This window comes from Carassius gibelio, chromosome A3, assembly GCF_023724105.1.
Source record: "Carassius gibelio isolate Cgi1373 ecotype wild population from Czech Republic chromosome A3, carGib1.2-hapl.c, whole genome shotgun sequence".
NCBI lineage: Eukaryota > Metazoa > Chordata > Actinopteri > Cypriniformes > Cyprinidae > Carassius > Carassius gibelio.
Genome location: NC_068373.1, coordinates 8,606,950 through 8,831,112, shown reverse-complemented (window position 1 = coordinate 8,831,112; position 224,163 = coordinate 8,606,950). Strand labels below are relative to the sequence as shown.

Sequence of the window (224,163 nt, the reverse complement as noted above, 5' to 3'; positions counted from 1 at the left end):
CAAATAATTTGTTAATAATTTATTTATCAGTAAACAACGTGTTGTGGATAGTTTAAATGTGGTTGAATTACATTTAAATTGCATTATATTCTATAATCGGCCATATTGATGATCTGAAGGACTGACAATCAGTTCCTGTGTATGTTTTTGCATGTTTTTTGCCATGCGTAAACTACAATGATTTTATTATCATCTTAAAATGACAATGAAATCTGTGATTTGTCGTCTGTTTCACATTTCCACTAGTAATGTCATTGCTAAGATTGAAATGTTACTGAACTGCTATCTGTTCAAGCCCTGTAAACTGTATTTAATGTAAAACCTCATTGATGTATGCTTCAGTGTCTGCTAATGCTAATCTAGCAGAGCTGTGACTTATGTTTGCTACCTCTTACTTCTGATGATGCTGTGTTGAAATTAGTTGTCAGATTGCTCACCTGTGTTTGAATAGGCTGCTTGACATGAGCTGCTGTTGACTGAATGTGATATTTCTGGAGTCTGGAGCTGGAGGGCTGAGATGTAAACTGAGCTGAGATGAGCTGAGTGACACATCATGCTAGCTCATGCTAGCTCGATGCTAGCTCGATGGTGCTTGGCTTTGTGGTCGGAGACTCATTCAGAGCCTCAAGATCATAATATAAAAATCAGCGTAGCAGTGGCCAAGTACACTTTTAACCATTTTAACCTCTTGCTGTTGTTTTCAGTCATATCTCTGCTGCTATAAAAACATCTGGCTGAGTCAGTTTTGTTATTTCAACCACCAGAATGGTGCAAATGTGTCTTGGGAACAAATGTCATTGCATGAGGATTAGACAGTGATTATACCTTGCATGGCTGTAGTGTGTAAGTCTTTATACCCACTGTGAGTCTCTGAAGGACTTTCTAGCAGCTGAGTCATAACCAATCAATAAATGAGTGCAGATATATGCACTCTGTGGCTTAATGAGTTTCTGAGGAAATAATTAAGTTCATCAATTAAATCGTTGTCAGATCATTGACAGAACATTTGCGTTTCAGATTTGAGCACATTGTCATTCTTTATCTCTAATGCCACTGCAGTGCACATTATTGTATAGATTTTTTAAACTCTTTTCAAATAAAAAATAAAAAAAGTAAAATAACATTAATTTTTTTTTATCTATAAGTAGATCACAAAATTGACACAAAACCTCATATTTATAAGGTACAGATAAATTATTATTATTAACAATTGTTATTTATTATTATTAACATATTACAGTTAATTTCTATTTCTGCACTGGTGTAATTTAGCTCTTTATAGAGAGAGAGGAAGAGTTATGGATTTTACCCCAGTGAAGAAATTAAATTACAAAAAAAATATATATATATTTTAGAAATGTAACATTTGGAAATATTTACATAACAAAAAGTAGTTAAAAGGTACACATGTATAGTATTTCATAGTAGTTCTTATTTAGACAAAGCATTACATTAGTTAAGGTCTTTTATTACTTTAATGTACAAACTATATTGGGGAAGTGTGTGTGTGTGTGTGTGTGTGTGTGTGTGTGTGTGTGTGTGTGTGTGTGTGTGTGTGTGTATTTCAATATAAACTTGTAAAAGTATGTCGAGTATTCCAGTGGATGAATGTTTTTTTATGGGTGTAATGTGACCACTCTTATTCTCTTGCAGTGATTATTTTTGGTGGTGTTTTAATAATGAATATGTTGATGGTGTTTGTGTGTGTGAAGGGTGTTGCTGAGCAGCGAGAGTCCAGAGACGGAGTCAGAGAGCGATGTGGGAATAGTTGACACAAACACAAGTCTCCAAACACTTGAAGTTGCATCAGGTCTGGCATCAGTTCCAGCCAAACAAACAGTGCTAATGAAATCCCACCTGCTTGTTATGAGAATCTGTTCTCTACAGCCAGCTTCACCTTCGACTTCATCTTCTGGTCTCTTCTCTTCGTTCTGGTCTTTTCTTTCCCCTGATTTCCTTTTTTTCTTCCACTTAGTCGTTTCCTTTTTTCTAGTTTTGTCATTTTCTCTGTTTCTTTTTTTGGTCTTTTTTATGCCTTTTTGTTTTTTTAGTTCTGTTCTCTTTTCTGCTCTTCTGCATTTTGTTCAGTTTATTTATGTATGTGCTGCTTGTCTAAACTCCTCATAACTGAAGAGAGAAAATATTCACTGACACTCCACCAGAAATATTCCTTTCGTCCCATAGAAATATTATATTATATTATATTATATTATATTATATTATATTATATTATATTATATTATATTATATTATATTATATTATATTATATTATTAATAGCAATTGATGATAATAATAATAATTTGTTCATTTACAAATATTAAATTAATGAATTATTTTTATTAATATCATGTCAATTAAAATGTATATTAATACATAAATAATAATAGTTATGTTGTTGTAAATATTACCTTTATTTATAAAGTAATAATATTTTATTATCTAATTTAATTGACATTCATACATGTAATGCAGCTATGTAATAAATCTGTGCCATTCTGTTAATAACACATAACATGAACTCATTCAGCACGTGTTTGTTTTACATGATGAATTATTTGAATAAGTTACAGTTGTCCATTTCTGTCCCAGACGTGGGCTTCTGTCAGGGCATGTCTGACCTGCTGGCTCCTCTTCTGACTGAGATCCAGGACGAGAGCGACACGTTCTGGTGCTTCACGAGTCTCATGTAGAAACAGCATCTTCATCAGCTCTCCTCCAGACGAGGATATGAAGAGGCAGCTGGTGACAAGAGCCCAGTCTATGGATAATTCACACCTTGCCTGAGCTCCTGCGGCTCTTCTGCATGAGGTATTCATTTATCATGTTTTATTTGAGATCCCCATATACTGATATTGTTGCCATATAAAGCTTTTTACATAAAACAGATATTTCTTGGCATGTTTTATACAAATACAGAAATGTATCCTCATCTATAACTGTCAATAACTGACATGATTTGTAAGTTAGGCTATTGATAAAATTTTGCCGTGTAAATGTTCTCACTGGCCCACCACACACAAATATATTAAATTAAATTAAATTAAATTAAATTAAATTAAATTTAATTTAATTTAATTTAATTTAATTTAATATATATATATATATATATATATATATATATATATATATATATATATATATATATATATATATATATATATATATTAGCAATGTGTTTTATTTATTATATCAGGTATGACATATTTACTGTATATTAAATATATTTAGTAACATGTATTCAAATAAACATATTTTTCAAAAAGAGCTATTAGATTTTTAATTTGCAGTAATAGCTATAGTATAAATAATAATGTAATCAATTACAGCTTTGTTCATAAACACTTTTGCTTCAAAATAATGGCATATGATGCAGAACACTGAAGATGCACTCTTTCAACGAATTCTGGTTACCATACGTTTTAGTGTTTCTTGAACAGTGGAGATCAAAATTACTGATTAATTACCGAATCATTTTTTTTTCTGAAATATTGTTAATCTTCATCGCTCCAAATTCGAAGGAATATTAGCTGTGGGTGTCTGAAAGTAGTCTCTAATTTGAGTTATTTTTCAAAAATCTTATTACTGTGCTTCATCATAATTAATTTATGCCCTTCTACTCCTGTGGGTAACTTCAAACAGGACTCAGCAGTGACCTTGAAATGTAGGAAAGTGTAAGTTGTTCTCTAATGTTGATCTCAGCTGTATGTGAAGGTACTTTACATTCACTCTGATTCATCCAAATCAAATCTTGCATTAAAATGTGCATACAGATATTCCTGTAAAGCCTTCATAGCTTAAATGTTGTGTGCTTTTGTGTTAATTTTGTTTTTTCCTTTTAAAAGAAAGGAAGCTAACTATATATAACTGCAGAAATGTATTTCTCTTTTTGACTTCCTTATTCATTTTGACTTATTTATGGTTCTTACTATAAAAATTCAAGGTTTTTTTTTTGGGGGGGGGGGGGGGGTCAAAATTCAAGCTGATACATAATGTATAATTCTTTGAAGCCAAGACTAAGTTGTTCCTGAAATGCTCTTTCGCTGGATAGACGCTAATTCTTCCCCTTCAGATAAACGAATGGGTGTCTGTATCACTTTAAGGATCGGCAGAGTGTCTAATGAAGATGAGATGCTAATTATCAGGGTTCCACAGAGTCTATTTGCATGGTAATAACAAGGTGATTTTGGGGCGCAAAGTGGTTTGTCTCCTGGTTGCCCCCTCATTTGCATATCAGCATTTACTGCTTTTTAATTGGCTCTATATGCATTTAGCCTTCGCAATTGGTCTCACTTATACAGTCTACAGTGCTGGGTCATGTTTTTACTTCCACCTGTTCCTGTGTGATGATGTGACAGAGCAGCAGCTCGCTACAGACCAGATGCTGCTGCACTTCCGTAACCTCTCCATGCACATGAATGGAGAGCTGGTGCCGAGGAAGGTATGAGCACACGCACACACACACACACACACAAACACACACACACACACGTGCTCATGGTTATGTATGCTGTGTCTTTGTGTCATGCAGAAGCGATCCATCTCTCTAGCGCTGCATACAAAACATATTTTTCTAACCGCAACAAAAGCTAGTATGCCAAACATGCTGTCATCTCTGGAGAAATATTTCTCTAAATCAAAATTGTACAGTAGAGATTATGTTATAAGCAGTCATCTGTTGTGGTCATTCTGACATCATAGTCCTAATTTTAACAAACACTGGGTTGAGCAACTGATAATATGTTTTGAGAAATAAACTGTCTTCTTCAGTGGAACACAAAAAGTGAATTTTGGAAAAATATTCTGGGTACTGTTTTCAAGACTCAGTGTTTAGTAATTATGTATTTGTTTATTCATTCATTTATATTCATGTATTTATCGATTGATCGTCCATATTTGTATTTTATATTTCATGTTCATTGTGGGGTTTAGTTTGAAAAGCATTAATCATCTTTGTGAGGAATCTTTCCTGAATATAAAATATTGGCTTATAATAATATAAAGTTAATGAGAACTGTCAATGTGACTCTACAAAAAGGATTTTTATTATTTAGTCATTTTTACACAATGCATACACATTTTGTGAGTACATGCATTTCCTGGGAATCAAACCCATGACCTATTACTACTATTCTCTCCTGTTTTAGCTACAGGAATGCTTTTGGTAAATACTGAAAAAGCTTAATATGAATTACAATATCAAATATTTTTTCATCATATTTGCCCATTAATATTATATATATTTTTTTCAAATCTCTCTCTCTCTCTCTTATTGTCTTTAATCCTAAGCCTGCTCTATCAGTTCCGCCTTCTTCCCAGAATTCCTTGCAGATTACATGACCTGTGTAAACTGTGTGGGTCCGGAATGTGGGATAGCCGTTGCATCCCGGCCATAGAATGTTCCGGAGAGCATCCCGACTCAGAGCTGCCCCTATAGAGACACACTGCCAGTCCCGAGAGCCCACCCTTACCCAGCCCCAACCAGCCCAACGAGGGCACGAGGGGCTCCAAGACACGAGACATTTCCATTTTCCACAAACACACCTCAGGAACGCCGTTACCCACAAGACTTAGCCTCTGAGATGCATTTTAGGTCTCCATTGTGTTGTACTCAACATCTGGTATGAAACACTGCCTTGTGCATAAATGGTTCCAATGTTGACAACCTCTTTTGGAGGTTGAGGAGTTTCATCAACTTGTGTTTCATCAATAATTCACCAGTACAATTATCACAAACAATTAAGACTAAGTCTGCATCCATCTTTCATTAAGGCATATCTTGTTGACTGACATCTCAGAATATTTTTGTCATTTTTTTATATCAACAATGTATGCATGTGTTAATGCTTTTGTGTGTGGTTTGTTACCACAGTTGAAGGACATTTGTGTTTATTGTGTTTAGTTTGGGTTTGATTGCATATATTTGTTCCTTTTTTTGTGCAACAGTCGGCCAAATATGAAGTGGGATACTGTTATCAGTGGCTATCTGACATCAAAACATTGTTTTATGATCATCTATGCCTTTCATTTCCTCACAATAAATATTATGATACTGTATATATAGATGGGAGAAGATCATCTTATCATGAGTCCTAGAAGATCTTGAATTAAATGTAAAATCAAAATTGATGCTATTGTTTTACAGAAAATAAAGTTTTACAGAGTTTATTATTTTCAAATGAGGTAAGTACATTAGAACGTCAATAAATTAACCAACTGAGCATTAATATAAAAACCTGTCTGTTTTTTGTTGTGAAATATTGTGTTCGTGTAGATGTGGTAAACCCTCAGCTACAGCAGAAGGTCTTAATCTTCTTCTCCAGAACAGAATGAGCTTAAAAACCAAAAACCCAAGAGGGAGTTTGTTTTTAATTAGTTTATCTGGCGGCTGAATGGTTGACAGAGAGCGCGCGCTCTCAGAGATTAGACACCGTGCTTGAGTGCGCGTGAACGTGAAGGTGCCTGGCGTCTTCGCTGATCCCCAGAGCCTCTTTAAAAAGCAGATATCGGCAAATTGCTGTCAAAAGGTAACATTAGACTCTCAAGATGCAGTCTCCGTCAATGACGGGCATTATGGCTTTTGCTTAGCCTCTGGGCAATCGGGCCGCTCCTCTCACGTGGGAATCTAAAGAGAATAACGGGATGATGACATGCTTGAGAAATAATTAGAGGACCTGCATGAGGGTGCTGCTGAGACACTTTCAATTCACGTTATCTGCCTGCTGCTTTACGGTGATGTTTTTGTGCATCAAAGCTGTTGTTAATTACGCGGTGGTTTTATATTTACTGTTAGTCTAATGTCAGGGGCAGTACTTGCTCCCTCATCTACTGTTTTAGCAACACCAATTGACGAAAATATAGGATGTTTGCTTGCTCGGGTCAATTATGCAGAGTCTTATTGTTATCGAAGCACACATAACTCGTTTTTGCATTTAAAAGCGCGACTCAAAAGGCTGTGGAGTGGGGAAAAGAGGAGACACACCATTAGTGTATTATATATAGGCTAATTTCACATTTAATTGCTCATCAAGATTTATCTGGCATAGCCCTATGCAGCACTCAGGCGCTTCGGTGTGAGAATCAAGCACAACGCTTGAACACTTGTCTGTGTGTCCTGGTCAAACCTCTGGTGCGACAAGACAAAAACAGTAAAACCCATTATAAACCAGGCATCTGTTGCATCCAATGAGGACATAATTACTGATTATAATGACTGATCCATAAAACCAAGTATGAATTTCTGATCAGAGAATTGATAAACAATAAGCACTGCTCTACACAGCTTAAAACTCACTTTTGAATCATCAGTGGCAAATCCTTTACATATGTAAAAGTACTTACAGACTGTGAGTCCGAACAGCCGGCATTGTAGTCCTCTCTTCCAGGATCAGGAAACAGTCCTCCATAAAAACTCATCTGAATATTTGGGTTAACCACTGATTTCTAGTCATGTCCTCTTTTGGAAGACCAAAAATTTTTTTTGCGCTTTCACATTGAAAGAAGTTATGCCTTTTGCCCATTTGGGTGCTGTTATGTAAATCTTCCCACAAAGTGTGTTTAAACGAGGCATTTCAGGGTTGTGTGTACGAGAATATTTCTTTGGGTTTGAGATTTTAGTCTTTGCAACTCTAGGGATCTTATCTATTCACCAACAGCTTGTAACACTCCAAAAAGAAAGGAAAACTTAAGACTGCATCATATGACCCCTTTAACATGACAGCGGCTCTTGGGGATTTCAAAACAAAGTTCCAAAAGTGCACGTTTTTGAAAACAATACACCAATATCTTCTCCGTGTAAACTTTTGAATTTATGGAAACAGTGATGTCATGCGCATGCGTATATCATGTTTGCTTGGTGTTTCCATCGAAGGACACACTTGTGACCATGGACTACAAAACCAGTCCTGTGTCAATTGTTTTTTTTCGTCAATTTGTCATAAACATAATATGTTGATAATGATTTCTTTTTTTGTGTGTGATTTACCCACCATAATGACATCATAGATAAGACAGCATTTTATAATCTTGTTTGTTGTGGAAAATTATTTTCCTTAAAGCAGTTTATTCATGTTTGTTTCCTTGTTGTTTCCCTTCACAGAAAGAAGATTAGATCATAGTCCGTGTGATCATGAAAGCCTAGATCAGAAGCAATATTGTGGGTTGGTTTGCTGTTTTCTGATGCAGGCAGTTTTGCAAAAGCAGTAAATTAGCTTGCATCATCAGTTTTTTCATTGACGTGCAAAAACGTCACATAATGGCAATCTGGCTCTCACTCGCTCGAATGCCCACATAAAAGCAAACACTTACCCGCCTAAAAGAGCTTATATGTGCATTTAACCAATGGACTGTTAAAAATACAGGTCTGAGGTTTGGGAAAAGCTTTCATTTCCTTTGGCTTTCCATAATGGAAGTCAAGAATACCTTTTCTATTTCCTGTGAGCGAGCTATTTCTGGAAAGCTAAATCTGATAAAAAAAAAACATGATGCAGGTAACAACATGAAGATATCATGAGCCATTTCAAATCCGTCCTTAATTTTATTCCTAGAAGTATCAGGTTGCTTTTATTAAATTAAACCTGTGTAATTTTAACATTACTCCTTTAATATTGTATTTGGCATGGATTATCACAAAAAGCTTTTTTGAAAAAAATGTCAGGCCTTATGAAAGTGGATTTTAATGTGTATGTGAAGTGCTTGAAGTGCTTGGTTTTTAGCACATGAAGCTAAACTAAATGAAAAAGAAAGGTTTTCTTGGAAATTAGGTCAACTAAAATAAGTTGAAAATGATGTGTATTAATACAAATGAATTTGTGCGTAATCAGTATAGATTCATCACAACTTGCTCTTAAACATCAAAAACAGAAAACAAACTCACTATGTCACGTTAGAGGATTTGAAAAGAATACATTAAAAAATTCAACAGTGCAGGCGTTGAAATAAATCCTGAGCATTCATGAATTTCAATAAACAAGCATTAAGCCTCAACAGCAGAGAGACGTATCAAATGGTTATGAGACTGAAGCTGGAGAATGTTCCCAGTGGTCCTGGTGTGTTTCCAGCTAGTTATTTCCTTGGCGACGGATTCCAGGGAGCTAGTTTGAACTCCCCGATCAACTCAAGTCAGATAAACAAGAGCACTTGAGCGGTTAAAGTCCCCTGTAAATGCCCAGACACACCCAAACATATCCTCTCTTCTTGTTTTTAAATAGTTGTTATGATTGCACAGCAGTATTTCCCTGAATTTCTCCACTGAAACCAATTGATGAAAAAATTAACAAATGGAAAATGTTTGACTAAATAATCTCAATGTTCCAGTTGAATGTTATTAATTGTTCTTCTGACCTTTCATAACCCTTCTTCTTCACCTCTTCGCTCAATCCGAACCCCTTTTGGTATTGACTGATCAGATCCGGATCAGCTATTTTTATTTATTAAATTATAGGACTTTGGCAGCAATTATGGCTCGAATTCATATATCTGATTTAAACAAGTAGATTTGTGCTGTTTATCAATGCTATTTTGTCAGGTTGGATTTATATGTTTTAGGTCTTTCACATATGCTATACAGGCAATCACAACTAATGTGTTCTGGAGAGAAGAGGTTTTCTCTGTTTTTGCTTAGCGTGATAATGAATCATAGGCACAGATGTTATCAAGGATTATTCACTGAACCCTTGCACAGATCTCTGTAGGAAACCCGCCCACACAAGGGATAGAAGGAACCATGTCGATTTATTTATTTAATTTTTAGCTTATTCTGTCCTACTACCAAAAATTTAGTAAAATGCCAATAATGTGCTAATACAATCCATGACTTCACTGGAACTCTGAATGGGTAATTCTCAGGAAATGGAATGGTTTGTGCAAGTAAACTATTATTTTAATAGTTTCTTGTGAAAAGGTTACTTCCAATTTTGTCATGGCCAAAATACATCACAAATACATATTTTTCCATATAAATTTTTAAACTGTAACACCCAATTTTGCAAATTGCCTTCAGGTATTTATTCTTAACACCAATGTAAATCATAAAGCACTATAACTTAATAATTTTTTGGGGGGGATTTATAATTATAGTGGGATTATATTATATTTAATTTCCAGCGTGCCTAGTAATAAATCACACTCCTATAACTGAAACAAATATTAATAGCCAAGGACATTTCTCTTTTAGAATATTTCATGTCACTCCGGTTATATTCTGAATTTTTTAGGTTATAAACAAGTTTAGACAATGAAATAGGGAAATTCTTGGAAGTACAAAGAAAAACAGTTTCAACCATGTGGTCAAAATTTGACATGATGTCACTGTCGTGTAAAAGTCACTGTTGATTTTAAATATGGTGTCAAGTACACAAAACAGAAAGTTGAACAGAAAGTACAGACACAAAATGTTCAAATTTTTTGTCTTTACTTATGTGGTATTTGCATGATGGTAATGGGAGTAGTTTCATTCATATACCTACTGTTTATATATAAATGGCATTGACCTGGTTCTATGAGTCATAATCCTCTGTAGTCATGACGGGGGTTTCTGCCGTAATAAGAGCCTCTCACAGGGAATCCTTTCTGTAGGAAAAATACCTCCACTCAGAGTCCCCCTGTCCTCTCTGTCTGGAACAAGTCTGAAATCCCTCTGTCAGATAGGATGCCAACCACTCGTGAATGTAATGCTGTGCCAGTGTAAAGCAGAGCAGGATCATGAAAACCCCTTCAGAGGGACGTGACTATGACTGTAGGTGTTTTGGGGGGCTGATACAGTGGAAATCTGAGGTAAAATAAGTGAGAAGTCACTGTATGAGTTGGTATTCACTGCGTGGAGCAGTGTTTAGCTGTATTTGAGAAAATCAAACATGTCTTTTGTTTTATCCAGTACTAGGGAATGACATAGATTTTTTATTCATCATATACATGTTTATAAAGAGCATATATAATCAGCAGTGAAATGTGAGCACAACTAAAAGTAGCCTACAGATTTGTCTACTTTGTGTACTAACAAACTACTACTTTCAATGATTTTAACAGTGAATTGGTTTGTCCTAAATGGCTATTTCATGCTTGTACACTATGTCGTGCTGAAAATTTTGAATAGTTTTACTGGATGTGTTCATCCCAAACTATTCTTGTTCTATTTTATCAAGTGCTGGACACTACAAATTATTTTGCTAAATCCATTCGATTGTCTATAAATTGTGTATATAACCATGGTTCCCCCGAGGGAACGAGATGCTGTGTCTGAACGCTTTGGGAACACCTCTGCGTGACCACGTTCTGAATAGTGTGAAATCAGCTTCTGATTAGTGAAGGAAATTATTGCAGGGATGCAGGAAGTATGGCAATGTGACGCAGCATCTCGTTTCCTCTGGTGGACATGGTTACATATATAACTTAGAGACATTCCCCTTAAGGAATTCATGCTGAGTCAGAATGTTTTTGGAACGAGAATACTCACTCCACCACGCTTGCATATCCCTGCCTAGTGTGGAAAACTACACAACTAGGACGAGAGAACAGAGGAGCCAGGCATGGCTCCCATGTCAAGCTTGTCAAACCTGACAAATATAAGCAGGGTGGACCAGCCCACAGCATTACAGATGTTGTGCATAGACACTCCAGAGAGAAAGGACTTGGAGGCCGAAACACTTCTAGTTGAGTGCGCTCTGACTCCAAAAGGTGAAGGGAGGTCAGAAGATTCATAGGCCAAAGATATTGCATCCACAACACACCAACTTAAAGTCTGCTTGGTCACCTGGAGACATCTCTTGGGCGAACCAAATTAAACAAATAATTGGTCAGATTTTCTCCACAGGGAGGCTCTGTGGACATAAGTATCCAGCACTAAAGGGAGGAAAAAAGAAAGCCTGCAGCATAACTGTCCATGCAATTAGTGAAAGTGAAAGTGCATGTCATAACTTTCGCCAAGTATGGTAACCAGTACTCTGAATTGGTGCTCTGCATTTAACCCATGTAAGTGATAAGTTAACACACACCCAGAGCAGTGGGCAGCTATCTCCAGCGCCCGGGGAGCAACTGGGGGTTCAGCACTTCAGCCATGGGTATTGAGGGTGAAAGAGAGCGCTGTTCATTAACTCCCCTTCACCTACAACTGCCAGCACATGTCAGCAACAAGACTCGAACCTGTGACCTTCGTGTTACAAGTCTAACTCTCTAACCATTAGCCCACAGCTACTCCCCTAATTTACTGTGGGAATTACTGTGGGAACCTTAGTCATATAACCTGGCCTAAGGTATAGGAATGCCTTAGCCATACCAGGCTCAATCTCCAGAAAGGAAGGGGCCACAGAGAGTGCCTGGAGCTCACCACCTCTCTTAAGGGAAGACATGGCCAGTAGGAAAGCAGCCTTAACTCTGAGGAACCTCTACTCCTCAAGGGGTTCAATGGGAGGCTTACAGAGAGCTTCTAAGTCCACGACCAAATCCCAGGATAGGAATCTAGAGTATGAAGGAGGCCTCAGCCTCAAGGCACCATGCAACACCAGCACTGAACCAACAGGGAAGTTGACTGGGTCCAGCTGACAGTTTCTGCACCAGGAAGTAAAAAGTTTCCATTTCAAGAAGAACAATTTCCTTGTGGAGGGAACTCTGCACTGGAACAAGGTCTCAACAACCTCAGTTGAGAGTCCGGAAGCTATGAGCTGTGGGCCACACCCACACTTTCCATAACTCCGGGCGGAAGTGAATGAAAGAGTTCCCCACCTGAGAGAGGAGCCCCCCAATATTGAGCTCTCTCCATGAGGGGAAGAAACTGATTCACGTTTTTTTGATCCCTGAGAGAGAGCACTAGATCTGGTCAGTGAGGGCAAAAAAGGGACAAGCCCGTCCATCTCCAACCCCTCCACCAGATCCATTTGTGATCCCCACAACGACTTCCACACTTTCTGCCTACCTCCTTGAAGACTGTCCGGTGCCCTCGTATACATAACGAGAGCCACTCGTAATATGGTCAGTCGTCCCCCTGGAGAGCTGACTGAGTGAGTTCCGCTCCCAGACAAGCAAAGGAAATTATGTGTGTAACTGCCCATAATGAAGCGCAGGCAGGAAGGAGCACACAATCTAAAATGTTGCTTGTCACTCTTCATAACACACATTATAAGAATGTGCACAACACACACACACACACACACTCTCTCTCTCTCAAGAGAGACAGAGACACAGAGTGCTTACTAAATAAGCAGATGCTAACAACGTTTCCACTGCACATGCTTTTAAGCTTCCTGGTCAATACGTCATCCCGCCCATGACATATTGCCATGCCATCCCAAAGTATACTTCACTTTTTATACATACACTAGAGTCAGTGTACAGTGCGTGTGATGCGAATAATAGTAAATCATAAATCAGTTCATCCAAAACTTCTCTTTCGTGTCAGATCTAATTTTTTTTCTAGTGAATGGCTTACTCCTCTCGCTCTCGTAAGAGCTGGAAGTGAATCAATTTGTCTTAAACAGTCCTCTCTCTGTACCAATGGAAAGTCCAACTTATTCTAGTTAATCGGTTCATTCAGACTGTTCTTGCAAATGAACAGATTCAAGAAAGAGTTGCCGACGTCCCTGCATGGCATTGTTCATCTTTTTTATAGCAAACATTTAAGTAATCTCGTCATTCATCAATGTCTTTGGCTCAGTCATATGAATTATAATTGCATTTAGAGAAAATGTATCAGTTTGCAAGAGTTTTCTCTGTAAAAGCGATACTTAAAGTTATGAATAGAAAATTAGCATCCCCAAATCCATCTATTGAAGCCTATCAAATTTCTTACATACTTACAAACTTGGTGTGATATTTTATTACCTAATGCACAGACAATCAGACATTTTAAGGGTGCAAATACATTTTCAGGCCACTGTACATACTGTATTGTTTGTATTTCAAGGTAAATTTCAAAATATACAGTTTACTTCATGGACATTAAACTATCTAAGATGTGTTTAGGATAGAGGACAGCATGAGACCACCACCTCTAATCAGACAAATGAGTCTGTTGACTGACTGATTCGGGATGGAGTTCAGAGTTGTTGGATGAGCTCTTCTGAGGAGAATGCGATGATCTTGGCAGAGCGTAAATGTTTTGATTGTTCCAGTTTCTGATTCAGCTTACTCAAAACATTGTAAAATCTGTACAGATTTGTCTCTAAGCCTTCCACGGCTGATTATTGTTCTTCCACTGAAAATCATTGCTCACATGGTCTCTCCAGGGAGCCAAAGTCTGCAAAGAGATCCACTAAAAAATGCCATCCTTTCCATGACGCAGCAAAGTGAATAATACATGCAAAATAAAGAGTTTACTGCAGTTCATGCCCTTTCTTGTCATCTGTTTCATTTCCTTCAGCAATGCAGTATTCATAGGATTAGTGTGTTTTATACACTTTGGGTGTGAAACTGATTCTGCATGTGCCATAAACGGGTTTGGTGTGCTCATTTCAACATTGGATTAGGAACTGTACTGTAAAAAAGAAAGTGTTTTCACAAATACATCTTTAGTTTAGCCTGTTTGATATTGTCTTTCAACTCAAGAAACTAATTCATCATAATTTCATTCATGCTTGTTTTAGTTTTTTAATATAGTCACTACAAGATGTGCTGCAATGCATGATAGAAGTTCAAAAAACCATAATAAAATTAGCTAAATTTTTAATTGCAACTCTGTAACTTGAAAAACAGTAAGTGGGATATTGTTGGTCCAAAATGTGTGTTATGTAGAGTCAGATCAATTGATATTTTCTTAGTCTGTGTGACTCTATAAGCCTAATATGTTGGATCAAATGTAATTGTAAGATCTGATGATTGACACTCACTTCATGTTGTGAAAACAGTCTTGGAAGAACAGATTAGTAGAACGATTTGTGGTTTCTGAAATGAAGCTGGGAAAAGCAATTGTTGCCACAATACAGACAGCTGAGCACACATGGCCGCCCTCCCCAGCGCTTGTTCCATTGTTTTTCAGTTCTGCCATCTCCAGAGACCTTCCTCGGTGCGATTAGTCTGCTTTATTTTCACATCTTTAATAAGTAGACCATGTTATGCCGGTATTTCAGTTGAAGTATTTTGAGCATGTTTTTCTTTTTTTCTTTCTTTTTCTCTCTCTTGCAAAAAAAAACTGTGTAGTTACAGTCAAAATAAATGATTTATGACTAGAATAATACATGAGAAGAATCATTTATTACATTTGTTATTACATTTGATACAGACATCTTAAAAAGTTCTACTTATGGAAAGATTACAATAAAAATATTTTTCTATCTAGGTCCCATTTTAGGAGCTAAAAATTCTAAAAATTGCTTATGTTCCAAACATCTTTTTATGCATTAAAGGGGCTTTTATTCATCCGTTCATTCACGTTTTTCCCTGCTTCATTGTTTTTCCTCTTTGTCTAGCCTTCAGAGCACTAAACAGATGCGGCGAGTTGATGACAACACCTGAATCTCACTGCTGATCATCTGATGAGGGGCTCTGGTATCCCAGCATCATGAGTCGTGACTTCAGGACTGCCACTGACCAGAAGTTCTCATATAGAGAATGTTTTCAGTCTCTTGGAATGCTGTCTGGAGTGTTTGGGATGTTTTACAGCACCATCATGTGCACCTGGTCTCGTTAAATGTTTCTTTGACCATTACACAGCCTTGAAAAGCAATTACCAGGAGTAATGATTCCCACGAGGATTAACACATGAAACAATCATTTGGTTCTTCCAGTGGTATGCTGTACTCCATTTAAGACTTTAAAAATATTTGTGCATGCTGATGTTGTGAATTATTAAATATTTGTGAATGTTTTCAGTGTCTCTTATGCTAAGGCTGCATTAATTTAAAGGAAAATATAGTAAAAATATATTGTGAAACATTATTGCAATTAAAATTAACTGAAAATGAAATGAAGCTGTGCCATGCCAGGAATAAATAACATTTGAATATATATTAAAATAGAAATCAGTCATTTTAAATTGTAAAAATGAAAACAAAAATGCATTATGTGTTTATACATACATCATATATATTTCCTTTATATATATTTAATTTTCATCATATATGACTCACCGGTAAAGCTGTAATGTGCAACTGTGAGTCAGTTATTCCAAAGTGAAACTCTGTTCTGTTGCAGTACACAATTGTTTGTTGCTTGTAAAGAACAGGTGTTGGATGGGACAGAAAGCAGGAAACACACTTCACTTTACATTCTCCACTCAAGGACATGCTGATAACGGCCCACAGCAAAGTGTGTGTGTGTGTGTGTGTCTCCAGCCTGCAGATGAGCATTTCCTCAGTCTCGCTAAAGCACTTATTTAGCCTAATGGTTTTAATTCGCTTGTAAATGAGCATCAGGTCTGCTGTAATGTCAAACACACAGTCACAAGGTGTGATTGACAGGCCTATTAACCCTTCACATGGCTTTTAACAGCATCCTCTCTTAATGCTTGACGTGTGTTATAAGGAGGTTTGATGTTCGTAAGGATTTTCCTGCGAAGTGTGTGTGAGGAAGAGAGAGAGTCGCTCTGCCATTAACCTGTACTTCTTCCTCATTAGTGCTGTATCTCTGTTGCCATGGTGGTCTATTACAGGGCTCAGATTAAAGCATCATTTGCATGTCAATTCGACTGTGTGTGTGTGTTTGTGTGTGTGATTAGGGGGTGGGTATTTCCAAGGGTAGAATTGGGGCAAAAGTAGCTTACAGTCTCAATGTTGTGTTAATATAAAACAACTGATAGAGAAGGCAATTTTGATAGCACAAACACCATAATTCTGAGGAATGAACTGTGAGGCCAAAGAAATGTCTGAATATTCTTGCTTTAGATGTCAAAACAGATGGCAACAAAAAGTTGGGGGGAAAAGGGAAGTGGTGCACCTGTGGTTTGTCCTCTATGGATCGAGAGCTGTGCGGTGGGCAGCTGGGCCCCTACATACAGCTGTTTGGCAGCTGCTTCCCTCTTGCATTTCTTTCATATTAATGTATGTTTGTGTTAGCGAGTGTGTGAGTGTGTTGGACATAATAATGTACTCTGGGAATAAGAGCACACACAGTCATTTCTTCAGCTGAAAACACATGCAAAAGCACAGCTTGCATTCACACAGTCATTGTGTTTAATATCAAGTTTAATTCACAAACCGTCTCGTTCCCAGAACAACTTACCCTTCATAAGTATGGAAATGCAGGACACTTGAAACATAAGTTCATGTGGAAAAACACAAACGTTAAAACTGCAGGTTTGTGGAGTGGATTGTATATTTTTACATATTGTATTTATTATTTTACTGTTGAGTTTATATATTTTTCATATTTACACACACACACACATATGTATGTGTATATACTATATATACACTGACCGGCCACTTTATACGTACACCTGTTCAGTTGCTTGGTAACACAAATTGCTAATCAGCCAATCACATGGCAGCAACTCAATGCATTTAGGCATCTAGATGTGGTGAAGACGACTTGCTGAAGTTCAAACCGAGCATCAGAACGGAGAAGAAAGGGGATTTTTGGTGGAGTATTTACAAAAACTGTTGATCTGCTGGGATTTTCACACACAACCATCTCTAGAGTTTACAGAGAATGGTCTGAAAAAGAGAAGATATCCAGTGAGAGGAAGATGTGTGGAAGAAAAAGCCTTGTTGAAGTCAGAGGTCAGAGGAGAATGGACAGACTGGTTCGAGATGATGATAGAAAGGCAACAGTAACTCAAATATCCACTCATTACAACCAAGATAAACAGAATATCATCTCTGAACACACAACACGTCAAACCCTGAAACAGATGAGCTACAGCAGCAGAAGACCACACCAGGTGTCGCTCCTGTCAGATAAGAACAGGAAACAGAGGATATAATTCACACAGGATCACCAGAGTTGAACAATAGAAGATTGGAGAAACATTGCCTGGTATGAACCTGGATTTCTGCTGCGACATTTAGATGTTAGGGTCAGAATTTGGTGTAAATAACATGAAAGCATGGATCCATCCTGCCTTGTCTCAATGGTTCAGGCTGGTGCTGGTGTAATGGTGTGGGGGATGTTTTCTTGGCACACTTTGGGTCCCTTAATACCAATTGAGAATCGTTTCAACACCACAGTCTACCTGAGTATTGTTTCAGACCATCTCCATCCCTTTATAACTACAGTGAACCCATCTTCTGATGACTACTTCCAGCAGGATAATGAACCATTTCACAAAGCTCAAATCATCTCAGACTGGTTTCTTGAACATGACAGAGTTCACTTTACTCAAATGGCCTCCACAGTCACCAGATTCACATCATGGATCTGCAGCCGACAAATCTGCAGCAACTGAGTGATGCTTTCATGTCAATATGGACCAAAATCTCTGAGGAATGTTTCCAACACCTTGTCGAATCTATACCATGAAGAATTAAGGCAGTTCTGAAGGTAAAAGGAGGTCCAACCGAGTACTAGCAAGGTGTACCGATATAATAAAGTGGACTTGAATAAATATAAATAAATGAATAAATGTAAAAGAGTGTTCATCATCAACATGCAGAAGAAGCACACACTTCTGCAGGAATGCCTCATGCGTCAGTCATCCTTTTGTTTGAAGAGAGGATTGTACTGCTGATGGATCTGAGCAGGATTAGAGGCTTCGGTGAGTCATGACGGTCAGGAGTGTTTGTGACTCATCTCCTGAAGGATAATGAACATCTCTCTACGCCTTGAGCCATGACACCCCCACCCCTCAAATTCCACAGTCCACCCTCACCGCCCTAACCTCACGCAGCCAGATCTTCATACTCACAATATCTGCCTCTTGCAGCGGGAGAGAAACATCATCAATGAATATTAATGACTCCGAGGTGGCAGCTGAGCACATCAATGCTACGTCAAAACCCCTTCTGATATGAACTGGAGAAAAGTGCAGAATCTTTCAGCAGCTTCCCAAATCTCATTCACTCTCACACATTTTAATGACGTAGCTACTGAGAAGAGACTGATCTCATCCTCATGTGTTTTTCTTTCTATTGCGTGCATATTCAGACTTCTTAGTCCTCAGCTGCACCTTGGTGACTTTTGAATTCACTGAAATGTTCAGCCATTTCTTTCCGAATGCAATTATGGCAATAAACGAAATGCACATTAAGAAAGTGCAAAAGTGCATTTACTTTCAATTCACACTGTAATTTTTATATTGACTTTACATGCCTGCAGTGACAGAGTGAATCAATAATACGTCTGTTTTGCCCGTCTTGATCAATAGTAATATAAGGCGTTATTATAGAAGACATTAATTCTGGTAGCTTCTACAGTGCTGCATACTAATCATGACCTCTCATTTTTGCTTCAGTTTCTGTCTAATCTTAGAAATGCAAGTATAAATAACAGATTATACAAATGATACATGCAATTGACAATTTGACAATGCTTGACAATGCTTTCAAAAAAAATAGTATGCAGGCAAGTACTGTACAGTATATAGCATGAATATGAATTCAGCTCAAATGTGGTTATATCAGGTAACAGGCAGACATACAAATGACAGACAGACAGACAGACAGACAGACAGACGGGGAGCCTCTGCACTGCAGTCGTGATTGTTTTGTGCAGCAGATATTTTTGAAACCCCTGTACTGCTCTGCGTCAGTGCCGTTTGTGAGCATGTGCCCTCCTCCCGTGTCCAGGAAAAGCAAGAAAAGCTCAAGAGTGAAGGTTTTGTAAACATTGACTTATTCTCCTTCACTTTGTGTATCTTGTAGAATAGCAGGGAATTCACGTGGCCTGAAGGCAATAAGGTATCTTGTTGACTTTGAACGATGTCACTTGAAGATGAAACTGTGCCAAGGGGAATTTTTTTAAATTAAAAATAATAATAACAAAACAAAAAAATATTGCATGCATATATACAGTATATGTAGTCTTAGTACACAACAGTAATAAGCTTAATATAAAATCTGCATTGCATTGTATCAAAGCAAACACAACCCCTCAACAGCAGCAAACCCGAACACCTGTGTCCATGTTTTCCAGAGGCATTCATGCTGTAATTGAGCTGTGCTTGTAAACTTCTTCTGTCTCGTATTGATTTATGGCAGACAGCTATTGTGACCCTCACTGCAATTTAGCAAATAACATGCATACAGGACATTTGTGCTGGGAAATAATACTTGAAACATCACAAAGCATCTATTTTAAAGAAAATAAATATACAGTTTTTTTGTTGTTTGACTCTGTTTGTCTTGATACACCACATCGGCTGGATGATTTGAATACAAGCTTATTGATTTACCATTATCTTCAATGGGAATGAAAAATCCATGGCTTTCTCTTTAAATAACCATCAAATGTGCTCAAGCAAATGTGCAGAGGGAATTACAGTGGACATGACATGTGATAGTGTTATCCAGTGTGAAAAACAAGATTTGGCCTTTGTAACTATTTGCTTACTTTTGAATACATTTTCTTATTTTCTAATGTAGTATTTTCTTTGGATGCTATTTGTGAGTGGCTTATGCGTCTAATCAAAGAAGTGATTAAAATGCATGTAAAAGGTATTCATTATTATACGTGTTCACTCAAAAAAAGGCCTAAATCCAAGAATTATGTATTTGAATTGCATTTAAAATTTACATCCATCTCAATTATTTCGTTTTAACTCAAACTTAAACTTCATTCATCAATGAAGCAGATGGGATTTCTGCACTCAAAAAAGGCATATTTTATTATTAAATATTTGCATAATTTTTTAAGTGACGTGACATTCAGCCAAGTATGGTGACCCATACTCAGAATTCGTGCTCTGCATTTGACCCATCCAAAGTGCACACACACAGAGCAGTGAACACACACACACACACCCAGAGCAGTGGGCAGCCATTTAATTTATTTTATTTAAGTCATATTCTTAAAATGCATTTATTAAAATGTATAGAATCAGCAAAAAATCTATTCATTGTGAAAACAGTTCCATTAATTTAGTTAAAAAGTATGAATGGTAAATATATGGCTAATCGTCAAACAGACAGTATCCGATAAAATATATGAGATTAAAAGAAAGTGGATTTGATAAATATACTGTATGAATCCAATTATTGTGTATTTAAAACATTTCTTAAAAATCTTACCTGTTTCATTTATGTATGATTGACAAATATGCATCATATTAAAGTAATAGTCGCAAAAATGAAAATCTGCTGGAAGTCATCTAAACAGATGAGAAATTTAGCATTACATGACCTGCTCAACAATGGATCCTCTGCAGTGAATGGGTGCCGTCAGAACGAGAACCTAAACAGCTAATAAAAACATTACAGTAATCCACAAGTAACACCACTCCAGACCACCAATGAATGTCTTGTGAAGCAAAAAGTTAAGTGTTTATAAGAAACAAATCCATCATTAAGACGTTTTTAACTTTAAACAGTTGCTTCCAGCTAAAATACTATTATTTTATTCTTAAATTTTGCTACCATGCCAAGCAGGAAGCAACTTCATAGAGTTGGAAATATCTATTTTTTGTAGTTGTGTGCTATTGTACTTTTGCATGCCATAAAGCAAAACCGACTTGTGATCTTAAAATGAACCCATTTGTCTCTTGTTTAAAAAAGGAAATTCTATTCTATTCTTGCTCAACATTTCCACATTCCTCATTGTAATTTAATCTGATTGTATCTTTTAAATCACAGTTTGAAACAAAACACCCCGCATCCAATCACCTGCGTGGGCTGCTCGTCATTCCCTGGCAGATTCCTACATGCCTGCATTTCCATATAGATGGAGCACCACATTAAACTGCAATGCATTGTCCATTTGTTCGAGGTATTCTTTTGCTTCATCTTCCCTGGCACATCCACAATCTTTGTTTTATTATGTGTGTGATTGGATTCATCTCGTCCCGTGTGTATGTGCTATGTTGTAACATTGGCTTAATGGTCATCGGGTACCAAGACCTCAAGGCTGCTGTGTGAAATAGCCCAGACCCTGAGACCAGACAGTCATGTTTCTAATGGATTAAAAGGTTTTGTTACTGTAACTGTTTTCAGGTTGACTCAGTAATGTCAAACAATATTGAAACATTGCACAAAAGTTCTTCATATTGGAAGACGTTCTTCAGATCATTAAAATGTTCTTTGTACTAAGACTTTTTTTAAACTTATTTAAGCACAGTTTATTTAAAGGTTTTTTGGAGAACCTTAAATGATTGTTTTTAAGAGTGTAGTTCTGATACACAGAAGATATTTTGAAGAACATTTGGGTCCAAACAGCATTTGACTTTCAGTGTATGGACCAAACACAGACTTTTTCACAATAACTTCTTTTCGGGTTTGAATGACTTGATGGTCCCTTCTGAGGGATATTCCAAACCAAAATTAAAATAGTTTAAAACCATGCCATTTTAAACCTGTATGACTTCCTTCTGTGGAACATAAAAAAAGTCATTTTGAATTATATTGGTAACTAAACAGTTTTGGTTACCATTGGGTTCCCATTGTTTTTTATTTTTTTATTTATACAAATGGGAACCGAAACTGTTTCTTCTAAATATCTTCTTTTGTGTTCCACAGAAGAAAGAAGGCCATACAAGTTTGGAATGACATGATTACCTATTTTTGGGTGAACTATCATTTTAAGCAGTTGTCTCCATTTTAACCACTTGTTGAATAGGAGAAACATGATATATGAATATATGCCAGCATTAATCAAAATGCTGCTCAGCGTCTTTTATGCCTGCCAAACCAGCTCATATTAGGTGTCCCTCCTCTCTATACATCTTTACTGACAGTGTGCAGTATTTTAGACTAAAGGCAGTCAGTGTAGATGGATGGATGAGGCAGCATGCTTTGTTGTGTGATATAGTATTGACAGGTCAGCCACCACAGTCCTCTGCACCCTGGGGGACTCTGCTGTCTGTTTTGGACCCCCTCCCCCTCAGCCGACAATCCCAACCCCCTTCATGTGCTCTGGGGGTAGAGGAGCATGTGCCGTGGTACTTTCTGATGAGCAGACACCCCTACCAGCAATGTGCGTAACAATGCCACAGAGAGCGCATCTTAATAATTCATAAAATAAAGAAAATTAACACTTTATTTTATCTGTCCAATCGTGTAATAATTGAAAGATAATGGAATTTGAAGCTCGCCGCTCAGGGAGATGCATTCTGACTGCACTTGAAATGCTTTGCAGGTCTAAAGAATAAATTGGAAACGACTTTCTGATGCAATCACATTTCTTTCTTAAGGCTTGTTATATGGTAAATCTCGATAATCATTGAATATAGCACCATTCTTTGAATGCTCGTGTAAAGAAAGCTCATGTAACTTCTTCAGAAATGTATTTTCTGTCATATCGCATGCGGTTTTGATATCAGGTCATTAGGATACTGGGATTTAATGAGCTCCCACTGAGCTGAGATAGACTGCCTGTAGGCCCCTCTTAACATTTTCTAATACTCTTCCAGCCCTCGACCAATCCTCTTCCATGACCCTTTATAGCGGGATAAAAGCAACGCTTGGCTGGGCAATGGAGGCTACACTTATAGTCTGGCACACACTGCTCTCTCTCTCTCTCTCTGTCAATCCCTTCTTTCTTTAGCACTTAGGTGCCTGGCACTCAATATGTGGGACCCCTATTTTGGGTGTTCTGTGAATGAGTTTCCATAAATGGAAAAGCTCTGCAACAATCAGAGTTTAAGATCTCTTTGAGAGGTTTCCATCCAGTCAACTGTCTTTTGCTGCCAACCAGAGCACTCTTGAAATGGTTAAGGTCATTGTCATTATCATGAGCTGTGTCTGGAATTCCTGAGCACTTATGGTATACTCAATTTGTGTATGTTGGTATTATTCTTTGGAATTTAGGTTCTTTGACCTGTGACTTGTGAAAGTAATTCACTCAGGTTTTATGAAAAAAGTGCGAACAACTTTCCTGGTCCCCATAACTTGAAAAGATTCACTTCAACATAAAGGTTTCAAAAGGGGTTTTTTCATAGAAATGCCAAAGAATAACCAATTCAGGTTTTCAAAAAAACCTTTCAGTGGACAATTATTAAAAGAAACATTTGTTTTCTTGGTGTAAAGATTATTTGAATGATTCCAATGAAGGACTTTTGTTTGTGTAGGCCTACTGTTTCATAAATAGCCTATACTTAAGATATGCAAATTTAAAATTCTGCTTTTTGCTAATACTAAGTAATTTACTGCTTTTGATACAAAGTGAAGTATGCATATTCAGATTTAACTGTCACTGATAATACGAAAAATTTATTATCCATCTTGCAAAAAAGTATAGTGATGAACAGCACTAAATTTGATGGATGAAAGTGTGCAGCTCCTAAAGTGAATGTAGCATTGCAGTAGAAGTTGTAGTTAATGTAGCCTATTTATTTTCTAATGCATGTTGTGCTGGGTGTAGCCTATATCAAGATGTGAGGTGAGGGGATTTTATAGGGTTAAATTTAAACTCATATTTCTAAAAATTAAACTTCAACTGTCATCGATATTGATATAATAGCAGGTGTAGACCAACCGTCGTTAATATATTCAACCATTTTCTACTGCCTGTTCCTACTGCAGCAGGGTGTGTTCAAATACAGCGCGAGGATCAATTTCTCTTCATCAAAACACAATTTTCGTCCATAAAATGTGTGACATATTGTGTTTTTGTGTGAACATTTCAGTGTGCAAATAGAGAACGTAATAAAACCCTAAGAACCAGCTATATTTGCGCTTTCTTTTTCATGGCCATATATGGAGATTAGCTTGGCTGTTGATGCGCCAACCTCATTTTAACCCTTTAGTGCCTGAATTTTATTCGCTGGTAATAATCATAAAGATAAAGGTGTAATAATTGGTGCACTGTACATAATGCGTTTTAGGACTGACCTACCATTTAAAATCCTTAGTCGTGCGAAAATTTGCATCATATTATAGTCTATAAAACTGAATACATTATAGGTGTTAATGCCTTCAGCTATTAATGCGCTATGTTGGCGTTCAACTGAGGAGCCTTTAATGGATCTAATTTACATGACAGATTTATAGGTGCATCCAGGTATTTTGTCTCTGTGTGCTTCCTCCCGGCAATGTTTTTGCTTTAAGCTAATAATGTACGCTGCTGGGGGTAAACGAGTGGTTGATTTGCCTGTAAGGTGTCTTTAATAGAACAACTCGTTTACATGTCATGTTCAGAGGTGTAAATATAGGCGTTTAATCTCTGGTTCCTGAGTATTTTGGCATCACGTTTAGTTATTAATTATTATTGATTGTTTATTGGAAATGAAAAAGGACTAGAATTGCTTCAATAGTAACCTATATAATGCAGATTTAGAAACAATCTCAACCTGTTTCTAACACGTTATACATCGAAAAAAATACATTCCTTTTGGTATGAAATGCATTACAGCCTAAATGTGATAGATAGATAGATAGATAGATAGATAGATAGATAGATAGATAGATAGATAGATAGATAGATAGATAGATAGAGACCTGAATTCATATATATTTTTCAAGTTCATAATTAACGCAAGCAGCACCGTTACACACAGACACAGACACACACACACACACACACACACACACACACACACACTATGTCTGGTGCACTATCCTTAGACTCTCCATAGACGTAAATGGTTTTTATACTGTACAAACTGTATTTTCTATCACCCTATACACCAACCCTACACCTAAACCTACCCTCCACAGGAAACTTTCTGCATTTCTACAATCTCAAAAAAAACTAATTCTGTTTGATGCTTTGCAACCCATGGGGACCTCAATTTAGGTCCCCACGGTGACACAAGTCCCTATGAGTTGGAGTGTATTCAGGTTTAAGTCCCCACCAGTGTACAAAAACCTGTAACACACACACACTCACACACACTACAGCTTTATATTCTGCATTTGGCACAGTTCTCAACCTCCCCTCCTCGCGCGCTGACGTCACGCGCCTGCCTTGTCTTATTATTGCATGAACTATTTTCTGTAGTAGCAGCACCAGTGAGCTTTTCCCGGTGCCCGCCGCTTAACGTGGAGACAAATACGAGAGAGAGAGAGAGAGAGAGAGAGAGAGGGGAAGAGGAGGGGTGCGGGACAAATTCATCTTGGGCCACAGCGGTGGCACAACGCGAGACGGCAAAGCGTTGCAGCGAAGATTGTATTTTGCTCGTTCGCTGGAAACGGGCGGCGGACACGGGATGGATCTACCTGCCGTCGGGGAGCATGTGTTCGCGGTGGAGGGCATCGAAAAGAAGCGTCTACGGAAGGTAAAACTGCCGCTAACTAGAATGACCGTGCCGTTAATGGTGCGGAGGATATATCTGTTGTTCCTGTCCCCAACGCGTGTTCGTTGTTTTTCAGGGCAGAATCGAGTATCTGGTGAAGTGGCGAGGATGGTCAGCCAAGTGAGTGTTTAATTGGTTTATAAGCATTATTTTTTAGACACATTAACAGTAAATGCCGAGCAATGTTGTTCTTGAACGCCCGGAGTCCTACATTGGTTGTGCGCTGCATGGGCTGTTTTCACGGATTCCATCACAAATTTTACGCGACTGAATGTCATCATAATGACATTTTACTTTACGTGATAAAATAAGCTCAAATATATATTTGCTTGCATTATCAGTAGGCTACAAATGTGTGTTGTTTTTTTTCGCGCAGTGCTCTGTAAAAAATATATATATAGCCTATATTTTACGCAACCCTTGTTGAATTTACCATATGGTTTTCTACATTTTCATATTCTCTCGTCAATATTACAGATATAACACATGGGAACCCGAGGAAAACATTCTTGACCCGCGCCTTCTCGTGGCTTTCCAAAACAGGTGAGACGAGGGACGCAGAACTGAACTTGTGGTAATGACCATATATGGTCACGGGAGGCGGGGCCAAGTCCCTGCACAGCGCAGCATAGGATTAATGGTAGCCCCACGGGTCAGGTCTGACTGCTACAAAGACTCTCTTGATGTTTGCCTTTTATCCAGTTTTGGAAACACCCCATTGTTATCACCAGTGCTAGTCCTACAAAATGAATGTGCCATTGTATATTGACCAAATAAAGATTTAATTTTCTTCCTGTAAGGGTAGTGGTTCTCAAACCAGGGGGCCATAACCCTCTGGAGGCCCCATTAACCACATTAAACTTTCAAAGGGGCTTGGTGGTGACATATATATGAATGAAACTTCTGTAATCAGAAACATTTATTGATAATATACATTTCAGAAGAAAATAAAACTTAATATTGTCTTGAGTGAGCAAGTTTGATATCAGCACTGAAAATAACTAAGCTTTAGAACAACTTGGATCAAATAATATCATACATTCCTATATGAAAAATACATCAGTAGCAGTGTTCTCTGGCATACCCCTATGAATGCACTCATGTCTATGATCTAATCTGCTGTCAGTGGTTTTGTGATGTTCACACACCCCTTTCTGTGTGCACTGTTCTGTTCTGAAGATAAAAATATGAGTATCAAAGCATTCCAGAAACTCAAGGAAAAGACTTGTTAAGTTTAGATAGCAGTTTTCGCAAGATGTTTCTGGAGTTGCATTCAGTGGTTAAGCTGCACTAGAAGACTGAGAGTGTCATGTTACTCACTGTGCTCTTGTCTTGTGTAACCTGCTGATCAAAGGGATCGACTCGACTGTGGCTTGTGATCTGAATGTTGCACTAATGTTGATAAGTACACTCTTGAAATTAAATGTTCCAAAAGTTTTTCACAGCAGTGCCACAAAAGAACCATTTAGGGTTCCCCAAACAACATTTCCTTGAAAATTCCTAAATAACCATTTTCTTGGTGTGAAGGACATTTTAATAAAGTAGAGAACCTTTTGTACAATGGAAAGCTTCCATGGATTTTAAAGTTCTTAATGGAACTGTAATAAAGAACGGTTAATTTCAAGAGTGAATGAGGATATTGGTTCTATTACACATGAATGGGTTAATGAATTAAGCATTTTAACACTGCAGTTTTACTTTTTCTCAAACCCAACCGTAAGTTGAATATCCAGTGTGTTGTGTTAAAAATAGTGAATTTATGTATATATTTTATGCATTGTTTTCAGAGAAAGGCAGGAGCAAATGGTGGGATATCGCAAAAGAGGGCCTAAACCCAAAAACCCTCTTGTCCAGGTATTTTGTTATTCCAATTGCAGTTTTTCCAATTGCAGTGCATCAGCTGGCAATATTTTTTTGTCAACACATATTCTCTCTTTGTACCAGCTTCCTGCATTTGCTCGTAGATCAAGCATCCTGGGTGGTCTTCAGGACACATCATTGGATGAGGAAAACCAGCCCAAAGTGGAGCCCCTCCAGCTCCACTGCTCACGGCCGCAGCACTACCAGCTGAACAGCAAAAAACACCACCAGTACCAGCCCAGCTGCAGGGAGATCTCTATAGAACAAAATGTGAGTGGGAAAAAGAAGCACTTCTACCAGCTGAACAGCAAGAAACATCATCACTACCAGCCGGACCCCAAGATGTACGACACCCCACTCATGGCACCCAATGAGGTCAGGGTTCAAGACCCTTCCAGCAAAGTTTGGAACCTCCCTCCAGCATTGCAACAGAAGTGGATTAGGAACAAAGATACCAGCTGCCTGAGTAAAGTGAAAGATCTGTCTATCGAGCTCAAGAGCCTGCCGGATAATGCTGACAAAGCGGAGCGGGCACTTAAGACGAACACCAAAGAGTTTGCTCTTCCTAACGGCATCAGAAGCAAGATGAAAATAATCAAGAACAAAAACAAAAACGGACGAATTGTGATAGTAATGAGCAAATACATGGACAAAGGTGTGCATTCATCTAAAGTAAAAAACAAGGATGTTTCTCAAGTGGAAACGCAGCACAATGAGGAATCTACACTGAATAATAAGGACAATCTTTCTGATGGTGAAACTTCAGAAGGCCGTGAGAATGGCACTGCTGAGAACACTGACACATTTTCTTCTTCTAGTGAATGCGTTCATGAAAACTCCATCAAAAAGGCTGAACTTCCAAAAGCTACTTCTACAGAGACTGAACATACAGTCCATTCAAACCAACCAAACTTTTCTCCCATGGAAGCAGAGAAGGCCCCCCCATCCCACATGGACACCAAACTCAATCACTGCAAGAGGAACCTCTCAGAACCCATTGAGGACGTGAGAAACTGTAAGCAGTTCATCAGCTCCAGGATTATACATGCACCAAACACCATGCTTTCATCCCCTCAGAGAGAACCTATAGACCTGCATTACAAAGGCTGCCTTGCCAGCAGAGCCTACAGTTATGACTTAAGCGACACCAGTCCTGAAGAGCCTATTGACCTGAGCTGTGGTCCAACCAAAACTCTTAAACAGTTTCCCACAGCGGAGAAGGTTTCAGGAAGCTCAGTGCAAGTGGAGAATACAAACAACCATTTTAAACCATTTGTGGGTAACGTTATCATCACTGATATCACTACGAACTGCGTAACCGTGACCTTTAAGGAATACGTTCATGGATAATGACTACAATTCACTGGACTGTAATTTGTTCATTTGAACCAGCTCAAAGTTGATTCATGTCAGATGCACTAATCATAACCATTCCTGATAATGTGGAGACGTTTAAGCAAGACGTTAAACCTATATATATATAGAGAGAGAGAGAGAGAGAGAGTTTGTTTAGATGTTTGTTTTCTAATGCATAAAACTGAGATGGTTGGCATTTTGGTTGGCATATAAAATCCCATCAGTGTATAGTGTGTGTAATATTGTTTATAAAGCTTTTGAATTTTAATGCTACCTGAGGAAATATAGCGGCCTGTGGGAGAAAGCACACTGCTGGAATTGAAGATTTCGTTGAAGATTGATGTTGACATTGTATATGAATGTACCTTTAAAAAGTATTTTTTCAGAATGTTTTGCTGATATATTTTAGTTGACTGAATTTCGAGATGTTGTTGGCCTGTGAGGTCTTCCTGTGCAATGCTAGATAAACAACTGGATTGTTTGGTGTTCACTCTTTGTAAGAAGTTTAAAGGGATAATTCACCCAAAAATTAAAATTAGATGTTTATCTGCTTACCCCCAGGATTTTCAAGATGTAGGTGACTTTGTTTCTTCAGTAAAACACAGACTCTTTTTTTTTTAAACAAACCGTTGCAATCTGTTAGTCATATAATGGAAGTAAATGGGAATCACGGCTAAAACATACAATAAAAGAACATATACAAAACCAAATTAAACCCTGCAGCTCGAGACGATACACTGATGTGTAAAGACACAAAACGATTGGTCTGTGCAAGAAACTAAACAGTATTCACGCAATGTCCGAACTTTTAAAACTTTCCTGAGTGCGTTCTCAAGCAGCAGGTGCATAAGGTGTCTTCTTCTTCTTGCTTTATAGTGGATTGCAGACTTATAAGTGCATTACTGCCCTCTATCTATCAAATGGACCATTGACACACTATCTACAATCTCAATTAGGAGTGTCAGTCATCTTGGATGTCCTGGGGGTTAGCAGATAAACATCAAATTTTCATTTTTGGGTGACCTATCCCTTTAAATTGCACTTTATCATCTCCTGGATCTCTTTTGTTAATAAATTCAGTTTAAAAACTCAGTAAAGGCTGTTTAACCTTGCAGAATAACTTGTAATAATAATCTGTAACAGCAGTATGACTGTGGTCAGAGATCACCAGAACATGCAAACTGTTATATATGGCCAGAAAGCACATGTAAGATTGATTATAGATTTTGTATGTATTGGAATTAATTTACAGTCAATGCAATGTAATGTACAGTATGTAATGTACAAATTACACAGTTTTGCCTAACTGTGTAAGGCCATTTATATTCATAATGGCATGTAAACTTTGAATTTTCAGTTTGAAGATGCTTCCTAAATCAATATTAAACTGTAAAAAAAAAAAAAATAAACGTGAATGATTTGTTTTATAATGTGTCATTGATATTTTTTTTTATTCCATTTTTTCTGATTAACTGTCTCTTGAGAAAATATACACTGACCGGACACTTTATTAGGTACACCTGTTCAATTGCTTGGTCACACAAATTGCTAATCAGCCAATCACATGGCAGGATCTCAAGGCATCTAAATGTGGTGAAAACGACTTGCTGAAGTTCAAACCGAGCACAAGAATGGGGTAGAAAGGGGATTTAAGTGATTTTGAATGTGGAATGGTTGTTAGTGACAGACGGGCTGGTCTGAGTATAGACAATGTGTTCACTTTACTCAAATGGCCTCGACAGTCACCAGATCTCAATCCAATAGAGCAGCTTGGAGATGTGGAGGAACAAGAGATTCACATCATGGATCTGCAGCCGACAAATCTGCAGCAACTGGGTGATGCTTTCATGTCGATATGGACCAAAATCTCTGAGGAATATTTCCAACACCTTGTTGAATCTATACCATGAAGAATTAAGACAGTTCTGAAGGTAAAAAAGGGTCCAACCCAGTACTAGCAAGGTGTACCTAATAAAGTGAACAGTGAGTGTATTTGATCAATTTAAATGTTTCCTTATATTTTAGAGACTCTAATAAATTAGAGCAATTTAGCAATGCTGCCTCCTAGGTGCAGGACCATGTTAATAAAGCACCATATCTGTCTTATATTGACCAGAAAACAACAACATCATCCTGCTGCCCTGATTAGGCTCCTATAAACAATTCATGGAAAGTTATTTGTTTTACTATACATAGTCCTTGTATTAAAGTAAAATATATGTAGGTCATCTCTCTGTGTGAGTCAGCTAAATCCATCTACTGTTTGTCAAGAAGATCTTAAAAAAATAACACATTTTCCTATTTATATATGATCAGGAAAAGTGGCATGGATCCATATATTATAATGAGCTGTCCCAGTGTTAGATGTAGATGTTGGTATTATAATTTTGTATTAAATAATATTTAAGATATAATAATACATTTATTTATACATCAATGAGAGAGGAGGTTCATAAATGTTCTGCTTTACTATTATATTATATTATATTATATTATATTATATTATATTATATTATATTATATTATATTATATTATATTATATTATAGGCTATGTGACCTGTTTTCCATATGTAAACATGAAATGTAAAAAAGAAAATTTGCTCAAAGTAACAATTTTAAATTAAATGAATAAAGAAATTACTATCATATTCCTCCTAACTTCTCTCTCTCTCTCTCTCTCTCTCTAGCTTGAATTTAATTTAGGTTATCAGAAGATAAAATATTTTTTAAATATGTTGTATGTCAGCTGGATTAAAAAAACACTTCGGGACTAAGGCTAATATATATATATATATATATATATATATATATATATATATATATATATATATATATATATATATATATATTGCCTCCGTTTCGACTGTTTTATTTATGAATCTGAATATTTGTACTGTTTAAAACAACGATGGATTATTTGAATTAGCACAGACACTAAAAAAACAGCTATTAATTTAGCCTACTATTCAATTTAAGTGAACAAATTGTCGCTCTTTTTGACTGAATTTCTGAGATTTCTTATCGTCATAAAATAGGCTATGATATTTTTTTCTCGATAAAACGGGTAAAGAATTAGATTTTTTTTTAATAATAATAGTAGCTAATAAGTAACGAGGATTTTTTTAGATTAATTTTAATTCATTGAATCGAAACAAATAACAAAACATGGCGTTAAATAAAACAAGATAATTTCCTAAATTTGTTATTATCCGTTGCATCGAATGATTTGGACAAAAATCGAATTAATCTTTCAAATCAAATAATTCAAATAAAAGATTAGTTGCTGTATATCAGAGAGCGGGTCATTTCCATTTCAAAGCTGAGGGCAATTTAGAATTAAAATTCCACACGACAGTAAAATATAATTTCATAACAGAAAAAAACAGGCTATTGACAGAATATTTTTTTAATATGACTTGACAGTCAAACGACTGACTTCATAAAAAATAATAAACTGGGCTACAAGAAAATGTGTTTTTTGTCCGAAGCAGATTTTTTGTTTTAAAATAGGCTAATTCTCATTATTTATCAATTTCTTGAGAAAGAAAGAAAGATACTATTTTTTTAATCTTTTCATCTTCATCTTTAAAATCCTAAAATCGTTTAAGAATGCTAAGAGCGTTTTGGTTTATGATTTGCACAATATTGCAAAATTACGCTCCAGTAGGCTAACACTTAGCCTTACTAGATTTATCTTGCCTTAATGGGGAGAGTCGCATCGGGGAGGGTAAAATATCGATACGATAGGCCTAGGCTATCCATATATCTTTGGAATTATCATTTATAAAGTTGATTTATAGCCTAAAAGTGGATTTATGACCAGCCCCAAAATCGTTATGTAGGCTAGCCTATTTACGTATTTTATTTTTTATTTTACTATTATTATTATTTCGTTATCTGTATTGAATTTAAACTTTTTTTCTGTAATTTGGGATGTCATGTCGTGGAGGGGAATATATGGAGGCACAGATTTGCGTTTCGTGCAGGTTTAAATTAAAGAATGCCGAATCTTGACGCAAAGGAAAGTCCCAATAAATTTCCGTAAACATGCGACTAATACGGGACTCATCAAAACGCCCTGACTGCAGTCACTCTAGACTAGTATTTGAAATAAACACTACATATTTGTTTCCCAAACAGCACTCATAAATGACACTTCCACGTGCACGCGCGTCCTCTAGTTCAGGCGCGTTTGACTCCTCCTCCCCGACTCCAGCTCCAATCACACAGCAGGTGCCATGGTAACCGTTTAGAACGTGATGACGTCTCCGCTGAGAGACTATTATGGGCTATCGAGGATTATTCAGGGAGAGGGCTGAGGTGAAAAAAAATTGCTGCGAGGTAGAAGTAAATATGGAGCTCTCAGCCGTCGGGGAGCGGGTCTTCGCCGCCGAATCCATCATTAAACGGCGCATTAGGAGAGTAAGTCTTCCCAGCCTGCTCGTCGGGGCCTCTGCACTGTTACAGAGGCGTCTGGTTATTTGTTAATGCCCGCTCAAGTGACATGTTAAACGCGATAGGTTAGCCTAGCAGCGTTAGCTTGCTAATTTGAGTCTCCCTTTGCTTTTGCCCGCAGGGTCGGATGGAGTATCTGGTCAAATGGAAGGGCTGGTCTCAAAAGTGAGTGGTAATGACACGTTAACGGCAGGTGTTGCAACGGAAGGAACGGTTTCGGGCTCCCCGAGCTCGCTGAGTGTTAGCACGGCTGAAGCGGGGACTGTGTAACGGGGCTCCGGTGAACGTTAGCTGACAAGGCCAGTGATGGGAGGCAGTCGAGATGCAACGTTCAAAAGCATTATTAGCTGGAAAAGACACGAATATACAGAATATGTATCCGTTTATATATGTAGCAATAAATATTATACATGCACATACAAAATCTCTTGAAATAAGTGATGCAAAATGCACCTATTAGTAATAAATGTGTAAAAAGTTAACTGTGTAAACATGATTTTGGACGTTCTTGTGTGCGGATAATTGAACATGCAATTATTGGTGCAGATACAGCACCTGGGAACCCGAGGAGAATATTCTGGATGAGCGTCTTTTCGCTGCTTTTGAAGAAAGGTAAACGTTTCTTCGTTATTTCTTTAATCGCAGTAGACCGATTAAATATTTTTGCCGTTTTAAAATGGCTTTCTCAGCCTTGTTTTCTTAATTTTTTTTATTTTCAGAGAGCGTGAGAGGGAGATGTATGGGCCAAAAAAGAGAGGCCCTAAACCAGAAACTTTTTTAATGAAGGTGAAATAATTATATATTACTTAAAACTATTTTTTTAGTGAACTTGCATGTTTAATTTTTCTAAGGTTTTTTTTTTTTTTGGCTTTCTTTTTAGTGCATTGATTTTTACTTGTTCTCTTGCAGTTTAATGCATTGAAACCGTGATATCATGTTGCTGTACTTTTTTTTTTTTATAGGCAAAAGCTAAAGCAAAAGGCAAAAACTTTGAGTTCAGACAGGAAATGTCTCGAGATTTGCATGTGTCATTCCCGGTAGCCGAACCGGTTGTGACACCCAGAGCACGTGAGGGACTGCGGACAGTCGTGCCAACGATTTTTCCTCCGAGCACCATCAACAGAGGCGAAAGTGTCCGTGTGCGTCCACCGGACCCTGAGAGAGACCCACTGATGCATGAGATGCTGGTACAACGCCCGCTGGATTTTGCCAGCTCACCAAAAAAGCGAGGACCAAAGCCAAAGTTGCGTCCAGGAGGTTCATCCACCGAAGGGGTTAAAAGAAAGGCAGATGAACCATTATCTTATCGACCTTCCAAATCTGAGAGATTGGGAGAGACTTCGAACTGTGATGTCACCCAATTAACCAAGAAGTTTCAAGCAGAATCCAGCCACGTTCAAAAGCAAATGGGAAGCAGGTCAAGTGATGTAAAGTTCACACATGGTGGCACCATCTTAAAAGCTGGGCTTGGTGTTTTGGGACCTCGACAGAAGGACAGCCCAAGTGGTGCCATAAAGCACTCCAAAATGAAACATCCTCCCAAAAGCAATCTATTTCGATCCACCGATCAAACCAGAGAGCAGTTGTCTCTGAGTTTTATAGACGAAACTGATCAGTCCTGGTTGCCTTGTTTGAAGAATATGGAGAAAATAGTTGTTACTGACGTAACAAGTAACTCTTTGACTGTAACCATAAAAGAGAGTTCAACGGACAAAGGTTTCTTCAAAGAAAACAGATGATGTGATTTTAGTTACTGTATGTCTATACAATATTGTAATCAAATTAGAAACCACCTACATTTCTATATCATTTCTAGTTTATAAATGTAAAGTCTTGCGATCATGCACAAAATGCAAAAAAAAAAAAAAAGTATATAGTTTATGTTTGGCCTACATTTGCATTTTCTATGAAAATGAAGTTTATTTTTCTATTACCCAGATTTTATGTAACGTATACCAGTTGGTTCTTTCTTTTGGTTGCCTTCTTCAGCTTTATTATGAATGTAGGTTTTAGAGGCTGTAAACGCATATTAACGTTTCAACTTAATGCACCTTTTTAAGGGATATATTGTAAGTCCCTCTTTTATGAACTTCTGGTATTTTTCTGGTTAGATTTTGTATATATTTGAAGGTCCAAACAGTAGTTTCTATGAAAGCACACCCTTTAAAAAGAGTGAAGGGAAATGCTGCAGTAACATTCAAACCCGTATAGGCTCAGTTTAGGCCTAAATATTTAAGGCACAATTATGTAGGCTTTAGAATCGTATTTCGTTACTTTTCGTTTTTCTATTGAACTTATAATTGATGTGGATGTTAAAATTTCAATATAAAACTGCTTTACGATTCTTTTGCCATTTCAAAAACGAAATTGATGTCGTACAAATAATTTCTAAACTTGCGGAATACTTCAGTGAGCTCGAAGCCTGTTTAAGTGATGAAAATAAACATTTTAATAAAATTAAACGATGTTAACCCGTTTAATTAACGGTGGAGAGTAAATAAGTGTTCAGTATTTTTGCAGAGAGTCAATGCGAAAATAAAAGTGTAATTTATCTATGTAGAATTGATTCAAAACATGTTGCTCACGCATAATGATTAAAAGTTAATCATTTTCATGCTTGTACATCATTTCTACCTGGCCTTATATTTTGTGTATCATTTAATTAACAATTATTTTTTTATAAAAATCGGAAAGCCTTTTTTAATCGGGGATAAATTACAGACTGCGTGCCTGTAAGCAAAGTCTAAAATAAATGGTAAACCGATATATATAATATTTTAAACCGCATGTCGGCATATTTTGTTCATCTTAAATAAAAATCATTCGTCGTAGCTCAGATATTCACTCTGTTTCAAACTTATTTCTAATATATAATTTATTATACATAAAATAACATAATATTAACATTATATGTTATATTTTATACATTTTATTATTAAGAATAATACGCCACCGTATAAGTGTCGTATAGCGAATAATAATTAATCAATTCTGTAGGCTATTTCTATTTTTAAAGATCTCTAATGAAAGAAATCTATTAGGATTAAGGTGTTTAATGTATGTCAACAAACTCCACTATTATTTTGTCAATATTTTTCAATAATTGCAAAAATACAAACGCTAAAATTAATTTCATTAGAGGCGTGATTTCAAATTGAATGTCGTGTTTTCTAGGCCTAATAGTGAGATCTTGTTGAGGAAGTTCAGTTCACCAAAAGCCACAAGATGTCGCCGTGAACTTGATACAGCAGATATGTATTCCTTTTAATAATCCCTTTAATCACCCGATTCGAACGTTATCACTCGATTGAATGGGGCGTTATCAGCAGTTATCAGCCCATAGAAATGGGCCAGGAGGGGCCTCCTGCACCTACTAGTAGGCTCAGAAGGCCGTGATCATCCATCCAAATGGTTGATCACCCACAAATATACAAGAGAAGACTCCAGATCCAATCCCAGAATTCCTGCTCACCGGTAATCGGAAGTCTACCGGACGAATGCGGGAACGTTGCGATATTTCCTGCTTAATATTTTCAGGTAAGACTATTAAAATTATAAAACTGAGCATTTAAACTGTAATGGAAAACAATACATACACTCGTATTGCGTGTCATGATTGTTGACATGAGATAACCGTATTGCGATGTGTCTGCAAACGTTATCGCTAGATCATATTACGTTATTAGCGTGTTGTTATGTTAACGTTGGATGCTTTATGTGAGCATTAACGTTGCTAATATGAGTGTGTATTTACGTCTGAAGCTAATGGGGGAATTTAGTTTCTAGTTAAACTGTCAAAATGACTTTTTACACTCTTACAGGCTATTGTGTATGCTCGATAACTCCTCACTGAAGCCGGATCATAGGACTAATATAACCCATATCGACTTGAGAGAAATATTAAACACAAGACGTATTTTACGGCTGTTTGGAAACCTTGGGATCTTGACTAGAGTGTAAAATAAAGTTCTGTGGGTTTGGATCTATCTATCTATCTATCTATCTGTCTGTCTGTCTGTCTGTCTGTCTGTCTCTCTCTTTCTCTCTATACTAGCTAGCTAGCTGTGTATATATTTATATAATTTATCTATCTATCTATCTATCTATCTATCTATCTATCTATCTATCTCTCTCTCTATATATATAAATATATATATATACATACATATATATATATATATATATATATATATATATATTTAGCTGTCTGTCTGTGTCTATCTGTCTGTCTCTCTCTTTCTCTCTCACTCTCTCTAAAGCTTGCTAGCTGTGTATATATTTATATAATTTATCTATCTATCTATCTATCTATCTATCTATCTATATATCTATCTATCTATCTATATATACATGAAGCGTCATGAAACAGATTTTCATGATAGTATTTGGGAAGTACTTCACTCACACAAATTGCATTCATCAGTTTAAGAATGCTGAGTGTATTGAAAAGAATCATCAGGTCATCTACTTTACACGTTATCTTGTTTTTACAGAGTTGTTACAGATAAATGGTTTTCACAACCCAAGTACTGATTGTCGTTGTATGAATTTACTTTAAAAGGAGATGCTGACTAATGCGTTAAGTTTTCTGTGCATCTATTTTTTCTTCAGGCACAATGAATGATATTAAGGGCAGGTGCGCCACATTGGGGGAAGATGCAAAGCAGAAATACATTCAAGAGGCAGCAGCACTGAGGGCATATGGGCAGGCGCAGGACCTAAACCCTGAGATGAGGGATGCCCAAATTACAATGCACTTAAAGAAGCTGAAGTTAGAGGTTTGGAAACAGGATTCATTTGCTAAGCATTAGTGGTATTCTTAAAGTATTAGATGGAAGGATGATCAACAGCAATTGTGGTGTGTGCAGAACATTGTGTTAGACAACTGGATTGTTTATCTCTAGTTTTTATCATAATTTCAAATGAGTTTGTTACAAAAAAGTATTCCAGCTGATTTTTGTTTACAAGGCTATCAACATCAAATATTCTCACATTGAAGAAATTGTCAAAGACTCATACCACCATATCAAACTTGAAGCAGCTGAAGAAAAAAATGGTCATGAGATTTGTTAAATTAAAATGTAGTTACCCCTCTGTTTCAGGTTTGATTTACATCCATTTCTGAAATGAAAAACCCAGAGTTTTCCTAAAGATCTGAGATGAATTGATGTACAATACCCACATATTCCTTTGGCAAAAGTTAAAAATGAACAAGCTGCCTTTGAGATGTTGCTTTAAATATAGTGATGAGTATGATTTAAACTAACTGGCTTGACTTTCAAAATATTTGTGTTTTTTCTTTGGTAGATGGAGGCAATTTGTGCTGTGTCTGCCGCATCCATTTTTATGATAAGAAGAAGAATGCAAGAAAGAAGTGGCATTCATGGTCTCAGTGCACAGTGTGCCAATCATGGTCACACACAGCATGTGGCTTTAAAAAGAACATGTGCGTTCACTGCCAGGGTCAAGACACCATGCAAACACCCTGAAGATGTATCTTGTTACTTGTTTGGGTTGTTTTTTCTGTGTTGACGGCCCCCAACCCATCCATACAAACACACACACACAATACATACATATGCTGCAAATTTATTGTAATGACCACACTTCACACGTAAGAAGAAAATTGTGATCTTTTTGTTATTTTCATTCACCCCATTTTTATTTATTATTGTTGTTTGTTGGCACCATCAATGTGTTCTCCTTTATACAGGACTTGTGTGGGGACCAATAAAGTTATATTGTACTGAATTGAGTCTACATGTTTATATATATATATATATATATATATATATATATATATATATATATATATATATATATATATATATATACACATACACACCTGTTTCATCATTGGTTCAGTAGGGCTGGGTTTTAGCAAGGACCTCACCTTAATATTCACAACAGTGGGTCAGAGTATGATTTCATGTTATGATTAGATGCTTCACATAACTTTATATTTTTCACAGTTTTGCGGTCACTAGGAGATGCTTGGCAAAAAAAATATATTGAAAAGATGGTTACTGGTACTTGTAGAAACTTTGGTATACAGCTGAACACTACAATTTATTTATTTTAAATTTAAATGGTTTCTATGGCATTGCTTACTTCCACTCTGAAGTATTTTCTTCACAATTACTGTTACACTTTTATTTTAATGATAAACATTTAAGAGAAAATGTGAAGGGTATCATTTTATCTGTGTTAAGGATATCAATTGTTTCTCCTTGGATTCAGATAAATAAAGTTTATTGTCAGTTTATGTGAGGGAGGACTGGTGTGTTCCACTTTTGTTTGCAGTTGTCTGCCATGGGTAGACTACATTTAATTCAAAGTGCTGTCGGTCAATTATATTATATATATATATATATATATATATATATATATATATATATATATATATATATATATATATATATAATTCATTATACTTTTTAAATCTGATTAGTTTATCTGGTTTGCAAATTAGGGTTGTAAAATTATATATTTACTGAACATATAAAATATCTAGTATAGCCAAACTATTAATTACATTGCATCTAGATGAATGCAAAGAAATTAATTGACATGCTTTCAAACATGCTTTTTAAATGACACATGAGTTTTGGTAACATGGACAGAGAAAACATTTAATGATCTTCTGCTCAGAAACCTTGTAAAAACTTTAACTTTTACCAGCCATTACCAGCATTCTTCAAATTATCTTTTTTTATGTTCAACATAAGAAAGCAACTCATACAGGTTTGGAATGACATGAGGGTGAGTAAATGATGACAGAATTTTCATTTTTGGGGGAACCATCCCATAATTAGATTTGCCACATGGGAACCAAACAGAAATGCAAAATGAGTCTCTCTCTGTGTGTGTGTGTGTGTGTGTGTGTGTGTGTGTGTGCGGACAGGGTATTTGTCATGTTGTGGGTTCATAAATCTGTTTACAAAGTCAGAAACAAACAAACAAGCAAATAGCTTCTTTTTATATAGGCTATGGCTATTGAGCCTTCAAATAGCTCTCTGAAACTACACCCGAGATGGCTTGTGCATGTGAAATGAGAAAATTAAAACTTTGTCGTAGAGCTAAACCATATACATTGTTAGAAAGGTCTTGACCCAGAGAGTAACATATGTAAGTATGAAGATTCTACATGGCTCCTGTTTTGAAATACTGACCTTTGAAACATCACCTTGGTGCATATTTGAAGGCTTATAATTAAGCAATAAAAAGGGCTACACACATGGGACTAACTGTTATAGAGAGCTCTTGTCCTCATTTATGATGTAAATATAGTCAACAGCTCTGTATATTGTCAAATCGGGTTAAAAGTAATTTGAACCCATTTAAAATTTAGACATTTAAAATCTGTTTACATAGATATGTTTACAATCCGCCTAAACTCCACACTGTACTCTCAACTCACTATTTGCAATATCCAATTCTAAGAAATACACGATTTTTTTTAAAACTACAATTCCCTATAGCTACTCAGTGCAGCTTGATACAAATCAAGCACTGCAGTTGTAGTATCTGGTTTGCGAATTAGGGTTGGAAATTAGGGTTGTAAAAAGATATATCTACTGAATATATCAAATATCTAGTACAACCAATCTATTAATTACGCTGCATCTAGATGATTTACGTTAAGAAAATCTAAATATATTTGTTTATTTAAGACTTTTTAGCCGAAATGTAGAACGCGCAAACCCCGCCCACAACACAATGCACTTCCGTAACCTTCTGCTACCAAAAATGTATTTCTCTGAATCGAAGGAGAAATGTGCAAAAGTTATATTAACATATCTTATTGTTGAGTTATCTGTTTGTTGTTGTTTTTTTCGTGGACAAATGTTGAATTCATCATTTTAAAAAAAAGTGTCTTGTGAATAAAATACTTTTGGACGGAAGTACGTTATGCAAGCCACGTGGTTTCAGCGATAGCAGCGTAACAACCATGGCAACGAACAACGAACAAACTAAATGTAATATACATTCAATGAAAGAAGAAAGTGAAAATAAAACGAAAACAGCCAATGGGAAGAAGAGAAAAAATGTGTTAAATTACATAGGCTTGGATCTGGAGAATTTCAGGCCAATAACAGTTATGTAGGAACATACTGAATGTGGCACACTGTCACATACGGATTATGACTGTAAATTCATTGTATGTTATTTATTAAGTAAATTACTTTTCATTGACTTTAAATGTGCTGTGAATAAGTGCAGAGCACCATGGCTGAAAACATGGCTGTAACTCGTAGAGTCAATACACCTCTATGTTCCCTTTTATTTTATGTTTTTACAAACTCATAGTTGCTTCAGAGGATTCAAGATCCAATAATTTATTTTCATTTCAACTCAGTCGAAGGGGATTTTGATGGTGAGCTCACAAAAAACAAAACACCTCCCACACATTTGTACATTACAGTAAATAACATATTACATTATGGTAAACACATTTTTTTTTTTTTTTAGATTAGATTAGATTCAACTTTATTGTCATTATGCAGAGTACAAGTACAGAGCTAATGAAATGCAGTTAGCATCTAACCAGAAGTGCAAGAATATAGTGTTTTATATACATAAAAGTGCAGAGTAAGTAAAGCTATGATATACAGAAAGTACAGTGTAGTTGCTATATACAATATTGATCAGAGTATATACAGAATATAAATATGAATGCAATGTAGGGATTGTATGTACATTATGAACAGAGCAATGAAGGATTATATATATGTTATGAAGAGCAGGAACGTGAGAACAGTGGTAATAAATGCAGTTGGATGAGTGTGCAAAAATATTGTTGAACAATGTATTCTATGCAAAATAACAGTAGTGCAATATTTTTTATATAAATATTTTACTGTGCTTGTACAGTAACAATTATAGACAGTTTATTTTTTCATTTTGTACTCATACAGACAGACTAGTGGGGATATGTATGCTTAAATACAGTGCCTAAGCTTTAAAATAGATCAGACCTAGTAAAACAACATGTCTGCACAAGTAACGCAGTAAAGTAATTATATTATATTATATTATAATACCTTGAATGAGAGCAGCTTACTGCAGTCCTAAATATTTAAGGAAAACATAGATTTATGAGAGAAGTAGTGATCTTTTTTCACAAGTTTTCACCTCGAGGCTTTGAGCTGTCAAGATGTGATAGCAGGTATTCCTCTAAGCATGCGGGTTCTGTGTAATGGATCAACCGCACTTGTACTGGAGCTTTGATTCCTCACAAGGCCAAAGTTGGCATCCAATGTGACAATCATATCTCCATCCGCCTGGAAAACAAACACTTACAGTAACACTGGTTTTGTACCCGCACCAGGTTTATACATTTATACTATTACTATTCTATTACAATACTACATACACAAATTAACTTTTAAGTTTTATATTAATTCAGATTTTATTTCTATGCCATTAATTTAATCAAACAAGAACCACGCTGGAATTATAACCAACCTTTGGACATGCTGGGCATATGGTTCCTTCATTTAATTGTGGGCAAATATCAACCAAACTTCTTTGTCGGAAGTGGTGATGCCTAAAATGGGATATGGGGTGTTGCGAAAAACCCTCAACAGAAACCTGACACTCCAGTGACAGAGAAACAGAAAGCTCTAGCAGAGGGATGGAGAAGGCTGTCTAATCAGAGCCCATATCTTAGCAGAGTACAGGTTTCTGGTTCACACGCACACATGGTGACTGTAACGGTGCAGAGCCGTCCTGCCAAATATAAAGAGGAAAATAACATAAAAACATAACCTAGTACTACTATAGAGACTAACATATCAGTATAAATTAAATTAAATGTATGCATTTAGCAGACGCTTTTATCCAAAGCGACTTACAGTGGATTCAGGCTATACATTTTTACCTATCATGATAGTATATAAACTATAACTATCATGACTTTTTTTTTTTATTGCATCACAAATTTGATTAATTCCTTAAAGGAAATCATTACTCCACATGTAATATGATTGAATTCCTTAACCTGTCAATAAAATTAAATACATTAAGATTTTGTATCAGGTAAAATGACAAACCTGTGCTGACAATGATCTTCATGTCCTTTGTGTACACAGCATGGGTGCCATGGGCTTTAGGTAAATATAAGAATAACCCCAGGGAGGATGGCTCATAGTAAACACTCTGTAAGAAAGATGGATAGCTCTAATGTTTTTAATACAACAAACTTGTGACACTAACAGTTGATACTGCATAGTGCTAAAACAATTCGAAGTATCGAATGAATCTGTTGACATTACTGTGAGTTTGCTGTCTGTATGCAAGTATAGCAATAGCAATGTAAGACTGTATGCTATTGTTCTTACATTCCACTTTTCAGGAAGATGCAGTAAATTTCTGTGAATCCTCTTCAGGCAAACCTCACAGAACACTGCAGTGGAGCTGCACTCAATGCACCTATAATCAGCATGTTCTCGGCAGACAGCACACTGGGTAGTGATCGGTGCTGAACATTCAAACGTCACCTTAAGCATCTCATCCTTGACTGCATCCCAGGCATGAAGCTCTCTCTTCTTTGCCTTACTGTATGCGCTCTCAGAACAGCTTGGTGTCGCATCATCAGGTTCAGCAGGTTGAGATGTAATAGAAGCGTCTGAAGGGTGGGTCTGATTGTAGCTGGGCTGGGGAAGACCTTGACTGAGGTAAGAAAACTTGCAGGGCCCACCATAGACCTCCTCACCAACTTAATTTTAACGTTCCTGAAACGTGTGCTCATCTTAAGTGCTTTTCCCATATCTGAAATCAAAATATTTGACAATTATTACATAAAGCAAAGTGCAACCCGTACCGTACTTCTTATCACAGCCTAAAAGACAGAAACACATGAGTGAAAATGGGATGCAGTCAGATGAGGGATATTTGGTGTGATAGTTAGATAGATCCAGCTAGCTAGATAACTAGATATATAGATTGCAAGATAGATAGATAGATAGATAGATAGATAGATAGATAAATAGACATCGAGCTAGATCTATATCTAAAGATAGATTATATCTATATCTAAAGATAGATTATAAAGATATTAGCTAGCTATATATATAAACTGCTCAAAAAAATAAAGGGAACACTTGTGGGTTATATTGTGTTGTTAAGTATTCCCTTTATATTTTTGAGAAGGTATATAGATAGAAAGACAGATCCAAAGCTTCCTGATATAGGATCAAATCCAGCCAAGCTTTGTTCAAACCCACAGAACTTTATTTTACACTCTAGTCAAGATCCCAAGGTTTCCAAACAGCCTTAAAATACGTCTTGTGTTTAATATTTCTCTCAAGTCGATATGGGTTATATTAGTCCTATGATCTGGCTTCAGTGAGGAGTTATCGAGCATACACAATATGCAATAAGCCTGTAGTGTAAAAAGTTTTTAAATGTTTACAGTTTAACTTTGCGTTTAACTAGAAACTAAATTCTCCCATTAGCTTCAGAAGTAAATACAGCAACGTTAATGCTCACATAAAGCATGCAACGTTAACATAACAACACGCTAATAACGTAATATGATCTAGCGATAACGTTTGCAGACACATCGCAATACGGTTATCTCATGTCAACAATCATGACACGCAATACGAGTGTATGTATTGTTTTCCATTACAGTTTAAATGCTCAGTTTTATAATTTTAATAGTCTTACCTGAAAATATTAAGCAGGAAATATCGCAACGTTCCCGCATTCGTCCGGTAGACTTCCGATTACCGGTGAGCAGGAATTCTGGGATTGGATCTGGAGTCTTCTCTTGTATATTTGTGGGTGATCAACCATTTGGATGGATGATCACGGCCTTCTGAGCCTACTAGTAGGTGCAGGAGGCCCCTCCTGGCCAATTTCTATGGGCTGATAACTGCTGATAACGCCCCATTCAATCGAGTGATAACGTTCGAATCGGGTGCTTTAATTCCGTCTATCACTGATATACTGTGATTTTTGCTTCAAAATGAAATATTGAAAAACCCACAGGGCGTATAACTAACAGTCCCAGACTGCTCGATGTGTCAAAGGTCCCTGTTTGTACTGTAGCCCAGATTTCATTGGTTTAATTTGGAATCATCTGTGTTTTGTGTTTTAGAATTCAAATGTAAAATAAACATCTGAGACATTAAGATGTCAACACTTAACACTGAAATAAATGTTAAAATAATTCTAATGTTTTGAGTTTTTGAATGATTTTATTTATTTATTTATTTTAAGAAAAACTGCGCTATTTATTGAACCGCAACAAATGTCTTTTAAATCTAACAATATCTTAGCTTTTTTGGTCACACGGTTTGATTTTGACTTAGGCTAAATATCCAGATGTCTGACACACATATTATCCAGAATTATATATAAAAGTATACATATATTCAGCCAAACATAATTTCGAAAGTGTACCATGAAAGTGTACCACGAAAGTGTAAAACGTTTTTTTTCCACTTTGCGACCGTTTGGGCGCGCACTCGTCTGATGATATTTTTCTGAGAATAGATGGGATGATTCAACATAGGCTAGTATTATTATATCAGCCTTTCTACTATAAGTTTAACTTTTTTAAAAGAGCTAAACTGTTTAAGCCAATGATCTCTTATGCATTCTTAAATTTTTGTGGACTTAAAGTGTTACCAATGTCCACCTCTTTTACTCGGCTGATGACTAACCTTTCTAACTAACCAGTGACCGATATGACAGGGTCATCACCTTTGACCTGCTGCTTTTAAAGCTTCCCACAGTGTGATCATATATAACCTGTGTTAAATCCATGCATGTTAACAACCTCAAACACACGTCTGACATGTTTGCATTTAGTAAGTACCTTTTAGACCTTGCCAAATATCTGAAAAAGAGTCATTTCAATTTGTATTGCAGAGTTTATTCTGATTAATTACCAATAAATGGGTAATATATAGGCATAAAAATGTGCATGAATGAACATAAAATAACAGAATACCGTGAAAGTATAAAATACATTCGATTAGATTCGAATTTCCTAATTCAAAATACAAAGTTCTAAATATTAATATTCACCAGAGCAGCCTTTCACCATATTTTCAACCTCAAGGCAGGATTTAGGCCTACAAATTATCTGAGATTTTTATTGAATCAAATGAAAATAGGTTTGATTCTTGTGCACTCAAAATAAGACCGAGAGGTGCAGATGTGCTGAATGTTACTTCATCAGTAGACGGGTGTTGTTGTCTCCGAGCAAAATTCTGAAAGAATAAAACATATCTTAATCCAGTCAAAGTGAGAATTATATAATATGGCAGATTAATGATGATTTCAGCTCTGTCACAATGCTTGACTGGAGTCTCACCTGACTAATGCAGCAGCGATAAGGCCACCAGTAATGGGTCCCACCCAGTAAACCCAGTGGTGAGTCCAATAGTTGGTCAGCACTGCAGGACCCAGCGCTCTTGCAGGATTCAAGCACGTACCAGACACATCACCACTGAAACCACAGAATACATTCATCTCCAGACCACACACAGGAAATGATCTATAATCAATGAACTCACCCCACTAGTACATTAATGATGACTGTGCAGCCCACCAAAAATGGGACCAAAGGACTTTTGCTCTTGGCATTAACTGCACCCAGTAAGACCACCATGGTAACAAGACACGTCATGGCAATTTCTCCAAATAACGGCTTCAAAACATGGTCATCAGCCTGGAGAACCGTAAATGCCGCACCTTGAGCTTGAGCATATTTCTCATTTGAGGTCATTCCCTGAAAGCGATTAAGAAAAACATGTCAAATCCGTTGAACTGAATGGTTCGAGGCCACATGTGTCTGGTCTTACTCACGTTGGCCATGACTGCACCAAGTAGACCTCCAGTAAGCTGAGAGATCAGGTACGGCGCCACCATTTTCAGCTCCATCCCACCACAGAGGTAGATGGCAATGGTGAATGATGGATTGAAATGTGAACCACTGTGTCAGACGAAAAAATAAATAATAATTGCATTATTCATCAGTAAGCGGATGCTTTTTATCCAAGGCAGCTTCTGAGGTATGCTCAGGACTGGGACAAAACCTTTGGAGAAACCAGACGAGACAAGGGCACACCAGATCAACCAAAGCCACATCACTCTGAAGATGGAGGGTTTTCACCATCCCTGCTGGTGCTGCAGGGGGTCGCTGGATTCATATTTATAAGACTACAGAAGATAACATAAGAGGTTGACAATCCAGACTAATACATGCTTCAGATTATCTTATTTTATATGAAACAGAACTGTATTATTCATTTACTGATTTATTTACTGATTTAATTAAAAAAAGTACTAATAGCCTATATAATGAAACAAATTTAATAAAAAATTAAAAGCATAATAAAATAATTATACAATTTCTATAATTAAATATAAAAATATAGTATATTTTGTAATAACATAGTTAACATAAAAACAGTTTGTAATTCACAGGTTTTTAATAATTATAGAGAATCTGAGAGATAATTGTTAATATAATTTAATATATATAATTTATAAATATTAAAATGTAAAATACAAATGAAATGTAAAATATAAATTATATATAATTATATGTATAGTTTTAAACTATTACATTTATTATTTATTATATAGCAATATGTTTTCATATAATTTATGTAACTAATATATATTTTATAAAGATGTATTTTATTATATAGCTACTGTATATAAGCCTACATCATAGCTATATATGTTATTAGGCCTATATAAAATATAATTTGTAATTATTTTTTAATACATTTGTACATTTTACAAACACACACACACACATATATTACGCATTTATATATTATTATATTGCGGTTTGCATGAAAATGGGGTTAAAATGTTCATTATAAAAATAAAGAGTTTTGTTTATATGTAAATCTACTTGGTCAACGCTACATATGTTTTTTGTTCACAAATAAAAATAATAAAAGAAAAATCAAAAAGACATTTTCCCCAACTTTTAAATGCATTTTCAAACTTTTGAAAGGTCAGATGTTATTTTTTATAATATATATTGTTTGTGTTTTTTTTTTTTTTTTTGGCAGCCACATCCAGCATGCTACCTCCATGAGTAAAAACGCATTTCTTCTCACCTGATCTCCGCCATACACGCGACCAGCACCGCCAGCGCGAGCCCGTGAGCCAGCGCAGGCTGCAGTCTGCCGGTGTCCGACACGTCTTCGATGACGGACACACACCCGATGAACACGAAGAAAGCGGTTCCCACCAGCTCGGCTACACACGGCTGAAAGAGCCGCTCAAACAGGCTCGGCTCTCTCACATCATGCTGTCCCATCTTATCCATCAGAGCTCTCTCCATGTTGTGCAGCTCCACTTTGTCTTCAGCCATTCTCTCTGAGGCACGGATATCAAATATGTTGTTGGAGGATGCTACTCTCTATTTAAATGGGAGTGAACTGCTCAATGACCTTTAAGGGCAATTGATGATTGAAAAGACTAATAATAAACGTAAAATATTGACCAGTGGTAAATAATACATATTGACGGAAATTAAAATATAACAGCTTTAGTTTTAGACGAGAAATGACTACTTAAACAGAAAGTTTAACCTGTGCTGGTTATATAGAATACAAGGAAATCAGTTGTTTAATGATGGAAATCATTCTGTTCTTTTATCTGAACAAAAACATTGCGTTATGCTGCTGGATACTGCAACATTGAGCCTATTAATCATAAACGCATGCTGATTTGTAACGCAAATAGTTTTACCGGTTACATAATTTTGTGTTTCTTTTAGTTATTGAGTGAATCGAACATTCAAATAAAAGAAGAAAAGAAAAGAAATTTAAAATCTTGTCCTACTTTGAAGGCCAAATGTTACTCAGATTGAAGATTTTTGGCCACTAGGTGGCAGAAGACAACTTTAATAAAAGTCTATTACAGAAACAGAGCGAAAAGTAAATCAATAAAAAACGTGTTTGTCTTATATGTTTAGTGTTTTCCAGTGTCAGTATGAACGTTTATTACTTAAAGATAAAAATTTAAATAAAAAAGTTTAATTGTGCAAGAAGGATCTGGACTTGCTAAATGTCAAATTGCTTACAGTGTTTCTTCATATTTTAGCTATAGTAATATTTTAAACTAAACACTTACTGGACAGAAACAACTTAGGTTTGCTTGAATATACATACATAAAACATGTTCCAATGTGAGTATAACATGAGGTACGTCAGGCTTTAGATGAATGTTTATTTGTTCATCTCTCAGTCACTGCATTATGTTTTGATTCCTAATTATAGCTTTGATCACAAATGAGCTTTTAAATATTATAATATTGGGAGACATACAGTGAAAACTGGCATTTATTTGCATTTTTAAGTAGTCTAGTCTGACAAAGATCTAACTGATTTACAATTTACATAACGAGCAAAATTTCATTTTACATTTGGTCATAAATATCAACAAACTGCAATAATTTTGCTAATTTCTGTTTCCTTTTTTTTTTTTTTTTTTGAGTATGAGTTCCATATTCTCCAATATAATATCTATATCCCGAAAAGCATGTATCAAATATACTCTAACACATTTTTTAGATTTGGTCTGAAAGTTATACAATAATCAAATGTCAGCCTTTAGGGCTAATTCAGGAGCAGTTTTTATGGCATATATATTTCTTGATCTGTATTCAGCATGAGGCTTTATTATCCCTTGTACAAAAATTGTTCTAAATCTTAGTGGAGATGTAAAGTCAGCTGCATATTAAAGCTTATCCTCTTTCAGAAGATATTACGCTGAAGATGGCGCTATTACAGAGAAATGTGAGTAATGTAACTTCATAATACACAATGAATGGATTTAAAGGGACTGGGTCGTTATTTAGATTTTTGCAATAAAAAAAATCATAAATCTGAGCTTATAACATATATCCACCAAGCCATCTGATTATATAAACAATAGAGTTGTTTAATCAGACTATCTCAGTCAAGGTGTCATGTGTCTCAGCCCACTGTGCCCCACAATAGGGAAGTGAACTGCACTTCCTATTTCCTCGATGTAACTGCTGTCTACTGACTAAACCAGAAATCCAGAGGATGAGAAACGAAAGCAACACGTTTGACGCACGGTTCATAAATGAATATGTGCAGTGAATGACACAGACACTCCGGTTCGGATCCAGTTGTGCGCGCGCAATGGGAGCGTCGCGCGTGCGGGCGGCAGTTTGATAAAACAGCGACTTCTCAAAAGTTTTTATGTTGGTGCCTGAAGACGATTCAAGATGAAGAAACAGTTTAACCGCATGAAACAGCTCGCCAACCAGACCGTTGGCAGGTTAGTCTGTTATATACTGTTTTTTTTTAATGGTTGGTGTAAAATATGTTCACTAGAGTTAGGAGTGTCGCTGTGTGTGCGCGCGCGCGCAGGTCTGAACAGTGATAAAACTGAAGTGTACAGAGCAAAAGACAGGTCTGTGGAGGTCAAAGTTATAAACTACACATGCTGTATGATCATGGCTCGTTATTCTATTAATTAAACCACTTTATATTGTAATGGTAGGTCTATGTGTTTGGTATTTGCGTGTAGAAGTGTTTACACAACTCGACTGAAAGAATGAGATTGAGACATTTTGGTCTTCTCTATTTTTATATTAATAGGCCTATCTTTATAAGGATCTGGATCATCAAACATCTATTTGACTGAAATAAGAAATACAGTATATAGACAGTTTAAAAAAAGTGAAATTCATATTGGCTTACTGATAAATTTGTATACCTCTGTAACAGTTTTGTAACAGTTTTTTTAGTTGAAGTGACTTGGCAGGTGACTGACATTTTATTAAGAAAATGTAGCTAGTATTTAGTGCTGTGACTTTATATTATATAAACAAGAATGAAAAATTGATTGATATATGGGTAAAAAAAAATTATTTGTCACGTTTTTTTCTCAATTTCAAATAAATGTTATGAGGTTTAAGTGGCATTAAAGCATTATAATGTTTTGTATGGATACATAATAGTTTTAAAATAAATAGTTAATGAGAAGTAGAAATAATGATCATTATTATATCATTGCGCTCTTAAAGAATGAAATGTAATCTAAAATCAAAAAGTAGTTGGAGCTACTTGCCTTATACTGCAAACATGAACCTTGTTCGTTTTAGTTTATCACTGCAGATCTCAAGGGACTAACTTGCTCGGAAACAGTAAGAGGAAATTTGTCTTAAGTTGCCTTGCTTTGCACATTTTTTGTACAAGGGTGAAAGGGTTAAGTTTGGTCACAATTTCTGAAATGCTTTTTACATTGAGCTTGATTTTGCCTTTTGTTTTTGCCAAGAAATTGTCTTTATTTACATTCACACGTCCTCTTGTGTGAGCTGAGCATCTCGGACAGCTGCTAGATTCATCAGTCGCTTGTCACAGTCGCTCCGAGTGTGTGATGCAGAACGCAGATCTGGGTAATCCAGAGTCGGAGGTAGAGGAGTCAGGCCAACTCTCCTGGCAGCTTTCCAGGCCAGAGAGACGCCACGTTTTTGATACAGTCGGTTAAGTTATGGTCCCAGTTGGTTTTGCCTCCGCTGCAAAAGGAAACACTGTCAGAGATTTTACAGTGATGAAATACATAGGAAATTACTTGGTTTTCTGTGATGTATAAAGTTCATTTTAACCTGGGTAACTTTTAATCCTTGATTAAAAATTATAAATGTTGTAGGAGATGTATCTTTATCTTTAGTGATGTATTCTGTATCTTTAGTGATGCTGCATACTTTTGTAGTGAAGTCTTGAACTTAGGAAATGTAACAATCTAGCTGGAGATGTAATTGACTTTGAATCAGATGCGAATCAGAAATGGCGTAAACACGCATTAAATACACAGTTGCATCCAAAAAAACATTGCACTCTGGTGGCAATTTTGTGTTAAAATCCGGCAAAAATGGTGGCGCAGAAAGCAGGGCTCTGTCCATTTAGATCCAGGACACTTAAGCTTTTTAAACATGCTGATGATCATAGAAGTTCCTTCTTTTGCAGAAACCTGAACCAGATGTTCAGTGAGCTGGTCGAAAGAAAACCGTGGCCTGAGGCACTCTGTCTACATGCTTTATTATATGTCATTGATCGTAGTAGTTAGTTGATCTAACATCAGGGAACATTCTCAGAACTCTGAGGTTCTCGCCAACGTTCTATCAGAAACATTAATAGAATGTTTACACTTATCTGCTTTTTAATAATGTTTTCAAAATGTTAGCACAAAAATGGTGTGTATGTACATTTAGTTTTCGTTAAGGACGCTTATCTTACTTCTTTTGAATGTTCAGAGAAATGTTCCCATGATGTCTGGAAAATGCTCAATGGATGGCATTCAGAAGTAATGTTTTCATAACTTTAATTAGCAAAATTGTTCTTAGAGTATTTATTTTGTGAGCTTGCAGTGTTTCCTCTGAGAGCTGGAGTTGGAAGTGGGGCAAGAGGTTTGATTCGGTTTTTAAGTCAAAGGAAATAAAAAGTAGGTGACAATATCTCTTTTGTTGAATGACCAAATACCAACTAACATAATCTGGAGAGATTTTAATCTTTTCAAATAAACACATTGCCACTTAAACCCCTTGTTTAGGAGGGTCAAACGGGTTTACTGAACTGAAAAGGCTTGCAAAGCTCTGTCAGGGACATTATGCAAGATGTGAGCTCCAGTACTGTTTATCAGCTGTTTACAATCAGATTCTGCCTGAATATGGCTAAAGATTGTGCTTTTCATTCTTTACAGTTTGTCGTAATCGAGCATTATCAATTTATGTTAGTGCAAACTAAAAGGAAAAAAGTTCGAAACGGTCACCCACAATTAAACATTCAACACTGGTGTCAATAATATGGTATCACTAATAATAAATGTTGTGTACTCAAAGAAAGCTTGAGTACATAGAGTTATCTTGTGTTGCTTACAGACCACAGATTAACACATTACTCACTGTTATGGTGCAGTTTATCTTGTGCTCAGAACCAGATTACTTGGAGATATTACGGACTTTAGTGATCAATCATGTACTTTAAAGCACGTTTTGATGGTCCAAGCTTAAATCTTTATAAATCTTTATAATATCATGTATGCTGTATTCTCAACTTTGAATGTATGAAATGTTAGCTGAGGTATTTCTGGAGGTTTACACAGAACCCGATATGCTTTTGCTAAACACAGGATCAATGCTAATTCAGTATTGATGGAAATCAAAAAATTCCCTCCTGCCTAACGCGAGGTCATTCTCAACCCGTGTAATGAGATCTCAGTGATATTTTCTCTTGTTACACCAATTTTGTGACCTTTTTTCTAAGTTTTCTGTTCTGTATGTGTGTAGAGTATATCCTGTTATTTCTCATTGCTTCTCTCTTTTATAAAAGTTGTTGTATATTGCATTTAACGACCTCTAATATCTGTCAAGGACTTTAATATGGATCTACTCAACCAAAATAATCATCATGGTGCTAGACCTTGAGAAAGGTCTCTTTATCCGGAGGGATTGTCTGTCTGTGTGTCAGTTCATCACACAAAAGTAGACTTAAATAGCAGTTGCACTTGTTGAGTGCTATAAAAAAAAGTTTCAAGGTTTCACCTTTTTTTTTTTCATGGGGTCATATGATGCTGCTAAAAAAGAACACTATTTGGTGTAATGAAATGTGCTCAAGCCGTTAAATATTGAAAAACACACTATTTTCCATATAATGCACATAATTGTTTCTCATCTATGCCCCGCCTTCTGAATGTGTCGATTTTTACAAAGCTCATCGTTCTGAAAAGCGAGGTGTGCTCTGATTGGACAGCTGTCCAGTGCGTTCTGATTGGCCGAATGCCTCAAGCGTGAGACGGAAATGTTACGCCCCTTATTATACTGTGATACTGTGTGTGTGATGCTAGCGTATTGAGATAGAACCATAAAACCCATTACAAACGAGGCATTTGTTGCATCCAATGGGGACATAATTACTGATTATAATGACTTATACTGTCTTTTTATGCGTTGCGTTGCATCACGCCGCTTAAACATTAGGTTTGGGTATCTATTGGTTTTTTTTGCGATACCGGTGCCATATCGATACTTTTAAAATGGTATTGGTGCCAGAACCGATAATTAAAAAAAATAAAAAGAGCCACAAAAAGCTATGGAAAACATTTAAAGAATTTAAAGAACATTTAAAGAATATTTGAAATAAATCCATGGTTTCACACGCTCCTTGGATGCTCTCATTTTCCAAGCTTCTCTTACTTTTAAGCCTAATAAATGTATTTCATGATTTTGCGTCATTGTTTAATACAAAACCACTCATAATGTTTCTACTGTATCTCTGTCAATCTCTCTGATATTTAGTTAATATGAGTGCTGTCTGTCACTGACTTTTATCAGTTCTGTGCATGACTGTATGGTCACTCTTTATAAAGTAGCAACAATGTCATTTGTAAAGGACAGTACTGTGCAAAAGTCTTAGGCACATTAGTATTTTCACCCCAAAAAGGTTTCAAGCCAGTTATTTAAATCTTTTGCTGTAGTAAGTCAGTAGGAAATATCAGTTTACATTTCCAAACATTAATTTTGCCATTCATTTTAAAAATAATCTAGTGATATTTTTGAATGCTGAAGCAGTCTGACAACAGCCAGTGCTCCACACAGAGATCTGATCTCACCATCATCGAATCTGTCCGTGATTACATGAAGAAACAGATGAAACTGAGACAAATTAAATCCAGAAGGACTGTAGCAACCTCATCAAGGCTTTTTAAGAAACCTGCCTCCAAAGCTACAGTACTGTGAGAAGTTTTAGGCACTTGTGTAAATATGCTGTAAAGTAAGGATGCTTTCAAAAATTAACTTCTATTAACTAAATCTAATCAATATTTGGTGTGACCAACCTTTGCATTTAAAACCGCTTTTGTCCGGGTACACTTGCACATTGTTTTTCAGGTAGATTTGGAGTCAGGTTTCTTCAAGCGTCTTGAATATTGAAATATGACCACAGTTTTTCTGGATTTAGTTTGTCTCAGTTTGTCATTAAAGCCATTCATTTATTAAAATGAATGGCTTTAATTTTTAAATATTTTCTACTGACACACTACACCAAAAGATATAAATAACTGGCCGAACACCATTCTTTGGGGTGAAAATACTTATGTGCCTAAGACTTTTGCACAGTGGTGTATGTGAGGCGATCTCTGAGGCGATCACAAATTTGTGTACAGTTTATGGAGCTAAATGCCATAGCCACTGTAATAAAAGCCTAGCGATGCACATGCTTCTTCTGTACATTTCAGAGAACCAGGACAAATATTTCAATCGATCGCTCAGGCATTTAAGAGGCACTGAAATGAGGCACTGAAATCTGCGCTCTGATTGGGATTGGTTCATACCAGTTCCATAGGTATCAGTGCCATATTGGTACTGGGTTTTGGTACCCAACCCTAGTAAACATAAAACCATGTCTCCATTTGTGATCAGAGAAATGACAAACAACAAGCGCTTCTCTACACAGCTCAAAACTCAAGTTTGAATCATCAGTGGTAAATTCTTTACATACGTAAAAGTACGAACAGACTGTGAGTCAGCATTATTTGTCAAAACACCAGCACTGTAGGCTACTCTTCCAGGAAACAGTCCTGACCCTCTGTAAAATGTGCTGCACACATCTGAATATTTGGGCTGAACTGTTCTGGAACAGTGTTGTAAATACAACTTAACCACTGATTTCTAGTCGTGTCCTCTTTTGAAAGACCAAAGAAAGTAATTTCACCTTTGCAATGAAACTTGTGAGAAGGCAAACTGCATAAAATATTAGGGCTAGTTTTTTATCTTGAATATTTGAATACAGCATTATTATTATTATTTAAGATTAAATGTTTTATCTCAACTAGTTTCTTTCTTTTTTTTCTAGCAGTTTTTTTTCTTGTTCAATGAATAAAACTCCCAAAATAATGTTAGATTTAGCAAAAATAAGTTGTTCCAAGATGCGTTCTCTGAAAACAATGCAAATTTTCTCATTCTCTCAAGTTTTTCTTACTTTAAAGATGATCAAATATTCTTACTGCAAAGATTAAGGCTTTTTTAAGTGTATAAATAATACACAAAATAATGTGTGTAACACTTATCAACACATAACTACATTACAACTATATATAAATAAATGAAAATGCTGAAACTATCACAGATGATGCCATAAAAACGTTCTGACTGTACAATGTCCCCATAGCACCATTCGTGATAGTTTTGTGGCCTCTGATCAGAGGGAGTCTCTGCTCATTAGTTATGAAGCTCCGCCCATTTTTGCAGACAGTGTGTGTGTAAAGCATCAATAGCCCCGCCTCCTTTAGTTCGGTTTCCATAACAGACAATGTGAAATGCAGAAAGCAGGAAGTGGATTTTTTTTTACTCTGACAGTTTGTTGACATAGTTGTAAAATAAATGATATGTTTCATTTAAAAAAGTGAAGTGCAGCGGATGTTTTGAATAGATGATATTACTGATTCAATGAACTGTAGTGAAGGCTTTACACAAAGATATGTTTGTTTGGTATCTTTTTATAGTGATACTGGCCTAACCTGCTTTCACAGTCACCCTGAGGAAGAGCATCAGTCACATCAAGCACTGCACATTTATCTGCCATTTAACCAATCACTGTTTTCCCTTTTTTTGTCCACAGAGCGGAGAAGACCGAAGTACTGAGTGATGACCTTCTTATGGTGAATATTTAAATATTATGACTTGATCCTGACTTTATCCCAACTATGAATGACTGCACAAATCACCTGAAATCCCACCCAGGTCACCACTTTTATTTTAGGATATTTTGTGACTTTAATATTTTTTTTTAATGTCACTATCTAGGTTTGATTTATCTTTTTATTTATTTTAGTATTCTTAGTATTTAATAGTTTTTGTTTTTATTTATTTCCAGTTAGCAATTGTACTGCTTTAACAGTTCTAATACTGTATTTATATTTAATTTCAGCTTAATTTAAATGAAACAATATTTTTAATATTTTTAGTTTCAGTCCACAATACTTTAATAACCCTAGAAGTCACTGAATTATTATTTATTGCTAATTTCAGGTGCTAAGCATTACTTTGTACACCTTTAAGAAATTAATAACAGGAGTATTATGTTTTATTTCATGTCTCTCTTGAATACTTGATTCTGATTGGTCAACCACTGCATAATGAATGTAGACTATATGATTGCCAAACGATGTCCTACAGTATGCAATGCATTTTCATATCTTTCCACAGCCATTTTCTCCCATGCATATCATCTCAAAAAACATTTATTAATCAATATTTAATATTAACATTTATTTATTTGTTAAGTAGTTGTGCAATAAGCAGGATAATGTACAGTAAACTGGTCAAAAATATAATGTTTTGCAGACTAGCTGATAGTAAATGATGATTTATATTCATATTAATCACAGTATCAGTGATTTTGTGCTCTAGTATGACTTTAGCTGTTATTTAGTGAGCTTCTCTAATCGTCTCCTTTGCTTTCTCTTACACTATGAGTGTCTCAGTTCACCTTTGGTCCTTTACCTTCATCTTCTTCTTTCACACAATCTCTCCTCTTTCACACTCCTTCCTGTTCCTTTTTTCGGACTAGTTGTAAATAACAGGAAAGCAGCTGACTGTCTGGATACAACTCATTTTAATATTTCTGACGGCCCCTGTTTGCATGAGCACAACTATGGCTGTTATAAACAAAGGAAAGCCCAAAATAGCTCAAAAAGCACCAAGCCCTAGCAGCTTTATGTAGACGCTGGTAATTATGCATATAAATCTAAATCTATGTCATTTGACGCATGACACCCAAAATCTTTCAAAGCAAACTCTCACTCCAAAAACAATACCAATCTGTCACTACGTCTTTGTTTAAAAAGCAGCTTGTGTTGAAACACGCCTGTGTGAAACAGTGTACAGCTGAAGGGAAATCATTGAAGCTCGACGGACTCTCGCCACAGCTTTATACGCCGCTCCTTCACCTTCATTCATGCATTCCTTGTCCAAGGGTCAAAGTTTAACTGCCTGATATCTCTGCGACCTACGCTGCCTCGGCTCTGCAGGAGGGAAAGGAAACATGATAATGGGCCATGCACTCACTCCCTCTTGAAATGAGTCAGAGCGAGATGTTTTCTGGCTTTTGAAGGTCTGCCAGGTTCAAATGCAGCGGTGTTGGCAGATGACCCTGGTAGAGCTGTACTGCCGCTGGTCTCTGGTCGTGGTTGAGTTTTTGTGAACCAGTATTGGAGAGTAACACAGCTAGCTGAACAACATTTTTCAGTTGCTGGTTTCAAAACAGGAAAGCTTTTTTCTACTAATGAGCTGCTTTTTCCAACCAGCAGATCAACACTAAATGCTGTATTTCTTTCTTTCTTTCACTTTGTGTTGCATAGAAATGAAGCAATAATCATGCACTCTCCTAAAATATATTTTCTTATGTTTATAGTATCGGAAAGTCCCATTCATTTTAGTGTGGATGATTGGTGTAAATACACGGTGAAATTAGTTTAACTACAGATCAGGGTTTTATAATCCTAAAAAATTTATTTTGTTATTTGCACTGTTGGGAACGTTACTTTAAAAAAGTAATTAGTTATAGTTACTCACTATTTGTTCCAAAAAGTAATTGAGTTAGTAACTGAATTACTCTATAATAAAAGTAACTCGTTACCAGGGAAAGAAACTATTTGCGTAACTGTAAAAAATAAATAAAAAATTGCTATATGTCAAAGATTTTTATTTTTTTTTTGGAGCAGTTTTCACTAGTCAGTTAAAATAAGTAGAACAGACAGGTATTCGTACATAACTTTCAATATTTATTGCACGTCAACAGACAGCAAGAGTTTTATCCTGCACTTCCAAGTATTATCTTTGTAAGAAAAGTGTTTTTGACCACTAGATTTGTAGATGCGTGTCACACATTACATGCACGTTCTTGCCTTTTACCACAATGAATTTGAAGTAGTGCTTATATCTTCACCTTGAAAATGCCAGCTTTTCATCGGATTGCTCCTGACTCGCCATCTCTGCTGCTGCTGCGAATCTCGCATGCGTGCGTGTGTGTGTGTGTGTTTGACACCGCTGGCGTATAAACACTGGCTCTGATTGGCTACCATGAAACACATGACTCTGCCTTAGCCAATAATAATCGCTTATCTCGTTATTAACTCACCTGCTCACTCGCTGTGTGAGCCAGGGGTGCGTTCGGATTAGTGGTGGGCGATACTGCAAAATTTGGTATCGATCGATAACAATACGATACTTTTTACTTAAAAAAAAAAAAAAGTGCTGTAGGTCTATATCATTATTTCTGAGGTGAATGAATGATCAATTATTTAGGCATATTTTTTATTAATGTATTGAAGTCCACAAAATGGACTTAAAAAAAAAAGAATAAAAAAAATCTCCTCTGGTTATAAAAGCAAATGAAATAAAGTGCACACAATTATTACTAAAGAACAAACAAAGAACAAATATACCTGTGCAATTACATTCCCTGAACCCCCCTTCTGAATGTGCTATCAGTTTCGCTCACTCTGTCCGCTGCTCCTCGGCGCGTTTGTGAAAGCAGCGTTTGCTCAGGATTGTAGAGGTAGAAGACACTAGCAAAGTATTATGAACGTAGATGAGAGATATTTAAATTAAAATATCGATTACAATTGTATCGCTCCAATACCAATACCATTGTTGGTATCGATACTATTGATATTTAGATCGATCCGCCCACCCCTAGTTCGGATTAGTTTATTAAATCAATGCAAAGTAACGCACCGCATTTAACGTCCAGTAATGTTAACGCCGTTATAACGACGCGAAAAGTAATTAGTTAGATTACCCTGTTACTGAAAAAATAACGTTGTTACCTAACGCCGTTCTTTTAAACGGCGTTATTTCAAACACTGGTTATTTGAAATAAATGTAAACTGAAATAAAAGTTAAATGTTAAAACTAATAAATAAACAGTATATAGACATATATACAAAAAAAAAATAATAATAAAAATGCCAAAAACTCAACAAATTTACATATGTATATGTCTTTTAAACGTGTTATGAAAACTTAAAATACAAGGGGATATATATATATATATAATTTATATAATTTGTCTAATAAAGACTATTAAATTATTATGGTAATCAGTGATATTAAAGTAACACTGGTCTGCATTTTAAGTCTTGTTTCATAGAAAATCCTGCTGTTGCAATTTAACTGGGAGTGTAGTCTAGTTTTATTGGTTGTATTTATTGTATAAATGTATCTGATCAAAGTTTCTAACCATGTCCTAATCTGTCAACCTAATTGCCTTTTTTTTCAAAAAAATAAATGAGATCATCTATATCTGAGGGAATATATAATCTGTTATGTCAAATATAACTGTCGTATATAACGATGTGATATATTGTCCCCTTAAATAGCGTCTGCTGTAGTGTGGTCGTTCGTAGGTTGCGGTGTTGCTGTCTACGCTTTTATAAGAATAACTCGAGTGCGGTTTATATAATGAGCAGTTTGAAGTCAATAGGATCTTCACAGTCAGTCTTGTGTAAATGAGTCCAGCGGGAGTTTGGACCCCTGCAGGGTATGGCCCCCGTCATCATTTCCTGTTTGTCTCAAATTGTTGCTTTACTTGGAAGCAGAACATCTGTAATGCAGCTCTTTTCCTCTCAAGTTTTCCCTTTTCCTCATTCCATTAACAAACCTGGATCTGACACCTGATCCCGGGTTTATGGAAAATGAGTGGGAATTAGTGGATCAGGTGCTGAAACAACACAGATAGTGAGTGCAGAATAAACAGTGCAAACACAAACAAAGTGTAGGTTGCATATATTGGTTGCCGTTTTTAATCTTGTGTCTTTGTGGTGAGCTTTTATTGAAATGCGTTCGAGTTGCTGAAAAGAGCAGTCAGCTCACGCCGAGAGTTTCGGTTCCACTGCGACTGTCTGGAGCTATTTGAGGGACTGTCAGGCACATTTTTAGGAGTCGCCACTTGTACATACATTTGAGAGAGAAATCTGCTAGAAAACAATCGGCCAGTTTGGCAGCTTTCTGTGCCAGCTGCAAGAAGACAGATTGTGGATTGTGCACGAACTGAAAACAGGCCTCGATTGCATTCTGGATCCAAACTGGCCCAATTTTATTCACCTTAAAAAGTACCTTAAAAAGATTTGCATTCCAAATATAAACTACCTTCATTCGTAAAGGTGTTAAAGGTGAAGGGGGTTTAGTTAGCATGAAAAAAGGGGGGTTTGAGGAAGAAAAGAACCAGATCAGATGTGAAGAGAGGTGTGAACTGAAAATACTTTTGACAGAGTTTCTCCTCCATTATTAGATGTAGGTGAACAGCCAGCTGGTCTCTAAATGTAGGCTGTGTGTATGTGCTAAAGTGCGTTTTAGTGATCAGCATTGCTCGGATGGTTCCTTACACTCACTGTAGCTTTAATTCTTTAACCATATCGTCCACTTTAAAAGCTTTTCCAATCCAGGCGTCATGAGTCTAGAACTGATGGCCAACTCAATGGAGAGAAACAGCCAGAAAGCTACATTTTCCTGCTTATCCCAGAGAAAATCATATTTTTAATAATAACACATCCATATCTTCATATATACTTCAAGAAATTTAGCAAGATTGCATTAAACTGAAAGTAAAGACAATTATTACGTTTATTAAGACGATTTCTGTTGTTCTTTTGAACTTTCTATTCATCTTTGTTTCCATGAAAGAATTAGCATATCAAGCAATGGTTTCTAACATTGATAAGATGTGTTTCTCGAGCAGCGAATCAGCATATTCAGATGGTTTCTGAAAGATGATTTGACGCTGGAGAATTCAGCTTTAATATCACAGGACTGCATTACATTTTAAAAGATATTAAATGACTATGATGTGACTTGTTCTGGGGTCCTCATCATGCTTTTTAACCAGCTTAACCCAAAGGACTTATTTTATAAAACAGTGTTGGTTGAATACTTCCACCAGTTTTCCACCACGCTCCTTTAATACCAGAATCACAGTCCAGATGTAATCAATGAAGAGGCACATTTAACTCGAAGGGTGTTAGTGTGCAGGACATAAAATACTTTGTAAAAGTGTTGCAGGAAATGCAGAACAGGTGTGTGTGTAACTATGATAATTAGTGTGCTGAATTGATGTCCTGGTGAATTTGAATCAAATGTGCACATTATATTACAGATTGAGCGGCGCCTTGAAAATATGCGACTGGTCTCTCATAATGCGCACAAGAGGATGGTCATGTGTCTGCAGGGTAACGTGGGCTCAGATGCGGAGAAGAGACATGTAAGTCACGGCTGCTTTTACATTTGCAAATCCCTCCCAAGTGCACATATCTGAATTGATTTTTTTTTTATTCCTCTTAGAAAAAGCTTCCTCTCACAGCCCTTTCACAATCCATGCTGGATGGAGGAAGTCAGCTCGGAGACGAGTCCCTCATCGGGTGAGTTTATGAACTATTAACAGACATGTATCCTCCAGAACCGTCCCATAATCTGGTCCATCTGACCTGTGATTCATACCCATTATGGGATAGATTTGAACGTTCACTCTTTTCTGAGTCAAACAGAGAGGCGCTTTCATTAGCCATGTGTCCAAACCTCTCTGAATCATCTGTTATGTCAGGAAATGGGTGTATTTATGGACCTGATCTGTGAAAATATAGGGAGGAAGCATCATAGTCCAGTGAAATTCCTAAAAGTGGGATGTAACATATTAAATTATTATCGTTCATGATGGAAAATGTGACTTCATGCTGCTTGATGGTGATAGATAAGGAAGAGTACATTGTTTTTTTAATCATGCTAGTTGCGTTTGATGTGATTTTATGGAATATAACCCAACCTAAGTATTTATTACCCATGTTTTAATTTATACAGCATCTTGTTTGACCAAAAACAAAAAATGCAATGTTCTATTTTCAAAGACTGATTTCATTATTTAAAAAGGCTTATGGATTAATTAAAATAGTCAAATAGTTGAGTTGCACACAAAATGGTGTATTTATTTTAAATATAAGTGTCTGGTGAAATATTATTAAATCATAAAGACATCATGGCCTCCAAATTAAACAGTAGCTTAATGAGTAAAAAAAATTAAAAAAAATAAATATATATATATATATATATATATATATAATATTATTATTTATTTATTTATTTATTTATTTTTTTTTTTGAATTGTGAAATATAATGAAATCATGAAAAAAAATTGTGGGAAAAATTAAATTGAAAACAGAATATGGAGAAAAATAAATAAAAGGCCGTATATTAAACCGTTGCTTATTCTGTGGAGTTTATGTGTAAACAAACAAGTTATGGTTACATTGATTCTCAAGGTCTAACAAACACGTGGAATGCATTTTTTGTTCACCATTAATTTTTCAAAACGAATATGTTCGAATGATATGGAAAAAGATATTGTGATAATATTTTTACGAGCCAGTATCCCCAGCCCTGTTATCTAGCATGAGCAGAGAGCATGTGTACCTTGTGTGTTTGTATCTACAGGAAGATGATGGAAGTGTGTGGAGATGCTGAAAACAAACTGGCCTTTGAGCAGAGCCAACATGAAGTCCAGCTGGAGAGAGAGATCCTAGAGCCTATCAACCAGCTGGCAGAGGTCCATGAAGCCAAAGACGTGCTGATAACCTGCTTTTAAACATGCACTGTAGCTTACAACTCTGTTTCTGTGCTTGAAGGTGGATATTCCTAACATTTTGAAGCAGAGGAAACATTTAGCCAAGCTTGTGTTGGATTTTGATTCTGCAAAAGCCAGGTGTGTATATATACTACAGATTTGGGGTCAGCACAATTATATTTAATTTTTATTAATATGTTTTCTTTAGCTAGGATGCATTAAACTGACCAAAGGTTTGTAATGTTGCAAACATTTTTTATTTTTTTTTAATAAATGCTGTTCTTTTGAATTTCATCAAGAGACTCTGAAAAAAATCTCGATATTATGATAATAATAAATGTTTCTTGAGCATTAAATCAGCATATTAGAATGATTTTAGAAAAATCACGCGACACTGAAGACTGGAGTAATATTCAGATTTGATCACTGGAAGCAATTACTTTTTGATTAAAGAAATGTAGCCTTGCAAAAAAATTTTGCTTTGACTAATAGTGAAAAATCTTTAAACTCTGATCATACAGGTATCAGCAGGCCACAAAGGCATACCCATCCGCTGCAAATGCTCAAGCAATGGCTGCCAAAGTTGACACACTTAAAGAGGAGATGGATGAAGCTCAGAACAAAATGGAAATATGCAAGGTATGGATATGTGTCTGATTTTAGTGTGGATTCTAGGCAACCTTCGGCAGCCCGTTCAATCTAGTTTGATCTGTTTTTGTCTTCAGGATCAACTGGCAGCAGAGATGTACAGCTTTTCCTCCAAGGAAGGAGAATATGCTCGCTATTATGTGTTGGTAAGTCATTTCTAAAACAAATGATGTCTGATAAAGTTAAATTTATACTGGAATGATGAAATTGACTTGCAAATAAGGAATCAGAATGACCTTTTAATTATGACACTGATCATCATTAAGAAACCGTCAAAGGTTGATGGTATTCATAGGTCTTCTTACTATACACTGGTAGCATATCTTGTCAGTAGAGTTAACTTAAATGGATATATACTATATTTTACAGTATATAGGCAACTATTAGATCATTTAGTCCAAAAATGTTTGTCTTCTCAAACGAAATGAGAAAAAGTGTGACGTTTTTGTGTATTTGACTTGTAGTTGTTAGAAGCTCAAGCTGAATACCACAGGAGAGCTTTGGCGTCCATCGAGAGTGTCCTGCCCAGCATACAGTCCCAGCAAGGTGGGATATTTTCTCTTGACTTCCTGGACAGTCCTGCACTGAGCATCTGCTGGATTAAGGAGAGAGAGAGAGAGATTTTTTTTAATTTATTTTCAATTTTCAATCATATATTAAATCATCCTGACTTACAGAATCTGTTTTCCACACACCCACCTAGTGATGCTTGTTAAATGTTTCCTGCCATAACTGAAACCATTCTCTCTTCATCTCATCCTCTGGCATAGATAAATGGACAGAGAAGCCAGCGTTTGGCACGGCTCTGGAAGAACATCTGAAACGCACTAGCAGAGAGATCGCTCTGCCCATAGAGGCCTGCATTATGATGCTACTGGAGACCGGCATGCAGGAAGAGGTACCTGACACTGTCCCAAACAACACATGAGATGAAAAGACTTGGTGGTTTTCAAATGGATTGCACATTGTTACTGCAAACACAATGGCGGATAGTGGTCATTTTCAGGGATTTTATACAGAACCAGTCTTAAATGGTTGAATTTATTTAACATGCATTAAAAAAATTAAGTTGCATAGTTGTCAGAATCCAAATAAAATAGATAGATAGATGTTTGGATAGACGGTTAGATGGATGGACAGATGGATAGATGTTTGGATGGATGGATAGATGTTTGGATAGACGACTGGATGGATGGACCGATGGATAGATGTTTGGATGGGTGGATGGATGGATGCATGTTTGGATAGACGGTTGGATGGATGGACAGATGGATAGATGTTTGGATGGGTGGATGGATGGATAGATATTTGGATGGGTGGATGGATGGATGGATGGATAGATATTTGGATAGATGGTTGGATGGATGGACAGATGGATAGATGCTTGGATGGGTGGATGGATGGACAGATGGATAGATGCTTGGATGGGTGGATGGATGGACAGATGATAGATGGATGGATGGATGGCTGGACAGATGATAGATGGATGGATGGTCAAATGGATGGATGGACAGATTTTTGGATGGATGGATGACAGATGGATAGATGTTTAGATGGATGGATGGATAGACAAATGGATGGATAGATGGATGGATGGATGTTAGATGATGGATGGATGGATGTTAGATGATGAATGAATGGTGAAATTGATAAATAAATAATGGATGGATGGTTGATGAATAATTGATAAATGGATGGCAGGTGAAAAAGGTGGAGTAGATAGGTAGATGATAAAGAAATGATGGATGGACAGATGGTTAGATGGATGGATGTATGGATGAATAAAGGGGTGGGTGGATAGATGAGGAATGATGAATGTGTAGATGATAGTCGGTTGGATAGATGTTTAGATAGATGGATAGATAGGTGGACAAATAGATAGATTTTTGGATGGATGGATGGCTAGATGAATAAACCTTGATGATTTCTGTCACTTTAGCAGTGTATCTGTCTTAGAGACGTCTATTGATTCACTTCTGCTTTTTGGTTGTAGCAAATCTAATAATAGCAGTGAAACGAAACAATCAATTCCCTGTGAAACCATCCCTGACACATAAGAAAACAGCCTTTTCAGTCATTTTTTTATACATAAGGATCTCTGTTTATATTGTACTGCACATTGCAAAGGTCTTGTGTGTTCTCCACATTTCCTTTGGTGCCAGGGTTTGTTCCGAATCGCTGCTGGAGCCTCTAAACTGAAGAAGTTAAAGGCGGCGCTGGACTGTTCCACTTCCCAACTGGAGGAGTTTTACTCTGACCCTCATGCTGTAGCCGGTACAAGCCATTTTTCCTAAATGAAACCATAGAAGGATGCAGTTTGTTTGTAGCTAGTTTTTTTTTTTTTTCAGCATTTCTGCATTTTGAATGATTACCAAAAATGAAAGTGAGACTATATTTCTTTGATTTTACCCCCGTGTTTGGTTGTATTTTTGATTACAAAACCAGAATTCTGCTTCTGATCTGTTTTGAAACCTGGACGTTTTCAGTTCTGCTCACCAGACTGAAGAGTACCACAGCTATAGCCCAATATTTGAATCCACTTCTATTCAGATCTCACTTTGCATGTCGTGTTAAAACAAAAATTGGTGGTTTTCAAATCCATTTGATGTTGGTTTTGTTTTTGCGTGATTATTTAGGAGCCCTCAAATCTTACCTGAGGGAGCTGCCTGAACCTCTGATGACCTACCAGCTGTATGAAGAGTGGATCCAAGCCTCAAAGTAAAGCACATTCACATACTGCACATCAATGTCCATGTGACTTCAGTGCCTCTGTATTCAGAAGAAAATACAGGTTTTTTTAGTGAGATTCCCCAAATCTTGAACATTTGGTTAAAACTTGCATGACTAACTTAGATTATGCATAAAACCATATTAGCAAACAAACAACGAATTGCAAAGAGATTCACTTTGAAGAGCAACTAATATAATAATTCTGTATCAGTCATAATCTATCAAAACCAACAACCCATTATTTACATGCTTCAATTCAATATACACCACCAAAACCTTGCGGCCGGCAATGTTTTTAATTGTTTTAGAAAGACGTCATGTCTAACAAGGCTGTATGCATTTGATATTTTTAGTTCTAACCCTAAACGCAAAATAAAGTGTCACTTCCTGTAAAGAAAAAGCCGTGAAAAATGACACCCATGCTAATATGTTGCTGATTAAAAAGTGTGTGAGTTTAAGAAATGAAATGGATGAAGATGTTTCATGTTTCAAACTCATCACTCATATAAAAAGTGATTGAATTTACTTGCTTTTCAGTTTTTGTTGTGTGCTGAAGCCGCTTATGAGATCCGTGTAACATATATCTGTTTTCCTCATGTTTTCTCTGCTCTGCAGTATCTCTGACCCTGATAAGAGGCTTCAGGCACTTTGGGTGGTATGTGACATGTTACCAAAGGCCAACAAGTCCAACTTTAGGTCTGCTTGTTAATACACTAAACCAACTTTTAACATCGTCCTGTAATGGCTGTTGTAATCGTAACAAGCGAATCTGTGTCTGTGAAGGTACCTGGTGAAGTTTCTTGCCAAGCTTGCTCTGGGAAGTGATGTAAATAAGATGACGGCGAGCAACATCGCCATCGTACTGGGACCCAATTTACTGTGGGCCCGGACAGAGGGGTGAGATAACCCAACAGCAATCCACTCACATAATAATAACCCATAATACTTCTCAAATTGATTATGTTATCAGCTAAATGTCCTTGTTTGGGCGTCTTGAGGAACAGTTTGATATGTTGCAGTTTTGTTGTTCTTCTAGAAGCCTGACTGAGATGGCAGCTACTACCTCCGTCCATGTGGTGTCTATAATAGAACTGATAATCAACCATGCAAGCTGGTTCTTCCCTGAAGGTCAGAGTTGCCCTTTCTAAAACCTAGTGAGCTACATCCCATTTAAGATCTAGACACTGCTAACGGTCTAGATCTTAAATGGGATGTAACCTCACAAGTGACTCCTCACGAGAAGCGCAATGGAGATTTGACTAACGCTTCCACCTGAATATGCTGCATGCTATTTCTGCCTTTTCCAGCTTTGAAATTTCAAACATGGATTTTTCAGCTACCTGTTGGAAAAGTGACATTTGAAGTCAGGCTTGAAACACAGCTGTACGTTATAAAGATATTAATCAAATACCTGCAAAACAGCAAATTACAATTTTGCAGCCATGATCTAATGTGAGCATTAGACTCACATTTGCTAAGCTAAGAACTTGTTAATAAATATTACATGTTTTTATCAATACTTTTCAGAGCTTTATCTAAAATATTGATATTTAACCAATGCTTCATCCTCCATCTTGGATTTTAGATTTATTTTTAGTATTTAATTTGAAGCTTTGTTAATTTTGTCAAGTCAAAATTGTTTTCCATAGGATATTTAAAAGCAGCAGAGTCGCGCCAAAGTGCTGTACAACAAAACACAATATATAAAAAGCATAATAGGAAACATGCATTATACAAAAAAAAAAATTGTTAATTTATGCATTTAGCAAACACTTTTATACAAAGCAACATGCAAAACACTTTTTATATTTGTCTGTATAATGAAACATGAAGAAGTAGCAATATTTGTAATAGACATTACCAGGTTAAGCACATAATGTAATGTGCTTTTGTCATTTTTTTTAGTTTCTAAGAATATTTCTATATAGCTTTAATTTTATTGCTTTTAGTACTAAATCTAAGTTAGTTGACAACTCAACATTTCTCATTTTTTGTTTGCGTTTTTAAAGTTTATTTAATTTTTTGTTTGTTTGTTTAATCTAATATGTATTTTATTTTATTATCTTTGTTAAAGTCACTAGGGTTGGGCACTGAGCTTGACTTTGTTAAGATCAGTGTTCTCTGAGTTTACTCAGTCATGTCCGTGTCTTAATATCCTCTGCTCTTTTGCTCTTCAGACGAGGACTTCAACGTTTCAGGCATGTTTGCTATGCCTGGGTGCCCCGGGACCCCTGACTCAGAAGCTGGAAGCATTGAGAGGAGGCGCCCAGGCAGCCAGGGGTCACTCGAATCTGACACACCCCGCAAAGACAGGTACAAGTCTCAACCCTGCAATCATAGATTAGTGAATCCGTCACAGTCAAAGCAGACAGTCTGCTCTAGCACTAATGCAGCATTAAAAGAAATGAGAGGTTATAATGAAATGATGTGTATTCCAGTAAATCCAGGTCTAGTTTCTATAATTCCAGTTGTAGTTATTCCGTGAGGGAAAGCAGGAAATGTTCAGTCCCCTGTCAACAGTGCTCTTGTTGGTTTGGTATGTTCAGAACGGGTCAAACAGCTCCTCTCCTGCAGACCGTCACATCTCAAATTCAGAGAATGTAAAGGTGAATGTTTCTGTGCCTCAGGCACAGGAGAGTCCTTCAGCTGAATGTCACCGGCTGCGGCAGTCTCTTTCTAAAATAGATTTGACTGCTTCATTAATAACTCAAGTACTGCCAGTGTTATTTTAGTAATATTTACACATACATATTTTTCTAAATATATTTTTTGTTTATGGTAGTTCTTAATATTTTTAATTAGCTTTTATTTTTTACTTTTTTTTTATTTTTTTATTTTAGTTTAAGTTTGAGTGATATTTATGCATTTAGCAGATGCTTGCAAAAGAAGAACAAAAGCAATCCGTCAAAGAGCTGACAGTATTCATAATAGACAATACCAGGTTTAGCACATTTTGTTTACTGCTTTTTCTTTTTTATTAGTTTTTATAATTATATAATTATACTTTTTTAAAGTAAAAACTATTTTTAATAGTTTTAGTTAACAAAAACAACACATTAAATGGATAGTTCACCCAAAAATGGAAATTACCCCGTGATTTCCTCACCATCAGTTTACACGACAACGTTGTAGTCAAAAACTGAAAGGTTTTGCCCTTGTTTTTAATAAGTTTCATGTAGATGCGACATCATTTTCAAATTGATCTGCGTTTACACATATCTGCGAAAACGGCCAAAAACGCTGTATAACGCATGCCAGGCCAGTAGATGGCGCTGTCCCCTTGTTAGTAAACAGTACATGTAGGGAAGTGACGATTATATGTTGTACATGATGCGTCTCCGTTGTTGGTTGTTATATTGGTGAAGTAAATCCTCACTTTGCTGAAGAAGCGTTAGCAAACTCTTGAGCAGCAACAACAGTACCATGTGCTCCACCATTGTTGTGTATGTTTGTTCGCACTTGCCTTTAAAATTGACACGTACTTCTGCGCATGTCTATAAACCAAACACGTATTACGCACACGCATGACGTGACCGTTTTCCAAGATTCCTGTTTTGGGTGTTTACATGTAAAAGATAATGGTGCCTTTTTCAAAAACTTGCACTTTTAAAACGCATTTTCAAAAATAATGCATTTTCGGTCCCCAAAACACAGTTTTCCTGACAAACAAGCAAAACACATAAAAAGTTTTCCATTTTTGGCTGAAAATGTTATGTAAATGGCGCATGAAAGAAGAAAGTCATGTACACCTAGCATTGCATGTGACTAAATCATGGGGTAATTTTCATTTTTGGGTGTACTGTCTCTTTAAATAATGAAAACTTCATTTTTTAACTATGTAACAGTGCTTAGCATACACAAAAGATGTTCAAGGTTTTGCTATTAAACTTAGTGGCAAAATTTTATCAAAATTTGTTGAGTTCTTTAGCGGTGTAAATTTACTGTATATTTAAATATATCTTTACATTTCAATGCAGCATTCAGTTGCATAGTGTGCAATACACTTTATAGCCGACCCTGGACCACGAAACTAGTCACAAGGGTAAATATTTAGAAATTGAGATTTATATATCTTCTGAAAGCTGAATGAATAAGCTTTCCATTAATGTTTGTTTTTTATTAGGATTGAATAACTATTTGCAAATCTGGAATCTGAGGGTGCAAAAAAATCTTAACATTGAGAAAAGTTGTCCGAATGAATTCTTACCAATGCATATTAGTAATAAAAAATTACGTTTTAATATATTTACGGTAGGAAATTTACAAAATATCTTCATGGAACATTATCTTTACTTAATATCCTTATGATTTTTGGCATAAAAGAAAAATCAATCATTTTGACCCATACAATGTATTTTGGGCTATTGCTACAAATATACCCCAGAGACTTTGTGCTCCACTCACAGGTCTCAGAGCAACACACACTAGTGGTTATCCTAAATAATCACTTTTTTTGATGAATAGGTTAAGTGACAGTCACTCCTAATCTACTAATACTACTCTAATAATACTCACACTAGTTTTGTTCCTGTGGCATAACTATTAAACTTGCAGAAAGAGTATATATATATAGAGTACACGTGTGTGTGTGTTTGTGTGTGTGTTTGTGTGTGTATACAGAATTATGTTTTACGTTGGATGCTGAATCCTTAAATTTGACAAACCATCTGAAATCTCACCGGTTTGCATCACATGTCTCTGGTTGCTGTCCCAGTGGTCGGGTGGTGGTCCTGTCCGTCTGTGGACACTAATACCCCACTGTCAGTCTCTGGTGTGGGTGTTTCATGCTGTCTCCCCTCTTCCCTGTAGCCCTGCTAACAAACAGCCGGAAATCGCCCCTCGTAGAGCTGGCACATTAACCAAAAAGCAGCACTCCTTGCCTAACTTCCAGCCCTCTCTCCCTCCCATTGACGTGTTTGAGCCGTCCCCCCTGTCGCCCACTGGCGGGGGTCTGGAGGCTGGGCAGGCGCTTCCTCAGACCCATCAGCCTTTAGTTCAGCAGCCTGCGGAGAACAGGTAAAAACCGCTGCCAGATGTCAGGAGATCTGTGTGTCGTTCTGTGCCATTCTCTTGATTACTGCTTCAAAACCCAGGCTAACAATCGTTGGAATCACAGGGAAAGGTTAGAAACCTTTCAGGAGACCTGGGATGGCAATAATCAAATGCTGTCGTTTGTCGCTGTGTCATGGACGTCATCTTTTTGTGCCATTCGCATGTTGTTTTTTTGCTTTAAACACAATTACAATCAGAAAATGATCACTGGAAACTGGAAAGTGATATAAACTATTCCAGTTTGACCGTTGATTAAGGTTTTTTTCTACATTAAATTTATCCAGACAGGGTCAAATTCACAGGGCCCAGGACACATGTTTTATGAGTGAACACCGTTTATCTCTATGTATGTAGGGTTAATTCAGGATAAAAAAAATAAAAATAGTCATCATAATCGCAAAAAAATATAAATAAATAAAAACATAAAAAAGTGTTCCAAATTACCAGAATTAAGTAAATTAAGTTTATATATATAGCCTACTGTGTAAAAATTAAACTGTGAAACTGTTGTACTGAAACTAAAAATTATTATAAATAAACCTTTTTTTTTTTTTTTTATAGTTTTTGCATGTTTGGATAGTGTGTAGGATTTTTTGTTTCAAAATAAATAAATATAAATGAAAGGTAGTTTATTATTAAAAGTTTATTATGAAGTTATAATTGATTTATGTTTTAATCAAATGGGGAAGATTGAAGCAAATGCCTCTCAAGTTGAGTCTAGTGTCTCTTTTCTGCAGAATATTCTCTGTTTTTCTTTCTCTATTGCTTATTCTTTTTTTAGTGGAAAAGATGCCGTGCATGCCGAATAAAACACTGCTAACTATGCTAACCTGATGGGTGTAAACATACTGCAGTGTGATCCCATGAGACGTGCTTCTCTTCTCTCCCCAGTAACACCCCCCGAGATCCTGCATCCACGCCCCCTGCCACGAGGAACGGGCCGGGGGGCTCGAATGGGACGCCCACTCAGCTGAATGTGGGGACCCCGACCTCAGGTCCTAAGGGCCCCAGTCCATTCGTGGTGCGCAGAGGTCAGTCCTAATCCTCCTATTATTGTGTGGTATTACAGGTTACCGTTTGAAAGTTTGCAGAAATCTATAATTATATTCAGCAGCGATGCATTAAATTGATCAAAAGTGACAGTGTTGCTGTTTCAAATAAATGCTAAACTTTCTGTTCATGAAAGAATCTTGGGCAAAACATATCACGAAAGGAACACGTGTCACTAAAGACTGTACGAATGGCTGCTGAAAATGTCTAAATGCACTTGTAACATTTGAAAGATTTTTGTGTGTGTTTATATTTTGTTTTTATTAATTAATTGATTAATTATTTTAGACAAAAAATGATTTGTTATTAGGAATCTATTATGAACTAACTAATTAGAAAACAATTATTTAAAACGTTATTATCAGTGCATCTTTAAAATGTATGTAAAATCATGTCTGGACTGTTTGGTTTCAGGTACAAAGAAACAGGCGCCGGCGCCTCCCAAACAGGCCGCCCCTCCCACACCTCAGAGTGTAAAAGTGGCTCCTAACCAGCCCACACCAAACCAGTCCTCAGCCCCGAGCACCCCTCAGCCTCTCACTGCGTCCCGTCGCAACAACCAGACCCCCATCCAGGCCCCCAGCCACCCTCCTCCTCGACCTCCTTCCCAGAGCACAGAAGAAGCCGAACCGTCCCCTCCCAGGACGCCCACCCCTCCCGGGACACCTCCTTACGACGGCTCCCAGCCACGCCCCAGGCCCACCCCTCGAGCGCGGCCCAAACCCAGCGGCCCGCCCCCACCCCAGCCAACTAGCGACGGTGACAACGGTGTCTGTGTTTCTGGATCCAAGATCATCTCCGGTAACAATCTGCTCTTTTATTTCTCACTCTTGGAAACACTCCAACAACATGCTGACAATTATGCACAAAAAAGAAGAATAATATATAATAATTTATGTTCTTTTATAAATAAAAAAATATATAATTGTTAAAAATTATAATTATTTAATAATGTTAGTTTATTATTTTTAAATATAAGTCTTTAAATATTAGATATGCACATTTTAAAAAAATTCTTAAATTATTAATATGAAATAAAAACCAAAATAATATATATTTATAAAAATATAAAATAGAAATATTTTATATTTAAAATAATATATATATTTTATTTATTTAAAATATGATTCATTATTTAATTTATTGTTGAATATACAGCAAATAAGCCAAAATGTTGTACACTGCAAAGCCAATATAATTACAGTAATTGTGCAAATAATTACAATTATTTTATGTACAAAACGAATATTTAATTTTATTTGCAGAACATAATCATACAGCATATGACCAAAATGTTAATATGATGACATGGGAAATAATACAATACTTTAATAAATAAAAATCGTTATTTTATTATATTACTTCTAAAATGATTGATTGCTTCTATTTATTTCTAGAAAATACAAATACAGCGTCTGACCAGATGCTACAAGCTAAATGGTAGCATCCAGACATTTTCTTCATAAATAAAACTAATAGAAAATGGATTTTCAGAGGAAAGAGCGCAGATGACTTTATCCGTTTCCTAAGGGCAAATGCACACAGTTATAAAAACATGTACATGAACGTCAATCGCTCGATGGATGTCATTTGCACACACGTTTCTACAGCTCAATCAACTCTAGAAAGCTGGAAACACACTCATCTAGAGTCAGTATATCAGTGTCAGCTGATTGTGTACCTCATTAAAAGCTCATTATTGGGAAGGAAGCCCAGCACTCGCCCCTGCCAAACAACAGCCCTGAGGGTTTCCCCCCATTAGGCTCGTTCCACTCGACGAAAGACACCTGCAGGTGATGGTGTCCATGTCATGTTATTATAGAGTTATTACACAATCCCAGATCCAGAGTTAACAAGCCTTATTTTCAGAAGTAGGTTTGTGATGATGGATGAAGCACACAGTGTGCTGTCTGATCAATAAATCTTTCACACGGGCCAAAACTGGTCCTTTTGATAACTGTGTTTTATGCATTACCTACTGTATAGTCGGGTCTAGTTTCTGTTTAACATTTACATTTATTATAAAGGTCGCAGAATTATCAATCCTTCAAGATTTCATTTCCTCCATCCTCAGTGAAAAAGTGAAAAATTAATAATGGAGTGTAATAAAGGTGAATTAGATAGACGTTAAGCTCTACAGACAACATCCACAGCATGTAGAAGATACCTATGAATTATAAAATGTAAATCATAAAAAAAAAAAAAAAAATGAATTAAAAAAAAATGTACAAATTAAATACAAGGAATGTTCCAGATTATATTAAATGTTAAACTCTATGGGTAGCATTTAACAAAAACAATAATAATATTTTATTATTATTATTATTATATAAGACATGTCGAAAATACGGATGAATTATAAAATGTAAATCATTTAAAAGAAAAATTATAATACATTTTTTTTTTTTATTAAATAAAAAAAAGGAATGTTCCAGCTTATATTAAATGTTAAACTCTATGGGTAGCATTTAACAAAAACAATAATAATATTTAAATTTTATTAATTAAAAATAATAAAATTTTATATTAACTTCTAAAATGTATTAGTTAAACTCTATGCACAGCATCAAAGACATGTCGAAAATGCGGATGCATTATAAAATTGAAATAATTTCAAATAAAGAATAAAATAATTTACAACAATAAAAATCAAATGAAGCCAGCAAAAATACAGAAATGCATTTACAATGAAAGTCTCTAAAGGCAATCATAATAAATGTAGAACTACATTTGTGTTTGTTTTATGCCAAATTAAGGATTAAGTTCAATTTATACTGACCATGAAACATTCCTCGAATGTCATGTAATCGTTTTTTTTAAACTGGCATGAAAATCTCCTCCTGAAACAGACCATCGCTGGAGTTGAACAGAAGAAAAAAACCTTTTGAACAGGGAGAAAGAAAATCTGGATGATGAATTCTATTGTTGGAAAACCGAATGTTCCGTGACAGTTAATTATCATCATTTATTATTATTATTCCTCATGCCTTTCAGCACCTTTGTGATGTTTACTTGACCTTTGCATACGTTAATTCAACTCAGAACTGAACATAGATCTTTAGATTAGTGTTTAATGCATAGATTGACTTCCAGCCACACACACACACACACACACACACATCTTCATGTCTGGATTACACATTTCTCCCTCAGAACACAAAATGTCATCACTGGCCTGGCTGTAGGATGCGTGTATAATAATCGTAGTCGTAAGTTTGGGTCAGTGAAACCACATGCTGCAAGCGCGCGATGGGTTTCCAGCGGTTGTGGAAACATCAGCAGCTGCCAGGAGCGAAGTTCAGAGAGCGAGCGGCGACGCTGCCACGTTTAATGACATTACCACCACCACTGTTTAAAGAAATCACCTCTTTCAGTGATTAATGACACTTTTCTTGGTGGTTCATTGCCATCAGAACCAAGCCAACATGAAGTCTGACCATGTTTACTCTCCTAATACACGTTCCTGATATTATTTCTCATGCATTTAAACATTTAAAAATGTTACCAACTCCAAACGTTCGACCAGTGGTGATTGCAATTAGCATAATCCAATGAATGTTACCCTTTTAGAAGTAAGAAGGGTTGCAGACAGTGTTTCATGTGGACTTTAAAAGGCTGGGATGTGATTGGATTGGCCGTCTGAAATGTGATTGGCTGCTGGTCATCAGTGTTTGATGTTGTTACAGATGTGTGATCTTCTTCCTGTGAGGTGTGTTGTGAGGGGCAGGCGATGGTAAGGACTGTTGTGTGTGTCTGAACGCTTTCTTCGCCTGTTTAACCTGACTAACAGAGAGTTCACCTGCACGACGAGCTGCCTAACCAGTGTCTTTGTGGCATGTTTTAGGATAAAATACCAGCAGCACATGCTTTCTGCAACTAAACACACTGTAACTCCTGCCTATGAACCTCAGCCGCTTCTGCAGGGTGAATGTTAGCTGGGCAACAGATACTGTATTATTTAGCATGATTGATTCTTTTACATTTTAATGCGCTACAGTTTGGGGTCAGGCTTTTTTTTTTTTGAATTATCACTTTTGTTCATTAAGGATGCATTAAATTGATCAAAAATGACAGTAAGGACATTTATAATGTTACTATATATATATATATATAGAGAGAGAGAGAGTTAATTATGTTCCTTTAAACTTTGTATTTCTCAGACAAAAATAAAATTTATCACAGTTTCGACAAAAATATGAAGCAGCACAACTGTTTCAACATCGATAGGATTTTTTTTTTAGCAGCAAATCAACATATTAGAAAGATTTTTGAAGGTGAATCATGTGTCACTGATCTGAAGTGATGCTGATCTCGGGAATTAATTATACTTTTTAAAGTATATTAGAGTAGAAATCTGTTATGCAAAATTGTATTCATATTTCACAAATTTACTGCTTTTGCTGTGTTTTTGGTCAAATAAATGCCTTGGTGAGCAAAAGAGACTTCATTCAAAAACATTTTAAACAGCTGTGTATATTATATCATGTTTGGAAATTAATGAATTAAAGTTTATTTGAATGTGTGTCACAACTAAACGACATTATTTTCACAAAGCTATCATTTAAACATAATAACATTAATACTGGATCTGACCCAAGTCTGTCTTGTTAAATGATACATATCATCCATCGCTTGTTTTCCTTGAAGGTCAGGTTTTTTGGAAGTTTAATTTCGGTGGAAATATGATGTAATGTTTTCTTTGAAATCTCTTAACTATGCATTATGATTGCGCAGATGGAGATGGAGAGGAGAGATGTTTGACGGGACCAGGGCTGGATCTTGTCCCGGAGCTTGAGGAAGATGAAACCACAGAAACACTCCCAGAAGATGCACACCAATCAGAAACCACCGCCCTGTGAAGTGGGCGGAGTCCAGTCCTCACACAGCCAATCGAAAGCTATGTTCGTAACGGAATACTCGCATACTTACCGCCTAGTTTATTCTTCCTGTTGTTTTTAAGGATGTGAAAGTATTCAAAATGAAAAACATTTTAAACATGACCTCAGTTACCGTATGAGTAAATACAGGTATTAAGCATTCAGATTTAAGTACAAAAATTATTTTAACTTTTATGAGATTGATCAAATCATGAGTCATCGCAGTTGCTTCTGGTTCAAACGTCACACTGGAAATGGAAGGTCAAGTCGATGCATTGCATTGTGGGATATGGTACCCATCACAGTGTGCAATTATAGTAGGTAGAAGCACACAGAAAATGTGTATCCCATCATGCAGTAGTATACATACTACATACAGCACAAGTAGTGAACGCAGTATGCTATTCAGAACATAGCCATTCACTTATAAACTCTGACCCCTATAGAAGACAATACATTTACACAAAATACACAAAAACTGTAAATCATCAGGTGGTTCCTGGAGTCTCTCTGTCCTCACAATGCTGGCACATTGTAACCATATACCAGAAGAAGAAGAAAAAACTGTACGCACACGTAAACATGCTGTACAATCTTGATTTCATTCACAAATGGCATAAAGCTGGTTTGGGTTCTAATCAGATATGAATGTCTTTATGTTTTGTGATGTTTTGCATAACAAGTGTTATATATGTGTGCCTTGAAAACCGTAAATCACTGAGTTTGTGTGACTGATGTCCCACGCACTCCGCTTATCATGGTGAATGTACTTTATTCAAATATATTTTAATCATTCCTTTCAATGATTCTTTTAAGATGTGACAAAAATTGGATTTCAAAAAGGTTAAGGCAATGAATAATAATGGTTCTAAAGATACAGTTGATTTACTACATGCAAAAATATGATTTGTACTTTGAAGTATTTTTCCTGGGCTGCGATGCAGACTGCATTAGGGCATTACAGTCATTTTTGTATTAGTATAGTAGTTTTTAACATTTGTGATTATGTTTTACAGGGTAGTGAAGTATGTACTACCAAGTACCATTATCAATTTATTTGATTAATCCATCCTCTTTTGACCACTGAAATAAACCCTGCACAATCTATTATGAAATACTTCATTCTCAAAATGACCAAAGATGGGTTTTTTAAAGTGCATGATCGTGTGTCAGAGCTTTAGTGGGTTGTTTCATGTTGTATGTGATGCAGAAACGGCACTGACAACATTAATGTGAACGAAAGGGTTAATGGATCAGTCGAGCTCAGGAACCGTCAGCTAGAAAGCCAAAGTCATTCATTCCTTTCATCAATGAGTATGCATGTTTATTTCTGTGGATAAGTTATCTTGAATAGGATTTCTTAATTGTACTTATTGAGTTTTTGTTTCACCTCCTTTTGTGGTGTGTGTGTGTGTGCATTTCCTCCATCTGAATTCTAGTTCTTTCTCCAGTGCCTCAGATGAACAATTGTTGTACAAATTCATTTTTTTTCTGATTACTATGTCTAATAAAACGCTTAATTACAGGAACCAAATATATCTCAGGGTTTTTTTTTTTTAGTACTGTTTAATTTACAGAAACAAGGAAGTGTTGGTTACACAACAGTAAAAACTGATTTATGATGATATATAAATAAGCACATTGGGGTTTTTATTAAGTATACACTCCATGAAGATTGTCTTTCACACCAGTCAGTCACAAAACATTATAAAGGGGAAGTGACTATGCCCAGAAAGCGAAGAGGAACACAGCCACTGATATACAGATGATGAGGTTGGCGTTTACCAGGTGTCTCATACAGGGGTCTTCCTCGAGCGAACACGTCACAGTCTCTGGAGGAGGAGACTTGGGCTTCTCTCCTTTCTGCTTCTCCATTCCACAGATCCAGAACAGAGCAGATTTGAGTTTAGATGAAGCCGCCTTGCTGGACGCAGAACTACAGGAGTCTGGTGACAATAATGCATTTAGAATTACGTGTAAACAAGTTATACCTGCATGAATATACTTTGAGGATGAGGTGTATTAAATTTTTATTATTATTACAATTGGCAATTTTTTTTTAAATGCACTGATGGTCAGATATTAATTGTAGATGTAGAATGCTAAGTAATTTTTGGTGTCATAGTATGCTCAAATCGATTTAATTTTCTCCAAATATTTTAGATATTTCTCATATCTTTCCCCTAATTGCAACAAATTTAAAATAACTAATGACTCTGTCTCCCTCTGCAGGATAACTGCACTATTAAAGTAAAAGAAATATGCATAAAACTAAATATGGCCATTTACTGTATCTGTGCCTGCATATGGATGGGGCAAAGTACCTTCTTTTGTAGGATTTGCATCGTTGTCCATGTCTTTTGGGCACACTGTGACGTCCTCAAACGTCTGGAGATCTGAAACTGCAACCTCTTCACTTTCTTTCACAGGATCAAAGCGTGTGTACCACGTCAATCGACTGATCTGGAAAATGACAAACCTGCATATGAGCGTATTCTTCAAAATAAAATAATAGTTCACCCAAAAATTCTGTCATCACTTCCTCCCCTTCAAGCTGTGCCAAACATGTATTCGTTTCTCTTTAGAAAGAAACTATTCTGAAGGATGCTAGTAACCAAAACAGCCATTGATTTCTATAGCAAGTAAATGACGACAGTATTTTCATTTTTGAGTGGACTATCCCTTTAAGGCAGGATTATTCAAATCTTGTCCTGGAGGGCCAATGCACTGCAGAGTTTAGCTCCAACCCTGATCAAACTCACCCCCCTGTGATTTTCTAATGATCCTGAAGACACTGATTAGCATGCTCAGGTGTGTTTGATTAGGGTTAGAGCTAAACCCTGCAGAAAAGTGGATCTCGTGGGTCACATTTGAGTACCCCTGCTTTAAGGTTTATAAGAGTTTTTTTTTTTTTTTCAAACTGGGTAAGTGTTGGTTTTATGTGAGTGTGTGTGTGCATGCACGCTTTCTAACCTGCTCTGGTTTGGGCTTCTCTGTAGCCAGACTAACACACACGACCACGATGAGTGTGAGGAGGGTGAGAATGACGGAGAAGTACAGGTAGTGAACATATTTGATGATGTCAGGCCTGGTGTCGCTCTCGTAGCACTGAGGTGTGGGATAGACGAAATCCAGAATCATCCTTGTACAGCCCACCACCATGCCCACTATCAGACCCCAGAATGCACCCTACACCAACACAACAGAAAAATGAATGAAACGAGACCATGTGTGTCCCAAACTGCGAACTTCTGACCTCTATCTACTTTGTAGAATAAATGAATAGTGTTCAAACTGAAAATTCCAAAAGAGTGCATTGCTTAATATGAAAATAAAAAAAATTAAAACTTGTTGCACTTATTGAACTCAAAAAGCAGAGAAGGGGCTATCAGATTCAGATGCTAGATTATAAATAACCTTCTGAGATTCATACAATAGCCAAAAGTACATGATGGAAAAAAATGCTTTGGTAAAACAATCATAAAATAAAAAAAGTTGAAATTATGAGATGCTTTGTCATAATTATAATGAGATATGTCAAACCATGACAATCAAATATGAGATAAAGTATAAATTATAAGATACTGCCATTGAGAAGTCTGAGATTCTAAGTCATAATTATGAGATACATTTTATGAAATAAAAAAGTTGAAATTATGGCATATTGTCACAATTATGAGATAAAATCATGAAAGTCATAAATCTGAGATAAAGATCTAATGAAAAAGTCATCATTATGAGATGTTTTTATGACAAAAAGCTAAAATTATGAGTCATCATTTTTGAGATAGAAAGTCATTATGACAAAGACAAAATTATGAGTCTTAATTATGAGATAAAAGGTTGAAATTATGACATAATGACTGTCATAAGTTTGGCTTTTTATGTCATTAGCCAAAGCATGTTTTTTATTATTATTCTGTGGCAGAAATGGGTTTATGTAGTACATACAAAAGTGCATAGTGTATATAGTAGGTCATTTGGGACACAACTACTGAGTGAGTCATTGATTCATAAACTACTAATCCATGCTACTTAAACCTCATTCACAGTTTCACCCAGGTGTAATTTTAAACAAATGATTAATGAATGCTTTTCAAAATCATATCAAATCTTGATCTTACTTGAGTGCTTAATCTACTGTAAGTACATAAGTTTTGTACCTTCTCATTGGTCCGTTTCCAGAAGCATCCCGTGAAGAAGATGACCGTTATGGGGGGCTGCAGGTACATACTGATAGACTGGATGTAAATGAAGAGCTGCCCCCCCTGACTGGCCTGAACCAGAGGAATCCACAGCACTGACACCACCACTAACACCAACACAAACACTCTTTGAGATGGAAACACACACACAAACACAGCAGCTGAAACAGTCCAGCTTTACAAGAGAGCAACATTTAGCTTTGCAGTTGTAGAATGACAATACTAGATTAATTTACCATAAGCAAACCAATGAAAGAAGGAATTTATTTGTTAATAGCTTCTAACCACCCAGCATCATGAGAGGTTGATATTTGGTTGAATAGAAGTTCTGACATAGGGTGACCAATTCTATGTCAGGACAATGTCTAAGGCCAATGTCAATATGACGTAGGACACTTAAAGGGACAATAAGTAACTTTTTAGGTATTTTATTATCTAAAATCAATATTTTTATTCATAAATATGCCCTCAATGGTGTACAAATACCTATGCCAATGTTTAAACTAATCCTCGTAAATTAAGAATTTATTATCTTTATATACATGGGACGGTAGGTCGACGGAGGCTTCCATGTAGTTCCGCCATCTTGCAAAACTATAAAAGCAGAGAGGGACAAAAAGTACTAAGCCAACGCGTTTCCACAGCGCGTTTTCGGTCAGAGCCAGAAACGCAGGTGCAGAGCAGTGAGAGGCGCTTGAAACTGCACCGGCAAGTTTAAAAGTCTGGATTGCATTCTTATTATGGACCATACATATGCCGCGCCACAGGAGAAGAAAACATAGTCGCCAAAACAGTCAAAAATAGAACGTAAAAGGAAACGTGACCGTAGATTACAGAAAGCAAGAGTTAATGTCGGGGAAGCTTTTTCTAGGTGGAAAGAGCTAATGCTGGATAAAGATTTCAAAAGAGACGCTGAAGTGGCCAGTTTTCTTCTCGACAGGTAAGTCAGTGTTACAATCTATATTACAATATTTTTTTATATCTAACAATGCACATTATTCAGAAAATATAACGAATAAAGAAGACATAACTACTAATTACAATATTTCATGTTTTCCACAGTCAGTAATTCATACTGTAACATTCGTTTGTTAGTTGTCATGTTGCAGTTTGTTTGAAATAACATACCTGTTCACCTGAAGGAAAACACGACGAAGTGCTATTAGAAGACATCCTGTCAAAGCCTTTTTGTACATATCGCCTACCGTAGATGCAACGCGCATTTGAAAAAGCGAGGCGCTGGAGAGCAAAATGAGTTTGAATGCAAAATACAATTTCACCACTAGATGGGAGTAATTCCTACTTAGTGTCCCTTTAAGTAATTCTGCTGATGTTGATATTTCATTGCTTTTAATTTGTGCTATTAAATAATCAAAATTCAGTGTCTTTCAAGCCATCTTATTGATGTTAAACATTGACAGTTAATCGTCAACCATGAAAATGTAATCAAAAACCAATGTCTGCTAACATCAAAATGTTAATGTCCACAAAACTTCATTAGATGTTGATATTTAATTGGTTTTCAAACATGGTATTAAATAACCTAAATTCAGTGTGTGTCCAATGCTGGAGGTTTATGCAAGCCAACATTTGGTTTTGGCATCAATCCGATTTTCCTTTCCAACCAAAATACAACATTTTCCAATGTTGGTAGTTGATGTCAAGCCAATGTTGGGTGTTGGCATCAAAATGATTTTCATTTCCAGCCAAAATAACACTGATTAATAATGTTGATGTTGATATTTAATTGGTTTTAAGTTGTGATATAAAATTACCAAGATTCAATGTCTTTCAAACATCGTGTTGATGTTAAACACTGACAGTTAATCATGAGGTAACCTATGGTAATCAAAAACACATGTCTCCTAAATATGACAATGTTAATATCTACATAACAGAAAATGATAAGATCATTAGATGTTGATTTCTCATTGGTTTTCAGTCTGGGTTTTAAACAACCAATATTCAGTGCATGTCCAATGTTAGAGGTTGATGCAAGCCATTGTTGGGTTTTGGCATTAACCCATTTTTAATTACCAACCAAATTAACGTCAGCCTGTTGTTAGAGCCTTTCTGTGTACTTTTAAATGCATACAGCCATTTTATGTCTTGACAATGTTTAACATCATGTCAATTTGATCGAGAACACTGACAAATACAGCTGATGTTGATATTTTGTTTGTTTGGGCTATTAAGCAACCAAAATTCAACGTCTTTCCAATGTTGGAAGTTGATGTCAAACCAATGTTGGTGATTTTCATATCCAACCAAATTAACACTGACGAATAATGCTGATGTTGATATTTGGTTGGTTTTCATGCTACTAAGTAACCAAAATTCAATGTCTTTCAAACATCATACTGACATTAAACACTGACAGCTAATCATGAGTTAGCGTATGGTTTATCAAAAACCAACATGTAAAAACACATTAATGTCCAAATAACATTAGATTAAAACATCATTAGAGATTGCTATTTCATTTAATTAATGATGGAGGATGAAGGCAAGCCAACCCTGGATTTTGGTGTCAACCTGATTTTCCTTTCCAACCAAATGGTCCAATGATGGAGTCTTTCTGGGTACTTTTAAATGCAAATAGCAATATTCAGGAAAGATAAATTGATCAATTGTTCTTTAGAATCTAGTGTATATATCAGCTTGTTGTTGTCAAACCTTCCCACAATCATGAGCTCCCACTCAGAAGCAGTGCGGCGGATGTTTCTCCAAAGGTCCATGGTGAAAATGGTGCTGGAACTGTTGAATATGGAGGTCAGAGAGGACATGAGAGCAGCCAACATCACAGCCATCATTAAACCCCTCAGACCTTGACAAACACAGAGGGAGAAAATGATTAATCACAGCCACCTGTTCTAGAAACTGAAAATTGTAGAAAAACAACCTACAAACCACTTTTATTACAGAGGCTAAGTTGTATAGGTTTTAGTGAAACTGCTATAAATTGGTTCAATGATTTTTTTATCTGGAAAAACTCAGTGTGTATCGTATTAAAAAACGAGAAAAGGTGTTCCACAGGGTTCTATTTTAGCACCAGTTTTATTTTCTATTTATATTAATGACGTTGGTCATGGGATAACCTGAGCTAGAATTAATTTATATGCTGATGACACAATTATTTACACAGTAGCACATCCGGTGAATCAAGCCATAGAGGTCTTGCAAGAATCACTGCAACTGTCACTGTCCAACTTAAAATTGGTTTTAAACTCAAAGAAAACAAAATACATACTTTTCACTCATCGTCACAATGAAACAGATTAATCTATTTCAACTTTACAAGGAGAATCTATTGAAAGAGTAAGTTGTTATACATTCTTGGGCATATGGTTGGACAACAAATTGGAATTTTATGTACATATTGAAAAACTTTTGAAAAAGCTTAGACTTAAATTGGGTTTTCTTTCCTGCTTAAAGAAATGCTTTCCTTTTGAAGCGAGAAAGAGAATTATACAAAGTTGTTTCCTGTCCGTGTTAGCTCATAGTACGTGATTTATATGCATTCAAGTTTATCTTGGACTATGTACAACATTTTGCCTTACGTGTTGTGACAAGTGCTTCTTCACGAACTCATCATTGTTTACTGTAAGAATTGGTGGGATGGTCCTCTTTGTTTCAAAGAAGGAAAGTGCACATGCTGTTGTTTATCGCTAAGGCACTGTTAGGTAAATGACCTTTTATCCTTTTACACATGTAATCACAACACTAAATCTTATGCTTAAGAAGTATATTCGAAGCTTGGCAAAACTGCCTTCTCTTTTTTTCTTTGCTCCCTCATTATGGAGTGAGTTGCAGAGTGTTATTATGCTGGAAACACTCCCCTCTTTACATTTAAGAAAAAATGTACTTGCTATGAGTAAATGCTTGTTGTTTTTTTATCAAAAAAAAAGTCACATATTTGTAATCATCTTAATGTAGGACATAATTTTGTTAGTTTTATGTGTTTGTAGTTGTTCTATTTTGAAACTTTTTATGCTGCCATTTTGGCCAGGAATATCTTGGTAAAATAAAGGATAAATGAAAATAAAGAAATAATCCTGGAATCTCACTGATACCTGCAGGAAGGAGCTCCATGACCAGTTTGGCGTAAGCAATGTCTGAGCAGCCCACCGGATTCCCACAAACTTGTTTACACACATCCGGGTCTCCACAGCCCACCTCATCTACAATTCACACACACGTTCACATACATTTTAAGAAAACAAACAGTGTTTAGATGTTCAAAGGCCTTCAACTTTAGTGTTTGCTTCAGTGACGCACCAGGGTAAAGTATCCTGCTGATCATGCCTGGAATCACCATCATGAAGAAGGGCAGGACTTTGAGGTAAGCGGCAAGCAAAGATCCTCCTTTAGCATGCACAATGTTCTTCGAAGCAAGTGAACGTTGAACTATGACCTTCACACAGGAGCGATAACAAAATATATTATGTTTGGAGACAGATGATGAACATCAGATTAGATAGATCTACTTCTGTATATCAGCCATCATGAGAACTGTGTTTAAAATAAGTAAGACCAGTCAGCCCTGCTGGTTCTTCACCTGGTCAGAACACCAGTACCACATGGAGGGTATGGACATGCCCAGGATCACCCCGGGCCAGGGCAGGTCAGAGGTCACAGGGTGACGGAATATGTGAAAGGCATCCTCCCGTGGGATCCCGCAGGTGGTGTTGGGCACTCGGATGGAGGGAATAGCCTGAGGATACTTGTCCAGGACAGCTTGAAAACCCCCAACCTCTACAAAACCTTCACAGCGACATTGAGAAGAGTATTTTATTATTGTTTTCCAGGCTTCAGGACTTCAATCCGCATCATTGCTGGCACTCACTGAAGCCCATCAGGATCAGGGCTCCGATCACCATGACCAGAGTCTGGACCGCATCGGTGTAGATCACTGCCGCCAGACCACCTGTGACCACATCAGATTAGAAGACTTCCTCATTTCTGATTTCATTACAATAGTGCTGTCTACACTGCAACTATAACATTTTTCCATCAGATGAACGATCACAAAAAATAAAAAAAATTGAGTTACACTTTATTTTAAGGTGTCCTTGTTGCAGTTTAATTATACATGTAAGTACTAAGTAATATAACATTTATTATAACACACGCACACAAACACGTTTGTTTTTGTGAAAAGTGGGTTCATCCCATAGGCGTAATGGTTTTTATACTGTACAAACTGTATATTCTATCGCCCTACACCAACCCTAACCCTCACAGGAAACTTTCTGCATTTTTACTTTCTCAAAAAAACTCATTCTGTATGATTTATAAGCGTTTTGAAAAATGGGTACATGGGTTATGTCCTCATAAGTCACCCTCTCCTTATAATACCTGTGTCATACCCATGTCATTATACAGAGTTGTCCTGATATGTCACAAAAACAAGAGCACCCACACACACACACACACACACACACAAAAAGCTGCCTGACTTTAATTGCTTGCACTTTTAATGCTTGCAGCAGACAACATAACCGTGCAGACTTATAATAAACAGAGTGTTATTTATCCTCTGTGATATAGATGTTAATATAGTTATCCTTCTTGGTGTGAATGGGCCTCAACTAGAACTATGAAGTTTTAATAATCGTTCAAATTCTGTGAGAATGGGGACGCCCACACCACAACTATAACAATAACAACACAGAGGAATGATACTGTTGGAATAACCTTCAAAAGGATTCCAGCTGGTGAACCATAAAAACACTGATAGACAATCAGAATACATGTGACTTCAGAGCAGTAGTTTGATTGGTCTATTTAGGCTATTTGATGTGTAGTTTGTATTTGTATTAGTAGTAGTAAAATTAAGTATGCAAGTAAGCAGTAGTTTTATATATTTTTACCATAGACATAAGTAATATTTTATATGTCTATGATTTTTAAGGTTTCGCTGCTCAATATTTACTGCTGCAAATATATCACTGTTGTAAAGCAATTAGTTGTTTTTTACGGAATTTTGAACCCACTCACACAAAACACTTGAAGAGACAGAGGGAGTGTAGGCGCTTATATAGTTATCATTACAGTTATCGCTAAAAAGTGATCAAATATCTGACCTGCGATGGTGTATAGAGCGGTAATGCCAAGGAGCAGAACCACAGCGAGGTAGATGTCCCACTGCAGAGCCTGCTGGATGAACACAGCTCCTGCATACATGTCCACCTGCACACACAGCTCACGGCTGATCAGCACATCCGCTCTGCTAATTACACTTTTACATCTGCCATACTTACTGATATTTTTGTGAAGATGTAGATAAAGAGATATAAAACACAAAGAAATAACTGTATCCTTTTTCCACCAAATCTTTTCTGTAGATACTCGGGCATTGTTGTGACCTGCAAAATAGTGTAAATTCATCTTAATTCACACAAACTGTAAAAACAACCAGATGGACACAGTTGCAAATGGATATATGCAACTTTTGAACATTAATTGTAAAAAGTGTGTGTGTGTGTGTGTGTGTGTGTGTGTGTGTGTGTGTGTGTGAGTGTATAAAAGTGACAGGAAACATTTTTACAATCAATGTGGAAACACTTTATAATAACCTGCATTGATAAATCATTAACAAACATTATATAATTCTTAAAGGATCATTAGTTAATGTAAATTCACATAGCTAGAAATGTTTACTAATAAACTTATTAAACACTATCTAATGCTTAACAGATAGTTATTTTGTATAAATTAAAATGCTTAGAAATGTCATAAAACTTATATGATTCAATTAAATATATTAATTAAATATGTCATTAAATACATGAACTCAAGTTAAATTACTTTTTTTTTGTATTCAAAAGTGCAACAAATCAGCATTTAATAATTGTATGATTTCTGTTAAAATCATTTGTAGATTTTTAAGAAGTGCATGACCGTATAAATTGAAAGTTTAATGACATGTAAGCATTAACTAATGATTTGTTAAGCATTATATACAATTTGTTAATGATTTATTAATGTAAGTTATTCTAAATAAATACTACAGTTACCAACTGTTTTAACAATGCTGAAAATTTAGCTTTACCATCACACAAATAACATGTTAAAATAATGTAATTATATTTCACAATAATACCTTTTTTACTGTATTTTTTTTATCGAATAAATGCAGCCATTGTGAGCATATAATACTTTTTTTTAAATGCTTAAAAATGATACAAACTGCAAACTTTTGAATAGCAGTACATACAATTTTTTTTAATAAATCACTTTTATTGCTTGAGACCGGTTAAATATACCACAAGTGTATGCATTACTGAATTCTGTTGCTGTCTCACCCTTGATGCAATATAGATGGGTAAAAACAGCCAGCCCAAGAGCAGCACCATCAGCATGCCCTGCACACCAACACAAGACATGATGAATCTCTGAGACATTACCTCTGTTACAGCAGAAGCACATTTCTGTCAAGACAACTCTCGGAGGGATAACACCTCATAGCAGATCTATACAGGTGGAGCTGGGGAAGGAGGAGGCTTTCTGACGCAAGCTGTGACTGCTATGGCCATCTCAAGTCATATATCTGAATGTTGAGCAGCGAGCTCATTGGCTACTGATACAGGAGAGAACCAATCAGCTGTGCCATGTGATAATGATGTCATTACGTCAGACTGAGATAAACCTGGCTCAGAGTTTCATGCCAGAACTCTGTGTGTAGACGTCACTCATTCCCAGAAGTCTTAGCTTTTTTACATAATGTACTCTATGAAGTGGTATATTAATGCACTCTCTATCTCTTCAATTGTAGATGTGGTGTGCTTACGTTCCATTCATAAGCAGTGGCTGCGATACCCGCGGCCGCCCCAGAGCCGGCGAGACCGATGAAGTGACCACTGCCCACATTACTGGCAAACAGAGAGGCGCCCACCTGCACAGACACCACAGACGAGGCCGAAATTACACCCGACCTAAGGTTTAGATTCAATTTAAATATTGCATTTTTCATCATTTAACTAAAAAGACCTTTTAAAACATGAATCTCCCCTGATCACACTGCACCCCGAAATCAAAAGGGAAAAAAATATACATTTCGCATAACAGGCCAATTTGTTAGGTCTTAATTATTTTCATTAAACATTTTAAGGCATTTTTCATAACCATAATCTATAAATAAAATAATTAACTAAAACTGAAACCATAAACCATTTTGCTTGAAATAAAATTAACTTAAACTTTAACTGAAATAAAAGAATATATAAAAAACATGAAGTACTAAAATAACTTAAAATAACCTAAATAAACTAAAACAGATACAGTAAATAAATTTTTTTAAATAAAAAACAAAAACAGAAAAGAGAAGAGAAAACACAACAACAACAAAATGACTAAAACTAACCAAAATTAAAATGAAATCTGAAAATATAGAAGTCAAATCTGATTCAAACTATCAACAAGAACCGGTGGGAAATTGTGCTTAAATGTCATGAAAATAATAACAGAAAATGTTAATGCTCCTAAAAATAGGCTTTTATTTTATGCATACAATTTTTTGAGAAGTAACACTGTATAATGCATACATTTTTTGTATTAAAGAAATGAAAATAATGTCAAATGTAAATGGTCTTAAAAATAAGCTTCATGGTTTGATTGAGATTTAATCACTTACCGGCCACCAAGTCATATTTTTGCCAGCAAGGAAGTATCCATCCACCGTGCTCCTCTTGGTCTTCCACATGGACTGTTGAGTGAGCAAAGGTTATAAATATTCCATAAACAAGATGTGAAGCCATAAATGTGATAAGTAGCTCATTTACTGGAGTTAAATTCAGCTACAACACGTGTAATATTACACAGACAACAGACACTTATTATAGAGAATAAAGATCTAGATACAGCTTCAGTTAACTTACCCATAAGCCCACTGCCAGAACCAAGAGGAAGTAGATGACAAGCACCACTATATCTGTGTTGGCCAGGGTGGTCGGGCGCGAGGTGTCCTCTGCGGTGGGGGAAGGGGAAACATTGGGATGCTCGGTTGCAGCCATGAGGAGTTTCTCAGGTACGTGTCACTTTATAACAACAGATAACAGATAATCGCTGTCATCAGCACACTTTGACAAACTCACTCGGTGTAATGATATGAAGAAGTAACTGTGTGCATGTTAATACTTCTCCAAGAATCACAGAGAGACTGGGTATAAGTTACAGAGGAATGGCAAATGTTTGCCTATGGAGTGTAAAACTTAAATTAACCCCTTAGTAAGTTCAGGAAAACCTCAAACAGAAATGGCATTACCCTCGCATTTTCTGATTTCAAGTCCACATTTGATAAAGAAACCATACATAAGCCATGTCTCCTCGCAGATACTTTGGATTTAATCATTTTTACTCTTGACAGAAGAGAGAAAGATATGCAAACATGCTAACAAAAGCCTTTCAAAGTTTGATTTTAGCATTAAAGCAATTGCATTATCTTCGGTCTCAAAATATCTGAAAACACACACTATTAGTTACCTAGTAAAGGGTTTCCACTACTTTTCACTACTCAAGTTGTTCATTATACAGAATTTAATGTTTGCGTTTCTAAAGTGCAATTTAGAAACTTTTAAAACTAGTTTTAAAAAAGAACAAGGGCTAAAAAATGATCATTGTAAAAAGTTAAAGGTCAACACCTTCAGCCTGAACCTGAAAATCTCAGCATTAGTAAGTTATAATGCTAGTCACCCATAGTAAATCATACCCAGGTAACAACACATCTACATACTTTACTGATTTAGTCAGTTTTACTTACTAAAGTTGTAGCAGTATAAAAGCAGTATAAGAGAAACAGAGGAACTAAAGTTAAAGACTCACCTAAATAACGGGTCAGAAACAGGAAGAGAGCTTTAACTTAATATACAGTGCATTTAAATAGGACAGAAGGGTCTCCAGTGAATGAGCGCAGAAGTTTCTCTGATGATCCCTCTCTGATCAAAGGGATCAAACTCCACACGGTTTCATGTAACTCTTCACGCTGGTTAAAATGTAAGAGCATTTTATTACCAAAACAGTAATGACAACAGAATGTTGCAACATCTCTTATACAGAGTTACTCAGTAGAAGCAGCAGCGTGGATTATACATGATTCATTACAAAAGAAAGGAAAACAGATTCTGAAATAACTTTCATCTGATTTCTCAAATTAATGAACAATAATAAAAGTCCTGTATACTGCCCTAGAAGTCTTCATAACTTCACTAGTTGGTGTTTTTTTTTTTTTTTTGCATGTACTGTATTAACAACAGATATTAATCTTATATGGCACTTTCAGTCCAGGTCCTTCAAATGTATTATTTTTTTTTCTTTGGGCCCTCATCCCATCCATGATGAGAGTTTGAAATTAGCTTTTAACATTGTGAAACATGTCCTAAAATAAACCATTAAAAACAACAAGTAAAATACAAACATGTTACGAACTTTACTGACATTCAAATAATGACTTGTAAACTATAAATAACAATAATAAAAGACAGCTAGGAAATGTGCTGTGATCATAGATGCATACATTTTCTTTTTTATTCATATTACAAGTACCTTACATTCAGTGGTGATTAAAACAAAAAAGAGGCAAAGATGAGTTAATAATAAACATGATAAATATCAATGATAAATATTGCTATATAAAGATTTTTACACCTGGAAAACCAGTCAATATTGTGATAAAGGCTCAATCATATGTGCATTTATTTATTTGTTTATGTATTTTTACATTCAGATAGTTTAATACAAATCATACGGAAAGTTCCATATAATTATTTAAACATTCATTATAACTCGAAGGACAGAATGATACAGGAATCATATGATTATTATTATTATGGAAATAAAGAATTAAAAGCAGCACAAAAGTTAAATGTTAATTAAAAGTTAATATTTAAAAATACCAAAAGCATTTAGTGAAATCATAATCTAGCTCATCGTTGTTTTCCATAGCTAGTAAAGCAATAATATAAGAACCGTATCTCGTATTGTACAATAATATATCTTGATCTATGCACTTTGCACTTATATATTCTGTGTATGAGAAATTACTTTTTATCATTTAAGACATTAAATCATCAAAATATTGGTTTACAGTGCAATGACCAACAAACAGCTCCAACCCAGGATGTTTGAATACATTAAAGCAGAATTAAGACACATTGTTGAAGCACTTCTCCTAAACAACGGCTTCATTAAAATATCAAGTCAGTCGAGATCTGACATCCACAGTCCTAATTACACTCTAAATTAAACATCTTATCTAACTGCACTTATTATGATTTACAAAATCCACAGCGAAAAGTCTTGTGGCAATTATGCCCCAACAATGGACTCCATTCCTGGTTTTTGAATGCCAGGAACAATCACAGAGTCCATCCCAGGCCATCTTTCCCTGTACCTTTTGCTCTACTACAGAAGCTCTTCCGTCCGATCTGTGCCTGGGAGTTCACTTGTGCATTAGTTGCTATTGTACACATGTCATTGACTTACTATAAGCCTATTACTAAATTTAGACTGGACAGTGGACAGTTAGTGAACATTTATGTACTGTAAGTCTCTAAGCATTTGTTTGTATGAGTATGTTAGCCTCATGTTGGGTGGTTTCTTCACCAGGCTTCAGGAGAGGTCATGCGAGGGCTCCTGGGGCTGCGTGGAGGGTTTTCTGTAGACTGGATGTCACTCAAAGTCCTCTAAATAGAGCAGCACACAGCAAACACATTGACAAACATATATAACACCTTTCAACTGCATTGAAACCTCATGGCCACTCTTAAAACTAAAGGTTCTAAAAGTTATTGTAATGCAACTAAAAAAAAAAAAAACATTTTGGGTTGGCTAAAGAAACTTTCAGTGAAAGCTTTTTTGGCTATTCAAGATGAAATTTTGATACAATCTTGGAAATATTTAGCATTACATCACTTGCTCAACAATGATCTTCAGAATTGAATTAGTATTTTTGGTCAGAAGGGATAGTTTAATGATGGATTTGTTTCTTACAAACATGCATCTTTTCGCTTCACAAGACATTGATTGATGGACTGGAGTCGTGTGGACTACTGTGATGATTTTATCAGCTGTTTGGACTCTCATTTTGACGGCACCCATTCACTCCAGAGGATCTTGCCCATTTCTTGCTCACCAATGCTACATTTCTCCAAATCTGTTCTGATGAAGAAACAAAATCATCTACATATTGGATGGCATGAAGGTGAGTGCGTTTCCATTTTGGGTGAAATTTTCCTTTAAAATGAACTTTAAATGATCTTTTAATGTGAAAAACATTTTAATAATTTAATTAAACTTCTTCCACTATAAAGCACCTTTTGTGCATTGAAGAGGTTCTATGGATGTTAAAGCTGCATTATATGTATATATTTCTTTTATTTTGGGGGGTTATAAAGTATCCAAAATAAATTACTGAGCAAGAACATAACCAATCAGTGTTCAAAACCATCTCCTTACCTTAGCCCGATTCACAGCGGTGAGCTTGTAATGTTTTATCATTTGAGTAAAACTCCAAACTTACGTAATGTAGCTTTAAATGTTCTTCATGGAAACACTGATGCAAATAAAGAACCTTTAATTTCAAGAGTGTACACATCAAAGTCTAATAATTGTCATTGTTAAATGAAAAAAAAAAATAATAATAATAAAAAAAAAAAAAAAAATATATATATATATATATATATATATATATATATATATATATATATATATATATATATATATATATATATATATATATATATCAGCCAAAATTCAATGAATATCAATGGTACATCTATTCAACACGAGATTCATGCTTTTCTTTATTGTGCATATTGCAACTTTCATTTCTTTTGATTTAGCAGTGCATTCAGTGTTGTTCTTTGTTATAGACATTCTAAATGTCTGTTAACTAGTTGTGTTGTAAGCGATCAGAATGTACATAAAAAAGCCCTCAAGAGAGCTGGGAAGGAAGAGTGACCTATTTTATGCCACATTTATCTACCAGCATTCACCTCATTTACTAGATTTTCATGAAAATATCCATTAAGACGTCTAATACAAAACCTACCTCAAATTTAGCCATGAACTCGGCAAAGATACCGAAGAAACTCTCTGTGGTGGCGGTCTTTCCATCCTCGCCAAAGAATGATGCAACTTTGCAGAACTCTTCCATTGCCCTCTGCTGCAGAGACTCCAGAGACTGCACTGCAGGGTGGCTGTTTTCCAGAAACCCCTTCATGCAAGTAGTTAAGGTGGTTTGTTATGAATTTGGCAGCTATCAAGTATATTCAGTGGTTGAAATTGTCATATAAACTTGTCCTTATGGGTGGGAATCTGACCTGGATCTGCTTGGAAAAGTCTTACAGTCTCAAATATGGCACAGTGAAACCTTGTAGAAGACAATTTACAGTCAATTTTAATGTTTTGGTGAAAGGATACACTCATAACAATGGCAAATCGGTCCTCAGCCGTGGCTGGCATCTTCTGGCAGGCTAAACGAATGTCCTGGATTGTGGCATGTAAGTCGTTGAAGTCAGAAGTGATGTTTCTCTGATTCACTGTGGAGAACATAGCAATGAGAAATATAAGAGAGATCTGACCTCTGCAGAACCTTTTATGGAAACAAAAAAACTACATTCAATGGGAATGCTGCTCCACATTTTGGACAAAACTTGATGAGGAGCACCATGGATTGTGTAAATTAGTGGTTGGGTGCTTTCACACCTGCCTCATTTAGTTTGGTTGAATCGTACCAGAGTTCGTTTCCCCCTTTGGTGCGGTTCGTTTGGGTAGGTGTGAAAGCAGCAATCTTACTCGGGTGCACACCAAAAGCGGACCAAACAAGCGTACCGAGACCTGCTTGAAGAGGTGGTCGTGGTACGCTTTCAAACAAACTCTGGAGTGGTTGGTTTGTGGTGAGAACGTGATCCGACCTCGAACAGACCCAACTCCAAAAAGTACTGATCATTTTTGGACTAAACCAGCTGCCGTAGTCCGTAGTATGAGGAAGTGTTTGTTGACAGTTTGCACTTTAGCATGGCAGCATGTGGACAAACTTGGAGCAGTGAGGAGGTGCAGAGCCTCATAGAAACTTGGTCAGATGACCATGAGCATGTCAGAGTTAAGAAGAATTAATGCACGCCTCCGCTTGAAGTTGCGAGCGATTCCTACTCGCCGTTTGCAGTGCAGTGTAGATTATGGCCAGGGACAAAACCAGCCCGCGCAGTCGTCTTTCCATAGTTGTGTTGTCTCTGTGTTGTTTGCTGGCTTTCCCTCTTATGTTGAAATTTCCCCGCACGTAAATTCTGACCAATCGAAAAGCAGTTTAGGAAATACGTCATGGCGAATGATTGATGTAGATGTTGTCATGTGACTGCATTTTGGTTCGTTTCAACTGGTACGGACCAACGCAATCAGTGTGGTGTGAAAAGGAACCAAAAAAGCTGAAGAATGCTACAATGTATAATTGTTTGGCCTTGGTTGGGACCAAATGAATCGAACTAGAGATGTGAAAGCACCCTTTGAGTGAGTCTATAGCCTTGGACTATGAGACAACACTGGAATTTTAAAAAATAAAAAATTATAATAATTTGGATTGCATATGAGTCTATGCACTCAAGTAGATCTTAACCTTTGGCGGCTTGTGGCACTGTCTCAAGCTCTCTCCCAAAGTCCAGAACCTCTGGAAAGTGCTGGCACAATGATTTCACCAGGATATGCAGAAATGTTGACTTTCCATCCACTGTTTTGGTGGTACTAAGCTTCAACCAGAGAAATGTAGAATTACATTTATATAATGTTATAGAAAATCAACTTTACACGTTTATTGATGAACGACATGAACTCATCTGCAAAAGATGCATACACAGCGACAAGGCTTACTTCAGTGAGAAAATTGATCTTAAATCCAGTTGTTTTATTGGTCTTGGGTTGGCCGTTATTCAGATAATTCCCCATAGCCAGCACAAACTGGAAAAAAATAAGGAAATTAATATACATGCCATAAAAAGAAGACCATATTTATCCAAAGTGTTCACAGGCACAGTATGAAAACCTGCCACATCAACACTCTTTTATCTGTTTATCTTATTGTTTTCAAGACTGTATGATTATGTGAGCCTAGGCAGAAACTAAATGACCAGGTGGAAATGAAGGAATTATACCTCCAGAATCTTGGCCAGTTTTTTGCTGTTCTTGAGCTCCAATGAAGCCTTGAAAACACAGTCGTAGGCCCCCCTCATCTCTTCTGTTTTCTCTTGCAATGTAGTCTTAAAATGCAGGCTTTTCAAACGGGTCTTATACTCTGGCACAAATAGCATCTGAATATATACAATATACACAAAATACATACTATATATACAATATATATATATATACAATAGCACAAATATTGTAAGAATTGTATTAAAATTAAATTAAATTAAAAATAAATAACATGAATATATTTTAATCCAACTTTACATTTAATCGTAATGTCAAATGCAAACCCCAGAAAACTTGTTAAATCAAAATAATCATAATTTATTCATGAAACTCTATCATTATTTGTCACGTACCTGTAGGACAAACTGATCGGGCTCACTGAGTTTACTCGGGTCGTCTCTGTACTGCTCGTATTGTCTAACCTCATCATCGTCTGGTGCATATAGGAGCAATTGTTTAATATGTGAAGACTCTAAACGTTCACTCGACATCGTCATCAGCACCTGGCGTAGCTCACTTGGTGACAGCTTCAGATGGGCAATCAAAATTGCTATAAAAATGGTAGAAGAGTCTTAATAACAAAGTGTACAAGGGCCATGTGCTTATAGGCTAATGGCTAAAGCTAAGAAGCTTGTAGTCTAACAGCTGGGACAGTTAGCTAAAGGAGCATGCTATTATCAAGACTAATTTAAAAACAAAAAAGCACGGTCGCAGAGCAAGACAAAAAAAAGGACACATGTATAAGTTAACACTTGACATAAACATCATCTTACAGGTAAACTCCACTAAACACTTACATGAACATGAATTACCATTTACAGCCCATTACACTTTTGTAATCCAATGTATTTCCAAAAAGGACATTTAACTAGAAAAATATATGAAGCATTGTTTGTTACTCACAAGCATTGTAGGCTTTCTTATGGGAGAGAATCTCCACCACATCTTTTTTCTTGAAAGTCTCCACCTGAGGTGAGGGTTCTGGAAGAGAAACTGAGACATGAACCATAGCGTGAATGAAAAGAACTTGTGACAACAAAACATTGTGTCAAATAATTAAAGGATAGTCAGGACCAGTGCTGCCTACAGGTCCTCCTAGAAAATTCATACATATGAGCTTGTAAGTGATTTTGGTAGGAAGTGACAGGAAAAAGTAGGCACACATGTCATATACTGGAATAGTAGGTTCAGCCTTAGACGTTATGACCATTGACTGTTAGCACACAAAACATCATCATCTGATTGGTTTAATCTCCAGGACTTCTGGGTTGTGTTCTTTAAAAGTCCACTTTGAAACATAGCACAACAAAACAAAGCCATTGAGATCATAACTGTGACAATGATCACTTATCAGAATCAACTTAATGCTGGATTTTCTAAATTATGTAAAGTTCACAGCAACATCGTTGCAATAAACTTGCATGAAGTTCTTGAATCATTTGAACACAGGTCTGTTACTGTACGGACATAGACTCTACATTTTTACTCCCCTTAATGTGAAGCTGCACAAAACTAACTGATTCATTGCTGTACATGTCTGTTAAGTCCTCTTGGGCCTTCCTTGGGCAATGAAATCCGCTATGGAGTCCAGACCTTCTGGCATCGGTTTGAAGTTCTGGCTATATGAGACTACTGGAGTAGTGCTTTCTGGCAAGTTTTATCACCATTCTTCATCCAAAATAAACAAAAATAATTTGTACAGCCAACATTTGCAATTAAATCTTTGTTATGGCCAATAATATTATGCTTTAACCATTATAAATAGACACACGGCAAGTCAAAAAGTCTGGGAAGTTACGACATTGTGGTGCACTCCACCGGACCCAGAAGTTTAATTTCCATCCTATAAGACCATAAACTCTTCCTCTTTATCTTGTTTGTCTTCCACAAGATGTGCTATAAAGATGTTATCTCAAGGTTAGAGTTTCCCCCAACTGTCTTCTTGCAACCCTTTAGTTTGAGCTAAATTTATGAAATGTGCAGGCTGTTGTCTCAGTTGACTCCTTCAGAGCTTCTTGTCTGAATACTCCAATTTGGAGGACAACCAGTTCTGGGCAGATTTACAGGTGTTCTTCATTTTCTCACTTTAAATTATGGACTTTACAATGCTTTTAAGTATTAGAAAACACAGAAATGGAGTTCAGTACCCTCTACAAGCAACAACTGACACATTCTACCTATGGACCACACTGTATCTTTCTGTTCGAAAGATATAAAAAGCAGCTCTTAGCTGGTGAACAGCATTTTTGTTCCCTTGGAAATTAGTTATACATATTGCTTTTCTCACATTTTACTCACCAGGGCTCTTTTGTGTCCCAAAATGAAGCTCCAAGTCTAGGTATTTCACCATATCACTCAGCTTGTCATAATCAGAGTCTTCTTCCAGCTGCAGTGAGAAACCACATCTGTCCTTACATTGTTCATTCTAATAGACTGAGACAAACTAATAATGATGGACATACTGAAATGTTCCAATATATATTCCAATATATCATAGAGTAGACCAAAATGTTTCATATAGCATACTACTTTTTTCATGGTCTCCTCCAACTATTACTAGAGAATTTAACATTGTCAGTTTGGCTCATGTGGTGTCATCTGTTTGAAATTGAAATATAAGTGACCACGAGATTTAGATCTCCTTTAGCTAAAACTGATGCAATACATAATCAAGATTCATTGGGTCAAGAACAAATGCTATAAATAGCCAATACCAGCCATTTAAGACATAAACAATTCACAAAAACCTTTCTTACCTGTCCCCAAATGGTTCCCTCAGAATTTTCCACTTGTTCCCATCGTAACCGCTTTACACTCATATGACTGGAATCAGATTTTTGCGGTGAGGTTTTTGGGAGCGGAGGAGGCATGCAGGGTGGGGGTAAAGGTGGAGGAGGAGGTGGCTCCACAGTTGAACCTTCATTGGGGTGGTGAGTTTGAGGTTGGGGTGTACTTGGTGGTTGTATTTGGGACTGGGCCTCATGGTGGTTGTGATGGTGGTGACGATGATCGTGGTACATGGGTTGCGGGCTCTGTCTGGCCTGTGCAATGGGGGGATTCTGTGGGGTTGAGCGATGTTGTTGCTGCTGCTGAATCTGCTGTTGCTGCTGAGCTTGCTGCTGCTGAATCTGCTGTTGGTGCTGAAGCTGTTGTTGCTGCTGAATCTGCTGTTTCTGCTGCTGAAGCTGCTGAATCTGCTGTTGCTGCTGCTGAAGCTGGTGCTGCCTAATCTGCTGTTGCTGCTGCTGAAGCTGTTGCTGCTGCTGAAGCTGTTGCTGCTGCTGCATTTGCTGTTGCTGCTGCTGAAGTTGTTGCTGCTGCTGAATCTGCTGTTGCTGCTGTTGTGAAGGATGAGGCTGAAAAGTTGATAGAATCTGTTGGGTCTGTTGAGGTTGGTGGGGCTGATGGATCTGATGGTACTGAGGAGCTGACTGGATTGGCTGAACCTGGTGTATGTGTTCAATCTGATGAATGTGGCGGGTTGGTGGAGGAGACTGGGTTAGTTGGTAGGCTTGATGAGCTTGATGCATCTGGTGGTGGTACTGTTGCTGAGTTTGTTGAGACGGTTGAATAGCATGAGAAACTGCTTGAGGCATGTGTGCGAGGTTCATTTGTCTGTCCACTCTCTCCAGTCTCTCGATTCGTTCCATATGCTCCAATCGTTCCAAACGCTGGATCTGCTCCAATCGGTCAAGTCTATCCATGGAGCTTGAGAGGTGAGCCTGATGACTCTGATGCATCTGATAATCATGGTGTACTTGTTGATCTGGATGCAAGGGTTGGGGCTGCATGTCATAGATACGTCTATCAAAGTGTTCTTTTCTTTCAATCCTGTCAAGCCTATCCATGGAGCTAGAGAGTTGAGTCTGAATAGTCTGGTGTGAGCGATGGCTTTGGTGCACTTTGATAGACTGAGACTGGCGACTTGGTTTATTTTGATGAATTGGATGCATCTGTTGTTCCTGTTGCACCTGGTGGTGTTGATGTACCTGGTTAGCTGGATGAACCTGATGGTGCATCTCATAGATTGCATGACTGGGGATGGGTGACTGGTTTATTTCTGGAGAGGGCATAGGGGGCAGAGACTGATGCATCTGCTGCTGAGATTGCTGTGGGTGGCTGGTTGTTGGTTGAACTGGAAGCGAGTGGTGCTCCTGAAAGACTTGGTGCTGGGTCATCAGCTCATCATGTGTGGGCAGCACCTTGCGAATGGATTGTCTTTTTGGAGGTGGATTGGCTCTTGGCGGAGGTGGCGGAGGAGGTCCCGGGTGGCGACGGAAAGTCAGCTGTCGGGGTGCATGGTCAGGAGTGAATCTAGCAGGTGGATGGGGATCATTAAACTGGACAGGGGGAGGGGGAGGAGGAGTCTGAGGGGGTGGAGGAATATGCTCGGAGCTGGAGGAGTAGGTAAGAGAGCTGGCATCCTCACTGCTACTATGTACTTCACTTGGACTGCTTAGCTCGGGAGGCATGTACGGACCCTCTTCCTCCTCCTCCTCTTCCTCCTCTTCCTCCTCCTCCTCATCCTCCTCCTCTTCCTCTTCCTCCTCTTCCTCATTCTGGAATGTCATCTGGACAACATCCTGGAGATGATTTGAAGTAAAATATACAGATATCATTAAGTTTTTGCAATAATCCATTGAAGATTAGCCACTGTACTTGTCAAGCCAATGAAGCATTGTCAAAACAATAAAAGCCAAAATATCAAGTCAATTAACCATTCTAATATACAAACCTCTTCATAGTCATTCTCTGGTGACAGGAAGTCATCCACAGATAACTGCTGTCCTAGCTGTTCACTCAGAACCTCCATGAACAAATCTGTGTCAGGGGTACGAGGGGGGCGTGAAAAGGTGTATCGCTTCTTCCGAATGGGTGGACTAGGGGGGTAGTCCGGAGGAGAGGGTGGAGAGAGAGGTGGACTGTCTAAACTGATGTATGGGTTGGATTCAGCACTGGTTTGAGAGGGAAGATCTGAGGGGTAACAGAGACACTGGGGACTCAGTGGAGGCTCCTGCGACCAAGAGTCAGGTTGTGGTGGAGGTGGTGGAGGTGGCGGCACATGCTGGGCTGATGCAGATTTGCGGCTACCTGAGAGATTAAGTTGGAAAACAAAGGTTAAGAAGATAAAGATGTCTCTGCATCAGACGAAATTCCCACTAATTACACAAAGAAACGACAAGGATTTTCTAAAATTCAAAAGCTAGAATGCCAATAAAAACGTATAAGTACACTGACTGTACCTGAAGTGGCCCTAACAGATGGAGAGGAAGAGTGTGCCCTGATGGACTGTGAGGAAGCATGCGGGAACATATCTACGTTAACCAGAGTTTCAGGAGCTGGAGGAGGTCGAGTCTTCAGGGATTTGGATCTCTTCCCGGCATAGACATTCTCCAGCTCAGCATACACAGCTGACAGCTAGATAGAGCACAGGGACTGGGATATTAATATAAAGACAGCACCCTTGCTCAATCAGTTCAGTGTTTGTAATACCTTAAAAAAACCAAAGAGCGCTCACATTAGTCAGATTGTTGGGCGTCTCTGGTAAGGATGTTCCATCCCCTGATTGTCTCTCTCCAGGAGTCAGTCGCATAGGTGCAACCTCCACTGGCTCAGTGGAAATACCTCATGAAGTAAGAAAATAGCCCACCAACTCATTTCAATTTGCTAAGAAAGCTGCAGTTTTAATGATGGCACATGATGCCTACAATGCTACAATAATATCTACAATGCTGTTTTCATGATGCATAATACTGGATATGAAAGTTGACACAATTTCACTACATACATAGATAACTAAATATGTATATGCCAAAGTATGCCCGCATGCCAGCTGGAGTCAAAATGAGAATTGTGCTAAATGTATAAGGTCTGTCAAAGTTCATTTTTTAAACACTTTGTGAGGCTAGTCAGAAATTATGAGATCACCACTTCCTTGACTATAGACAGCCCTAGTTTTATATAACAGTAAAAACATCAAACAATTACAAAACGCTGTCCTATGTTATAATGTGTACTACAACATAGTAGCCATTACCCATGCCCAGGTGAGTGCCGATGACCAGATCATCTGAGCTGCGTCCCCTCACACTGCTCCTGTAGGTGGTTCCTGTCACCTTCATGGAGCTGCTGCGTCTATGAGGCTCATGGGCTGGAGGTTCAGGTTCTGCTGATGGCACTAACAAAAATAAATACAAGCAAGCATACATATGTATGCGCTTATACTCTATACAGATTGAAGAGGAACAACAAGACAAATTAGGGCTCACGTGTAACTTTATAGCCAAGGAAATGGGAGATCTTGTTCTGGCAGTGTTCCTGCTCCTCATAGGTCAGCAGCTGGTAAATGAACTGCCAAATCACCTGTTTTGCTGGGGTATCCAACACAGGGAAGATGTCCACAATCAAAGTGTCTACATTTCTAAAAGGCACGGAAGAAAAATGAATCAAATCAGGTTTCACACAAAGTTAAAGGACGTTCTCAAAAAAGCAATGGGAACAATCTCGGATTCCATCTGATAATACTCTTTCTTTCTTTTACTAAATTATTATTGGTATACCCTTCACCTGTGCTGGAAGAAGGCTTCCAGGGCCTTGCAGATGGTGTATCTCTCCTGGAGTGTGAGAAGGTGCTCAAGCTGCTGGCTGAAGGTGCGACCTTGTACGCGGATACTGGGAGGCAAGATCTCTGCGATCCACTGCAGGGAGCTAAGCACAGGAGCACGGGAGCGGGGAGAAACCTCCACCTGTTCGGGTTCGGTCACAGTGAAGGCCGGCAAGCCGTCTTCAACCACCAGGCTGGGCATTGCCCCACTCCCCTGCAGCATGGACACAACCTTCTCATGTGAACAGTTCCTGAGAGAATGTAAAAAAAAAAAAAACGAAGCGTATACGGTGTTAGATTATGAACATGAAGAACCCATCTTATGCATAATAATAGTAATGCCTGCTTTAGACTTTAATTCGGTTCCACATTAGGATAAAAAGCCGACCACAAGCATCACCTCATGTCCAACCCATTGAGAAACAAGATGCGATCTCCAGGTTTGAGACCCGCCTTCTCAGCAGGGCTGCCTGAAAGAGGAATAAATGAATGAATAAATGGTGGGAAACCAGTCTTGGGCTGCAGGGTGATATGGCTGTGGCAACAAACCAAGCAGAAATAACTTCTGACAGTACGTCATAAGGGCTCCAACTGAGAATAGGCTGTGCTCATAAAATGTCCTTTGAATTGACGTAAGATCTATAAGTCAAGACACTGCAGCTTGGGTGTTTGTCACATCCTGCCCAAGAATGGATGTCTCTTTTTGGATTTTGAGGGCTAGATGTGGGGAAAGTGTGAATCTAAAAGGATTTGTCCTAGATAAAAACAGAGCTCTACCACCTGTGTCCCTCTTACTCAGCTTCTGAAGAGTCTTGTGTTGTGTATCGTCTCTCTCTCTCTCTCTCTCTCTCTCTCTCTCTCTCTCTCTAGTCTCCTGCTGTTCTTGCACACTGCCAGTTTTTTTCGCCTAACTTTTTAATGGCTGACATGAGTCAGAAATGACAGAACTTTTATTATTTCAGCATTCACGTCATCTGCTTCAGTAATATGTCTGATAAATGACTCCCCTTCACTTGTTTCAAGTCCAAAATATTTTTTTTTCATCTTTCTAAAATAGCTTTTTTTTTCTTTTGTTCCAGGATGTTAAATAAAATAAATGTACAACAGGACACAAGCCCTACCCCTCACGACAACAAAAGACAATGTCTGAAAACACTAAGAGAATAATGTTGTTGTGTTTAATCTTAATTAAATATTAAATGTTTCAACATCAAAATAAGACACTTTTGGTATATTTGATACCTGGTATTACAGAGTCGATCCACACTGGAGCATGACCACGCAGAGTAAACCCGAAACTCTGGTTCCCTTTGTACACCCGTACTGTCCTATAGTGAAACATGAATACAACCTATAGATGGCATCTTGAATCTTTATATAATGCAGATTAATTCAAATAGTTGTTTATCAAACTAATATTCATGTGATATTATTGGAAAATATCTATATGATATAGATATAGATTTACATACATGTATATAGTAAAATATATTATCAGTTAAACAATTTGTGTATGAATTTATCAATAAATCTATCTATCCATTACCCAGCATTATATTTATATGAATCTTTATTAAGTAGCAAAAACAAATTAAAATATACAATTAACAAAAAATGTAAAAAAAAAAAGCATTAACAAAAAAACTTTACAGTGTTCTTGTTACATGTTACATGTATTATAATTGTTATAAATTATGGATGATTACATGCAGCTAACCCTGAACCCTAATAGTACGTTGTACATGTTAATTAATATTATTTAGTACTTGAATGTGTGATTACACTGTAAAAAGGACACCTTAAAATAAAATGTTACCAATAAAAGCATAAATAAATAAAAAAATGTGAATTAAATAAAAAATAAAGTCAAATAAATCTGAAACACTGTAGTAAATACACCTTAAAATAAAGTGTAATCAATAGAAGCATAAATAAAATACAATAATGAAATTAATAAAATGAATCTAAACAAAATGAATTAAAAGTTAATGTGTTGCATATGTGATTTATTGGCATAGGCTACATAAAAACTTGAGAATTACATAAGAACACGCTCAAAAACTCAAAATATGAATTAGGAAAAAACATCAAAGAGCAAAATATTGACGCAAACGGCAATTAAAAATTCCACCACATCAGTAACAAAATGCAAATGCAAAAAGAGAACAGAAAAATGTGCAACCGTTCCCAGTGTGACCCTTCCTCTGACCTGCGGGTGGAGAAGGAGCTGGCATGGCCTGCGATGAGTGAGGTGGTCTTGCGGAGGCCACGCGCAGGAGGCATGACCACTTCTTCATTGGCGGTCCGGGGCACAGAGCTGGCTCGAGTGGACACAGACAGCAGCCGGTCGGGGTGGTCTTCGCTCCGGCTGCGTCGTAGCCGATTGTTCCTGTGCTCGCTGAAGCTTCGGCCCCTCAAGCGACTGATCAGACTCTGGGAGACCATCTCATCAAAGCGCTGCCTGTGCTTCTTAGGGATGAAGATCCTAACAAACATGGCACACACACAGCAGACGGAGTCACAGAGGAGAAACTGTTCAGGCGTGTGTGAACATACTCTCAAGCGTGGAGACACACACAGGCAAATGGAGAGGAGGAGGAGGGACGGCTACGAGAAAGTCTGCTATAATTACACACCAGACTGCGGAGATGTTTGTGACCTGCTATGAAAGAGAAGAAAGAGCTCATGTGATGCAATGAAGCGTTTGTTTTCTGTCCTGTGAAGAGAGGTGGGTAAAAATATCCTGTTTGATCAACTTCAAAAGCCAAGCAGGTGACTTCTGAAAGATGTCCTGAGAGGATGAAGGATTGAAATGAAAGAGAGAGCGCTTTCTAGCCAAGCCCTCTTTACATTTTTCATTCGCACTATCCTTTAAAACCAAATTCAGAGCTATAAACCTACCTGAACCACTGAATTATCCCTTTAATGCTTTTAATCACAAGGATATAATTCGGAGGTGAAGCTTCAGATCACAACCTGCAGTTTTCACAGTTGTAATTGCAATTGTAAATACAAACACTTCAGCCATTGTGTACACAACCTATGCTGGTTTTCCTGCATCTGAAGAGCTCAGAGCCCAGCAGTGGTACTGAGACATCACAACCCCCCAAAAAACTAACTTAAAACTAATATCTGTAAGATTTGAAATCAAATATGATCAAATCTATAGTGTAACTCAAGTACAAGTTTTACAAAAATTGGATTCATTAATGAAAGTTTCCTAATTCAACATAAATCCATTTTTCTCTCAAAGTTAACTTTCATTTAGTTCAGGATGCCCTCAATTAGAAGGAGGTCACAGGAAATCTAAAATTAACCCCCGAGTCAGAGAGGGGAGGGAACGCAGATCAAGGACACACTTTTCAAAATGAATGAAAGTGGGAATGAAGAACAATCTCAGATATAAAAGATGTCTATTAACACAAGCAAGTGATCTCCAAATCTATTTTAGTTCATCTTTGAATGCCTCCACTCACATTAACAAAGCATGCCATGCATTTACAAACAGATTAACATGCTCTTAAGTCTTGCATGACGTAAAATGAGAGAACTCATTATTTAAAAAAAAACACAAGCTCAACAAGGCCTTTTTCACAGTAGGTCTCAAAGCTTTAATGTCTTTTCTATTTGCTCCATAGCTATAGTCCAATATTGCACCAAACTGAATAAATTATAAATAGTTGTACAATTTCCCTCGAAATTTCTTACCGAAAAGGCTTGGAGAAACCCCTGTCACGCCCCATCTCTCCTTTAAATTATGTCTCAAACGAAAATATACGTTCTTGATCTCAGTGCAGGAGTCTTCATAAAGCTGGAATAACCTTCCAGTGAATAGAACCGGATAATCGGAAAAGCCATTATCTCCAGTATCCAGATGAGGAGACGCTTATCAGTGCCAACTTGAAGAGCGATGACGTTGCATGGATGAAGAAGCGAACTTCAGGTCACGTCATCATCGAGTCAACTTTGGCAAGATCGCCACATCTCCGTGCTGAGCTGCCTTGGGGAGTTTAAGGCTAAAAAGGAGTCTACATCCAAAACCGTAGACCAGATGCCTTCAACTGCAAATGAGATGTGAAGAGAGAGAACAGAACGAAAGAGTGGAGCAGGAACAGAGAGCGAGTGAGAAAATAGACACCGTCCCACTGGAAATCTAAGCCAGGTCAGCATGAATTCCTCAATCCACACTCGATCCACATAATGTGCACGAGTCAGAAGATCCTCAAGTATCCGAGACGCAAAGACAAAACAGAAAACAGCAACCAGATAAAAAGCTGTTGTTTCATGCAAAACCTGAAGCCTGAAACATTTCCCTCAAAATCCTTCTTGGCCGCTTTGTACCTCCGCTGGAAACACGCAACTTTAAAGCAAGAAAGTTGTTATGTGGATTGTGTGCAAACTTCTGGTGCGTCACAGACCTAAGAGAGGTTTATTATAAGAAGTAGGCTGCTTAAAAATAGGGAGGTTCCATGGGGAGAACTGGGCAAAATTTTAGCAGGGACGGAGCGCAGCATACAAGCTGGTCAGAGACAAAGGTGACTGAAGGACTGTGAGAATGCAGTGGTATATGCCAAATGCAAGTGATGTCGATGAAGATGAACTAGAAAGGTCATGCTCTCACTGAGATGCTTACATGCATTCAATCTACATTTGTCTGATTCTGATATGGTTTAGGAAATTATAATGGCAATTGCTACTTTTTATTCAGTTTTTTTCCTCTCACAATTCTTATGTTTCACAATTGACCCCTGATAGACCACCTCCTTTAGTTACCGTTGCTACGTCCGACAACAAGCCATGACTCTCTCACACCACACATCATGTTCTCATGCAGCGAAAAATACATTATGGAGCAAATACTCAGCTTTTAAAATTTGTCTTTTTTTTTCTTTTCTTTTTTTAGAAATTCAGACAACCACATTTTTGCTTTTAAATGAGTCGTGACAGATCACTTTGCATCAGTTCAAGCGTCACGTGAACCGACCATTTCTTCTTTATTACAAGTTAAAGCACAAAATAAACATGAATGGACATCAGAAGTATCTTGTTTCAGACATGGAATGATTCAGGTCCAGGGTCAGGTCCACCAATGTTAATCTACTCTCCTGTCTGATGATTGGTCGGATCACCTGTCAATCAAACGCCCAGCAAAGGGTCAATTGTGAGGCAAGTCAGAATTCTGAGTTGATAACTTGGGAAGTTGAGATTGACTTTTTTTTTTTTTAGAATTGTGAGTTCATATTCACAATTCTAAATTTGTATTTCACATTTCTGAATTTTTTCTTCTAATACAGAATGTGAGATATAAATGTGCAAATCTGAATTGCGAGAAAAGTCTGAATTGTGAAATAAAAATTCTTTACCTTTTTTTAAAAATATATTTTTTTTCCATGGAGAAAAATTTTTTAAAATTGAAATAAAATCACAGAACAGAAAAAAGTCACAATTGCAAGATGCAAAATCAGAGTTGTGTTACAAACAACAACAAAAAACACACAAAAAAAACTTAATTATAAAATTTATATCTCACAATTTTGAATTGTGTGATAAGTCGCAATTACCCTTTTTTTTTTTTTTTTATCCAGTGGCAGAAACAGGCTTCCAGTCTGAACTACTTTTTCATTCAAAGTCAAATCTGATCAATATTCAAAACTGACACCATCTACAGTCCACTGCTTATACTTCACATTCTGAAGACATCCATCCCATAAAAAGCAACTTGTCTCTGAACAATGGCAATGAGAGAAAAATCAAAGCTTTGTGCATGTACAAAAAACTTTTCTTACTTGCTAAAGAAGGCATTCATGGTTCCCGATAATACAAGGACAGGCTTTCAAGGGTTAATAAGAACAAGCTGATGAAAAGTGTGAATCTAGGTATCTGGAGCATGCTGTTCTCCTTCATAACTCACTCCTCATAGAAGTAAGGGTGATCTAAAAGTGGTCCCATTTTCATAGTTTCCAAGCATATAACTTCAAAAAATAGCATGCACTTGATGAAACAATATGTTATCCAGTAAACCTCAGATGTATAATTCCTCACTGCTAGCAAGAGGCGACTGCTGTTAAAACTGCTCTGTCAGTGTAACTGAAAACATTTCAGCTTTGAGACGCATCAAATTCTCCTGACAAAGACCCTCATCAGCGAGTTATTACACCAGAGGGAGACTTCTTATAGTGTACATTTTCACAAAATAGAATACTATTAAATCTAATAACAATAGTTACGTAAAATAAAGAAATAATCTAAAAATATTAAAATCTAAAAGGTATTTTTCTGTATTTTAAGCTGTAAACTAAAAAGACGATATAGTCGCCCTAATCTTTTAAAGCAGAAAGAGTTTTTAAAGAAGGATGCCAGCTCATTAAAGATGGGCACATGCAATGAAATGGCAAGTTCATGTTCATAAAGCTGCTTCATATATAAATAAATAAATAAATAATAGGGAGGCGGGTCATATAATTGGGCTTATGAAAGCTGACTGATACCTGATGCTGTCAATCAGTTGCTGATGTTCCTCGGTGAGCAGTATTTCTGGAAGTGTAGACGCCAGACCTTCAACATCCCTCTCGTTTGCATACTGCTTCAGCAAATCAAACAGCCTCTCTTTCACCTCAGGCTCCTCCCCTAAAATCTCCTCAACCTATACAAATTCAGAACAGACCATTTGAGCTTCGAGTTTGAAAAACACTGTGTGATGTTTAACCAGCCCAAACGAACTTTTCGAAGGTTTGAGTTCAAGAACACTTTAGTTTAGGGACCAATTAACTAGTTGTTTATTAGCATGCATATTACTAGGCTGTTTATTTGCACTTAGAAAACACGGATTTATGATTTCTGCCTGACCATATTTTAGTTACTTAATCCGACCCCTAACCTAAACACAACCTCACTAACTATTAAGCAGCAGCAAAGGTCATGGTTAATAGTGAGAACTGATGTCCAAACTAAAGTGTGACCCAGGCCCATCCAAGCCCGTTGAGACTGACCTTCTTGTTGAACTCCAGGGCTTTGTGCTTGCGGTCCTGTCTCACCATGTCTCCGCTCTGGTAGGTCTCTTTCATGCTGCTGCTGGTGCGTTTCTGCCAGCGGTTGATCCGCAGCACGCCCAGACGCAGCGTACGTCCCTGAGAGGTCTTGATCATGGCCGCCGCCGTCTCGTGCTGTTTCACTGGAATACCATTCACCTCCATCACATAGTCACCTACTCGCAGTCCACTCCGGCCTGCTGGAGAGTTCGGCATGCAGTCCTCCACCAGCAGGGGGCTGTCCCCCACTATAGTGAAGCCAAAGCGACCATCGGGCCCCGGGGCAATGTCCATCTGTGGAGGTAAAGTGGATAAGGGTGAGTGACACTGGTTTGCTCCACAGGAGGCAAAGGAAAATTAGGAGAGATCTGAATTATCTTTCAAGGGTAACTGGACCTCAAAACCAGTCTTAAGTGTCAATATTTCGAAATTGAGATTTATACATCATCTGAAAGCTGGATCAGACAATATTTGGCTGAGATACAACTTTTTGAAAAGCTGGAATCTGAGAGTGCAAAAAAATCGTAATACTGAGAAAATCGCCTTTGAGTTTTTCCAAATGAATTATTAGCGATTCATATTACTAATCAAACCTGTTAAGTTGTGATATATTTACGGTAGGAAATTTACAAAATATCTTCATGGAACACGATCTTTACTTAATATCCTAATGATTTTTGGCATAAAAGACAAATCTATAATCTATCTTTTTTTTTTTGCTGTTGCTAAAAATAAACCCCAGCGACTCAAGACTGGTTTGGTGCTCCAGGGACACATATTCTAATGATATTATATATTACGTTATTCTTTAAATTATTATATCTACGCTACTGTTTAAAAGTGCATTTATCAAGAGACTTTTATTTTACAAAATATTTATATTCCAAGTAAATGCTGTTCTTTTGAGCTATTAATATATTGATCAAAGAATGGAATTATTATTATTATTTTTTTCATAAAATGTTATTGCTCTGAAAAACATTTCCGTAAACCTATTAAGCAGCACAAAGATTTTCAATACTGAAAATAATAAGAAATCAGCATATAAAATACAGCTTTACATCACAGGAATAAATTACTGTGCATTTATTATATGCATAATATCTAATACATTTTAAAATATATGCAAATAGAAAATAGATAATTTTACTGAATAAGAAACTTTAAAAAAATAAAATAAAATTGTTGCTATGCCATTCATGCATTTTTGGCTTGACTAAAAGGTAAAATTTGTAAGATATTTTCGGTAAAATATCCAAAAACCACTAGGCTAGTGTTATATATTTTGTCCAGCTGATTACTAACAATATCTCTAATGTTTTCAACTACTTGTAAATCATGAGAAAATTCCCTTTTTAAACAGTGACACGGGGCAGTGCAGTCGCCTGTGGATGATGTTAGTTCTTCTTTTTAGTTTTATGGCAGATTGCAACCATGGCTTATCAGGTGCATACCGCCACCTACTGTATCGGAGCATGTAGCATGACTATTAATCTAATGACGTTAGTTACCCTTTGTTACTGCCTTTACTGACTTAGAAACCACATGACAACAGTTTCGTGGACAAATGCGGAAGTAGCTTTGCGAAAAACTTCAGCTAGAAAGAGATGCCGATCTCGCTTGTTTTACTCGACAGGTGAGTTGTTTTGATTCGTATCTTTAAAGAAAACATATGCTGTTATAACGATCAACAAGATTAGTATGATGGGGGATACACGCCAAACGCGGGGCATCGCGTCTGATCCATAGTCTGATCGCGCCTTTGCATTGACTTTGTATGTAATCTACTCGAGCAAATCGTTGAACTCGCGTTAAATCCATGATTTATCTTCCGTCTGATTGATGGCTGTCAGCGTTTGGGTAGAGGACAACAAATCCCATCATTCCTCGCTCCTCCTTAGCGTCATCAAACCACACAATTGTTATTGTTTTGGTAGTGCGCCCTCTAGTGGCAAGTCCTACAACATGTCGTTGTGTCCAAATACTTCTTATGGCAACTGTATTTATATAGAGAGATAATATATAGGCAATTTTGGACATTTGATACGATCTCGCTTTTCTATTTAATAACCAACCAATTTCCCATATGAACTGCTTTCTTCTCTTAAATTCCGCCACATTTAACCAAATTTACTCAGTTTTGTTATTGACAGTAAATGGCATGTCAGTAAAAACTGGCCTGTTCAATTCTAGACACAACGCCGATGCTGGGCGGCACAGTCTTGAGGGTCTGAGCCAGAGCGATGAGGGCTTTAGTGCTGAGGGACGAGACGTTCTGCCCGTCGATCTCCAGAACCTGGTCCCCTGGCTGCAGTCCGGCCATGTAAGCGCTGCTGCCCTCCACCACAGAGAGGATGTAACTGGGTCCATCTCCACCCAGCTTGAAGCCAAAGTCCTCCGGCCAACCCTGGTTATTTGCTGGAAGGGCCAGTTCTGGAAAACGCCAGTACATGAGAGATAGAGAACATTTCACGCATTACGTTTGCAGCACTTCATCATATAGCAGACTGATAACAGAGGGAGGGGGAAAACGATCAAGAAATTACTTTACGCACCAATATCCAGTGGGAAATCTCTCAGCACATTAGGGTTTGGGTCTGAGGAATTGAAGAAACATATTAATTTATGGATATATATAAAGAGAAAGAGAGCAAGATAGATGGAGAGGGTGTATGCATCTAAACTAATAAAATATACATTCTTTGATAAAAAGAATTGAAAATACAAGCCTGTTTCTCTGAGTTCCCACCTCACAGTGTTCAGCTTTATGAACTTACAGAAATCTTTGGAGGCACTGCGGGATCCCGATCGGCTTTGACGGAGAGAGAAGCGGCCCTTCTGGCTCTTCAGAAATCTTCTCATCATGGTTTCTGGGTCTTCTGTGTGGAAGTGGAGCTGTACGAGGTCACGTCAGGTCAGGTCAGGTCAGGTCACCCTCCTCCAGAAGTCACTGCCACATCATTACCAAACACAATCGATGCGGCAGGTTTAGCCTCCATCAGTCCAGAGTAGATCAGGAGAGCGCTGTCAAGCTCTCTGCAGCCGTGGCTCTACATCTCCACTGAGTTAGTCCAGTTCAAACCCTCTTGCAGAGCGCTGAGCAGAATCTGGGACAAGCTAGCTGGGTCTTTTAATGATTCTTTTGCAGGAAAAGGTACAGTGAAGCCCCATTTTTCTATAAATACCTCCCTCTCTCTCTGTGTGTGTGATGCTGGTGGATTGGGCCCTCTCTCAGGGCTGAGGAGTGACCCAGAAACTGCCTGTCAGAGCAGCAAAGGACAGCGCTCCCATTACAGATCCTCAGAGATGCTGTGGTACAGTTAGATGTAGTCTGGTACATTTAACTCCTGTTCCCCTTCTAAGAATCTGATCCGGTATCATTCTTCCAACTGTTCCTTGTTCAAGCACAGCCTCAGAGCAGCAGGAATGGTTAACCTCCAACACTGCAGTGATAGATATGGTTTAATGTGATATTAATAGCATTTACAGCATGACGGCAGAAAGTTATGAGGAGGTCTGTGGTGCTCAGGGCTGGTAGTCAGAAGGTTGCTGGTTTGACCTCTGCAAGGAAAATGCAACCCAACTGTGCCCTTACCCTTAGGTTATGCTAAATGGAAGTAAATAAAGTACTTTTGTTTACTTCCCTTTAAATAAATAACTTGGAATAAAAGGGTGAATCTCCCAAAATGTCAAAAAAACAAACAAACATTGGTCACAAAACAAAAAACACATAAAAAAATATTTAAATGGTAACATATTTAAATAAAATATATTTACATTTAGATTTAAAATACAAAAACAAAACAAAAATATATATACTTTTTTTAAATAAATGTAAATTAAACAAAAACAAATTTTTTTGAAACAACAAAATTAATTTAAATTGAAAAAAAAGCTAAATGAACAAAACTAAATAAAACAAAAATGTAGAAGTGATTTTAACATTTAACATTTTTTTCTAAAATTGTAAATACAAAATAAAAAAGTATATACAATTTTTATAAACAAAAATTAAACAAATAACAAAACTAAAATTAAAAGTAAAATCAAAAGTAATATATATATATATTAGAAATTGTGCTCAACTATAAAAATGTTTATATGTTTATAATGTTTAATCCTAATGTCCTCATTTTTTATGCTTTCTTGTATTTCATTTTTATGCTTTCTTGTATTTCTTTTGACTTGGGGGATAGGATTAGGTTATAATGCCTTTGCTGGCTATAACGATAACATTTCAAAACCAAAACAGTGTTTTAAAAGGCATTGTTCACTACAAGATGACCATTGATAATCCTATTTAATATCACTCTGAAACATGTCAAACCAGAGGGTGCAACTCTTTTTCAGTGGATCATTTGCAAGTCAGGTCAGGGATTCATAGCTGGAAATAAAAGAAAAATGTCATTATATGTGGGCATATGTGAAGGCCTGAAGGGGCAAAGCACTCCAGCATGTGCGCTGATGGGAGGGAGAACAGATAGTGAAGGTGACCAGAGCTTCAATATGCCCTCGATCTGCCAGAATCTCCCGCCTCGATCTATCTGGATATAGAAAAATACATCAACCTCATGCATGCATGCTTACTAACCTCAAAGAGCAATATTAAGACAAATTTTCAACTCCTGTTAGGATCGTGAACATTGAAATAGCAGAAAGGCATCAACAATGTGCAGGTATTATGTCAATAAATTATAAATGAAAGTTCATTAAAGCTCCTAAAAAAGCATATGTATATTTTTATATTTAGTACATATTTATCTGCTCTTAAACCCTCCAGAAAGCCTTGCTCCATAGACACAACAGTGTTTTTACGAAACATCAACACATGCGTTCAACAACACTCACCGTGCTTTCAGAGCCCAGAATATTCCTTAGATGACTTATGCATTACTAAAGATGCACAAATGAGAACTGATCAATGAAGGGGAAAAAATTCAGAGGCACATGAAAATATATTTTTAATGTTTTGTACTGTTGTTCCCTGCCAGGTGTTTTATGGGCCCTGTTATTGGTGGCAAAGTTACGTTACATATTCATGAGTAGATGATAGTCGTTTATGATTATATGCCATGCATCAGAGAGAAACTATGATACGGCAGCATCACATTAAACATATAGAAAAAACATGGTTCATTGGTATAAACCTGCAGCTCGTTTAAAACCCAAAAACACAAACGTCTGAAAGTTTCCTTAAGCAAAAGTCACAAATCCATCGTGCAGCGCAGAACATGTGGATTAAGGAAATGCTACACCACGGCTGTCCAAAACCTGCATCTTAGACCACTACCACAGTCTGGATCTCCATTTCGTCGGGTGAAGCGATGACGTACTGCTCCTCTTGCTCCATCGTCTCAACATCCTCAGCTGATACCATTGTGACTGTGGTGTGGGGCGTCTCAGTGGCGCCCTCTGTGGCCGTCGTGAGGATGGTGCCGTCACTGATGGCATTAGCGAGTGTCATCGCCACCTGCTCGGTCAAACTCTCAGGGGTGGCGATGGTGATGGTGTCTCCGCAGTCCGAGATGCCCGGGGTCTCGTCTTCGGCCACGTTGCGCACGATGATCTGGTGGCCTCCGTGTGATTGGCTGACGATCTGCTGCACCACCTTCATGATGTGACTGTCCATCTGAAGTCAGACACAGCGAACAATGTGGTTAACCCCATTCGGCTGACAAACTGTCCTTTTTCATCCTGCTAATATTTGATTTAGGTTGACATTGACGTGAAGGAAAAAACTGAAATTAACCTGCTGCTGATTATCTTGGATTATTACTTCTTCCCCCTGAGTTGCTTCCTCAGCTGGTGTCTGAAAAAAAAAAAAAATCAAACATTTAAATACAAAAATTACATCACTATATTGCAACAGCTATCTTAATACATTTTTTTGGCCATCCCTATTATTATCAAATATTTTTAAATATACACTAGCATTTAAAAGTTTGGGGTCAGTATGACTTAAAAAAAAATAATAATAATAATTAAATTTTTCAACATTGATAATAATATTAAATGTTTTCTGAGCAGCAAATCATCATATCAGAATGATTCCTGAAGGATCATGTGACTCTGAAGACTGGAGTAATGATGCTGACTGGAAATACAGCTTTAACATCACAGGAATAAATTATGTTTTTAAATATAGTGAAATACAAAACATTTATTCGTAATAATATTTCACAATATCACTGTTTTTACTGTATTCCTGAGCAAATACGTGCAGCTTCGGGGAGTATAAGAGACTTATTTCCAAAACAAGAAAATAAATCTTACTGACTGAAGTTGTGAAAGGGAGTGAAAAATATTGCTTGTATATGCATGTAATGATATGACATTTAATATAAGAAAATTAATTCATTTTAATTAAAACAAAAAGTCACACAAAACTGGTTGTATTTTCATCATCATAAATTGTAATAAATTTTCATCTGAGTATAAATACACACATAAGCAGTATATTGGCCACACATCAGTATACGTAACACAAGTGCTGTTTACCCCTATGATGTATTCCTGAGTGTCGGCCACCACGGAGGAGAACTCCACCAGCACAGCATGAGGGTCGTCTGACACGATCTCAGCTGCCAGCTCCTGCTCCTCACAGCTCCCTGCGTGCTCAGAGTCCTTCTGCTCCGCTGCAGAACAGCCCCCTGACCACACACACACACACACACATTACAAGGGACTACTGGAAGAATGCATGATGTCTACACACAGCTTAGAGAGAATTATGTATACACTTAGATTAGATTCAACTTTGTTGTCATTGTGCAGAGTGCAAGTACAGGGCCAACTGAAATACAGAGATATATATATATATATATATATATATATATATATATATATATATATATATATATATATATATATATATATATATATATACACACACACACATATATATATAGACATATACATATACATATACATACACATAAGGCTGCATTTGGATAACAAACATGGTAAAATATGTTATATTGCAAAATAAAACTTAACTTTAAAATAAGTTTTGCATATATTTTAAAATCCAGAGATGCAAAGCTGTATTTGCAGCAACATTACTCCAGTCTTCAGAGTCACATGATCCTTCAGACTGTATGTTGCTTTTGATAAATGCGTCTTCTAAATAAATTTAAAACATTTATAAATGTACATTTTTGTTATTTGCAATAAAATAATCATTAATGGAAATAATATAGTAAAAAACTTCAGCAAATTTTCCTTTAGCTGAAGTTGAAGCACTATAATATAACTATAACTGAATTTATAGTTATATAGTAATAACTATAACTAAATAAATGATAACTGATGAAAAATATACATACTATATAGACGTTCTTAAGAAAACTATTGCTACAATTAAAGTTAAAATAGAAAGTATACAAATGAAGAGTTTGAATTATTTGAATGTTTAATCGATGAATCATTTGAGTGATAGCCGTTTCTAAACCTTTAGCTCGCAGGTGACGGTTCAGCGTGCCGTGCTCAGCAAAGCCCCGGCCACAGTTGGAGCACTTGAAGGGCTTTTCTCCCGTGTGATGTCGGATGTGTCGCACCAAAGCGCTCTTTTCCCGGAAGCCACGGGTGCAGTGGGGACACACGTAAGGCTTTTCGTCTCCATGAGTGCGATGGTGGACCTGCAGAGCATTCTGGGACACGACACACAGAACATGCTTCAAAGATGACACTAGGGGCGTTTCCATTACAAATGTGGGCAAAACTATGCAGATATTTTATGTCGTTAAAAATGTATTGCGAAATGACGCCGTTTCCATTAAACGATGCTATGCGACTAAAACTTTATTTTTTCCTCTCTCGATAAGTCACGATTTTGGCTACACTTGCCATTATATTTAACTGAAGTTTTACTTGGAGGTTAGTACATTGAGGAATGATCATATGACTTTTTACGTACACCATGTGACCTGTTAATACAAAAAAAGAAGAAAAAAAAATCTCCATTGCAGTTTTGTGAATTATTCATTTTTCTCACTGCCTGAAAAATCACCTCGTATGAGTGTAAAAACTTTTTCACGATATTTTGACGTTTTTGCGTCAAATTCAATTTGCTATTTAAATTTACGCAATTTGAAGGGTAATGGAAACGCTCCTAATGTAAAACCTATGTTTGCACATTGACCTCACCTTGGTCTTGTAGCTCTTGTCACAGAAGTTGCAGTGGAACGGCCTCTCGTCTGAATGCGCTCTCATGTGTTCGCGCACGTGTCCGATGGCTTTAAACTGTTTGCCGCACTCTCCGCATTTGTAGCGCCGCTCGCTGATGTGCGTCTCCATGTGTTTCTTCAGCACGTAGCCCGTCAGGAACTCTTTCTGACATGTTAAGCACTTAAACGGCTTGTACCCTGCGGAAGAAAAAAAACACATTCAGAGACTCGGATATTACACAGCTATTCCAGATCGTAATGAATAAACTGCTTTGAATGGGGCTTACCAACATGCCCTTTGACATGGACCCTCAGGTAGGCCAACGTCTTGAACATGCGTTCGCAGTGAGGACATTTGTATAATTTTGTCTCAATGGGTTCATCTTCCTTCACAGAGGAATCCTAGAACGGATGAAAGAGTTTGAAGTTTATTGTGTTATTTTATTGGAATAAAACATGGCGTCTTCAGGGCTTGAATTTCGGTGCGGGAATGCGGGGATTGCGCATAATTTAAACCATTCCCGCAAGGTTAGCTTTTATAGTGCGAGAAATTCCCGCACAAATATATTTGCTTCATCTCAGAGCAAATGATTAAAAAATAAATTCACACTTGCGAGAAAAAATATGTCAAATTGTCTAGTCAAATTGTCTTTTATTTTCGAATTTAATTCCTCAATCGGCGCTGGACCGGCATTTTCTGTCTCAGCGCTGAGCTCATAGACAGTAAACGGCGGAGCCCTGGCTGCTGTAGACAGATCATGTTTCACGCTGTCAGTGCAGCGGTCTGCGTTGCGCTGATCTTATTCACACTATCAAGTGAAGGTTCAGCATTCTATTCTTTTGAGTCAAAATGAGCTGTTTGTGAAGAAATTATCCGCTTCCAAATTGTCGTTGTAATAACGAAACTGAAACATTAAAAAACATTTTGCTCTTTATGGTGTGCGAGAGATAGAGCGCGGCAGCAACGAACCAACTGATCAGCTTACAGCGTCACAACATTGAATGCTCGGCCGAACAGCTGATCATAGCTGTACTTTATTATTTTTCATCTCCATAAATATATCTATAAATATATCTAGTAATAAAGTTAACGCAAGGGCTAGAAATCAATTAATATTTTGCTGATCCTTCTTGTCATCATGGAGAGCGCAGTTGGTTGCATGGCAACGACAGACGCCACGAGAGTGCAAGCGCTTGTGGAAATGAGACTGCGGCGCGCGCGCCCGAGCTTTCCACTTGTTTGAGCATGTGACTGCGCGTTTCCCCTTGTTTTCTATTCATTATGCGCAGCATATTTCCCGCGCGCACAAACACGGCCACAGACAATGAATTGTTTGGTTAGCGTAGTAGTTTAAATATGGACCGTTGGCTGAAGCGAAAGACAAGTTCGGATGATGCAGATCACGATCCAAAGAAAAAAGTTTTCACTGAAATGGAGAAACTCATTCAGACAGCCATGGTCATACCAGTAGCGAGTGTGTCGTGTGAACGTGGATTCAGCACACAAAACAGGATCAAAACTAAATTCAGAAATTCACTGAATAATACAAGTCTCACAAATCTAATGATCATTTCAGAGCTTGGACCTTCCCTTGAGCAGTTTGACTTCAACAGAGCCATCATCAAATGGAAAGAAATGAAGATGAGGAGACAGATGAGAAACTTAGAATAAGTCACATGAAAAAAAGAAATGGAAAAAAAATGACTGAAATAGAACTGAAATGTATGAAAGACATAAATACTTATAGTTTAAACGGAGTTCTTAATATCAATTTACGATATCAATATCAAAAGTTAAAAAAAAAGCAAAGAATTGAACTGAACTGAAACACATGAACTGAAATAGACATTAATATATAGCATAGGCCTAGTTTAAACAGAGGTCTTAATGTCAATTTGAAGAGCATGATGTATTTTGTATAAAGTTTTTTTTTTTTTTTTTTTTTTTTTGTTAACTGATTTGAGAACTGGAAATGCACAATTCATGCATACAAATCTGTAGATATTAATAAATGAACATGATTAAATTAGACCGATGCATCAAAAGTTATTCTCCCCCCCATAATCTTTAGATCCCCCCCATGTGACCCATGTAAGGGGGGAATTCCCCCCCAGTTTAAAAAACGAAATTCAGGCCCTGGTCTTCATCTAAGAAACTCACTTGTGTTTCCTCGGCCACGGTCTCCACACATTCCTCCGTCACCTGGATCTCAGTGAGTCTGGCGTCAGTCTCAGGAGTCTGCAGGACTGCTTTAGGTGACGGGACCTGTGCCTGCTCGGCCGCCTCCGTGGCTTCGGTCTCCAGCGCGATGCCAGAGTTAATGATGGCCTGGCAGATGAGATTGTCGGCTTCAACCACAGTCTCAGTTTGAGGCTGAGACACGACCTGTTGCGGACAGAGGAACTACATTAACTCTAGTGAAACCAGCTACAACTACTGAATATATAAACAAACTAATCTAATGAAGCATTACTTAAATTCAAAAGTTGTGCTTGTTAACATTAGTTAATGGACTGTGAATTAACATGAACGAACAATGAACAAAGATGAATAAATACTGTAATAAATGTTAATGCATTAACTAAAGGAACTTTGTTGTAAAGTGTTACCTGTTAATCTACACAACCTGAAATGCTAATACATTTACAGTATATGTAGAAATCAATAAATAATGTAAATGTATTTCTCATTGTTAGTTCATGGAAATCTAATACAAGATATAACCTGAACCTTGTAACTTGTACTGAACCGTTATGATTCATGATAATGAAACTGAATTGTCATACAGACATAAGTAAATATCAATTTTACATTATTTTAATTTTATAATCTTATCAATATTGGTTAAAGCAAAACGAATCTCAACTACTGGCTATACTGTTGAGACTAGGTTAAACTGTATCCCCCAAAAATGCAATAACTGTTCATGTTTTTTTATTTTTTATTAGTGCATTTCAACATGCTTTTCCACACCAAAAATATTTGCAATTAACATACTAGTTTTGTTAATCTCAGACCTGTTGCACTTGTCCTACCACCTGGATCTGGATGATCTCCTGGCCAGCTTCCACAACTCTCACCACAGGAATCTGCTCCTTCTCGGGTTCAGGAGGGGACGGCTGAACATCTAGAAACATGCAGCAATACAATCAGTAAACTGTTAACACATGAAGAAGAATGTCGGGGTGAAATTAAAACCAAAATGCATGCTATAGATCTTATTCTGAAAGATCTATTCATTTGAAAACAGACATCTCTCTAGTGGTGACATATGCTAGACTTCACCAATCATTTAGTCCACTTAAATCCTACCACACATCTACCCACATCTCAATCATCTAATGAAAAAAATGATGCATGGAACCCCCCGTCTTTTGTTTTTTTTCCCCGATCTGTTGCTGAAGAGGTCATTATGAAAGGCTTCATACCTTTCTGGACTCCATCCTTGCTCACCAGTATCTCTTTACATTGACTGTAGCGGATCTTCTCAGTGCAAGGCGTGAGAGACTTCAGATGTCTGGTTAGCGCTCCGGACTCTCTGAACGCCAGTCCACACTGACTGCAGCGGTACGGACGCTCATCTGCCAAAAGAAGTGATATCATAATACTTAGAAAGACACAGGCACTAAATAACTCTCACTACTTAACAGAGTCCAGTACAAGGATGCTTTGTTTTACCCGTGTGCCGACGATTGTGTCGGATCAACGAACCCTTGGTCCTAAAAGCGGTGTTGCATATTTCACACTTAAAGTCCTTCTGGTCAGTGTGCGTGAACATGTGGGTTCTGAGAATATTTGTCTGCGGGACAAAGAAACGGGAAAAAAATGACCAACTGAAGTGAGTTTTGCTTGCATACTCCTAAATACTTCAAATGCATCGAAATGATCAAAGATTGTACCGTTTTGAAGGTCTTCTCACATATCTCACAGATGTACCGGCCCTCCGCATTTAGCTTCCAACCAACTTTTGCAGGACTGGAGCTGTCATCCTCGCTTGCAGAGCGGCTTCTCTTTTCTCCTCCAGCTGCCGCTTTCTCTTCCTTGTCTGAAGGAGCAAAGCGACTTTAATTTAGTGCCCAAACAAAGACAGATGGATTGGTAAATTATGTTCAATTTAAATCTCTCAATACAAGGACAGTTGTTTCATTGACTCCGCTAAATAAAAAGTGAAGTACCTGCATTTGACGTTCCCGCTTCATCAGATGAGCTATCATTTTCACTTAATTTCACCTTAACAGCAGGGTCATTTGTCTGAGGAAGGAGACAGACAGATGAAAACTGATGTATCCTGAGCTTACATGTTGGATGATGCTCACACATACTCTGCGGTTTCAAAATTTGGGGTTGGTAAACTCTTTCATGATCTTGGATGTTCAGCAAGGATGCATATATTTGATCAAAACTACAGTTAAAACAGAAATATTATTATTTTAAATAACTTTTTTCTATTTGAATACACTGAAAGCTGTATTTTATTCCCGTGATGTTAAAGCTGGATTTTCAGAGTCACGTGATCCTTCAGAAATCATTCTGACATGCTGATTGGCTGCTCAAGAAATATTTCTTATTATGAACAATAATGAAAAGAGTTTTTGTTTAATTTTTGTGTGGAAAGTATCCAGATATCATTTGACACAAACCTGAAGGTCGTGCTGAGGACGCCTGCAGCTCCTGATGAGTTTATGTCGGATGAAAGCATCCAGAGCGGAGAACTCCTCCAGACACCTCCCACATTTATGAATATCCTCATCTGAGAGGGAACACCAAAACATTGCATATCGCACTTTCAGTCTGACGGATCGTGCACATTACAAAAGCATCTATGCAATGTGAAACAAACAATGCAACAAACAGCAATATTTATCGATCTAAAATACTCACATTTTCCCACGACTGTGGCATCCAATAGTTTTTTTTTAATATAAAATACATTTATAAAATGTTTTAATATTTTTTATTGTAAAATAAAGTGTTAATTATTAATGTATAATTTAATGTTATAATGCAATTAATATAACTTAAAAAGTATATACTATTATAGTTTTGGGTTCGTTTTTATTTTTATTTTCTGTTTTCATTATGATTTCAGTCATTTTTGTGCTATAACTGAGGAAATTGTGTTTTCAGAGAGCTGATAAACAAACCCTGATTCAACAAAAGTCAGGACACTGTACAAATTGTGAGTAAAAAAGGAATGGAATAATTTACAAATCTCGTGAACTTATATTTCATTTACAATATAATATAGGTAACATATCAAATGTTGAAAGTGAGACATTTTGAAATATCATGCCAAATATTGGCTCATTTTGGATTTCATGAGAGCTACACATCCAAAAAAGTTGGGACAGGTAGCAATAAGAGGCTGGAAAAGTTAAATGTACATATAAGGAACAGCTGGAGGACAAATTTGCAACTTATGAGGTCAATTGGCAACATGATTCTTTTTCTCTGGGCCAAGGCTCATTTAAAATGGACTCTTGCAAAGTGGAAAGCCGTTCTGTAGTCAGACGAATCAAAATTTGAAGTTCTTTTTGGAAAACTGGGACGCCATGTCATCCGGACTAAAGAAGACAAGGACAACCCAAGTTGTCAGCTCTTTCAGGGAAGACCTTGCATTTTCCATCATGACAATCCCAGACCACATACTGCATCAATTACAACATCACGGCTGCGTAGAAGGATCCGGGTACTGAAATGGCCAGCCTGCAGTCCAGATCTTTCACCCATAGAAAACATTTGGTGCATCATAAAGAGGAAAATGTGACAAATAAGACAGTTTAGCAACTACCACTGTCCACTACGTGGCATCCCCTCTTCTTTTTTATAACAGTCTGCAAACGTCTGGGGACTGAGGAGACAAGTAGCTCAAGTTTAGGAACAGGAATGTTGTCCCATTCTTGTCTAATACAGGGACAACATTCCTATTCCTAAACTTGAGCAACTTGTCCCCTCCGTCCCCAGACGTTTGCAGACTGTTATAAAAAGAAGAGGGGATGCCACACAGTGGTAAACATGCCCTTGTCCCAACTTCGTTTAGATGTGTTGATGCCATGGAAATTAAAATCAACTTATTTTTTCCTTAAAATTATACATTTTCTCAGTTTAAACATTTGATATGTCATATATGTTGTATTCTGAATAAAGTATTTGAAACTACCACATCATTGCATTCTGTTTTTATTCACAATTTGTACAGTGTCTCACCTTTTGGAATCGGGTTTGTACATAAAAAGGAAAACGTGTGTGTGTGTGTGTGTTGTCAGATCTCCCTCCAGTACAGATGGATGCTAAGCATTAGCATGCTGCTCAGAAACAACACTGCGGCTAATGGAGACTCTGTTAGCGTGACTGAACGAGCCTAAGTCAGGCCACACATTAATCTCGTTTCTCCCACGCGACTGCGTCCCGTCCCACCGCACTGTTTCTACCTTCGTCTCCGAGCGTGGTCTGGATGGTGATGATGTTGCCATGCTCCGCTTGGTCGCTAACTGTTGCTGCCGTATTATTATTTTCTTCAGTCATGTCGTTCCAGACCTCCGTCTCTGTCGCAACGTTTCAACAGGGAAAACATGGCGGATTTACGACCTCGTAGTCATAACAACAAAAGGGCGGCGCGGGGAGGAAAAACGAACACGTCATAATAGATTCGAAATAAAGGCGCGCTCATTTTCTCCGGTCAAATTGGTTCTTTCGAACGGTTCGTTTCAGAGAATCGGTTCAGCGATTGGCATCCATGATCTAAAACGCTCAACATATGACTATTTATAATGTATTTAAAAAAAGTTTTATGTTTTAGATGTAAGGACGTTGATTGTAATTTAATGTGTTCCCAGCATTAGTTTGTGTGAATTAGTTTTTTTCTTTCAAATCGATGATGTTTCAACAATAACGTACTAAAAATAGACTCGTTTTAACAACGCAAATATGAAACAAAGGTAGTTTAAATAAACACGATTTCGCAAACCTTGCAACGTTTCTTCAAAGAGGTGTGTATTCATTTTTGTATTGTTTCATGTAATTGTTAGTAATAGAATCGGACTGGTTTTGTGAACCGGTTGAACTGATCCGTTGAAAAGATCTGATTCAAAAATAACGATTCGTTCACGAATAGGACTTTGCTACATTACTTGATTTGATTAAAACAGTAAAAATTCTTTATTTAAGTTTCTTTATTTGACATCATGTCACACCAAAATGTAATATATTTGACAAACTTTTTATAACTGTGATGATAACCATTTTGTAATGTTATGTCTGAGCACCTAGAAACCATCGAGTCTTAAATATTGCGTTTCTGCAGTAATAAACACAGTGCAAACTGTACAAGTACAAAAAAGCTTTTATTTTAAGTTGCAAACACACACGCAGACACAAAACCCCACAGAAAAACTGTTATTAGCACTGTTAGCTACTGTAAAAGTAACACAAGCTCCATGGCCAGCAGGTTTCCCGTTTTAATGTTTTGAGTAGTAAATGCTTCTATAGCTAATGCAGAACTATATCTGTAATAGTGATATAGCACGAAACATGCCAAGTATCTTTAATCGACTTTGGCGATTCCACATTTTGCAATTGTACAGAGCTGTTTGTGCTCCTCAAACGTACAAATGTACAAAATACATTTTGCGTGTCAAAGAAATGAATGATGATTGTGTTCCATCCCTAAACTTTCATAATAATAATTATAATAATTATAATTTTAAAAACACATTACCTGAACCAATGTACCTGCAAAGGCAAATAATTTACATCATTTTGAGTCAGCTGAAAAACAGATTAATTAAATGTATCAGTGTGTAGTGTTGTAAATCCACTTCTTCAAGAAGTGCATACACAGTGTAATAAGTGAACTTCTGTGAAACTTTTATTAATGTTGTCACTATATGGAATGTTCTTCCTGTTGGTCCACTTGTCTGTTTCACCTCTTTTTCGAAGGATCCTCCTTTGGCTGTCCATTGAGTTTTATGATTCGTTCTACATCAACCACCATCTCATGAAGTCTTTCTATGTGTTCGTTGACATTCTCTTCCATCCACTCCTCTAAAGTGTTTGGGTAGAAGATTGCCACCATACTTTGCCGGAAAGTCAATAAAAAGGAATCCCATTCATCCATCAATCTGACAAGAGGGAAAAAGTCAGAATATATAAGATACTATATATTTCCATTTATGAACCTCATTAACAAGCTTAACCAGAATTTCTAGTGTGAAATAATCTCCTGCACCTGCAAAAGTACAGTGTTCACACCACGGTTATTTAAGCATCATTAAGATACTATTATAGTTTTTATTAATATTTCATGATAAGCTTTTAATTTCAGTTAAATTTTTAGCAATGTTTCATATATATATATATATATATATATTATTATTATTATTATTATTATTATTATTATTATTATTTTTATTTTTTTCAGTTAATATTTTATATCAAGTAACAAAATAATTTTTTTAATGGTTAGTTTTAGTTAATAATTACTGATTTAAAAAAGAAAACTTTTTTTTTTTTTAATTCTGATACAGACTTTGATACAAACCCTGTATCCAAATAATAACTAAAATGTTTTATGAGAAACACAAAAAGACTATGTTTTTCTTAATAAATGTTTTGATATATGAGTGATAAAAACCTTACTTTTTCAGTTCATTTTTGAAAAATGCAAGATTTCGAGGGTTTGCAAAGTTGTGTTTGCGATGATATTTGCTGAATGATCCTTTGACATGGCTGCGAGACACAAGACAAACCAAATAATCAAGCAACAGAATGTTCAAGACAAAGAATTTAGTTGCACTAAAAGAGAAAAAAAAATAGCAGTGGCTTATGCTCTGTGAGAATGTCATCTGATCTCATGTTTATATGTATATGTATGTATATGTATAGGTCATTCAGAAACAGAATCACTCACTAGCTTTCCGTGATCTTTTTAACTGAACTCTCAAGGTTGTTGTGGATCTTCTGCACCATTTCATAAACATCTGAGCCAGGAAAGGATGCACCCTTACTGCAGTACATCAAGAGAACATCATTTACAAACATTATGAACTATTCAAACATTTCTACAGTATGTCAACAACTTCCTACCACTCGTTTTTGCTCAGCTCAACCTGACATCCAAGGAAGCGCTGAGCCTCCTTCTGTGCCTTGGCATCAAATGATCCTAAAGCAAACAAAACACATGACCGCATGACACCTTTGCAATAGATCTTATCCTAACAGCAAGTCACATTCTCAACCCCTCCAGAAAATAGCACTGACCGTATTTCAGTGTCTGAAGACAGACAGCCAGAGAAGGGATGGCCACTGGGAGAAGCTCACACAGCACAGTGTGATGCTCATACCTTCACAGAGAGAAATAGGTTTTAATATGAATGTTATGTTGTCATATATGTTTGTATGCATGCATGTATATATCCTCATATATAAACTGCGAACACAGTAATGCTTTGATGGCACAACCGTTCAGTAAAACTGCAGGCTCACCTCTGCCAGCCAGTCAGAGCAATGCCTTGGAATCTCACAGACTTGTACTGCGGCATGGATTCAATGACTTTCTGCCACTGGAGGTGGTTTTTTAAGTGTTGATTGATTGGAGTCCATCTCTGGTCAATTCCAGAGGCTCCTTTAAAAGCGCTAGCAAACCACACACCCTTGAATCCAGCCTGCTCATACTTCTGTATATAGCTACCTACAAACAATGAGTACATGTGGAATTAGATTTGGTTTGACATACGCAGTCATTCAAAAGTTGAAGGAAGTGACTTATATAAAATATGGTAAAAACTATAAAATATGAAACATTTAAATTTTATTTCCATTTAAAATAACTGTTTTGTATATATATAGAGAGAGAAAGAGAGAGCGAGAGAGAGAGAGAGAAAGAGAGAGAGAGAAAAAGAGAGAGAAAGAGAGAGATTGTGAATTGGTGGGTTTTTGTTAAATGTGAGCCAAAATCATCACAATTAAAAGAACCAAAGTCTTAAACTACTTCAGTCCGTTTGCATTGAATTTATTTAATACATGAGTTTCACACTCATTGAATTACTGTAATAAATTAATACATTTGAATTACTGTAATAAATTAACTTTTTTCACGACACACATATATATATATATATATATATATATATATTTTTTTTTTTTTTTTTTTTTAATAGAAAAATATAAAATAAAATAAAAATGACATTATGTATAATTTTTTTACAGGATTCTTTGATTAATACAAAGAACATAATTTATTACCTTTTAACATTGTAAATGTGTTTCCTGTCACTATTAATTCATTGAATGGATCACTGCTGAATAAAAAAGTATGACTTTATTTAAAATAAAAAATAAAAACGTACTGAACGCCAAACTTTCGAACTGTAGTGTACATAACGGTGTACATATAATCGGTCATATTGATGCATGCATATCTATAAGTAGTGATATGTGATATATTTTAAAATTCAAATGCATTTAAAAAGAGAGAATTATTCCGAGATGGTTTTTGAATATTGTCCTTTTCAAGATTACAAAGAGAACACTTTTCCCCTCTGAACAATGTGCACAGAGGAATCAATATTTTCATACACCATAAGAGCCGGAACAGGGTCTTACCAATCTCTTTCACATCCATGTTCGGGATGTAATTCCATATCATTGGCGATGCAATGTCTCGCAAACCCGATTCTAAAAAGTAAACACCCACATCAGAACCAAAAAGCACTACTGTGTTATTAACATTGTTAAGCTTAAAAGGTGCATCAAGTAACAACTTCCATTGCAAAAGTCTCCATCCTGCCATGTTAATACCTCTCATTTTATATTAGTATCCCCCTGTTTTCATACTGTAAAGAATAATAATAATAATAATTTCACAAGGTACACCTGTGAATAGGACACTGACAGTATAATGGCTTCGGTAACCATTAACCACATCATTAGATGTAACTGTTAAGTCTAAAAATAACTATAAGAAGTACTTTGTAGTTTGTACTATCATTATCATGACACCTGCTATTTGATAATAGGAAAACAGACTTTCTCATTCTACCTTTGATGGTGTCGGAGCTAACCTTCCTAAGCATGTCATCCCACAAGATCAACTTGATTCCTTGATTCAGTTTGGTGATAAATCTCCCGACTGAGGTCACATGATTGAGGAAAAGCTTCCCCGTGTCTCTATTGTTGGCTTCCAGCCAGCGCTTCGAATCGTCACTTTCGCCCAGGCCACGTACCTGAATGCAGCAGATATGAGCTTACATTTGAAAAGGAGCAGGTCACTCAAAAATGGAAACAGTTTCCATGAAATACAGCTATTTTTAATGATCTGTAGAGATCCACTGACCTCATCGGCACCGATGTGGAACCACTTTGCTTCTGGGTGCTTCTTCATAACCTGCGTTAGCATGTCTTGAACGAGATCCAGGCTTCCTGGGGCCAGAGAGTTTAGGCTATTGGGAAATGTTTCCACTTCTCTCAATTTGAAATACTTCTCGTGTTTCAAGACGAACTGAAATGTGAACAGAAAGACTGAGTGTACAGTATGCTAAACCACAGTGCATCCACAGCATTTGAATGATCTTTGCCTCCACATCAACTGTTGATGGCTGACTTATAAGTGCATGGTAAAAAAATGTAAATGTTCCTTTAATGCTTTGCTGAAGTACGTGGTGTGCTCATGTTTGAGATTCTGAACTTGCCTCCATGTGTCCGAACACCTGCACCAGAGGAATCAGTTCAAGCGTGTGCCGTTTGGCCAGAGACTTCATTTCCTCTATATCTTCAGGACTTAACAAGAAACAATAAAGATAAGAACGTTCAAATGTCTAAAGAGAAATAAAGCTCAACAGATCATATGCTTATGATCTCTGAATATATTATTGCAATAGTCCGACTAAAAATGATTTGAACGGAGGATTCAGTGAATAATGTAACAGTGACTCAAATGTCATTCTGTGCCTCGTGCAGAGTTACTGTATTTGGCTTCAGTGGACTTGGAATATTTTTGTATAAGTGTGTATCATGTAAACGCATTTCTATGGTATTTGTATGTTTTGTTCGCTCCTTTTTGAAGCTTGACATATGTGGTAATGTCCTTCAGTAATTCAAATAAAACTGAAGTAAAATAAATGTTAATATTAGATTTTTTTTTTTTTTTTAACAAATATTGGAAATGTTGTCTCAGCAACATTTAGCTGAAGTACTAAAATTACCAAAACTGAAATTAAAAATGAATTAAAGCCAAATACAATTATTTAAAATCAACAAAATGACAAAATCGATCAAATGAAAAATTTAAACTCAAAATGTTAATAAACCTAAAATATTCAGAAATCCTATAACAGTTATAATAATAATAATCTTTATTTTTATAGCACCTTTAAAAGCTACATCTATAAGTTCTTTACTAAATAGAGCATAGAAATACAAAAAAAAAAAAATATAAATGAAAACATGCAACATAACAATTTAAGATTTATATAACATAAAATAAAAACAACACTAGATCATTTTTCTCAATAAACAAATGACAAAGCATATATTTTGCCTCATTTGTTTGATTGGATATTCCTTGTCAACTTTCAGGACTTGAAAATGATGCTTTGGGTCATATTTCTGCAGAAATATATGCAATTCTCTCTCTCTCTCTCTCTCTCTCTCTCTATATATATATTATTCACTGTCATTTTATGGAAAAGTGCTGCATAGAGTAAATATTCTTTCAAATATCACCTTTTGTTAACCACAAAAATAACAGCATACAGGTTTAGAATCAAATAAAGCCAGAATTGAAATGTTTGGGTGACCTGAGCCAAATGAAGTCAAGCTCAGTTAATGAGGTGCTCAGGATCAGTCACTCACCTGTATGCAAAGCTAGATTTGAGAATACTGAGTTCCCCTTCATAAGGAAACATATCCTCATATTCCAGCAATATCCCATTAGCGCCCAGAGAGGACAGTAGAGGGAATATCTACAAAAGAACATAAGGCAAACAGTAATGCATTGTTCCACATGTTAAATCAACATCCCTGTTTGCACATACTGTTTTCTTACCTGTTCGAGGTATTTGACTTTGGGTGCAGCACCTTTCAGATCTAAGTGCACGATTTTTAATGAATCTGTGTGCGTATCATCAGGAATTCCTGGTTCGGACTCCTCTTGGTTTGATTGGATCTTCTCCGTTTTCTCTGCCTGAACCTCTGTGTTGTCTTTATGTTCTTTTTTGACTGGATCCTGCTGAATATGAACCAAATTCGGCTGTGGGACACGCTGGCTAGCCCAGAATTTACCTCCTTGTATGATTTGGTGGGTCTTGTGACTTGTGTCTTTGTTCGAGCTATAAACAGAAGTCAAATAAACGTCAATTACAGGCTTGTATGGGAAAGTGAAGTGAATGGTTTGATGCACATGTACACGAAGACCCATGAGAACTGCTATCCTCACCTGGGACTAAAGAAATATTTCATCATGGCAACGATCACCAAGCAGCCGATGACCAACCTAATAAACTTCTGATTGTTCATGTTTGCTTTTCTGCAGGTGAATGGGATAGAATGGCATAGATATTAAGGCAGGTGTTGAACTCGGAGGTGACCTTCGAAACTAAATTTGCATTGAAAATCACAAGACATAATGAAAAGCTCAGAAATATTTACCTGTTTAAATGACAATAGATTTACAAACGCATGCATTAAATAATAATAACAACAATAATACACTGTACAAGTGATACAAATAATACATTTCACACTTTACAATACATTTTGGAAATTAGAAATCTATTTTAAAAAATGGCTTAATGCCTCAAAATCAAAGTAGATCAACAATTTGACTTGCATTTAATATATTTTCTCACAATTAGGACTATTTAGCATTAAAGGAGAAATGTTTTCCTGCACACAGAATATATGACGCTTTATAAATGAATGCAGGTGTCTATCACTTTTGTAAAAACATCGAAATGTGTACTCACTTTGCTAAAGAACATTAATCCTTCAGGTAAAAGACTTTGTAAGCAGACTCAGGATTACTTCTGTGTGCAGTTTAATGCTGCAGCAAGTGTATTTGTGTGAAAAACGAGACAAGTTCAACCTGTTTAACGTGTCGTGCTTACAATAGTATATTTGCATTGATAATTTTCAATGACAGATGGTTGGCAGACGTTTGTGCACCTGAAGGAGAGGAGCGTGAGCGTGACAGTTAAAGTAAAGGTGCGCGTCACGTCGACGCTTTACGGCGCGTGATGTTTAGTACATCGAATACAGGGCAGAAGTAACATCGCATATAAATACGCACAAAAATACATTTTGATAGTTGTCATAACCTGTCAAGAAGTGACAGCGAAGTACTGCTGTGTTACACGATATATTTAATCTCCAACAGCATTTTCTAATTATTGTATAATGATTTTACATGCGGTTTTTATGTTGTCAAGGACTATGTAATATCCTTATTTTTTAAGATATTATGACTAGTTACAACACCAACCGTACATAGCAAGTCCAATGTCCAGTGACAGTATTATATTTTCGCATTATTTTAATGAAAAAAGCTCTCTCTGTCTCTCTCTCTCTCCTTTTTTATTTTTAGAAAGATATATTTTAATTTGTGTCTTATTTGAAAGTACTTTATCTTAAACTGAAACATATATTAAAATGTTTCTAGCCTATCTCGTGAAATGCAAAAACTTGGACCCTGAATCGATAACAAGAAGTGACAGGTGAGTCCCGCCCTTAGCCTCTCACTCTGTGCTTTGATTGGGCAGAGCCGCTTCCAAGTGGCCTGAGATTGGACAGTTTAGAAGTCATTCACAGAGCCCTGCCAATCGCATCACAGGAATATAAATAGGAGTCAATGACAGTGCTTCAGCTCGCTCCTCACGGATCTGGATGAGTTTATTACTCCGTCTCAGGTTTGCGTTTACTTTGAGTCAGATATGGATCATAGACGGTAAAAGAAAGGTATGGATAGGAGAGAAAAAAAAAGATAAACGGAAGTTACATTGTGTAAATAACGATACAGTTTATAAAAGTGACACGTTTCTCACAACCACATGAAGTCATATTGAAAAATCACTTTTTTGACTGGAAATTGGTCAGAAATTCTAGGAACCATGTAATATTGTGGTATTCTTGAAAGTGCATTAAAATACCATAGTAAATGAATACAATAATAATTCATGGCTTGTACTGAAATACCTTGTTATTAAGACCTGATAAATCACTCTTCTTATGTACTACCACAGTACTGTTATTTTAAGGAATAATATGCATTGCTCGTCACATTTTATTTATTTAAAAACACTGATTTAACAAATGTTTGTTCCCCATAACATTTGAATGCAAAATATGCAAAGGATGTTATTTGTAGTATGCACTGAAAGTCATTTTTACTTCAACTTTTGATTTATGATTATAAAAATATGATCGCATGTGGCCATGCATGTAGTCATTCCATGAATGTAATTCTACTTACTGAGAAAATAAACGATAAATATATTTTACTCAAGTTTTATTTTTATTTTTTCATATGTTTGTGATTAGTTTACTTTAATCTTTTTTTAATAAAGCTATTTTGATTCAGGGCTTTTTTGAATGACCAAAACAACAACAAAAAGAGGATTAAATATTAAAGTATTACATATGAGGTATTAAATTAGTCCTGATATTAATATTAATGTGTGCACGGTACACCATTTTCACTTATGTGTGACTTTTAAAGCTTTAATTTGATACTTTTAACTATTATAATTTTAGGACAGTTGGGAGTTTTTTTTATCATTAGTACTTAATATTGTTTTATACAAAAGCAGGTAATAAAACATCATTAATCTAAAGTGATGTTGAATTTATGACAAAAAAAAACCTGGAAAGAGCCGTTTACATTTACATTAAGACTTTATTCAGTTTGAACAATGTAATTATAATTAATAATATCTGTTATTTTTGATGCCAAAAAGTGCAAGTTCAGCTGAAACAATGGATGAGCTAAAACCAGCCGAAGAGCTGAAATCAGTACGCCGTATTTTCTACATTCAAAATCATACAGAGACATCAAAATAAAACACAATTTAATCAAATGTCATTTTCCGATGGACATAAAAATATACCAAATCTCATTTTGCAGGAACACCTCGCTTTGTTTATAACATTATATTAAAAATGATTCTTTTGATTTACAAAATAAAACATTGCACATTAAGACAAACATTTCGAAGATAAAACTATGATTTAAACACACGACATTGGTTCAGTGCCTGGATCTTCCCAAAAGCTGAACGTGTCCAAAAATAAAACTTGCGTAAATAAAATTTTGCCTAAAACACAGAACTAGTAGATTTGTGTTGTCTATAAATGCAAATCAATGGCATAAATGTATTCTTTCATCAATGAAAACATTCTAGATATTTGTTTTGTTTGATCTATTGCTTGTAGCAGTGGTTTAAAAGCGTTGGTTTTACAGGCTGACAGTCCTGTGTATTGCTCAATGAAGACGATACGCTGCCTTAAAGAAAAAAGATGAAACTAAACTGCTCAATAATTGTGCTTTTGTAATGAATGGAGTTCCTGCATGTGCCTCATGTCCTGCTGTTGTTAGTGAAGTGATGAGCAGATATAAAAGTAGTGCTGATGACCAGCGCAGAGACAAGCCTGAGAGCTCAGTTCTTCGGGACTTTAAAGCGGTCCTTCTCTTTACGGATGTTTCTCATGGCTTCAATCGGGTCACTGCTCCCAGCATGCTCTTGTACCGACTTCTCTCTGAATTGCAAACACATGGGGGAAAACTGACACAATACAGCAAAAAATAGAAATAACTGACTTAAAACCATTTTTGTTGGTGAAAATACTACTGGCCTAAGACTTTTATACACACTTGTCACATTTGTATAATTTACACACACGCACACAGACACGCGCACACACACGCACACACACACACAGACACGCGCACACACACACACACACACACATATACACACGCACGCACACATGCACACACAGACACATGCACACACACACACGTACACACGTACACACGCACACACACACACACACACACACACACACACATACACACGCACGCACACATGCACACACAGACACATGCACACACACACACACACACACATACACACGCACGTACACACACACATAATTATAGATTTTTCATGCATTTAAAAAATAATAATAATAATGCGCACACACACATGCACACGCACACACACACACGCACAATTATAGATTTTTCATGCATTTAAAAAAAAAATAATTACACACTCACACACACCCGCACATACACGCACGCACACACGCACGAACACACACACGCATCCACACACACATGCACATGCACTCGCACACACATGCGCACACACACACACACACACTCGCACTCATGGATTTAAAACAATAAAAATAAAAGTTTTTCACCATTTATTTGTTTTATCTTTTTGTGTGTGTCTGTTTTTTTTTTTCATAAACCAACATATTTTTAATGGTAATATTGGAAGTCAACCCATTTGTCACAGATGGTGTAAGAAGTTTTATATGATGTATAGTTAGGAGTTATGTCACGTACCTCACTCTCATGAAGGGGTTAAATGTGAACTCATCAGCCACTGTAGAGGGAATGGTTGGCTCTCCGTTATCATATTTTTCCTAAACAGTGTAAGACAAGGTTATTCAGAGACGTTTCATTCATGCAGTTAAAGTGCATTAAAGTGAATACGAGTTAAAGAGGAGTTAAGCACCTTAGCCCATGCTAACTTTTTCTGGATGACCTCGTTATTTGGTTCAACATGCCGTGCAAACTTCAGATTATTGATGGTGTACTCGTGACCACAGTACACACGCTGAAACAAAAGAGATATACGTGACTTTAGATGACCTCAAACATCTATTATTCAATAGCATTTATTCCTTTAATAATAAATGATTGGTCAGTAGCATTTTATAGGACGAAGGCAGATATTTGAGTTTAGATGGTGAAATTGTTACCGTCTCTGGAGGAAGACGACCTAAAACCTCGATCAGGGCTTTATACATCTCATCAGCGGTACCCTCGAAGAACTTCCCACAGCCGGCCACGAACAGAGTATCCCCTGTTTATAATGTGAACATAACAAACCACCACCGACTGTTAACAGACACCTACAGACTAATACTTCTATACATTATAGGCACTGCTTTAACTGATCAGAGTAAAGACATGTTACATAATACTTGTATTTCAAAGAAATGCTGTTCTTCTAAACTTTCTATTCATCAAAGAATCCTGAACACGGTTTCCACAGAAATATGAAGCAGCACAACTGTTTTCATCACTGATAATATTCAGAAATGTTTTCGAACAGAAAATCATATCAGACTGATTTCTGAAGGATCGTGTGACACTGAAGACTGGAGGAATGATGCTGGAAATACAGCTTTAGATCACAGGAATACATTACATTTGACTAAATATTAAAATAGTACACAGTTGTTTCAAATTGTAATAATATTTCACAGTGTTTCGGTTTTTACTGGATTTTGTATCTTTTAAATGCAACTATGATGAGTGGAATAGACTTTTTCAAAAACATAAAAAATGCAATCAGTGCATCCTTGTTGTATATTTCCTAATTTTCATTAAAAAAAATAAAGAAAGAAAGAAAAACATTTACCTACTCCACGCTTTTGATTTGTAGTGTATGTCTTACCTGTAAACACAGCTGGTGGTTCAGTGCTGTTTTCTTTTGTTACAAAATAGCAGATGTGACCGCTGGTGTGACACGGCGTGAACAAACACTTTACATTCAGAGAGCCCACCTGGAATAATAATACAAATATGAACAACACTGACAAATCCTACCATCTTACATGTGTCCAGCAGTTTGTGACGAATGAATCTGATTGGCTGAGCTGCACTCAATCCAGTGTATGCACACATGAGATTACACAATACCATCCAGGAGTCTGGGCTCGGTGAGGTTTCATAAAGAAGTCTCTTATTTAGAAGATATATTTATTTGATCAAAAAACACAGCAATAACAAGGATATTGTGAAACATTATTAAAATTGAAAATGACTGATTTCTATTGTGATATATTTCTATTCTAATTTATTTTAGTGATGACACAGCTGTATTTCCTGCATCATTCCTCCAGTCTTCAGTGAAACACGATCCTTCAGAAAATCATATTAATATGCATCTTCATATTTTTTGGAAACCATTATAATTTTGTTCAAGATTCTTTGATGAATAGAAAGTTTGAAAACAGAATTGGTTTGAGATAGAAGTATTGCATAACATTATAAATGTCTTTACTGTCACTTTTGATCCGTTTAATCATAAAAATATGAAGTGTTGCTTGAAAGTTTGTGAACCCTTCAGAATTTTCTACATTTCTGCAGAAGTTTGACCCGAAACATCATCAAGTCCTGAAAGTTGACAACGAGAATCCAGTCAAACAAATGAGACATATTTTCTTTGTCATGTATTTATTTATTCAGGAAAGTTAACCAATATTACAGATTTGTGAAACACAGTCATTTTCCTGGATAAATAATTGACAAAGTATATATTTTTGCTTCCTTTGTTTGATTAGATTCTCTTTGTCTACTTTCAGGACTTCTGGGTTTCAAAAAAAAAAAAAAATATATATATATATATATATATATATATATTAGGGCTGGACAATATGGACAAAATTTATATCGCAATATATTTCTGTCTGTGCATACAAACTTATGAAAAATTAATTTGGCTAGTCTATGACACCTCATTTAAAACCATATAATATATATAAAAAAATAAATAAAAAAACGAAGTTAAAGTTAATGTTCAGCATTTTTTTCTTTAACCTTCATACAAACAAGAAATGTGCAATCACTGTCAAATAATCATCTCAGACTCACCTAATTAATATTAATCTCTTTAACTTCAAACTATAGGCTAATATACTGTACACTACCAGTCAAAAGTTTCTGAACAGTAAGATTTTTTATGTTTTTAAAACATTCTCTTGTGCTCACCAAGCCTTCGTTTACTTGATCCAAAATACAGCAAGAACAGTAACATTTTGAAATATATTTACTTTTTAAAAAAATATTTTTTTTTATTTGGAAATATTTTTAAATATTTTAAAATGTAATTTCTTCCTGTGATTTCTAAGCTATATTTTTTGCATCATTACTGTAGTCACACGAACCTTCAGAAATGTATATTTATATTCTGATTTGCTGCTCAAACATAATTTATCATCATGTTGAAAACAGCTGAGTAGAATTTGATCAGGTTTCTTTGATGAATAGAACTCAACTGTTTTTAATATTGATAATTGCAAATCAGTATATTAGAATGATTTCTGGATCATGTGACACTGAAGACTTGAAGTAAAGTTGCTGAAAATTCAGCTTTGAATAATTAATTTAAAGAAAAACATTATTCAATAATAATAATAATAATAATAAAAACATTTAAAAAATGTTTTTATTATTTTTTTCATTATTTTAAAAATCTATAAACTTTTGCCTGGTAGTGTAAGCTGATTATTTTTATAGATTGAAAAAAAAAATGTGTTTTAGCCAGTATAAAGACTATAAAAAGTGCTCTGAGTTGCTGCAGAGAAATAAAAAATGTTGCTAGACTTAAATGGAAAGTGATTGTCTGCCGGCAGGAGGCGCTGTGAGAGCGGCAGAACAGCAGCGCTGTAAACAATGCAGCTCCACTTATAAACGCTTCTTTATCAGATAAAATGCAAATGCCATCTAAACTTTTTTAAAGACAGTCCTTTCCCTTCAGAGATACATTCATATAAAACACCCGGGACGTGTTTTAATTTTGAAACGTGCAGTGCTCATGTCTATTCAACAAAGTCAAACGCCACAAATAAATCAATGTATAAGAAATACTGGTGATGTATATAAAAAAAACACAAATGTGGTTAAAAATCATATCACCGTCATTGATAAATGACATTGCGATACATATCGATATTGAATTATTGTCCAGCCCTAATATATATATATATGCAGAAATACAGAAGATTCAGAAGAGTTCACAAGCAGCTCTGTATTGTGTAAATCAGACTTACTTTGAAAGTGTTGTAGTGCGTGACTTTCTGAGTTAAAGCTCCCACTCGGTCATCTCCTCCATAAACTGTCAGTCCTGGCATGAGCTTTACCAGCTTCTCATTACCTCCTGCATGATCCCTGCAAGTTATTAAACATCAAATCTTTCTTAACCACTCAAATGCTGTCATATCAGAGCATATAGGCCACACACACACTCATGTTTGTTTATGTGTAAAGTGGGTTCATCCCATAGGCTTAATGGTTTTTATACTGTACAAACTGTAGATTCTATGGCCCTAAACCAACCCTACACATAACCCTAACCCTCACAGGAAACTTTGTGCATTTTTACTTTCTAAAAAAAACTAATTCTGTATGATTTATAAGTGTTTTGAAAAATGGGGACATGGGTTATGTCCTCATAAGTCACCCTCTCCTTGTAATACCTGTGTAATTCTCATGTCATTATACAGAGTTGTGTCCTGATATGTCACAAAATCAAGAAAACACACACACACACACACACACACACACACACACACACATATTCCAAGTCTGACTCACCAGTGATGGTGAGTTGTCAGGACGGTTTTGAGATTCACGCCATGCTTTTTGACCGCATCTACAACCTGAGACAGATGACAATTATGAATCCATGGTATACAGTCTGTAATGTGTGAGGTGCACAGTGAAGTGTTGTTACTTTCTGAGGCTCTACTGGATCGACGATGGCTGCTTCCTTCGTGTCTTCATCGATGAGGAGGTACATGTAGTTGTCGGTGAGAGCCGGCAGCAGTTCTACCTTCATGTCTGTCTGTGCCACCAGAGATGATCTCCTCCGAGCTGAGTCAAACAAGACTGTGGGAACTACAAAACAGACATTCACCATCCCTATTAGTGTAATAGATCTACATCATTTTAGATTGCATGAAAAACATACCATGGTCAGTCACTAGTTTTTTTTTTTTTTTTACTATTCAACGAATTTTGTATGTTTTTCTAGCTGGTTATTTATGGTCAGAAGTTGGTTAAGTCAATATTTGGGCAACTGCATCAGCTCATTATCCATGTTCACCAGTTTTACTATTTTGGCCTGGTATGGCCAGTGATAAACGCAATTTAACAAAATGGCAATGCCAAATGACAATTTCAATAACTGTGGTACATGTAGTAATTCAGTAGAAACTATAAAAGTTATATTTTGGTAAAGAGATCTATATTACCGTTAATAAATCTGAGATGCAGAACAAGCAGAAAGCATACAGTGTTTACGAAAGACACGACGTGTAAAGTGTAGCACTGAATATATCACACGATGAGTGTAATCGTGCACGCAACATTATATCCTCTGACGTATGTCAACAGCTACAGTAGGATGACGCAACTCTTATACTAAAATCAGAATCAAAACACTGAATCAAAAGGTTCTGTGAGAGCGCTGACATGTGGTTAAATAAACCCCTTGTCCATAAATAAACCCCTTATGAGATCTGACCATGCGCGAGAGGAGATGCTCGTGTAAACATACCGAGTTTGCGCGAGACCGCTCCGAGAACACCGAGAGCGCAGGCACTCACCGCCAGCGACCGGAGCCACATACCAGGACTTCAGCTGTCTCAGATCAGGGAGGAAGCAGAGAGTCTGGGTTAGAGTGCAAATCAGCCCACTTTTTAACTCTGACCCCTCGTTTAACCAATCCAAAACGAAGGAGTGTCGGGCGCGCTGCTGTAATCCGCACTGTACTTGACGTCAATGACGAATTCTACTATGACGAAGGCGTGGCTGTTTTTTCTATTTTTAAATTATTATTATTATTTTATTTTTTTATCCAGAATATCATCAATAGAATGAAGTACAAGCTAACTACAGTAAACGGTGAAACAATGACAACAACAACAACAACAAAAAATTAAACAAAAGACAAAAATAAAATATTTACACATATTTTATGACGGATGTCACAAATCTATCACAGATACCTATTAAGGAAATTCATTTTAAAATTATTATTAATATTCATAACTCACATATATGATATTAATGTCTCATTGCCAGTGGTTCAAGGATTACCAAACTATAAATAGCGATTCAAATGCATAAAAGAGAAAGAGAGAGAGAAAGGGAGAAATAATATAAATTTGACAACAACAACGAAAAACAATTACATTTAATAAATTAATAAATAAATGAAAACTATTAAACAGATCACATAACGATAAATATAACATCCTTTCCTACAAAACGTAAAAAATATACAAAAACACCCAACAAGTGAGCATACATTCAAAGTTTTAGCTGCCTTTTTGTTTCAGGAAGTAAAGATCAAAGTAATAAAGTTTTTTTTACAAATTTTGGATGTGAGAAACATAAAGTAGGCTACCCTCCAGTTCACATCTATACTTAATTTTAATTTCGACACAGTAAATGTTATTAACAGGATGGTAATGATGATTTAAAAATAGAGCTTTATTTAGTCATTAATGAGGGCCAACTAGTGGCGTCGGCAAAACGTAATTAATATTCAAAAGAACGTCAGCGCGAACTAATTAATATTCATAAGCTAAGCCTTCTCCCTAGTAGGAATCTTAACATCGCTGTCGAGCTGCAGCTGCGGTGAACGGGTTCTAAATGAATCTTTTGGACTTAATTCCACACAATCGTATCTGTTTCTTGTTCGATGTGTTCGCATTATGTAACTAGAGTTACATAATTCGCAATATAGCCTACTAACGGGTCTGACCCTTAGTTGCTGTAGAGCGACCAAAGGTCATTTTATTTCCGGCTGCAGATCTCGCTGTCTGGTGTTGAACTCCGAAATGAGCGCAAGGAATATTGCACGCTTTTGGGAATGGGGAAGGAAAATTATATGCGTCGGGAGAAACTATGCAGATCACGCCATCGAGCTCAAAAATGCAATTCCCAGCGAACCCGTTCTTTTCCTGAAGCCCCCGTCTGCTTACGTCACAGAAGGGTCTCCGATCCTGCTTCCCTTCTACACCAGCAGCCTCCACCATGAAGTCGAGCTCGGGGTGCTGATTGGTAAAGGGGGAACCGATATTCCTCAATCGTCAGCCATGGAGCATGTGGCTGGATATGTGTTATGCCTTGACATGACAGCTCGGGACATTCAGGACCAATGCAAGTCCAAAGGTCTTCCATGGACCCTGGCCAAAGCTTTCAACACCTCATGTCCCATCAGTGACTTTATCCCCAAGGAGAAGATCTCAGACCCAGGGAACATCAACCTGTGGTTGAAAGTGAACGATACTCTGAAACAGAATGGAAGCACATCCCAGATGATCTTTTCTATCCCGTATCTCATCAACTACATCAGCCAGATCATCTCTTTGGAGGAAGGGGATCTCATTCTCACTGTGACCCCCAAAGGAGTGTCAAGTGTCCAGGAACAAGATGTACTTCAAGCTGGGATTGATGGCATTGTGACCATGACGTTTAAAGTTGATCGGAAAAGTTGATTTTAACTAGATTTAAAGTTGTGATTGTTGCTAATGCAAATACAATGTATGACACAATGATTTAAGAATCTGGGGAACATTGTATAATGTTTTATTTTTTCTAAATAAAAATGTGCATCTGACTACATCATATTTTGAAGCCATTCTATTAATGTTCAATGATCTGAGGTTGATTTGCTTTCATGGAAGTTAAAATTTACTTTTTTTATCATTTATAAATGATAGATACTGATTGACTAGATTATTGACATAATGGTATGCCAGTTACAAGAAGCAATAGGAAACAGCAGCTCAGCCTCAAGTCATGCAGAAAAATCTGCATGTGTTTGCACTTGACGCCTGAATAAGGACACTGTGCATTTAGTTTATATAGTTTAATGCAATTGTGGCATAGGTTGCTTTTACTGAGCTCTACTGGAGCATGAATGTACTTTATAGTTTTAAAGTAACACTCTTCTGCATTACATATTCATTCACACAAACAATGTATTCATTAATCCCATTTAAAAGATGTTCATGGTAGCTTTAAGAGCTTGAACTTTACACTCTTGGGTTTCCATTAATATGTAACAGCAGAAAAATCCAGCAGTTTACATATACAGAAGAGTAATGGACAGACTTTTGAACAGTAGTGTACATTGTGCATATCTTATAAGAACTGCATAGTTGTGCGTACAGTATATTGATTGGTAGTAGCAGTTATTGGGAGTAAGCTTCTTTGTGTTTCCCATGAGGCTGTTTACACATCATCGCTCTGAATTTTCCTCTGTGGACTTTTCATCAGAGCCTTTCATACACCATCCACACGGGAAACACATCAGATCTTCTCCAAACATCCCCACATGCTCATATCCATCCGACATCTGGCTCTACTGCTGTTCATTCTTGACTGGGAAAGACAACAAGAGGGTTGTGCAACATGTCAAATGCATAAAAAGACATACTGTACATAGGTAGAAGTAAAAATCAGTTGCTTTATGAAATATAGCATAGTGTCGCTATTCAGATAATATTGAATTGTTTCAATTGTATTTGAAAATTGTTTGTTGTGTATACCTTTAGGAATGAACTTCATAGAGCTGCTGAATATTCAGAAGCGCGAGAGGCCGTGTTTGGGTCCGTCATTCACAAACTCATGGCCGAGACCATTTCCACACTTACCACACTTGACCTGTATAAGATGATACAGAACTCATTGTTCACAATCTCCACTTGCTCACCCACTGATCCTCTGCAGTGCATGGGTGCCGTCAGAATGAAAGTCCAAACTGTTGCTAAACGCTAAATTTCACCAAGTTCTGATGAAGAAACAAACTCATCTACATCTTGGATGGCATGAGGGTGAGTAAATAATTTTCCATTTTGGGATGAACTATTCCTTTAAACACTTTAAAGCAAATTCTCAAACAGGTTTCACCTTATAAGCCCCCCGTCTCTCCTCGTGTTTGGACACACTGTTTTCATGGATGGTCTCTGTGAAGGCTGGCCAGGGGGATGAATGCTCATATTTGGATCTGCTGGAGAACAGCTCGTGTCCACATTTGGCACATACATACATGCCTGCAGGAGAAATACACTGTAATAAGTCTCAAACTGAATCACACTGCTAATATTAAATATGCATGGATCTTATTTTAAACAGTTACTAATTTGCCAAGAAGTCACAATAAATCAACTACATTCTCTTGACAAATTAAAGTAATAACTGTTGATGAAGAAGATTAAACTGATCACTGAGAAGTAAAGAGATGAAGAAAACCAACATAACGGTTAACGTTGCCTTTCATTTGAATGATGCTTCGGCAATAAAACGTTTCAAAAAGTATTAGAAACGGCTGGAAAATATCGTTCTTCACTTAGCAAACTGGAACCATGTGTGATAACTTTAAAACAAGACTTCCTTACAGTTTTACTAATCAAATTACACAAGGTAGCTACATAATACATGTTATTACATAAGTCGCCATGTTATACTCTTCATCGGAGTCAACTCACCGGCATCAAAATGATCTTTATAAAACTCCCCTCGAGAGAACGAACAGAAAGACATGACTACAGCGACTGTGATGAAGTTCAGACGAGCGACTGTAACTATCTTAATCAACGGGTGTTTTATAAACTCTGGATCGGAGTTATGCGAGACGCTCGCGCGCGCGTGTGTATGTGAGTAGCACCACGTGACCACACGGTCACTACTGTACCACAGACTGTTTACTGGGCAAGCGGGTGAAACAAATAATAAAAATAATAATGAGACGTCGTGTCATAAATGAGCCCAGATATAATAGCAAAATAACAGTTTCTCAACCTTAAGAACCAACCTTACAATAAACATGATCTAAAGTACTGACCTAGAACATATTAAACGTAATAAAACCACACATATGTCCAGTCTGTGATATAGACATAACATATAATTTACATTTACATATAAATCTTTTTTTTTAAGAAGATGACCATTTGTTCAGTGTGGGAATGCAGATTTAACGAAAAGTCTTGAAATTCTTGAAAATATGTTTATTATTCACCTCTTTTTTAACATATTTTACATTTTGTATTTGCATCTGGTGTGGTTTTTAGTTTATTTTTTTTAATTTTTGGAATAAAAAGCGCACGTGTTACAATGTCACTAACGCGCGTGCAACGAGGACGTCTATTTGTAGAAAAAAGAATTGCATCAGTAACCTTTCACCTTCAGTCTGACGATTTACAAGCGAAGTGAGGATAAAATAGTCAGTTTGATACAGATTAACTGCATCAAACTAATATAACTAAAGCAAACGTCATGTTCACTCCGTTAGCTGCTGTTCGGTGACCTCTTTCGCCATGTTGCGCGCATGTTTCTGCCAATTATGGATGTGCATTTGTGTTTTAACCCTCGTGTCAGGGTACGTGATTTGTTAAAATATTACCGTTCCTGAACCTAGTCAGTATCTCATCTAACTTATGAGTCTCTCGAGTCCATGTTGTTTAATATCAAACTTAAAAATCAAACTTACATTATGTTGCATCATTTTTTTAAGAGTTAGTATTGTATTTGTTAAACTATGATGTGTTTTGTGACTTTTTTCTTCATTTGTTGGTTGTTGTTTTGTAATAGCAATGCATTTTAGTTTTATATCATTTATTGTAATTCCAGAAATCAAGAAATAGTTCACCCACAAATCTGTTGAAAATTCCACCCTCAAGCCATCCAAGATGTAGATGAGTTTGTTTTTCACTGGTACAGATCTGGAAATGTAGGGTTACCAATGCTCACCAATGGATGCTCTGCAGTGAATGGGTGCCATCAGATTTAGAGTCCAAACAGAGCTCATAAAAACATCACAAAAATTATAAACAGCAGTGCTTGATCTGGGCATATGTCTCTCCTGATTTGAACAAAACAAGTTTTTCACTGAAGGCGGCAATATTATCGACAGAGGACTTTATTTTAATGCAATTTTAAGTTGAAAAATCTTAATAATAGTTTTTTTCCTTGCAAACGCAGCTTTTCACTTCCCAAGGCATTAATTGAAGGACTGGAGTAGAGTACTTGTGGATTATTGTGATGTTTTTATCAGATCTTTGGACTCTAATTCTGACGGCACCCATTAACTGCAGATGATCCACTGTTGAGCAAGAGATGTGATGCTACATTTCTCCAAATCTGCTCTGATGAAAATACAAACTCATCTACATCTTGGATGGCTTGAGCGTGAGATAACAAAACATTGGCTTGTAATTCATGATCCTAATTTGATTGCCCTGCTTTTTGATGCACCAGACACTGTTGAAGGCATCTAGAGCGGTAAGAAGTCTCACTACTACCATCAGAGGTTTTAATTCTTTTAAATGGGGATGTAGGGGCGTACGCCAGCGACTGATGAAACTGAAGAAGGGGATGATGGCAGAGCAACAGCAGGCATAAACATGCAAACCTCTCCTTTGCCTTTTCTATGTCAATCTCTTTTATCAGTGTATCAAAAAAAGTATCAAATAAAGTTAATTGGAAACAGACTTAGTAGCTTGTTCTTTTTAATAAAATCCCATCAGTTTTAAAGTAGTTATTACTAGTCTTATATAACACCTTCATGTTATTACTTTTCAGTTGTGTTTTTGGTTACGTATGGACATTTCCAAAATTTTAAAAACCACATTAGTTCAGTTCATGCATCTGCTGGCTTAGTTATGCTAGCACAAATGAGAAAGTGGATAGTACAGCATTACAGGTGAATTAAACAGCTATGATGCAAAATGTTATAAACACCTATATAAACACTTAATTTGTGCTTATAACCCCTTCAGCCATAGTCACAATATAGCAATATAGCACTTTGTTGCGACCGTTTTGAATACGCAAATCAAAAATCCACAAAGCATCTGCTTTCACGTAGCATTTAAACATTCAAGTCAAACAACAGAGCACAGACTTTTCTTTCTGGACTTTTATTTCGATCAGTTGTACAAAATTTAGGAGGCTGCCTGAAGAGCTCCCTGAGTCCTCTGAACAGAGACCCTGGTGTGAGTCTTGGCCAGATGATCAGTGAATTCCTGAAACGGGACACACACTTTAGTTTCAAGAAAGCAATGATGCATTTGTGAAAGGAGCAAGCTGTGAAAATACACATTACCTGGTAAGGAGACTTGGTAAAGATGGTCTCCTTCCAGAGATCAGGGGTCAGGTAGCTGTAGGTCTTTGAGATCGCGTCAAAGGTGGCCTTGGCTGAAATTATAATAGAAGTTTTAAAACTGAGATACTAAAACACGGGACGGCTGCAGCCCAAAACACTGGCTTTCAAATACAAGCCCCTTACCAAAGTTGCCCAGAGTGGCGGTGCAGCCCCTGGCTGAGGTGTAGCAGTCGTCGATACCGGCCATCATCAGCAGTTTCTTGGGTACGGGAGCGGACACGATGCCAGTACCACGGGGAGCGGGAATAAGACGCACCAGGACCGACCCACAGCGACCGGTCACCTGAAGAGACACATGCTCAGACATTAACAACCTTTCCAAATGAGCGTCAAACTGTGTGCCAAAACACGTTTGAAGACTCACTTTGCATGGCACGGTGTGTGGTTTTCCGATCTTGTTCCCCCAGTATCCTCTTCTGACGGGAATGATGGACAGTTTGGCCAGGATGATGGCACCACGGATAGCGGTCGCTACCTCTTTAGAGCACTTCACTCCCAGACCAACATGTCCATTGTAGTCCCCAATAGCAACAAAGGCCTAAAAGTACAAGAACCGAGTGATTAGGAACTTTAAAGAGAACTGATAAGGATGTGTATATCATGCTGATAGTATTTAAAATCTGTAAATTATGTCCATAATAGTTATCTGTAGAGTTATTGTACGTATTGTAGACCTTGTATATTCCACACTTAATGCTTATTGCACTTCTGGTCAGATGCCAAGTGCATTTCATTGCCTTTTACCTTACATGTGCAGTGACAAAGTTGAATCTAATCTAATCTAATTCAGACTAATGTCAATCAGGAAGCAGGTTTTTCACCTTAAACCTGGTGCGCTGACCAGCCCGGGTCTGTTTCTGGACAGGCATGATCTTCAGGACCTCGTCTTTCAGTGCGGAACCCAGGAAGAAGTCAATGATCTCAGACTCCTACAGGCAAGATAAACCATGGGTTTCATAATAGGTAAATCATTTGCGCCTCTTTTTGTAACTCTAAGTGACAATGGAACAGAAGTAGACTGAGACACAGAGCTTAAAGGACTGTCAAAAAAGGCAAAACCTGCAGGAAAGTACTTGGTTCTATGAATTGAATTAAAATTTTCACCTGAAAATCCAGGTATATTTAACATAAGATTTTTTTTTTTCAGTGAAATGCATGCACAGATAAATTCTTCACTTCCAAAATTTCAGCATACGTTCATATAAAGATAGCTTTAATACCTTGATGGGCAGAGAATACAAGTAGATCTCCTCCAGAGTCTTGATCTTCATGTCCTTCACCAGGCGACCAAGTTTGGTCACAGGAACCCACTATATGAAATATAATATTGTCTATTAGCAAATGGAAACTGAAGCTACAGCAATACATCTCATCAATAGTTGTTGACAGCTAACGTTACTTGAAGAGTGAAAGAGCCAATATATTAGCACACACTGGATGTGATAATGTATCCTTTTAATAAAAACCATATATAACGCCAGATCATAACAGAGTCACAGTTGAGCACGATTTAGGTGGTGCTTTACCTCCTTGTCCTCAGACTTGCCTCCCCGGGCCCCGCGGCCTCTTCCCCGGCCTCTGCCGCGCCCTCGACCGCGACCCCGGCCTCCAGTGCCGAAGCCCCCGCGAAAACCTCCTCGACCACCGGCGTCGTCCGCCATTTGCTGGAGAACATCAAAACATCAACGCGAATTAAAAAACAGGTTCATTTTTAAAGTCAGACACGTCCAGAAAGAAAATGCACATTAAACACACTTATCGTATTACTACACATCTTGGACATGTTAGCCGTAGAGCGATGTATTCATTAGGCATTTATTCATCTTTGACACCATCCATTTAAAACCGCTCGAAATTAACGTATCTACACAATTCATACGATTCATTTAACGATCACATTGTTATTAAACCGTAGAAAGAGGTTTTCTATAAAAAATATCGCATTTTTAATTTGCGATTGAGGAGATATTAATAGATACTGCTAAGACATGACAGACTTACGTGATGTGTATTCAGGAAGAAGAAGGCCGCACGAGAGTTCGCGGAGTGTTTATTCCAGGACAACTATCGCGATATTTTGTCACAGCCGTGATTTTGATGACCTCTAGCGGCAGACGAGAGACCTGTCTGTTCCATAGACAGTAAAAGAAAAAGGGTTTACACTTTAGAATACTGTTTCTTACTTACTACATAACTAATAAGGAATTATTGAAGAACTAACAGGTGATTATTCATTAACACTTGACTCACTACTGTTAACTACTAAGAAAGATGTGTTAATTAATCAGTATGTAATATAATTTTATAATTATGTTAAGTAACAGTTAGCTAATCAGTAACTAATATATTCTATCATACCTCCTGAAGAACTACTATTAATTATCTACTAGTTAAGGTTCAAGAAAAATAACTATGAAATAACTACTACTGAACAGTTATACGCAAATAATGACTATAATAATCAGGCTGTGTCCCACAAGTACATGAGTAAAAGTACAGATACCCCAATAAAATATTACTCCAGTAAAATTATAAGTAGGCCTATTCATTACAGAGAGGGGAAAAAGAAGAGGACATGATTGATCTGAATTGGTTTATGTATGTTTGTTTGTGAGTAGTTTGTTAATAACTGAAAATAAAAACAAATTTATGCAAATCTGATCGTATTTTGTAACGATCGGGGAACAAATTTGACATGTTCGGAATTAGATTGTTTAAATTATGTCAGATTTAGGGAAAGGGATTATTTTTAAGCAAAGAAATTTCGCTAGCTGTGTACACAGCCTGGTGTAAAATACAGATAAAGAGAGCACATAAAAGAAAACAAAACTTGGTCAAAGGTAAAAAAAACAACAACTAGCAAACACAAAACAATCTGTACTAAAACAAAAACAAAAAGTTGCCTCCAATGTAAGAATGAAAAGTGTTGTTATGTCATGGTGCAAATATAACAACAACAGTATATCCAGTTCATTCACAGCATCTTTAATACAATCAACACTAAATGACCAGGAACTCTCTGGTGCATTGATTTCAAAACAAGTCTAGAAGACGAAATCTTGAGTGTTTTTTAGCTTTCAAATGATGCACAGTTTATGATAGCTAATTGAATATTTTTAAAACACGAAGGTAATTGAATGTACAGTCATGCCTAAACAGTGTGGTTTAAGAGCCTTTAACTGAACAAACAGCATACGGTTACAGAGTGCTCACGTGATTTATAAAACACTTGTGAGAGGAAGGTCAACGACAGACAACATGTCACAATCTTGGGTCACCCAACCACCATATTACAACATCATGTTTATTTCAAGTTTATTTTTTCACATGACGATTTTTTAAATGAGTGCAAAAATCCAATATGTTGAAAGAAATGTCATTTCCCCAAATTATAGCTTCCAGGTTTGCAGGGACAAGTGTGGATCAGGGCAGTGGTTTCCTTTCACTCATCAAGATTTTGGTAAAGATCTTCACTATGGTGCTGATTCTGAAGAGCTGTAGACTATAGAGAAGATTGGAAATAGAAGTTAGGCAATAACAAGCTCTTTTTTATCATACGGTATTGTAAAAATGTCAAGAAAATGTATAGCTTAAAACTCTGCCAGGTGCATAGAAATTATTAGAAATTATTGTGCATTTGCTAAAAATGTTCTTGTGTGTTTTAAAAGCATAGTCTGAAAACCTTGTCTTGTGAAACTTTGTAGTGCGACTGAACTTTGCGACCACCAACTAAGTTCCTCTTGGCCAGTTCTTGCATCACTCCGCTGAAGAGAACTTGCTTAGCTGGGTTCTCCTGAGAAGAAATTCATACGTTTATTCAGCAAGGATACATTTATTTGATCAAAAGTGACAGTAAATGCATTTATAGGTTACAAAAGATGTCTACTGAACTGCATTGCATCACATGTGACAAATAAAGAACCTTAACCTTAAACCTATTCAGATAAATGCTATCTTCTAAATATTTTCTAAAGGATCATGAAGACTGGAGTAATGATGCTGAAAATACAGACAGGAATAAATTATATTTTTTAAAATGTATTCAAATGGAAGATTTTTAAAATTTTTAATTGTAATAACATTTCACAATATTGCTATTTCATGCAGCAACATAGCAAACCAGACAACTGTATTGAGGGCAAACAATACCTTTTTCTCACTTTTACTCCATCTTCTTTTAAAGACTAAATCGAATTTTCCAATCTATTGAAAAAAAAAAAAAACTTAAATTAAACTTTCTTTAAAAGGCATTTCGAGGATGTAGTGACATTTTGTAAACATTTTGGAGATTTAACCATTAGAGTAGTTAGGTACAAAAGCTTATATTTGTACCTTATTTACTTCTAAATGGTGCATATAAGTACCTTAAAGGTACACATGAGCTCCTTTGCTTTTGTATCTACTGCACCAATGACAGCTTTGTACCTTTTCTCCTGTAACAAGTGTAACATTACTTTGAAAAGGTGTGTACTGCACTGTATCTGTACCTTTATGCAGATGATGATGACCAGGACGAGGAGGCTGTACACAATCAGCAGGACAAGCAACGTCAACAACAGTGCTTGAGAGACATTTAAGCCCGTCTCTAGATACAAACCACAACGAACATCATGATGGGTGTGAATTATGAGCAGAGCGGTCTGGGGTTGTGCTGAATCCTCTGCTAGCTCTTACCTGAGACTTTTAAAGTGGTTCCCTGTCCGATTGCCTGCGCCCCATAGTGAGCCACATCCAGCAGAGCGGCTGCACAGAGGTAAACCCCAGAGTCTGGTTCTGACAGAGAGCTGATTTTCAGGCCGTGTTGCTCCTGTGTGTACTTCAGCGAGTTGGCTTTCAAATCGAGCTGGTAGTGAGAGTCATTCCTGAACACATACCAAGAGATGTGAGGCTGGCTGTTTGGACAGCTGGACACGGAGACGGAGCATGGGATGGACACGGACTGATCCCGCTTTTCTCTGATCAGCTCCGGTGACTGTTGGACGTCTACCTTACATCCGCTGACTGTAGAAGTTAAGAACATAATTAGTTTAAGACTTCAGTACCATTCAAATTTATATGTAAAGCGCTTTTCATGTCTCAAAGCAGCTTTACACAAATTGCACGGGTCTACATTACAATCTAGAGTGAGCTTTTATCAGAAGTGAATGTGTCCAAGTAATGTCCATTTCACAAATGAACAGCGCAAGATAATAAACAGTCATCTAATATGAATGTATTTTCATTGATTATTTAGAAGTCACATAACTACACAGAAAAATGGTGTAGCTTGGGATTTACTCTGAAGCAGTTTTCACTGAGAAATTGCTAGTCAGTTTCTCAACTAATTACAAAGAAATGGCGAAAATACATTGATTTTAATTTGAAGACCATAAAGAGCATTTTCTTGTAAAACGTTTTGCAACAATATTTGTTTAACCTACAATATATATATATATATATATATATATATATATATATATATATATATATATATATATATATATATATATATATATATATTTGTGCAAATATTAAGCTCTCTCTAAAGTAGTGTGTTTAAATGGACAAATTCGCACAAAAATTATGTAAAAATTTTCATCTTGGTAAGTTTCATATAAATTTAGCCGGCTGAACATAGGCCTACTGTATCAGTGCATTCTCTTAAAGGGACAGTCTTTATATTAATCTAACCGCAACAACAAATAAATCACTCACTGCTCTTGATCAAAACACTTTTGTAGCTTTAATAAAGAACAATCTTTAATTTATACAGTCCAATGTGTAATGCTGTTTTACATTTGATTACTTTATTCAATTTCTGTACCTAAAAAAAACCCCTGAAAATCACTGTTTATTTTATTTGTATCTTTACTCTGTTGTAGGCTATTTATTTGTGCTGCTGCTTGTAGTTAGATATAATATTCGTAATAATATATTATAAAATATGAAAGTATATTTTCTATAAACATAGCACATACCAAACCATACCGAAACCGTGACTCTAAAACCGTAAATCAAACCAAACCGTGAAGTTGAACTATTCCACCCCTTTACACAATATATATATATATATATATATATATATATATATATATATAAATTGCTTTTTCAGTTTCTGCTCACCTGTGCTAAACATAAGAAATGCGATGGTGAAGAAGAAACCCAAGTTCATGTTGATTTCACGGTTGTTGTGTTGCTCCTTTTCCTTTCATTAATGTCTCTCTGTGATCGATTTTTCAGTTTCCTAGACAGTCATCCGAACAAAGGTCTCACGCCTAACTGAGAAATAAAACCAGAAATGTGTAAAAATGAGAAGTGAAATAGCCCCGTCCCCTCAGTTCTGTCTTCCTTGTGTGACACAGTTTGTCACCCTCAATCTATCCATCTATCTATAGCACAATACACAATCATACAGAAATTAAAATTACTTTTTTTCTTCTCTTAACAATGTTATGTTGATTAGTAAAAAAAAAAAGTTCGATAGTAACTATGTATACGATGGTAATTTTAGTGAAGGAGCCTCAGTGGGCGTGGTCAGAGTCATTGACTACACTTCCCAGGATTCATTGCGGTTTCGCAGTTGGCCACGTCACGTCCAGCGGCCACGTCGCCCCTCGTTCGCCATATTTGCTGGAGGAATGCTCTGGAGGAGAGCGGCATCGAGCCGGTTCACAGTCACCGCACTCACCCCGAGCTCTCTTTAACTCTACTACAGTCAGCTCGAGAGAGGAAGACATCATGAACATCTTTAGACTGACTGGAGATCTGTCTCATCTGGCTGCCATCATCATCCTGCTGCTCAAGATCTGGAAGACCAGGTCCTGCGCAGGTAAACAGACTTCTCTCGTAGATTTAATACTTCATATGTGTGTCTGCGAACGAAAGAGGATACTTTAGACCGGATTGAGCGGCCGGAAAAGTTTTTTGTGCGTTTGTGTATTATTTTGTGCATTATTCAAGCAAGAAACATGTATTTAAGTGCGGTCTGTGTAGCGTTAAAGCTAGTAACGTAGCTTAGCTTGATTTGAAAGCTTTTGAAGGGTAGATTTGGGCTAAATTTGACAATATAAATTGAAAACGGTCGGATCTGTGTGTATTATGTGTGTGTGTAATGCTTGGAATATTGATTTGAAGCTTTCAGACATCACAGACTTCTTCTCAGTGACTGAAATAAGTGAAAACTTAAGGCCAACTTACTAACTTCAGTTAGTAGTTATAACTTACGTATGTGTGTGTTTGTATATGTGTATATACTCGGTCCTCAATCATCGCGTCATTCAGACTATGCTATGCAATTAATCTCACTATTTAGAGGACGTTTGCATCTTTATACGTTGTACCGTGGGACTCAAAAGAGTTTTTTTTTTCATATACTTGATGTCATGCAATTTAAATTCTTCCTCCTTTTATTGGCATGACGTGGCAGTGCATGTAGTTATGTGTGGGCTTTGCGAGGATGGGTCATCTGGGTTGTCTAGATCCATTTGACATCATACTTTTGATGTATAGAGAACATAGATGCATCTCTTCTAAACTTGTATGAACTCTGTGTTCAGAAAAGTGTTGTGTTCTCCTATTTCCTTCTACGTTGCAGTTGTCTGAGCGTAAATATTTGTTGCCCTCAGGTATCTCTGGGAAGAGCCAGATACTCTTTGCCTTGGTGTTCACCACACGCTACCTGGATCTCCTGACATCCTTCATTTCTCTCTACAACTCTTGCATGAAGGTAAAGACACTTCTACACGCACACAATGCATTTCTCAACCTTGAATATCAGTGACTCAAAAAAATCACTGGTTTGCCACATCAGCGTAAGCCGGTTTATAAGTGCACTGACCTTTAGTAGCTAATCAGTTTCAATGAGTTAATCAGTTTCCTGTGCTGTGAAAACAGATTATCTACATCGGATGTGCCTACGCCACAGTCTACCTGATCTACGCAAAGTTCAGGGCAACTTATGATGGGAACCATGACACTTTCAGAGTTGAGTTTCTCGTGGTTCCTGTGGGAGGTCTCGCCTTTCTGGTCAACCACGACTTCTCTCCGTTGGAGGTGAGTGTTACTGCACATTTGGGAATTTGACTGTCATTTAAATGTGTTATTCGTGCCAGTTTTGATTCGAACCTTTATTAAACATCTGCGAAAAACAACAATAGGCATCATCGTTGGCAAACACAATCATATTTATTGTGTACATACACACAAACCGCTCCAAACCGGAATGACTTTTTATTTTCTTGACAGATTCTGTGGACCTTTTCCATCTACCTTGAGTCTGTGGCCATCCTGCCTCAGCTCTTTATGATCAGCAAGACCGGCGAGGCCGAGACCATCACCACGCACTATCTGTTCTGCCTGGGGGTCTACCGCACCCTCTACCTCTTCAACTGGATCTGGAGGTTCTACTTCGAGGGCTTCTTTGACATGATTGCCATCGTGGCTGGAGTCGTCCAGACGATTCTCTATTGTGACTTCTTCTACCTTTACATCACAAAAGGCGAGTTTAAACCTTTTTAAGGACCGTGGGTGTGAAATGACGTTTAGTTTGGGTGGTCATGAATTTAAGGTCAGCAGCATGAGATTAAAATTGACACCTTTAATTGCTTAATTGAATTGAACATTGCATTCTATGACTTGTCTTTTAATTCAGAATTTAAAACATCTAAGATACAGGTAACCTTGTTGTGAGATTAATGTTTCTTCTTCAGAACAGGTTTGGAGAAATGTAGCATTGCATCACTTGCTCACTAATAGGTCCTCTGGAGTGAATGGGTGCCGTCAGAATGAGTCAAAACGGCTGATAAAGGCATCACAATAATCCACACTACTCCAGTACATCAGTGAAGTGAAAAGCTGTGTGTTTGTTAGAGAAATCTGTCATTAGGACATTTTTAACTGCAAACCGTTGCTTTGGGCTAAAATGCGAATCCTTTATCCGTAATATCGCTTTCTACAGTAAGAAGAAACAATTATGCTGTCTGAATCAGGAGAGAAATATGCACAGGTTAAGCTTTTTCATGCAAAAGTTGTTTAAAACAGTTCTAAACAAAGTTAATAGGTTTTGAGAGGACAGTAGGGTTGGACATTTACACTGGAGGAAGCATCATTACTGATTACAGTCTCCATATTTTGACCAGACTCTGTCGTTTAAAAATTAAAACACATTAATAATGGATTTGTTTCTTACAAACATGCAGCTCTTCACTTTATAAGACATTAACTGATGTACTGGAGTGGTGTGGATTATTGTGATGGTTTTATCAGCTCTGTTTGGACTCCCATTCTGACGGCACCCATTCACTGGAGAGCATCTATTAGTGAGCAAGTGATGCAATGCTATATTTCTCCAAATTTGTAACAAAAATCTCTGATACCCTAAAGAGAGCTGGACCGTTACTTTAGGAAAGGTACCAATGTGAATAAACGATTTATCTCAAGTAATCCTTTAACATTAATGCATGCATTAATTGCAGTTTAAGCACCGGTTTGGCTTCCATTTTTAGAACTTGTCATGTATAGGATTAAAAATAAATAAAATCCTCTTCCTGCTTCAATTTCTGACATCTTTTTTCTTTCTGGCCCACAGTGCTGAAAGGAAAGAAGCTGAGTCTACCAGCCTAAGTGCCAAAGAACAGAGAGCTGTGTCTCCATCAGACTTATAGAGGGGCACAAGCCAATGATGCCATCGCAAGATGCCCAAGACAAAGAACGCATAACGCCAGTTCAGTCACTGATTTATTTCTCTCCGCCTGGACACCAACCATCCCCTTACAGAAACGAGGACGTTTTTGCAAACTTTTCTTCTGTCTTTCGCATCTTGCAATGCTTTTTTTTTTATTGCTATCGAAAAGAAAAAGAAGAATAAGCTTTTCTATATACAAGGTGTATTGAAATATCGAAAAGTGCATTGTACACATTGACGGTTAAATGCGTCGTTGTAAATTTGTCCATGATTGGAAATGACTCCCAGTGTCGAATAAGTTTGTGGTTCTTTCCTGATTTAAGAGGGGTAAGAAATGAAATGTGTAAATTCAAGAATTCAGATTATTATCCCTATTATTTTTTTTCCAAACAATGTACATGTGGTTTAAATTCGTCCCTTGCTTCAATGAACGATTTTGCCACCACTGAAAATTTTCAAAGAAAGTCCTTTTCATTTTTTCCCCTCTCATAAATGCCTTATTTGTATTTTTTTAAGTTAATGTACATAACCATTTTGTGTTGATGCCCCCATAGCAATGAGTCAGCTGTAAATAAGAGAGCATTTCATATTCTCTTGTCACCCATATCATTTTTTTTTTCATCAAGTCAACATTTATTCATGATATGTGATATTACAGCAAGGCTGTTTAAATATTCAGTTATTACCTGCAAACATCAGCTTGTTGAAATGCAGTAATTTATGGTAAGAGCATTAAACCTAGTGCTGTGGATACTGTCAAAGCACATTTTGGAGTGAGTTTTGTAGCCTAGTATTTTTTTTTTTTTAATTAACTACAGCTTGTTTTCTTTAAGTTCAACATCCCCAATGTTTTCCCCTCTTGAGTCATTCCTGCAGGGTTAACAGTTGTTTTTTTTAGTTTTTACATGTCTCCAATAAATATTTTAAGGGACATGATTTTGTGTTATTCCTTTGTGTTTTATTAAAATCAATCGTCTAATTTCCATTGACAATGCTACCTAATTTATTGCACTCGTTACATGTAATCTCTCAATAATTATGGTCATAAAAACGGCATGCATAGTTATGAAACAATGTGCAAAATGCTGTTTAGATGGAGCAGTATATCACATTACAGAAGGTTTTCCAGAAAAAATAGAACATATGAACTGAATACTTCAGATCTGTGACTATACAGCCAGAGAAAGTGCATCAATGAATAATTAATTCAGCTCCCAACTACAAAACACAGGCCATATGATCTCTTGACCATGTGCAGTCTACACGTCTAGCAGCCAAGCATTCAAACATTTACTGATTCTTGAGTACCCGGGAAAATATATATCAAGGAATTATTTTGAGGTATTTTTCTATGTTTCGGTACATCATCTGCTTCTATTTTGTCACAAAATATGTTTTGCCTTGCCTTCATTTAATATGAGACAACACTGTCAGATGCAAAAAATTATGTGCAAAATAGTTGTTTTAAGTATTTACAAGTTTAGGATTCACTTCAATGAATGAAACAACTGACAGACAATTTTACAGTGCTTTAAATAACAAGATTTAGGATATCACAAATTGAGGGAGAAAAGTAAACTTAATATTGATAAAGTCATAATTTGGAAACAATAATGATAAACTTGAATGAATAATACATGTGAGCAGTGTGTAAAATATAATTATAATTGAAATATATAATCCATTACATCAGTTGTGTGTTTTCCATCTGATGATCCTACCGTAGGCGTACTCTGTAACATTTACACTGTCAAAAATTTCCTGAAGAAAAATCTGAATCTGATTTTGACAAAAAAAAAAGAAAAAAAGTTCCTTTCGTCTGCATGACACTGAAACTCTTCTTCATTTGGCATTCGCCTGTTTTATAATAAACCAATTCTCTTATGTAGATTCTATATTCACAAAACAAATTTTCGAATTTGTAATCCTGTTTTTGTAGCATATTATTATTTGCTCATCATTTCACTTAACAAGTTTCACTTAAATGGGTCATCAGATGCTAAATGCACTTTTAGAAGTTGTTTGAACTGAAATGTGTGTTGGCAGTGTGTACACAACCACCCTATAATGATAAAAATCCACCCAGTGTTTTTTTTTTATTTTTAATCTTGTTAAATGTTGGATCCAGCGTCACCTCCAGAAGAAGTGAGTATAAGGTTTTGCAATGAATCTTTGCAAATCGCCTTTCCTAATATTGTGCAAGTTCCACGATGAATGCGGCTAAAGTAAACAGTCTCTCAGAGAGAAGCTGGAAGAGAGGGGCGGAGTCAGCAGAGCTCATTAACATTTAAAGGAGAATGCTACAAAACAGCTTGCTCTGAAAAGAGCTGTTTGTGACTGGGTAAAAACTGTGTTGTTTTACAGTACCATCGAGATATTTAACCAAACTATGTTACAGACTTTTAATTAAGACCCTAAAGAATCATATCAACGGGTTTGGAACGACATGGGGGTATGTGATTACTGACAAAATGTTCATTATGCGGTTGAGTAACCCTTTAAGTGAATTAAATGGTAATAATCAACAATATGCTTTCACACAAATAACCTTTTCTTTTTTTGATGTTTCAATATTTGGTGACACAAATTACTTATTTTTCATTAATAGAATATTGCACTGAGATATCAGAAAAGAAATGCCTAAAGACTATATTACTTGATGACGTCACGAACTGATGAATCGTCTTGATCTGTCAAAGAACCGCCTCATGTAAATGAATCGGACTTTGCATCACTTCTCAAAACACCTGGCTGGAAGTTTCTATTATACCTAGTATAAAAAGGAGCTTGATTAGCTGGTTCAGGTGTGTTGTACCATAGTGTAAACTGAAGGTTTAAATAAAGCATTAAACAAATCCTACCGTAGGCTTACTAATGCTAATTGTTACCACTTATGACAACCATATGAAGTTTTGACGCAACCTTGTCACAAATTTTGATCGCCATTTTTTTTTTCATACGTTCATAAAAATCCTACTACTAACACTATAACTGCAGTTTTTTCAAGACCACTCTTGATATCAATTCTATTATTATCAATTATGATTAACTGATTAATTCCAAAGAGGAAATATAAAATAACACGAAAAAATAAAATAAAATAATAAATACAATCATGGCAGGTAAAGTTGCGGGGCATGTTTCAAGAACAATCATATTATGAGATTCGATAAGGCCAAGAAATTATGTGATTTGTTTAATAATTGTGATTTTGTGTTAATCCTCTACATTGTCTATGATTGAATGAATATATTTTTATTTTATTTCAATTTTATGGCTTGTATGGTGGTTTATTTATCTTTTATAGTATGAATAATACGAATCTCTCAGTCTGTGAGTACTTACGGTTGTGTTTGTGGTAGCCTATTTTGTTTTGTTAAGATGCTTGAAATAAAACATAAAAAAAAGAATCATGACGTTACGCCGCGTGACGTCACCGCGCGATTGTCTAGTCAACAGAGGCTCAGCTGTTGTAGGGCGACCGCGGGAACAAAACATACATATATTCCATCGTCCGGTTCCAGGGAGGGACTCCGGACTTCCGCGGGATCTGTGTTTCGGAGAATATAACGGGAATACATCAGCATTCGTTTTTCACATACAACCCAAGAGACGTTGGGTTGGCATAGCGGAGGTTTAAATCGAGGACAGTCTCTCTCGAGAGAGGAAAGAAGGAAAATGGAGCTGGATGACGGAGTTGTGTACCAGGACGACCCGGGGACATCGGCGATCATGTCGGAGAGGGTCTCGGGCCTGGCCACCTCCATCTACCGCGAGTTCGAGAGACTCATCCGCCAGTACGACGAGGACGTGGTGAAGGAGCTGATGCCGCTGGTCGTGGCGGTGCTGGAGAACCTCGACACCGTGTTCGCGGAGAACCAGGAGCACGAAGTGGAGCTGGAGCTGCTGAAGGAGGACAACGAGCAGCTGGTCACGCAATACGAGCGCGAGAAAGCGCTGAGGAAACACGCCGAGGAGGTGAGTGCACGAGCTCTGAGAGCATCACATCACTCACGTGCAGACGAATGGCTTTGTCATGCCTTCTTTAGCCAGTGCTGCCCTTTGAGGATGAAACAAACAGCCTTGGGCCTTACGCAAATTAATAAATAAATAAACTAAATTGCCCTCTGATGGTGTGTCTGGTCTGACGGTTAGAACTCAATGTTCAAGCGGTTTGTTTAATAGAAATGGCGCAATAATAAATTGATTGTGTGCTTGTAAATGAAGCAAACAAACATGTCAGGCGTTTTCTATGTTGTCTTACAATGCACGCTACAGAGGAAGATGCTTGCATCAGTAACATCCAGAAGAGAACGGGGCAAGTTGTCACAGTGGCAGAACTTTGTATGTGACGTTCTGACGATCGAGCGTTCTTCCAGTAACTCTAATAGAACGTTATCTGGTCTTTAATAATGTTCTCAAAACGTTAGCGCCAAAACGTTCATTATAAGTTTTTCATAGAAAGTTTTTTTTTTCTTTCTCTGAAACATTTTAGTTGGATGTTTTTTTTAATGTTACCTGTTAGGTAATGCACCCAGATTAACAAAGTCTAGTGCCCTAAGGTGACAACATTTGAAGTGCCTCCCCAAATGTGGAATGTATGAGGACTAACATTACATGCAAAACGTCTCCGGTTACTATCGTAACCTCGGTTCCCTGAGAGGCGGGAACGAGACATTACGTCAGCTAAGACGTATATGGGAACTCTTCCCTTCTCCACTTTCACTGAAATCTTATTGGCTAACGCCAGCTGGGGACAGCTGGCCAATTGACGCGAAGCATGCAAATACTGGCGGGTAAGCGTGCAGTATAAAATGCATGGGCGCGAAAATTACGTCAGAATCACGACTGAACGCTAGCACAGCTGATCAAACAGCGACCACGGCGGCTAACGTAATGTCTCGTTCCCGCCTCTCAGGGAACCGAGGTTACGATAGTAACCGGAGACGTTCCCTCTCGAGGCGGTAACTCAACATTACGTCAGCTAAGACGTATATGGGAACTGTATAAAATCCCGCCGTGAGAGCAGTGAAGATAAGCCCTGAACGGAGTCAATCACCCTCACACAAGCAGTACAGTTCTAGCCAATGGCCGTGTCGCTAAGAGTGCTTGCATCTGATAGGCGGAACTAGGCCAATGAGACATCTGCTCCGACCCTAACAAAATATGCATAACTTCAAGCAATATATCGAAATCTGCACTAACCAGGGCAGACACAAAGCAATAAGCACTCAAGCATGAGAGTTAAACAGAGTCGACGGCGTTTGCGGTGACTGCTGCATAAACCATTTAACCATAACACAGAGTTAGCAGCCATGGTAACTACTGTATAGCTGGTTATAACAGCTTTAATGAATAAAACTTAACTCACCGAAAAAACATGTGACGCTACAGAGGGTACATCCAGCTTGTAAAACCTGGCGATTGTGTTCTGGGAAGACCAGCCAGCAGCAAAACATAAATACTGGACAGACATACCTCTAGACCAGGCCCATCAGGAAGCATTTATAATGTCCTCGCAGAATGAGCTCTGATGTTGAGGGGGTAATCCTTCCCCTGGCATTTGATAGCGTCCACGATCCAGTGAGAAAGTCTCTGTTTAGAAACAGCACGTCCCTATTACATCCACCAAGCACACGAACAGCTGGTCCGACTGACGAAAGGCGGCCGAGCAATTCATATACATCCGTAAAACCCTAACAGGGTCCCGGCGCTCTGAGTATCAGCGTCGCGCGAGGCTGACGGCTCAACAGATAAGGCGGGCAGGGAAACAAAACGGTGTATTGAGTGACTTCGAAACGAAACCCGGTCTCGGCCGGAGAGTGACATTACAGTCGCCAGGCCCGAAACCAATGCAATATCGTTCACCAAACACTCACGAAATTCTCCAAGGCACTTGGTAGCACGAAGCTAATGGCTCGAACGGTAATAAGAGATAGAGCCCACGGCGGCACGGAGGGCGGCCATGAAGTACACAATCTACTTGCTCCCCTGAGAAAAATGAATACCAGAGCGTGCTTACCGATCGTTTACCCGTAACCGGGGAACGAAAGCGGCAATAGCGGTCACATACACCTTCAGCGTGGATGGTTTCAAACTCCCGCTATCCAACTGTGCTGTAGAAAGCGCAAAACATCCGACACGGAACAGGTCCCCGGGTCAATATAATGTTCTCGCACCATTTTGTGAAAACTCACCACTTCTGCGCATAGCAGCGAATGTTTGATGATGCTCGCGTCTCAGTAAGTGTATTTAGCACTCGTCAGTGCAGAGTGTCCCGCTCGTTAGGGTCCCCGCAGCGGCCACACATGAAGGTTCCACAGCTCGGGGCTGGGGTGCTATATTGTGCCATTCGCCTGAGACAGCAGGTCCTGCTTGAGGGGGATTCGCCATGGGGGAGCCATCAGTAACTCTCTCAGGTCCGCGAACCAGGGCTGATTCGGCCAGTTCGGGGCCACGAGTATAACTGATGCTTTCTCCTCCCTGATTTTGCACAACACAGGCGGAATCTTCACAGGAGGGAATGTGTAAGCCTGGCTTCCGGCCAGCGCGATGTCAGAGCATCTCCCAGCAGGGGGGAGTGAGATAGCAAACGTGATCTCGCTCGTGGCAAACAATCCACTTCCTCCCTCCCAAATCATTAGATCTGATCTTGGGTGAAGCCAACATCTCCTTAAGGAATCCCGTTCCTCAAAAGCATGCTCACTCCACGGTTCAAAGTACCGGGGATGTGCGACGCTCCTATGGAGATTAAGTGTCGGTCCGCCCACAACAGGAAACTCGCTGCCTGTTTGAATAGAGCTCTGGAGCGCACGCCGCCCTGGCGATTTATGTACGAGACCACAGACGTGTTGTCGGTTTGAATCAGTACATGTTTCCGCTCCAATTTCGACCGAAAGGCTTGCAGGGATATTAGGACACCGCTTCCATTATTCCAAACGGTTTTGTGTCACCTTCTCTGTGACTCCGACCACAGGCCCAGACGCACTGCTCCCCGGCCTAGATCGCGTTCGCAGAGAAAAGAACTCCTGGGCTGAACATATCCGGGCTGTTCCACGGTCTCAGAGTGCTGACGCAACTGTGAATGACCGTAAGTGCTTGTGGACCGAAGACCACGCCCTCGGCGGAACTCGAGTTACAGCCAAAACTGTAGCGGCCGCAATGTAGCAGACCCAGATGGCACACTGAAGAAGTCGCCGCCATCAGTCCCAGAAGCCTCTGAAATTCCCTCAGTGCAAACGACCTGCCCAGTCAGAAACAGCACAGAGTCGATGAAATGCTCTAGAGAGAGATGGGCTCGGATCGCCATCGAGTCCAAACATATTCCCAGACATGTTACGGTCCGACTCGTAAAAACACGCTCTTCTGCATATTCACACGCAGTCCCAGCGTATCCAAACGGCGAAGCATTGTTTCCACGTGACTGATAGCACATCTCTTGAGTGGGCTAAAATCAGCCAATCGTCCAGATAATTCAACATGCGCATTCCGCTCGATCTGAGGGGAAATTTCGCTCTATCGCTCTCTCTCGAGCAGACTGAGAACTTCCTGTCGCAGAACAGGACGGTTTTGGGGCAAAGTCAGTGACGGGACCACGCCATTGAAGCGGGGAGGTCTGCGTTTGAATTGGAGAGAATATCCGTCGTGAATTATTCCCAGTATCCACGGTGAAACGCCCGGGATAGCCCTCTTACCGTCCATGAGATGACACGGCGGACGCGTTACGTCTACAGCCACTGATGGCTTATTTTAATTAGGGCCCCGCCCCCGCGAGGCTGGAAGCACTGGCGGGAGGGCGGGCGCGTCGCGAAATGGTGTGACACTCTTGCGCCATCATGAGGCCATTATAATCATGGACTGTGGCTCTGCGCTGTTTGAGACAGGGCGAGTGACACAACGTTGGGTGCAAGAATTTGTATATATGCTTCTTTAGTACAATTTTTACTCACAAAAACATCATTTAAACACATATAGCAATCGTCACCCATAGTTATGTGGGGGACATGATGCATGTGTCTTTGTGGTGTTGGCACTCTCGCTCCTTCGCGAGGCCATTATAATAATAGGTTGTGGCTCTGCACTGTTCTGAGACAGGGCGAGTGACACAGAGATGAGTGTAAGAGGAAGTAAAGCTCTTAGTTGATTGTAACATGCTTTTATTGTGGAACTCACACAAACAGCATTCAAACAGACATAGCAATCGTCGCCCGAAGAAACATGGGGGACATGATGCATCTGAACATTGAGGGTGACACCGTGTTCATGTGGTGTTGGCACTCTCGCGCGGCCAGTATAATCATGGGTTGTGGCTCTGCACTGATCTGAGACAGGGCGAGTGACACAGTGATGAGTGTAAGAGGCAGTAAAGTTCTTTCGCTGATTGTATACCTGTTTTTATTGTGGAACTCACACAAACAGCATTCAAAAAGACATAGCAATCGTCGCCCGAAGAAACATGGGGGACATGATGCATTTGAACATTGAGGGTGACACCGTGTTTATGTGGTGTTGGCACTCTCGCGAGGCCAGTAATCATGGGTTGTGGCTCTGCACTGTTCTGAGACAGGGCGAGTGACACAGAGATGAGTGTAAGAGGAAGTAAAGCTCTTTAGTTGATTGTAACATGCTTTTATTGTGGAACTCACACAAACAGCATTCAAACAGACATAGCAATCGTCGCCCGAAGAAATATGGGGGACATGATGCATCTGAACATTGAGGGTGACACCGTGTTTATGTGGTGTTGGCACTCTCGCGCGGCCAGTATAATCATGGGTTGTGGCTCTGCACTGATCTGAGACAGGGCGAGTGACACAGTGATGAGTGTAAGAGGCAGTAAAGCTCTTTCGCTGATTGTATACCTGCTTTTATTGTGGAACTCACACAAACAGCATTCAAACAGACATAGCAATCGTCGCCCGAAGGAAATGGGGGACATGATGCATATGAACATGGCGCTTGGGGGCGGGGCCTCCCGCTCACTCACTCTTTCACCGTCAGGGAGACGGCTCGTATGGCGCGCTGGCTCTCTCGCGGCGCGGGGTCCTCAACTGACCCTGACGTTACCTTCCAGGCTCTTACCACTGCTGGTTTCGGCAGAAACGAGCGTCCGGTTCAGAGCGGGGTGCCACTGCGGGTTATTTTAGCTGGTTTCAGAGCCTGGCCCGGTGCATAAGAATCTCGCAGAAGAAGACTGAGGTGAGCGACGGGGTATCACATGGCTCATACTTTGGCGCGCTTTCTGCGTCTCTGAGAATAGCTCCATGACGTCACCAAAGAGGCCGGAGGGAGCAACTGGAACGTTTAGGAGCGGCCTACGGTCCGCGTCTTTCAGGACAGCTAGGGAAGCCATAGGTGCCTGTAAAGATGACCATAAGCTCCGTAAAACAGCTGAGCAGAGCGCTTAGTAGCAATCAGCGCGAGATCAGTTGCCGCGTGCAGATCCTGATGACGTCAGCGCTACTGTGCCACCGTTTGCCTGAAACACCTTGAGTATTGCCCTGGCAAAGAGCAGAAGCTGCACTCGCTCTTTCTAGACTGTGGTCCGGACCAAAAGCAGAGGGAGACGAGCACAGGTGTGTGGTAACAGTCTCCTAGACGGGGGGGGAGGGTCTCCGTCCCGTCCACGTGCGTGATATGGCCTTCGTAGCAGAGTGGGTGCGCGCCGATTGGGGTGCAGCCCACGATTTCACCACGAGCTGTTGCATGCCTAAATGCCATCTGGTAGCAGCTCGACTGGAGGAGCCACGAGTCTAGTTACCTATCACAGGCTCGTCATGTGCGTTGCAAGCGAGACTCAGCTCCGTGACGACCTTTCCGAAGACCCTGACGAGCTTCTCCTGGAGGTCTCAGGGCCCTCTTGGTCGGGGCGGTCCCACTGAGAGGCCCAAACCTTTTTCGACGTCGAAGCGACATGGAGTCGTTTTCCTCGCCAGCTCCGAAGAGGACGAAGTTCGCGGAAGCTATAGTCCACCACGCCGACGTCAAACTCGTCTTCGGGCGGGGGAGGGCCCACCAGCGGCTCGCTGGCGGCAGTGGGCCTCATTCCCGCCGTCCTCCGAGCCACTCTGGCTCTGAGGGCGCGCACTGTCAGCTCGGTACAGTGGGCGCAAGTGTTGTCCGTGTGAGAATCCCAAGCAGGTCACACAGAACTGGGGAAGGTCCGAATCTAGCATTAGCAGCCATCGGATGCGGAGAGGAAAAACAGGGTGAGTAGTCCTCTATTGCAACTTCCACGATGACTTAGATAAGACTTCTAGCGTGAAGAAAGAGATTCTGGGGTAATTTTCGCGCCCATGCATTTTATACTGCACGCTTACCCGCCAGTATTTGCATGCTTCGCGTCAATTGGCCAGCTGTCCCCAGCTGGCGTTAGCCAATAAGATTTCAGTGAAAGTGGAGAAGGGAAGAGTTCCCATATACGTCTTAGCTGACGTAATGTTGAGTTACCGCCTCGAGAGGGAACCATTATGTCTAAAAATAAATGCAAAAATATACCAAATAAGTAAGCACAAGAAAGACTGCCATATCAACAGCTGAATTCAGCACCACACAGCAGTAAAACACACACACTGAACTTTACAAGCATCTCTAAGCAACCAGCTAAAAGGGAAAACCATTCTACAATTTTTAAATCATCAACAGCGTCACATATTTGTCCAGATATATTTGTAAATAAGGCTTGCCTTTAGCAGATTTTTTTCTCTCTAGACTTTGTGCATGTGAAATCATTAAGTCCATTCCCTTGACTAGTTCTGATTCGGTAGGCAGCAGGGAGAGTGCAGACCGTTTCTCTCTCATGGCTGTCCTGAGTTCATTCTTCACTCTTTTAAGTTGAGAGAAGGATCTCTCGCCCTTGCAGTTGGTAACGAGCAGGGTTAAGGACAGTCCGAGTGCAACACATACACCTGGGAAAGTAGTCTGTAGCCCATTATTTATATATTCTCTTCCCGCACGAAATTCTTAAACAAAAGAAGTTAATTTCCAAAAGTCTTTGTCCAGGTCATCTGGAGATGTGGATGAGAGCGCAGCAGCACGTGCACACCATCACAGTCTGTATGGTTATCAAACAAAACCCCAAACAGTCCATTCAAGTCCCTGTGTGCATCGATGTGATCATGTTTCCACCCTAAATCCCTGTCTCCCATCATCTGCAAATATTATTATCTAAGTTTATATCATGCTTCTGCACTGTATCCCATAGATTCGCCATTATTGATGTCTCCAATTTATCAGAGCACAACAGCCACGCGCTTTGTGTCATTCTTCTCCTCTGCATCTGTTGAACCTTCCCAAGGCCTTTCTTACTGCACTGTAGTTTTCTCTCAAAGCTTTGGTGGAGTCAGCTCTAGCTCCATCCAGTATTTGACAGTGGTTTAAGAGTACAGCTGATCTTCACATCCTTGTTGTTAAACATCCGACTTCGACAGTGAGGGGATTCGGCACAAAACACATACAGTGACTAAAGTATATCAAAGACAACACTCTCATCTTTACACAATGCGTCTCAAGACCTCCTTCCAGTATTTTCCCTCAGCATGTCTCTGCCGCCTGAGCGAAGCATCTACTATGCCCTACAATTGTAGTGCATGCATCATTAGTTTTAAGTTACGAACCTTTCATAGTTGATGTGAGTGAGTGAGTTCTTTGACGTGACTCTGATCTGTTTTGGAAATGAGATTACACTGCATTGTACAGTTCTCAACATATGTAAACCCGACTTTAGACAGATTAAGGCTGCTCAATGGTTTTATGTGTTCCTGCCACTGTGACAGTTAACTGGGATTATGAGCAATATGTCTGGCACATTCTACAACCAAAACACACTGAGCCATGAGCTGCGTTAATCCCTGTGTGTACTGATATGGGATCTGGATACATCCTATTATGACCGACAGATTTCCCTTCCAACAGCAGAGTGACATAAGGCTGTGTCAATATTCAATAGTGGTGAACATTGATCATTCACTCACGTTTCAGCTCACTGATGTACCAGAGGAATTTAAGACCATGTAGGATCTTTATCGGGTTTCAGGCATAATGCATTCAATTTTCATTCTGTAAAAATCGTAAAGTAACACATAAAACAAATACGTTGTCTCAAATCAGCGTTACTATTATTTATACAGTATTCTTCTATTTATGTTAAATTAACTATATTTTAATTTAAATTTTGCTTTTAGTAATTCAGCTTGCACACATTCGATCAGTTCTAATTTTCTTACCATTTTTAAATATATTTTTATAATCTAAAATGTACATTTTTATGGTACAATTACTAAAAGTTATTTTAAATAGTTTTATCTTAATTAATGATAACAAGTTTTAATCATAGCTGCAAGTTTGAACTTATATATAGAGTCATCCTTTAATATTTAAACTAATGTAATTTAATGAATTTGCCATTGATAATAATTTTGGTATCTAGAGAGCAGAGTGTCAGATATAATGACCCTGGACCACATTTTTCGAAATTGAGATTTATACATTGTCTGAAAGCTGATAAATAATCTTTCCATTCATGTATGGTTTGTTATGATCAGACAATATTTGGCCGAGATGAAACTATTGAAAATCTTGAATCTTAGGTTGCAAGAAAAATATAAATATTAAGAAAATCCCCTTTTAAATTTGTCTGAATGAATTCTTAGCAGTGCATATTACTAATCAAAAAATTAAGTTTTGTTATATTTACAGTTGGAAATTTACAAAATATCTTCATGGAACATGATCTTTACTTAATATCCTAATGATTTTTGGCGTAAAAGAAATATCAATAATTTTGACCCGTAAAATGTTTTTTTGCGTATTGTAAAAAACATTTCACAGAATATTAAATAAGACTATGTCAACAGAAATTGTATATTATCATATTGTCGTAGTGTATGTCTCGTCTTAAACTACTTTAACTTTATAACTCAAACTGTGTGTTTGTGAGAGCTCTGTGTTGCACTGGAAATGAATGGGAATTGAATGTGACTTGAACCTTATGTTTGTTGATCTCTGTGCTCGAGGGGGTCCACTGAATCAGTTTTTGCAGGCCAGTGTGACAGAAACCTAAAGTGACACAGAAACCGCTCCCCTTTATCGTATACTCACACTGCACCCGGCTCTCCAGGGGACCCCTGTACTCCAGACATGAAGCATGCCTTCTGTAGGGATGTGCAGGACAGAGATTCCCATTAGGGAAAAATGCGTCACTATATTAGTTCCAGGTCATGGAGTGCTTTGCTGCGACCAGCTATAAAAACTCTTGCTGGATTCACACTGTATTTTGCTTGTGACACTTACAGCTTTGTCAATCTATAATGCACGTTTTGCTGTTTTCATACCCTGAGAGTTTTTGAAAGAAATGATTATTTTTATTCAGCAAAGATGTAATAAATTAATCGAAAGTGAAAGTAAAGTCCATTTATAATGTTCATAAGAGAAATGCTGTTCTTCTTTTGATGCTGAAAATACTGTATTTTTGATCAAATAAATGTAGCACAAGCAAGTTCTTCAGCTAGTTTATTGAAATAAATTCTTAGAAAACTTTTATGCCTTGTTTGTGTCCTGATAGATTTTAATGTTTTAATTTTGTTCTTCAGCTTTTAAAGAGGCATAAAGACCTAGAAAAATCCATAAAACTGAAGATGAAGACATTTATCCTATTCCTGATCTTATTTTTGGTCCATTCTACTACCTGGTAGAAATCATAAAAGTGCATTTTCTACTTGAAGTTTTGTTGCTTTTAGTCTTGGTTGAGTGTATAATCAATATGCTAGCTAACTAAAGTTCTTTTTAGCAGATATACACACATACAAAAAAGACCAGAAATATTGATGACTCATCTTGAAAATGTAGATGACAAAAAAAAAAAAAATCGATCCCCTACAGTTGACGACGTCATGATGTGACATAACTACATCCTGTGAGGCCTGTTAGCGCTTTAAGACTAAATGTTTTTTTTTCTTTTTCTTTGTGTTTTCTGTGAGCAGAAGTTTATTGAACTTGAAGATTCCCAAGAGCAAGAGAAGAAGGACTTGCAGAACCATCTGGAAAGTCTTTCATCACACTCCCGTCAGCTGGAGCTGAAGATCAAGAGCTATGCTGACCAGAGTGAGAATCACCTGCTTTCTTCCCTCTCCTCCTTCAGTCTAACACTTCCAGCATCTGACTGTTGTTTTTTAGACCTTCATACATATGACTTCTACATGTTATTCTGTTGTTAAGTGATGACGTAAGAAGCGCTGTTTCCGGGTCCAAGCCTCAACTCACTTCACTTGAGCATACGACCTCAGCAGCCGTTTATGAGCACTGTTTATTCATATTAATCATTTACGCTAAAGGCTTTCAAACTTACGGTTTACACTACAGTCTCCCTGCTCATAATATTTTTTTTTTATATTTATATTTTCATTGTCTGGCTATCTGGGACTTGGGTATGGAGTTAAAGGTTAAGATTATAACTTTTTCGCTAGTATTCTATCACATTGTGAGTTTATATTAGCAACTTTTGTTGTTTTCTCATGGTTACTGATAGAGCGTTTGGACACGGAAGCGCTGCTACGTGACGTCAGACTTAACAAGCGAATATGTCCGTGTATCGGCTCTAAACCTTAGCCGTTGTAGGGATGTAACGATTAACCGCGAGCCGTTGAAATTTAATTCAAATATGTCACGATTCAAATCGGTTGAGATGCTAAAGAAATCGTGATTCAGTTAGGGGTAGGAGTTTATATGAAAGTGTGTCTGAGGGAAACGTACTGTCTTTAGGAAAGTTTAAATGGTATTTTTTTTCTTGTCATCTTGTCTCTGTATAATGCATATTAAAGTTCATAAGTGCAGCGCTACTTTGTTTACAGTGGTAACCAAGGAAACACTGCATCATTGCTGTTCATAAGTGCTGTGCTGTTTTGTTTACAGCGGTAACCAAGGAAACACTGCATCATTGCTGTTCATAAGTGCTGTGCTGTTTTGTTTACAGCGGTAACCAAGGAAACACTGCATCATTGCTGTTCATAAGTGCTGTGCTGTTTTGTTTACAGCGGTAACCAAGGAAACACTGCATCATTGCTGTTCATAAGTGCAGCGCTGTTTTGTTTACAGCGGTAACCAAGGAAACACTGCATCATTGCTGTTCATAAGTGCAGCGCTGTTTTGTTTACAGCGGTAACCAAGGAAATACTGCATCATTGCTGTTCATAAGTGAAGCGCTGTTTTGTTTACAGCGGTAACCAAGGAAACACTGCATCATTGCTGTTCATAAGTGCTGTGCTGTTTTGTTTACAGCGGTAACCAAGGAAACACTGCATCATTGCTGTTCATAAGTGCTGTGCTGTTTTGTTTACAGCGGTAACCAAGGAAATACTGCATCATTGCTGTTCATAAGTGCTGTGCTGTTTTGTTTACAGCGGTAACCAAGGAAACACTGCATCATTGCTGTTCATAAGTGCAGCGCTGTTTTGTTTACAGCGGTAACCAAGGAAACACTGCATCATTGCTGTTCATAAGTGCAGCGCTGTTTTGTTTACAGTGGTAACCAAGGAAACACTGCATCATTGCTGTTCATAAGTGCAGCACTGTTTTGTTTACAGGAGTAACCAAGGAAGCACTGCATCATTGTTGTTCATAAGTGCTGTGCTGTTTTGTTTACAGCGGTAACCAAGGGAACACTGCATCATTGCTGTTCATAAGTGCAGCTCTGTTTTGTTTACAGGAGTAACCAAGGAAGCACTGCATCATTGTTGTTCATAAGTGCAGCGCTGTTTTGTTTACAGCGGTAACCAAGGAAACACTGCATCATTGCTGTTCATAAGTGCAGCGCTGTTTTGTTTAATGCGGTAACCAAGGAAACGCTTTAAGCTCCACCTACTGGCAGAGAGTGAATCAGCATCTCGTTCAACTCGTCTGCTGTTTCTGTTTCACACAGATACTATTTATGTATAGTTTTACAAACTGACGTCAAATCATTCTGTTTTTGCTTCAAATCTTAAAATTATACAACCTAATTTAGATTAAAAACGGCTCATGTTGCATGTATGAAGCATCTTTGTCTGGATCATGGTTAAAATGCAGTGGTTAACCTCTCATTTTAAATGGAAAGCACAGACAAAGTCTTAATTTGTTTATTTGAAGAGATTTTTGTGTAACTTATATTTGATATTTGTGTAACTTATTTATTTGATTTGGGGCTTGTTTTAAATAAAATTTCAATTTAGTTTTGTCATTTAAATTTACATTATATTAAAATTTTGCTATTTGGCAGATGCTTTTATCCAAAGCGACTTACAAATGAGGGCAATAGAAGCAATGAAAACTAATGAAGGAGCAATAATGTGCAAGTGCTATATTAGTATTTTATTATAGTGTTATATTTCGATTTCACAAAGAAACGTGCAGCTTTTTGTCCAAGCAATAATAAAAGGGCACATTTCATTTATAATTTGTCTTCAATCGAATCGTAAGTTGAGTGAATTGTTACAACCCTGCTGTAAACATGTGAACTATTGGTAAAGTGTTCTTCACACATTGTTCATAATAGAGTACTGTCCCATCATTCAATCTGCTCTCTCTCTCCTCAAACCATTACTGACCCTAATAATGGATCACTGATAATAAACAGTTGTCCATTTGCAGAGCAAAGATTCAACAATTTTTTGGCTTCAACATATGAGTTCATCTTTTTAAAACAGTACAACAACCTTTATTAATGTTACTTTAATACGCAGTAATTCTGTTTTTCAGATCACATGCACACAGAAACTCTTCTCTGCACATTATAGAAAAATAATTATGAATCACGTCAGGATAACCCATCCAAGTTGTGACCAAATTTCATGATGCATTGCATCTTTTCCTAAAGAATCGGAAACATCATTTGAATTGTTGTCAGAGCAAATATTTACACCCCAGTAGTCTGGCTTTGAGTAAGGGAGTTTTGTTTGGTTTTGCATTAATGTGATTAATCGCTTCAGTTTTATTAAATGCAATGTCTTCTTTGGCCCTGAATAGCATTACTCATGTTCTGTTTCTCGAAAACATCCGTAAAAAAAAACATCTAAACCAGGGTCAGTTCAGCTTGAGTGTGTGCTAGAATAGGCCTGTCCTTGACAAGATCCCGTGGGTGATAATGGTATTAGTCAAGCACCAATACATGCTAATTATGGATGTCTGCTGTTTTAATCTGGCACTAATTAATTAATTCTGGCATTAATTAATAGTGCAATTCATTTCCAAAGCAAACCCTTGTCTGAGATTTAAAATGGAAATCAGTTTTACTAGAATTCACTGTGATGTAACGGAGTATGCAGACAGTGAATTAGCCGGTCTGATGGTGGGATGCATTAGGCAGTTAAAAGTGGATGCTATTTTTGTTACCTCTTAAATCAAGCCTGATTCATATCCTCTGTGGATATTAATTCTACAGAACTGCAAGTGTTTTTAAAGCCCTCGCTGAAAGCATCAGCTTTGCTCACTCAAACTAGCTTAAAATCTGGTTTCAGGCCAATTTAAATTGGCAAGCTGGTGCGCAGGATTTTTTTCAGGGCTGTACAGTTAAAGGCGAATTGTCATTGGTCATTTGCATGAATTTGCATGCAAAAAGATGCCTAAATATTGTCTTTAAAAGCAGTTGATTGTTAAATTAAGCCCTAAGAACCCGAAGCGGAGTGCCTAAAAACCCCCTTAGCTGTTATAAATTCAATGTAAACCATGGCTTTTCGGGACTTATTGCTTTTATAAAACGGTTATTTTAAACATTTTAAGCACTTGTGGATGGAAATACAATTCTGAAATACTGACTCTTTAATCCTGCTTAATTTCTTTAATATTATTATTCTTTTCTCAGTAAGTCGATTAGAGGAGCGAGAGGCTGAACTCAAGCGCGAGTATAACTCCCTTCATCTGCGGCATACAGAGGTAAGAGAGAGAGATAATTCAACACCATTTAAATCACAAAGGCCTTGTACACACTGAAATTTTGTGTGTGAGTGAGTAAAAACCATTTTATATATTAATCAAACAGTGAATTAAAACGTCTTTATTTTACAAAAGTTTGGGGTTTGAAGATTTCTTATTAAATAAATTATTACTGTTATTCAGCAAGAATGAATACAAATGATCAAACGTGACTGTAAAGCCAATGGTACAAATAGATTTTTATTTCAAATAAACACTGAAAATCAAACAATCCTGAAAAAAAATGTCACGGTTTCCACAAAAATATGAAGCAGCACGACATAATGATCAGAAATGTTTCTGGAGCAGCAAATCATCACATCAGAATGATTTTCGTGAAGGATCGTGTGACGCTGAAGACTGAAGTAATGATTCTGGAAATTCAGCTTTTCATCACAGGAATAAATGGCACTTTACAATATATTCAAATACTAGGGTTATTTTAAGAACATTTCACAATATTAATGTCTTTGATCAAATAAATGCAGGCTTGGTGAGCATAAAATACTTCTTTCAAGAATCTTAGCAACCTCAAACTACTTTTGAATGAATAGACAGCCCACATTTAGCTCTAGTATCTACCTGGAGCTCTATAAGGCCAGTTAATAAGGTCAGTTGTTCTTCAGATGATCCACAACTACATGGAGCATGTGGAACGGATCCGGATGCAGCAGACGGGAGGAGACGCCTCTGACACAGGAACAATTGGCCGAGTCCGGTAGGACAAACATATTGCTGATCATTCCCTGTTTTAAAAAGGCATTTGTGTAGTGCAAATGTAGTGAAGTTCACAGACCGCAAGCAGTTTGTAAATCAAGATATATGTGTGTGTGCATCAGAAATACATTTCTGAATCTTGTCCTGTGCATTTGTGAATCTTGAGTGCATTTGTAAATGTTGTTTGCATTTCTGAATTGTGTGTGTATTTCTGAATTTTGTGTGCATTTGTGAATCTTCTGTGCTTTTTAAATTTTGTGTGTGCATTTGTAAATTTTGTGCGCATTTGTGTATCCTGTGTGTGTATTTATGAATCATGTGTGTGCATATGTGAATGTAGTGTGTGCATTTATCTTTATTGAGACTCTTTTGGCTCCATACAAACATTAGTCCTCTAATCTGTGCTAAAAACAAACAGACGCCATGTAGTTGTTCTAAACAGTACTTTTGCATGATTGTTTATAGAAATTGAAAAATGTTGATTACACACATTAGTAGTAATACATGTTTGCAGGTTACAAGTTTGTATCAGATTTTTGAACTTCTTTCTCTCATTAAACAGGAAAGAGCGGCCCCTGTCTCTGGGAATCTTCCCCTTGTCCGGCGGTGGCACTTCACTGACGCCTGACATCCAGACCAGAGTCGAGGCTCCTGGGACGGAGGGCTGGAGATTCAATAACCTCAGTCATCAGCGCTCCAACGCCAGCCTCAAGGTACGACTTTACAACAACATCTACTGAGACTGATGTCCAGGTCATACATACACACATTTGATGTCTTGGTTGGGTGCGCATGAAACAAACAGGATTTGTTTTTGTGACAATACATGTTTGCTGGTGGATTGGGAAGAAAACATGAGCAGTGGTTGGTTGACAGATGTAGACAGTGATAATGCTTTTTCAAGCATCCTGCAACATCTGCAATGACCCATTTTACCAAATTTGCTACCAGAATACAGGTTCAAATCAGATTTTAGGGTTTGCGATGCAGTTAAATGACTACAGGGTTAAGTTACTGTATTAACATCATTTATTTGACCTATGCTTTAAGATAGGCTGTGATGAGCTTGTTGTGAGGATGTTTAGATAACATGTGTAATATGCAGTAATTCTGAAAAATATATAGCAGTTCATTTAAAAAAAAAAAAAAAAATGGTTTGGACTCGATTCAGTGCTTACTGATGTTCAATTTAAGAACGTCAAATGGACCCTTTTCACCAATTAATCCATGATGGTGTTTCTGTGACTTTCCAAAAGAGGAAATAAATAAACATTACAGTGGTTGGGAGAGAGAAGAAGGTCAACTTCCTCCGCCATTGTATTAGAAACGCAGCAGCATTAACTAGTTTTCTGAAATGAAATGCCAGTGTAACATGGTATAGTTTTATAAACTAACTTAACATTTAGTTTTTTAATAAATAGGTGAAAATATACAAAACTTCACAATGTTAATAAGTGTGGAAGTGCGTCATGTGAAAAGGGTCCATCAAGGGTCCATCATTCACACGAGCTGATTTGATGCTTCGACATCCACGTTGTCCTGCATGAAACATGGCAGCATTATCTACGAATCTGAAGCTCTCTTCTGTGCATCGCTGCTTTAAATGTTCTCATGCATAATAATGTTATGTTAGAGTTGTGTTCTCCCACCCACCTGATCGCAGCACAAACACATGCGAGCGCTACGGTGTTATGTGTTTCAAACAAATATAAGATGCACCATCCCAATTTTCTTGTCCAAGCAGTTGGAGGCGGAGGACGCTCCAAAGAAAAGGGATGGTAAGGATGTTCTGGAAACTTGGGACTCACTGGCAAACGACTGCAAGGTAGCAAGGCTATGTGGCAGCAGACTGTGTGTCGTGCAAATCACTGTTGTCCTTTAATAGTCAAACATTTTTTTTTTTACCGAAGGTTGTTTGGTGTCTTAACTGCATGCAACTACACAGACATAGAAAGTCTAGATTAATAATAAATGCTAATTAAATAGAGCATGTTAACACAGAGAAATGCACAACTATTTAGGATAATGCATGCTGTTCATTTAGCTTTCACCACATGTGATTTCAGTTTCACGCTGTCTTAGATTTCATTCTTCATTTGCACATTTCTAACATCAAAATGATTGCTGACAGTGTCACTTCTTTAGTTTAACACTTGTTGTGGTTATACATTAGGTTTAACCAGTGTTGGGGAATGTTACTTTTAAAAGAAATGTTATCCTTTTTACTTCTAATTAAAGTTGGGTTAGTTTTGCATTATTTTGGATAAAGTGTTTACTCAGTTTTAGTAGGTTAATATTTCTCTACAGTATAAATACCCCCAACACTAGGCTTTTACAGTTTTTCTTCTTTTCTATAAACGACTGCATTCATTTCTATTGTGTTGCATTTACAGCAGTGTTTTTAACTTATTTCATCAGCGTAAATTATATTTGCATTGTTGTTTGGGGTGTGTTGTGTACATCTCTGTGTGTTGCAGTGTGTTTTTGTTGTAGTTTTTTTTTTTTATTGGACTGACTGATAATTGGTTTGGATTATATATTTCTTCTCTCCTGTATCGGTATAAATCGTATATAGTCTATATCACTTTATTTAATATATTGTTTGTTTGATTAAATTATAAACGTATACATATTTTTAAATGTGTATCCTGATAATCAGACAGCAAAGATACAAAACGGCTTTGCATTAAAGGTACAATTTGTAAGATATTTGCAGTAAAATATCCAAAAACCACTAGGCTACTGTTATATATTTTGTCCAGCTGATTACTAACAATATCTCTAATGTTTTCAACTACTTGTAAATCATGAGAAAATTTCCTTTTTAAACAGTGACACGGGGCAGTGCAGTCGCCTGTCAATGATGTTAGTTCTTCTTCTTAGTTTTATGGCAGATTGCAACCATGGCTTATCAGGTGCATACCGCCACCTACTGTATCGGAGCATGTAGCATGACTATTAATCTAATGACGTTAGTTACCCTTTGTTACCGCCTTTACTGACGTAGAAACCACATGACAACAGTTTTGTGGACAAATGCGGAAGTAGGTTCGCGGCAAAGTTCGACTAGAAAGAGATGCCGATCTTGCTTGTGTTTTACTCGTCAGGTGAGTTATTTTGATTCGTATCTTTACAGAAAACATATGCTATTATAACGATCAACAAGATTAGTATTATGGGGCATACACAACAAACACGGGGCATTGCGTCTCTAAACCTGCGCGAGGATGCGTCTGATCCATAGTCTGATCGTGGCTTTGAATTGACTTTGTATGTAATCTACTCGCGCAAATCATTGAACTCGTTTTAACTCCATGATTTATCTTTCCGTCTGATTGATGGCTGTCAGCGGTTGGGTAGAGGACAACAAATCCCATCATTCCACGCTCCTTCTTAGCGTCATCAAACCACACGATTGTTATTGTTTTGGTAGTGCTCCCTCTAGTGGCAGGTCCTACAACCTGTACCTTTAATATAACGGCATAACATGCATTTCATTGTATTTTTGTGTTGAAAAGCAGAAATTGTAACTTTAAAAAAAATATTATTACTAATATCGCAAGATTTTAATTATCAGGCACTTGAAAAAACTAATCCGTATCAGTCAATCTAAATCTTTTGGTGTCCTAATTGCTGTTCTCTGATGTTTTGTTGTTGTTTTTGTATCATGTACGCTTACAGTTGCATCAGTGAGCTGTCAAGTGTTTGCCCTTTTTTTGTGTTTGTTCTATTTTAAAACCTTTTAGCCTGTACTGACACCGATTAGTCTAGTTATTATTTGACACCAGCAATGTCAGCTTATTATCCATTATATATTTCAATGTGTCTGTCCTGTGTGTGTTTGTGTGCCCACTGGTCTCACATCAGTTAGTGGGTTTAAGTGAATATCCCAAGCCCTCATGTTGCTTCCTCTCCTCTGTCCCTGAGCTGTGACCTCTGACCTTCAGGTAATGAGCGTTGTGTGTTGAATGATTTCAGGATGAGCTGTCTGACCTCAGCCAGGGCGGCTCAAAGTCTGTGACTCCCATGTCCACCACGGCCTCTGATCTGGCTCTGGACTCGCACCGAGAGGATGGAGAGGGATTGTGGAAGAACACAGAGGTCCAGGCTGTTCCAGGGACCAGGAGCGTCTCTGCGGGTTAGACGCTCTTTTACTGTGCATGAAAAGAGTTACAGCTTTAAATGACTGGGGTCGGTACGATATGCTACATTTATTTGGTCAGAGACAGTAAAACCGTAATATTGTGAAATATTTTTACTTTTCTGTTTGATTTTAAGAAGTAATTTATTCCTGTGAATTTATTCCTATCCCTTTTTTTTCAGGATTCTTTGATTAGAAAGTTCAAACGAACAGCATTTACTTAGAAATGTTTTATAATAACTTCACCTTCAAACACTTAATGCCTCTCTGCTGAATAAAATATTAATTTCTTAAAAGAAATGTACTGACCCCAAAAATTTTGAATGTAAGTCAATGCAATACAGTGCAAAAACGCCTCTAAAACGGCATGCTAAGCTTTAGCAAACCATATAGTGAATTGTTTCAATGTAACTGTTGCACTACCTGTAATGCTTTTTGACTGTGACTACCTTATTGTCAAAGTGTATGAGTGGAAAAGACCAGTTTCACCCACTCATACGTATTGCAGAACACATTTTAAATGACGATAAACAGGTAATTGTCCATTTTGATTATTCAGGTCTGGCTGATAATGAGAAGTCTGATGTTGAGGCCATTATTGAGTCCACACCAGAGCTGGACATGGACCTCGGATATAAAGGTTCAAGGTAATGTCCAGAAATACGGTTTAGTCTTTGAACTGAACTGAGTAACTGTAGTTTTACTCTCTCATATTAAAGTATCAGATCCTTAATGATGTATTGAATGATGTAACCTGCTTGTTGCTGATGTGTTGAAGCACCCCGACCCGAGGGATTGAGAACATGGCATTCGACCGAAATACAGAGTCTCTCTTTGAAGAAGTGTCGTCAGCAGGCACGGGTTTGATTGGAGACGTGGATGAAGGAGCAGATCTGTTGGGTACGTTTGTTGCTGTTCATTTTCAGATATTATGAAGGGAAAAACATAACTTTTACTTGAGCATGATTTTAATAAAAAACAAAGGAATAGTTCACCCTCAGACCAATCCAAGATTATTATAATTTTTTTTTGTCACATACACAATTATATAGAGCACATATAACCAGCAGTGAAATATGAGTAGATTTAGCTGTAGATGATCCAAGATGTAGGTGAGTTTGTTTCTTCATCAGAACAGATTTGGAGAAATTTAGCTTTTCATCACTTGCTCACCAGTGGATCCTCTGCAGTGAATGGGTGCCGTCAGAATGAGAGTCCAAACAGCTGATAAACACATCACAATAATCCACACAACTCCAGTCCATCAGTTAACATCTTGTGAAGTGAAAAGCTGCATGTTAATAATAACAAATCCATCATCAAGGTGTTTTTAACTTCAAACCGTTGTTTGCGGAAAGAGTCTTCTATCTGTAATATTTCTTTATAAAGTAAAGAAGTAATCTTGTCTGAATCAGGAGAGAAATATGCACAGGTCAAGCACTGTTTACAAGTGAAAATGGTCCAACACAGATTAAAAGAAATATGTCCGTGGATATTGATGGTTATTAAGGATTATGTTTTTTTTTTTGGCCAGAAGCAATGGTTTAAAGTTAAAAACGTCTTGATGGATTTGTTTCTTTTCACTTTACAAGATACTGATGCACTCAAGTCTTGTGGATTATTGTGATGTTTTTATCAGCTGTTTGGACTCTCATTCTGACGGCACCCATTCACTGCAGAGTATACATTAGTGAGCAAGTGATGCAATGCTACATTTGTCAAAATCTGTTCTGGTGAAGAATCAAACTCCTCTACATCTTGCATATCCTGAGGGTGAGCATATTTTCGTTTTTAGGTGAACTATTCCTTTAAATGCTGTATGTGCCATTTGCCATCATAATGAGATGAGCTCTGTGATGGTGGCACAGTCCCATGATGCTCTGTTCTGCATGTTGAACTGACCCAGATTTCTCTCTCCTCTCCCTCTCGTCCTGTTGTTTCCTCTAACCGCAGTGGAGTACTCTGGTGTGTATGACATCCTTGCTTCTTTCCGTCAGAGAACCTTTGCTTGTGTTTCATTTAGCATCATTTTTGCATCTGGATCTTTCACTCGTTCCTCACACTTCCCCATACTTTCCTCTTTAACTGTATCATACAGTAGCATATAGTGACAACCTTGTGGCAGCAACATGATATGAACTTTTCCCTCTACTATAACATGATGTAGAGCACAATGATGGTGTTAAGGCCTGTTTACACCAAGGCCGATATCTATAAAGATAGCGATAAAGATATCGTTCTAAAAATCATTCTCAGTATAAGTTAGCTTTCTTTCAGAAACCGGCTTGACTTACCCCGCTTTCTCAGGTTTGACAAACCTCCCATTCTGAAACAGAAAACCTAGAGTTTCCCTCATTTCAGGGTTAACATACTCAGAGTTTTCACTAAACCTCCTTTGTGAAACGTGCCCCAGAAGTTGTTACATTAATGTTTTTGCATCATTTCAGTATCATGTGTCACCATTATGGGGTTTAGTGTTTGTGTTAATGACACTGTGCACTTTTTTTATAGAAGTATTGGCCTCCTCAGCTCATAGAAAACCTGTTTGTGATGAGCTTTGTTTTGTCGTGTGGGCCTAGTTTTTGCTGTTAGCAGTCTGTCCACTCTTTATAGCATCTCTTGGTTAACTCTCACCTCACAGCTCATCCATTCCTGTTTCACTCTCCATGTGTCTGTCTCTCTGTCAAACACACACAGTGCATGCACTTTCACACCCAAGTCTGTCCTTTAAGATCATTCAGTGGCCTGTCTAACCCGAAAACACAGGGCATTAAAAACTCATCTCCAACCTTGTGCTTTAATCGTCAGTTTGCCTTGGCTGTACTGTAATTTAGCATTATGTGTTGTATCCTTCAGGCATGGGTCGTGAGGTGGAGAATCTCATTCAGGAAAATGTGCAGCTGCTTGAGACAAAGTGAGAAATATTGTAGCTTTTTACAGTTTATTTGCTGTGGTGTGTTGCATTGTTGTTGACGGCGCACTGTTTGTGTTTGCAGAAATGCATTGAACGTGGTGAAGAACGATCTGATCGCCCGTGTGGACGAGCTCTCCTGTGAGAAGGATGTTCTTCGGGGGGAGATGGATGCGGTTTTGCTGGCCAAAGCCAAACTAGAGGAGAAAAACAAGGAGCTGGAGGAGGAACTCAAAAAGTGAGTCATTGTTGCATCCAAATAATACAAAGAAACACCAAAAGGCTGCATTCATATGCAGTTGTTCAAGATCTAGTTATGATGTGGTAGTAGCCGAGTTTTAGGATGAATCAAACATGACTTATTCAGGTGGTTATCACATTAATGTGCATCTTTTTCATGAGCTGCATGGACTGTAGATAAATTTGTAACTGAACTGTACAAGTGCACTGAAAATGTGGGACTTATAAGAATATTTCATAACACAGAGTGAAAGCAGAGGCAGAGGTGATCAAACAGAACAATAATAAAGAAGAAGATGAGGTAAGTATTAATATTTTAGTACCGCAATAAATATAAGAAAATGTTGCTCTTACTCTCTAAAGCATATTCAGAATACATTCTTAGGCGAACTGTTAATGTACTAGTTCACCATATTACAGTAGTCTTTTTAAAACAGCACGCAGTGACTAAGACATGTTGAAAGAATAACTGTTAGGCCCAAATGGTGTTTGTAACATGGTCTCCTCGTCCGGTGGGTGTCCGCAGAGCGATGTGCCCACAGCTCAGAGGAGGAGGTTCACGCGGGTGGAGATGGCTCGAGTCCTGATGGAGCGAAACCAGTACAAGGAGAGACTGATGGAGCTGCAGGAGGCCGTCAGGTGGACGGAAATGATCCGGTAAACAAAGGATAGCTCCAATTTAACATCTCTGTCTTTTTTTCAGACGGCAGCCTGTTTATATCTGCTGTCTTCGGTGTCTGACCAGACCATCTTTTTTATGTTCCGCTTGAGTCCTGTTCTCTAAACTAATTGAAACAAGAAAGTAGAGCAGTTTTTCTGGCTGTTGAACCCTAAAAGCCCACTCCGGTACATGAAGACATGCTCTGGGCTCTCCAACAGTGCTGTGTCTTGTGTTTCCACAGAGCGTCACGGGAAAACTCTGAAGGTGCAGAGAAGAAGAGGTCAAGCATCAGGCAATTGTGAGAGCCTTATCTCAAACGTTAGTCACACAGATCACGCACGTGAGCTCGGTCTCTTCACACCTGTCGTCCTGTGTGTCCCGTTTCAGCTTCAGTCGCCTGTTCAGTTCCTCCAGTTCTTCAACGTCCGGCAGCACAGCGAGAGCTGTACCCTCCAGCGTCAAGTACAACCAACCCAGCATCATGAAAAAGAGCAACACCTTCTCCCAGTTCCCAAGAGAGAAGTCCAAAACGTTCGACTTCCTCAAAGAAGAGTAAGTCTTCTATTTAACCTTGTCAAACATATTTTTAAAAGTTAAATATTTTTTTATTTGTGCATCAAGAGGCAAACAAATACAGCAACAAAACTACAGTGAAACCAAAATGCCATATTTTTTATTTACATATTTTGGTGGGTCATGACCCATCTGTTGAAAGCCATATAAATCTAGAATATGACGATCTTGTTGTGTGTTAACTGGTATGACACAGTTCATCATGCTTTAATGCCCTCCTCTTCCATCAGGGTGGACTCGAGTGGGTCCCTGTCCCGCCGGGAGCAGAAGCGCGCTCAATACCAGCACGTGAAAGCCCACGTTCAGAAGGAGGACGGCAGGGTCACAGCACACGGCTGGAGTCTCCCGGGCAAATACAAGGCACAATTAAATTTGATTTGATTTTGGAGGTCCAGAACTATAATGTGTTTATTACAACATTCAAGCAAATCATAGTGCTGTTATGTGCATATGATTTTTTTATATAAAATGATTTTTTTTTGTATGTGTGTATGTTTATGTATATACAGTACAGACCAAAAGTTTGGAAACATTACTATTTTTAATGTTTTTAAAGAAGTTTCTTCTGCTCATCAAGCCGGCATTTATTTGATCAAAAATACAGAAAAAACTGTAATATTGTGATATATTATTACAATTTAAAATAATTGTTTTTAAATGTATTATGCTTTAAATTATCATTTATTTCTGTGATGCAGAATGCAGATGATATATATATATATATATATATATATATATATATATATATAATATTGTATTATTTATTTATATTTTGTAAGTTCAGAATTATATTTAAAATCAGTGCTACTGCTTTGTAATCATAGTTTCTGATTTTATTTATAAATATATCTGTAATTATAGTGTTATCTTTCTTTTAAGAACCATTTGCTACATTATATTTAATAATTCCACATTCTCTACTTTTAATAAAATTATTATTTCTATCCTGTTCTTTATAGGTTGCTAATGGTGGCCAAGCGGAGAACAAAATAAACCTTCCTGTTCCTGTGTGTCTCAGGCCACTGGAGCAGAAAGATGCTTCTATGAAGGTGAAGAAAGACGAATGAATTAAAATCACAAGTGAAATCAGCGTACTTCAGTCGTTTTGTTTGTTAAGAACATACACCTACGTTTCTGAAGTCTCAGTCCGTGTGAATTCGGCCTCTGATATCCCTGCGCAGCTCCTGTGTGCCGCTGGAGTGAACCTCTCAGGTGGACGCTCATGTGAGGGAAGCTCTGGCGTCTCTGGTGAAGAGTCCACGGGGGAAACGGACGCCCCCAAACAGACGAAAGGCTCTCAGAGCAGCCTAGATCAGCTGGAGCAGGAGCCTACGGTAAAAGAGTGCTCGAAACTGCTAAAGGTGCCATGTTTGACGTAAAAGAGCTTGATGTAGATCAACAACAACACACCAGTATGAGCTCATTAGCATATTAACACCCTTTTCAATGTTTCACGATAAAATACTGATAATAATAAAGGTCGTTTACACATTAAAGCTATATACATACAGAAATGCACAGTGGCACAAACCTATAATTCAGAGAGAGCGTGCAAAACGTTCCAACTAGACTAAATAAAGACTAGTTTTGATGCAAGAGATCTTGACGAACAAAATAAAGGGAGTCTCATGGGTTAACATGTCCGGTGTTGGTGATGCTGTGTGTGTTGACAGGAGCAGGAGCGGGAGCAGACGGTGCACGTGGAGATGTCCAGTCGTGTTTGGATCTGTACGAGCACTCACTCCTCCACAAAGGTGATGATCATGGATGTGACACGACCCGATGACCTGCTGGACAGCTTCTATGTCTGTAACTCGCGTGTGCTGTGCATCGCCAGCGTACCAGGTATACATTTCTTGAGGACGTCTCGTATTGATGCTGCTAAGACATCCAGGAAAAACAAAACAAAACGGAGAGACCACGCTTTGATTTCAGTAGAAGTAGTTACGCCGTTTTCAATCTTTAAAAGAGCCAACTCAAACCAAACTAGTGTCCGGATGAATAAATGGAGTAAAAAAGTATTTGTTTGTTGAAATTGGGCTTAAACCTCAGTTTAGTTCTTATAGTAGGAGCGTTTCCATTATATTTTATAAATGTTTTTATATTGCGAAATGACGGCAACTAAAAAGTAACCTTTTGCCTCTCGCGATGGCAATGGATTTTGGCTATATTTATTCAAAGGAAGCGTATGCATGTATCTTGACAGAAACCACACAGAGAACCGCTTCAGAAAAGTGCGTGGCATGGCTGAAAGAAACACAAGTGGAAAAACACAAACTTTTTCTGTTGCAGTTTGGCGAATTTGCGAAATTGTTTCATTTACATTAAATGTATTTTCAATTAGCAGATTCAATTTGCACAATTTGAAGGTTAATGTTACATTTGCACTTTTTTTTTATGAAACCAATCAATAAAAACATTTTATCATTTTTGTAATTATAACTCTAAAAGACCTTTCCAACATTTTAAACATGTATCTGGCAGAGAACTACAAAATAAACATAAGAAGTGAAATAAATGACAAGTTTCTGGGTTTATACTGTAAATACTGTAACCTTGTCTCAAGAAAAACATGGAGGAATTATGTAAATGTGAAATTAATGTAAACCTGGGGCACATTGTGTTTCCAAAAGATTACATTGTACTGGAACCCCCTTCAAAATTTCATGAAAAATCACTAGATAATCCCAAACCTGTTGTTTAGTAATCGAATAGGAACATATAACTCATTGTACATCATTGTTAATGGCTCTTAGATAGCCTTTTAGCATCATTAGTCACATGACACCAGAGACAATATATTTGTTTCAGTAGAAATTGAGCTTGAAGTAAGTGCACATGTTTTGTTGCTTGCAGTTCTGCAGGAGTGTATGCAGTGGTAAGTATGATGTGGCGAAGCCAGTAGTGTCTGTAAATGTACACTAGCCTTTGTTGTCACACGTTTGGGGTTGATGGAAATGGGAGTGGAGAAATGATTCACATCATTAATACAATTAACGTCTAAGAAGCTAATGACTATAGCATGAGCTCTAAATGAGTTCAGTCATGTTGTTCAGGTAGTGTATTGTGATCTCCAGGAGTCTTGGAGACAGACTGTCCTGCAGGGGAGGAGATCCCTCAGGACCCGGAGGCGGGGCCAGACGCTTTATTGGCCAGTGGCAGCTCTCAGGGCAGTGAGGGGGTGTTGAGTGACGTGTCAGCGGTGGGCTGCAGTGTTGAAGAGTCCAGCACAGGCTCTCAGACGGGCAGCACAGGGACCACCCAACGCTCAGCAGAACAGAGTCCGGCCAGAGGAAGTGGTAAGAACGGACTTAAACCTCACTGTGAATTAAAGATATGTTTTGATAAGTTTTTATAGAAGCAGTAGTTCAGACTATATGTTTGGATAAGCTGTTGTTAGTTCTGATAGGTGAAGTTATAGTCCGAAAAACTGAATTTGAACAAAATGGAATTAAAAATTCACATCTCATACTTCAATGGGAAAAAACTGATTCAGATTGCATAGACAGATGCCAAAACTGTTGCTGATATTTATATGTACAAAAAGTAAGATTAAATCCTGTAATGTTTTCCAGTGAGTAACAGAGGACTTGAAATGTTATCACTATTTATTGTCCATTAATATATCTTAGTAATATGCTATTTAAATGCTTAGTTTTATAAACAAAGCTCTGTAGTTTTTATTGTGGGGCAAAACATGGAATGCAATACAGTGATGGTTGAGAGAATAATAAATGTTCCTCAAAAACCTGCTGTATCTCATTTTATACATTTATATATGTATTTATATATTTATTTTTATTACAAAAATATATATATATTTTTTCATCACAGACCCAAAGTTTGGAAACATTACTATTTTTCAAGTTTTTGAAAGAAGTTTCTTCTGCTCATCAAGCCTGCATTTATTTGATCAAAAATACAGAAAAAACAGAAATATTGTGAAATATTATTACAACTTAAAATAATAGTTTTCTATTTGAATATACTTAAAAAAAAAAAAAATTATTCCTGTGATGCAAAGCTGAATTTTCAGCATCATTACTCCATTCTTCAGTGTCACATGTAACATCAGTCGATCACATGATCATTTAGAAATCATTCTAATATTCTGATTTATTATGAGTGTTGGAAACAGTTCTGCTGGCTAATATATTTGATGAAGAAAATTCTAATATTATATTTTCTTTACTATCACTTTTTATCAATTTAACAAATCCTTGCTGAATAAAAGTATTGATTTTATAAAAAAAAGAAAAATACTTACGTATCCCAAATTACTGACCAGTAGTGTATATTGTTATTACAAAATTAAAAACATAGCTTCTTTTTTTTCTTTCTTTTTTTTTACTTTTTATTCATCAAAGTATCCTAAAAAAGTATCACATGTTCTGAAAAAATATGAAGCAGCAGAACTGTTTCCAACTTTGATAATGAATCATTATATTAGAATGATTTCTAAAGGATCATGTGATAATGATCCTAAAAATTCAGCTTTGCATCACAGAAATAAATGATAACTAAAGTATAATACATTTAAAAACAATTATTTTAAGTTGTAATAATATTTCACAATATTAAATGTTTTTCTGTATTTTTGGTCAAATAAATGCAGGCTTGATGAGCAGAAGAAACTTCTTTAAAAAACATTAAAAATAGTAATGTTTCCAAACTTTTGGTCTGTATTGATAATCAAGTAAACCTTTGCTTCGATCCATCAAGTGTTCTTCTTGAAATATTACAATATTAACAATATAAAAGTCATTAATGCTTAAAAACATCAGTAAAGATTTCACATCAAAAAGACAACGTGAAGATGGATGCTTTTCGAATGATACTAGAAATGCTTTTACTTGCTAATAAAATATAAACCTCAATCAACCAGACGACACATCTTTCAAGTGTTGGCCATGTAAGGACCCAGAAACCTGCTTCTCCGATATGATACACTAGGCTTTATAGGGCTTAAAAGGAAACGTGACAGAAGTTCCTCTGTTGTAGATCTTTCCAGAGCTCCCAGTGAAGACGGGGTCCCTGCAGCGGAGGAGGCTACGGAGGCCACTGAGGAAGACCAGGAGAGCCCGGGACAGGACACCAGCCAGCCAGGGATCTACACGGAGCACGTGTTTACAGACCCGCTGGGAACAGAGTCTTCTGGGGCTTCAGCAGGGAGCGATAACCACAGGTGAGTCACTTTATCACTGTTGATCTATATCCAGATTTGGATGAGAACTCATCCTTGGTTGTTTTCGTTGTCAGGGAGTCTGATCAGGACAGGCACGATACGGCCTCAGCAGGCGAAAAGACAAATCTGGAGGAAGAAGAGACCCAGCGGATGAGCAGCGCACTGCCTACCATGTGGCTAGGGGCTCAGGACGGCTGGTGAGAGACACGCACGCTAATACACAAACACACTCACAACAAAAAAGCCGTATGTTTTCCATGATGTGAAAATGGCAGATTAAATCAGGAGTAGGGCTGCATAGTTAATTACATTCAAACTGAGATGTGGCCTTGTGTCTGTGACTTCATTTAAACATCCAGTCTGGCTGTTCTGCGTGTCTCTGTGTGAGTGAATGAATGGCACGGTTTCATTTACTACACATACTCAAGCATGCGTGACGCTCATGGTGTTTTCAGCATCTGTCGTCTCACGATGTGAAGGAACTCTACATGAACTTCATCTCCAGACCTTGCTCTGCCAAAATAAACACTTGATGTAAATGTATCACTTATATGCAGTAAAATCCACTTCTCCACTTTAATAATAATAATACATTGACCTGTTTTTTAAGGGACATCATCCAAACAAGAATTTAAATAAGTATTTAAATTTATGAAAAACATAAAAATATTCTGCACTTTATTTGATAATAATAATAATTATTATTATTTTTAAATCCAATGTTTTATTTTAAACCAATTGTTCTGTTTTCAGATGATTACATTTTAAAAGGCTGATTTTTTAAGTTAAAAATGAATTTGATTAATAATTTTTTCCACTGTTTCTGGTGAAAAAAAAAAAAATTATAAAACAGAATTTAGAAACGTTTTGTGAGCAACAAATAATTTGGAGAAAACTAATTTAACTACCAGTTGTCATAATTATTAAATTGTTCGTTTTATAAATTCAGTTAATTGGACATGCTTTTTTTGGATGCTTGTAAATTAATGACTCATTAAACCAGAATCAAGAAATATAAAAAACTCAGCTGAACAATTAACACGTGCCAAATTAAATGTAGTGTACTTTGACCAAGATCTACAGTATAGAGACTGCACCGCATTGAGAAATCATTTGGAGAGCTGTTTAATGTACACTCTATCACAACATTAATGATTTAACAATCTGAGAGTTTAACATTTGTCACTTGCAAATGTCTTTTGTGTAGTTTATACGTGCACTCATCGGTCGCTCGATGGAGGAAGTGTCTTCACGCCGTCAGGCTGAAGGATTCCATCTTGAACATTGTGTAAGTTGAAAGTGACATTATTAATTCAGCAATATAGTGTAACTTTTGGAGTGATTTGTGAATTTTGCTTTTTAGCTATACAATTTTTTTTTTTTTCCCCAGTAGCACTTTCATTCAGTTTTCAGGTGACATTTAACCTTATTTCTCTACTCAGACATGTGAAAGGCCGTGTTTTGGTGGCTCTGACTGACGGTACACTGGCCATCTTTCACAGAGGTCTTGGTAAGACACTGTTAGTTTACTAATAATTCAGATTCTCTTCTCAATTTGAGGTTTAGTTGCTAAAAGCTCCCTCGTTCTACTTTTCTACAGACAGCCAGTGGGATTTAACCAACTACCACCTCTTGGACCTCGGCCGGCCGCATCACTCGATCCGCTGCATGACCATTGTGCATGATAAAGTGTGGTGCGGCTACAGGAACAAGATCTACGTGATTCAGCCCAGAGCTATGAAAATAGAGGTTCAGAATTATGTTTTCATTTTTGAGAAATGTGTTGGATGCAGTATTGGTTAAAAAGAATTTTCTGAACTTGCTTGTGATATTATTTATTTTTTCTTTGTGTGAAACAGAAGTCTTTCGATGCCCACCCGCGTAAGGAGAGTCAGGTGCGTCAGCTGGCCTGGGTGGGTGACGGTATCTGGGTGTCAATCCGGCTAGACTCCACCCTCCGCCTCTTCCACGCTCACACCTTCCAGCATCTCCAGGACGTGGACATTGAGCCTTATGTCAGCAAAATGTTAGGTGAGAATATTAATTTATTCCTTCTTCTGCCTGAAGGGGTTTATTCTGTGATGATAATAACCGTAATAACTGGCTGGATGTACATTATCCTGCTTATTGCATGGCTACAAATAATTAGACACAAAATACTGCTTTGAGTTGAGCTATTTTAATAGCTCTTTAAACGCAAAGCTTCAACAAAGAAAAAAACAGTTCTTATTAATCTTGTCTGAACTTCTAGGCTCACAGCCTTTTGTTGTTTGAGGCATAATGTACAGTCGTATTACTAGTTACACAGCTTTTATTTAAGAAAGCATTTTAAGATCTTACCTGTTTGTTATCTTAAATCGTTTATAGCTTACAAAACAGTTGTTCTACCAACAAGACAAACACTTTTCGTTAATTAGCAATACTTTTTAGCAACAAGACAAACACTTTTAACAATACTACTTCAAGCCTATTTTGCAGTAAATACAGTCAGCAACAGAGGCACAATATGATAGTAGTTGTGTTTGAAGAAAAGAGCGATAGCTCAGTGGTGAGATATGAGAGACGTGAAAGAAGCGCCAGCCTTAGATACCTGTATTGACTGTGTGTTGCTGTGTCGCAATTCGCATTCTATCAATCCTAAATAGAATTAGTATGTCCCAAAATGTAGTGTTGAAATGAGTACGAGTATTAGTGCAGATTGATGACCCATTGCTCATTGGACAAGGATTCGATTAGATCTACAAACATGCATAAAAAAAGGAGACAAATAAAACATGGTGGATACCGCGAGACCAACAGAGAGGTAGAGAAAGGTGTTTGAGTGATAATCAATGTCTAACCTGATGAAATTTTATTTTATATTTTGTTATCCGTGTGCACTTTTATAATGATGCATTTGGTCATTAACTTTTAAATGCATCATTATGCAAACATATGAGCAGAGTTCACAGCACTAAAGACCCGCAACTGGCAGATCAACGTGCCTCTTCATTTCTCTGCAATATGGAAGTTAATTGAATTAAACGAAAGGTGGGTAATGCTAACTTTGACTAGATGAATAGCATATAGGATGAATTCAGGTAAATTGGTACACTTTTTGCCTGGGGAAAATGGCCCAATTATCCTGAATGAACCTTAACATCAAATGATCTATAACTGCACAGCTGTAAGAGGGAATTTGCTCAATTTAGGGGATTAGTTCATAAAAATTGTCAATTATCTTCAACATCCCCCTCATTTCACTTACTTTCTTCTGTGGAACACATAATACCACTGATACTGGGCAGTCTGCGGCTTTGGTCTTGCTAGACCTTAACTCTGCATTTGACCTGGTTGATCACAACATTCTCTTATCATGTGAGTGCCTACAAGGTACGGTGCTCCAATGGTTTTGCTCATATTTATCAAATAGGAGTTATTCTATCTGCCTCGAGCACCATTCTTCCTCTAATAAACAGCTAAGTTCTGGTATCCCTCAGGGCTCTATTCTTGGCCCGCTACTGTTTAATCTCTACACGTTACTGTTGGGTTCTATTTTATCTAGATATGGTGTATCTTTTCATCTGTATACTGACGACATAAATTTATCTGCCAATAAAGCATGATGATAAGCTTGCCTTTAAGCCTATATTTGAGTGCTAAGACGAACTCAAACTTAACTTAGGTCTTAATGAGAGCAAGATAAATTATCTTGTTTGTTTCAAATGATCACAGCACTCATGATATTGATCTCGATACCCTGTTACCTTACAGTACCACCTGTGTTCGGAATCTGGGGGTTTTGCTGGATAACAGTCTTAAATTTGATAAGCAGATTTGTGCTGTGGTTAGGTTTTGTTCTATCAATCATCTTCGTCTTTTAGCAAAGGTTAAGCCCCTTTTTTCTGGTAAGAATCTTGAAACTGCCATGCATGCATTTGTAACGTCTCATCGAGACTATTGTAACTCTTTGTACATTGGTGCCTCACAGACCTGTGACGCGCTTCCAGTTAGTTCAAAATGCCGCAGCCCGGCTTCTCAAAATTACACCAGTTCTGATTTCGCTTCATTGGTTACCGGTCTAGAATTGATTTCAAAGTTTTGTTATTTGTTTTTAAGTCTTTGCAGAACCATCCACCTTCTCAGTCTAGATCACTTAGATCTAGGAACTCTTATTTACTATATGTTCCTAGAGCCAAACTTAAAAACAGGGGTGATTGCGCATTTGGGGCCATCGGTCCTAAGTTATGGAATAGCCTTCCAGCCTACATTAGATCCGCCATAACCTTTTCAACTTTTAAATCTGCCTTGAAAATTTACTTCTTTTTTTTCCCTTGGCTTTCATTATCCCTTGACTCATATTGGCATTCATTTTTTTGTGTAACTAGCTGTTCTCCTCTATTTGATTATTTTTATTTATATCTTACTTTTGGTGTTTCTCTAGTGCTTAAATTCTGTGTCATTATTGTCGATGACTTATAGCCCTTTAAAGCACTTTGGTCAACACCATTGGTTTTTAAATGTGCTATATAAATAAACTTGTATTGTATAATATGTATATTGTCCTTTGAATGTTTGGAGTCGGTAACATTTTTAAAAGTTTTATATATACAGGTCCTTCTAAAAAAATTAGCATATTGTGATAAAAGTTCATTATTTTCCATAATGTAATGATAAAAATTTAACTTTCTTATATTTTAGATTCATTGCACACCAACTGAAATGTTTCAGGTCTTTTATTGTTTTAATACTGATGATTTTGGCATACAGCTCATGAAAACCCAAAATGCCTGTCTCAAAAAATTAGCATATTTCATCCGACCAATAAAAGAAAAGTGTTTTTAATACAAAATAAAGTCAACCTTCGAATAATTATGTTCAGTTATGCACTCAATACTTGTTCGGGAATCCTTTTGCAGAAATGACTGCTTCAGTGTGGCGTGGCATGGAGGCAATCAGCCTGTGGCACTGCTGAGGTGTTATGGAGGCCCAGGATGCTTCGATAGCGGCCTTAAGCTCATCCAGAGTGTTGGGTCTTGCGTCTCTCAACTTTCTCTTCACAATATCCCACAGATTCTCTATGGGGTTCAGGTCAGGAGAGTTGGCAGGCCAATTGAGCACAGTAATACCATGGTCAGTAAACCATTTACCAGTGGTTTTGGCACTGTGAGCAGGTGCCAGGTCATGCTGAAATAAAGCTTTTCAGCAGATGGAAGCATGAAGTGCTCCAAAATCTCCTGATAACTAGCTGCATTGACCCTGCCCTTGATAAAACACAGTGGACCGACACCAGCAGCTGACATGGCACCCCAGACCATCACTGACTGTGGGTACTTGACACTGGACGTCAGGCATTTTGGCATTTCCTTCTCCCCAGTCTTCCTCCAGACTCTGGCACCTTGATTTCCGAATGACATGCAAAATTTGCTTTCATCCGAAAAAAGTATTTTGGACCACTGAGCAACAGTCCAGTGCTGCTTCTCTGTAGCCCATTTCCTGCACACGCCTGTGCACAGTGGCTCTGGATGTTTCTACTCCAGACTCAGTCCACTGCTTCCGCAGGTCCCTCAAGGTCTGGAATCTGTCCTTCTCCACAATCTTCCTCAGGGTCCGGTCACCTCTTCTCGTTTTTTGCCACACTTTTTCCTTCCCACAGACTTCCCACTGAGGTGCCTTGATACAGCACTCTGGGAACAGCCTATTCGTTCAGAAATGACTTTCTGTGTCTTACGCTCTCGCTTGAGAGTGTCAATGATGGCCTTCTGGACAGCAGTCAGGTCGGCAGTCTTACCCATGATTGCGGTTTTGAGTAGTGAACCAGGCTGGGAGTTTTTAAAAGCCTCAGGAATCTTTTGCAGGTGTTTAGAGTTAATTAGTTGATTCAGATGATTAGGTTAATAGCTCGTTTAGAGAACATTTTCACGATATGCTAATTTTTTGAGATAGGAATTTTGGGTTTTCATGAGCTATTAAAATCAGTATTAAAACAATAAAAGACCTGAAATATTTCAGTTGGTGTGCAATGAATCTGAAATATATGAAAGTTTAATTTTTATCATTACATTATTGAAAATAATGAACTTTTATCACAATATACAAATTTTTTGAGAAGGACCTGTAAGTTTTTATTATTACACTTTAAAATAATTGTTTTCTATTTATATATGTTTTTCAATCAATGTTGAAAACGGCTTAACATTTTATTTTGGAAATCACAAGCCATTTGTTTTCAGGAGACTTTGTTGAATATAAAGTTCAAGAGAACAGCGTTTATTTAAAATAGAATTTTTTTTTAACATAATAAATATCTTCACATTAACTTATTCTTTTTAAATAAAAGTATCAGTTTCTTTAAAAAGAAAAGTGCTAACTTTTGAATGTTAGTGTACAGTATGTCGAAAAATTACATTCAATTCCAAGATTTGACCTCTTTTATATTATGGTTATGAATAAATAGACTGAAAGCACTTCCTCTTGTCTTTAACAGGAACAGGAAAACTGGGCTTCTCTTTTGTGAGGATCACGGCTCTAATGGTTTCCTGTAACCGGCTGTGGGTGGGAACTGGAAATGGTGTCATCATCTCCATCCCTTTATCAGACTGTAAGCCACTAACACACACACACAAACATGCTGTTCATCAGTATATGATGTAGAAGGCAACATTAGTTTCAGTCTCTTGGGCCACTTCTCTTTCCTGTCTTCCTTCTTCTGGTCATCCTCGTCTCCTGTCTCTGTAGCTGTGGGTCAGTGTGGATATCTAGGTCAGAGGGGTGAGTGGGAAACACACTGTGGGCAGCAGGCTAATTCTGAGACAAACCCGCTTTGCCTTTGCTTGTTTGCTGCATCATGCTCCGCTTTGTTCAGTATTTCACCAACAAGTTCTAAGTTCCTCTCAGATCTACCCCTCTCACAACTTCTTTTCCATCTTTCTGGGCTGATCAGCACTGAATCTGCATCCAACTAAAATGAGCTTTTAACACTTTAATATTAATGACTGTATCCCAGAAATGTTGCAGTTGAATTTTAGTAGCCATTTGCTCTGCAAGATACGAACTATGCCGTTGGTGCTCTATTAAACGCTTTAGATGCTTGTGGTTAAACATCATCTTTTTCCTTCCCCAGCAGCTCATAAGAGTGTAGGAGCGATCGCCTGTCGTCCCGGTGGGACGGTGCGAGTGTATGACGACACTGTGGATGGTGCGGTGACGGGCTCATACGTACCGTACTGCTCTATGGCACACGCTCAGCTCTGCTTCCACGGCCACAGAGACGCTGTTAAATTCTTTGCTACAGTTCCAGGTAATACATAGTAACTCAGTATTGATTATAGAGACTGTTGGGAAGCCTCATGATCGATGGAGTCAACTCCAGGATTTGTCCTGTTTAGTAAAGTGCATGCTTTTGTAGGTTGCATTATGACATCGGGAGCAGGGTGACATTAACAGACGAACATTAAAAGGATAGTTCGTGCAAAGAAAAAAAATAAATAAAATATATATATATATATGTCATGTCATCATTTACTCACCTTCATGTTGTTCCAAACCTAATATTATCTAAGTCAAAGGGGACCAGCAACCGTTTGGTACCACGCATCAGAAAAAGAAGACTTGTACATGTTTGGAACAGCTTATAGAGCTGAGATAGATAGATAGAGAAAAATGGTGAAAAACCAAACAAACAAAAAATGTATTTGTAGAAATAGATGAAAGAATGTCTTCTGGTAAACCACCATTTGTCAGCCTTGTCCTTGATACCGTGATGGTGAGCGTCTTGAATTGCAAGAATGAGGAGTAGCATCTTTGATGAATAATATCGAGATTTGTTTTCTTAACAAAACAAAAATTAAGAAAAGAAGGCATTGCAAGTCACACACAAGCTTGTCGTTACTCCATCATTGCACTCTCTGCTCATACAGCTTACAGTGGATGACTGTTGCATATTGTTTTAAAGCGGCGGTGTTTGATATAATGACTGGTGACGTGTGAATCTGTGCTAATGTGCTAATGTTGTGCTTCAGGTCAGGTTATTGTGCCAGGAGCTGAAGTTACGACCGAGAGCTCAGACGGCAAGAGCATGCTCATCATGAGCGGAGGAGAGGGCTACATCGACTTCAGGATCGGTAAGAGCCTCAGTGTCACATGATCCTTCAGAAATCACTCCAATATGCTGAAACTAATACTATCATCAATGCTGAAAACAGTTGTGTTGCTTAATGTTATTGCTTTCTTTGTCTCTCTTAGGTGATGAGGACGGTGGTTTGGGACGAGATGAAGATGAGGAATCAGCCGAACACACTTTAAAGCTGCAGTCGGCTCCTGCCAAACCTGAGCGCAGTTATGTTATAGTCTGGCAGGTTGCTTCAGGTAGTGAGTGACTGCTAAATCACAGCTGCAGGTTCAACGGAGAACTCACACGGGCTTATTATTTTACAACTGTTCTTAATACAGACATTAATATTAGTATTAATAGTGCTGTTCTTAATACTACGTCACAACGACTTCTGATATTTGTGCTTGGATGTTTATTTAATTGTATTGTTTTAGATGAATCTGCCATTGACAGAAAAGAGATGGAATGAAGGAACCAAACCACGACTTGAACTCCGTCCGCAGCTATGATAAAATCCCATGCTGAGAGTTTTATAACGAAATCGGTCACCCAAAAATAAGATTTGCTAAAAATGTGCTCACCCTCAGGTCTTCCAAGATGTAAATGCATTTGTTTCTTCATCAGAACAGATCTGGAGAAACTTAGCATTGCATCACTTGTGAATGGGTGCCGTCAGAATGGGAGTCCAAACATTTCATAGTCTCATCTACATCTTGGATTGCCAGAGGATGACTACAATTTTTCAGCAAATTTTAATTTTTGGGTCAACTATTCCTTTAAGAGTTTACAGCACATAATTTTAGGGACATTAGTTTTTTTTTATGTTAGCTGCTTAAGATACATTTTTGTGTTTTTTTGTTCTTCACAGAATTGATCAGACGTTTCTCTTTGCACTATGGCAGTGGTAGCATTGTGAAGTTCATGTATATAGAGACTCGGAGAGCTATTTTATTTGCTATCTGGTGAGCGGTGTCTCAGCATCTTTACGGCATGCTGTGCGCGTGTGTTTGCATGAGTCCTGTATCATTCCTACACCGAGCCCCGGAGCTCTAGAAATCCTTCGCGCTAAAGCTTGCTGGCACTTTAAAGACCGTACCGAACACACAAACAGTACACAGACCCGGTTTACAGCAGTTGAGATGGTCTGCCTCTGCCCCTTTCACCAAAGGATGAAACACAGAACAAATAACAAACACTAAACAGCCTAGTTGTTGAATATTTTGCATTGCCAAGGCTTTTCAATGTTCTGTGATTCTCTTAGCAATGGACAAAATAATGTTAATAAAAAAAAAATTGACTGGGATTGTATAATAAATGATTCGTATTTCTTGTATCAGATTTGGTTTCGTTTGCTTCAGCACTAAACATCTCTGATAATTAATGTAGGTTTTTGTCTGTATCGTGTGTCCCAGTTTTCTAATTCTAATCCGATTTTGCCCTCCTTTTGTATCTGGTCTGTACGACACTTTTATTGTACCTTGATGTCTGTTGAAACATATGCAACAATGGTGTTTGACTTTTTATGTGTAAATGGGGAAAGGGGTCTGGTTTGGGCGCATTTGATTTCTTTTAAAATCTGATACCGTTACATAAAGGGAATCTTTCTATCATTGTCGTTGCCATTCAAGTATTTATTTTTCATAATGAACTTTACGGTTCAGAATGTAACTTTTTACATGTTTGCGAACAAGGACGATATTGTTTTGTTTTACATCTCAGACCTTTAAGAAGCGATGTTTTCGTGTTGAAGGAACTGAATAATAATTTTGACAGTATTAGACCGTATAACCTCCATGACTCATTTGGGAAATACACGTTAATTGTATTAAGCTATGCATGTTGTTTTATTTTTGTTGTTGGTTTTTTTTAAAAATAAGTACAATGTGGTTTGTTAGTTCTACTGTTTATCGCCACCTTTTTGGGTGGTTGTGTGTGTGTTTTGTCACTGTATCCCTTAAATTTGACTGGACTGCTTGTGCACCACAGTCTGTCATTATTATGTTTTTCTTGTCAAAAGTTTGCTAAAACTGCATCATAGCCTTATTTTTTAAACTCTATTAAACTCAATTTCATGGGGAATTCACCTTCTGTGTTGGTTCATATGTTCATGTCGTGATGTTTGTTTTCTGAACCGATTTTTCTTAATGGTTGATTCATACCATTTGTGTAGTCTTTCCTGTTACGCATTACATTAATTTCATGTCCCAAATTAAACGTCTCCGTATATTCAGGGAAATATTAAGTTGAAAACGTAAAATTCTTTTCTTAAATTTATACTAACTAGTACTTCCAAAATGAAAAATTAGATAATCTTGAATTTCTTCTTAAAATAAATACAATTTTCAAATAAATGCATACTTTCTTGTTTGAAACATAATATATTTTTGGTATTAACAATATTGTTCATATCAGTGATGCTATAAAAAAAATAGAAAACACAGAAATTTAAATAAATATATTTATAAATGGACAAATGAATCTAATTATTTAAAACAATTAATTTAATTAAAGTTTTAAATGTGGTAAAAACGTTATAAAAGTATCATTTATAAAATTGAGAAACAGATAAAAAAAAAAAATCTTTCATCCATCTCGGCATGGATGAAAGAACATCACTTACAGCTCAACCTGGCAAAGACTGGGCTTCTTGTCTTCCTTGCCACTCCAACTATACAGTATGATTTCTCCATCCAGCTAGGCTCTTCTACAATTTTCCCATCAACTTCGGTCAGAACATCAGAAAGATCAGGCCCTTTCTAACAGAGCATGCTGCACAGCTTCTTGTCCAGTCCCTTGTCTTTTCTAGGCTGGACTACTGTCAAGCTCAATCAAATCTCAACAAATGATTCAGAATGCATCAGCACGACTGGTCTTCAACGAACCCAAAGAGCCCATGTTACACCTCTCTTTATCTCCTTGCACTGGCTGCTGGTTACAGCTCGTATCAAGTTCAAGACATTGATGCTTGCATATAGAACAGCCACAGTCTCAGCACCCGCCTACTTCCACTCACCATTACGAATCTACACCCCCTCCAGAAGTCTGAGATCCGCTAGTGAGCGGCGCCTCATGGTCATATCACAGAGAGGCTCAAAATCACCAGAGGTGGAAAGAGTACTGAAAATTTGTACTCAAGTACAAGTACAAGTAGTTGCTAAAATAATACTCAATTACAAGTAAAAGTACTGGTGTTAAAAATCTACTTAAGTAAAAGTACAAAGTACCCCTCTCAAAAACTACTCGAGTACTAATTACTTTTTAGCCGGTGATATTTATTGAATTAACATCAAATCCATTGAATCAAATCAGAAATATGAATGGATCAAACACAGGCAATTTGTGTTTTATAGAAATAAACACGTATAAGCCCAGTAATGTGTTCTAGGTAACTTTTCTGATGAGCTGACCAACAATCTGTGGTGGTTGCAACAAATTTGGGTTTACCCAATTCTGCAATCAAAGTCTTCTTCATGTCGTCAGCAGCATCACAGATTCTGGTACGGACGGTGGATCTGGAGATGACTTTGGCTTGAGGTTGCAGTGTGGTAATTAATTCTTTGAAAGCTGGCTATTCTACCACTGTAAATGGCTGTACACTTTCACATATAAAATTGATGATTAGCTTGTCAACAGTTGTTCGAGGGACACGTTTGCTTGCAGCTGCCAACATCACATCTGGTAACTTGGCTTGCTTACTTGATGAGAGCTTGTTTGGTGTGGCTGTGGTCTTACGTTGACTACGTGCTGCTGCTGTCACAATGTCATTGTACTGATCAATCTTTGATGGATGTTTCCTCTGAAAAGATAAAGGAAGTATACAAAGGAAATTATATTACTTCATATCATTTCTTCATATAATTTTTATGGGAATCAAGTTATAAAAATGGTCTATTATTATTATTATTATTATTATTAATGAATTATGATGCAACAGAAATAAGCTTGTTGGTTTTTTTTAAATTATAAACAATTTTTTTAAAATATTTTTTTTACATTTAAAAAAAGCTGACTTGACAAGAAAGCTTTCCAAAAGTACCCTACTAATATTTCAAAAGTTATCAGCATTTAGCACTGACACATGCGCAATCTAGACAGGCTGTCAATCAGTGCAGTTACACTGTTATGCAAGTGGGTCGCGGCAAGAGACTGTTTTTATTAAAGAGTCATTATTAGACCGTTTATTATAAGCATAAAACACGGATTCAAAATGAATTAAACAATTTGTTGACAATAACATAAAATTTAACTTTGACCGCCACTTTAAAATGCTAAATCTTTTTTCACGGTCTATGTGCTCGTCACCTATAACGCTGAAGCTCATGTTTCAAGTGATGTTTTTAGTCAAATTATCGTGAGGTCTACCCAACATTAAAAACGAAAACAACTATCACATAAATATAGTTATAAATCTTCTTACCATAATGTGTTTTTAGAGATTAGAGGCTGAAGTCTTGTAAGCTGAAATCACTGCAGATGGCAAACAAAGTTTGCATTGCATTTGCACGCTGTCTCCTTTCCTTCCTCTGTATGTGAACAGCTCCTCCAGGTGCGGCCATGGGCACTCGTCATCATCCGGTATTTCTTCGGAATTTTCAATGAATTCAGCGTCTCGAATTTCCATGTCCATAACGCCAAAGATATACTTTCTTTGATAACACTAAAATACACCTTCACAGTGAAGGACGTGCGAGGACGAATGGATCTCCAAAAACCGGGCTTTTTTCCCGGTCCAAATACAAGGGTTTTTATTGGCCCGCCCACGATCAGTTATTTCTATTGGATATCCAAATACTGGTCAAATATTTGAATATTAATTTAATTCAAATTGTACAAGTACTTAGTAACGAATGTGATTTTTAAAGTAGCGAAGTACATTACTTAACTTAATTTGTACTTAAGTACAAGGAAAATTACAGACTTAAAAATATACTCATAAAAGTACAAGTACACGAAAAAACTACTTAATTACAGTAACGTGAGTAGTTGTAATTCGTTACTTCCACCTCTGAAAATCACTTTCCAGAACATTCTCGTTCACCATTCCTGGCTGGTGGAATGAAATTCCCGCCCCTATCCGGAATGATGAATCCCAGCTGAATGATAGCTGAAAACTCATCTCTTTCGAAACTACTTGGCTTCATCATAAGAAAATAAAATAAAAACTTCTCTTTATTTATTCCTTCTTTTTCTAGCTTGTACTTATTTGAACAATGACTAAAACTTTGTATTGCAAGCACTGCTGTGTCTGTTTGCCTCTTTAAAAATAATCGCTTTATGTATCCGCTTTTTGTAATTAAAGCGCCAGCAAAATGACTAATGTAAATGTAAATATCACTTTAACAGACAAAATCCAGTTTCTTAATGACATCATCCTCCAGGAAGTGACGTCATTTTGGAGCGAAATCAACAGTACAAACACTTGTAAGTATTAGCAAAAACTCCGATTATTTTTGTGATAATAATTTGTTTCGATCTCAAAGATTAGTCCTGGCAGCTATGATTACAGAAATCGGTTTGATGATAATTCTCTGCTGACACAGACAGGTATGTGTGCTGTCAGTACCGTGGAGCCTACATGCGCTAATAGAGTATACATTCATTTCGATGTTTGACTTGAATCAGATATATTAACTTTTGCATTACATTTGGTACTGTGTTTACGGAGCCCCTTCATATCCAAAGTAATCTCAAAACAACCATTTGAGAACCGCTGATCCATATAACATAACTGCAAAACTGCAAAACAGCGTACAGTTTTTGTCCAGCAGGTGGCAGTGCTGCACTGTTCCCGGGGGCCCAATGCAACACGTGCTGAGAACACACGCGAGCATATACACACAGAGAGAGAGAGAGAGAGAGAGAGAGAGAGAGAGAGAGAGACATAAACAGAGCTGCAGCGCTTACATAAGATGGCCAGATGCTCTCAGAGGCTCTTCTCTCTCTCTCTCTCTATCTCTGTGTGTGTGTGTGTGTCTGCTCAACTACCTACTCACATACTTTGAGGACAATCCCACACCTCCGTGATTTGTTTTTATTGTGATCATATTTTAGGTGTTTATTTTAATGTCGTTTGCAAAATTATCAAAATACCGTTTTTAAACATGTTTAACAATGTGGTTTTTTGCAATAATTTTACGTAATGAACATAGCACTTTTATGGAAGTCATTTAGGTTTTTGGTTTTACTTCGTATTAGCATGGTTAGGTTTTTTTTTTTTTTTTTTTTGCAAGCATTTACAATGTGTGATATGATTTCATTAACAGCTTTCAATGTAACGAAAGTGATTTTTTATTTTATCTGAGACTATTGCATGTTAATTGCAAGTAAATTAACATGTAATATGGTTTAAATGTATATTAAATGCAGTAAGTTGAATGTAAGTGTGCTTTTTGACCAAAGTACACACAAACACACATATATGTTTATGTATGTATGTATGTAATTTCATAAATACTTTTATTATTTTTGAAATATGGTTAAAGATTACTGCCAGTTTAACTAGTTAAAATTAAGTCAAATATTTACTTTGCTTTATATTAATCACCATATCATTGAAATAAGTGTGCATCTTTTAAGATATCAAAAGATTATGAAAAACAATGAATTAATATGTGCAGTTTTTATAAAATATATCACAAGTATTTGAATATGTCCAGAGTGTACAAAAAGTATATTGTACAGATGAGTGAGACACGGGTCAAAGGGCAGCGCTTACATGACTGGCATCCAGGCAAATGTCAGGGTTTCCCTGCGGCTGAATCAGGGATTATTCAATCACAGGAGCTGTGCGAGTGTGACAAGCGGTGCATGTAAAGTTTAAGATCACGAGGGCTATGCAGGGACGTCCTTCCCCTGCTCACTCCAGGCCGTTCCCTCAGGAGAGTCATCTAAACATAGAAGCGCCGCCAGTGACCATGTGCTTTTGTGTGCTGTATATTTAGGTGAGGTGTTAGTGTGTCTGGCCAGGATTGTGAAGGGTTTGTTCATTGCATTGGTATCTCTATATTTATACACACACACAACAGCTCAAGCGTCAGGCTGTGCTTTGTTTAGCATCGCTTGCACAGCTGTCCATTTGCAGACCGTATTCTCACTGTAGAAACATTTAAAGGTTTAGTTCACCCAAAAAGGAAAATTCTGTCATCATTTACCCTCCACTTGTTACAAACTGTTGAATTAGAACCGTTGACGGTAGTGTTCGACTTCCATTGTATTTCTCTCTATACTGTGGAAGTCAATGGCTACCGTCAACTCTTTGGTTACAAACATTCTTTAAAATATCTTGTTTTGTCCTCCATGGAAGAAGCACATACAGGTTTGGAACGCCTTGAGGGTGAGGGAATGATGACAGAGTTTGCATTTTTGGATGAACTATGGCTTTAGTAACAAAATTATTATATTTGGAGGCACCGCATCAAAACAATATCCATTTTAGTCTGTTTCAAAAGCAAGCTGCTTCTTTAAGAGGTTATAAAAGGGCATATCTTAAAGGAACAGTTCATGCATTAATTGAAAGTCTGTCCTCATTTGCTCACGTGGCTCTCAAATGTCATTCACCCTTCTGCATATTAAAAATTGGCATGTTGTGTTTGGTTCAAAGGACACGTGAGAGCAGATTTTGCATTGACGTCAAATCTGGTGTGCTGCATCTGAATATGCACATGTGTATACTCCTATACCTGAACTCCTACAGGTTCAGATTGACATGAGGGAGAGAAAATGATGCAAGAACTATTCCCTCAACAGGGTACAAAGCGTCTTCAGTCTCTGCCCAGTCTGTGTGTGGTTTCAGTGGGCTGTTAATGAAGTAAAAGTGAGTTTGAAGTCCGTTTGGTATTCCTCTCATTACTGCCCATTCGTTGACCCATCCACCCTGTGATGTGTCTTTAATTTATCAAGGCCTCTGAAGGCTGTAATGATTCAGGCTTTTTAATATCCCTGCACTGCAGTCCTCCAAATTTAGAGGTAGAAAGTGTGCGTGTGTGAGAGAGTGAATGTGTGTGTGTGTACTCAGCATGTTTTTTTGCTCGCCTCACAAAGGCACCCCTAAATTTATCCTGACAGTCTCTGGGGAGAGGCCTGGAGAACAGTGCTTATAACCACAGAGGGGCTTGCAGAGCATGAAACTAGAGCAAGAGCAGCCGAGACATTTCTCTAGAACAAAACCTGTCACGGGACGTTAAACTTCCAGCAGACCCGCTCCATGATTTTGACAGGTCAAAAGTACACAACAGTTCCCTAAGAGCAAAAGTAGACTTCCATAACTAAGACAGAATATAAAAAGCCAGTTTGATTCTCAAAAAAATCTAAAAATAAGTGTTGCTTGCCTCTGTAAAACTGTGGTTTGTTGTGTGGCTATGTGGTAGTGTTCTGGTTGGTTGCAGCATGGATTCTTACTAGCCTGAGTCTCTGTGATATTTTTACAACAATATGGTTTGTTAAAGGTGCAGTATGTAATATTTACAGTTAATGGTTGAAATGCATACTGCATTCCAAATGTAAAAAATTGGAGAGAGTTGCTTCCCCAGCCCCCTCCTCCTCAGACTCGCCCCTCACGCGGGTTGCCAGATTGAGGACATGCAACAGGAATGAGCGCAGCTGACAGTGGAAGGCAAAAATCTTTACATTGTAAGTTGATAAATTAATTTAACCGTGTTTAATTATGCATCTGGCCATCGAGTTTTTTAGATGGATGTCAAGTCTTTTTAGTGTCGGGTAGAATATGCTACGTCTGACCCAGTTTGTTTGCTTACTTTAATGGCTGCGTTACACTGTATTTCCTGCCAGCTGGCAACCTGGGGTGTTAAAATATTACTGGTTAAATTGGCAGTGGGTTTAACAACACAGACCAAAACTGACAAGGAACACACTTTTCAAAGCAGAATAACTGGATTTAGTATTGTTTTTAGAGAAACAAGTATGTGAACTTAGCATGTCTCCTTAATATAATATATTATAGTATTTATAGTCAAAAAATGTCATACTGGACCTTTAACAATTGAGTGTTTTTCGTCCACCAGGTTTAAAAACAAAATCATTTGGAAAATGTGATGTCTGTAGCATGAACAGTGCAGGATGGTTTAAACAACAAAGGTTTTTCTTTTAATCCATAACCATAACTATGAGTGTAAGAAGTAGTGGTGGTTGTCTTAGAAGTCGCTACTTAGGTACAGAATGTGCTTATTAGAGTCAAACATGTAAGGACATGCATTTGACTCTAAAACCAGTCACATGATTCCTGATGTCTTTAACAAACCTCCTGCATTCTACCCTGGAGGAGAATCAAATATAAATGTCTCGACCCCTCAAGAAAGCATTTGAGTATCAACAGTACACAGTAATGGGAGAAATTGTAATATGGCAGGCAGCTAAGAGGGGAAGCCCCACCTATCATTAAAATAAGCAAGTCACCTTTTTGATAGAGGAATCAGGTTTTTTCTACACCCATGTGTGTGATTTGGGGAGATGCAAAATGTTTGATATGAGATTGTATTTGTGATTTGACAAACACTACTGTTCTAAGGTTCTATCATTATAGGGCTGTGCGATTAATCAAAATCGTAATAAAATCGTGAATCTGAGTGTGCGCGATTTCTCGTTTTATAGCACAGTTTTCTGCGGCCCGATCTCCCGCAGTACGCTATACGAAACAATTAGAATGAAGTGCGCCTAAGTGGAGCGCGAGAACAGAACAGACTGGGCATATGCCTAACTCCAGTTTCACACACTCTTGTCTGTCTTTTTTTTTTCGAGCCCATGTTAACGGATCAGAACCTTCAAACTGCACGAGATAAAGATGTGAACAGAAAAGGTTAGAAATAGAAAGGTGAGAAAAGATTTAATATCTTGCGCATGAGCACAGAGAGAGTTGTGAGTGCACAGGACAGCTTGAGCGAGAGGAGACACGTTTTAAGGCAGCGTGTATCAGAGGCGTATACAGTCTATGATCTGACTGAAGTGTGACACAAAGTTATAACTGTGTGAGAAATAAGTTGAAATAAAAAAGTACTGTTTCATTTTTTACACTTAAGTGGAAACAGTTAAGGGATAACTGACGATGGGCCGCTGAGTAGTAAAAATAATGAATAATGCACACCTGAGGTGATGATGCGGCTGTGATGCAGAGCAGGTTTTTTTCTAATAATTCAACGGAGCCTGGTCAGTTTTTCCTCTTATACTATACCGGACATTAAAAGACACTAAGCAATTGTTGCTCCACTTTTTAAGACGATATTGAACGCATCTTTGCATCTAAAATAAGACATGTGCCTCCTCCGCCATGTTGCCGTCAAACAACATATGGTGCATCCCAAATCATGTTATACACTATTCTATGACGTTTTTTAAATTATGGTAATAGATGGTGTATCAGCACCTAAAAAGGACCTCAACAGCCCTGAAAGACAGCAGAGATCAGGACAACTAGATGAGCCGTGGTTGTATCTCATGTTTTTCACAAATTACCAAATTGGTTTGGACGTTTTTTGGATTTTCTAGTTCGGGGAACAGACACAGTCTCTATAGTGTGATATCTAGGTGAAAGAGTCTCTGTGTGCTCAGAATTAACTGACTTCTGTGACTGGAGGCAGCTAGCAGACGGTCGGTTTAGCCAGTCTGTCTGCTTCCTGACCTGGGCCCCAGTTAGTCAAGTATAAACTCTAAGACTATGTGCCATATTTCTAGACAGAAGAGTGGCGCCACCCCAGGAGGGATGAAGACCCTTTCTTTTCAACAGGTCAGGTCTGTCCCAAAAGCTCATCCAATTGTCTATATAACCTATGTTATTCTGTGGGCACCACTTAGACATCCAGCCATTGAGTGATGACAGTCTGCTATGTATCTCACACCCAGGATAAGCAGCGAGGGGACCAGAGCATATTACAGTGTCTGACATCATACTTGCAAGTTCACACACGCCTCTTTAATGTTATTTTTAGTGAACTCCGACTGGTGAAGTCGAACATCATTAGTGCCGGCGTGAATAACAATCTTACTGTATTTATGTTTAGCATTAGACAGCATGTTTAAATTTGACAAGATGTCAGGCGCTCTGGCTCCCGGGAAACATTGGACTATAGTGGCTGGTGTAGAATAGAATCACCAATACCTAGAGCACTTTGATCAGGTTTTTCAGTGGATGCATCACTGAGTGGGGAGAACCTGTTTAATGTATTGATTCGAACAGAAGAGCGGTATGACCCACGACTATGTCGCCTCACAGTCACCCAGTTGCCCTGCTGCAGAGGCTCTGTTACCGGAAGCGAACAATGTACAAAACTCACTGAGATGGTCGCATCCAAAGCCATATCTAGTGGGAAACCCTTAGGTTTACATAGAAAAACACGTTCTTTGTGAATGGCCGCTTAGAATGTTCATCAACCAATTAGAATCAGGCCCTTTTTACACTAGTGCATTTCATTTCATTTCATTTTTGCGTTTCAAAAACTATTTCCGTCTACACTACATAAAATGAAAATGCATGTCAAGTGACCATTCATGCACACTGGGCATGCACGTAAAGTGTAAACAAGAAGTCGGTTGCTAGTCACTGGCAGGTTCAGAAATGAGCATGATTACTGTTTATGATACGGTTACACAATCATCAAGGATATGCAGGGATCATGTGGGCAGCCACGCCATAATTCTCAAAAGTCTCCGTTTTGGTCCATTTACACTGAAATGCAAACCCGGAGTTTTCAAACTGAAACGTGGTCAACAGCGTGTTCAAAAGTCTCAGTTTTCGAACGTGCAAAACACCTGAGTAGTGTAAACAATAGACGTAACCTTAGTGGTGCGTTTTTAAACAAAATCACACTAGTGTAAACGTGGCCTCAAACATTCAAGATCCCCATAAGCTTCTATAATGCACAGATGCACAAGAAGTCCAGGTACATGACAACAAGCAAGTAAATACATTGATTTAATGCTGACTTTAAAGGTCCCATATTGTCAGAGTTTACATTTCCTGGCTTTTTTTCATGATAACTGATCTAGGGGCTATTTAACTACCATATAAATTTAAAAACAGTCAGTCCACAGTAAAATGCACACAGCCTGTGTAAAGTAGCTGTGATTTTTCACAAACAGTTATGACTTCTTTAAAAAGTTGGGTAATTTTAACCACAAAACCAGATCGGCCGACTTGTAACGTTACACTCTCACTGCTAAAATCGACCTGTTCTTAGCAGACCTCCTGAGAAAGGAGCTGTAAAAATGTAATGAGATGGTTTTTGGTAATTATACTGCAAATATATATTCTTAAGGACATCAAAACCTAAAATAAAACTCCAGAAAAGTGTACAATATGGGACCTTTAAGCAGGCTTTGGTTTTTGGGAATGAGGGACAGGTGCATCAGGAAACTGATGTTTAATTTATCACTGTAACTCAGCACCTGCATGCGCTCTCTATGTCCTGTTTCATGGGTCAGTGTTTTGGCTTTCACAGCATTTCTCTCTTTTCCTTTCCTATTCCATTTTGGCTCCTCCTCATTCCACCAGCACCATCCTGCTCACTCTCTCTCGCTCTGATGTGCGTCACAGGCTGGGTAAACACATTTGCTGTGGGGCCTTCTGCTCACCTTCTTTGAATTTTACATAGTGAGTGGGCTAGAAGCTGAGCGAGACCACATGAGTGCGTGTGTGTGTTAGAAGAGCGCCTCTGATCTCAGAGGCATGAAAATACATGCTTCATTAGCCATGTATCAGAGACAGTCCTTCAGAGATCACTGACCACTGCAACTCTACACTATTAGCATCTGTTTGCACATTTTATCATTCATTTCATATGGCAGATCACAAGTTTATTTGTGTCTCATAAGAGTCCTGGAAACTGTAGCAGAGCCCTGTTAAAGAAATAATTCCACTGGAAAAGCCAGTTGTTATTTGCTCACCCTCGTGTCACTTCAAATCTGCAACAGAATTTCTGATTTATATATATATATATATATATATATATATATATATATATATATATATATACATATATATACAGTACAGACCAAAAGTTTGGACACACCTTCTCATTCAAAGAGTTTTCTTTATTTTCATGACTATGAAAATTGTAGAGTCACACTGAAGGCATCAAGGGCTATTTGAGCAAGAAGGAGAGTGATGGGGTGCTGCTCCAGATGACCTGGCCTCCACAGTCACCGGACCTGAACCCAATCCAGATGGTTTAGGGGTGAGCTGGACCACAGACAGAAGGCAAAAGGGCCAACAAGTGCTAAGCATCTCTCGGGGAACTCCTTCAAGACTGTTGGAAGACCATTTCAGGTGACTACCTCTTGAAGCTCATCAAGAGAAAGCCAAGAGTGTGCACAGCAGTAATCAAAGCTAAAGGTGGCTACTTTGAAGAACCTACAATATGACATATTTTCAGTTGTTTCACACTTTTTTGTTATGTATATAATTCCATATGTGTTAATTCATAGTTTTGATGCCTTCAGTGTGAATCTACAATTTTCATAGTCATGATTTCATAGTTTTAGTTGTTTTTATTCATCCAGGAAGCATTTAATTAGTCAAAAGTGACAGTAAAGACATAAATAATATGATGAAATATTTCTATTTCAAATGAATGCTGTCCTTTTGAACTTTATATTCATAAAGGAAGCCTAAAAAATAAAAAGGATCCGACAAAAATATTAAACAAAAACTCTTAAGCAGAAAATCATCATATCAGAATGATTTCTGAAGGATCATGTAACACTAAAGACTGTAGCAATGATGCCGAAAATACAGCTTTGATCACAGTAATAAATTACATTTTAACATTAAAATAGAAAACAGTTTTTTTAAATTCCAATAAAACAGTATCATTGTTTTTACTGTCTATTTGATCAAATAAATGCAGAATCGTTGAGTCTAAGATACTTATTCAAAACAGTAAATTCTTACAACTCTACATTTTGAATGGTAGTGTTACGTGGAGGGTAGGGATGAACTCAATCGCAGACAGGAATGCACAAAACACAGGATTTATTACGGGGAAAAAAGGGGAAAACAAAACCCACGAGGGGGAAAACAATGACAAGGGCAGAGACTAAATAACTAAATAAGACTGGGTTGACACTATAAACAAAGACTCTAAACACTAGAACACTAACTACAAACACTCACGGGTAATACAATGACTTCAAGGGGTAACATTGATACAAAATCTCACTAGGAACAAATCACAGGAACCATGTAGAAACAATGAACCGACAAAAGACAGAGCACACTAGGGGATATAAATAGGAAAATTAATCAAGACACAACAGGTGGCACAGGTAAGGCAATCACGACAACTAGGATAACAAGGGGGCGGGGCAAGGGGACGAGACAACACAAGCACATGGCCCAAAGACAAGGCCATGTGCTTGTACACAAAACACGGGTCTGTCATGATCCTGCCTCAAGACTAGAGAAAAGTCAGGACATGAAGGCAGAATCATGACAGGTAGTGCATTTTACTTTAATATTTATAAAATATTAATTTGTATATTTACATGATTGTTTATTTATTTATTTATTTATTTATCAAACCTTTAATACTAAAAAGTCATTTTCAAGCCGTTAAAACCCTTTTCTCTTAAGGGAAAAATAGATTTAAAAACGGACTTCCAGTTTTATTATTATTTATCATAAGCCATACCTTTAAAAGCAAACTTTATATATTTATATATTTGACTGTTTGCATCTATGCTGGAAATAAGCACTGGTTCTTATTAATGTCATATCTGTTAATGTCATGTCTGATGGTGAGCTTTCTGTGTCAGCATTGTTCTGTCTTCACCGATCATGTTTCAGCACCTTGGACAGCAACCAAACAGAAGCGCATCGCTGAGTAAGAGCGAGAGATTCTGCCGTCGGTGTGCTGTGATTGGTCGATTTGAGAGGCTCTATGACTCATAATGGTGCCAGAAGACAGTGACAGAGTGATTAGCTCAACTATGACTGAACTGGGCCTCTGGACAGACAGACCGACCAGCACCTGCATCTGACCCAACACAACAGAGCCAAACACCACTGACCTTTATTTGTTAAAGGAATGCTCTGAGTTCAGTTACAAAGATAGTTTCAAAAATCACAAATTGTAATAATTTATTACCCCTCACTACCGTTCAAAAGGTTGGGGTCTTTTTGTAACATTATACATCTGTTTACAGCTACTTTTGATCAATTCAATGCATTTTTTCCTCAATAACAATATTATTTTGAAAAAGATTCATCTTATAAACCCAAACGGTAGTGTTTTTTTTTTCTTTTTGTCTTCCATAAACCACAAAATGAGTCCAAGCTGACTGTCCAATCAGTGTTAATTATGATGTCAAGCTCTAAAATGGACTATAAAAATGTCATAAAAGTAATCCATATCATTTGTGCACAATATCATAAGCCTTCAGAAGTAATACACGTAAGTCTATGTAAGAATCAGACTGCAAATGCAATCATTATTCAATAATAATCTGCAAGAACACATGCGATTACAAACTGTTGTTTTCTTTCCATTAACATGCCCTGATGAAACACTCACAATAAGACCAACATCCATTACAAAAGCCAAAAGTATTCATTTTGATTTCATGTAAACTTTAACTTGTGTTGAAACCAGGATGTCCCATCAAGTACAAAAAGCTAAAAGATTCATCTTTGCACCTTATTCAACCCTAAATGGTATATATTAGTACCTAAAGTTTTGAAATGGTAGCAGCCCAGGGACAGTTTTGTACCTTTTTTTCTTTTTATAAAAGTGCATCTGATTGATCAAAAATAGTTTGTCCTCATTTCCCTTGCTAATTTACAGAAAAAGCCTCAGAAAGATTAATTTCCTAATTACACACATTATTCTTCTGAGCTGTCCTCTGATTAGTTCTTATTAACAGCTCATTTACATTTTCCCTGTTTGGTAATTAGTCACAATGACTGAAACAGAAAATGATTTGTGCTTCTGAAGAGCTGCAGTTACGACTCATACTCGAGGAGTACAGAAAACATCAGCGGATTTGTTTTAGTTCTGCGTCTTTGATTTGACTGCTAACAGATGTGATGTTTTTTACTGAGGTTGCACATCACAAGAGCATGAAGGAGAAAAAAAAGTGTGACAAAAACAAAGCAAAAGCAGTTCGTACACTGCTGTTTGATTGCAAGACATCCGATTAGTCTGCCATCATCCTTCCTTTGTCTTACCGACAGATCTGAAGTGGCCTTAAATGCCTTTTCATTATCAGACAACACAATGAAATGCTGCTTGACACGTGGAGGGGAATCAGACCCCATGGGGCGCGGAGGGAAGCAGCACAATTGTGCATGTGATCCTGTCCGTGTGGGCGAATATGACTGACGCTCATATTCCAGAAGCTTTGGATTTGTCAGCAGACAGACCTGACTCTTCCTTGAGGTCGCTCTGAATTAAATATGAGAAATCTTGTGGAAAAGTTTCTGCTGGACAAGCAATTGTCAGGAGGTGTCTCACTGCTAATATTACATCTACTTTTTACCTGTTTGACTTTAATTGATTCTGTTTGTGACAGCTGCAGTGAAGTTGAAAATGTTTCACTGAGTGCAAAAGGTGGCTGTTAAATGTGGATTGTGTACTAATAATTCATACATTATTATGCCATTTTCTATGAGGTACATTCTGGCTAATCTAGGCTATTCTGTACTTGAAGAACATGCACACGGTGTATTATACATTGCAGAAACGGTAAGATGGTAGTATGCTAATCTGAACATCTTAAATTCCCATACTTTCACAATATATGTACTGATTTCTTGGCCATTAATGAAGCATGCTGTTTATGTACATGTTTGATCTGCCATGTCGCTTTTTGCATGAAGTTGTTTACATATTCAGACACATAGGCTATATTCGCAACAGAATATTAACATAATACTTAGTGCACTGTGCTGAAAAATGCTATTACTATGAAACGGCACACATTATGATAAGATAGACAATTGAAATGTAGTATAGTGTGCCACATTGTTGTTTTAATGGCATATGGCCACATGCATGCATATATATGTTTTGTTTAAATATATATATATATATATATATATATATATATATATATATATATATATATATATATAGATTATTTTTGAATATATTTATATGTAATATAATGTACACCTATCTTGTAAACAATAATCACGATTAATTGTTTGATAGCATTAATATGTGTGTATGTAATAGTGTGTAAAAATGTGTAAAAGTGAGAGTGAGAGCTACCTCTTGAAGAGTAGTAAAGTAAACGTTATTATCACCTGTTGTGTTGAAGAGTTAATGAACTCACTGGGGAATCTACTACTATTGAGCTCTGCTATGTGAGCAGGCAAAACTCTCTCCTTCCTTTCCTGCCTTTGTCTGTGCTGAGAGCTGATCTGGTCTCTCAGGTTCCCTGCAGTGTGCGGCGCTCCTGAGGGTTCAGTCGTTCCTGATCTCCTCATGTTCTCTGGCCTCTGCTCTTGCTCTCTGCTAATGAACTCCCATGGCATAGAAATATACAACTAAATAACAGCTGAGGGAGGAAAAACAGTGTCTCCACCTTCAGCTAGAGCGATACATTGGCTTGCTGGCTCAGCATTTGTAACACCGCTCAAATTCTTCAGAAAATTTGAAAACATAGCTAATCCTTTACTGTTGCTCTTTGTCCTCCACACACAGAAACAAATATCCACATGCAGTTTGCAAGCAATCTGATCTAGCCGGTTCGCAGAGGTTAACTAGCAAACAGGATGAGCTTTGTGGACATGGGGTGGGCGGAGCCTAAGGTTTGGAGCTGTATAAATAGTAGTTCTAATCAAGGGAAAGCTAAGCACAGGTGAACAAGAGCGACATGGAAAGGAGATTGTCCATTCTGACCCACAGACATAGTATAGTATTAGGGTTAGCTTTCCTCTAGGACACAACCTATGTATGGTAATGTGATGCTAGGCAGTGCTAATGAGATCTGTGTACACTATTAGCGAATAACGAGTTTAGCTTAAGCTTTAGTGTTCATTTGCGCTAGTTTTGAGGTCCGCAAGATTTTTTCTGTGATAATATTCCCATGACCTCGCTGGCATACAACCAGAAGCTACAGGAAATGTTTTAAATAGAGGATTGTGTGCATTGAGATCCTATATTGATATTTTGAGAGAATATTGTTTTTGAGAAGCTTTTGAGAGTCACAAATGTAGCATTCCATCACTTGCTCTCTACTGAATCACTTGCAGTGAATGGGTGCCGTCAGAATGAGAGTCCAAACAGCTGATAAATACATAACAATAATCCACAAATAATCCATACTACTCCAGTTAGACAATTAATGTCTTGTGAAACGAAAAGCAGCATGTTTGTGAGAAACACATCCACCATTAAGTTGTTTTAACTTAAAACCACCACTAATGGATTGTTACGTTTCTCCAAATCTGTTCAGATGAAGAAACAAACTTGGCTATCTTGGATAGCCTTGAGGGGGAAAGTATAAATATAGTAAATAATAGTGTAGAAAGTCATCAAACATATGATATAACACAAATGGCAGTATGGGAATGATGTAATGACCAAAAATATTTAATATAAAATAATAATAACAGATTTACATTCAAGCTTCTTCGTCTTTGTCTAGATTGCAGCTTTGCATTCACCATTTAAAGCATTCAATCAGATTTTTATAGACCTTATGAAACTGAAATGAAGTGTCTCTGAACTTTTGTCCAATAGTGCGTGCTTCCTGGTTAACCTGTGCAACATTATGCTTGCACAATTTTTAACCAGTGTTTACAGTGAAAACAGGAAAGCCACCAGGACAAAGTCTTAATCCATCCAGTTATTTTATAAGCCGACTGAACTACACACGCTGTTTTAAATCTAAATCATCTCAAAGCCTAAAAAAATGACTCCATTTATATCGTTCAAAAACTCCTCAGACCAACAGCACAGTGTTGCATTGCATTTTTGTATTGTTCCTATAGCTTGACATATCTTACACCAAAATTTATAAATCACAGCACTCTGTTATGACAATATTACATTTATTAAATAACCCAGAAAATCTAATGTGTGAACTAACAACCAATTACTGTGACTATCTATCACCCAGTTGACAGAGTTGTTTAAACATTAAACATCTTCTGAGAAAAAGTTCTGATTTGAAGATAAAAAAGTGATTGCATAACAAACCTCAAATGCTCACTTCAATTCATAACAGACCGATATTTTTAGTACACACACACACACACACACACACACACACACATACACACACACACACACACACACACACACATATAGATAGATAGATAGTTCCTGTATTAATAAAACAACTCAGAAACTTGTGGTTTTATATGTTTTTTTAACTCTTAAGATTTCACAGCTTTCATTCATGTGAAGTCAAAACTGAAGATAAATACCCCATACGATATTTTCAGTTCAGCTTCTTGAGAAGTGCTGCACTGCTGAAACGTTTTGTAAGAGGAAAAACAATGTCCTCTAAAAGTGCTGCATCATTTTTTGGAGAGCTACACTTTTAGTTCTCTGATTTTGCTGGCAACTCCAGCCACGGAGCCTCTGACTGCAATATCAACACAATTCCCACCGGGGAGCCGGTCGCCGCAGTGAGTGTGTGTGATTTCACTCTCAGGAGTGTGTCAGGCCTCCTGTCTCAACTAATTCTGTTTCCCTGTGTCTCATCAGTCTGCGATGACAACTGCTTCTTACCATGCTTTTGTCTGGGTTTACCTTTTTTGTGCATACAAAACTACTTATTAACTTTAACCTTCCTGCATTTAACATGCTTCCACAACCTTACATTGTATTTCTGACTAATATGATCTGCTCCTAGAAGAGTACAGAATTTTATATATGTCAGGACACAAGATAAGCATCTCGTTTACAGGACTGTCCAGAAATAAACTGGGCATCTGGTCATCTTGATGTTTTTAAATTCTGGTATAATCTTTAAAACTTATTTTTTTAAGGATAGTTTCGGTTTGCCAGCACAGTCTTTAGAGAGGAAAAGAGCAGCAACAACAACATGACCAAGGTTAAAGTGTATAGTCTGCTTTCCATCAATATTGTTTCGTTTTTTACTCCAGGTTTTACTCACAGATGCACTATAGTGTTTAACTCAGTATGAATGTATTTGAAGCTGAATTATATAATTTCTCTGCAATTAAAGTAGTAATACACTCAAATTTAAAACTTGCTGAAAATGTACTCAACCTCAGGCCATCCAAGAGGTAGATGAGAATATGAAAAGATTTGGAGAAATGTAGCAATACATCACTTGCTCACCAATGGATCCTCTGCAGGGAATGGGTGCCGTCAGAATGAGAGTCCAAACAGCTGATGAAAACCATAAGTGATCCCTGTGAGTCCTTGTTTGTTTAGAGCTGTTTTGGACTGTTTTCACTTGTAAATGGTGATTAATCTGTGCATATTTTTCTCCTGATTCAGACAAGGCAACAAAGGCAATGGTTTATTAAAAACATCTCGATAGATTTTTTTTCTTACAAACAGGCATTTTTTCACTGCATGTTTCACTGCACATGAGAATTACTTGTGGATTATTGTGATGTTTTTATCAGCTTTTTTGACTCTTATTCTGACGGCACCCATTCACTGCAGAGGATCCACTGCTGAGCAAGTGATGTAACGATACATTTCTCCAAATCTTTTTTATCTCATCTTCATCTTAGATAGCCTGAGGGTGTGTAAATTTTGGATGAACTATTGCTTCAACCTCACAGAATGGAATTGTAAAAACAATGTTTTTTTTTTTAGTCAGGACTGCTGAACATGCCCCTGTTTCATTGGTTAGATTGTCCTGTCCCAAACTCATGCAACTGTTTGAGCCAATGGTCAGGCTTATTGGTATGCTCAAAAGAGCTTATACCACAGTCTTTACAGAGAAATTAAAGGGTTACATTTGTCTCTGCATATTAATCTGGTATATGAGAAAGTATTTTAGCATGGAAAATTTTACACTTCACCTTTAAAAAAGGGCAGCATGAGTGCTGTGCCCATTATGTGTCACTAGGGGGCTGAGAGAGGCTGTTTCTAAAGCAGCCAAGCAAGACCAAAGATAGATGGACACTCAGAGTAATTACCTTTTTCTTTCTGGTCAATTCCACAGAGTTGTGCCGTTCACTGAAGGCCCTGAAACCTGCTACAGGCTCTTTAAAAATAAGCCGATTAAGGAGCTAAGGTGACCAGATTTCTGAAATGGAAACCAGGGACATTTCCAAGTTCAGTGGTTGAAATATAGCTGAAATCTCACTTGAAATGATCTATTATAAAAAAAAAAAAAATGGCGACAGTACATATGGCTATTATTATTATAATTAATAAATATTAGGATGCTTGCATGTCAAACTAACCTTAACTCTGTGCAAGGCTGTGAAAATTAAACAATAGTTATTATTGCACATCCAAACAGTATTTTATAACAAAATGATGTCTTATCTGGTACTAAACCTAGCTAATGTCTTATATTAACAATGCATGGATTGCATATTTGCTGCATATAGCAAGTATTTAGACTCGAGTCAGATTACTTTGCTTTCTGGATTTAAAAACTAATAGTCAATGTCAATAGGGCACGGAATTCTGGATTTTTTTTTCCATTGTAAACTCTTTTGATTCAGAAGAGAAGTTAATTTATCCTTTTCTCCTGGTGGGTGTCAGGAAAAGGCTAGTGTAATACAGCAGCTGCCCTCTGAACAGGCCTAGAGAGACATGTGTTATGCATGTTGATTCACCACAGAAATCTCCATATCTAACAAGACTTTTTCAATGGCAGCCATCTGTTAACTGGGACATGATTGCAGTTTGCTAGTTTACATGTTTGGTAGCATGTGTTCATTCACCTTGAGAGGCTTCTGGACTGTTGAGGAGGAGAGTTAATGGCAGAGCTGGTCTTTTGCTGCAGTTAAATAAGCACAAAGGACATGAAATTTAGTTCAATATATATATGTCTGTATATGCTGTTTGGCTCTTTATATCCTTTCACCTGACTGTGCTGCTCACTGCATTTGTTGACTGCATCTTACAAGCTGTTGTAGAGATTAAAAACAGCTTCCTTATTTACAAGCCTGTTTCAGTCTCTTTCAATATAAAAGTCTTTACTGCTGACTCGCTCATAAAAAGTGAAGTCAGGTCACGCTTCCAAAAAATCATGAAAAAAAATATATTTTTTAATGCTTTGCCCTTAAAACCTGCCCACAAATTATTCACCACTCATTTCCCTTTTGTTTTTATGTATTAGCTGCTTAGGGGTCTGTTTAAATACATTGCTACTATCAAGTGTTTATGCTGAACCTGTCTTTTACATGACACACAGCTGACATGTTAATTGCACTCCAAATGCCCTGTAGAAGTACTTTTTGGCTACAGTCTAGTAAATGATTGCCAGTGACCTGAATCCTGAGGGGTCAGAAGCATGCCATGCTCCAGCTGTTTGCATTGCAAATTTCCGATAGGCCTTATCTGACTCCTGTTGATTTTTCCTCCTGTACGTCGCCATAATTTTCCTGGCACCACCTTTGAGTAGCAACAGATGGATGGACCAGAATGATGAGGTGGGGGAAGGATTTGCGCTGAAAAATGAAGAAAGAGCGCACAAGGTTCACACCCCATGTACTGTGAATGACCCTCTGTTGAACAGCTTCGTGTTTTGCTGGCTGTGATAAGATGGATAAGATTAAGTGGAAACGTATTTTGATTTATTCATTACAGATACTTTGACCTTTAGCTGATTAGAGAATGACTTTCACTTCCTCGTTTGCTATAAAATGACCATTTCTCACCTTTCTGACACTGAATAATGTCACATTCAAGGACGATTTCACCGAAAGTTTTACGTTCTGCTATCTTTTTCTCAAAATAACTTTTTTTCAATGCTTCATTAGTCATTTACTATCATTATATACTGTAGATCAGGATATTCTGTACAAATTAGACTATAATGCTTCACAGAATAAATAAAGTTGAATGGGTTTGGAACAACATGATGGTGAGTAAATACTACGTGCTTCTTTTCATACAGTGTCTAACGTCAGATGTGAGTTTGTTCAGCAGTCTTCAGTTTACACAAGTTCATGTTTGCTGTTTGTTTGGCGTGTACTCATGGCCTGGAAGCCAAGGGTGGGAGTACACCTGTGTTTTAACAGGTCCTCCAATAGAGAGTTTTTGATATGGTTGTACTACAGTATGGACTTTTACCCCAGAAGATATTTTTGAGCTGTCTCGTAATGTGCTTTTTAGTTTGTAAAGATCTAAACCGGTATATTCATGAAAAACGTTTCATTAGAAAAAAATGGATTCACAAGTAAAATTTAATAAAGGTGCGTTGTAAGCGCAAAAGTCTCTGAATATAGCTTTTATTTGTTTGTTTGTGTTCCTCACTATGGCAGCATCACTATTTTTGTTGCTTAGGGCTGTCCCCCTAATAGTCCACTAACTGTAAGTCCATGAATAGAGGCTCAGTTTAAAATTTTATTACTTGGTTAATCACAGAAAAAAACTGTCCGTGATGAACAGATCATTAATGCCTGCTCCTTGAGGTAATAACTGTATATCGGGCAGAAAATCCTAATGTTTACCTGTCATTCATCGACCTTATTTCAAATTCAAACATGTATGAAGTAGCAGCTTTACATGGCAGCTCGATTTAACATTATCCTAGAGAAATGTGCGCTATAAGATGCATAGGTGCAAGTGTTTGTTGGGAAGCATGACATGAAGGTGCCGGCGGGGACACTGATAACAGTGGAAACAACTTAAAATATGCTGACATGTTTGCCCATGCAGATAAAAAGTAAAACATCATTTGAAACTGTAAAGGGCCTACTTTTATTTGTGTACACACAATATCATTAAAACGTTGTGCTTTTGTAAAATAAAGAATACAAACAGGATGCGCTCTCTGCTGTCTCGGTTTCCGTGAAACTCAGCGTATAAGCTGCTTGCCTCACAGACATGAGAAATATATCTACAGAAAGCCTGGAATGTGTACTTTAAAGTGAAATTCTCTCTGTTTGAAAGGCGCATTTCTCTTTGAAGTGTGTCACTCTTCTGCAAAGATCGCGAGTCAGGATTGTCAACTTCGTCTTTGCAGCCAGCACTGACTCAGAAAATTATATTTTATTAATTAATAAAATATCTCCTTTCTATTTTCCCCTTTACATTAATAATCACTACCCTTGCTGAAAAATCTTTAGTCGTGGGGGCAGCCCTTGTAAAAAAAATAATGCAGAATACCTTTGCAATTGCATAGCAACACCTCGGCAAACACCCACATCACCGTCTGGTATTGACTGTGAAAAAACTGCTCCATTTCATAACAATAATTCATCTCTGACTGTGCACTCAGCTGTTTGTCCATCCAGAGCGGCAGCTCTCACAGCTTCACTGTCCTCCATTTGTAATGTCTGTTGAGCTGTGTAAAGTAAACGGTGCATTTCCTGGACCTGGGGAACACTTGGAGACCTCACAGCATCAACAGCCTGACTCGCCTCTCAAAACAAATCATTCCTGATGCATTTATTCCAAATATTAACTGGCATGCATGAATCGTAGTCACTTATTTATAGGTCACTATTTTACATTATTTTACATCAATTATGTATTTTGTTATTGTGTAAAGGTCATAAATTGTTTAAGGATGTTACCAATTTGTTTTCCTACTGATCTTTGATAGTGTTGTTGTGCATTTAAACTATTGATATTGTTGTGCATTTAAACACGCTCACTGTTTGCATTCGAAGCAATGCGACTTGTTTTAAAACTCTGTTA

At 37.4% G+C, this 224,163-nt stretch overlaps 15 protein-coding genes and 1 long non-coding RNA gene across 33 annotated transcripts; 6 read left to right on the top strand and 10 right to left on the bottom strand.

Moving 5' to 3' along the window:
- The first annotated feature begins 25,980 nt into the window (after positions 1-25,980).
- Positions 25,981-30,867, top strand: LOC127941428 (E3 SUMO-protein ligase CBX4-like). Its single transcript, XM_052536451.1, has 5 exons — positions 25,981-26,226; positions 26,321-26,364; positions 26,722-26,787; positions 28,032-28,098; positions 28,189-30,867. The coding sequence occupies exons 1-5, from the start codon at positions 26,158-26,160 to the stop codon at positions 29,452-29,454; spliced, it is 1,512 nt and encodes a 503-aa protein (XP_052392411.1). The 5' UTR covers positions 25,981-26,157; the 3' UTR covers positions 29,455-30,867.
- A 2,862-nt stretch (positions 30,868-33,729) lies between these two features.
- Positions 33,730-36,417, top strand: LOC127941433 (chromobox protein homolog 8). Its single transcript, XM_052536465.1, has 5 exons — positions 33,730-33,883; positions 34,038-34,081; positions 34,463-34,528; positions 34,636-34,702; positions 34,879-36,417. Exons 1-5 carry the CDS (start codon positions 33,746-33,748, stop codon positions 35,653-35,655), a joined length of 1,092 nt encoding a protein of 363 aa, XP_052392425.1. The 5' UTR covers positions 33,730-33,745; the 3' UTR covers positions 35,656-36,417.
- Positions 36,418-42,226: 5,809 nt separating this feature from the next.
- On the bottom strand, positions 42,227-45,794 carry LOC127941426 (uncharacterized). Its single transcript, XR_008149015.1, has 5 exons — positions 45,590-45,794; positions 44,260-44,689; positions 43,972-44,077; positions 43,385-43,648; positions 42,227-43,200 (listed from the first exon to the last, which is right to left on the bottom strand). It is a non-coding gene; the product is annotated as an uncharacterized LOC127941426 (long non-coding RNA).
- A 974-nt stretch (positions 45,795-46,768) lies between these two features.
- Positions 46,769-49,320, bottom strand: aqp8b (aquaporin 8b). The gene is made up of 5 exons (XM_052536431.1): positions 49,012-49,320; positions 47,741-47,867; positions 47,449-47,663; positions 47,247-47,381; positions 46,769-47,142 (listed from the first exon to the last, which is right to left on the bottom strand). The coding sequence occupies exons 1-5, from the start codon at positions 49,266-49,268 to the stop codon at positions 47,100-47,102; spliced, it is 777 nt and encodes a 258-aa protein (XP_052392391.1). The 5' UTR covers positions 49,269-49,320; the 3' UTR covers positions 46,769-47,099.
- A 1,603-nt stretch (positions 49,321-50,923) lies between these two features.
- On the top strand, positions 50,924-79,757 carry LOC127941391 (rho GTPase-activating protein 17). 3 transcript variants are annotated; one of them, XM_052536399.1, is made up of 21 exons: positions 50,925-51,208; positions 57,550-57,589; positions 63,085-63,189; positions 63,270-63,346; positions 64,414-64,525; positions 64,605-64,681; positions 65,065-65,182; positions 65,269-65,337; positions 65,656-65,737; positions 65,962-66,089; positions 67,354-67,465; positions 67,828-67,909; positions 68,537-68,617; positions 68,705-68,818; positions 68,958-69,049; positions 70,099-70,234; positions 72,731-72,937; positions 73,865-74,004; positions 74,438-74,824; positions 77,710-77,756; positions 78,758-79,757. In XM_052536399.1, the coding sequence occupies exons 1-20, from the start codon at positions 51,156-51,158 to the stop codon at positions 77,715-77,717; spliced, it is 2,220 nt and encodes a 739-aa protein (XP_052392359.1). In that variant the 5' UTR covers positions 50,925-51,155; the 3' UTR covers positions 77,718-77,756; positions 78,758-79,757. The 3 variants fall into 3 exon arrangements, with proteins under 3 accessions (XP_052392367.1, XP_052392359.1, XP_052392352.1); XM_052536392.1 differs by lacking the exon at positions 77,710-77,756; XM_052536407.1 differs by lacking the exons at positions 72,731-72,937; positions 77,710-77,756 and having other exon boundaries at positions 50,924-51,208.
- A 145-nt stretch (positions 79,758-79,902) lies between these two features.
- On the bottom strand, positions 79,903-112,213 carry LOC127941367 (sodium/myo-inositol cotransporter 2-like). Of its 4 annotated transcripts, XM_052536370.1 has the most exons (22): positions 111,882-112,213; positions 111,381-111,535; positions 107,102-107,377; positions 106,135-106,220; positions 105,293-105,362; positions 104,856-105,143; positions 104,558-104,709; positions 104,326-104,466; positions 103,807-103,913; positions 103,532-103,706; positions 103,024-103,379; positions 101,045-102,871; positions 100,587-100,674; positions 99,192-99,281; positions 98,642-98,838; positions 98,249-98,404; positions 97,968-98,054; positions 97,717-97,846; positions 96,525-96,643; positions 96,154-96,318; positions 95,094-95,261; positions 93,092-94,786 (listed from the first exon to the last, which is right to left on the bottom strand). In XM_052536370.1, the coding sequence occupies exons 1-21, from the start codon at positions 112,134-112,136 to the stop codon at positions 95,241-95,243; spliced, it is 4,941 nt and encodes a 1,646-aa protein (XP_052392330.1). In that variant the 5' UTR covers positions 112,137-112,213; the 3' UTR covers positions 93,092-94,786; positions 95,094-95,240. The 4 variants fall into 4 exon arrangements, with proteins under 4 accessions (XP_052392347.1, XP_052392330.1, XP_052392336.1 ...); XM_052536376.1 differs by lacking the exons at positions 95,094-95,261; positions 111,381-111,535; positions 111,882-112,213 and adding an exon at positions 108,601-109,406; XM_052536381.1 differs by lacking the exons at positions 95,094-95,261; positions 111,381-111,535; positions 111,882-112,213 and having other exon boundaries at positions 107,102-107,388.
- A 1,841-nt stretch (positions 112,214-114,054) lies between these two features.
- LOC127941412 (delphilin-like) lies at positions 114,055-115,487 on the bottom strand. The gene is made up of 3 exons (XM_052536418.1): positions 114,698-115,487; positions 114,476-114,517; positions 114,055-114,353 (listed from the first exon to the last, which is right to left on the bottom strand). The coding sequence occupies exons 1-3, from the start codon at positions 114,783-114,785 to the stop codon at positions 114,085-114,087; spliced, it is 399 nt and encodes a 132-aa protein (XP_052392378.1). The 5' UTR covers positions 114,786-115,487; the 3' UTR covers positions 114,055-114,084.
- Positions 115,488-116,864: 1,377 nt separating this feature from the next.
- LOC127941355 (transcription factor E4F1) lies at positions 116,865-126,680 on the bottom strand. Of its 2 annotated transcripts, none has more exons than XM_052536356.1 (14): positions 126,518-126,680; positions 124,727-124,836; positions 124,262-124,337; positions 123,986-124,131; positions 123,765-123,885; positions 123,515-123,667; positions 123,104-123,213; positions 122,247-122,471; positions 120,373-120,487; positions 120,066-120,283; positions 119,371-119,569; positions 118,419-118,570; positions 117,670-117,729; positions 116,865-117,549 (listed from the first exon to the last, which is right to left on the bottom strand). In XM_052536356.1, exons 1-14 carry the CDS (start codon positions 126,609-126,611, stop codon positions 117,199-117,201), a joined length of 2,130 nt encoding a protein of 709 aa, XP_052392316.1. In that variant the 5' UTR covers positions 126,612-126,680; the 3' UTR covers positions 116,865-117,198. The 2 variants fall into 2 exon arrangements, with proteins under 2 accessions (XP_052392316.1, XP_052392320.1); XM_052536360.1 differs by having other exon boundaries at positions 123,125-123,213.
- A 730-nt stretch (positions 126,681-127,410) lies between these two features.
- Positions 127,411-135,017, bottom strand: LOC127941328 (hexosaminidase D-like). Of its 2 annotated transcripts, none has more exons than XM_052536286.1 (14): positions 134,820-135,017; positions 133,519-133,608; positions 133,129-133,411; positions 132,936-133,045; positions 131,774-131,861; positions 131,419-131,583; positions 131,125-131,308; positions 130,689-130,760; positions 129,570-129,774; positions 129,345-129,427; positions 129,171-129,246; positions 128,995-129,090; positions 128,724-128,813; positions 127,411-128,206 (listed from the first exon to the last, which is right to left on the bottom strand). In XM_052536286.1, the coding sequence occupies exons 2-14, from the start codon at positions 133,596-133,598 to the stop codon at positions 128,008-128,010; spliced, it is 1,731 nt and encodes a 576-aa protein (XP_052392246.1). In that variant the 5' UTR covers positions 133,599-133,608; positions 134,820-135,017; the 3' UTR covers positions 127,411-128,007. The 2 variants fall into 2 exon arrangements, with proteins under 2 accessions (XP_052392246.1, XP_052392236.1); XM_052536276.1 differs by lacking the exon at positions 134,820-135,017 and adding an exon at positions 134,048-134,776.
- Positions 135,018-135,952: 935 nt separating this feature from the next.
- LOC127941333 (hydroxyacylglutathione hydrolase, mitochondrial) lies at positions 135,953-144,239 on the bottom strand. 3 transcript variants are annotated; one of them, XM_052536302.1, is made up of 10 exons: positions 144,090-144,151; positions 142,658-142,740; positions 141,833-141,996; positions 141,694-141,758; positions 141,150-141,267; positions 138,773-138,881; positions 138,072-138,175; positions 137,825-137,926; positions 137,653-137,732; positions 135,953-136,832 (listed from the first exon to the last, which is right to left on the bottom strand). In XM_052536302.1, exons 2-10 carry the CDS (start codon positions 142,725-142,727, stop codon positions 136,733-136,735), a joined length of 912 nt encoding a protein of 303 aa, XP_052392262.1. In that variant the 5' UTR covers positions 142,728-142,740; positions 144,090-144,151; the 3' UTR covers positions 135,953-136,732. The 3 variants fall into 3 exon arrangements, with proteins under 3 accessions (XP_052392262.1, XP_052392272.1, XP_052392282.1); XM_052536312.1 differs by lacking the exon at positions 142,658-142,740 and having other exon boundaries at positions 144,090-144,239; XM_052536322.1 differs by lacking the exons at positions 142,658-142,740; positions 144,090-144,151 and adding an exon at positions 142,353-142,372.
- On the top strand, positions 143,700-144,732 carry LOC127941342 (acylpyruvase FAHD1, mitochondrial-like). Its single transcript, XM_052536335.1, has one exon. The coding sequence runs from the start codon at positions 143,946-143,948 to the stop codon at positions 144,603-144,605; it is 660 nt and encodes a 219-aa protein (XP_052392295.1). The 5' UTR covers positions 143,700-143,945; the 3' UTR covers positions 144,606-144,732.
- A 232-nt stretch (positions 144,733-144,964) lies between these two features.
- Positions 144,965-146,784, bottom strand: msrb1a (methionine sulfoxide reductase B1a). Its single transcript, XM_052536348.1, has 4 exons — positions 146,601-146,784; positions 146,023-146,165; positions 145,662-145,776; positions 144,965-145,494 (listed from the first exon to the last, which is right to left on the bottom strand). The coding sequence occupies exons 1-4, from the start codon at positions 146,653-146,655 to the stop codon at positions 145,475-145,477; spliced, it is 333 nt and encodes a 110-aa protein (XP_052392308.1). The 5' UTR covers positions 146,656-146,784; the 3' UTR covers positions 144,965-145,474.
- A 2,233-nt stretch (positions 146,785-149,017) lies between these two features.
- Positions 149,018-151,341, bottom strand: LOC127941305 (40S ribosomal protein S2-like). 2 transcript variants are annotated; one of them, XM_052536234.1, is made up of 8 exons: positions 151,280-151,341; positions 150,805-150,942; positions 150,499-150,588; positions 150,100-150,207; positions 149,643-149,816; positions 149,402-149,561; positions 149,219-149,310; positions 149,018-149,138 (listed from the first exon to the last, which is right to left on the bottom strand). In XM_052536234.1, exons 2-8 carry the CDS (start codon positions 150,937-150,939, stop codon positions 149,058-149,060), a joined length of 840 nt encoding a protein of 279 aa, XP_052392194.1. In that variant the 5' UTR covers positions 150,940-150,942; positions 151,280-151,341; the 3' UTR covers positions 149,018-149,057. The 2 variants fall into 2 exon arrangements, with proteins under 2 accessions (XP_052392194.1, XP_052392204.1); XM_052536244.1 differs by having other exon boundaries at positions 151,060-151,284.
- A 901-nt stretch (positions 151,342-152,242) lies between these two features.
- si:ch211-139g16.8 (immunoglobulin superfamily member 6) lies at positions 152,243-155,564 on the bottom strand. Of its 2 annotated transcripts, XM_052536258.1 has the most exons (6): positions 155,381-155,562; positions 153,953-154,279; positions 153,766-153,863; positions 153,428-153,481; positions 152,961-153,071; positions 152,243-152,780 (listed from the first exon to the last, which is right to left on the bottom strand). In XM_052536258.1, the coding sequence occupies exons 1-6, from the start codon at positions 155,427-155,429 to the stop codon at positions 152,721-152,723; spliced, it is 699 nt and encodes a 232-aa protein (XP_052392218.1). In that variant the 5' UTR covers positions 155,430-155,562; the 3' UTR covers positions 152,243-152,720. The 2 variants fall into 2 exon arrangements, with proteins under 2 accessions (XP_052392218.1, XP_052392226.1); XM_052536266.1 differs by lacking the exon at positions 153,428-153,481 and having other exon boundaries at positions 155,381-155,564.
- A 295-nt stretch (positions 155,565-155,859) lies between these two features.
- Positions 155,860-159,922, top strand: LOC127941295 (ER lumen protein-retaining receptor 2-like). Its single transcript, XM_052536222.1, has 5 exons — positions 155,860-156,086; positions 156,883-156,983; positions 157,151-157,309; positions 157,502-157,754; positions 158,844-159,922. The coding sequence occupies exons 1-5, from the start codon at positions 155,996-155,998 to the stop codon at positions 158,876-158,878; spliced, it is 639 nt and encodes a 212-aa protein (XP_052392182.1). The 5' UTR covers positions 155,860-155,995; the 3' UTR covers positions 158,879-159,922.
- A 2,453-nt stretch (positions 159,923-162,375) lies between these two features.
- LOC127941238 (C-Jun-amino-terminal kinase-interacting protein 4) lies at positions 162,376-201,482 on the top strand. Of its 7 annotated transcripts, XM_052536190.1 has the most exons (32): positions 162,376-162,917; positions 172,919-173,039; positions 176,770-176,840; positions 177,506-177,597; positions 178,159-178,309; positions 179,341-179,421; positions 181,575-181,734; positions 182,297-182,384; positions 182,516-182,637; positions 183,691-183,702; positions 184,594-184,651; positions 184,734-184,886; positions 185,135-185,189; positions 185,415-185,545; positions 185,791-185,847; positions 185,937-186,101; positions 186,353-186,482; positions 187,082-187,171; positions 187,304-187,456; positions 187,796-187,967; positions 189,200-189,421; positions 191,124-191,307; positions 191,382-191,504; positions 192,515-192,595; positions 192,750-192,817; positions 192,908-193,056; positions 193,167-193,338; positions 197,774-197,887; positions 198,025-198,057; positions 198,410-198,586; positions 199,308-199,409; positions 199,531-201,482. In XM_052536190.1, exons 1-32 carry the CDS (start codon positions 162,618-162,620, stop codon positions 199,662-199,664), a joined length of 3,921 nt encoding a protein of 1,306 aa, XP_052392150.1. In that variant the 5' UTR covers positions 162,376-162,617; the 3' UTR covers positions 199,665-201,482. The 7 variants fall into 7 exon arrangements, with proteins under 7 accessions (XP_052392150.1, XP_052392153.1, XP_052392151.1 ...); XM_052536193.1 differs by lacking the exon at positions 179,341-179,421; XM_052536191.1 differs by lacking the exon at positions 183,691-183,702.
- The last annotated feature ends 22,681 nt before the right edge of the window (positions 201,483-224,163 follow it).

Bases quoted from the DNA above. Each gene is read 5' to 3' on its own strand.
- LOC127941428 (XM_052536451.1), top strand. From the start codon at position 26,158: ATGGATCTACCTGCCGTCGGGGAGCATGTGTTCGCGGTGGAGGGCATC. The intron at 26,227-26,320 runs GTAAAACTGCCG...GTTGTTTTTCAG, and splicing joins AAAAGAAGCGTCTACGGAAG to GGCAGAATCGAGTATCTGGT. The intron at 26,365-26,721 runs GTGAGTGTTTAA...TCAATATTACAG, and splicing joins TGGCGAGGATGGTCAGCCAA to ATATAACACATGGGAACCCG.
- LOC127941433 (XM_052536465.1), top strand. From the start codon at position 33,746: ATGGGCTATCGAGGATTATTCAGGGAGAGGGCTGAGGTGAAAAAAAAT. The intron at 33,884-34,037 runs GTAAGTCTTCCC...TTTTGCCCGCAG, and splicing joins TTAAACGGCGCATTAGGAGA to GGTCGGATGGAGTATCTGGT. The intron at 34,082-34,462 runs GTGAGTGGTAAT...TTATTGGTGCAG, and splicing joins TGGAAGGGCTGGTCTCAAAA to ATACAGCACCTGGGAACCCG.
- aqp8b (XM_052536431.1), bottom strand. From the start codon at position 49,268: ATGGCTGAAGACAAAGTGGAGCTGCACAACATGGAGAGAGCTCTGATG. The intron at 47,382-47,448 runs GTGAGTTCATTG...CTGTGGTTTCAG, and splicing joins ATCATTAATGTACTAGTGGG to TGGTGATGTGTCTGGTACGT. The intron at 47,143-47,246 runs GTGAGACTCCAG...TTATTCTTTCAG, and splicing joins ATCGCTGCTGCATTAGTCAG to AATTTTGCTCGGAGACAACA.
- LOC127941391 (XM_052536392.1), top strand. From the start codon at position 51,156: ATGAAGAAACAGTTTAACCGCATGAAACAGCTCGCCAACCAGACCGTT. The intron at 63,347-64,413 runs GTGAGTTTATGA...TTGTATCTACAG, and splicing joins GGAGACGAGTCCCTCATCGG to GAAGATGATGGAAGTGTGTG. The intron at 74,005-74,437 runs GTCAGTCCTAAT...GTTTGGTTTCAG, and splicing joins TCCATTCGTGGTGCGCAGAG to GTACAAAGAAACAGGCGCCG.
- LOC127941367 (XM_052536370.1), bottom strand. From the start codon at position 112,136: ATGCCGAACTCTCCAGCAGGCCGGAGTGGACTGCGAGTAGGTGACTAT. The intron at 98,055-98,248 runs GTATAATTCCTT...ATTTTTTTCCAG, and splicing joins AACTGGCCAAGATTCTGGAG to TTTGTGCTGGCTATGGGGAA. The intron at 96,319-96,524 runs GTATCCTTTCAC...ACTTGCATGAAG, and splicing joins GATTTGCCATTGTTATGAGT to GGGTTTCTGGAAAACAGCCA.
- LOC127941412 (XM_052536418.1), bottom strand. From the start codon at position 114,785: ATGATGAGAAGATTTCTGAAGAGCCAGAAGGGCCGCTTCTCTCTCCGT. The intron at 114,518-114,697 runs GTAAGTTCATAA...TCAATTCCTCAG, and splicing joins CAGTGCCTCCAAAGATTTCT to ACCCAAACCCTAATGTGCTG. The intron at 114,354-114,475 runs GTGCGTAAAGTA...GGCGTTTTCCAG, and splicing joins AGATTTCCCACTGGATATTG to AACTGGCCCTTCCAGCAAAT.
- LOC127941355 (XM_052536356.1), bottom strand. From the start codon at position 126,611: ATGACTGAAGAAAATAATAATACGGCAGCAACAGTTAGCGACCAAGCG. The intron at 124,338-124,726 runs GTTTGTGTCAAA...CTCCTTCCTCAG, and splicing joins GTCCTCAGCACGACCTTCAG to ACAAATGACCCTGCTGTTAA. The intron at 123,668-123,764 runs GTAAAACAAAGC...TTCTTTTGGCAG, and splicing joins ACACAATCGTCGGCACACGG to ATGAGCGTCCGTACCGCTGC.
- LOC127941328 (XM_052536286.1), bottom strand. From the start codon at position 133,598: ATGAACAATCAGAAGTTTATTAGGTTGGTCATCGGCTGCTTGGTGATC. The intron at 129,775-130,688 runs GTAAGACCCTGT...CATTGTTTGTAG, and splicing joins CATGGATGTGAAAGAGATTG to GTAGCTATATACAGAAGTAT. The intron at 129,428-129,569 runs GTGAGCCTGCAG...CTCTCTGTGAAG, and splicing joins GCTCTGACTGGCTGGCAGAG to GTATGAGCATCACACTGTGC.
- LOC127941333 (XM_052536302.1), bottom strand. From the start codon at position 142,727: ATGTGGCTCCGGTCGCTGGCGGTGAGTGCCTGCGCTCTCGGTGTTCTC. The intron at 141,759-141,832 runs GTAACAACACTT...CATCTGTCTCAG, and splicing joins ATCCAGTAGAGCCTCAGAAA to GTTGTAGATGCGGTCAAAAA. The intron at 138,882-141,149 runs GTAAGTCTGATT...TTATTATTCCAG, and splicing joins CGCACTACAACACTTTCAAA to GTGGGCTCTCTGAATGTAAA.
- LOC127941342 (XM_052536335.1), top strand. From the start codon at position 143,946: ATGAGCGCAAGGAATATTGCACGCTTTTGGGAATGGGGAAGGAAAATT.
- LOC127941305 (XM_052536234.1), bottom strand. From the start codon at position 150,939: ATGGCGGACGACGCCGGTGGTCGAGGAGGTTTTCGCGGGGGCTTCGGC. The intron at 149,817-150,099 runs GTGAAAAACCTG...TTGTACTTTTAG, and splicing joins GTCAGCGCACCAGGTTTAAG to GCCTTTGTTGCTATTGGGGA. The intron at 149,562-149,642 runs GTGAGTCTTCAA...GTGTCTCTTCAG, and splicing joins CACACACCGTGCCATGCAAA to GTGACCGGTCGCTGTGGGTC.
- si:ch211-139g16.8 (XM_052536258.1), bottom strand. From the start codon at position 155,429: ATGAACTTGGGTTTCTTCTTCACCATCGCATTTCTTATGTTTAGCACA. The intron at 153,864-153,952 runs GTAAGAGCTAGC...GTTTGTATCTAG, and splicing joins AACCACTTTAAAAGTCTCAG to AGACGGGCTTAAATGTCTCT. The intron at 153,482-153,765 runs GTACAGATACAG...TTTTTTCAATAG, and splicing joins TCATCATCATCTGCATAAAG to ATTGGAAAATTCGATTTAGT.
- LOC127941295 (XM_052536222.1), top strand. From the start codon at position 155,996: ATGAACATCTTTAGACTGACTGGAGATCTGTCTCATCTGGCTGCCATC. The intron at 157,310-157,501 runs GTGAGTGTTACT...TTTTCTTGACAG, and splicing joins ACGACTTCTCTCCGTTGGAG to ATTCTGTGGACCTTTTCCAT. The intron at 157,755-158,843 runs GCGAGTTTAAAC...TCTGGCCCACAG, and splicing joins CTACCTTTACATCACAAAAG to TGCTGAAAGGAAAGAAGCTG.
- LOC127941238 (XM_052536190.1), top strand. From the start codon at position 162,618: ATGGAGCTGGATGACGGAGTTGTGTACCAGGACGACCCGGGGACATCG. The intron at 191,505-192,514 runs GTGAGAGACACG...TCTTTTGTGTAG, and splicing joins CTAGGGGCTCAGGACGGCTG to TTTATACGTGCACTCATCGG. The intron at 192,596-192,749 runs GTAAGTTGAAAG...TTCTCTACTCAG, and splicing joins GATTCCATCTTGAACATTGT to ACATGTGAAAGGCCGTGTTT.